Source organism: Diabrotica undecimpunctata, chromosome 7, assembly GCF_040954645.1.
Source record: "Diabrotica undecimpunctata isolate CICGRU chromosome 7, icDiaUnde3, whole genome shotgun sequence".
Lineage (NCBI taxonomy): Eukaryota > Metazoa > Arthropoda > Insecta > Coleoptera > Chrysomelidae > Diabrotica > Diabrotica undecimpunctata.
Genome location: NC_092809.1, coordinates 55,965 through 344,322, shown reverse-complemented (window position 1 = coordinate 344,322; position 288,358 = coordinate 55,965). Strand labels below are relative to the sequence as shown.

At 32.9% G+C, this 288,358-nt stretch overlaps 15 protein-coding genes across 22 annotated transcripts; 7 read left to right on the top strand and 8 right to left on the bottom strand.

Moving 5' to 3' along the window:
- Positions 1-10,094: 10,094 nt before the first annotated feature.
- On the top strand, positions 10,095-15,374 carry LOC140446159 (uncharacterized). The gene is made up of 2 exons (XM_072538689.1): positions 10,095-10,230; positions 14,967-15,374. Exons 1-2 carry the CDS (start codon positions 10,168-10,170, stop codon positions 15,315-15,317), a joined length of 414 nt encoding a protein of 137 aa, XP_072394790.1. The 5' UTR covers positions 10,095-10,167; the 3' UTR covers positions 15,318-15,374.
- A 2,132-nt stretch (positions 15,375-17,506) lies between these two features.
- On the top strand, positions 17,507-38,489 carry LOC140446158 (uncharacterized). Its single transcript, XM_072538688.1, has 3 exons — positions 17,507-17,641; positions 35,720-35,906; positions 38,239-38,489. Exons 1-3 carry the CDS (start codon positions 17,579-17,581, stop codon positions 38,418-38,420), a joined length of 432 nt encoding a protein of 143 aa, XP_072394789.1. The 5' UTR covers positions 17,507-17,578; the 3' UTR covers positions 38,421-38,489.
- On the bottom strand, positions 20,579-22,928 carry LOC140446157 (B2 protein-like). The gene is made up of 2 exons (XM_072538687.1): positions 22,822-22,928; positions 20,579-20,984 (listed from the first exon to the last, which is right to left on the bottom strand). The coding sequence occupies exons 1-2, from the start codon at positions 22,876-22,878 to the stop codon at positions 20,616-20,618; spliced, it is 426 nt and encodes a 141-aa protein (XP_072394788.1). The 5' UTR covers positions 22,879-22,928; the 3' UTR covers positions 20,579-20,615.
- Positions 29,266-33,900, bottom strand: LOC140446156 (B2 protein-like). The gene is made up of 2 exons (XM_072538685.1): positions 33,775-33,900; positions 29,266-29,726 (listed from the first exon to the last, which is right to left on the bottom strand). The coding sequence occupies exons 1-2, from the start codon at positions 33,889-33,891 to the stop codon at positions 29,358-29,360; spliced, it is 486 nt and encodes a 161-aa protein (XP_072394786.1). The 5' UTR covers positions 33,892-33,900; the 3' UTR covers positions 29,266-29,357.
- Positions 38,490-47,604: 9,115 nt separating the features above from the next.
- On the bottom strand, positions 47,605-54,523 carry LOC140444896 (B1 protein-like). The gene is made up of 2 exons (XM_072536579.1): positions 54,418-54,523; positions 47,605-48,032 (listed from the first exon to the last, which is right to left on the bottom strand). Exons 1-2 carry the CDS (start codon positions 54,463-54,465, stop codon positions 47,640-47,642), a joined length of 441 nt encoding a protein of 146 aa, XP_072392680.1. The 5' UTR covers positions 54,466-54,523; the 3' UTR covers positions 47,605-47,639.
- A 7,707-nt stretch (positions 54,524-62,230) lies between these two features.
- Positions 62,231-66,466, bottom strand: LOC140444895 (B1 protein-like). The gene is made up of 2 exons (XM_072536578.1): positions 66,366-66,466; positions 62,231-62,650 (listed from the first exon to the last, which is right to left on the bottom strand). Exons 1-2 carry the CDS (start codon positions 66,411-66,413, stop codon positions 62,294-62,296), a joined length of 405 nt encoding a protein of 134 aa, XP_072392679.1. The 5' UTR covers positions 66,414-66,466; the 3' UTR covers positions 62,231-62,293.
- A 25,846-nt stretch (positions 66,467-92,312) lies between these two features.
- On the top strand, positions 92,313-95,358 carry LOC140444894 (B1 protein-like). Its single transcript, XM_072536577.1, has 2 exons — positions 92,313-92,446; positions 94,923-95,358. The coding sequence occupies exons 1-2, from the start codon at positions 92,405-92,407 to the stop codon at positions 95,277-95,279; spliced, it is 399 nt and encodes a 132-aa protein (XP_072392678.1). The 5' UTR covers positions 92,313-92,404; the 3' UTR covers positions 95,280-95,358.
- Positions 95,359-108,216: 12,858 nt separating this feature from the next.
- Swip-1 (EF-hand domain-containing protein D2 homolog Swip-1) lies at positions 108,217-189,649 on the bottom strand. The gene is made up of 3 exons (XM_072536576.1): positions 189,254-189,649; positions 116,279-116,561; positions 108,217-108,575 (listed from the first exon to the last, which is right to left on the bottom strand). The coding sequence occupies exons 1-3, from the start codon at positions 189,421-189,423 to the stop codon at positions 108,444-108,446; spliced, it is 585 nt and encodes a 194-aa protein (XP_072392677.1). The 5' UTR covers positions 189,424-189,649; the 3' UTR covers positions 108,217-108,443.
- Positions 122,592-139,107, top strand: Ero1L (endoplasmic reticulum oxidoreductin-1-like protein). The gene is made up of 6 exons (XM_072536574.1): positions 122,592-122,997; positions 131,546-131,684; positions 132,111-132,333; positions 132,592-132,719; positions 133,720-133,995; positions 135,520-139,107. The coding sequence occupies exons 1-6, from the start codon at positions 122,776-122,778 to the stop codon at positions 135,936-135,938; spliced, it is 1,407 nt and encodes a 468-aa protein (XP_072392675.1). The 5' UTR covers positions 122,592-122,775; the 3' UTR covers positions 135,939-139,107.
- Positions 189,650-196,921: 7,272 nt separating the features above from the next.
- CSN4 (COP9 signalosome subunit 4) lies at positions 196,922-204,508 on the bottom strand. Its single transcript, XM_072536573.1, has 6 exons — positions 204,303-204,508; positions 203,110-203,189; positions 202,826-203,053; positions 201,779-202,220; positions 201,142-201,404; positions 196,922-197,291 (listed from the first exon to the last, which is right to left on the bottom strand). The coding sequence occupies exons 1-6, from the start codon at positions 204,383-204,385 to the stop codon at positions 197,158-197,160; spliced, it is 1,230 nt and encodes a 409-aa protein (XP_072392674.1). The 5' UTR covers positions 204,386-204,508; the 3' UTR covers positions 196,922-197,157.
- Positions 204,509-205,379: 871 nt separating this feature from the next.
- LOC140444890 (tRNA modification GTPase GTPBP3, mitochondrial) lies at positions 205,380-215,869 on the top strand. Of its 4 annotated transcripts, none has more exons than XM_072536570.1 (6): positions 205,380-205,856; positions 208,062-208,238; positions 209,696-209,919; positions 210,514-210,796; positions 213,533-214,016; positions 215,600-215,869. In XM_072536570.1, exons 1-6 carry the CDS (start codon positions 205,802-205,804, stop codon positions 215,838-215,840), a joined length of 1,464 nt encoding a protein of 487 aa, XP_072392671.1. In that variant the 5' UTR covers positions 205,380-205,801; the 3' UTR covers positions 215,841-215,869. The 4 variants fall into 4 exon arrangements, with proteins under 4 accessions (XP_072392671.1, XP_072392672.1, XP_072392670.1 ...); XM_072536571.1 differs by lacking the exon at positions 205,380-205,856 and adding an exon at positions 206,451-206,704; XM_072536569.1 differs by lacking the exon at positions 205,380-205,856 and adding an exon at positions 206,711-206,980.
- A 3,788-nt stretch (positions 215,870-219,657) lies between these two features.
- Positions 219,658-228,258, bottom strand: eEF5 (eukaryotic translation elongation factor 5). Of its 2 annotated transcripts, none has more exons than XM_072536567.1 (4): positions 228,103-228,258; positions 226,855-227,092; positions 223,809-224,047; positions 219,658-220,163 (listed from the first exon to the last, which is right to left on the bottom strand). In XM_072536567.1, exons 2-4 carry the CDS (start codon positions 227,057-227,059, stop codon positions 220,122-220,124), a joined length of 486 nt encoding a protein of 161 aa, XP_072392668.1. In that variant the 5' UTR covers positions 227,060-227,092; positions 228,103-228,258; the 3' UTR covers positions 219,658-220,121. The 2 variants fall into 2 exon arrangements, with proteins under 2 accessions (XP_072392668.1, XP_072392669.1); XM_072536568.1 differs by lacking the exon at positions 228,103-228,258 and adding an exon at positions 227,759-227,912.
- Positions 228,259-230,302: 2,044 nt separating this feature from the next.
- Positions 230,303-234,741, top strand: LOC140446155 (uncharacterized). The gene is made up of 3 exons (XM_072538684.1): positions 230,303-230,534; positions 231,837-232,031; positions 233,604-234,741. The coding sequence occupies exons 1-3, from the start codon at positions 230,388-230,390 to the stop codon at positions 233,985-233,987; spliced, it is 726 nt and encodes a 241-aa protein (XP_072394785.1). The 5' UTR covers positions 230,303-230,387; the 3' UTR covers positions 233,988-234,741.
- A 4,976-nt stretch (positions 234,742-239,717) lies between these two features.
- LOC140444887 (protein lin-54 homolog) lies at positions 239,718-261,992 on the bottom strand. Of its 2 annotated transcripts, none has more exons than XM_072536561.1 (9): positions 261,872-261,992; positions 259,033-259,182; positions 258,415-258,663; positions 256,933-257,645; positions 256,158-256,277; positions 251,750-252,168; positions 251,159-251,315; positions 247,474-247,658; positions 239,718-245,133 (listed from the first exon to the last, which is right to left on the bottom strand). In XM_072536561.1, the coding sequence occupies exons 1-9, from the start codon at positions 261,888-261,890 to the stop codon at positions 244,947-244,949; spliced, it is 2,199 nt and encodes a 732-aa protein (XP_072392662.1). In that variant the 5' UTR covers positions 261,891-261,992; the 3' UTR covers positions 239,718-244,946. The 2 variants fall into 2 exon arrangements, with proteins under 2 accessions (XP_072392662.1, XP_072392663.1); XM_072536562.1 differs by having other exon boundaries at positions 258,415-258,651.
- Positions 261,993-262,261: 269 nt separating this feature from the next.
- Positions 262,262-284,999, top strand: LOC140444888 (voltage-dependent anion-selective channel-like). 3 transcript variants are annotated; one of them, XM_072536563.1, is made up of 5 exons: positions 262,262-262,445; positions 273,619-273,941; positions 280,820-281,047; positions 282,326-282,546; positions 284,340-284,999. In XM_072536563.1, exons 2-5 carry the CDS (start codon positions 273,622-273,624, stop codon positions 284,429-284,431), a joined length of 861 nt encoding a protein of 286 aa, XP_072392664.1. In that variant the 5' UTR covers positions 262,262-262,445; positions 273,619-273,621; the 3' UTR covers positions 284,432-284,999. The 3 variants fall into 3 exon arrangements, with proteins under 3 accessions (XP_072392664.1, XP_072392665.1, XP_072392666.1); XM_072536564.1 differs by having other exon boundaries at positions 262,276-262,445; positions 282,338-282,546; XM_072536565.1 differs by lacking the exon at positions 262,262-262,445 and adding an exon at positions 265,462-265,656.
- The last annotated feature ends 3,359 nt before the right edge of the window (positions 285,000-288,358 follow it).

The window sequence follows — 288,358 nt, the reverse complement described above, 5'->3', positions numbered from 1 at the left end:
TCTATATTAAACTTTTAAGTGTTTTTATTTAAGCAAAAATTTATCATTTCAAAGATTACGTCAAAAACCCTTCCTTGGTAGAATATTTGCAGTATGTGCCCAACATTTTATTTTATTAACATTATTTTGTCTTATTTTTCCAGCCTTCTAAACATTTTCCGGCAGATACACTAGACAATTTTCATAACGAATGTCATGTACGATCCTACATTAAGCATATGCATGGACCAATAACGGAAGAAGAAGCCGAAGAGATAGCGATAGTCTACAACTTATGCATATACCAAAAGCTCGGACTATTAACTGATGAAAATAAATATAATGAAGATGGAGTAAATAAGTTAGCTGGCAATGATCAAAAATTAGTTGAACGCATTCGTAACTGTTTTACAGTAGAAACAGTAACTAAAAAAGAAATTATGCAAATATATGAGTGTATTCTATTAATTTAAATCATTTGAAGAGTTTTGTTGTTCTATTTTAGATTTTTGTTCAATATAGGACTTGAAATGAAACACAAACTCAAAACAAATTCTTGTCTACTTTTTTTTTAAATCTAAACCCATTTAAAAAAAATTAATTAAATTAACTACATTGTTATATACAGGGTGGTCCTAAAGTAATTGTACAAACAGAAACCATAGATTCTGCACTTTAAACTATTACGATGTAAGCCAACTTGCTTTAATGAAATGTTGATATTAAGAAAGATACAGGGTGTTAAAGTGGAAATTTAAAATTCTATTTTTCGCTATAACTTTTACGTTTGTAAATATTTTTGGACAAAAATTTATAATTGGACGCTTTTAAGTAAGATAAATTATAATTTTATACATAAATTAATGTTACTGATAGATGGCGCCACATATGCCACAGGTGTGGCATAGATTTGCGCTTAACTTTTTTGCTCTTAAAGTTACCTCTATTTGTGTTAAAAAATATTAAACATACATTATTTTTACAAAGAAAAGGTATACTTGTTAGTAACCTCAAAATTTAACCGTTTTCGAGATAATCGCATTTTATAAGTCAGCTGCCTCATAATTCTTAGTTGTGATATTTGTGCGGTAAAGCAATCAATACCTGCAGATAAGCATAATTCATAGTTTATTCTTATTAAAACAACTCAAAGATGATAATGTAACATTACAAAATTTTTGTTATGGCTGCTAAATGTCTTATTGGAGAAAATATTCTTCATCTTCTTCTTTAGGTGCCGTGTTCGTATTCAGACGCTGGCCGTCATCATGTATACAATTTCCCTTTTCTATCGCTTCTTAAATTTCTATACCTACTGGCGTTGTATTACTTTTTCCCATGTAAAATGCTGAAAAACCAAAATATATGGTTTATGTAAGATGGTACACCACCACATTCTAGAGAGAAGGCGTTGAGAACATAGTTAAATATACCTTTTCTGAACGTTGGATTGGACGTGGCAGTCATATTCCTTGGCAATGTGGTGAGATATTGATATAATTATTTAATTTATAAAAAAACCCAAAATAATACTTATTATTCATTACGTAAATTGTTGTTTACCCATTTTTATTATGACAAATGGAAACTAAATCACAGGTATGAAATAACACACGTGTGTTGTTTCATAATACTTTTGCTACAAATCTTAACTTAAAGACTCAGCATTTTTACAAAAACATCATCGTTGGCCTAATAACCGATATTGTTATAAATATAGTAAACAAACAGGCAATTTAGTTCAGCATAATATTAGTTCGTTAGTTCATAATATTATCATCATTATCATAATAGTCCATTTGTTCGATATGTAATTATAGTTACTCGTAAGCTTATATGAGTGTATATAAGTAACCAATGAATGAGATACATCACAGTTTAATACATTATTTAACCTTTGCGACATAATATACTATAAGATTTGGATATAGATTCGTCCATTATACATTATAGCCACCACGTAGCCCAGAATTTAATCCGCTTGATTTTGGTGTATGGGTCGTATTAAAACAACGTGTCTATAAGAATGCCATAAACATTTGCAACCAAATATGGGAAGAAATAAATACTGCAACAGTTTCTTTAGAACCAATGATGCTATTTAATATGAGATGATTTTTATGGAATATATTGACAAATGAATTAATGAAAATGGTAGACATATCGAACACTTACTTTAACAAAAAGTTTAGTAATTTAGTTTAACTATTTCTTAATTTGGTTTGTAAACAAAATGTTTTGATTACGACTTTAATTTAACATAAAATATAAAATGTTTGATGTAAAATCCTATTATTCTGTTTTTTGTCATATCCTATTATTAATTATCCTGCTGATATATTTATTTTATTTAATATTTCGTTAACTATTAACTTTAGTTATTGGTATTTTATACCAAAATTTAGATTTATTAATGTTTTTGTCTATTTTTCCTTCGTTGCCTGGGGTAATTGCCTTAACTCAGAAATATGCAGCTGATTTGTTAAATGCGATTATCTCGAAAACTATTGAGTTTAAAAGTTATTAACAGGTATACCTTTTTTTTGTTGAAATAATGTATCTTTAATATTTTGTATCACAAATACAGTTCACTCAAAGAGCAAAAAAGTTAAGTGTAAATTTATGCCACATATGTGGCATATGTGGCGCCCTCTATCCGCTACATCAAAGTGTGCATCAAATTATAATTTCTCATATATAAAAGTACCCAGTTGTAAATTTTTATGCATAAATGTTTACAAACATGAAAGTTATAGCTAAAAATAAAATTTTTAATTTGCACTTTAACACCCTGTATCTTTCTTAATATCAACATTTTATTAAAGCAATTTAGCTTAAATCGTAATATTTTAAAGTGTAGAATCTACTGTTTCTTTTTGTACAATTACTTAAGGACCACCCTGTATATATATATATATATATATATATATATATATATATATATATATATATATATATATATATATATATATATATATATATATATATATATATATATATATATATATATGTATATATATATATATATATATAAAAGATACAAAAATTTATTATTGATAGAGGGAATTTGTCAAATGATAACGTAAAACAAGAAATATCCTGGATACTAGAACAAAAAAAAATAAAGTCAACATCAAGTAAAGAGGAAAGTACTGAGAAAAACTGGATGAAAATGAAAGATATAATAAAGATCATTTAAGAAAAAAAATGAGTTCAATAATAACAAGAGAGAAACAAGGGTGGATGACAGAAAAAATACTCATAGACTCAGAGACTCATGTACCAAAAAAGAAGAAGTAAAAAAACGAATACAAGAGGATGAACACATTAATAAGGCAGAAAATAAGACATGCGAAAACACAAACTCATAGTAAAGAATGTGATGAGAGTAAACACTATGAAAAGAAACACAATACGTTCTTACAATGTATTTTAAAGTAAATTGTAAAGACTGGAATTCAACATATATTGGGCAAACACATCAATATCTGCATAGAAGGGTTGTTGCACACACAGTGTACAAACGAACAAACAAATTAAACACAACAGCCTTAGCCAAAAACAGCCAAAAAAAAACAAAACTAAAACAAAACATGCATACTGGAGATAATTCACATAAAAAGATCAAATTTCTGTCGATAATAAGATTGGCATCAAAGATTTTTCAAATATATATCACAATTCAATAAATTGAGTTGTTTTTTAAATGCACCATAGCAGATATTTAAAATAGGACCCTGAACTACCCGTATTTTAGAGGACCTGTCAAATGTATCTATGGTCAGATACCACTTATTCATTCTCAAACTTTTAAAGAGTGCTAACACAAATTATAATTTTGTAATGTTTATAAAATGAAGTGCTTTTCGTAAATGGCAAATAGTCAAAAATTTTAAGCAATATTCATGTGATTTTATTTAAGCGAAAATTTAACATTTCAAAGATTACGTCAAGAACCCTTCGTTGGTAGCATATTTGCAGTATGTGCGTAACATTTTATTTTATTAACATTATTTTGTCTTATTTTTCCAGCCTACTCAACATTTACAACATTTACCGGAAGGTGCAATAGAACTTTTTCATGTAGAGTGTCATACCCGAGCCTACATTGAATATTTTCTTGGGCCAAAAACTGGAGAAGAAAAAGAAGTGGTCACGACAGCCTACGCCTTTTGCTTGTACAAAAAGATCGGACTATTAACTGATGATAATAAATATAATGAAGAGGGAGTAAATAAGATAGCAGGAAATGATCAAAAATTAATTAAACGTATTCGTAACTGTTTTACAGTAGAAACAGTAACTAAAAAAGAAATTATGGACATACTGGACTGTATAAACTTGATTTAAACCATTTGAAGAGTTTTGTTGTTCTATTTTAGATTTTAGTTCAATATAAATAAACCACAAAAAACCAATTCCTTTTTTCCAAGTTTTTTAAATCGAAAGCCCTTTTTAAAAGAGAATTAATTTAAAATTTTTTTATTTAAAATCCTTTATAAAAGGTATATAATAAAATACCCAAATGGGCTATATTACAATTACAGAACGTTTTATGAATGTATATTCCATCATCAGTGTAACCTGAAAGTATATAACCACTTTAATTAAAAAGAACGTGAAATATGAAATGTTGACTACGCTTAATGCAAAATGTGGTTAATACTTACTAAATATAATCCAGTAAAATAAGGCAAAAAAGGGGGCAAACCTCGGAATGAAAGATAATAAGCTGAAAATTTGCATACGTCTTTATTTTGATGGTATAAAACTTACCTCAAAAGTCTCATATAATCACGTGTCCGCGACTTAAGATATTAAAGGTCAAAGGTCACGAAAATGAGTTTTCTGAAAATATCTCGTTTCCCTTACACTTTATGACATTTAAGGTGGTAAGAAAAATTGTAGAATGGAAAATTCTCTTCAATTTTTGTCTCAGTACTTTTATGTATCTTCAACCCTTCTTAAGATAGAGCGCAAAGAGTGGGGGACCGCTTACCTGTGTATACGGTAACGCGAAGTCAGCCAGTAGGATTCAATAAATAATAAGTTATATAGTTAATTATTCACTTAAAATACTATTATTATCATTAAATTTTAATTATTTATTATTTAATAAACTATATTTATAGATATTAATTATAAATACCCTCATTCTAAGAAACACATCTTATTTTTACACGCGTTTAGTGGATGTGATACGACTTCTGCGATTTATAGGAAAGGTAAAATATTGTTTATTAAAATGTTCGAAAAAAATCACCATTTACATCAGTCACCTCAACTATTTCAACAAAAAAACTGCTCTGTACAAGAATTATTTGAAAATGGAGTACGTATTTTCTTAGCAGCGTATAATGCTCCAACATCAGAAGACGATATAGACTCTTTTCGATACACCCAGTTCATCATATCAACAAGACTCAACAAACCAGTGCAGTTATCAAGTCTTCCACCATCAAGTGCAGCAGCTCGTCAGCATATCATTCGTGTCTATTATCAGACCCAAATTTGGTTGGGAAATGATTTAGAACCCCAAGAATTCGGCTGGGTAATGCAAAATGAATTTCTGGAACCAATAACAACATTATTACTGCTAGCACCAGAAGAACTGCTGAATACAATGTTTTGCAATTGCAAAAAAGGTTGTGGTTCTAATTGCGGATGCAGGAAATCAGGATTGCAATGTACTTTAATTTGTGGGCAGTGTAATGGACAATCATGTCTAAACGCTTTACTTTAATAAACTTTAATAAACGAGAATGATGATGATGAATCCGATATTGAGCAGTCAGAAGAAGAAGAAGAAGAAGAAGAAGAAGACGATGAAGAAGAAAATTAATACAAAAATATTAACCATACATAATAAAAGAATATATATTGTATTTGTAACTTTAATAAATCGATTATTGGATTAATAAATTAATATATAATTTAAAAAAATAATAAATATGATTTTTTTAGTATTTAATTAAATATAAAAATGATTATTGTTGAATTCTGCACTTGATCTTAATTTATCGTATATACAGCTGTTAAAAATATCATTAAAGTCCATTTGAAATATTTCATTTAATATTGTATGTTTGTTAAAAATAAAATAAATATTATATAAAAAATATATATTTTATAATTAATATCTATAAATATAGTTTATTAAATAATAAATAATAAAAATTTAATGATAATAATAGTATTTTAAGTGAATAATTAACTATATAACTTATTATTTATTGAATCCTACTGGCTGACTTCGCGTTACCGTATACACAGGTAAGCGGTCCCCCACTCTTTGCGCTCTATCTTAAGAAGGGTCGAAGGTACATAAAAGTACTTAAGACAAAAATTGAAGAGAATTTTCCATTCTACAATTCTTCTTACCACCTTAAATGTCATAAAGTGTAAGGGAAACGAGATATTTGCAGAAAACTCATTTTCGTGACCTTTGACCTTAAATATCTTAAGTCGCGGACACGTGATTATATGAGACTTTTGAGGTAAGTTTTATACCATCAAAATAAAGACGTATGCAAATTTTCAGCTTATTATCTTTCATTCCGAGGTTGCATCCTTATTTTACCGGACTAATATACATGTTTTGAGCCACTAAAATATTTGAGTAAAACCCCGTTAAATGTTGTTAGTTTAAATTTCTGTTACATTATATGTTCTTAAAAGTTAAGATGTTTAAGTTACCAGTGGAATGGGTAACATAGCAACGTACGACTCTAAATGAGGTTACTTGGTCCTGAGACAAAGTGTCTACGAGGACTTGTTGATAGCAACTGAATAAAATGACAATATTGACATGTTCGGACGGAAGTCAGAACAAAGCAGTCAGTGTAACTTACGGTAATTGTCTAAATATGACAGAAGCCAGCAATATTTAAAAGTAAATAAGTTAAAATTATAATAATATAACAGTAGCAACCATCAATGTTGTAGTTTGTAATGTGAATTTGTCCCATATTTATGTTGAGAACATTGAAAAAAATGTTTTATAAATTAATGTAGGTAGACTGAAGTAGGGTGAAATTTTGTGGGTATTGATAGGCAACCAACTATACATAAGTCTGAATTAATTGGCTGTAAACTAGATTTTAACAAAATCCACAAAGAAACTAAGTTCCTGTAGCTGGCTGTATACCATGTATCACAACAAATTTTATGTAAAAATCCTTTATGAAAGGTATATAAATTAAAAAACCCAAACGGGCTATGTCATGAAGACAAAACGTTTTCGGAATCCATGTTCCATCATCAGTGTCCTAAAACGTATATAACCACTTTAATTAAAAAGAACATGAAGTTAAAATTTTGACCAAGGTTAATACAAAATGTGGTTAATACTTACTAGGTGTACATGTTTTGAGCCACTAAATATCAGGGTAAAAACCCGTTAAGTTATATGTTACAATTTAGTTTACATTATTTAGTATTATATTTTAGGATGTTAAAGTTACCAGTTGATATGATAACATGGCAACGTACGACTCCACATGAAGTTGCTGGTCCTGAGACGAAGTGTCTACGAGGACTTGATGATAGCAACTGATTTGAATGACAAAATTGACATGTTAGGACGGAAGTCCGAACAAAGCAGTCAGTGTAACTTAATGTATGTGTCTAAATATGACAGAAGCCATCAATATTTAAAAATTAAATAAGTTAAAGTTAAAATAATTTAACAATAGCAACCATCAATGTTGTAGTTTTAAATTGTGAATTTGTCCTGAATTTATGTTAAGAACCTGGAGAAAAGTGTTTTATTGATTGGTGTATGTGGAATGAATTATGGTGAAGAATTGTGTGGGTACTGATAGGCAACCAACTATACATAGGTCTAATGAATTGGTGTGAAATCAGGATTCTAATAAAAGGCCCTTTGACCTTTTCCCTTTCCTGGGGCGCTCGCAAGTACGAAATCTATTAAAACAAAGCAATCGAACATAAATTCAACAGCTGATACTAAAAAAACACTGATTGCAAAAACTGTTCGCATGTTTTAAATAATATTTTTGCTGATTGATTGATCATTTACCGGTTATGCAATTCCCACTAAGATATTATATAGACTATTTAATTTTCAATAATCAACAAAAATGTAATAAAATAACAAGTATGAATTTTATGGTAGTACTGTCTTCGCCGTCGTAGCACATATTTACTTGTCGATAACAGTTTTAGACAACCCGAATCATTTCTTGGTAAAAGCTTTAATCGTAGAAATTCACAGAACGACAAAGGCACTGACAGATAATAGAATTAATTTATAATAAAATAATTCAATTCTAAAAAATAATAATGAAATAACCACGCCTCTGGAATTGTACGATTTTCCAACAGGTGGTCTTGACGACAGCAGTGAGCTTAAGAAAGCGTAGTTGTCACAATTACCTCAATGTATGTATATTACCTATGTGTCCAGCAGAAAGATGTACGCACTGTATATGACTAGCAACCTTTTTGACTTTTCTATAGCGACCAATTCCTGTACTTACTTTACTTTATCGTGTCGGTACATGTCATTCATAAAATTTCTGCCCAGTATCCAGTTCCATCTCTGTTGACGAGCCACAAATCTTAGAGGGTACATAGATGAGGACAGTTTCTGCATGAAAGATGTTCCATATTCTGTGTTTCTCCACAGTCACAGTTCACATCATCTTGGTCTATTTTTCCCCATTTCCGTTCTTATCCTATTCATAGTTTTTCACGTTTTAAAGTCTAGGGACTGGTCAGTCCATTGAACCTGGGGAAGAGGCGGTTCATCTTGCATTGTTCCAAGGAAGCTTTTCCTGGATTTTAGTCACTTTCGCGGTGTTCGAGCTTTGTATAGGGCATGCCGCTCGTACGCGATCTGTTTAATTTTCTCTAACGTGTTCTGCAACGTCTCTGCGTGTTAAGGGTTCTGCAAAACCCGCTGCTTTATATAGATTTGAGAGTGGTGTTGATTTCATGCACTCCGTTACTATCCTGCATGTCTTATTTAGCGCAGTATCAACTTGTTTGGTGTGGACAGATCTGTCCCAAACGGGGCACGCGTAATCAGCAGTGGAGAAACAGTGCTTTTGCCGTTGTTTTCAAAAGGCCAGGAAGTGCACCCCATTTGCTTCCGGTTAGCCTTTTGAGTATGCTGTTCCTAGTTGTTACTTTCCCTCTCGTTTTTATGCAATGTTGTCTGGAGGTGAGGGACCAGTCCAGAGATACTCCAAGATATACAGGTTAGTTTGTGTGTTTTAATGTATTACCATTCCACGCAATTTGAAGTTTTTGCTTGGCTTCCTTTGCGCGAAGGTGGAAACCGCAGACTAGGGTTTTAGAAAGATTGGGTCCCAGGGAATTCTGCAGGTAGTACGTCGTAATTTTTTTTAAGGCAGTTTCGAGTTTCTCCTCCAGTTCTTCAAAACTACTTCCTTGAGCACATATTTCAAGATCGTCAGCATAGGGGAAGTGCTTGGTTTTTGTCGCCGTAGGTTGGTCGTTTGTGTATATATTAAATAGCATTTGTGCTATAACACTTCCCTGTGGGAGACCGTTTTTTTGAACTCTCCACCTACTTACTTTACCCTCCAGCATAACGAAAAAACGTCTGTTTTGCAGTAAGGGATATACGACCTTACCCAAATGGTGGTCATTAAGAGTGTCGTATAATTTGCGGAGCAATGTTTTGTGCCTTACTGCGTCATAGGCTGCTGTCAAATCTACGAAAGCAGCCCCTGTTATAAGTTTTTCTGTAAAGCCCTCTTCAATGTATTCTGTTAGTGCGAGGACTTGACCGGTGCAAGTAGCTATTGTAGACTTGACTGTGTATAGTTTACTCAAAATTATAACGATTATAGCTTATGATTCTGTATTCAAAGTTCAAAAGTGAGACTTTTAAAATAATAGATTATATTTTATGACGAATATGAAAAGCCAAAGTAGCAAAGCAAGTAAGAACAACTATAATATCAGCATGCTGATAATAATTATAAAAATTAATTTGCCTACATAATAGTCGTTTTAATTAGTGCAGCGATTATGTAAAAATATTACCTCAATAAATACCTACAATGTTATCATTTGAAAGACAATGGATAATTATTATAAAATTAAGAATAGTGTAATAATTTCTCTTTTTCAATAAATGAACCTATACCCAAAAAATAACTAATTGACTAAAATATTTTAATATTACGATCCGACATGAATACAAAGATTGTATTGAGTTTATTTAGTCTGTTTAGTGTTCTATCTCCAACTGTAAATGTAAGTTTATTAGTTTTGTACTGTTAAGCTATGATTATTATATCAAGTATGTAGTGAAGTTATTATTTCTATTAAAGTAATTACTATTTTGATGGGAATAAGCCACAATTGAAGATTAAAATATGTTTATTGACGTTTCAATTTCCACATCGGTAATTGTTCTCAAAAAATAGACATAATTAGCTCAGTGGAGAAAATATCTCAATGTTTACCAACACACGAAAAAGAAGAATACAGAGTATTATGTAAACTTAAATTAAAAAGTCTATTAAAAATACATAGGGGGGTTGAGGCAGGAAGTTGCGCTGGCGTGTCAGCTTTTTAATGTCGCCTTAGAAAAAGTTGTACGAGACGCTAATTTAGATAGCAGGGGGACAATATTTAATAGATCAGTCCAAATTCTAGCATATGCAGACGACGTGGACATTATAACAAGAACCAAGGCGAGAACTTCGAAAATCCTAACCGAGCTAGTAGCAGCAGCAGAACGAGAGGGGTTACATATAAATCAAAATAAAACCAAACTCATCGCGACTAACACAAACACAAGAGCTGGAAATGTTGACGCAGATTTAATCATCAATGACCAAAACTTCGAAGCAGTCAAAGAGTTCATATATCTAGGGACATCGGTTAACCCCAATAATAACACATCTGAGGAAATAAAAAGGCGAATAATAATTGCAAACAGGTGTTATCATGGTCTATCAAAGTACTTAGCTAACAAACGTCTGTCTCAAAAAACTCGTATAAGGCTGTATAGAACACTGATAGTCCCCGTTCTCACATATGGATCAAAGGCATGGTGCTACGCAAGGTATTCGGAGCGGTCTGTCAGAACGGAATATGATAGATATAACTTTGAACTGCAGAATATCTACAAGCATACGTTTGGTGGTAAAGATATTACCACTATAATTAAGTGAAACCGCCTGCAGTGGGCAGTACATGTAGCTCGGGCCCCTGAATCTAACATGATAAAAAAGATTCTAACAGCGCAACCCGTGGGAATGAGAAGACGGGGTATACCAAAGCTGAGGTGGATGGACGGGGTAACACAAGATGCCGAGAAGATGGGAGTCGGCAACTGGAAAATGCAAGCAAGGACAGAACAGAATGGCGTAGAAAGATTGAGAAGGTCGAGGCCTTCTAAAGGCTGTAGCACCAAGATGATGATGATTGTGGTTTATTCCCGTTAAAATAGTAATTACTTTAAAATACCACAAGAAAATAGCTACAGAACAATATTATTTTTATATTATGAAGTCTGCTTAAAAATGATGAATACAAATTATATGAAATTTTAGCAGTTTAGAACGGTGAGCGCTTAGTGTGGGACGGTATACAATCTATGGATGAGTTTGTGAAATAATTACAATAACAAATGAAGCGTGCACAGAAACAATGATTTATGTTACATTATAATAATATTGTTTAAAAACTGGAAAAAAACATTCTAAAATACACAATGTATATGTGAATTGTTATTCATAGCATCGAACGGCCTCTAATTTAAATCATAAATACTTCCAGTTGATAATAATGTTTCTATTATACCAATTCTGCTTTAATTTTTGTTCGGTGGAACAATGATCTATGTATAAAAAATTTTCCAATAAAATCCTTTATAAAAAGGTATATAAAAAACCCCGTCGGGCTATGTTAAAAAGACAAAACGTTTTCAGAATAAGTATTTCATCATCAGTGTCCTAAAATATTTAACCACTTAATTAAAAAGAACATGAAATGATTTAAATTTTGACTAAGGTTAATGTGAAATGTGGTTAATACTTACAATATATTACATGAATGTAGCCACTAAATATGAGGGTAAAAACCCTTTAAAAATTAATATGTGAAGTTTAGTTTACATTATGTCGTGTTTACAAATAGGATGGTAAAGTTACCGTTGGATTGGTAACATGGCGACATATGACTCTACATAAAGTTGCAAGTCCTGAGTATGAAATGATTTTAACTTTATGTAGAGTCATATGTCGCCATGTTACCAATCCAACGGTAACTTTACCATCCTATTTGTAAACACGACATAATGTAAACTAAACTTCACATATTAATTTTTAAAGGGTTTTTACCCTCATATTTAGTGGCTACATTCATGTAATATATTGTAAGTATTAACCACATTTCACATTAACCTTAGTCAAAATTTAAATCATTTCATGTTCTTTTTAATTAAGTGGTTAAATATTTTAGGACACTGATGATGGAATACTTATTCCGAAAACGTTTTGTCTTTTTAACATAGCCCGACGGGGTTTTTTATATACCTTTTTATAAAGGATTTTATTGGAAAATTTTTTATTATATGGTATACAGCCAACTACAGGAACTTAGTTTCCTTGTGGATCTATGTATAAATTTACATAAATAACAATAATCATTGTTTAACAGCTCCTTTAAGAGAAAGTCAAAAATAACAAAAATAAAAAGATAAATAAGAAAAAAAGTCAATTTATTATTATTATTTTGATATCGTATTATAAATTTCACGCCTTTAATCTTCGGCATAAGCCAAATTGGTATAAAAGGGCTTGTATTGATCGTCTATATCTTGTCACATCCACTAAGTTTTTTACCCTACTAATTTTGATTAAAGCATTATATAACGCCTTTAAAGATTCTAGTGAGGCTTCGTTTGAAGACTATGCTTCTTTTTTATAATTGAAAGTGTTTCCCATGGGCTTATTATGTTGTGTGATTTCCGGAAACTGGACATCATTGGATCATCACTTGCAAATTTTATTCACACTGGATCCGTAATTTTGGTAATTGTTTTATTCGTCATTTTCTCCACCTCGTCTAGATCGCAGAAGTCTTTTTGTTCCATAAAAATGGTTAAAAATGGGAAATTTAAAGGTATGCGAAATCTCTATCACTCGACCAAAAAACTGTGCTCTGTACATAAAAGTTTTGATTGTCTTCTGTGAAATAACCCAGTTGGATGAGATAACAATGGAAGACTACAATTCAAGGGTTCTTTTTTCACCTTCTCTTCTTCTTCTTAGAGTGCCGTCTCCCTACGGAGGTTGGCAATCATAAAGGCTATTTTTATTTTTGAACTTGCTGGTCTAAACAAATCATTCTCTTAGTTTGCTGTAATTCGTTAAGATGTATTTTAGAATACTGCTAATACTACTTTAGACTGCTTCCAAAATTGCAAATTTTAAAGTTATAGCAAGAAATTTGGTGGAAAGGTGGTAGAACATAGAAAAGTACGTTAATGTTGGACAAAATATTACTAGATATAGATCAATACACAAAACCACACCATTAGTATTATTATGGTAAATAACGTGGTTATAAAGTTAGATGACGCATTTATTTAGAACACAACTGTACACTCTTAGAATATTACTTATCCTAAATGTAATTAGTACTTAGTTGAAGTTGCTCCGAGACTACTTCATAATTACCAATACGTGGTACATCGACTTGCCATCTACACGTGAATTTAGTTCATAAGTGAGTCAAGTTTGTTTTATCAGCCTACGACAACAACAAGGTCGCGATCCACAATTCTGCTGACTTACACATTCCAATCAAGGCTGTTTCTTGTGAATGTTTTTGATTCGTTTTCGAACTTATTCTTTATAGGAATTGTAATATTTTGGGGATAATACCACATTATTTACAGCAGTATTCTGATCTTCCTTAAGAAATTTGTATCCGGCATCTACTTTACGATGGTGTAGCTCCCGTTCTACCACAATATTTACATGTATCTGATCCCGGGACTCCAAATCGCAAATTAAAATCATTCTGAAAAGCTTGTGGGTACATTGCACGACTAACTTTTATGCTTGGAAATTATTCTTTGAACATTGTATACATTTTACACAAATTTACGTCTGGACTAAGACACTCTTTTTGTGTTTTAGATCTTGGATAGTTGTTAGGTTGTTTCGGAAAGATTTTTATGTGTTATCTTCCATATCCCTGTCAGCGTTTACAAAAGGGTGAAGCCTGTTTCCATATTTTCCTCTTTGATCTTTGGGAGTAGTGATACTATTCTCAAGTTTGGATTGCAATATTTGAATACGGCGCAATGTAATAGAAAAGTATCTAACAAAGTTTTCTTGCAAAATTCTTCGTCTTGTACTTTATCAGAAAACGAAGCAAGTTTTTTGGAATTGCTGTCGGTTTTACCTTTTCTTTGACGACCAGGTTTTGATTTTGTTTATATCAAATTCATTAATTCTTTGAAACGGTCGATTTTGATCTGCATTAGCTCCTCAATAATAATATGAAATATATTTTCTTGTGATACTTCCTTCTTATCTAATATATTTAATGCTAATTAATTTCATTTTTATACATTTCCAGGAAGACTAAGCGTATTCTTGTAAATTATCAAAATTCAATTTTTTTGTTTAAATGATTTTTTCTTAATTAAAAAAAGGAGAAACATTTATTATAACAAAATTTTTTTTAATGTTTGTTAAATGCGTTTTGCAGCAAATTCGTTAACAAACCTAACTTTATTTAGAGTTACTACTTTTTTCCAATTATTTGTTCCAATTTATCAGATATTTTGTATTTTTATTTTAGCTCTTGAAAATAATTAATAAAGATCAGTTATATTGTTGTTATAAAGAGTAATTGGTTCATGGAAGGATTTGAAAGTTTTACTCTTCTAAAATTCCGTGTTTTGGAAATCCGTAAGGCACAAATCTTAAAAATATTTTATTCACATTTCTTTTTTGTGTTTTCAGGCTGGTCAAACTGACCCCAAAAGATTGACAAATGACGACTTTCAAAAATTCCATGTAGAATGTAACAAGCAATATGGAGTTGAAGGAAAAGATCCTAGTTCAATACCAAAAGATGTAGCAGATGGAATAAAGTTATGTTATTCAAAAAAGGTCGGATTATTAACCGATGACAACTATATCAATAAAAATGTTATACAAGAACTTAAAGACGTTGAAAAGTATAACAAAGAACTAGCTGAATATATCGATAAATGTGTTACTGATGAAAAATTAACCAAAGAAAATATTACCCAGAAAATTAAATGCCTTACTGAGGCATATTTGTATCATGGACGAGCGTATAAGGTTTAAATGTTACATTAGCTGGTAAAGAATTTTTGTTGAAAATAAAATTTTTATTTTATCAAACATTTTTGCTTCTCTGAACTTATATTCTTTATTTCTGTATATTTATAATGTATCTATTTTTATTTCTTGTACACTAGAAATTGTTTAGAATGTACAGTCATCGTTACTGGATTTGGTATCGAAAACAATTTAAATTGTCTGTTAAGGCCAAAAAGTCAATGTGATATTTTTAGCAAACAAATTAAAATAAATGGTATTATTTGCTTCTTTTAGCGTTATAGAACCGAAGGGATCTTTGACTGCATGACCTATCGATCTATAGGCCTATAATCAGATCCCTTTACTCCTTCTACCCGTCTTCCTTCTCTTCCGCTTATCACACTCCACCGGAGTATTCTCCACCGCTCTAACCAGATGTCGGGTTTCCCCTGTTCGTTTCTACTCTAGGTTTCCATTTTAATATTTTCTGATGCGTAAAAGTTTTAAGCTTTAGCTGAAGAAAATTTTTATCCAGATAAAGTGGCTGCAGAATTGTAAAAGTTGCACGTTTTACGGTAAGAATTGAATGGTAAGAACAATCAAATTGGAAAAAACTTTCAGACAAGGCGTATCACTGAAGCGTCCATTTCGTATCGTGGTAACGTAACGAGTCCGTCACTTAACCAATTCCTAAATTATATATTTCCAACTAATATCTTTAGATATTTAAATCTATAAAATTCATTAAATATCTTCATAGTTATTTTTAATGTCTAAGTTGGTATTAAACAGCGACCCCAACCGGTGAGACTCTGAAAGCTGAATTCACGCGAATTGAATATTGAATATATTCACTTTTAGTCAAATATTCCACGTGAAAACACGCCGGCGAGTTCCAAATGATCTGAAGTAGGAAGATACATTTTTTTAACCCTAGAATACTAACTTTATTTTTACCTTTATTTACATTAACCATCGTAAAATTTACTACGCTGAGGAAAAGAAGTCACAAAAAAATCATAAATTCTACATTTTATAACTACACTGCTGACAACAAAGGGCGCAAAATGGACGTCGGTAGTGCTCGCAATGATGGGTTGTCATTAGACGTTTTTTAGACTGACAAAATTGACACATGGCACGTTTTGACACAGTAGGGCAAATTTGTTCTTGCTGTGGCTCCAGATTTAAAATATTCTCGATAACAACTTTACCGGGCGGTTCAAAGTTGGCCAATTTACACGATGTTGTAGCCAAGGTTTCGTCAGTTGTTCAGACAAAATGAGCATAATTTTTTTTCTGGAGATAGTTTGTTTCTACTGGCCTTGTTTGTTGATTATAAAATATCCAAGAGTTTATGCAAGCTATATTTATCATACCATAGAACAGGCAAAGAAACTTAAAATATCTGAGGCAGAAAAATTTCTGGCTTTCCAGTTGAATCATATTGTACTGGAGCGTTGTGAATTGTCGTCAGAAGAAGCACAGACATATTTACTTTTGTCTTATAGGATATCATTGTTTTTTCACCATATCGAAGCAAAATAAGGAATGACCAATTTCACGATTTTTGAGATTTCTCGGGAATTATTGTTTTTTTATTTTGCCGTAGAGTACCAACTATAGTTACATTGTAAGGATAATGTGGGTTATTTGGTGGACACAATTAAAAAACAACGAAGGTGCGGTAAATGTGGCAAATGTACCAAATATCGATGCATTAAATGTAATGTAGGATTTCATCTCGAGCAATGTTTTCTCAAATATCACACCTTGAAATAAATAATGTTTTATGAAATATTGTGTCCTTCATTTCTTCATTGCCCAGCATATGATATATCATACGTCAAAAAAGACAGTTACAAAGAAAAAAAAAACGTAAATTTTGCGCAAAAACAACCTCTCTTTATTTCATTTTGAAGTTTTGATTAAAATTTCATTTTGGGCATTAATAGGTTAATATTTCGAATAATTATTAGCAATAAACAAACGCACCAACCTCCGTAACGGAAATGTCACTCGCAAAAGAAGGAAAACGGAAGAGAGCATGACCGCTGAGAAAACCGTGGTATCAATGTAACGTTGGTGATAAAAATATATATTACATAATAATAATCAATTTCCTAATTATAACAAAATAATAGTAAATTAATAAACACGAAGGTCATTAAATCGGAAACAATGGGTAAGTACATAAAATTACAAACAATAAATCGACGCCCTGTTTATTTGTATTTTAGATGCACATACGGATAAGTATTTGAAATTTTTTTAACCGATCTATCATGAATTTAAATCTTCTATTCAGTATATTTGCTGTATGTAGTGTACTTTTCATCCATGTTCAAGTAAGTCCCGCTCTGTTACTTTTTTTAGAATATTATTTTGCTATTAACTTTTAATTTCAATTATATAAAACGTGATTAGATACGTGACGTGTTAACCCTTGCAAGTACACAGTACCTACCTCTCAGTACTTTTTGTTCAGAGTTTGTCTATTATCATTGAATTTTTGACATAAGGATACTTTAAGTAATACCGAAAAATATTTAAAGAAATCATTCTTAATTTAGTTATGGTGTAGGGAGTGGTCTCCTGGAGGACCACTGAGCGTTTATGGACTTGGTGTGAGAGTAATGCTTGATGGTATCAATAAAGGACCACTTAAATTTTAAAAACAACATTCTTTATTTTCTGTGTAATGGTTTGAAACATGACAGACATAATCCTACATTCTTTACATTCTATTTTTGTTCTTTTTACATTTTTTCTAGTGCTAGCACATCGCAGTTTGATTCCTTGTGGAGGCATATGTTTACTTAGTTGGGGGCAAAAATACGCAGTTTCGTCATCTCCTGTCGGCTTACATATTGTTTTTCTATTTTAAATATCGGCAGTTGTTCTATAAGTTCACTAATAAATAAAAAAAAATCTTCATTTGCGTACTCCTGCCCTACAAATGGAGCAGTAGTACGCAAGTTCGTATTTTTGCCCCAAAACTAAAATGTATACAATTCCAAATAAAAGAGATGGTAAGCGTTTAAAAGAAACCAATCTTTATTGAAAAAATCAAACGTAAAATACAAAACGTTAATATAAAATAGAACTGTATTTGGCGAGATCGTCAGAGAATCCTACTAAATTGGAAAATCTGAAAGAACTGGTTTTTATTGGCTTTGAAAGTTTTAAAACAATATCGTCCTTTCGAAAAAAGGCATCTTCCGTTGTCTTACGAAAACAAAAATGTGGGCAGTCGCTTAAAAATTACGCCTTCATTACCATCATCATGTACTTGGCAGACTGTGGCGACAAATAATCTGTATGATTTTTTCCAAAAACCTTCACTACGACAAAGTCATCAGGTAAAATATTTGGTATAACATCAATGTCTTGCTCTTTTTCTCTTTTAAATCAATACTTTCTGGATAGGAGTGTGCTACTGATTCATCAAATAATGATGATTCGTCGAAAACTTTCCTTTTGGCAGAACGAATTTTGGCACATTGAGATTTGATTTTTTGATTCTTCAGTAATGCTTTCCTGTTCTTCCTCTTTTTTTTGCTTCCTGTTTTTCTTCTTATTCTTCTAAAAGTCGCTCCGTATTAGGTATCGATGTTAGTAGGATTGACTTGAAATTTTTCCTGGTTCGTTTCCTTTTTATCTTAATTTTTGAAAAGGGAATAATATCTGAAGATGAAATTACTGACTGTTCTAATCTTGATGACGGCTGGAGCTCTTTCGTGTTAGTAACAGTTTTTTTTAATATTTGAAGGACCAGATACAGAAATTCTGACTTCCGATTTTGATGACGGCTGGGGCTCTATCGCATCAGTATCAAGTTCTTCTTCTTCTTACTGAAACTGGATAAAAACATGACCTTCATCATCTGAATCTTCACCTAAATCTTTTTCTGTTACTTCCGTTGGCATAAAATATACGCCCGAAAATATATTTTTTCTAATGGGTAGATTCCTGTAGACGAAAAGCCCTCTCCTGCTATATCTATAGTAGCAGTTTTTGAAAATGCTGTGAAAAAGAGACCAGCCACATGGTAAATGGAGAAAACCTGTCCTAGATGGGAACTGGTCCAACTATTAGCGACGCTCTCATAATAAGCTTTTAATGGTTTTATAAAATATCCGATCGAGTGGCTGGGTCTTATGGCTGCTTTGTGGTGGCAGTCTTAATAAATAAATAAAATTATTTTTGAAAATGTTACTGCTTGAAGACTTGTATGCGATACATTATTATCTAGCTTCAGAAGAACGGGTTCTCCTCCGTTGGAGTTGTACGTCTTTTAAAATGCTCTAGGTACTTAATAAACGTGGGAGTGTTCATGTAACCACTATCAGCAACAGCCATGTCACAGGCTGAGCAAATAACAAAAAATCGAAAGATATTGTGACCAGTTGTACTCATACAGCAAACAGCCGTAATTGTTTGTCCTTGGTCGGCAGCTACAGCTTTTACTACATCTCTCTTTTTAACTGGGGCAACATTTTTGGGCAGGTGGTTTGGGACTGTCTGAATGGCCGTTTCATCGACGTTATAGATACGGTTGGGAGGTAACTTATATTTTTTTATAGTGTTCTCCAAAATTTCAAAATATTGAGCAAGTTGCACTCTATTGAAGCCCATGGTTCTAGCAATACTTGTTTTTAGTGATCTAGTGAAGTCCCGACCAACCAACTGATTGACAGGTGAAAATGGATGCTCAATATGGTTTCTTACACAATAAAAGTAGATTAGAAAACGCAATGACTTCAGCGTCATTCCATAAAATCGTTTGTCGAGTTCTTTGCGATGCTGAACTATTTCGTTTTCTTGGATCTTGGTTAGAACTGCTATAAGTCTGCCTAAAGACTGGACACGTTTCCTTTTTTCAACCTTTGCATTATGTCGCTTTATAAAATTCCCCAGCTTTTGGTGTTTGACGCATAGAAACGCCATTATTAATAAGTTCACGAGCTTCGCACAAAATAACTTCTGTCAAAGGCTAAGGCTCTAATTTTTTTTTGTAGTTTCCAGAAAACAGAAACCAAGATTTAGATGCTTTAGCTTTCAAATGAGCCATAATACAAAATAGCGTTCAACTTAATTTAGGCATCTATAAATTTAATAATTTAAGTTTTATGGTTCAGAAAACCATAGAGACGCGAACTGAATGTAGTATATACAAAAATTCCTCATAATATCTTGCCTATGAAACAAAAACACGTTTTTAAAATTTACGATATCTATAGAAAGACATTAAAATAGCAGCTGTAAATTAAAATAACTTTTTAAACTAATCTTGTTTATTTATAACTTAGTAGCACATGGTTACTCTTTTAAAGCCAATATCTCTTCTTTGGGGACTTTGCCATATAGACACTTACAACTCTCAAATGTCGAGTCTTCAGGCAATGGTTTTTTGATCATGCATTTCTTTATTATTTCATCTGTCTTTGCTGGATCCTTGGAAATATCAACCAAAGTTTTTCTAATTAAATCCTCATCAAAATCGCCATTTTCCTTTTGAGCGCCGCTTTTCTTAGACATACAGAGGAGATGCTCTTTAACTTTGGGATCTTCGATAAAGTTGCCGGTTTGCATTTCCAATAGTTTGCTGACATCTACTCCCGTTTCTTCTACACATGTTTTACCAATACTTAATATTTTCGCTTGGACCTCTGGAGATAGTACAGTAGCCTAAAACACATAGTTATTTTACTTTAAAAGTTTTTTACAAAAATAGAGGACATTTATTATGTTGTCAAGAACCTTTCGAGAGAAGAGCACCAAGATCGACTATATAAGTAGCCGCTTCGATCCGAAGAATCAGTTTATTTTAAACACTAGAAAGAAGCGTGAGTACCTGACTTAACAATGGCAGTCCAATGAAGCGTCTTTGCCATTCCTTAATATTCTTATTCAGAAACACCCACCTCACAGTTTTTCCTATTCTGTATACCAAAAAGCCACCCATACAAACCGTTATCTCAATGCCCACTCACATCATTACCCCGCTCTTACCCCAGTTATCAACACTCTTGTTTCCCGTTCCAGCGAAAACAATCACAGATCATTCGAAATCATCAATTCAATCAGGCAAACATTCTTAAAAAACGGCATTCCATCCACAAAAGAAACCATGCCGCCTGATAAACCCAAAATCTTTCTATCTTTTATTAAAGATGTTACTGAAAAGATCAGTAGAACTCTTAACCCTCTAAACATCAAACTACTCATTCCAAGTTGTCCAATCTCGTCAGATCTATAAAAGAGCAAATTCCAATAAAGGCCATGGTGTCTACGAGACACCTTGCTCCAGTTGGCCACGTACATACATAGGACAGCAAACCGACGAATACATAACCGTATTTACGAACATTTTATATCTGTAAAGCAGATTAATACTTACAAAACAATTTGTAGGTTTTTGTGATGTTATAAAACCTTTAAGATTACTTAACATTAAAAACACACTCAACGAGAAAAAAAAACTGGATTCGAGCACTTCTGTTCGTTTATTTAATTGTCAGTTGATTTTATTTGCACCGACGGTTTCATTAGGCTGTGTTGTTTGAGCTTTTGCATGGATGAAACGACACTAACTTATTATACTCGGCTTGGTGACGAGAGCGTCAAGGTTACACATGTGAAGTGCCTTCGTACATATAGTTCTCAGAGTCCAGTGAGTCCATAATTGTCAAGGAATATTCGGGATCGAATTTTTTTGGGTTCGTGAAAAAATTTTGGTCGATAGAGAATGGAACAATTTGGACTATTAGTTTAAAAAGGGATATGATGGATCTTATTTGTTATGTATTATAAGAGAGTGATATATCTGGCTCAAGTTATCGATGCCGGTTCTTTTATTTAGGAAAGTTGGATGTTTTAGAATTTCGCACATTTCAAGGAGAAATCGCTTGTGATTGTGATAATTTTGTTGTTTACAAACTATTTTGACATTAGTGAAATCGATACAGTCTTTAGTTGAGTTGGACATGTTGTACAAGGACACAAGAGGGTTTAGACATCCTTATGCCGCTTTTGTGGGACGTTAGTCGACCTTGGAGAGAGCGGCTGGTCTGGCTGATGTATCAGGAGTTGTACTCTGCACAGGGTATATGGTATATGGCTTTGTGTGGCCGGTATAGAACTTAAACATTAATGAAAACGTAATCAAAAGTGCAAAATTATGTATTTAAAAATAATAGCAACTGCAGGAAAAGATACATCACAACGGAGTTGCCAAAACGTCAGATATAGCATTATGAGAAGAATGGGAGATAATTTAATATCAATAAAAATTTGTAAATGAAAAGCCAAGGGGCGAAGAAGAAATGGATGGCCAAAGAACTCTTAGTACAATGATATAATTAAAGCTATGAGAAGAGAAAAGTTTGGTTAGCATGAGATATAAACGACCAATTATTACAATTTGGTTCACCGCGTAAATAGGGCTTGGTAGTAGAAAAAATAGTAAAAGGACATAAGTACAGTTAAATGGAGTTAATTGACTAAATGTAGTACATATACTTACATGTACCCTAGACACTTCAAATAAGCAGAAAATGAACAACGCGATGGAATAAAACATACTGTTTGCAACTCATTAAGTAATCACCAATCAACTCAATCGGTTTTAAAGCGCGGTGGAATTTTAAACAAATATTGCCGATTTTATCTAAAAGCGTTTAAAAATATTTTAATGATGATGAGCTTTAGTAGTTCCGTTGTTGATTTTAATAAAAATGACTATTTCTTATTAAATAATTGTATACCAAAAAAAATGACCTGATTTATGAATAAATGAATTTTTAAATATATTCAAAAATTAAAGTGTGTACCTATATGGTGCACAGCCTGCTAATCTAGTCAACCATTGTATGTATATGTACAGATGCAAAGCTTAATATATATTTATATGAAAATTTTAACCAGTTGGCCTTCTAGACCAATTTTGGAAATATACCCTATTATTTTTTTGGCAAGGATGTTTCAAAATAGTACACTATTTTAAGTGAAAAGAAAAATAGTTTATTCATCAAATAAAAACACATCAAAAATAAGGATTAATGTAATTTAAGGAAACAATCAGTGCAAAGGTATTTACAACAAATCGGACGAGTCCACATTTTTTTAGGAGTTTGTTTTGCATCTTTTCGTCCCCGTTTCTTCGCTACTTCCTTATAGCAATTGGCATCTTCCTCTTTGTTTGTCTTCTGTAAAACATGACAATTGATATTTTCAGACGTTTTCTTTTTATTATTTGATGTCACTGAATTATACAGATACATTGCTATACTACAGTTATATTTGGAATAATCTCGAATGTAACTTTTCGATACCATTTTACAGATCTTCTTAAAGCTCGATAGTAGGATGACATTTGGTCAGATAAATCAATAGCAGATTTGCCGATATTAAATTCTATTATGGCACATGGTAAACCATGTAATTTTATGCCACCTCGAGTATGCTCTTCTGTAACTTGATCTATATGTTTAGTGGTTAATAACAAAACTTTGTAACCTCGGAAACCTTTTTTGGATGGTGCTAGAAAGGTCACCAATGGAGACACTGCGGACGGCAGCCAGATGGTTGGTGGAGAGCGAGTCGTGGGTTCGAAACTAGCTTTTGGAACCGGGAATGGGTCCAACGGACGAAATAAGTAAAAATATGACAGGATAAGACGTATTAGAAAAGATACCGAAATAAACAAAAAGATATATGGGTTAAATTATCAAGGATAAGATAACATAGGAACAGGGCGCCACTTAATTTTTTGGGCTTAAGGAGAAAATTAAGAAACTTTGAAAAGAAAAAAGATAAGGAAAAATATTTTGGTTCTGAGACCAAATCCACGGAAAGATACCAACAATTCATTATTAAATAAATTTGGTCAACACACCATAAATACTTACCTACGAAACTTAATCAGCCTGATCTTTCTTCTGGTAGAAGGTATAATAATAATTTAATATAATAAGCAAATATTCAGAGTTGCTATGTTAGCAGGAAACTTGTTAGGAGTCGACAAATAAAATTCATACATAAAACAAAAACAATATATTCAACAACACAATGATGTAGGCGGCTGAATGTACACTCAAGTAATAAAAATACACCATCAATTATTAAATGATGGTATACATATAAAAAATAAACAGTATTATGATTGGTAAATACCTTTACAAATACAATATAATGGAATCATACACAAATTAAATTATCAGCAAAGAGAGTCTGATGCTATATGAAAATATTCAACTAATATGTTGAATATTTTCATAAAATTGATTAAAGAAAATCTCTCTTTGCTGTTTAATGGACATATCTCGAGATACTGGGTACAGTAAATAAAAAAATAACAAATAACACAAAGTTAATTAAAATTAAATTCAAAGAATACAAAAAGATTACAGAAATAAAAATTTAACCAACCCGCACATCTATCTCGCACTGTTGTTTAATGATTAACTGAAAATTAAATGTTCGTAATCTAGAAGTTCTTAATATCTGATTGAAGGTTCGTAAGCAAATATTAAATGTTCTTTAAATTGAAAGCAAAATCAGTAGTTAACCCTAACTACAGGAGAAGAAATAATCGAACACAGATTCGCCCAGATAGTTGAAGATAATATGATAACCATATTATTCGCTCAGATAATTGAAGGTAATTGATTATGATAACTTACAGTAAATCCTGATGACTGCTGCACTGCACTGAATTTAATATACTTTATTATAATACTTTACTTGTATCAAGCACTGAAGTTAATTAAAATTAAAAGGTAAAGTAAATATATTTAATCTAATATAGTATTAGATTTAGAAACTCAAACTATATAAGTGTATACACAATAAAAAAATGCACAGAGAAGATAACACAGAGACGGTAATATGAGCGAGCGTCTGTCCTCAAAGACTGCCCTCTCAGAAGTGGTTTTCCTTCTCTAAAAATTTACGAAACTACCCAAGAAGATGGGATATCTCCCACTCAAAAATGGTAGGACAGTATCCATTTCTGAGAAGGTAAAGTTCTAACGACTATCGGAAAGTTCGAGGTAAATCGGTACTAGTAACTTGGAATGTGACGAAAATACAATCTCCGGAATTAGAAAAATTACTATAGACGTGCTTTTGACAATATTTAACAAATCAAATCGCCTGAAACCGGAAACTAACAAGAGCCGCTATTCCTATAAATAGTTCAACACTGGCAAGAGTCGACTGCATTAACTTCGTGGCGAATCGGGATGGATAAAATTAAATTAAATTAAATTTTCTCTCAATTTTCTTTCTTTCAATTAAATGTCCAGTGCATATACCTAAAACTGCGTAGAAACAAGTTATAGAACAATGTTCTACAACAATAGGGAAAAAATAGTGCAAATTGCCAAAGAAATGGTGTGAGGGGGGTAAACTAAAAAATCGTATTTGGAATACTGTAAATTCTAAATACTAAATGTCATTTTGAGCAGGAAGGATAATTTTTTTTCTTTAAAGCAATGCCTATACCTAAGTTATGGAGTAAAAAAATAATTGCGTATGTTCCAGTATTTTTTTTTGTTTTTTAAATATATTTTTGTAAAAAAAAATTATTTTTGACTTAACAGGTGACATTTCGGTAGTAAATTAAATTTTTAGCAACGGTTCTGTTGATGTGTATATACAAAAACTTTATATAATTCGCCCAAATGCACTCTAGTGCTTAGGGATAAATTTACCACTTTCTCAAAAATGCAACACTTTAAATGGTGTCACTCCCCGGTTTTTTAAATTTGGTATGAAAACAGTAATACCCCTTTACCTTTGTGGATCCTTTTAACATAATTATTAATAGTCTATTTTTCATCATCACTTGAATAGGTGAGTTCAGCATTCTATGATTACTTCTAGTTCTTTCTTATGCGTAGTACTTATACATGGGGGTATGTTATAATTTCCCGATTTAAAGTTCTGTTGATATCTATAATATAAAAATGAATCGCAAAATGTGTTGGTAAGCGCATAACTCAACAACGCATGGACCAATCTTAACAATTCTTTTTTTAAAATGTTCCTTGATGTCCAAGGATGGTTTTTACGGCGAGAAAAATTCGAAAAATTTCAGGGAAAACTCTAAAACAGCCCTTTTACAAACTACAAGCACTCACTGTTGTCTAAACAATATAGGTGTGTTTCTAACGTCGAAGAGTCAATTTTCGCTTTATTGCGTGTGTGCGTGTTCGCGTTGGAGGATCTAATGCGTTCACACAAAAGTGATAATATCGTGAACCGACCAAATTGAAAAGTCAAAAAATATAAGAGCTATAGATTTGATAGGCCTCGCAATATTCTTTCATTCTTTGTATCAAATACGGATTATAAGGGGAAATCCAAATATACAAATAAGCGAAGAAATTTACAATGAAGCATTGATTTCATTTGAGGACATGTGCTTGATGATGTCAAACGAACTATTATTTCAATTAGGCCTGGCTGCGCCCAATCGTCCAATGCATAATGCTTTTAACAAAGAGTTACACCGAGAAAAACTGTAGGATCTCAACACTTTGAAACAATTAATTATTAATTGAAACAATTAATATAAACAATTTATTTGATACACTTATGGAAGTAACAAATGATAAAACAGGAGGGATTTACTTCTTAGATGCACCTGGTGGTACAGGAAAAACTTTTTTGATTTCACTGGTATTAGCAACAATTCGCTCACAAAATAAAATTGCACTTGCTTTCGCTTCGTCAGGAATCACAGAATATCTGCTTGAAGGTGGTCGAACAGCCTATTCAGCACTAAAGTTGCCATTAAACATGCAAAGCAACGAAAGTCCAACCTGCAACATTTCGAAGAACTCTGCAATGGCAAACGTTTTACAGCAATGTAAACTGATTGTTTGTGATGCATGCACGATGGCACATAAAAAATCTTTGGAGGCTTTAGATAGAACCTTACAAGATCTACGGAGCAATCGTAACCCATTTGGTGGTTCAATGATTTTATTAGTAGGAGATTTTTGTCAAACATTGCCAGTGATTCCACGATCAATGCCAGCTGATGAATGCATTCAATGAGTGAATGAGCTCAATGCATTTTTAAAGTCCTCCAATTTGTGGAAACATATCAAGGTATTATACTTGAGCAAGAATGGGCGTGTCAAGTTGTAAAATGACCAGTCTGGAGACATATTCTCTAAACAACCCATTGACATTGGTAATGGCAAATTGCCTATAGATACCTTGACTGGTTGCATAAACTTTCCTCAAAGTTTTCGTCAGTTAACTCGATCAAAAGATGAACTTATTCAAAAGGTGTTTCCAGATGTTGCTTAAAATTACAGAAACCATGATTGGTTTAACAAACGGCCTATATTGGCTGCAAAAAACATATCTGTAAATGAATTAAATTTCAAAATTCAAGAACAAATTACAGGCGAATTGAGGATGTATAAATCAGTTGATTCGGCTACTAACCAAGATGATGTCGTCAACTATCCGCCTGAATTTTTAAACTCGCTGGATTTACCAGGATTGCCACCTCACAATCTTCAATTAAAGGTTGAATCGGTAGTTATAATGTTGAGAAATATCAACCAACCGCGTCTTTGCAACGGCACACGGTTAGCTATAAAAAAATTATTGAACAATGTGATAGAACTAACTATAATGAAAGGAAAGTATAAAGGAGAAGACGTTTTGATACGACGCATCCCAATGATTCCGACTGATTTACCATTTGAATTTAAACGACTACAGTTTCTATTGCTTTTGCTATGACCATAAAAAAGTCCCAGGGGCAATCATTAGGTGTTTGTGGTATTAATCTAGAAAACCCATGTTTCTCACATGGTCAATTGTATGTTGCCTGCTCCCGTGTTGGAAAACCATTAGATTTATTTGTGTATACCAGGTAATCAAACAAAAAACATTGTATATCATAAAGCACTACAATAAAAACAGATTTTTGTTAATAATTATGATTCACTTGATTTACAATAAAGCGATTACTGAAAATACTTATATACGTTTTATTTCATTATTCTTTATTACATCGGTCATTAACCCTATGTTAATAATAATAATAATAAATAATTAATTATCTCTATGTTTTTACATTGAAGCACCCACTTTATAAATATGTGTCACCTTTAGGTTCCCACTATCCCTTTAGATTATTTTTCAATCAGGTTTAAACTTTAAGATCCCCTCTTAGTTTGAAGCCCTCTGGCAGACATCCCAGTCGGGTTTTTTAGTGGGTCCAAAAGGGTGGCCAAAGTTCGTGGAAGCGAAGATACTTAGATCACCCGAGCTGACCCTTACACACCGCCCTATTATCATGGTGACGGTTCTGTTCAGGAGAATTAAAGAAATAAACTGCCACATTTCAAATCTATTTGACAGGTAGAAGTCTGTCGGGTCCGCTAGTAATATTAAAAAATTCAGATGACATACAGGGTGCGGCATTATTGCGAGGACGTCCAATTATTATTTGTCGGAAGAGATACGAAAAAAAATTATTTAGATAAAACTTGAAACAGAGATAGGGCCATACTTTAAAATATTTTCAAATATACAGTGCCACCCATATTGACGGGGTGGAACAACTTGCCTTTTTCTTAATGAAACTACATATTTTTAAATTTTTGGGCTCTTCTATGTATCTATGGTATGGTTCTATCTGTGTTATCTAAATAATTTTATTCGTATCTATTACGACAAAGGAGTAATTGGACTTCCTTGCACTAATGCCGCACCCTATATATTGGTTTTATTGATTTTATGTTATCAGTTCCTGATTTTTTATAATTTTTTCAATAATTTTATTTGATTTGGGGAAGGAAATGAAGTCGGAAAATTATTTTTTAAGATTAAATTATGATTTACAACGTTTCAAATATAGAAACACATTGTTTATTTATTTTTCCAACTTTTTTCGGCGTAAGAATGCATGTTGATATGATTTCTAAAATAAAATTACTACAGATATAAATCTTTTTATTATAGAACAATTTTAATAAAAAAAACGTTTTGAATCCAATTGTTTTATCGTTTCGACTATTTTAAACTTTATCACATGGCGTGAAAACCTAAAATTTTGTCCTTCGGGGCTTCATTATACAAACACTTATAACTTTCGAAAGCAGATTCTTCAGGGGTCGCTTTCTTAATCAAACATTTCTTCATCAGCTCTTCTGTTCTCTTGGCATCGTTCGTAATTTGATTAATTCTCTCTTTAATTACAGCTTCATCTATATCCCCATTTTCTTTTTGAACGCCAATTTTTTTGTTCATGCAAAGAAATTGTTTCTTTAGTTTAGGATCGTCAGAAAACTCTCCTTGTTGAAGTTTTATAATCATCTCCAAGTCTGCTCCGCTTTCTTCCATGCAAGATCTTCCAATCTCCAGCACTTTTGCTTTTATCTCAGGAGTCATTTGATTCTAAAAGAAAATAAATATTACTTATAATACTTATAATAAGAAATAAATAAGCAATTACGAAATAGGATTAGTTCATAAATATAAATACTTGGGCCATGAAGTCCAAATTGCCGGAGTCAACCAAATTTCTGAACTGCAATGAAGAATTACTTTCAACCAATGTGTGCTTCCAGTTATGACTAACGATGTCGAAATAAGACTTAACTCAGGCAATAGCAACCAAACTCAGAGTAGTCTAAAGAAGAATGGAACTCTCGCTATTATGACTGAATCTCAGAGACAGGGTTAGAAATGAAGAAATAAGACGAAGGACATGTGTCACAGACGATAGAACGCATGGTATGGTTAAAGTGGAACTGGGCGGGCCATGTAGCTATAGTAAAAACCACAGTTAGAATGCAGTGTTGGTCTTACGGCGTACAGCGATACCGCTCATGTCGGCACAGTGGTAGGTGTATGGTAGTTTGGTGGTAGACTAAAGGAAAAAAGTTAACTTTCCACTGCCTCTAAGTAACTCATGGGTAGACGACTTTTTTGATAAAATAGCTCCACCTTACGTAAATAACCAGATATATGTAATGCCATCTGAAATTCTCTCATCTGATCAGAATCATTTTCTCTTAACACCTTTTTTAAGAGCTGAATTAGAGTTTGCCCTTGATAATCGCGTTAGTACCTCACCAGGATATGATGCAGTCAAATATCCTATGATACAAAATTTGACAGATAACGCAAAAGAATTACATTTAAATATATTTAACCAGATAATTATTGAGGGTAACGGCATAATCGATTTTAAGCGTATTATAGTTGTCCCTATTCCCAAACCGGGAAAAAACCCTAAATTAGCTGAAGTTTACCGACTTATATCATTATTATCATGTATATTGAAGACTCTTGAATGGATGATTAAAATTAGGTTAGATTGGTGGCTAAGGGATCAAAGTCTCTTACCCGCTAACCAACATGGCTTTAAGAAAGGTTATGGAACTTTAGATTCCTTAACAACTCTTGTTGTAGACATTCAGAATAGTTTTTTCAGGAACAATTATGTACCTACTTTATTTTTAGACATCAAAGGTGCTTACGACTCGGTATCTCTTACAATTCTCCAAGAAAAAATGATTAAATTTGTTCATATTCCAGCACAGTTTGCTTCTAACGTTGTAAACCTGTACACAATTTTTATATCCGTTATGTCTCCTTGATTGTGTAATAAAAAAATGACTGCATTGTTTCATTGAGAAGAAGTTTTTCCTTGGTAGATGCATTTGGTGAAAAGTTTGGCCAAAGCCTGGATAATTTTATCAAACCTAATTTGATCGTCCCTACTACTCCGTCATCACCAGAGGATTTGTTATTTTGTATGTCTAAAAGTGACGTTTTGATCTCACTTATACAATAGCCTGACATGAATTATAAATAAAAGACAAAGCGATAGGCCTAGAAAGGGGTGAATGATACAAATCCAGTAAATCGGGAGTAAGAGAAGGAAAACATTAAAACATATGAAGGAAATTGCTGGAGACTGAAAGTCATAAAAGAAATCGATTAAAAGTGGATATATTGTAGGAATTCGATGCTTTTATAGAGCATCAGATAATAAATCAAATGTTTGTTAAACAAAACAACAAAAATTATTCATTTAAACTATGGACACATTACTTATTGTCCCCAATGGCAAAAAAATATTTTATTTTTTATATAATTTGTCATTAATTTAATTTTATCTTGTCACTTTCCCGTTTCTTTTCCTATGTTATTTATCTAATCTATCCATTTGTTCCTAGATCTACCTTTTTTATTTCTCTGTATATTTCTATATTCAAAAATTGCACCTTTCTATAGTTCCTTTTGGATAATTTGGTCATACCAGTTTGGTTGCATATTTCTGTGCCATTAATGGTTTTTGGTTTATTTTTCTGTTTTAATTTTGTATTCTATTTCGTTTCATTTTCACTACCTTCGTTCTTTATTGCTTCAGCTTCATTATAAAAATATTGTGCAATGATTTTTCTGTATTCTTCAGTTCTTATATTATCATCATCAATATACTCTTTTAATAAAAAATATAAAGATGGGAATAAACGAAGAGAATAGCCTTGTACTAATAATAAATAATAAACATAAAACACGGAATAAAAAAACTTATTTGAAAGAAAAAGGATTAATAATTGAAGAAACCAATGTGTACACAATATGGTGTTGACGAATATCAAGTGTAATATGACGAAAATAACGATCCTAATCACTATAATGCAGTTGCAACCGTAGTTGTAAAACGCTTATTCAGTAGTAATCAGGGAAATATCCCCATATCTGACAGTAATCCTAGTGAAATTTAATTTAAAACCATTCATTATCAATATAATTCAGGTCTATACCCCAATACCATCCAGTGACGAAGATAAGTTATAAGCATTTTAAAAAGATCTTACTGATACTATAGATATTTTTAAAGCAATAGAATATACCATAGTCCCCAGATATTTTAACGCTATAGTAGGCAAAGGACGCTGTGGGGTATTATGGCTTGGTAAACAGAAATTAACGTGGAGATCGACCAGTTTCGCCAAGAACACGATTTCACTATATCGAATACTCACTGCACATTAATACCGAAAAGACTCATCAAGTCAAAGTCAAATCTCGAATCAGAGAATAAAATTATTAGGAACCAAATTGACTTCATTCTAATAAAAAATCATTTTAGAAACTGCATTAAATTAGCTAAAACTTAGCTAACATTGGGTCTAATCAGAATCCCAAAGTAAACCCAATTAGAATTAAAAAAGTGTCGTAAAAATATTGATAAAACCCAACTACAAGACAAGAACGCTAAAAAAACGGTTCAAAGACAATTGAACGAAAATTCAGTTTGAGAAAATAATGGTGAGAATGTCGATGAAGGCTTGAATAAAATTATAACAACAGTTAAGAAAATCTGTGAAAGGAATTTAAAACGCAGCTCAATGCAAAAAAGAAGGCTTGTATGGCAGAAAACATATTGGATTTATTGGAGAAACATATTGGAGCAACAACGACTAGTAAAAAACAACGAAACTCTTTATAAAAGTATATAAAAAAAATTCGACATAAAATACGAGAAGCAACGTGTCAAGATCTAGCCAAACAGGGTCATGAAATTCAAGAACTCGAAAATAGATACGACCCGTTTAGTATCTTCAATATCTGTTTCAATATCAAAGCTGATATCTTCAATAAGAGACAAACTGCATTGCTACATCATAAACAAGATAAAGTAATATTGAAGTAGAAGACAAATTTAAATAATGGGAAAATTACATTACGAACCTATTCGAAGATGATAGAATTAGTTCATCTCCAGATATTACTAATTGTGACAAATAACACTCTTTGAGGTAACACAAGCTATACAATCATCAAAAATGACCATGCGACAGGTCCTGATAAAATTTTAAGAGAAATATACAAGCTTATAAATAATAGCAATGTTTTAGAGGCTATAACTTCGTTTTTCAATATCACTTATACCAGCGGACACCTACCCAATGGTTGGTCCATTCATTGTTCATAATTCTACCTAAGAAGATAACACCAAAAACCTGTGCTGAATATAGAACCATCAGTTTGTTAAACCATTTATTAAAAATTGTTCTAAAGGTAAAGAATACTTAAGTGACACACACAGTTTGGTTTCCGTAGCGAGTCTGAAACTTGAGAGGCATTGTTTGGTATAAACTTACTTGTTCAAAGATGTCGTGATGTATTATGTAGATCTGTACCGTTATTTTATTGACTTTCAAAATGCATTTGATCGTATTAAGCAGTCTATATTGATCGAAGTTCTAAGGGACATTAGCTTTGATGGCAGAGACGTTCGCATAATTGCAAATTTGTCTTGGAATCAAACATCTACAACTATAATCTACAAGAGGTCGATGGAGGTTCCGTTATATTTAATGTTGATTGATAAATATAAAAAATAAAAAAAACAGCGAATTTAAAACATAAATATATCTAAATAATTTAAAAATAAACTCAACTTTTTTGAGACCTCACTTACCACTGAGAGCCCAATAAAAGATATAACGAGCAAAACAGCCAAAGCTTGCATGTTTGTAGACTTCTGTGTAAAATGGTCTGTTCTGATGGTGAGTTGTGAATTTAAACTACAAATCATTAACCCTAATTTAATTGTTACAAAAAAGTAATATAATGATGATGAGATTTAAAGTAATGTAAAAATTAAAAAGGACATTTTTTTAAATTCATGAACAATGAATATTGTCGCATCATTTCAAAACAGCTGGATGATACAGATCATTGCGTATTCTTAACAAAGAATGGTTTCCGTTATTTAACTATTTTGGCTTATTAGATAGTAATAAATAATGAAACGAAACATCTCAATGATTTGTTTAACGATTTTAAATTCGTCTAAAATATTAGTTGAACCAATTTCTAATTAATAGAAATAAAAAAACAGGATTACCGTAGTCGATTGTTATTCTTTTTATATAATTCCCTAAAACGATTTCCGTTTTCCTCTTATTAGAGATGAGAATCTACTAACTTTTTGATTCCACAATTTAGTTTCGTTTCATTTCATTTAGTTGTTCAATAATAGTCATTTTTATCTCGCGTTTCTATCAGTATCCAATGTATTCAATCAGCTTTGATTATCTAATTATTTTAACTTCTTGGTCTCCCTTTTTGAATTTCTTATTCTAGCTCTACAGATGGGGACTTTTTGCTTCATGTTTTGTCCTCTTTTCTAGTTTAGTATCTAGCTCATCATTTCCATTCAAAGACAGAGGGGAATAGGCAGATTGAGACCCCGAACTCGAACGGAACCATATCCCTCTTGATAATGGTTGGGTGCCGAAACATCGAGTATTAAATTCTCAACGAGGTACTTCCCGCGTTGTAACTTAGTAATCTTCAAATATATATATATATATATATATATATATATATATATATATATATATATATATATATATATACCATCATCATCATTCTCTTTGCGTTTATCCCTATGCGGGGTCGGCTTCCCTAATTACATCTCTCCTTAAGTGTCTATATTTGTTGGTCTTGGTATTGGGTAATTAACGTCCCTGCGTTGAACATAACCAAACCATCTTAACCTATGCTCTCTCATTTTGGCAACAATTGATGCCACCCCTAGACTTCTCCTAATATACTTATTCCTAATTTTAACCTTTTTCGTCACTCCACTTATCTATCTAAGCATTCTCATTTCCTCTTACTTCTTAACTGCCCAACATTCAGTTTCGTACATCATAGCTGGTCTTATGACTGTTTTTTAGAATTTCCCCCTTCAGCTTCATTGAAATTTTTCTGTCACACAACACACCACTCGCTTTCTTCCACTTCATCCATACAACCCTAACTCTACTGAATGCATCTCCATCTATTCCCCATTTTCTATTTATAATACCCTATGATATTTCGTATGTCGCTAAACGTTCAATATTAATAAAGACACTGTGTAATGCCCTTTTAGTAGTTGCCTTGTTTGTTTTTTCTATCGTAACATATTCGTGATATCTATCCCTTTCATTTGATATGTCGCATGTTAGGATTCGTTCAGTTGTATATTTTGTACTCAGCCAGAGGCTTTCTTTAAGTTAATATATCAAAATTTGTTTTTTAGTTAAACTGTTTTTATCCATAGTGCCCCATGACATCTCGTGTGTACGTGCATCTCCAAATCTTCTATTCATAATATTCTATGATATATTATATATCGCTATACGTTCATTAATAATAAAGACACTGTGTAGTGCCCTTTTGGTAGAGTTACCTTACCGGGCAAACGGTGTGACCTGTCATCATATCCTTTTATATAGATAGATTCTTGACTTCTTAACTTTTATCTCCATTGTATAATTGATTTGCGTATGAGATTTGAAATTATAATTATTCAGATCCCGATTAACACTCAGTTATTTATATTTGTTTTGTTACCCGTTTAATTTTTGTAGGCAGAGATAGACAGCAGTGAAGAAGTATTCTTAACGAAGCAACAAGTTTTTGACTACTTAAAAATCTTAAAGAAATGTGAATTGGATAGTGGAGCAAAACCGAAGTATATTCGTAACAGTATAATGGGACGATTTAAGCCAGAACAAAAGTTTAAAGATTATTTATACTGCTTGGGAAATTCTACAGGTAGGTAATTAGATACATATTTACTCGAATAAAACTTATTTTCACTCATTATTTATATATATTGTAGCGAGATTAAATAAAACGAGCGGTTCGAATTTATGTAAACATATTTATTTATAACTTTACAGTTCGGTAGTATCTTAACGACTGGCTCTACTTCTAACATTGTTACCTATATATACTACAGTTACTAGGTTCGAGAATATTCTGGCGTTGTCCCACCTCTAATTCGCCTACGTGACCGGTTATTCTCTCTCGCACTCGATACGCCGCGATGTTTCGAGAAGAGTATTAGAGATGCAATGCAACCGTTACCTGGGCTATGCCGAGAGCATGTTCGTAACAATATATATATTGAAATGATTTCAATATGTTAAAAAGGATACAACTTAAATGGATTTTTATATGAGTTTGTTGTTCATGAATTTCATGAAGCCATCACAATGTGGGTTCGACTCTGAAATAAAAGAGAGAAAAAGATTAGTAAATTGTTAAATAAATTAATTTTGACTTACCTGGTATAGTGTTAATAATTTCTGAATAGTATAGTTGCCTAGTGTATAGGTGAATCGTCTAAACTTTAAAAAGAACAAAAAAAGAAGAATTCTTAAAAAATATTTAAACATAGAAATTTTCAAAAAACGTCAGAAAATAAACTGTCAAGCAAGTCTGTGGGAGCTAAATTAATAGGGGTTTTGTTAAATAAGAAATTACAGTGATGTGGAGATGAAAAGAATAAATTGTATTAGCATTGTAATAGAATAAGTTTTATATCTGAACATTTTTTTTTTATAAATTCCCAAATTAGATGTGATTAAAGTGATTATGAGAAATTAATGTGGATTGACAAATGTGTCAGAATAGGATAGTTTTATGGTTTAAAAAAAATAGAAGACGAAAAGAAAAAGAACGTTGGTTGCTGTTAGCAACGGATAATAGTTTTTTTGAGGAGGCCGACGAGGATTTTTCGACGAAGGTGAGCCCTGAAACTGTGGAATAGGTCGGGAGTGTTTTTTAACTCGTCTAATTAGAATCCAGAATTTGTTCCAGAGAGTAAGAGAAACAATTTGACTTATAAATTATTATTGGAGTACAGAAATGTCATTTAAATTGAGAAAATTAAAATTCATGAATTAACATAATTGCGATAGGCCTTAAAAAATAGAAAATATTAATGATCATTAAATTAAAAAGAGAATAGTACGTACCTTAACTTCCGAAGAGAGGATTGATATTCCAGTTTCACCGATTATTTTGCGAGTAGTTAGTTTTCTTTAAATAAATCAGAACTGTTTTAAAGTGAGGTTGGATAATAATTTTGGGGATCATTTGAAATTTTGATTATATTTGAATGCAAGTTAAAAGGCAGCGGAATAAAGTGTTCATTTTCTTTTTCTTTATAGTTCATTTAAACACTTTATAAAGTTGCAATATTTATTTAGTTTTTAGGTACTTGTAGAGAGTCTCCACATTTTGTAATAAATTTTTATTGTCACGACACTAAACCACATTAAGATTTATACGATTCCTATTTTTGTAAATTTTTTAAAGGCAACCCAAGTTGCAGACGAATTTTATTGTTTATATTAAATTTGTTCAATATTAATAAATAACGTACTTCATTTGGGTTAATTTATCAAAAGTCTAAAGTAAATTTTGATTTAATTTCTTTTTGAACTCTACCAGGAGACTACAGAGTCGACGTCACACAGTGACAGATTGCTTAGAACATATAATTGAGCTAGCTGAGGTATATATTAAATTAAACAACGAACCACATATTTTAAAAATTACAACATTTATTATAAATAAAAATAAAATTAATAAAATACAACTTTTTCAATATATATATATATATATATATATATATATATATATATAATATATATATATATATATATATATATATATATATATATATATATATATATATATATATATATATATTAAACCTAGAGCTTAGATTAATACTATTAGAGAAACTAATATTAAACTCAACAGTCTTCCGGGTTGAACCACGTCGATTATCATTGTTCCGAGATTTCGACATCCTCTTGGATGTCTTCTTCAGGGCTTCTGAGGTCGCAGTCTCCCGAACCCCCAGACACTACTACACTGATCACTAACCAATGCATTACTGGTACTGGGTGGCGTGGGGGTGAGCTTGGGGGTAAGCGTGGGGATTGGTGCGGGGGTTGGTGCAAAGATTTCTAGCAGTACATTTTAATATTAGGAGGAGAAATAATATATGCAGCAGAAAAAGTATTTATTTATGTTCCTGTTTATAATTCGATAAATTTATATTAAATTTAATTTTTACCATGTTTTTTAGGATTTTTAGATAAAGAAGGTAACATTGATAAAAAAGCGTTCCTACACAAGACAAATGCGTTACTAAAGAATAAAAAAAATGCGGAAAAAATAGTCAACTCGTGTATGTCACAAGAAGCTGATAAACCGACAGCAATATTTAACGCTCTAACATGTTACAACGACATGAGATCGAAGATTTAAATGTAATGTATACAACTATTTTTCAGGTTCATTTTAAGTATAATTTTATCCAATAATAAATTTTTCTTAGTTGTTTTATTATGATTAAACCCGATATATCACAGATTTTAGTCTAGCAAATAACTTCATGACGGATGAAAAGAGGTGGTGAAGGTCTTCTCTATTTGATCATGAAATAGATAATGGTAGCCATCTAGGTCTCCTCAAGATAAAACAAAATTAAACAATGCGAGTCAAGAACTCAACAGAGAAATCCACCAACGAAAGAATGAAACAATTAGGTAATAAATACTTAAAAAATTTAACGAATGATAATAGAACTGATTATTCTTTATAGAAAACTACAAAAAATGAAGAAGAAATAAAGGCGCAATGAGAAAAAGCAGACAAATTTGATATACATCTTAAAAACACATTAAAATCTAATGAAAAACAAGATGAGCAAAATTGTTAAGAACCAGTCCAAGTAAAGAAAGTAATAAGACCAACAATATCTCCTAAACAAGTAATGACTTAAATAAAAGAAAATATCAACCCAAAAAAAGCTTCAGGCTTTGATTTAATCGCTGGTGAGTTACTACGGCAGATGGACTAAAGGCATGGTGGAGTAGGGTCGTACCTTTGATGCAAATAGAAATATAGGTACGCCTCCAACACAATAGAGACATGCCATTAAGAAATTCAGAACAAACTGGATATTCATAAGGCGTCAGATCGTTCACTCTATATCGAGGAAAGATTCGAAAAAATGGAGGAGGAACTTTTAAAAGTGAATTGGGATATTGTCGGTATCAGTGAAGAAAAAAAAGGGAGAGTCTTATCACACTTCCATTGTTTTCCCATAATTTTTGAGATATTTTCATTGTTCAAAGCAAATTACGAATTAGGTGTCTAAATGTTTGCAAATTTTAAATAAGCCATGACTGAATTGTCTAAAACTGACAGTTCATCATAATTGTTTGTGTATAAACTTACTAAATAGCTAAGATAAATAAATTTTTTTCTTGATAAAATGGTGGATATGATCTGAATATTGGGGTAATGCATTAAAAATGCGTTATTATCGGTAAGGATTTATCATGAACGGTTTCCTGAGAGGCGACCAGCTACAACAGCAACCTTCTTTGTGTCTGGTAGTTCACATAAAAATGTCTATATTTTTTTCTACAAACTCTTTTGTAATTTCCTGCTCTCTTGTGTTTAGAGACTGAACGTTCCAAGTACCGATGCAAAGTATATTTCTCGCTTTCCATAAATTTAATGTCCAGTGAAATTATTCCTGTTCCGAGGTATAATCCTGTTTCTGTGAGCTGTATGGATTTAAAGTCTTTCAGTAGGATGCTAGCCTGGCTGTCTCCTTTATCCGAACTTGGGACCGCCAACAGTTCTGTCGAGCTACTCGATCCACCTACAAAAACTGCAGATGCAAATATCAAAATATGTATACCTTATTATTTACTTAATATAATTAAATCAATAATTAATACTAACATCACACGGTATTTGTACAGTATTATAAGTGATCCATGACCTGCAATCATCCACCGGTGAAAAAATAAATCAGAACTGAATAGCATTAAATATAATTAACTCATAACAGGTAGGATTATATAAAAGTGCTCACTAAAAAACATAAATATTAAAATTAGCAACTTTATTGCTCTTCTTTACGACTGTCTAGGTGATTACACAATGTCATTTATTTTTAGTTTTATGGTATGTTTTGGAAGTAAATTAGCAATGGGGTTTCCCTAGACTCCCTAGTCAATAATATAGGTGAAATCGATTAATTCGTGTTTTGTAAATTATTGCTTTTAATCCTTTGGAATTGATTTCAAAAATTGATCTATTTAAACATGGTAATTGTCACATCTACCATCGTGCAAATTCTGCGGTTTATCTCTGCAGTAGTATTATTTTCAGTGTTAAGGAGCACTCTTTATACAAATTCGTTCACTGCTTGGATGACGTCGTTTTCTATAACAAGTGGTCGTAGGATTTGTGGTTCGTTTGTTGGTGTTTATTATATATAGAAGCAGAGGCGTAACAGAGGCCCCCGAGTCATGAAGCTTGCGGGAGGGCCCCAATATATCAGGGGCCCCATCTTATGGTCTAATATATGTAAAAATGTGTTATTTTATATTATTTTACGCATGCAGACGCAACGTTTTTTAAGCAGTGCCTATAAATCTTAAAAACATAAACATAAAAACATTAACTAACATAAAACCTGTAAGTTTAAATTTAAGAATGCAAATTTTTAAATAGGCATATTCGGCATTTCGGCAACTATCATCTCATATCTGCTACTCACATAAACATAAACTTAATCCTTTCCGGTGTCCCGACCTTTTATGATGACGACTATAAACTATAATGCTTTGTACGTGACTATTGAAATATTTGAAAATTACAATTTTGCGAATTTTAGAACAATATTTTTTTAGATCTAGAAATGCGTTTTCTGTTTACGTTTAGTATTTCGATACGATATTCGGCAGTAGTATTATATCCTTACATTGTTTGGTTTGTTTGCATTTTGTGTTATTTGTGTTGTTTTACGGTTTAGTTGCATCAATTTGGTACGCACTTATTTATCATTATTGATGACTTGTGTTATCATTGGACAATCTCTCAACAGATAAATGGTAAGATAAGGAAATTACAACACTTACACATGTAATAACGTTATTATTGTAATATACCTGCAGGAGACAAAATGAGTCCTAAGAGGGAATATAAAAGTGGTTCAGAAAAGCGAAAGCTACGTGCTCAAAAATCCGAACAAAAACCAAAATTACCAAAAATTTCTTCATTTTTTGTTACAACTGGTGAATTAAAACAGCAGCCTAGTGAAGCTGGTGAAGCATTAATAGATTCAGTTGGTCTTACTCGAAACAATAATTTATAATCCCACTCAAAATGAAAATGACAACCCAGAAGTAGAATTGGACGTCGAGCAGATTAATTACGCTTATTGTAGTTCCAGGTAACGTTTCATTTTTATTTGGGTAGATAGACTAATAATTAAAAAAATGCTTTTAGTTCCCATGAAGTTTATTACTGTTCCGATAAGGGGTTGTATAATGACAATATTGAAGATTTTGCCATAAAAAAACCAATACTGCAGCAGGATCCATCTAAACCTAAAGGGCCATTCCCAAAAGACGCCAATAACCGTTCTTTTTCGGAAAACTTTTATTGTTTTAAATCTCCTGCTGGAACTGAATTACAGCGTTACTGGTTGTGCTACTAGCAAAAAACCGATGTTGCATATTGCGAGCCTTGCTGGCTTTTTGCCGATAGAACAGCACCGTCATATAATTCCGCATGGATTAAAGGAGTGAAGGATTGGCAGGGTCTTTCAAAAAAAGTAAGGTTTATGAAAAATCTTTAATTCACCTCCATGCCTCGGTTGTTCATGACATGAACAAAAATAACAAGTCTTAGAGTATTGTACGGAGAGTGAATTTAGAAGAAAAAAATCTTTTTGGAGAAACATTTTAATTAGGTTAGTAGATATAATTTTAAATTTAGCGCTTATGAATATACCATTTAGAGGACATAGCGAAATAGTTAGTGATGCAAATAGTGGCAATTTTCTTCTTCTTAACATGCCATACACCAAAGTGCGTAGGCGACTATCTCATTACCAGAATTCTGTTCTTGGCGGCGTGACACAGCTCGCCTGTATTGTGTATTCCTGTCCATTCTTTAATATTCCTTAACCAGGATAATTGTTTGCGACCGGCTCCTCTCCTACCTTCGATCTTCCCTTGTAGGATTAACTGTCTTATTTCATATTTTGCTCCTCTTAATATGTGCCCAAGGTAACCAATCTTGCGTTTTTTAATTAATTCAAAGAGTTCTCTTTCCACGCCGGCTCTCTTAAGGACGTCATCGTTTCGAACTCTATCCACCCAAGGTATGCGCATCATTCTTCTCAATGACCACATTTCAAATGCTTCAAGTTTGTTGAAAGATGTTTTTTTTTAAAGTCCACGTTTCCATGCCATAAAGCAAGATGGACCATATGTAGCACTTGACCACTTGACCAGCGTATTTCGAAATTTAGGTTTTGATTACATAGGAGCGGTCTGAATTTCACAAAAGCTTGTCTTGCCATTTGTATTCGGGTTTTTATCTCTTGTTGTGGATCCGATTGATCATTGATTGTGGTGCCAAGGTATTTAAAAGTTTTCACGGGTTTTATGCGATCGTCACCTATGCATATTATCGGGTTTTCTGGAGGGTTTCTGCTAATGACCATATATTTCGTTTTCAAAATGTTGATTTTGTCAATTTTCTAGGAATAGTTAATTTATTGGCTAAATACAACAATTTCTTAGGAGAATTAATACAAAAACCGAAATATCAAACAAGATAAGTCCAAAAATTCAGAATGAATTATGACCTATATTAGGAAATTCAATTAGAGATTCTCTTATAATTAATATTCAAAAAAGCTTATTTTTTTCTATATTATTAGATACAACACAGGACATTTCTAAAACAGACCAATTATCAGTCATAATTAGGTACGTTTCTATTGAAAGAGATTCAATTACTGATGTTCCTAGTAATATAAAAATTAATGAATCATTCTTAGGTTTCTGTGATATTCATAGTCAAACTGGAGAAGATATTTCAAATTTAAGTTTATCTTTCTTAAAAGAACATAGTATATCAGTTGCAAAGTGTCGCGGACAGGGTTATGACGGTGCAGTAAATATGAGTGGCCATTACTCCGGAGTGCAAAAGAAAATTAAAGACGTCCAACCCCAAGCTGCATACATCCATTGTGCATCTCATAATTTAAATTTACTTGTTGCAGGACGCAAGCAATAATATATTAGAAGTCAAAGATGGGATCATTTGCTAACTATTCAGAAAAATTTCCAACCAAAATCGCTTACTCTAAAAACGTTATCGTTGACTAGGTGGTCATCCAGATTTCAAACTGTGCTTGGTGTAAAGCATAACTACATAACAATTTTAAAAACACTGTCTAAAATAATATTAACTACCACAGATCGTGAGGAGAGAATGACAGCTAATAATTTATTATTTATTATCCATTAAATGGAACAGTTTGAATTTGTCTTTCTAACTATTTTACAAAATAAAGTTTTGGAATCTATAAATTTAGCTGTCACTCTTTTGCAGTCCAAAAATATGGATCTCTCACGCGCTGTAAAAACAGTACTTTTACATAACTGTAAAGAATTTTTATGAAATCTTAGGCAAAACTATAAGTCATTTTTACAAGAATCCAAAGATTTTGCTACTAATTGTGGCTTGCCCTGTACTTTTAAAATCAAAAGGTTTGGTAGAGTTAAGAAGCATTTCAATGAATTATTACAAGATTAACGCATCTCAAACCCTGAAGAAAGATATAGAATAGGCGTGTTTTTCGGAAATCTGGATGTAGTCATTCAACAAATTCAAGCCAGTTTTTAAGTATGTACAAAGTAAACGACGATTTTGAAGTTTTAGATCCTAGAAGTGGATGTCTTTTCAAATCGGATACAGAATTTTTTGCCCAAGCCAGTTAATTAGTTACTGCGTACCCGTTAGATTTAGGTAATGAGTTTTTGGAGCAACTGCAACTTGTTAGAAAATCAATAAGGATACAGTTGGAATCGGCAAACTCTATTTATGATGCAGTCAAAATTATTCTCATAGATTTTCATTGCACTAGTGCTTGTATACCAGAAGTGTGTCATGCGTACATCTTATTTTTAACTTTACCCGTCATGACCGCTAGTTTAGAGAGATCTTTTTCTAAACTTAAATTCATAAAATCATATCTTCGTAATACAATGTCAGAAGCACGGTTACCTTCTCTAGCGCTTATAAGTATCGAAAATAAGGTTGCCCATCAGATAGATATTAATAAAATTGTAGACATATTCGATGATAGTAGTGCACGAAAAAAGTTGTTCATCTTATAGAATAATATTATGTAATAATGTAATCCAATGTTCCACCTTATCGAATGCTTTTGGTGGAACATTGGTCAGAAAAGAAGTCTTTACAAAATGGGAGAATAGACTATAGATATACGGACTTAATTTCCAACATATATGATCAAACAACAACATCCATCAAAATATGATGGATGAATTAAAGAGCGAATCAACAAAAATAGGTCTACAAATGAATTATAATAAAACGAAAATTATGACTAACCAACCAAAATAATTAATAATTACAATAATTGCACAAACAACTGTAGAACAAGTAAAAGAATATGTATATTTGGGACAACTAATTAAATTAAATAAAGAAAACCAGACCGGAGAAATAAAGAGAAGGATACGGTTGGCTTGGATATCCTTCGAAAAACTTTTCTATATACTAGAAAATAGAAAATACCCCCAATATTTAAAAAATAGAGTCTTCAACCAATGTATTGTCGCTGAGGTGATTCCACGGGAGGTTGTGGATCTCCACCAGTCGCTCTGTCTGCTGCGGCAGACGATCGTGTAAGCCTCTGTGAATCCATAGTACTAAAACAAATGATAAACAGAGGGAAGGAAGAATAAAAGAAAATCGGAAGAAGGTTTTCTTTATTTACTAAAAATCGGCGCGTCGGGGTCAGTTCGCCAAGGTTTTCCCCATATAGAGAGTATATCTTCGGTCTTCGTTAGACGACGTGTGTGACCAAGCAAAACGAAAGGGTGTAAGCCTCGTGCTTGTACAAAGTTATCCACTTATAGTACGTGTTACTCAAGTTTGGATCCCGGAGATAAAGATATCTCGGAGACCGTCTTTAGTAACCGTATGAAATGGTATCTAACTTTTTGTTCAAGCTTGCGGAGGACGTGTTTGTTGCTAGGCCGGTACGGCAGAGCAGAAGCGCGAACTAACCTCCAGACACGCCACGTAAGAAGATCGGAGAGGTACCTAAAACAAATGGGTAAGAGTATGAAAAATGACAGAAACTAACATAAAATAATAAACAGGTAGAAATGAAAGTAAATATAAACAACTTATCTGTAATTGAGAATAACGGTTGGTTATTAAGAAATATACACACATATATATATATAGCAATGCACATAAATATGAGATATGGTTATGGTTTAAAGATAAAATAATTCAAATGGCTGTAAGAAAGGTAGGATTAGTTCAAGCTGGACTCTAAAAATATAAATAGCTCTGGAGCAACGACGTTGCGACAGAAAAAGGTATTAAAAATTATAAATAAATAATCACAAGTAAATGTCAAAGTCAAAAATATCAGTATAAGAAAATAAGCACCCACAAATATCACAACTATAAGTAAAATACGGTATATACGAAATATCCAATAAACATAGCACAATAAAATGGAAATGTTTCTGAAATAAATAAGTAGCAAATACCAAAATAATATTCTTACGAATATTAAATAAATACCAAGCTGGATCTTGAAGAAAGGGCGGAAGAGAAGTCTAATTCTCTTCCAAGGTTTCGAATATGAAAAGCTAGTAATTTAACAGTGAATGGGTATTCCCCAACCAGAGGTCTTATCTAGATTAAACTCGAAACCGAATAGGCCTTCTGCAAAAAGTGCACCGTCTTTTATCCCATTTTCGTGGCCTTGGTGAGTGTTGAAAGTGGGCGTAACCGCTAACTCACCAATCAGAAAATAGGATAAAGTCAGGGACCAATCAGAAGGCCGGAGGGTGAGAAATGCGCAGATCTGGATGCGTATTAGTCAGTTTCACGCTGTCTACGTGGCAGATCTGACGACAGTATACTTTCTGTTCTCACCTACGGTTCTCAAACTTGGACATTTACAAAGGAAAACATGAAAAAAATAGCAAAGACCCAAAGAGCCATGGAAAGGCAAATGCTTAACATCAGGCTATCAGACAAGAAAAGAAATACTTGGATCCGCAACAAAACAAAAGTGACCGATGTATTAACGCAGATAGCAAAACTTAAGTGGAAGTTCGCTGGACATACCATAAGACAGAAAGACGACAGATGGAATAAGATGATTATATGATGACCATATAGTTACAAACAAAAAAGAGAAAGGCCACAAATGCGATGGTCAGATGACTTGAAGAAACACGCAGGCCCGCAGTGGATACAAACTGCCTACAATAGAGAGACGTGGAAGAAGGGAGAGGAGGCCTATGTCCAAAATTGGACAGCAAGGGCTATATAGATAAATAGAATAATTTCCATGGCTCTTTGGGTCTTTGCTATTTTTTCCATGTTTTCCTTTGTAATCATTTATTAATTTTTGTTCTATTGTATTCTATACCAATAAAGATGAAAAATGTAAGGTAGTTGTTATAAACAGTGCATCAATACAGTAACACATAATTATAAGTTTTTGTTACACATTGCATGTTTTTGTTAAGTCGCATTTAGTAATTTTTTAAAGGGGACACCATTTATAATTTTGCGGGGGGATCCTGACGGAGTTTGTTACGCCACTGTATAGAAGCTTACATAAATGTGAGTACACATTTGTGTCACATGCTAGAATAAAATTGTACACAAATGTTGTAGTTGGTAATCAAAATCTATTTAGATATTTATTATTTAGTACTATTGTCCATTAATCAGTTCTTAATAGAATTGTGATGTTTTGTTTTCAATCCATTGTTTAATTTCATATTTATATCTAAGTTTTTTATAATTTCTAACTTCTTTTAAATTCTCTGGAACTGAATTATATTTGGGCCCTATGTAACCAACATATCTCTGGAGTGTGGATTTATTACATTTATGTACAATTGCATTATTCCTTAAATATCAAGTTTGATGGGTATGATTGTTAAAGTTTAATATTATCTTCTTTTCATGTATATGTATAAGGGCTTTGTAAAAGAATAGTTTATGTACAGTTAAAAATTGACTTTCATTTTATAACAGCTCTCTAGAATATCTTAAATATTTCCCGTAAATAATTCTTATTAACCTAAAATTCCACTTAAGTTCAAAATCCCCATTAGAATAGAAATATTTGTATTTTTATTACTACTGTAGATTTACTATACCACATTCCTCTGTGTAGAAGGGGAAACCTGCAGCCTGAGTTGTGTATTCCCTCTGACCATCCCCACCTACGCAGATTTTCGTCTGAAAAGAAACTTTAGTTTGGCTCTACGCCAAGCAGATTAACAACAGATTCAGTATATGGTTGATGGAAAAATACGGGAATAAAGAAACAAACGTGTTCCTTCAAAAATATATTTTTACAATAGTCAATATTTAAACATCAAAAACATCATCATTTAGTGAGTGTGGGTGATGTTTCTTAATGCATTTTAGGGTTTCAAATGCCCTTTCGGGTCCGCTAAGTTGTTTGTTATAAAATCTAAGTATGAAATGATCATCACAAATGTAGACTGCTATATCGGTTAATATTGAGTATTTAAAGGCAGTGTCTAGTTTGGCTTGGAGAACGTCCTTTTGGATATCGCCGGCTTCATTTTGGAAACCGAATAACTTGGAAATACAGAAGATATGCTCTTTTAACTTTTCGTCGTCGACGAAATCACCTTGTCTTGCCTTTTGAAACAATTCGGGGTTAACTCCGGATTTAGGAAGGCATTCCTTGTGGTAGCTTTCAAAGTTCTCAAATTTTTCGGAAATTATATCGGCCTAAAAACATACAATTATTTGTAAAATAGAAGGAAATAAGCAAATACGTCATGTATCGGAATTTATGACCTATCATTTTTTGTTGACATAAACACGATATCAGAATTTTCAGTACTAATTTTAATGTTAAAAGCAATTTTATAATCTTTTATTTAGATAAATAAACTCGTGGAGAGAATATAATGTAAAAACAATAACAGCTTCTAATTTTGTGATTTATAAAGGCGCGTACTGACTTGAGCAAATTTATTCGCACGAACGCTGTGTGGGCAAAAATGCTCAGATCTGTACGTGTGCCCACATAAAGTTAACCCGCACGAATGCTATCCGGTCAGTAGTCGGTTTCTGAACGACATCAAAGAAAATGTACGCGTCAATTTGCCCTAGACATGGGCAGTCTGATTATTTTTAACGAATCAGTTCTTTTAAGTCGTTCACAAACAGGACAAATAACCCATAGTGTGGTAGAGATATGTAGATGGTGTGTCAATGATGATATGATGATGATATGAAATCAAAGTCACCATAAAAAAATAAAACAACAATTCATTTCCTTTTCTGGATATGTTAAAGTCTGGCAAATCATAAGTGAAATGGCTTATGAGCGTGACCAGTATTGTTTTTCTATCGTAATTATAAATTGCAATTGCTGGATCCAGCATCCAGCACTTAAGCTGGATCCAGCGTTTTTTTATATGCTGGATCCAGCAAACCATGCTGGATCCAGCAGCGCGGATCCGCAAACGTGTCAAATTCGAAATAAGTTACTTGATGTCTTCATTAGCCTCTTTATTCAAAGCCGTGAGTCGGCAACTTGCCATTCTATCGCGCTAGCAGGTAGGACGTGCCACAAGTGCGATTGAACTGCAACTTACTCTTAGACCTCTTCTATTTGTCTAATTTTTAGTTGACTTTCTGCTCTCGCCAGTAAAAGTGTTTTCACGCCTAATAAGTGCCTCTCTCAATCTGCTGTACTGCCGTGTGTGTTGTTTGGAAACTGAATGGTAAGTAATTTGACTAAATATCTTATAATTTAGTATAATTTATGATAAGAACATCACTTGATGATTTAGGTAAGTTAATTGAATAAGGACCGCCAGTCAATAGTAAACACTTCCTTTTTAACTATCAACACCGATCTTATCACAGTGCGAGTGCGATCTTTTACAAAAATATTTATTTTTTCCCATTTCCCAGCAATTTTTCGCCAACAGCCTTTTTTCTTGCGGTGGACATGATATCTAGGTCTAGCTTCATCTAAAATCAAAAAGTCAAAAATTTTCCTGTAGTTTATAGCTCTGGCTAGTGAACACATGAGGCAATTAAAGAAAAAACGAAATTTGAAGGTTCTACATAAGTTTAAACACATTTTACTCATTTTTTCAAATTTGACCATTTTCAAAGTATTTTTTTTATAGAAAACAAAAACGATTTGACCTAATGAAAATTCCTTCGTTTATTCACTAGCCAGAAGTACAAACTACAAGAAATTTTTTAATTTTTTGACTTCAGATGAAGCTAGATGACGCTGTTGGCAAAAAATTACTGCGAAATTAACAAAAATTAATAATTTTGGCTGAAATTCTTTTTTCAGAGTACTCCAAGTAATGTACTTTTATATGTCTTAATTACAAATAAAAATAATTTTTAGTTTTTGAGATATAATTTTTTTAAAAAGTCGTTTTTTTATACCCTCATGACCTATGTAACCCTTTAATTTTTAGTTTTTTTTTAATCAAAAATTCAACAAATATAACTCGTCCAGATAAAGAAACAGTCTATAAAGGGCTGCCGGTGGTCATGTTTTTTCGCTCACACTAAGACTAAAGCTCACACATATATCAAGCGTTTTTGGTTTCTCATTCACACTCACGTTCAGATAGCCGTTGCCATTTACAGTTTGTTTCTTTATCTGGACGAGTTATACCTTATTTCACAGACGTTTTTTTTTCTTTTCAGATTTAATGCTGCTCCAGTTACTCCAATATTAATTAAAATGTCTCTTGAAGATGATAAAAAAAATTGTCGGACTTTTTCACAGAACTGGATGAAGTGCAAGATGCTCTTTATGCTCAAAAAATTGTTGATTAGCAACGGCTCAACAATAGGCTTAAAAGGACATCTGAAAAAGATACACAACATCTCTTCTTCAAGTTCCAGCACAATTATACCAGCTCCCAATGCCCCCAAAGCAACCTCGTCAAAAAATGATAATCAGGAAGTAGTTCCGAGCAAAATGTCGAAAAAGACTATTGATTCCTACTTTGAAAGAGAAAATTCTATGGAAGGTATGGTTACTACGATGGTTTGCAAAGATGGTTTTAGCTTGAGTTCATTTTGTATCTCACCCGACTTGAGACGATTATTCGCAAAAAGTGGATTCCAATTACCAACTTCTCCGAACACTATAAGAGCGATAATTTAGAGGTATGCAGAGAAAGTCCAAGCAAATCTTATAAAAGAATTTACTAATTTAAAATAAAAAGGACAAAGATTTTCTTTGAGGTTCGACGTGTGGACCTCCCGAAAAAATCACAGATACATAAATCTCAATTTGTACTAAGCAGAACAATTTAATCTAGTTTGATCAGAATTCACGGCTCGTGCACTGCCGAACATTGCATTGAATTAGTGGCAGAACGGTTGACAATTTTTGGTTTAATGGTTGAATCCGACACCATTGGTATCACAACCGACGGCGCATCCGTTATGGTGAAAGTTGGCAAGCTCATGCCTGGCTATCAACAACTGTGCTATATATTTTGTCTACTTATACAGCACGTCTACTACAGCCTTCATTTGGCTGGAGTATACGTGCTATATAAAAAGAATCCTCAAAGAGAAGTAGAATAAGCAGCAATAGACGACACTGATGAATGAGAAGACGAAAATGAAGATATGGAGACAGAGATGAATGAAGGATTGGCAGTAACAATCGAATCAACATCGGTGAGTCTTGTTGAATTGATTCCCGTTACAGCGATCTACTCATGAAAATACGAAAAGTTGTTAAAACGTTCAAAACATCACCTACCAAAGACGACATGTTCTTACAAAAATATGTCAGGGAAGAGAAAGACAAGAAATTAGGTTTGATTCTTTGATGTTTTTATCAAAAAAAACCTCTGATTGGCATAAGGACATAATTGCAAATAGGTTTCAATATGTTCTGCAACGTGTTGAAGATAACTGCGTGATCGATATGAACAATGCATCATACCATTAAAGCAGCTGAAAAGCTGAAATGCAAGAATGATTCTAAAAAAAAAATATTCCGTATTATGAGAATGCAGTTAAGGTAGAGTTGATGTGTTTAATCAAACAACATCGTCCTAATCATATCGATTATCGTAGTGGATAGAATGACCCGGGCTAGTGGTGTTACTGTTGTAAGACTTCCATCTTATCACTGCGAATTGAATCCGATTGAGCTAATCTGGGCACAAGCAAAGCGTTATGTGGCACGTTATAATGTAACTTTTAAAACAGAAGTTGTAAAGCGTCTACTAAACACTGCTATTGATGAGGTTACGATATTAACAGGGCAGGAAGGTCGAAAAACGAATGTGCGAATTAGATGTTGATATTGACACTAACGTTGACACGTTAACAAATGTTGAAAAATAATTCAAATACGGAATATATTATTAACAACCTAATAAAACATGAGATTGGTGCAATAAGAATAAGAGTGGCGCAAGATAGGCGGGGTTGGAAACATCGCCCATCTCCAGGTTTGGAGGAAGAGGAATATGTTCAGCAGTCGAATTTTAAAGCTGGGTTGTAACATTTCTGTTTTACCCCGTTTATAATAAAACACCGAAAAATATTTCTAATATGTTTGCGTCTCGGATATTGATAATATAAACATTTTTAGTCTGTTTATAATAACAGAAATTGCCATTTCTTTTGATCTTGATTTCGCTTGGATATTTTGCGCATCAAATAAACAGGAATCTTTCCATTTATGTTTATACCGATTTGGGAGAATAATATCTCTGCTCGGTGAGCCCGCTGCCAAAGCAGTCTGGATTTTCTTAAAATTCGTTATCGTCATTCGTTATCTGTTTTTGCCATCGGATTAGTGAGCAGTAAAAGAGAATGATTGGGGTGATAAGAAGATTCTTCAATGGACAACGAGAGGAGTCGGTTTCATTGTTGTAGTCATGTAGAATTTTCACATCGCTAATGCGAAAGTGTAGCAGTAAGTAGCAGATTGAGTTCTGAAAGGGCAAGATTTTTTCGGTGGTCCCAAAAAAAAACTGGCAAACATTTTCGTTTATTTCTATGAGTTAGGAGGTGAATTTAATCTCAAAATGCTATTTGGCACTCTTTGTAAAGTGATAAAATCATTCAAAACAAAAAATCCAATTAAATATAATGAAACTAATCAATTAATTAAAAAGAGAATGTTAAAATAAAAGAAGCTAAGGAGAGAATGTTACATGAGCAATGCCAAGAACTAGAAGAAATTGAGAAAAAATATGACTTTTTTATCATGCATAAAAGAATTAGAGAATTAACAGGAATGAGAAAAACACTTCAAACTAGGCAACTAAGAGATGAAAGTGGTGCACTTATAACAGATATAAACAAAAAAATGCAGAGATGGACACAATATATAGCACAAATTTTTGAAGACAAAGAGAGAACAGAAGCACCAAAAGAATTTAAGGATGATACTGGGCCTGCCGTTATACGAGAAGAAATTTAATATGCAATGAAACAAGCTAAAGGTGGTAAATCTCCCGGGCCTGATGAAGTTCCTATCGAATTACTCAAAATTGTGAATACTGAATCTATTGGTACAAATACCTTGGAGCATGGATCACAGAAGATACTGATCAGACAAAAGAAATAAAATGGCGCATATCGCGATATCAATATATCGCTCCAAATAAAAATGCTTCGCTGTTATATTTTCTCTACCTTTTGTATGGGGTTGAAGCTTGGACACTTAAAAAATCCATTAAAAATCTAGAAGCATTCGAAATGTGGTGTTACCGACGTATTTTGAAAGTATCATGGATGGATCGCAAAACAAACAAACAAGTTCTCGAACAACTAGGAAAACAATGCGAAGTTTTAAATTCCATAAAAATCAAGAAATTGGAATACTTGGGGCACATCATGAAAGGTGAAAAGAATATAATGCAGGGTAAAATCAAAGGCAGAAGAAGCGTAGGAACACGTAAAATGGTTTGGATGCAGTTCAATTGAACTATTCAGGCGCGTAACCAACAAAAGTATAATTGCCAGAATGATTTCCATTCTCCGATAGGAGCGCTACTTGAAAAAGAAGTAAAGTGAAAAACAACAAATTTATTCGATGTTTTAACAACCCATAACAACTTGTCTACGATTATATTCTGTGGAAATTAAAATCAGTGTAAAAATTTGTTCCATCGTTAAACATAAATATATTTGTAAATGTAAAATATAACACAGTAAAAAAATTAGCAAAGAGATTATCATTAAAAGTAATTAATCAATTTGATAAATAATTAAGTTACAAATAAATTAAAATGAAACGATGATATAAACTAAAAAACTAGGAAAAAGTCAATAAAAATATTTTCATAAATTCTTTATGATTAAGTTGCAAAAAAATTACTAGACTACAATATCCAAGGGAATACAAGATATTAAACAATTCAATCTGATACGGTGGCAGTGAAAAGGAAATATCGTATTAGCAATAAGTAAGTATATTGTACAGTATAGTATAGTATAGTATGCTATAGTATAGTATAGTATAGTATAGTATAGTATAGTATAGTATAGTGTAGTATAGTATAGTATAGTATAGTATAGTATAGTATAGTATTTATAGAATTATATATTATTATATTATATTATAATTATATATAGAAAACACTTTCCACATCTTGTCTACTAGGACCCATATTATTAGGTGTGAATGGTCAACCCAATACAATGACACTTGTGAATCATAAATTTTACATTTCCGACTAAGAATCATAAATTGTAAGAAGTTTATTGCGGGCGGCCCGCAGTTGAAAAGGGTATTTATTTATAGCTACGGCCGGGCCAAAACGTAAAAAACACGTTTTTCAATCTTATTTGCTCTCGTTATAAGCAAATTTACCTCGCTATAAAGGGTTATAGTTCAATAGAAATTTCACGGGACATCTAATGTACCTCGTTATAAGCGAAACCTCGTAATAACCGTGTTCGTTATAAAGGGAGTATACCTAAGTGATGTTTAGCTCTTCAGAATATATAAGTTTAAATAAAATATTTAAAAAAATTTTAATTTATTAAAAATATAACATTACATATACATTAAAAATATAACATGATAATTAAAGATACCTTTAAGAATTAAAGATACCTAAGGATAATTTACTGAATAAATACTTACATATACAAAGGAAACACCAAAGACTAAACTCAAAACCAAGAACTTCATGATGATTTTTGTTAATTTAAACTAAAAGCAGTCAGTAATATTATATAATAAAATCTTTTGCTTCCTTGCTTATATATATTATTCAGAAATATTTTGTAGCAATTTAATCAGGGTCGGATCTATGTCATATATAAATTCCCTGCTCGAATTGCGATGAGGTATATATTGGGAGTAGCGGGTAGGAACTTCTCTGGATACTATCAGGGAAAATAAATCGATCCCTGCCCTCCGCAGATTTCATAGATTTCCTGACCCAGGAAACTAGTACCTGCTTAGAGTCCCTTATCCAAGGTCACGGATGAAGTCCACAACGGCAGCCACGGCGGAGAAGAATACCTTCAGTACAGCGTGGATGGTGGAAGTGGCAATCCCCTGATTTTAGGGATGGTATAGAATCACTCGCGAACCCGCTCGGCAAGCGTGGTTTTTAAATATGCTAAAACCTGCCAAGTTGAAGATGTCGAGTATCAATACGAAATTACCTCAGGTGAGTAGAGTTACACACTCAGAATCTCACACTGAGCAATCAGTTAGCCTCATGGATTCTGGGAGAGGCAAATATTTGACTGAATCTAATAAGAAAAACTACCCATCATTGCTTCGTATAGCCACTTACAATATAAGAACTGTGAGGACCTAAGAACACCTTGACGAACTAGAACAAGAGCTCTCAAATATCAAATGGGACATATTTGGACTGTGCGAAACTCGCTTACCAGGAGAAGCATGTACCATCTTAAAATCTGGTCACCAGTTATACCAGAAAAACTCCGTAGAAAATCATTACATAGGCGGTGTAGCGTTCCTGATAAACAAACGAGCTCCCTATAAAAAACGAAGTTCTGTGCTGATTCAAACAGAGTGATATATCTTGCCATCGCTTTGAGCAGCCAATATAGCTTACAAATAATACATGGATATGCACCGACAGGAAACTCAACAGACGAAAAAGCTGATACATTTTATGAGGATGTGACAACAGCAAGAACCAAGAAAAATCACATTTCATAATAATCACAGGAGATTTTAATGCAAAATTGGAACAAAAGAAGAGGGCGACACACAATATATCAGTCGCTTTGGGCTGGACAACAGGAACGAAAGGGGTGAGATGTTGTGTAACTACTTAAACAACGAAAATTTATTTTGTCTCAACACTTTCTTTAAAAAATCTAAACAACATAAATGGACATGGATCAGCCCAGACAAGAAAACTAAGAACCAAATAAACTACATACTTTACAATAACAAAAACATATGCACCGACGTGGCAGTACTAAACAAATTCTATACCGGGAGTAACCATAGATTGGTAAGAACGAATATTAAAATATACCCAACCACCGATTTCCTGTTTCAAAAACAAACGGAATACCATAAAGAGCTAAGCACAAGACTAAAATCAATAGAAACACTGAAACAAATGGATATAACGGACTAGCCAATAAAATAAAAGTAACTGTAACAACATCGGTTAAGAAAATATGCTCAAACACGAAAACAGCCAAAATATCTAAACTCCAACCTAATACAATTGAACTACTCCAAGAAAGACGAAACAAAACAGATCGAATCTCGGACAGCTTCAAAAGTTTAAACAAAAACGTGAAGAAAGAAATTAGGAACGATCATAGAAACTATATTAACAATCTAATAAAAGATATAATACAAGATAACTGCAATATGAAAGTACTGAAAGCAAAAAACTCAAACAGCACAAGAAAAATCATAGAAATAAAAAATGAGAAAAACGTCACCGTCCGAGACAGAAAGGAAATAATCGAGACCCTTTGAAAAATTCTACACTAAATTATACTCGGTAAATACACAACCACAACAAAGACGTACTGAACGAACAATAATTAACACCGGTTCAGAAGAAATACCGGACATAACCGACTATGAAATAAGAATGGCCCTAAATCAACTAGGAGAGAATTCTAGAATGGAGACGAAGGACGACAACAAGAAGCATGGGAAGACTTCAAAAAAGATGGGTAGATGACATAAGAGCAGTGGCAGGGAAACAGTGGATTAGATTGGTCCAAGATAGAGAAAGATGGAAGCAATTGGGAGAGACCTACATTCGGGAGTGGATGGAAAACGGTTAACAAGGAGAGATATATTGCACAAACCAGTCAGCTACTTAATATGACAAAAAAACTTAACCGCACTCACAAAACATGAAAACGAAAGAAACATAAATTTGATTTTGACAATATTAAGATTCTAAAAAGTGAACATAACAGAAAAAAGAGGAAGCTCCTAGAGTCTATAGAAATTAAAAAAATAATAAGGCAATAAGTGATAAAAAAGTTTCTTTTTTAAATCTTATAGGTATGTCTTTTAATAAAATGTTTTTCAGTCAATATTATATCTTGAAAAAGACATGGATATCCTTCCAAACCATCGAAACCATGGTTATTCTTCCAAACCATCAATGAAAATGTCTTAGTGTCATAGATAGTCTTTTTTATAAATTTGAGCCCAAGAAATTCTACTGAAGAGTATACAGGTTGTTTCAAAAAGATATGTCATAAATTAAATCACGCATTCCGGGGACAAAAATAAATTGATTGAATTCAACTTACCTTAGTACAAAAGTGTACACAAAAAAAGTTACAGCCCTTTGAAGTTACAAAATAAAAATTGTTTTTTTGCATTATCTCCTAAACTACTTGAGATTTTATAATGAAAATGGACACGTTACTTTCTTATTCTGAAAGCATTGTTCATACAAAAGAAACAACAAAATCTAAGCGCACAGAAAAATTTAAAGGGGGGTGTGCAGCCCTAAATCCCCCAAACTTTTGAGTACGTTCAAATCAAATGAATTTTGTGGCATTATTAGTTTAACACATTATTTTTAAAACTTTTTTGCCTCCTATCACTTTTTCGAAAAACAGTTTTAATTGAGTTAAGGCTCTTTTCATTAACCTTTAAAAAATTACATGCAACTAAATAAATGGCTTGAATGAATTAACAAGTACAAAAAATGTCTATAACCTCTATAAATACGATATTACAATAAATGTTTAAAATGACCCCCATTTTCTTCAATACACATTTGGTATCGTTTTAGTAAGGAAGTGTTCTCCATAAAACTGTACAATTTTTGAGTGACAATAAAGCATATTTCTATTCTATTCTATTATGACATTAATCTACAATCACTATTCTCCCTCCACCATCACAATTGTTATTATCATTTTTGACTACTACTTTCTACCAACACATGCCCATTGATAAGAGTTATCATTTTCATCTATGCGAATAACCAATAATCACCGACAATCTCAACCAACTGAGATATATTCCTCAATTTTATTTTCCCCCACAATTTTAATATTCCAGTCTTGGAATCATCTTCTATTTAATTATTATTCCTACTAAGTACGTTTCTTTACTTACTCCGTAAGGCGAAACGCGTGCGTAGTTCGCTCACGATGCGGTATTCTTGAGCTAAGCGCATGGAGTGACGTTTCGTTTCGTTGTGCCGTTTGTCGGCTTCGTGGTTCCAATAAATGCGAAAGCACGGCCTATGGATCCTTTTGGCTTAAAGAGTTTTCAGCAAGAGGTGTCAGAAAAGTTACCACAGGGATAACTGGTTTGTTCATAGCGACTTCGATTGTCAACTCTTCTTATCATTGCAAAGCTGAATTCGCCAAGCGTTGGATTGTTCATCCAAAGACAGGGAACGTGAGCTGGGTTTAAACCGCCGTTAGTTTTGCGCACTTCGCTACCGTCCGTGAGATTATGGTTAAATGCCTCTAAGACCGTATTCTTTCTAGTCAACGGTGGCAACGATATATCTTGGTGTTCCAAGAGTCTAAAGGCTCAAAACAATGTAACTTTACTAGGCAATCGTAGTTTGCTACGATTGTCGTACGAGCTCTTATTTCCATTGATATTATCTGTTTACGGTAGGATCGATCTTGCTAGTAGACCAGACCTTTAGACGAACGAACATGGGTATTATAATCTTTTCGATGTTGGAACTAGGAATTGTCTGCATATGACTTACGTACCATTGTGTTGTTACTTGCTAGAGCAGTTTCCACGCTGCGATCTATTGAGATTCGGCCCTCAGCTTGGGGATTCGTCTTGTCGGTAGGCAAGACCTATAATATTTAAAAAAAGTCGTTTTATGCAAAGTCTATATGCAAAGACTTTTTAACAGTATTTACTTTACAAAAAAATCTGTCCATATTTCAAATATTCACATTCTCTTAGTACCAAGAATCTCAGAATACCGATACAGAGTATCACACCTAGTTTCAGTCAATATGGATATTACTTATATAAAATAACTCCCTCACCACAAATATTTGTTTGTCCATCATTGAGTGGACAATGTATCACATCACTGACAATTAATATATCCTGGTAGATCTACACAACCACCAGTACAAGTCACTACTTTCTTACAACTACAATAAATTATTATATTCCCCACACATTACTCAAATTATCCTAGACATGACCCTTAGTTTACATTTCTGCAAATATGTGTATCTTTTGTCTACCACGTTCAATAAAATAAATCTGCTTCGTTAGTCATTCTTCCTTCACAATCATGCTTAGTATCATTTATTGAATTTTATCTCTCTTCATATTATTTCAACTGAAAACACCTCTGGTCAATTTTAATTTATAGTCAATTTAAAAAAAAATAAATATCATTTCTCTAAATATTATGAACTTTAATTTGAAATACATAAAATTAGAATATTATTAACATATGGGTCCACGACCTTGGATTTATTTCTTTAAACAAACTATCATTCATGTCTTAATGTCATTTTTATTTAAACAGTGAATTTTAATTTCCGGCATCAGAACTTGGTTAGCTGATGTAGTTACAGACCAACCCTCATTAGACCAGTAAAATAACGATTTGCCCTAAGAAACTCTTTGATACAGCTATCCAACTGCTTTTGATAAATTTGGTGAAAGACCAGGGCTGATCTGTTTTGAAGTGGATGTGAGTGACGGCATTCTAATTTTTGCAAAAAAAGTTCTATGATAACTTTATTAATATTAATGGACTTCCTTCTCTATTTTAAATAGGTCGGGAATATTAAGAAAAAAAATTAAAATATTTAAAAATTACTAAAAACATCATTTTTTCTACTTTCGTTGCTTGTAACTTAAAAAATACTCATTTTGGAGCAAAGTTGTAATGAAATAAAATAGATTTAATGATCTATTGTATCCCTATATAATAAGGGTACGTAAATTTACGGTTGCGTTTCATCGATATACCTATTTTATTTTTTGTTTTCCTATTTTGTGAGAGATGCCATTACAGTTTACTTTTATTATTCACTCGCATTAACCTTAATCTGAAGCTATTTACTTTTGACATCTCAATGCAGTTACTATTTTTCTTGGGAGAGAAGAAGTAAGATTAAATATTTACCATGTCGGGATAGTATTATGAGGCTTTTTCCTGGTATTTTTCTTATGATTTACTATAGAATCACTAACAGGAGAATTTTACTGTCATCATTGTATGGTGGTTGTCTTTTTAAAGACATAATCACATGCTCTGATTTTTCTGACAGATATTCTTAAGTTAAAGTTGATTTCGTGTAATCTAATGAACCCTCTTACAACAAAGTCGTCCCAGGAACACGTCTCAGTAATATTGGCAATATAATTTTAAAGTCGTCTACTTTAAAATGTATATTATATATATATATATATATATATATATATATATATATATATATATATATATATATATATATATATATGCCCGACAGCTTCCTATTTGGGTGTCCTTTTCACAAGGACACTCTATTGGGAACCTGATTTAAAAGCAACTTTAGATAGAGCGAGAAATAGAGCTCGACTTCTTAAACTGCTTACAAGGAGAATTGAACAAACACAGAGACTCTGATATACACTTATAAAACCTACATTCCACCCATTATGGTGTATAAAGCAAACTTATACTGCCTTCTGAAAGCCCTTCATAAATATAAACTTCTAACAGCTGAACGTAGAATCTTGCGTAGTGTAAACAACAAATGCTGGAGATTTCTCCCCCGTGAAATACATAAGATATCCAATGTTGTAACTATTATCGAGAGATTAAACTCTCTCAACAGGAACTTTACTTTTAAAGTCATAAACGACCCAAACTCAAACACACAAAAGACTCTAAAAGCTTCCTGTTTTTCCTATGGTCACGTATGATCCTGAAAACCAAAAAACAAAAAGTTTCATTTACCGCCCATTCCAACGCAGGCTTGCATTAAGGAACTTCCATGTAAATACCCAAACATCCCCGAAGCTACTCCGCTAGCTTTACGTACAAATCTAATCCAATCCTTTTCCCTACCCCGGACAGGGGGAGATTGGTTTTTTGCGGTTTCCCAATCTCACTATTCTATTTTCTCAACTGACTTGGCTCTGATTGAGACTGTCTATCAAACTCTGACGAGGCCTGACGATAAATAACAAGAATTATAGTGCAATACACTAGTTCTGAAGTTGGTCGTAGACGTAAAAACGGCTTGCGGGAACAATAGTAACAAGACACACAGCCTCTGTCATACTTAGACCTAAACACACACACACACGCACACACACAGACACACACACATACACATACACACTTACACACATACACACACACATGCAATCTAAAAAGAACATCAAATTCAGCAAAACCTCTCACCTCTGATTCGACAACATCGGCCTCATCTCAACAGCCTCCAATGTACGAGTACTTCGCTAACACCTGCCAACGATAACTTGCCCCAGTGACATTTTTGGTACTGTTTTGCTTTGATACTGTGCGACACAAACAAATTCAACAACAAACAAACCTGAAGAGGATCCAGGATCCTAAACGGGAACAATCACGTTCATACCCTTATGCAATAAAGAATCCCTTACCCTTTCCTAAAATGTACAGTGGTAGTAGTATCTACTCATGTAAACAGTCGTTCAAGTACATACGTACTCGCTGTTAAGAATTGGTCGTGTAAAGGTGATTTTTAAGTATTTTAATTTTATTTAAAAATATGAAGTGAAATGAGAAGACAACATTGAAGTTTGTGGAATTGTACGAAGAACAAACATGTCTTTGGGATATATCTGGTACCTGGTAGTCAGTATAGAAATAAACAAATCCGAGATTCTGCTATTAATAAAAGAGAACAAGTAATGGGCTAAAACAGGAACGTGCTAAAATTACAAAACATAAAAAGTCTGGTGCTGCAACAGACGATCTTTTTCGCTTCATTTTTCTCGCTTCTCTGAACCGCTGTTTAAGTTGACTTTACAGTATTTACTTGAATAGTGTAAATACTTTACTTGAATGCCCTTCAAACTTAAATACTTGTTTGAAATTACTTGTACAAGTAACTTGAACGGCTATTCGATTCACGTAAACTAGGCTTTAGCGAATGTTGTGAGCAAAGAAATAGAAAAGTGTTGTGATAGACATTTAAGACGGTTAGAAATTCACGCAAATTCTAATGCGGTAAACCTACTGGACAACAGCATTAAAGTGAGAAGACTTATAAGACACAAATCATTGAACTTACCAGATACATTTTATTACTAAATTGTTTAGAATATAATAAAATTATTTAAATATTAATTCAAGTTAAATTTAATTAGGAATTTACCAGCACTGGCAGACAATCTTTGCTGTCTGTTTGTATGTATTATCAAATTTGATTATTGTCCAAACAGGACAGATTGCAAATCTTTACTTGGAAAATACAAAAAATTAAAAAAAAATGTATATGAAATAAACAATTTATTTTTGCAAACTTTTTCAAAAGTTGATTTTTATAATAGTCAATATTTAAACAATACTAATGTGATTTGGGCTCTTTTCCTTATAGCATTTGATGGTTTCATAGGCCGTTTCGGGTCCGCTAGCTTGTTTCTTAGCACAGGTGGCAATCAATTGGGCCGCTAGAGCTGGATCTCCCAAGGCAGCACCTACTTTAGCTTGGAGAACGTCTGTTTGGATATCGCCGGCTTCATTTTGGAAACCGATTAACTTGGAAACACAGAAGATATGCTCTTTTAACTTTTGGTCGTTGACGAAATTACCTTGTCTTGCTTTTTGGACCAATTCGGGGTTAACTCCGGATTTTGGAAGGCATTCTTTGTGGTGGCTTTTGAGCTTCTCAAATTGTTCAGAAGTTATATCAGCCTAAAACCACAAAATTATTAGTAGAGTAGAAGAAAATAAGCGAATATTTTATGCAATGGAATTTATGACCGGTCATTGTTTTATTGATATAAACATAGTATCAGATTTTCAGTAAGTAGGTATTTTTTTGAATATGATATGATATAATATTTTTATTTCTTATTTATATAAATACAGTCTTGAAAGGAATATAATGTAAAAACAGAATAAAATAACTTGTAACGTTGTAATTTTTAGAGTTCATTTTTGATTTTAGAAACGTGGCTTGCATTGCATGATTTTAACTGTTTAAACCCTAGGCCAGACCTAAGATTATGTGATCTTGATAGTTCTATGATTTCTCATTTATCAGTGCTATCCTAACAGTCAAAATTTCTGTTTCAGAACAGTCAGTTTAAGAAATTTTTAAAATTTTTATATTTTAGATTTACATTTAGTACTTAATTAACTTTTTATTTTTTAATATGGCAAGTTATAGTACTAAAAGGAAGAGCGTGCGTGTTATAAGAGCATTTGAAATCGGCTTAATCCTAAAAAACAAGGACAAAATTTTAAAAGCCTTTAAAGGAGGGAGAAAATGTTAAAAAGATTAGGAAGAGCATTCGTGGTGATGTAGATTCAGCTCTACTCAAATTGTTCAAGCAGTGTCGTACTTCTGATATTCCTGTGTCCGGGCAGCTTTTACTGGAGAAAGATACAGAGTTGGGAAAACTGTTTGGTGAAGATTTCACATGCTCTAATGGTTGACTAGATCGGTTTAAAACCCGGCACCCGTTGGAAAGGCAAAATGTGTAGACGAGAACGTGACAGTTGATTGGTTACAAAACACACGGCCGCAACTAAGGCAACCATACAAGAACGAAGATATCTTCAATGGCGATGAAACTGGTGTCATTTACAAATTAACGCCAGACAAAACTTTAAATTTCAAAAATCAAAAATGTGTCGGTGTAAAGCTTTCAAAACAAAGAGTCACGGCTTTTGTTTGTGCAAAAATGACAGGTATAAGGAAAATAATGCTTTTGCTTATTGCGAAAATTTTACATTCTAGATGTTTTAAAAACATAAAAACACTGCCTGCAAACTACACAGTCAACATAAAAGCGTGAATGATTTCTGCTATTGTTTAAGAAGGATTGAGAAAGTAGGACAAGCAACTCTCTTCAAAAAAAAAGAAAAATTATTTTCTTATTTGACAACTGTGCAGCGCCCGTCCTAAGTTTAATTTGACCAATATCAACCTAGTTTTCTTACCAGCTAACTGCACGAGTGTCTTGCAGCCTATGGACCCAGGAGTCATAAGAAGTTTAAAGTGCCATTATCAGAAATAGCCTTTGAAAAGGATGATTTTTTGTATGTACAATGGGGAACCCGTGAACAAAACCATCCTTGATGCAGTTCAGTTTTTACACAATGCGTGGAGTGCGGTTACGTCAGTGACAATTTGTAAGTGTTTTCGTCAAGCTAATTTGACTGTAGTTTCTCCCAATGTTCAGGATGTTGACGAGGATGACGAAATGGCTTTGTCAGAGTAGATAAAAAAATTTAATATAAACCAGAGAGAGTTTGAAACTGATCTTAACTCCTACATTTCAGTAGACGATTAGGTAGAAACATTTCAAGTTTTAAGTGGTAAAGAAATTGTGAAACAAGTGCAAAATGTAGAAATGGACGTTGATGAAGATAATGAGGAAAAAGAAGAAGACAGCGTTGATTGTCCTACAATCCATGAGGCAATAAGAGCTGCTGAGACCATATCCAGGTTTTGTCAGTTCAGAGAGGCATCCACAACTACCAAAGAAGCAGCTCAGATTATTAAGGACACTACAGAAAATCTTTATTTTTCGGAAAGAGTTGTGCAGAAGAAAATAACTGACTTTTTCAGGATTAGAGAACTTTTTCATAAAAAATGTAAGTTTCATATACATGGTATGCTTTATTTCTTAATTTTTTATCCTAAATGCAGCTGCCATAATAAATAATGCTGTAATAAAATTTTGCCTCATTAAAATTTCATTTTTTCTACCTCTTTTATAACGTCACTCTGATATAGCGTCATTTTTTTACTGGACCCTTCCATGACGCTATATCCAAGTTCCACTGTACTGAGTTTGACACTGATGTGGTGGTTTTTTTTACTATTCTCTGCATGTCAACTATATTTTAGTAAATTAATAAGCATACTCGAATATCTCGAATAAAACTTTTTAATTATTAACTACCATACTGTCAATCATGTTAGTAAAAAATGGCCATAGCCACTTTTTTTTCTTATTTTAATACGATACCTGCCTCTTAAACTATATAATATATATAAACCTCTTATTTTAATACGAGGGCCTGCGTAGCGCAAGCGGTAGGATTCTTGACTCGCAAGCCGGTGGTCCGGGGTTCGAATCCCACCGCCGGCAAGAACATCTAGACATTTTAAAAATGTCTATAGGCCCCAGGTCGACTCAGCCTGAATAAAAATGAGTACCTTGGGTAAAACCAGGGGTAATAATAGACGGTTGAAGCGTAGCACTGGCCATGTTACCTTCCTTGTATACCGTAGGCCCTAGATATAGCAGACTACCCTGCTATACTCCCAAAGCCGCGACAGCGGTATAAAACGGGAGACTATTATATATAATACGATACCTATCTCTTATTTTAATTAGGAATACCATTGTCATGCCGATCCACTCCACCCATGTATTGGTTATCATTTTTCTTTCAATAGTCAAAAAAGAGAATATGACTTAAAGACGTTGTCGAAAAAAAAGTCATGTATTTGTGAGTTTTTAACCATCGAAAGTAGTATTTTTGCCTGGTCCTTTCTTTGGGCGTTTTGATCTGTGGTTCAGAGGAATATCATTATCAGAATTGTCAGAATTCCCATTCACTTGTATTTCATTTGTTTCCGGCGGCACATAAATGACATCAAATGATTCATAATCAATGATTTCACAATCGAGTTTTCTTCTAACAACTCCATTAACTATTTAGTAGCCAGTGCCCTTTTTATTTCATATTTCGAAAATTTACTAAAATAAACAAAAAATGCACTACTATATACACACATTCGCATAATTTAGCTTATTCTTCTAGTGCCTATCCGTTTCGGAAGTTGGCGACCATCATGTCAATCTGTATTTTGCAAAGTGCTGCTCTAAAAAGATTTGTGGTTGTTGTGTTGAACCACCTACGTAGATTTTTCAGCCAAGCACACAATTCCATAAATAGTGAATGAGTGTAATAATAAGATCGTATGTAAAAATTTCAGATTGTTTAGTCTAACGAAAAAAAATATAGTATGGTTTAGGCCAAAGGTGCGTATACGAATCCATTGTTTAAAAATGCGATTATGGGGCTTATTTTTAAAAGTATGAAAGAATAAATTGTAGAATAATAAAAATTTCAACATATTTTTATAATTATAGCATACAAAATATGAATTATGTTTAAAATTAGTTTCGGAAAAAAAATTTATATGAAGATGTGCATAAATCATTAAATTATGCCAAATTGTAACAATCTTAAACTATTTAAAAAGTAATACATTTGTTAAAGGAAAAATGATACTGTATACCTCAATTTACTGAAATGATGCTTCAACAAAAAGAAAATTTTAAATTAAAAATATTTTAATGTTATAATGGCAACATAATTATAATCAATAATAATTTATATTAACGGTGTTGAATAATATAATGAATTAATACTTAATACTTACATATACAAAGCAAACACTAAAGACTAAACTCAAAACCAAGAACTTCATGATGATTCTTTTGTATTATTACTTAAGTGAAAAACAATCACTAATTTAAAAACATCTTTTGCTTCCTTGCTTATATATATTATTTGACAAAACATTTTTTAGGAACTTAATCAGGGTCGGATCTATGTTAATTTACACATACATATATTTTTTTACAGTTTTCTATTGTATATTAATCTTTTATCCATAAATTTTTATATTTGGAGCAAAAACTTTTGGAGTCAATTAAAAACTTGAACCTTATTTTACACCCTTAAAAAAATTTAAAATACAGTGGAACCTGTTTAATTCGAATTTCTCTAATTCGAAATTTTCTTTAATTCGAATTATTATATTTGATAATTCGAACTTTTCTACAAGTTAAAAATTATGCTGGAAATTTTCGCGAAAAAAGGCAGTATTGCGTCATTTGTTTCAAGGCATTCATCATCATTCATCCCGGCACGCCCGTTCGGTTGAGATGAGTTCTCGTTGCAATCACAAGTTGTCGTCACATGATAAACTTCGAACATACAAAACTTTGACGTTATCTCAAATATCGCAATATTGTGATCATTCAGAACTTTGACACTATCTTGACCTTGAAAGTAGGTGAACAATCGTGCATAAAGAAGTCACATTCGTGAATTTCCCAAAAGGTAAATAAATGTTGTTCTAGAACAGTCACATAGTTGCTTGCCTCATTTCAACATTCTTTAGCAAAAAATACAACCGTGTCCTTCCTTTATTTCCACTATACGCACCCCATACCATTACACTTTCAGTATGTTTGAGGGTTTTAACTGTAAACTTTGGATCCTTGGTACCTTGACGCGGTGTATGGACGACAAACAAATTCGGAGCTTCCTCTTACTAACCTGAACATAGTTTCGTCACTGAACATGACTTTTTTCCATTGTTCAGGTGTCCAGTGCTGATCTGATCAAAAATCTAATCTTTTTTCTTCATTATTTTTGCAAGCAAGGGCTTCTTTGCAGCACGTGGACTTGGTAATGCTAGATCTTTCTGAAGCCGGTGACGAATCGTTTTTGTTGAAACGTTCTGAAGGAGATCAGGATGTTTATTTTTAAGTTCTGTGACAGTTATGGAAGGGTTCAGCACTACTTCACGCCTGATGATGGTGTTAGTCTTAGATGATGTTTTTTAGGAGCTCCAGAACCAGGTTTTCTGTCCCCGAAAGCAACAACGCAGCCAACCGTTTCAATTGATAAATTGCCTCTCAAAACACCAATATCACCTGCTATGGTAATTACATAGTCCCCTTCCTCAAGTAGCATTAAAGCACGAATTTTCTTCTGTTGTGTGAGTTTCTTTCGACCCATATTTTTCACTTCAATTTAAAATTTAACAATCTCAAACTTTACTGAATAATTAAAAAGAAGTTTAACACTGACTACTCGCACAAAGCCAACTGTGTATTATGTGTGTTCATGAAGAATAACACAAGTAGAAGATCCACATACAATACGACACACTCGTTGATAAACTTCAGCTCATTAGAGATGGGAAGTATATGATCTATCAAATAGAGTTGGCAAATCTATTAAATACAAAATATCAAATCTATTAATGTAAATGGTTCATCAGAGATTCCAAAGAGAGGTCCTTATATAATGCGTAATGTGGTGAAGTAGTATCTAAAATATTCAATCTTTATGTGGAGAACATTTTTGCAGAGGCACTGGTAGGCTCTGAGTGTGGAATAAAGGTAAACGCCGACGACACCGCGATAATAACAGACAATGAACATGATGCAGTTGATGTTAAGTAAAATAAACACCGTAGGAAAAATTTATGGCTATAGGAAGATAAATGCTGGAAAAACTAAATGCATGGCAATAAGAAAAAACACACTTTTAAGAATACAACTGCAAGTAGATAATGCTCCAATCGATCAAGTGAAAAAATTTAAATACTTGAAAATGATCATGAATGACCAATGGGATCCTCAACAAGAAATAAAATGCCGTACCGTACAAGCCAGACAAGCTTTTATCAAATTTAAACCATGTAGCCGCAATCATTTATTCAATCTCCGCTACAGGATGGCTAAATTCTATGTATGGTCCATATTCTTGTACGGCATGGAAACATGGACGTTAAGAGTAGCTTCGATTAATAAGTTGGAGGCCTTCGAAAAGTGGACGTTGCGAAGACTGTTCTGCATACCATGGACAGATAGGGTGAGAAACGAGGAAGTCTTAAGAAAGGCAAATACTGAGAGAGAACCACTCAATTTGATCAAGATACGAAAAATTGGATACCTCGGCCATATTCTGAGAAGAAAAAAATACGCAATCTCTCAACTAATCATCCAGAGAAAGATTGAAGGCAAGAGAGGAGTAGGTCGCAAATAAATGTCGTGCCTACGGAACATAAAGAACTGGACAGGCATAAATAACACTGGCGATCTTTTACATGCCGCAAAAGACAGACGTCTGGCCTTGAGATAATTCGTCAACGCACTATAGGTGCACGGCACTATAAGAAGAAGAAGTATCTAAAAGAGAGAGAGAGAAAGAGAGAGAGAGAGAGAGATGTCTGGGAGACATTTTAGATGAGATGATATGTGTTTGGGAAAAAATATCAGAAGATTCAAAATTCGTCTCATTTCCTAACAAGTGTGATTCATAATTATAACACGGCTCAAGGGAAAAGTTTCTGTTACAGATCTATTTAGAAGCGTCAGAACTGTTTAAAGTGGGGTATATTTGAACAATTCCCAAAAGTTTCCTTCCGATATTTTGAATGCCGTAACTACTTTTTATTTTACGTTGTCTAAGGTCAAGCTTAAAACGGGATTAGAAGTGATATACTCTACGCAAGTTTTAAAGAAAATCTCTATGAATTTACACTATTTTCTTTTAATCAACGATGTTTGCGAAATGTTTTCAATAGCTATAATATTGTTAAAAAGCTCCAAATACCACTACAGAATTAGAACATTGTTTTTCGAATCTTAGGCGAATTTATTTCTAAAACTGATTTTGTTAATTTTTACATGTTGAAATGTTTTCTGTTTTTGTATATAAACATTATTAATCTTTGCCAACCGAACTCAAATATTACGAGCCGTTACTGGTGAAGAATGACTATGATAATATCAAGAAAAGATTATCTCGCCAATAAGTTGATTTTAAGAATATGTAAGGATAATTCGATATTTCGAACTACAAAAAAAAACTGTTTTAAACTAGTCATTCATGAAAAAAATTAAAGACATAGAAGATTTAAATGAAGGAGCGTGATTTTACAGTAAAAAAAAAAGAAAACTTTAACGCTTGTAGTATAGTGTAAATACTATAATAACGATTATGTTGCAAATTAGCAGATGATGGTCAGTATTTGTTATCCAACACGGACTTCAAGGATATAAAGAAGAATATATATATATATATATATATATATATATATATATATATATATATATATATATATATGACTGAAGAGAATTATCGCGTTACCAGAAAAGAGCTTAGCTATTATAAAAGTCCTAGAATATTTTCATACTTTCCTTTATAACAAAAATTTTATAATTAGAACTGACCACAGCGCTTTACAGTGGCTAATGAATTTTACAAAGCCAGAAGGACAAGTTGCTGGGTGGATAGGGAGATACTAAAAGTATAACTTCAACTTAGTTCATTGAAAAGGGCATCCCTATAACAATGAAACGACAATGCCAGTACTGTAAAAGATTTAAAGATAAAGAGAACATAATCGAAGAAATAAGTCTCCATGTAACCACAGATATGCAGGAAGAAGATAATGATTAAACTTCCCTGGAAAACCTTACACAGAGTCAAAAGAAAGATATTGACTTAAAAGGCATACGAAAATGGCTCAAAAATAGAGTAAGACCTATTTGGCAGGAATTAACCAATACAGTGGAACTATAAAAGGCGTACTGAACTTAATGAGAATCTTTGTGTCTTTCTAATGGTCTGTCTATAACTTCATAGCAGCCTTTTGAGAGGACATTTTTTAGTAGGGCAGAGTCAAAGGACACTGGCCCGATTTCTAGACAAATTTTACTGGATCAATTGTTGCCGAAATGTAGAAGATTGTAACAGAACAAGAAATAAAATGGCACAATATTTTTTTCCAATGTCAGAGAAAGAAAACAAGTAATTAATGGTCGCAATGGATTATTTTTCTAAATGGCCTCAATTGCCTCTTTCTTAACCAAGAAGCAACTACAATAGCAAAAGCATTTATAACATACGTCATATTAAGACATGGAGTTCCTTTAGAGTTAAATTCTGATCAAGGACAAAATTTTGAATCAAAATTATGACAATAATTAATGAAAATCTTGGGTATTAAGAAAACTCGCATTACGCCTCTCCATTCTTGATCAGACGGAATGGTCGAAAGACATAATAGAACTGTTTGTCAAAACCTTTCAATGTTAGTCGCTGATAATCAAAAAAGGTGAGTTAATTTAATTCCTATATCTCTGTTACCCTATAGAAGTTCCGAACATGGATCAACCGATTATTCTCCATCGATGATCATCACCGGAAGAGAAATGAAGCTTCCTCAAGATCTTATTTTTAAATGATTGCCTCCCTGCGAAGAAGAACGTTCATCCCTGACGTACAACGAAAATTTGAAAGAAAAATTAGATAAAGTCTACGAATTTGCTCGTAACAATTAGAAGCTTCAAAGTAATAAAGCCAAGGTAACGTTCGAAATGAATGTTACAGGTACAACTTTCAACATAGGTGACCCAGTATGGTTATACAATCCCACACATAAGAAAGGACTTTGTCTAAAACTTCAACAAAACTGGGAGGGCCCGTATACCATCCTGCAGAAAATAAACGATTTAATCTACCGAATCCAGTTTTCAGCTAGAAGTAAACCCAAGGTAGTTCATATCGAGAAATTAGCTCCATACCATAGAACTTATTTATTCTGTTGTCTTCAGTCAATTCCTAATAGTCCAGTTATCCGAGGCTCAAAACCATAAAGGTGTTACGAAAGTTCCGTAAAATTTATGCCACATAGAAAAAGTCCCTTGACGAAAAAGAAGAAGTAGTTCGAGGACATTTAAGTATTGAATTCAAGACAATTTCAAGATGACATCGAAAATTCATGCTATGTTTAGTGACATACAAGCCTAGTAACATGAAAGTAATCCAGATATTTCAGAATAAATTGCTGAGGAACATCGTAGATGCGCCTTGGAACGTTAGGAACAACGACCTTCACCGGGACCTCAAGATGGAAGACGTCAATCAGATAATCAAGAAATTTGCAGGGAACCATGAACAACGACTCCATCATCATGTAAACGTCGATTCTACCCAGCTCCTCGACAATACGAACCTAGAGAGAAGGCTCAAAAGAACAAAGCCTTTTGAACTGGTATAATGAGTGAGTGAAAAGCAGAACAAAGTGTTGTGCGAGTATGCATGCTAAATTTAATACTAGTTATTAGAAATAATAGGAAAGATACTAGTGAGTAGACACCTAATTTTAAGATTTCATTAGTAATTTAAGTTAGAAACAAATTGATAATTGGTCTTACTGACCAGATTTTAATGTAAGTACACGTCTGTGTCTTTAGTATAAAAAAACTTTAGTGAAGTTTGGAACATCAGAAAATATATATAAACATATGTTTTTGACAGTTTAGAACAGTTGTGTTTGAGAAGTTGTCATAATATGACTACTGTATTATTTATTTGTGGTTGTCATTGAGTAAACAAGTATTGTAATATTGTTGGTATTCCGAATAAAGTTGATTTCAAAGAAGTGTAACAACATATTTTATTCTCTTGGATTACATCTTTCAGTACTCCGGTCTATAATTTATTTCTATTTTGATGAAGCCATAAAGCGCTTAAATGCTAAAATGTTTTATTCATCATCTGTTTCGTCAGACTATTTTTAAATGGATGAATTATCAATGTTAAAAATTCTGCGTTTGTCTGACAAAATTTTTGAAAAAAGATAATTCAAAGGACATAAATTATTTTTGATATGCTACATTTGACTGTGATTTCCGGTTTTACTGGAATTGGAAATGTAGATATTTTAGATCTGTAGATCAGCTGCGGAAATGCAAGTTTTCAGATATTAAATCCAAATATTTTCATTGATAATTCTAATTAATGTATGATAAAAATTAATTGAACATGAAAACTGATTTCCATTGTGTGATGGAAAATATATCAACACAACACTTCTTAGCGGTTGGGAGACCTTGATCTTTGTTTACTTGTGTTTTCGTTAAAAATAACACTGTAATTATCAGTTAAATGTTAGAATATATATGTATTCCTCGGATCTATTTAATGTACGTGTGAAAAATACAGACCGCAAGTCGATCTTTTTTTACTTGACGCTGAAACATATCTGAATATTAATAAGCTTTGTTTACATAACCGCAAGTACCTATTATTATTGTGTACTTCAAAATTCAAAGAAATTCGTTAATACAGCCTTGAGCAATCAAACTAATTTGTAAATTTTTTATTAATCTCCAAACAAAAAAAAATCAAACAAGAAGTAATTGGTAAATATTTAATTTAACTAATGGGATCTCGAGTTCAAACAATAAAGATTATTTTTTTATTATTGAATGTCCATTCAATTATTGAATTATGTCCATGACAATTTTTTTATTAAATGTATCTTCCTCAGATAAATAAGTAAAAGTTCTAGGATTAATTACCACGCAGGATATGCACACAACACTTATAGAATTGACAAGGCGGAAAGCTCGGGTTCGTTCGGAAAAATATTCCCATGAGATTTTTTTGCATAATCACTTTCATGAGATAAAAGTAACTAAAGGATTAAGACAAGGATGCAGTATGTCACCCTTACCGTTTAATTTATATATTGAGGCAGCCCTCCAAAATTGGAAAATCCACTGCCAGGGAATAGGAATCCCCATAGGAAATGACGTACTGTTCTCCCTGAACTTTGCGGATGACCAAGTCGTCCTAGATCAAGATTCTTATGATCTAGAATTTATGATAAAGCGTCTATACAGAGAATATGTAAAATAGGGGTTACACGTCAGCATGAAGAAAACAGAATATTTAGTTATCAATTCAGATGCAAGGTTTGAAGTGTTGATAGTCGAGGACGTGGAAATCAAACTAGTGGAAAAATTTAAATATTTAGGTGCACTCATTGATAAGAAAGGCTTGAGAGAAACCGAAACTGAAAAAACAGAATTAATCAGGGACGTAAAATTGTAGGATGGCAGAACTCCCATATTTCCAAAAGGAACATAAAAAGAATAGGGCAAACCATGGTTGTATCATTTCTTTTTTATGGCTCTGAAGTATGGACAATTAATGCAGACCTGAAGAGAAGATTGTTGGCACTTGAAATAGATTATTTGAGAAGAAGTGCTAGAACATCACGGCTGGAAAGGAAGACCAACGAATCTATAAGAAATAACATGAATGCTACAGAAATGGTCATTGACAGAATAGAAAGAAGAGGTTTAAAATGGTTTGGACACCTATTGAGAATTCCTGACGAACTTTAGCCCCAAAAACTTTACAGATGGAAGCCCCCTGGAAGAAGAAAAAGAGGTAGATCTCGACGCTCATGGAATGAAGGAATTAGAATGGCGATGAAATCGAGAGGTTTGGAGGAGGAACATGCTTTGGATCAGGAGGATTGGCGGAGGAGAACAGGAATACGGCGATAACCGTCTCCAAAATGTATTGTATTTACAAGTTGGATCCTGTAATACATATATACTTTCATGAGATATACGAAAATAAGGTTCAAAAGGTCGCTCAGGCAAAAAGTTGTTTAATTTTTTTTTTGAAAAATTTTAACAATAAATTTTTTCGATCCGGACAATTTTTTCTAATCGAAATTTATAAAAATATAGACAAGACTAAATAAACCTACCAACTATAAAATTAAATGCTCAAGAAACAATGTAGGTACAGCCTCGGAACCGCATTGATACTATGAAGACGACCACGGCAATAAAAGGGAAAAGCAAAAAATATCCAAATCTCAGATGAGAATAACTACTTGGAATATCAGATCGCTCAACTCAAAGGACCAAGAAATAACAGAAGTGCTGAAAGATAAACAAATAGACATTTATTTGTGCTCTACAGGAAATAAAAAAGGAGGAAAAATGACAAGCAAAATTAGGTGAATCCAAACTAATCTACGGTAGAGTAGCAAAAGAAAACAGGGTGAAGAAGGCCTTACTAATATACCAAAGGTACCAAAATCACATCAAAGAGTGTAGGTATATAACCACTATAAACGAATCAGAAATGAAACGAATACTTTATTTGGGCAAATAAAAAGGGAAGACTGGCAGAGCTTCTTTAAACAGATGGAACATGACTTTATACGGAACACTAAAAAGATATATGGAGAATGACCAGAGGACAAAGAAAAGAGATGAATGAACTAATAAAAACGAAACACATTCAGAAGGAATCATGGAAAGACTAATTTCGATCCCTATTTGCTAAAGGTGACGATAATTAATCACCAAGACCTCAACCTCCGGGATACATTTCTCAGGTGCTGGTCAAATTCTATTAATATCCAGAAGACCAACCGGCCTGAGAATGGCACTATCATTCCGATAGGAGAGTTGACTCCAGGGCAAGAAAATCCACAGCTAACAACATGGCTTGCTAACAACCATAGCAGAAAAGACCAGGATAAAACCTAGGATTTGGTGACAAGCATTTTTCCTTACTATAATGTAACACTGTAGCAAGAAGTCGAATAATTTTTATTTAAATTCAATATCATATTTAAACATGTATTTTTCTGTCATTTTTTTTTTAATATTTTAATAAACATGTGTTAATTTAACTGTGTATTGTTTCTTCTTTTTACTTGTTTGCGTGTGTTGCTCCAGAGTAGGCCATATTCACGTCCTGAGTGAGCTAGCCAGGGAGTGTTTCGTATAACGTCTAATGTAGCAATTTTGCAATTGATACATTAGGGGTTATGACGTTAAAAATTGGTCCCAACGGGAAACGATTTGTCGCTCCAACGTTGTTAGTGATGTTAGTCGGGTTGTAGCAGCAAACTAAGGTTTGCGGTTACAAGTTGACAACAGCAGCTCAACGTTGGGATGTTACAAATTGAGCCTCGAAAGGTTACAAATTGGCACCCAATGAATATTCGTTGGCACGTCATAGATTGACGTCCAATGAATGTTCGTTGGAACGTTACAAATTGGCGATTGGCGAGGGGACGACAAACGAAGAAATAAATATTAAGAAGGAAGAGGTGAAGGAGGTAAAGTATTAAGGAAGTTAAAAAATAGAAAATTACCAGAAAAGGTCAGAATACCGAACGAGCTCCTAAAGTACGGAGAACCAGATCTGACCAAACAACTATTAAAATTATTTCAAAAAATAATAGAATGAAACAGAATTCCTCAAGAATAGAGATTAAGCGTCCTAATACCTCTCTTCAAAACGGGAGATAAATCGAACCCGGAAAATTACAGAGGAATTAATTTATTAAACACAACACTAAAATAGCAACCAAAGTAATAACAAACAAACGAAATGAAATTGCTAATAGCCTCTTGAATAAACGGATCATCAGTTCTAGCACAAACAATATGAACATTAGATAGGAGTAAATCCAACTTTATACCCATATAATTTACTACTAAATTCATTTGGTATAGATTACAAATACTTCTTATAAACTGATTCATTCTCAAGCTTTTATTACATGTGTCTAATACATAATTAGATATATTAAAATCTCCAACAATAAAGACATCCACATTATCACAAACAATATTTTCGAGATTTACTAAAAAATTATTAAAAACTGTTTGTCAAAAAATGTGACTGGATGAGCAGAAAACCATGGAAACTGGGAGCCTAAAGGCACCAACACTCGCTATAAACGCGGATTGTATAAACGATAATATTGTTGTGAATTTATTAAAAGGTTCAATATTTATAACACTTACGGATTTAATTTATTTCTTTATTTATATTAACTTATCTGACAAATTTATATATATCCGTACGTTACAAATTCGCGAGCGCGAGTTCAGAATTAACTGTTCCTTCCAAATAAAATGTCCTTTATATATGCCATTGCCTTTACGCTAGAATCATCGAACAGCCTTCTCGATTAGCGGTGAAATTATAACGGTAAGGCAAACGGGTATTTTTACATCGGCTCGACCGTTTCTGGAAGGTTCATTCAGGTAAATTTCTGCCGGCTAATAGAATACTCTCGTAAAATCTAAAAACAGAACACATTAGTCATAATATTTACGGTTATTTTAGGCCAGGATAATTATCGTAACATTGCCCCCCTCTTAAAAGATGGTTCCTCCTGGAACCTTGTCGGGACTGAAACCGGAACTGTATGCTGGTATCGGCAACTGGACCCTCTTTTACAACTTCCAGTTGTATAAAAATGACAAGGGACGGTTTTCTCTCCGCACCAGTAACTATGCGGATTGCAACAGACTAACACCTGGACTTCGGTGTCTTTAAAGATCTCCTCCACCATATTTCGGATAACCCTCCAATCTAATTGGCGGCACTCCAACTTTGGCATGGCTAACTTTTGCACGTCGGACTCTAGTACGTGCTCTCTCAATTGAAGTAAGGCTTCCCATACATCTCGGTAGGTAGGTTGGTCACGGGCAGTGTCTTTTGTTACCAGGTAGAAAAGGTAACGTGATGCATCTTGGAGTTTCAAGGTTTTACCGGGAGCTGGCACCTGGCATTGAAGTTCTGCAACTCGACCAAACTTCCTTCGAAAGACGGATGCCAACCCTGGTGCGTCTTTGATACTGGCTGGGATGGTAAGGGCCAGCGAGTAGTCATCGGGGAGCGCGAGTAGATCTTGCTTTTCTTCAGTGGTAACACCATGTCTTGCTTTACCGGTACCTCCATAGGCACCCATGAATTCCTCAAACGTGAGGTCAGACACGTCTTGGACTTGGTTTACTTCCACTTCTTCATCTACGTCGTGGTCACCTTCGAAAGACGCCAGCCGGTTATGGTGTACTATCATCGGCTTTCCCCTCGGAATCTTGCTTATTCGGTAGATGACATCGTTGATCTTCTCCATGATGAGGTATGGACCTTCCCAAAACTGCTGCAATTTGGGAGAACAACCTTTTCGCTTCTTGGGATTATACAGCCATACTTTGTCGTTCTTCTTAAAGCAACCCTTTTCGGCTTGTGTATCGTACCGTTTCTTCATTCGGTCGCTAGCGATCTGAAGGTGGGAACGGACCAACTCATGTACATCGTCCATTCTTCTTCGTAATTCGATCACATAATCTTCACCTGCTACATCTTCTCCAGGTCGACACCCAAATTCTAGATCACAAGGTAGTCGCATTTCGCGTCCGAATAGGACTCTGGCTGGTGTCTGGCCCGTTGATTCGTTAACAGCAGATCTGTAGGCCATTGTGAAGAACGGAAGGTATTGGTCCCAGTCTCGCTGATGATCGGACACCATCTTTGTCAAATACTTGCCAACTGTCCTATTCATTCGTTCTACCATACCATCCGATTGCGGATGATACGCGGTAGTTCTTGTTTTCTTCATGCCTAGTCTATCACATATTCCTTGGAATAGATCACTTTCAAAGTTCCTGCCTTGGTCACTATGGATTTCCAAAGGCACTCCAAATCGGCTGATATATTCTTGGATCAACTTATCTGCAACGGTGGCGGCCTTCTGGTCTGGAAGTGCATAAATCTCGACCCACTTAGTGAAGTAATCCATTACTACCAACATGTACTTGCCCCCATTTTCACTTTCTGGAAATGGCCCTGCAATGTCCAAAGCTATTCTTTCAAACGGGCTTCCAACATTATATTGTCTCATAGGAGCTCTCCTTTTCCGGTGAGGCCCGTTACTCGTAGCACAAATAGTACATTTCTTACACCAGTCTTTTACGTCGTCGGAACTGTTCATCCAATAAAACCGTTCCCGAATTCGCTGAAGGGTTTTCCTTACACCAAAATGCCCTCCCGATGGACTGTCGTGTAACTGACGAAGTACTTCGGCTATTCTGCTCTTTGGGATCACCAACTGTCTTCTTTTCTCTGAACCGTCATCATTTTCCAGGACTCGTTTGAGCAAGCCATCTTCGATGATAAATGAGTCCCACTGGGCCCAATACGTCTTAACTACTGAGCATAGGTTTGATATTTCCTGCCAAGGTGGTCGACGGTTTTCCTCTTTCCATTTTCGGATTTTCTGTATAACTGGATCTCTCTCTTGTTCTTCCCTTATCTTAGTAGGCGTCCAGTCGTCGTTGACAATCGTCGTTCTTAGCACTGCTGCTTCCTTGGATTCCGTTTTGTTGCAGTGAGGACACTCTGCTGGGCATGGCCTTCTGGAAAGAGAATCAGCGTTTCTGTGGCTAACTCCGGCTCGGTGCTCAATCTTAAAATCGTATTCTTGGAGTCGTTCGATCCACCTGGCTATCTGACCCTCTGGATTCTTAAACTGCATCAACCACTTAAGGGCGGCATGGTCGGTTCGGATTAAAAACTTCCTTCCATAGAGGTATTGATAGAAGTGCTCTACTGATTTCACTACTGCCAGAAGTTCTCTTCTCGTGACGCAATAATTCCGCTCAGGTTTTGAAAGGACTTTACTAAAATATCCGAGGACTCGTTCCTGTCCTCCTTGAATCTGAGACAGCACTCCTCCAATTCCCACGTTACTTGCATCCGTATCTAAGATGAACTCTCCTTCTGGCAGTGGATACCCCAAAATTGGTGCTGTTATTAAATGCTTTTTCAACGTTTCAAAGGCATTTTGGCAGTCTATATCCCAGCGGTATTCTCTTGCTTCCTCTGTAAGTCGCGTTAATGGCTTAGCGATATCTGCAAACTTCTTAATAAACCTCCGGTAGTAAGTACATAGTCCAAGAAAACTTCTCACTTGATGTTTGTCAGTTGGTTTTGGCCATTCCTTAATGGAATCGATTTTTCCCTTATCCACGGCCACTCCTTCTTTACTGACTATATGACCCAGATAATTGACTTTACCTTGAAATAGCTGGCACTTTTTGGGGTTTAGCATCAATTGGGCAGCTTTAAGTCGATTAAAAACGTTTTCTAAATTCCTCAAATGATCTTCGAATGTCTCCCCCAAGACGATTATGTCATCTAAATAAACCAGGCATGTTTTCCAAGATAACCCTCTCAACACATTTTCCATAAGCCTCTCAAATGTCGCAGGAGCATTACAAAGTCCAAATGGCATAACGTTGAATTGCCACAATCCAGATCCTGTGGTGAAGGCTGTCTTTTCTTTATCGACTGGGTCCATTTCTACCTGCCAGTATCCAGACTTCAAATCTAAAGTAGAAAACAATTTACTTCCAGCCAATGTGTCCAATGTGTCATCGATCCGAGGCAGAGGATAACTATCTTTCTTGGTAACGTTGTTCAGCAAACGGTAATCCACACAGAACCTCGTCGTTCCGTCTTTCTTCTTAACCAGGACCACCGGAGAGACCCATGGACTCGTAGAAGGTTCTATCACCCCGTCTTTCTTCATTTCCTGAACAATCGTTTCAGCTTCCTCTCTCTTCGCCTGTGGTAATCGTCGAGCTGTTTGACGAATTGGCTTAGCATTACCAGTATCAATTCTATGCTTAACAACGGTAGTTCTTCCCGTCTTTCCTCCTTTCGGTACGAAAATATCACGATACTGCCGAAGAAATTCCCTTAATTTCCTTTTCTCCATCTGATTTAGAGACTGTCCTGCAACTGCAACCATTTGGTCGAATTTGTCGTTGGAATTATCAGATGTTGTCGCCTGACGAATTATGGATGTCACAGGTACACAAGTTCCTACTTTTGTCTCTTTCTTTATGGTCACTGGGTAGTCGTTGACATTGATAAGTCTCACAGGAATTTCTTTAGCCGAAGTCACCAATTCCTTTCCAATTATGATTCCACGGCCAACCTCATCGTCGTGGTTCCAAGGCTCCATCATAACAGGTCTCCCTTCGTCTACAATTCCCTGTAGTCGCGCTACTATGATCGTTTCGCTTCTCGCAGGCACGACTGTATCTTCTGTAATGGCTGCTTGCACAGTGTTGTCATTATGTGGATGGAGAAATACCTCCTCGTTGCCAACTTTGATTACCTTATTCTTAAAATCCAATTGGAATCCATGCATATTCATTACGTCCATTCCTAATATAACATCCTCTTCGATGTCAGCAACTATAACAGTATGGACAAACTTTTCTGCCCCAATTCCCAATTGTACCTGGATTTCTCCATGAATGTTGGCATTTTCACCTGTAGCGGTCCGAAGTCGTAACCTCGTTGGTAACAGTTTCTTTCGGCTGTTTATAACTGTTGGACGTATAATGGTTCTGGTCGCTCCGGTATCCACCAACAACGTATGTCTTTTACCATTTATTTCTCCATCTACATATACACTATCTTCACGACACTTCAAAGAAGCTATTAGTATAAGAGGGTCTTTGGAAAAGTTCCGGGTCGAAGCTGCTCCCCTAAAGCCAACTCGTTCTGGTTTTCCTGATGGTGAGTTTCTTGATTTTATGGTCTTCGTTTTCTTGCATGTAATAATTTTCATCATATTAACGAGCTGGTCAAGTTTATCTTCATCTCCTTCCTCTTTTACAGTCCTAACTTTACTGTATCCTCCAGAGGCCTGCGTAGCTGACTCGTATTCGAGGGCGGCGGATAAGACATCAACCAGCGTCTTGTGACGAGCTAATCGCAGTGTTCTCTGCATTTCATGATCACGAAGACCATCAATAAACGTTTGAACGGCCAATTTTTCCATCATGTCTTCGGGAGCTGTTGGATAAGCATATCGTACTAATCTGGCAATATCTACCTCATATTCTTGAAGAGCCTCATCTTTCTTCTGTCTACGATTTTTAAGCTGCGACTGATATACATGCTCCAAATGTTCGTGGCCATATCGCATATTTAACCTCTTCTTCAGTTGTTCGAAATCATCGGTCTCCTCTACTGCTATGGTCTGAAGCACATCTAAGGCATCTCCTCGAAGAGCGATAGTCAGGTTTACCGCCTTTTCTTTTTCAGACCATCCATTTGCTCTTGCGGCTGATTCGAACTGTTTCATGTAGTTGTTCCATGATGATTTTCCGTCGAAAGTTGGGACTTTAACATGAATAGAACCTCCACTTCCTTCAAATTTCGGCCGTGTCTCCAACTTACATTTCGTCTCGTCTTCTTTTATCTCCACTGTAATTGGATTGTTTCCTCTCTCTGCTGTCCCGGTTTCCTCCATCTTCTTTTCCATCTCTTTCCATATCTTTTCTTCGAAGGCCAACATATCGGCAGCAACTTGGTTTTTTAACGAAGATATTCTATCGTCCAGGGCAGACATCTCAGAAGTGACTTTAGAGATTTCCGAAGAGATGTTAGCAGAGACTTTGCTTTCCAGAGAAGAAATCTCGTTAGAAACTTTGCTTTCTAAAGAAGCGATGTCGCCGGATACTTTGGCTACATCAGAAGAAACTTTCGAAATATCGTCAGAAACTTTGTTCTCCAATTTCGAAATCGACGAGATGACAGCATCATGTTTGTCTTCAAATATATAAGTCTCTGGATCTAGTCCTTCTTCTAGCAAAGCGTTCTTTAGTCGTTGGACTAACTCAGCCTTTTTTCCGGTGGAAGATAATTCTCTGTCTTCAAGATGTCTTCTTAAATTAGTCACTGTCAGCTCATAAATCGTAGCCATTTTCACAATTTATTTTATATTCACTTGTATTATTATTATAAGTCTAATTTATGTTCGATCTCACTCTGACACCATTTGTTGTGAATTTATTAAAAGGTTCAATATTTATAACACTTACGGATTTAATTTATTTCTTTATTTATATTAACTTATCTGACAAATTTATATATATCCGTACGTTACAAATTCGCGAGCGCGAGTTCAGAATTAACTGTTCCTTCCAAATAAAATGTCCTTTATATATGCCATTGCCTTTACGCTAGAATCATCGAACAGCCTTCTCGATTAGCGGTGAAATTATAACGGTAAGGCAAACGGGTATTTTTACATCGGCTCGACCGTTTCTGGAAGGTTCATTCAGGTAAATTTCTGCCGGCTAATAGAATACTCTCGTAAAATCTAAAAACAGAACACATTAGTCATAATATTTACGGTTATTTTAGGCCAGGATAATTATCGTAACAATATTATGAAACCAGCTCGCATTGTTAGTTACATTAAAATTTAGTCAAGAAGAACATTATTATAAATGATTTCATGTTCGATGTATAAAACGATTAACAAACAAATATATCATCTGAATATTTTCATATTTGATGTACACGATTAAAAAAACAAAGGATTGCTTCCTGAAATTATTATATTTGAATTAAGCTCTTGTGTTACAATTAACCTTGCATCGGTTATTTGTTTGCATTGTGGTAACAATTTCCACAATAATTCAATCCTCGTTCTTCTTAATTGTTCGAAGTTCAAGGAAAATAATACATTCTGCAAAAGGTGGGGTAATAAAGAGGTCAGGCCAGGATTATCGCAATCGCAATATTAGCGGACAAATACATTAATGCAAAAGCGAGTTTTTAGTGCGAAATGTATCAAAAGTTGGATTGGATTTTTCAACAAAACTGAAAACCTGTTTTATTTGTATGTTAAATTCAGGATCGGCTTATAGGCTATAATGTAAATTAATTTTATTGTGTTTTACTGTTACAAAAAAAAACAATCTTACACAAATTATTTATACGGAAGTTGGAAGAATGTTCATAGATCGGGACAACGGAATCAAAAAAATTTGAAAAATAAGGCATACACCTATTAGACGCCAAGGATAAAAGCACTTTCAGATCTGTAGCTTGGAAGGGGGAGTACAACCCTTTTATCTATCTTTTATTTTCTTACCACTGACGACAAAGGCCAGCCTCTACTACCATCAAGAAATATCATGTCAGATTTCTCTCACAGCCAGCCATATTTTGATCGAAATCGGCATTCGCATCCCTATTATTAGATCGTTTCCACGGCCCAGATGAAACTTCACGAAAGATAACTGTCCTGTTTTCTCTAGTAATCTTAATAAATTCTAAGGCTGGATCTCACAAAAAAGCGCAAACTACGAGAGATTATTGAGAATAACAATGAGAAAGCAGCAATTCCTCGAGGATAATAAGAGGGTACATAGAGTATAATCCTGGATGGTTTGAGAAGAGCCAAAAACTGTATGAAAAATTTTGTAAAGATGAAAAGCAGGAAATTGGAGATGAAGTAGTCCACAACATTGATACCGTTAAACGCGAGAAATGAACTGAAGTAGTTGAAAATCTAGAAACCCGGGTAGACAAGTTCTGTCATTGCTGCGAAAACTAGGAGGCAGCAGTCCATCCGACCACCCAACCAGTCTAGTAACACCAGAACAAGTAGCGTCCCACATAATGTCTACCTCAAGTGCACCTAAGTTCATATTATATTTATTTTTTGACTCATACAGCTAAGACAAGACAATGTCTGTCGGGCCAGCTAGTTTAATAATAATTTATAATCCCTTTCAAATCTATATTAATAAAAATAATAAAGGCGGCTGTCAACCTATTCCAAAGGATGGAGCCTATTGATATCTTTACATGTAACTGATAGACGACGGTACTTACGTCACATTACTAGCTACAATGTTCGACGTGAATTTGACAGGTGTTTAATTATTTCCCAATATTTTAATGTTAAGCAGGTAACATTATGTGTTCATGTCGATAATGTTTAATGTCTTCTTTTTGGTAAGTTAATAAATTCGTTATATTTTTAATATTTTGCGTTCAGTCACATCAGTGGCGTGCGATGAGCAACTACGTACTTGTAAAATACATATGTTTCATATGCTTTTATGTTATAAAAATAATAATTTTTTAATTTTACAATGTTACACGTCATTATACATTTTATTCAAATGTAAATAACAACGAAAATAAATAATTATAGTACATAATATATGTACCAAAAGAATTTTTCGCACATCATTGACATTCCGGAAACAAAATCGGCCATTATTATTAACTACTTTGGACCCAAGTATTTATTCACACGCTCTATCCTTATTATATTATATCTATGGATTGACATAACGACATTGCTGCAAGTATTTGATATTGCGGTTCCAAATGAAGGCTTCCATCTGATATGAAGTTTCAACATATCAGATGGAAAAATGTGTCAATGAGGCGGTTTGGAGAATTTCTTCATTTACTTACACAAACGGCATCCCACTCTAGTCAATTTATCTGTTCACCTGGTGAATGGACAATGACTCATTAAAATAAAATATAATAAAATAAATTCGAATAAAATGAAATAAAGTAGAATAAAATAGAATCATTAGAACAAAATAAAATAAAATAAAATAAAAAAATATAAATATAATTACTAGAAATAATAAAATTAAATAAAATCAAATTAGAAAATTAGAAAATTAAAGTAAAGTAAAATAGAATCAAATAGAATACAATAAAATAAAATACAATAGAATCAAATCTTAAATTTGAAAAATATTAACAGATCCGCAGGATGCTAATTCAATTGTTTGGTCTGTTATGTGGTCTGTCTTTTATTTTTTTTTTATATTAGTTTTTTATCAAGACCTAATTTTTTATGTCGCTTAATATTTCTTTTCAAAGAAAATTTATGACGCACCATTAATATCTGACAGTAAATAAATGTCATTCATTCTTTTTGTGACTTTATGAAAGAAAACAGTTCAATTGAATCAACCACAAAGGATTGAATACTTTATTTTGATAGAAACTCTGAACATCTGTAGATCTGGTGGAATTAATTTCCTTGATGCTGGAGATGGACAGAAAAAAATAACTAATTTTATTGTTATTGGCAAGTATCAAATCGCAGTAGCCCTAGTGTTGGCATTATCTGGAATATCTGCAAATTTATTGGAAGGCAAAAGAATTGCATATTTTGCCTTGAAATTATCATTAAATATACAAATTAATGAAACACCAGATTGCAACATCACCAAAAATAGAGCAATGGCGAAGATTTTACAGGTATGCAAATTAATCGTTTTTAATGAAATTACATTGACTCACAAGAGGTCATTACAGGGGCTGGGCAAAACTTGGTGGACATATTTGCTAGTGAAAATAGCACACTAGAAGAGAAGAAATTATTAGGTAAATATAAGCAGTTTATTTATTATTTTAACAGTATTAACAGTATAACAGTCAATGTTTCAGTATAATAACTGTTTGATAACTGAACTGGCTGTCGACTAAGCTGGCAAACCGCGGCGCTAAGCGCTGTCATGTATACAGTCTAACGCCCTCATGTGTACAGACCCTTAAACGGCCTACACACCTAACGATTTATCAAACTGCATGCAGTACTGCATCGGTTAAAACTGCCGCAGTAACGATAAATCGTCACGTGCGTAGGCAAATTGGATGCTGCGCAGTACGTAGTAGTCGTGTCGTTCGCAGTACGGAGTTTCCATAAAATATCGTAACAACGATCGTGTTTGAACGCAAGTTGTAACATGTGTAGAGTCTTGACTACGGCAGTATTGTTGTTGATAGCCAGTAATTGGGACACTAATCATGGACATTAAACAAAAAAAATTCTGGGAAGAGTTTATTGAAATATATAGACAAAATAGCTGTCTATGGAATGTAAAATCAAAAGACTATGCAATTAAATAAAGAGAAACTCAAGTTATGATATTTTATTTAAGAAATTTCAGGAACTGTTTCCAGAAGGGACAAAAGATGTAATGAAAAAGAAAATAAATAATATAAGAACATCTTTTAGGCGTTAACTGAAGAAGGTAAGATCCATTAACAATTATTATTATATCATAAAATTGCGTCTTTTGATTTTTAAAAGCTTTTATTTAACTTGTAGTGTATGTATCTATGTATGTAACATGTAAAGGTGGAAAATTGTAACGCTAATTTGGCGCACTTTCCGTTGAGCTATTGAGTTGAAATTTGGACCACTTATGTACTGTCGGCGACAATACATGTTTTTAATTTTAAAAATTAAAAATCCGCCATTTTGGATGCGCTATTTTGAATTTTTTGATTTATGAAGCGACTTGACTCAAACTCGGGATATAGGGGTTTACATTGACGCTGATTACAATTTTTTTAGCGTTAGCGACGCTAAGTCTATTAGCAGTTATAAGGGCCGCAACTTTTCTTTTTGAAAATCTTGATAACATAATCCTCACTCTTTTATTAACAACACCACAAATGCGATAAATGTGAACTACTGTAGTACGATATGTGTTGCATCGTATGTACATAAAATGACAGTACTGCAAACCTTACGATTTTCTCTACGACCTGAAGTATAAACACGCAGTACAATAAATCATTACGTGTGTAAGGCGTTTTAGACTCGACCCAATAATTAAGATATACTATTCAGTAATTATGTACAATATGTATCAACATAATATAAAAATTATAATTATGTTGCTATGCCGCGATCTCAATTTCATAGTATTTTTGTGATGGCCGTCTATTTTACACTTTTTACTTTGACCATTCCAATGTTTAAACTACGTCAACTATATAATATGATTATACTTTCAACTACACTTATAACAAATTAATACTCATTAAGTAATTTGTCTGGTTATGCTTAAGACAGATATTTTAATCAATAATGTGTATTATATTAAGAATTTTCTATTTACTCGTATATTTAACCAAAAATTTTTAAAAATAATAATACAAAAATAATTTCATTTTAGGCTACATTACAATATAAGAAAAGTGATAATGACGGAAAATGTTTTAATCTTTTTAGTGTAAATACTTGTATATTCTTATGTATAGCGGGAAGGTTTGTATTTTATTGAAGGTTTAGTTTTATTTCATAATACCCCATTGTTATTCATGTATTCTTTGTAATTACTATAGGAAACAAAGCAAAACATGCAGTTTTAGAGATATAAATCAGGAATGTATAAGATTAGATAAATATATAACCTAGAGCTAAGATTAATACTAATACAAAAATTCATATTAAACTCAACAGTTTTCCGGGTTGAACCGCGTCGATTTAATATTGCGACGAGCTTTCGACATCCTCTTTGATGTCTTCTTCAGGGCGTCCGAGATGTCAATCTCCCGAGCCCTCAGACACTACTACACTAATCACTAACCAATGCATTACGCATGCTTTAAATGTTTAACCTTCGGGTAGTGGCGCTATAGTTTCTTACAAGTCTAGTTGCCCCAGTGTCATAGACCAGTTGGGTCTAAAAAATAGAAATAGAGGATTGTTCTTTTTTATTTTGTAGGAATTTAGAAGACGTTTTGGTAAAAAAAACAAAAATTTAAACTTTATTAAACTAAACAGAACAATGATTAGAATAGTAATTAAAAAAACGTCATGTGTATTAATTTTTCGTTATAAAATAAAAATAAACAAACGTAATACAATAAACATACCTAAAAAAATGTCAAATGAACATAAATGCAACAAATAGCTAAAAAAACAAAAGATATACTTTTATTGTAATTCCCTGTAGTTCTGACATTTTCTAAACACATAAATGCATTGCATTTTTAGCAGTAAAAACTAGTTTTTCTATTCTTTCTCCAGCCGCAGTACTTAGGACCATTAATCAACAACAAAGGAGACATCGAGGATGATCTTAACAACAGAATGGAAAACACAGGAAAACTATTCCAAGCACTAAATAGAGGATTCCTTAATAACAAAGAAATATCAACAAAGACCAAGATGACAATATACAAAACAATATATAGACCTACAGTGACATATGGAGCAGAAAATTGGATATTAAACAAAAGACATCAGAGCAGAATTCAGGCAGCAGAGATGAAATACCTCAGAAGAACGATAGGAGTAAAAAGAACTGATAGAATCAGAAATGAAGAAATAAGAGAAAGACTCAAAATCAAACCGATACTCGAGTCAATCAAAGAGAAAAAATTGGCATGGTTCGGACATCTAACCCGGATGGACAATAATAGACAAGTAAAAAGAGTGTGGGACGCCAAACCAATAGGGAAGAACAGAAGAGGAAGACCCATTAAAGAATGGAACAGTGACATCTCGCAGATACTGCAGAGTAAGGGTAAGACTTGGCAGGAAGCAACACAGATGGCATCCAATAAGAAGGAATGGAGAAAGTTCGTTAAGAGCTAGGACACCTCAGAAGACTGTCAAATATTGTAATTTAATGAATTGTATTGTAAACGGCCCAACACCGAAAGGTACAAATGGGTTTTACTGATTAAGTAAAGTCTCCAGCCGCAGTATATGCACCTTCCAACGGGTAATGGCATTTCTTGATTTGATTTTCCGGTGCATCACTTCGAGTTACTTCCATCAGTCTCAGATTCAGCTTCCTCGGAAGATTGCTAAGAGCTGCTCTCCTTTTCAAATGTGGATGAACCAATGCGTTTCTAAATCTCTTAACAAATGTCGTCGCCGTATATTTGGGTCTTCGTTGTTTGCTTTATTTATCACCTGAGTATTGATTCCTTCAACATTTAATAATGTGTAGAATATCACCATGGGCCATCTTCTGCGATTCCGGGAGCAGTTGTAACTAGCACACAACTTATCTACAAGATCGACACCCCTTTTGTATTATTATAAGTAGTGATTTACTGGTTTAGATTTGTCACCACTGTTTATGTCAATATCATCATTATAGTGCATGCTTGATTTTAAAATCACAATTTTGCGTTGCTTTGAGATATAAGAAACGATTGTGATATCCTCTAGAAAGCCACTTGTATGGATAGGACGTTTAGTAGGGTTTAAAAATTCGACTGGCATTTCTGCTTTATTTTTTCTAAGCGTTCCAATTGTAGTTATTTTGTAATCCCCAAGAAACTTTTCCACAAGTGGAACTGATGTAAACCAATTATCCATTGTCAAGTTAACGCGTGAACTAGAAATTTGTTTGCACAATCTTGTACAATCAATGTAGACTTCCATTTTTGAAGTGTAAAATAATTTTGAATCACAAATTGTGAGTCCGTATTTATTAGTTTTTGAGGGAATGTACTGACGGGACGAACATTTCGCTCTAAAAGCAGGGAATATCTCATCAATGGTAACAAATTCTGAATTATTATAACCATTTTGACAATTTTTTTACTTACTGGTCAAACACCAGAGGAATGGGAGCTAGCTTGCAATTGTTGATCGCTCTGCACGTGTTTCCCTATCATCAAACCTAATGCAACGAAGAAGAAATCGGAACCTTTGTAGAGTCATCAATATAAAAAATCTCAATGCTATAACCATCTCTCCTTAAAATATCTTCTGCGCTGGCACGATTACCGTGACCTAGCCCAGATAAATACAAGAGTCCTATAAAAGCACGGATTTCCATTTCGTCAGTGAGATTAGCATTCGCGAAAAGTTTTCTTGAATGGAGGCTATGTATTTATTTCTTTTTTCCACAATGATACCAATTATCGTTTCATCCAAGAAATAATTCCAATTCCTGACAGCGTCGTTTAAATTTTTAGTACTTTTCGTAGGCCCTGGTAAGCGAATTATTATGTTATCCTGTCTTGTTCTAGCGGTTCTTAGTTTTGGAGGATGCTTCTTCTAGTGAGTTGTGCGGTTTTTGCCTAAAACTATAAAACTTTAGCATGACTTGCTAATACATATTCTAGTTTTTTAACATACCTATATAGAAAAGACGGGCAGACTGACGAACCGCAACTGTTTCATCTGCATCTGGTATCTTCTTTTCTGATGCATTATCGTGATTTATACCTTCTTTAATACCCTGTTCCTCTTCCTCTGATTCATATTCGCATGCTATTGATTTAATATCACTATTATAAATAGTCCTACTTCTTCTAAAAGTTTCTGCAAGTAAGCTTGCCCGTGCTCATAATCCCCCATTGCTAAAATCTAACAATCTTTTAATTAGGATTGGAGAAATGTACAAATATTCGAAAGCTTACCTGGGAATATTGTTGTAATGATATTAGTGGCGCTGGCCTGAGACACCCGAAAGTCGCTTACTCTACTATACTATTACACCGTAATGGTCACACGACGACTAACCGTCAACTCTCAGTCACAACGATACATGAAGGTACTGAAACATTCGATTCCTTACAATAACCTATTTAATAGTAACATTACAGAATACTCCATTGTGGTAACATCAAAAAAACAGTCTACTCGGTCTCTCACACAGTGACGCCACTACCCAAAGGTTAAATGATGGCGCATGGGTAAAGAACCAGTAAAGAACCTGTAAATGTATCCTTTGTGCAGGAAACAATATTTTAAAAACACAGTAGTGCTTATAATATGGACTAAAACGGCAGTCAAATAAAACTCTGCAAAAAATTCAATACGTAAAAATATCTAGCAACCCGTAGTATCAATAGATCCATTTTTTAGAACGAATGGCTAATGTGCATCGAGTACCACATCAAAAATGTCCAGGGAACACCATTATTATTTCACTTTTTTTAATAACAACTTTAAACATTTAAAACTTAAATATTTTTTTTGTTAATACATTCGACTTGAAAACTTGTTCTCTACAAATCAAGGTATGTCATGTAAATTATTCTGTCAATTGCACTGTTTTATTAAGGCAAAAGTGACAGCGCCTCAAATACGTACGATTAATTGCTTCAAATTGTAAAGAAATAGTGCTTCAAATTTTCGCAATTGTGGCGTCAATATGAACTATTTGGTAATCTCAGTGAAAGACATGGGGGTCGTCAAGGTGAAAAACCTCTATGTGCTAGGATGAACTCGTCGAAATGTACATATAACTGCATGTGGACTCTAAAGGGCCTTAGAAAATACCCATAACATTACTCTACGTGACCAAACTTACTGAGGAATAAATTACATGAAACTGAGTTGCAGGCCGGACGTCCATTGAAGGTTCCCATGTTACGGAAATCGTAGATTCATATTAAGGTTGGCACAAAAACATGTGCAGTGGGGCTTACAACAATGGAGTTTTGTGTTATTCACAGATGAAGCTAAGTTTTGTCTCTACCCTGATTAAAGAAGAGTGAGAGTTTGGAGAGGACTTGGTCGACAAGAGAAATTTAGGCATGTACAGGGTGTTTGTCCATATAAAGTTCTACAAGTTACGATGTGAGCTTTAATAATTTTTCATCATCGAACTTGTTCACAAAAACGTTTCCGTTTTTGTGAACTCATTTTGAATCAATCTCAATATATTGATCGTATGTTAGAACCTGTTGCCCATCCATTTGACACTGCTGAAAGTACTGATTTGTGTTACATGCAGGATAATCAAAGGCCATATGCTGCAGCAATAGTGATCTATTGGTTTCATAATAAGGTTATTATACTTTTACCGTGGCCAGATCGAGGGGTGTATGGGATATGCTTCAGAGTCAGATTGCTCCTCATTTGTACAATGTTTATACTAGACAAGGTCTTCAAGATATTCTTAAACAGGAATTCATCCTATTGCCTCCAAACGAAATTTATAATTTAATTTTAAGCATGCTAAGGAGGTGTCAAGCTGTAATTAATGCTGCTGGAGGAAACACAGATTATTAAACACATTTTTTATTAGATTTTTATGTTTTATATTGTGTTTTTTTTTTGTTTAAAATTTCCATTAAATTAGTAGACTTTTTAACTGTTATTTGATTATTTCATCGTATAGAAATCATAGTACACTAAAACCTAAATATTCCACTTATGTTGGTACTTTTCTTATTACAACATATTTTTTATTTTCTGTTGAAGTTTCGAGCTCCAATTCGGAATATGTTTTCAAACAATTCTAAAATAAAAATTGTGAAAAATAGATTCTTAACCTATAAATGTGGGTCCGACCCTGATCAAACCTCTGACAACCGTTTTTGCAAATTGTATGCACACATATATAAGGAAAGAAGTAAAGGATTATGTTATACATTACTGATTATTGTTCGCTTAAGTAATAATAGTATTAATACAAAATAGTCATCATGAAGTTCTTGGTTTTGAGCTTGGCCTTTGCTGTTGCATATGTGAGTATCAAATCATTAAATTATACAACAACTTAATACAAATTATTATTGTTAACAATACCTAGGTGCTTTTAATTGACATGTCCATTATGAAATTAATTTTTCAATAGATTTTAATAAAAATTTCCTTATTGGTACTACATGGTAACAATTACTTATAGTATAACTTTTGTTTGATTCAATCTAAACAATTATATCTGGAAGTTAAAAAAATGCAAGTTTTCCCAATATTTTCTGTATACTATTAATATCTTGGGTTAAACTGTTGAACGTCTTCCGATTTAAGATCACCATCAATCTTTTCTACTACTATTACTAAGGATTTCCACAGTTTTCGCTGTATGCCATACATCAACCGTTCGCTCCAGCACTTTGTATACTGTCAATCTCCATCTTGCAGGTTTTTTCCTGCAATTATTATATATAAATGTATACAAGCTATACGATCCCGAAGAAGCTGAAGCTGTTTTCACTTGAAGATTCTTTTTGTGTGAGGATCATCCCATTCTGGGTTTGATTTTACAGTTTCTGGTGTGACTTCGCTGTTTTCACCACTTTTCTCCATTTTTCTCTCTCTTTGATTGGTCTTTTCTATATTTCTAATTTCCATACTGATTAAGTCTTCTTCCACTTGTTGTATCCATCTCAGTTTAGGTCTGCCTCTGGTTCTTTTACCTGGTGTTATCCATTTCGTTATAACTCTTAACAGATTGCTCTTCTCTCTTCTCATTATGTCTCCATACCTTCTAATTCTTTGTGCTTTTTTTGCTCTAACTATGTTTTCTTGGCCCATCCATTCTTTTATTTCGTGATTCATCCATTGTCTTGCATCCTCTTGATTTTCCCTCTAGTCCCAGTATTTTTCTGATAATCTTCCTCTCAAAAACTTTCAATTGCTCTTCTTCTCTTGCTGTTAATGTAAATGTTTCTGCAGCATATACTACTTTGGTCTTATGGTCGTTTTGTAGATTTTCATTTTTGTGTTTCGGCTTATCTTCTTATCTCTAAATTTTTTTTATTTCTATAAAATGCTGTATTTCCCGCTTGAATTCTTCTTTTTATATCTACACTTACATTTCTTCTGTTGACTAGTACTCCCAAATATTTGAATAACTTAGAAGTAAAAAACTTGAGTTGTTCTGTGTCATTTTAACTGACAAGAACCACGTGTTCAAGTCGAGCAAGGATCAATGCTGCTCTTTAAGTATTAACATTTACAACCATTGTCATCGACCTAGGGTCGCATTATAATTTAAATATGTAAACCATATATTGATGTCTTCACTGCAATTTTAGTGTTAGCTACAAGTACCAAAAGAAGGCACTGAAGATGATCTGAGCTAGAACGAAAAAGTTTTGCATCTATAAATTTTGGACGAAACTTTTAAAAAGTTTTAATGAAATGTTTTTATACCAATATACAAATTTTGAAGTTTTTTACTATATGTTTTAGTAATATTTTTACTTTTCGATCACTTTGGGAGGTCCACGAATTTTTTTTAATTTTGGTATATCATTGAACCTTTGAAAAGTAGACTATAGCTATTTTTTTAGCCCTATAGGTGCCCTGTGCCTGAGATATGCCCTCAGAAGAGTCAAAAATAGCCCTTTTCACCCTATATTTGAAGAGCTTTATTCTTCTGAGCCCAATGAACCGATTTTAACTCACAATTTCTTCTTTTTTTTTGTTATAATGCTTAACTTATAATGCTGTTAACTTTTTAATGAAATAATATACAAAACCACAACAGATAATTTTTATTTTAAGGGTCAATAAGAACGAAAAAAAAAATTTTATGATTTTCAATTAATTGTCAAAATTTAACCAAACGAGTAAAAAATTGTGGAATACGGCATATTAAAGGATTTTGAAATTGTGTTTAGAGACTTTAGTGAGGAGCTACTGCTATAAGTTTTTTTAAAAAGAGGTAGCTTCTTTAATTCTAGGATATTAACAGACAGATTAATAGAAATAATGTTAGAAAATATTTTGGAACTGGATATGTTGGTGTCTGCGTTATTGGAAATATTCGGAATATTTGATATACCTGAAAAGTGGGAGGTAAATATATCTGCAATATATTGATCATCGGTAATTGTTCTATCCTGCAGAAAGATATTGGCAATTTTGCTGGATGTATTATGACCATCCATACGTCTTATCCTTGTCCACATTTACGCAACTGAAGTGTATTTTGTGATTGAACTAACGTACAGATTCATTGAGGCTTTCTTACTTTCTTTTAACATACATCTTGAACTTGCCCCAAGTTTTTAAAAATGTATTAGGTCCGTGGTCGTACGAGTCTTCTGGAATTTCTTTATTGCTTTTTACATTGTTTGACTGCTATTTTGCAAGATTCACTACACCAGGAACCATGTTTTCTGGAAGGATCAATCGTGCATTTACCAATACATTCCTCAGCAGATTCAGTTAAAGAGTTATTTAGTTAATTAATTAATTCTTTGGTTTTAGGCCGCTATCACTCCCGAACAAGTTGAGAAGATCAAAAGTTTCCACAAAGAATGTCTTCCAAAATCCGGAGTTAATCCCGAACTTGTTCAAAAGGCAAGACAAGGTGATTTCACCAACGACCAAAAGCTGAAAGAACATATCTTCTGCGTTTCCAAGTTGATAGGTTTCCAAAACGATGCCGGTGAAATCCAAGTGGATGTCCTTAAAGCCAAAGTGGGTGCTGCCTTAGACGATACAGCTCTTGCGGCCCAATTGATCGACACCTGTGCTAAGAATCTAGGAAATGGACCCGAAACGGCCTTTGAAACCGTCAAATGCTATCACGAAAAGACGCCAGTTCACCTTAGTATTATATAAATATTTGTGATTTTATTATATATAAAAAAACTTCTTTTTTGAGGGGTGTTTAAAAATAAATTGTTGATCATTACATCTATATGATTTAGCGTTTTTATTGTACATATGTATATGTAAAAACCGAAGAGTAAGTAAACTTGTTAATGACAATGGAGAGGTAATCGTGGACAAAGAGAGTATTGATAATACCTGGAAAAATTACATACGAAATTTATTTTTTGATGAGAGGGAGAACCAGTCCCCCATACCTATGGAAACAGGACCACCTATACTAGTAGCAGAAATAAGCTAAGTGGCTGCTTATCAAGAATACAACAGTGGACCTATTAAAACAGTTTACCTATTTTGGAAAAATAGTAAACGAAATATCTTCTTGATATTATAAGCGATGGAGAAAAAACTTGAAGCCTTCGAGATGTGGCTATACAGAAGAATCATAAGGATATCATGTACAGATAAGATAACCAACGAGACTGTATTGCGAAGATGGGGAAAGAAAGAGAAGTGATGTATTCGATTAAAAGGAGAAAGTTAGAATATCTCGGACACATAATGAGAAACGGCACTAAATACAGATTACTGAAAGTAATCCTTTTAGGCAAAGTATTCGGAAAGCGAGGAATTGGGAGAAGAAGAATATCATGGTTAAAAAACCTGAGGAAATAGTTTGTGGACCTGAGGTCCACAACAACAACTAATCCATTTAAAGCATCAGTTAATAAAATAATTATAGTCAGAATGATCGATAATATTCCAAACGGAGGAACATTGATTCTAGTACAGTATAAATTAAATTTTGTTGACTACAATAAATTTAACCACCTCTGCATTGAATCTAAATTTTATTTATCTATTACTTTCAGTAAAAAGCTTAATACCTTTCTCATTTTTATGTCTCAAGTTTATTATTCAGTTATTCTTTTATTGGAATCCTTGCTTGAAAAAATTCCACAAAATGCTTTTATTATCTTGACAGGTGACTTTAATATTGATTATCTGGATTTATCACGCAACCATGTTATTAACATTATAAATTTACTTAATAGTTTTAATATGAGAATGCTGGTTATCGAGCCAACCAGAAATAATAGCATATTGCCTATTGTATTGCATAATACAAATTCCTTTTATTTACTTCCTACTTCTTCTTATGGTGCCCTATCCAATTAGTGGATGTTGGCGACAATTCTGGCATACTCCTCTCGGTCTTGTGTGGCTCTAAGGAGTGCATGGGCATTGAGGTTTGTCCAATCCCTTATGTTTTTAAGCCATGAGTATTTCTTCCTACTAACTCGGCTGAAATAAAAAATATTACACAAAGCATTAAAAATCCTATGGTTGCAGCCTGGGATGATATCCCATCTAAAGTTTTACCCCATCTTCCTGATAATGTTTTGAGAGTTTTAGCGGAGGCAATTACAACGTCTTTTTAAACAGGTCGCGTTAGCGATTGTTTAAAATTTGCTAAGGTTATTTCTCCGTATAAAGGAGAAGACCACGATTTACCTGCTAACTATCGTCCTAACCGACCGAAAAATTGGTAAAAATCAGAATGACTTTCTTACAAAAACACAATTTACTTTCTTCCTTCCAATTCGGTTTACAGTCATTATAAAGAAGAAGATAGGATTCCACTACGAGGTGTCGAACGAGTAACATCGTTTTATATTTTGTCGTGCTTACTAAAACATAGTGCAAAAACAGTGAACATAAGTGTACCTTCAACTACAAATAAATGTATGTATAATTCACTCATTACTAGTTGAGGTTTGTTTTTGTTTCAACTGATTAAAATCACAAAAGAAAAAATTTAAACAGGATTGCCTTAGAACCGGCAATCTATTTTTATTTTAAAATGAATAAAAAGCTGAAACTTTACCATAACACATAGAAGCTAAATTATAATTTCAACTAAAAACGCAATTGCTTTTGACTACATGAGCAGTGGCGTACCAAATACCAAAACAGTAAATATGTCTCAAACACAAAACCAAGTTTTATCCTATGTATCAGTAGCGAAAACAATTCCACGGCCAACTTTCCCAAGCAAACATCAAGCCATTGTGATGCATGCCGAAGAAAATCTGAAATTGTACGATTACGTTAAAGCTATAGGTGATATAATAGGCCCTAAACAAGTCTCCTTTGCATCTAGGATATCAAACAATCGCATTTGTATCTATCTTTCTAATACTAATCTTGTTGACCAGCTCATAGATTCACATCCTATAATACAGATAGGAGATGTTTCTTTAAATATCCGAAGACTTATTTCCTCTGCTAAAAGAATAATTATATCTAATGTATCTCCGTTCTTACCACATGACATAGTTGAAAATAGCATTAAAAATCTTGGACTTCGCATCGCATCTCCTATATCCTATTTAAGAGCAGGCATTCCTGGGGACGAATATTCACACGTATTAAGTTTCAGACGCCAAGTTTACGTATACCCTCCCTCCGAAGATTTTGAATTACAAACATCAGTACTTATTTCCTTTGAAGGGAATGAACACAGAATCTTCCTTTCTATAGATAAAGTACATTGTTTTATCTGTAAACAAACAGGACATATAGCCTCCAACTGTCCAAATCCTCCAACAGACAATACACTCCCAACCGAATATATACCAACAAGCCCCAACTCATCCGTAAAAATTTCATCTCCCTCTACACATAATGCCAAAGAGCCACAAATCGAAAATAAAGACTCCAACACTGAAACTCAATCCAACACTGAAACACAATCAGACCAAATCGACATAACACAAATATCTCAAAAACGAGGACACTCTGAAATAGAAACTCCTAGTGAACTAACAAGCCCTGAAATTCCTGAGAAAGAAGCTCAACCATTGTTAGATATGCTTCCTCCTCTATCAGCTTCCCCCAAAAAAGGTCTCAAAGCTAAGAAAAAAAAGCACAAACCTGATACTCCAACAGAATTAGTATTAACCGAAACCACCAAGAGAACAATCCAAGAAGCATACAAAAAGAACCCACAAACCTTTAAAATACCCATAGACAATTTCTTTTTCTTCCTTGAAAATAGTTTTGGACATTCTGATCCTTATTCGGAAGCGAAAAAGCTCACGGATGATGTAAAAAGTCTACTTTTAAACCTGCATACTATATATCCAAATCTTTCAGATAGATCCTTAAAAAACCGATTTACCCGTCTAAGTAAAAAGATCAAGAAACAACTACAACTAGAATCCTCTGAAGCCACAAGTTTATCAGACCCAATTTCATCAAGCGATCTAACTGACGATGAGTGCCTTTCCGATCGATCCCAAAGGTCGCAGCACTGAAAAATCCCCCCTTCTAATATTCTTCTCATTCAATTTAATCCAGTGGAATTGTGATGGGTTTTACCCCCATCTAGAAAATCTCCAACTGCTTGTTGCTGATACTTCACCCGATTTCATTTGTTTGCAAGAAACCAATTTCTCTAAAAACCATAATCCATACCTTAAAAATTACGTTGGCTACCACTTTATACGAACATCACACGCACGAGCTAGTGGTGGAAGCTCCATATTTATTTCTACAGATATGTTCCATCAAGAATTTCCCTTAACAACAACTCTAGAAGCCGTTGCCGTTACTGTTTGGTGTCCAAATAAAATCGTAATTTGCAACGTATATATTCCTCCCTATTATACCCTAACAGCTCTCGAAATTACAAATCTAACTAACCAACTTCCTGAACCATTTATCTTAGTCGGAGATTTTAATGCACATAGCACTATGTGGGGCTCCAGTAATACTTTCGGTAGAGGCAAAATGATTGAAAATATCATAATCAATTCCAACCTTAATTTTCTAAACACTGGAAGCAGCACATACTTTCATATTCAAACAGGTACTCTCTCTTCCATTGATTTAAGCATATGTAATTCAGAATTATCTACTCATCTTACATGGAAAACACTGGAAAGTCTCTACGGCAGTAACCATTTTCCCATTTTAATTTCTAACAATGATAACTCACAAAGACAAAGCCAAATTAAGTGGAAAATTGCTCACGCTGACTGGGATCTATTTAACTTAATTGTCAAGGAACAAACAAATGAAATCTCCTTTACGAATTCTGCTGATGAAGATCTTAACATGTTGATTAATTGTATTATAACTTCTGCTGAAAAATGCATCGGTAAATACTACTTTGATCCCTCCAAAAAATATATTCCGTGGTGGAATGAATCATGTAAACTAGCTATAAAAGATTGTAAAAAAGCATTAAACCGATATCGTAAAACTAGAAACCAAGCGGACCTAATAAATCTTAAAAAACTAAGAGCTAAATCTAAGCGAATTGTTAAAGAAAGCAAAAAGAACTCATGGAACAAATACATCAGTAGCATAACTTCCGACACACCTTCTAGTCAAATATGGACTAAAATAAAACAGATGAAAGGTAGATATACAACATACAAAATTCCAGCCATTATAGAAAATAACAATGTCATAACTGATGACCAGCAGATTGTAAACACACTTGCCAAATACTATTTAAATAAATCTAAACTTGATAACAACTGTACTGGACCAACAAACATTAAAAATAAAGGTGTTGTACGTCCAAATTCCAATGATCATCCTGTCAATCTCCCACTAACAATCGACGAATTAGTCGAAGCTGTTAACTCCCTAAAGATCAGTGCTGCAGGGCCGGATGGCATTCCATCGATATTCCTAAAAAATCTACATGAAGATACCCTAATAAAGTTACTAGAATTCTACAACAACATATGGCTAGGTAACCAATTTCCAACACTTTGGCGACAAGCTATAACAATTCCACTCAAGAAAAATGATACTTCTGCCAATACAACTATGTCATTTAGACCCATCTCATTAACGTGCACACTTTGCAAACTCCTGGAAAAAATTGTCAACAAACGCTTACTTTGGTATCTTGAAAAACATAATATTATCAATACCGCTCAATCAGGATTTCGTCCAAATCGTTGCACGATCGATAATCTTATCACTCTTCAATCCGATATCATAGAAGCATTCTCTAATAGAAACGACCTTATAACTGTCTCACTCGATATAGAAAGTGCTTTTGACACAGCATCAAGGCCGGCAATTCTAGAAAAACTTAAAGAGTCTAATTTATCTGGAAACATATATCTATTTGTTGAGAATTTTTTAACTAACAGAAGTTTCAAAGTTTCTGCAAATGGTAAAATGTCTCCCTCATATATCCTGGAGACAGGAGTACCTCAAGGATCAGTCCTCAGCACAACCTTATTTTTACTGCTTCTTAACGACCTTAGTTCCTTAGTACAACCCCCTGTCAAACATAATATCTATGCGGATGATCTAGTTATTTACTGCTCGGGTAAAGTAACAAGCTCCACTAGCACTCTTTTGCAAAATACTATTGATAACATTTCTCACTGGTCTAACAACATTGGTTTTAGCTTCTCGCCTACAAAGTCTAAAGTGATTAACTTTAGCAAAAAATATAAACAAACTCTTCCACTCATAAAATTAAAAGAGCATCCACTACAAGTAGTTGAAAATCACAAATTTTTAGGGGTAATTTTCGACAAAAAATTAACATGGAAGAGACATATAGAAAAAACTAAAGCCAGTGCCTCAAAAAATATAAATCTCTTAAAATCACTAGCCAATCGACAATGGGGAGCCGAAGAAGAAGTTCTATTAAGTTTATACAGAGCCCTAATAAGATCTAAGTTAGACTATGGATCGATATTATATATGTCTGCCCCTAAAACTTATTTAAAATCACTAGATACAATTCAAAACACTTCATTAAGAATATGCCTTGGAGCCTTCAGATCTAGCCCTACAGAAAGCATATATGTCGAATCGTGTGAACCCCCTCTAAATATTAGAAGACAACGTCTACTAAACTCCTATTTTGCTAAGGTCTCTGCAAACCCAAATAATATATCATTCCAACTTATTAAAAATTTTCAATTAACAGGAGCACACAGTAGAGCTACTGCCAATTCATCACTACAGTTTCTATCCCCACTCTTAGAAAATTTTGACCTAAATCTTACCACCCCCATTAATCAGCCCAATACTCCACCTTGGCTAAAAATATTACCTGACTTTAACGTAAATTTGTGCAGATATAAGAAAATGGAAACCTCCACGATACTCATGAAACAAACTTTTAATGACATAATTAATAGAGGCAAGTTTGATAACATAATATTCACAGATGCATCTAAAGACGAAGAAAGTGTCGGATGTGCTGTTACTTCCACAAATAACAGACTAGCAATGTATAGACTACCCAAGATTACCAGTATATTCACAGCAGAACTCTACGCCATACTTAAAGCTCTGGAGGTTCCAATGCAGGGTACCAAAAACTTAGCAATCTGTACAGATTCATTATCATCCATAAATTCCATTAGAAAAATCTACACATCAAATCCGTTAGTTAATGAGATCCACGAAAGATGTACAGCACTTGCTAAATCCAACACTTCGGTTTCGATGATATGGAATCCTTCACATGTTGGTATTAAAGGAAATGAGAATGCTGACCACGCAGCAAATGAAGCACGTTGCTCTGACCTTACAGATGAAAAATGCCAATTGTTTCAAGATATAATAATTGAAATTAAAAAGTTATCTACCTCAATGTGGCAAAATCAATGGAACAGGTGCACTACCCAACTAAAGTCCATCCAACCAAACATTTTAGGACCTAGAATTTTTTCTACGGAAAGAAAATCGAAGACCATCATTAGAAGGCTTAGAATTGGGCACACCCGGCTAACCCACGGATATCTGATGGTTCCAGAAGAACCTCCAAACTGCCAATATTGCAACTCCCGTCTAAGTGTACACCATATACTTGTGGAATGTAACCAGTACGCAGCAGCACGGATCAAACATGGTATCCACGGAAGTTTATGTGATATTTTAAATTCCAAAAACAATATGTCTAATGTGATAGAGTTCCTTAAAAACTGTAAATTATATCACCTGTTGTAATTGTATCACCTATCTATATTTTAATTTTGTATTCATCTGCTAGTTTTGTATTTTCTTTTTTTTTAGATATCAATGTAACTTAATTTATTGTTTTCTGTAATACAGTTCCTCGTGTCAATGGCCACAGCAGCCGAGACATGTATTTTGAAATAAAAAAAAAAAAAAAAAAAAGAAGAAGATAGATATGATATGATAGATAATTAGAAGATATGATCCCATCTTCCAAGTCATGGAAAAACTATACTTGGACTTAAATAAAGATTATGTTGCTGATGCGGTTTTCTGTGACCTATCTAAAGCCTTTGACTGTGTCAATTACAAAATACTTCTTAATAAAATGGAAAGATATGGTTTTAGACGCACTGCTCTAAAGTAGTTCAGTTTTTACTTGGAAGACAGATGCCAGTAGTAATATCTTTATTAGTTGTGGCGTACCTCAAGGCTCTGTTTTGAGTCCTATCTGTTTCTTGATATATTTTAAAGACTTAGTGACCGGTTTACTATATTTGCAAATGACACGACAACTTTATGGCAAAACAAGAACTCTGAGGTACTGAATAAGATTATTAATATTGATCTGCTAAAAATTTTTAGTGGTGCAAAGCTAATTTTTAGAAAACCAAATTAATTTCTTTTAAAAATGATCTAAACAACATTGCTTTGGGCATTGAAGGCATTTGTTCTGACACCGTAAACAAATTTTTAGGGCTCTATATTGCTTCTTCTTTTACTTTGAGTGCCTCTCCTATCGGAGATTGGATATGATTAGGGCGATTTTAATTTTATTTACTGCTGTTTTGAATAATTCGTTAGTGGTACAGCCAAACCACTCTCTTAAATTTCTTATCCAGGAAATTCTTCTACGGCCTAGATTTCTGCGTCCTTGGATTTTTCCTTGCATTATATTTTGTAGGAATGTGTACTTTTGGGCTCTCATCAGGTGGCCAAAGTATTCAAGTTTTCTCCTTTTTATATTCAGTATAACTTCTGGATCGTTATTTATTCTGCGTATTACCTCTTCATTTGTAATTTTATATATTAATAATAAACTTAAATTGGAGAAAAAAACACTGTATAATTAACCAAAAAGATATGCTTAAATTTTTTGCTTTGCTACCAAATAAGTTGCTCACCATTTAGATTTCAAGATTGCAAAAAGTGTTTATGTGACTTTGATTAAATCTAATTTGAGATACGGTATTGCCTTTTGGGGTAGACATTCTCTTCGTCATTTCAGCAGATTTTTTATGCTACAAAAGAGAGCACTCAGATATTTATGCAAGGTCAAGTTTGGTATCTCATGCAGGCCTTAGTTCCGGAAATAGGGTATCTTGACACTTCTTTGCATATATATCCTTGAAATAGCATGCTTAATTTTTAAAAAATATAAAGTGGATATACGGACAGATTCCTTTTGTAACACACGTTTAACTTATGTTATTTCACTTCCAATTCCCTCTTCTCATCATCAGTTGGCGCTACAGCCCTTCGTGAGCCTTGGCCTGCTTCAAAACATTCTTCCCTCCTTCCCTATCGAGTGTCTGTCTTCTCCAGCCCCTCACTCCAATCTCTCTCAGATCTTCCTGTACATCGTCCAGATATCTGAGTTTAGGTCGCCCCCTTCTTCTTCTTCCGACATAGTTCAGCATAGTTATTTTAGTGGGATCACCCTCATCCATCCGCATAACGTGGCCCACCCACCTTAGGCGGTTTATTTTGATGGTCTTCACACTATCTGCATCACCAAAAAGTCTATAGAGTTCAAAGTTATATCGTCTTCTCCACAGACCCTGTTCGTTTACTCCGCCAATTTCCCTCTTCTACATTAAATAAAAAATCATTTATTTACACTGGAAAGAAAGTGTTTAATCACCTACCAGTCGATATAAGATCCTCAAGCAGTATTCCGTAAAACAATTAAGATGTTTGTATTATCTTACTATAGTATCGAGGAATTTTTTGAGGACAGTTGCGCTAATTGATAGCTTTGTTATTATAGAAGTTTTATAATTAGTATTTTAATGTAGGTATCTTGTACTTTTTTTTGTACTGTGACATGTTGTGTTTTATAAATGTAACTCATTTTAGAAACAATAAATGTTTCTTTCTCTCTCTCTCTCTATCTATCTCTACCTTATTTTACATATTTAGTCGCTGTTTAAATTTTTCTAACCATTTTTATCGTATCTAGTCCTGCACGGCGATGATTTTATCTTCACTCTTATTGATGGTTAATCTATTCTATTTATAAAATTTCCACTATTCTCTTTAGGATATCTAGTTATCCAAACTCATCCAATGTTTTCGCTTCAAGAAGTATATTCTAGTGAGGTATAGTAATTGCACAAGATTTTTTATTTTGCGTTTTATTCATACATCTATACAAAAATAATTATCACAATTTACACATAAGCCTAAAAATAACGTAAAGAAAATAGTCAAAATATCTGTTTGTCGTTATAATTATGAAAATATATACAAATAAATTTTAATGTAAAAGTATGTCTTGTGAAATAAAAATAGAAATTTATCAATGAGAATAAAATGTTTCGAATAGGTACCTAATAATCAAAATCAGAACCGTTTTCATTGTAGAAATATGTAATTAGAATAATTACGTAACTGAAATATTGAAGCTTTTAATAAACTTTTATTGAAATATAAAATATGTGTACCTAAATATTAAGACAATGAAACATTTCTGATTTCAGAATGTTTTTAATAAAAGTATAAAATATATATAAGTAAGGTGACTCGAAAGTCATTGTACAGGGAACGTCGGTAAGTCAGTGATTACAACAATAGATGGCGGTGTGAAATCAAATCAGTATTAAACCTATAAGTATAATCCTGGTAAGTTAATAAAATCATTTATTAAAATTCCAAACCAACAGACTTATTGATTAGTTGGAAATTTTCGATCAAATTACAAGACTATTCCTTAAAAATCACGTTAACTGACTATTTAAGTTTTTAAAAACCTACTATAACATGTTTGCCCAGTTAACTGTTATGATAATCACAAAAATACGATATTGTGCAAAAAATCTTTGTAATAGACAATATAACTCTAGAAAAAGTTAGTAAACATAAATATTAGAGCAGCTGAATCCCCAAAACAGTGACTTTAATTTTGAAGGTCCACAAAAATTATCTTTTTTGGGAAATATGGTAAACACTAGAAAATTAATATCGGAATTAATCGAATATTTGAGGAAGATGAGTTAACCTTAGAAGCAACTGTCTAATAAGAAGAACATTTACATTTTACACGGGTCTGGCTTACTACAATACATAGCTTTTCCCTTGGAACTACACTACCCCATATCATGATCTACCCAAGAATTAATTTTAAACATCACATGTTAAACGGAGCACGTGCTACTACATTAGGACCTGTAAATCCCTCAGGATAGATGAACACTGAATTATTTCTAGGTGTTAAAGGCCTTTTATACAACACGCGAACAGTTCCAAAACAAATTCAACATTACTAATCTTGGAAAATCATGAAAGCCACAACTCCAAAGGGACACTAAATTTAACAATTGTCATATTTACTTTACCGCGACATTGTTCCAACTAACTGCAGCCTGTTTATGCTCCATTTAAAACATAGGTACTATAACATTGCTATGGACTCATAAATGATGAGAAATCCATGAAAGCCAATAACAATTTTGCAATGTGTCAGATGTGCGTTTTAATAAATCTATGACCCCCAATAACATAAATACAGGTTTAAACAAATGCGGAATAGTGCCTCTGAACCAATAAGTCTTTGATGATAGTGACTTTTTGATTAGTAAAGTAACCGATAGGAATGAAATATTAGAGGAGGTGGATACCCTCCTCTAATACTAGAGATTTTTTACTAATAATTGGCAAATAAAAGCATGGTCAGAACCCCAAAAAAATCTCAAAATGAGAAGAGAAGGACGAAGTAAACTTGTAACTAGTACGCCTGAGGAAAAACATCATGAGAAAAACAGGAAAGGAAGCAATTGCTCTCTCTCTAAAAGCTCCAATGTTCCAAAGCTCCAATCAGATGTTGCACTCTCATCATCCAGTGGTACTGATTCGTTTGTTTCTGATTAATTAGATGCCGAATGATTCACAGATTTTGAGTTGGGTCATTATTAGGATTTGCCAGCTATGTGCTGACATTATTGAAGAAGTAAACGACAACGACTTTAAAGTCACATTTTTGCGTCATCGTGCTAAAAGTAAAAGCACTTTTTTGTTTCCCGCTGTTAAGGACATGTTAGATATGCGCTGCCACCAATTCTTAATTGACGAGGTACAAAATGCCAGAAGGCCTTTATTTCATTTGGCGTCAAGTTCGAAAATTGGTTGAGAATTATTCAACAAAATTCTTTAAGAATTTTGATTTAACTCTTTTTTAAGTTTATGTATATATGTCGTTTGTCAATAAACTTCATATGTCAAGATGTCAATAAAACAGCTTATATCATCAAGAATATGAAAATGTCTCAACTTTCCCCTACGGTGAGACATGGGTGCTTCTAACAACAGACTATTGAACCACTCTTCACGGCCTATTCTACTGGTGAAATCCGAGAAAACTAGACGAAGAAGTAGACCAAGGATGAGATGAAGGAATAGTGTAGATGGGTATACCACGAAAATTGGTGTTACTAATTGAAATCAAGCTGAAAGGACTCGGAACGAATGGAGAAGTAATCAACTTGGGCTGTAGTATCAAGGATGACAATGACGAAACACTAGAAATAAATACGGGAAAAGCATGCAAAGAGAAAGCAAGGTCAGTATTCATAAACACCAGATATTTACTGTAGCAAAAGTATTAATGTATTCAGAATAAGAATATTAAGATGCTACATGTTCCCAACTTGTTTATACGGTTTGTAATCCTGAACGCTAAAAAATCATCGAACGTGATAGACTCAAAGCAGTTGAAAGTGATGTTATTGGTGCATGTTAGGGATATTATAAATTTAAAAATTATGCAGTACTACAAAGCATACCGACAAGTAAACTAGAATCTACAAGGATTCAACAAGAAAGCTTCTCGAATGAAAAACTTTACGAGAACATGGAAGCTTCTGAAGAAGAATTAGTGTAGTTATTGTACAGAAGTTAGTATGTGTAATAGCCTGTAAGACAGCGTTATAAAGTAAACCATAACTTAAAAACACATCTGGAAGGATGCAGGAGAAAAAAATACGATCAAGATTCACGAGAAGAGTCAACGATCAGAAAAAAACAGAACTAACTCCTTTGTGAATAAATTCAGGGCTTAAATACATAGTCTTGCTTGAAGTTAAAACTTAAAAAATGGTCATTATAATTTCTAATCCCGGTGCGGGGAAGATTTTTTGGAAAAAAACATAGTTGGTTAAAAATGTTTTCTTGTGTCACTAGTCTCATACGAACAAAAACTTCTTCGTCAAAATTAATGAAAATTATTAGTCCAAAATACCTTTAAGTACGACGAAACAAAATTTTAGCAGGTAAATTTATACCAGTTCTATGAAAACATTCAGAAAAGTGTGTACTTGCTTGTTGTTTACATGTAGGTAATGTAAATAAATCATTGAACTACTTGTGAAAAATAAGAGTTTTAAAAACATCAGTCGTACAAAAAAAGATTTTGTAATGGACGGATTGTATAATAAGTCATTCTCTCAATCTCAATCAATAAACTAAAACTCAATAGAATCCAATATAAACTCGAAAAACTTAGAACATTCTGCTTTTATATGATTTAGTTTTAAGCTAGAAATCACTGACTTATCAAGTTTTATAACAATAAAAGCTTTTATCCCATCTTCACCAACTGTTCAAAATTATTTAAATGGTAACCATAGCAATGTTAATAAAACGATGTAAATTGTATCATACATAGCTTTTTAAAGGAACTGCATGTAATAATTTTCTAGTAGGTAAACAGGAAATCCTACGGTTCGATTTTTTGTTATTTTAGTATCTTAACGTTAAATTTGATACAGTTCTGTACATGCTTTTCAGTTCTGTCTACATGTCTCATCTTACAAAAATCAGAGAACATAATATAGTGAAGCATAATTTCCTAGATAATATAATATTCAGTTCAGTTAATTTTGAACACTGGTGAGTGGCTAAAATGCGACGAATACATGGCTAAATAAATTATTCTCGGCACTGTCATTATTTAAACATTGCAGCTTTTTCCAAAAACTGTTGTCGTCTGGTTGCTTTTTCTTCTTCCAGCCGTTTGCGTTCTTCTTGTTCCAAACGGATCTCATCTTCGAATTTGCTCTTCTTCGCCAATTCAACAATCTACAAAAAAAGATTTTAATTAGTTTTGATTAAGAAGATTAATGAAGAAAGTTGTAGAAAGTAAATTTCATGTAAAAAGTTTTATTTTCAAATATCTTTTGTACTATAAATAAAATTTATTAAAAAAAAACAAGTTTTTTGGAGGAACCTGGCCTTAAGAAAATCAAATGTTATCAATGCATGATAGAAATTAAGAGATAATTGTTTTGATAACAATAGACTATTATATAAGAGTTTATGTAGAACTGTTTTATGGGGTATACCCCATTCCGCCCCCGATTATATTCACTACTGATGAATATTTTTCTTCTCGTATTTTCTCGTTTAAAATTCTCGTATTGATTATATTTTTTATTGATCGCAGATGGTACGTAAATACAAAAATAAAACCACCCGGCAGTTGTGGTCTACCGATGTTATGAAGTAAGCTGTAGATGCGGTTATCAGTGGACAAATGGGATATGTGGCTGCATCTAATCGGTTTGGTGTCCCATCATCCATCACGCTGAAGCGATATGTTCAGAAAAGGCGGGAGAATCCAGACGCTGTCATTGATAAAACGTCAGGAAAGTATAAAACTGTTTATCTGAAAGATATGCAAAAACAACTGTTCGGCATGACTATGAAAGAGTTTTGCCGACTAGCATACCAGCATACCAGAAAAGAATAACTGCAAGCATAACTTCAACAGAACATCGGAAATGGCAGGAGAAGACTGGTGTAAAGGTTTTTTCAAACGTCACCCTGATTTAAGCTTAAGAAAACGCGAAGCAACTTCTGGAGCACGGGCTATGGCATTCAATAGAGTAGCAGTATCGAATTTTTTTAATCTGCTTAATGTAATTCTGGACAAGCACGAATTAGATGCCACTAAAATTTTCAACAGATGAAATGGGTATTAGCGTGGTTCCCAAGCAGTTTTCGAGAATAATAGCTGTTAGAGGACAACGTCAAGTAGGTGTCTTAAGTTCTGCTGAAAGAGGCACCACTGTCAAAACTGAAATATGTTGCTCAGCTGCCGGATGTTACATGCCGCCAATGTTAATATTTCCGCGAAAAAAGAAACAACGTGAATTTGAAACAGGTCTCCCACCAGGAGGCTGGGCTGAAGTTGGCGACTCTGGTTGCATAACTGCAGAGATTTTCTTAAAATGGCTACAACCGTTCAATCTGTTTTCTAAAGCGACGAAAGAACACCCAGTTCTGTTAGTTCTTGACGGTCATACGTCACACACAAACAACTTGGCCGCAATAGATCTAGCACATGACAATGGTGTGTTAATATTGTGCTTCCTTATTGCTCTCACAAAATTCAACCACTGAAAGTTGCATTCATGAAGCCTTTGAGCTTATATTATGAGAATAAAATAAGGAAGTGGCTCAGGTCGCATCCAGGGAGAGTGGTTCAGTTTTCGACATATCAACAATTTTTGGCCAGGCTTTCTTAAATGCAGCAAATATGAGAAATGCCATTAATGGCTTTGAAAAATCTGGTATCTGACCATCCAATATGAATAAATTCACCGATGATGACTTTCTACCATCAGCAACAACAGTTATTCCCTTGGAAAATCCTGTTGGCAGTACAATCCAGGAAACATCCCGGCTATGCCAGAGACGACTGACTCAACGCCAACTACACCAGTACAGAAGCATTTCTCCTCACCCCATGTTCATCCCACACCCGTAGTTGTTAATCCTGTCAAAAATAATCCATTCGTACCGACAATTGACGAAAATCTTCTCCCACCAGTTAATGTCCCTAAACCCGGATGTTCTTGGATGCCCGATTCCCCTGTTCATAGTACTACACATTTTACAGTCACGTCGCCAAAAGACCTAATTCCGTTGCCAATAGTTAAAGCCGGAACAAAAAGAGCTGTAAAAAAGCGTGGAAAGACTGCTGTCCTTACCACCTCACCTTATAAGGTTGAACTGGAAGAATCTTTAAAAAAGATGCAAGCAATAAAGGACGCTCAAGAGAAAAAAATTAAGCAGAGATTAATGTTTAAAAATGATGAAAACAAACCCAGAGAAATTGAAATTCAACGAAAAAGGAAAGAAAATAAGAACAAACTGGTTCAAACCAAGGCAAAGAAACAAAAAAAATATGAAACTGAATCGGAAGATAGCGCAGAAGAAGAAGAAGATATGCGGATTATTTTTATGCGATTTTAAAGTTGTGCTGTTCAGTATAATGAGCAGCACGGTTTTAGAATTAAAAGATTTCAAGTGAGTGTCGTAAAGTTTTATTTTTTATTAGAAAGGGTTTTGCCATCTCAATATCGTAAGTCTAATTTTTTTATTTCTTTTTTTTTTAGATTTTATTTGGCCCAATGGAGAAAAAAACATCTAAGACAATCAATATCAAGATCACAGGAGAGAATGCTACAGCAGATAAAGCAGCAACAAAAATATTTCCACAGAAGCTAGCGAAAATTATTCAAGATGAGGACTATTGTGCCGATCAAGTATTTAACGCTGATGAAACGGGATGATGGAAAAAATTCACTAACCGTACTTACATCACAAAGGATGAAAAAACTGCAAGTAGACATTAAGCAAGTAAATATCGAGTAATATTATTACACACTTTGTAGACATCATAGACTACGTGCTTTAAAAGGCAAAGATTTACTTAACAAGTAATACAAGAAAAAGCAGTTGATGTTAGAAAATTGATAGAAAAACATTATGATTTAAACTGGAAGAGTAATAAAGAATTATGGTATTTTAAACACGTTTTCGAACGAGACAACTTAGGAGAACATCCACCTGCAGACGAAGTTTATAAATATCTAATAATTAGTTTTTTTTAATGGCATAGACATTAGTCATTCAGTCAGTTGCATAAATTCTCCAATCAGACAAATGCACAACCCTATCCCTAATAGAAAACTAACGGATAATTAATAGAAGAATATACAAGGAAACTTACAGGGTCACTTACTTCTCGTCTAGGGGCCCATCAAGACATTCTTAGTAGTAATAATTAGTTTACTTTCAACAACAATACTAGTAAAATAAACAGGTTCCCTAAAAGCGAATAGAAATATGGACCAGTTTGTTTTAACCTTTTGTATGAATTTCTTTCAGATATTCGACGTAATTTATCATGCAGCCTATTTCTTTTAATTTCTGGAAACTTTTTTGTTTTTGTCTTGGTTTTATGTAATTTTAGAAGGCTACGGGAAGGATCCTTACTTTTTCAAGGCAAGTAATGTCTTTTTTATGCAATTTTTTTATGTCAAGTTTTTATTATTGTTTATGATTTAAAAATACTAAATGAGCACGTTCCCAAGTTTTAATATTTTCTTCGTCTTGTTCTTGTTGTCTTTTTGTTATGATATAATATCGTTATTCCTTGCCTTATTTTCATAATTCGTTATCCATGCTTTCATCTAATTATACACACATGTTAATTTTATAAAAAGTGTGTCCAAAGAACGAAAAAAAAATCCTTTTACATCCAGTACTCGGTAAATTTATCTATTTGTGCACCGCCTCTTTTAGTAGTCACGAACCGCCATTGCTACCGAAATATAAATAAGCTGTTCCATGGCCTCTTTAAATTACGATTTTTTTTTTTTTTCGATAGCTCTATATAAACGAATTAAAATTTTGAATTGTTTCTAATGCATTCTTCTTTATCTGATTGCCATGGAATAAATTGTAAATTAAAAATATTTAAAGGCATTTAAAAATCTTAATCTAAAACACGTTATAGTAAACACAATAAATTTTACTTATCATGGATTTAATACTTAACCAGCAATCATAAATTATAAAATAAATCTATTTGCTCAATTTCACCATCTCCTTTACAATATTTTCTAATTCAATATAATGTGACGAAAACACCCTAAGGATTTCTGCTAGAAGCTCTGTCGCCATTTCATCCTCATTCATTAACCATCTAAATCTTGCCTCATCTAAAACCAATTTTTCCAAATTTGATGACTTAGGGTCCTTCGCCATTTTATCAGTCATTGGATGATTATTTTTAGCAAAATCTTCGAGTAATGCTACAGGAAGGGTCGCTAAATCACAACCTGCTACGGCTCTTACCTCTTCAGCGTTTATAAAGTAAGCTCCCATCACTTTTGTTCTGTAACCAAATTTTCTTAAGTATGTTTGGATGGTTTTCAGTATTTCTACGCCTTCATGTCGTCCGGTTTCTCTAGATTTTTCTTTGTACCATAGATTTATCCTGCCCACAAAAGGCGCTAGGTAACTTACTCCGGCCTCCGCGCAAGCTGCAGTTTGAGTTAACGAAAACATCGTTGTCATATTGCAATTAACATGATGGTTTTTTTCTAAGATCTTCGCTGCTTGGATACCTTCCCATGTAGAAGGCAATTTGATGACCACATGATTTTTGTCGATACCTCTCTCGGAGAACATTTTAATGATCTTCAGGGCTCTCTCGACGCTGAGAGAAATATTGAATGCCAATCGCGGATCCAGTTGAATGTGAACTCTATACTTAACTACCTTCAGAATTTCTTCTCCAAATAAAACATTGATCATGTCCATAGTGTTTTCAATTACTTCTTTGTTAGTTCTTCCAGTATTTTGACCATATTGAACGGCTCTCTGTAGGATATTTTTATACTGAGGTAAGCTAGCGGACTGCAAAATGATAATTGGATTGGTGGTAGCTTCCGAAACATTGTATGGTTGGAGGGCAACAAAATCAGCGGTGTCCGCTATAACTTGTGTTATTTGTTTAAGTACTTCTAAAGACGTTGCCATTTTCTTGAACTACGAAAATATAACGATGGTCGTTTTAAACAGTTATAGTGTTATGCAATTATACTTAACTAAATATTAATAGGTAAGGTCAATAAAGGGTATCTGGTGTTTGCTGATAACATTGTTTACTAATGTAGATTTCCATTAATATACGGAGTGGATATTAAAATATTCACCTAACGATTTTAAGAGGATGTGAAGATAATTTTTAAAATGTTCTAAAAAAAACTAAAAATAATGTGTGATTGTAATAAACTTCTTTAAATTCTATCTTCTATAAAAGGTATGAAACCATCATAGCTATGCTGACCTCATTAACCGCAGCTCTACGCTGCTGTATTGTAATCATTTCCTGAGGTTTCTTCATCTTTTTGTTCTTCCTCTTTATAAGCTTGTTCATTTACGGATTAATACCTCTATTGAAGGTTGCCACTGCATTTTTTTCTGCGTCCGTCCAATACTTCTTTTGCCGATTGGTGACTTGCTATTTTGACGACACGGGTCTCCTCCATGCTGCTTATGTGGTTATTTCATTCTTTTTTCTATTTTGTGTCCATTTATTTATATACTGTACGTTACATTTTCTTCTAATTTCTTCACTTCTCTTTCGATCTCTCAACGTATTTCCTGTATGTCTTCTCAGTGCTCTCATTTCTGCCGTTTCCAGTAGCCTTTGCGTTGTAGCTGTGTCGAATCTTGTTTCTGAAACATATTTATGTCATTTTTGGTCTTACACTGGCTTTATAAATTCTTGACTTCATCTAAGTGTTAATGTGTCTGTTTCGCCATATAGTGTTATTAAGGCATGCTGCCGGTCTAGTTGCTTTTTGTACTTGATCTCTCACTTCTTTGTCCAGGTCTCCATAGCTAGACAGTGTAATTCTCAGGTATTTTATTTCCATTACTTGTTCAATACTGATGCCATCAATTTCTACTTTACATCTTGTTGGTTCTTTGCTGACTACTATTGTTTTAGTTTTCTGAGATGAGGTTGTCATATTAAACTCTTTTGCTCTTATGTTAAATCTGTGGACCAGTCTTTGCAGACTATTTCCATCTTAAGCAATCAATATTGCGTCATCTGCGTAACAGAGTATTTTTATTACTTTGTTTCCCATTCTGATCAAATTGAAGAGCATGGGGCTCAATGAATCCCCTTGTCTTATTCCGTTGCCTATTTCTATAGGTTCTGTAAATTGTCCATCTATTCTGACTTCCATTTTGTTGTTTTGGTAGATGTTTTCAATAGTAGATAATAGTAGAATTAATTCGCTCTTTCTCCATTCTTGCGGTATTTTATTGTGTTTTATAAGTTTATTAAATAATGTTGTAAATTGTTCTGTCATTGCTGCTCCACCATATTTCAGCAATTCGTTTGGTATCCCGTCTGTACCTTCTGCTTTTCTGTTATTCAGGGTTTTAAGTATTTTCCCAACTTTCTGTACATTTATATTAAAGTCTTTATTTGTAGTAATTTCTGATGTTTCCGGTTCTAGCGTCGTTTGTTCTTCCTCTGCATAGAGGTTTTTTAGGTAGCCAATCCACGTATCCTTTTCTATGTGTTTTGGTTCTATTAGTTCCTTTACCTCCGTTTTTTGACCTGTAACGAAGCGCCATATTTCCTTTTGCAGACTGAAAAAATCATGTTCCATTTCTTTCGAAAAGCGTTCCCAGTGATCATTTTTTATTTTTCTTATAAGTGCATGTGTTTTGTTTCTAATTGTCTTGTAATTATGGTATGCCTCTTGTGTTTTGGTTGATATGTTTTTCATGAAAGCTTTTTTCTTTTATTTGCATTTTTCCTTTACTTTTGTACAAAACCATGGAGTTATTCGCCTTGGCAATGATTTATTTTTATTTATATTTCTTTCACCAAGAACTTTCTGGCGTTTTGTTATCACATATATGTATTTTCATTCGGATTTTGAACCATACCAATTAATGATCGCTTCCTATTTCTGCTGATGTTAGTGCTCTTACATCGAAGATTTGAATGAGCTATAACTCTCTATTCGACAGAATATAGTCTATCATAGATCTTTGTCCTCTACTGTTTCCAAAAGTGTAGTTGTATTGGGTTTCTAATCCAGAATATTTTTTGTGTTCTTAGATTTGGCCTTCCTCGTATTTTTCCTTGCATTATAAGTATCAATAATGTTTACTTTTGCTCTCTGGTTTATTTATTTTCCATCTTCCCAATTAATTCCACGTTCGACACTCTACTAATATATCATCCATTATATTGGAGGGATTATTTGAACAATTTACCCAATATCTCGACAACATAAGAAGTTCTTAAATTTCTTTTCTTCTTCTTCTTGCGTGCTTATCCGTTTGCGTTTCCAGCATCCAGCAACCAGTATTTTTATAAATGCCTCCGACAGAGTCCTAGCTTTCACTCCGTAAAGCAAAAATGGAATTATGGGAGGTTGGGGGAATTTTACGCAGTGGACAATTAATGCAGAGTCGATTTAAACATACTGGTCTTACTTGTCATGTGCGCATGTCCAAATTTCTAACAAAGCATATCATTTGACGGGCAGATATATTGCTACGCGTGCTTACTAATTTCAGTTATTATTGAGACTTCAATGATAATATGTATATAGATTCCTATAACAAATAGCCGTGCAAAGTGTAACAAGGTAAGCGTTAATCTTCCTTGTACTATTAAAAATTTATCCAGTCTAAACTTGTGAAAAAGATATTCGACTGACAACAGCAGCAACAAATTGATTAATAAACAGCAAGTTCCTTAGTCTTTTTGTAATGATATCTTTCAGAAAATCGTGACACAAATCTCACAATGATTAAGTTCCTATATAGTTTAGCATCAATGATAAGGAAACGATCTTGAAACATAAAAACACAGAAGATGCGTCCTAATAAAGTTAAAATAATGACGACCTTTCCGTCACTCCTAAAGTCCTAAGGTAAAAAATGCTTACCTTAGCTTCGAAAAATTCTTTAGCTCCATTTACTCCAACTTTATCAACATCGATCTCTGTTAACTTTGCCAGTTGTGCCAAACCTGAATCTTCCTCTAATTCTCCAGCACGAGCCTTGCGGAATACCAACATGAATTCGTGGAAGGACAGACGTCCATCTCCGTCTTCATCGACCTCCTTAATCATCGCCTTCAGACCTAAATGAGTTTGTGGTGCTCCTAAGACTTCCATCATGCGTTTAAGTTCGTCGATGCTTAAGTAATCGTCTTTATTCGTATTAAATCTAAAACAAAAAATATACTTTTAGTTATTTCATATGGTCGATTTTTTTCAAAATATATACAGGAGTATCAAAATATTCTTCGCGACTTAATTCGAACTAAATTTTTTTTAATGGCTTTAGATAGCTTAATCATTCAACCACGATGTTTTAAAAGACGTGTGAAAATTAGATCGGGCAGTTGAGACATACTCCTAAAACTACTCATTTAATTTAACAGTATGAACAGTAAGAATTTCTGGGTACAAACTGGATATAATAAAGAGAATACACAGTGTAAACTCTAAGATGTACCAAAGTCACTTTTAGGCTTTTTAAGCTTCAGAGTCTACGTCCATTCACCATCTTATTAATGATTTAAATTCTAATGTTTTTACCACGATTACATGAAAAGTAAGAATCTTGACAACTTAACCACGAGATATCAAAACTACCTTCAAAATCTTTACAAATAAGAGGAACTTAAATTCAAATTCATTTATTGATGTTATTTTGCCAGTAGTCCAACACAAGTCAAAATAAAAGCCGAACAATAGTTCTATTAAAAAATCTTAAATTCTAATTACATAAAAACACATTATCATTTTGAGTTAAAATAGTTTAAAATTGAAATTCCAAATATTCCTCACTACTATAAAATACATTTTGTATTAAAATTTCCTTACTTTTAAATTGAGTTGTGGGAAGATATTGTTATAAATTTATCTATTTGTTATAAAATTTAATTGCCCAATACCCTGATCCAGTTTGACACCTCTTTAGCCTCCAGTAGACTGGAACAAGATCACACGTGTGTCTAGTATTATGATCGTGCACCCCTTCATGGATCCCAAAGCGCTCCCTGTTCCTCTTAACAAGCATAAGGTTCTCATATACATACAAGGAGGGTACTGTAATAATTCTCAGAGTCTCATAGGCCAATCTGGCAATCCATAAACCCAGGGCCTGCAAGAACTCTTATAGCCAGATGAGAGTGAAAAATGGCATAATAAGTTGTTCGTAAGACCTTGTGTGAAATGTCCGATGCTAGATTTCTGAGCACATTATAAGTTCTACTCAGATAGTCAATATGGTGACCCCATTGAAGCGTGGGGTCCAAGTGTACCCCAAGGAACTTTACACTTGTCACATGTGCGTTTTCCACCTGGGTATCATTAAGAGCAAAAATAGCCCTGTTGGTCTTTGCTTCATTTAGCAGGAGCCTGTTAACACAGAATCACTCTACCACACACTATTTTAGAGACGACTGGGAACAAAAGTATGTGTATTATTTGGTGAAAATGTTGAGCTGAACAATCTGAGGATGAACAAGCTGATTTTTTTAGGAAAGAGAAGCGAAAAATATATAATTTAGTTTACATTGAAGTATTGAGCTTGGCAAGGAGGTAATGAAAATTGTATACAACATCAGAACCGAAATACGGGATAACATGCTGGGAAAATTAGACATGGCACAAAAAAAATCCAGTTTACGTGATATTTCCCGTTAAGGAGAAGAAAAGTGATGTCTGAGACTGAAAAGAAGAAAGAAGTAAGTGGTCCATAGTCCCATGTTTGGTCAACAAAGACATTTACCAAGATTAAAAGCTTGAAATCACTGCTAAAACACATCGTTTTCAGCTTTGGAGAAAAACTTTGCCCGGTGTTGCAGTGTATCCAAAACAACAGATATCCTACACCATATGGAGGTCACTTAATAAATTCCAGCTGGGACGTCGCAATGTAAGTCAAACTAAAGATGGAGATATTTAATAAAGGAAAGATGTGACTGTGCATGGTTAAATAAAAGACAAATGCACTTTCCTTCGCCAAATGACAACGCCACTCAAGCGGAGGAATATTGAATATTGGCGGTATAAGATTTGAAAAAGTAATTAGAACATGGAAAGCACAGTAAATAATCCATATAGGTATTGCTCAAACATTACACCCTAAAGCTGTCATACCTACTGACAAAGTGCATCGAGCACATTGTATCTTGTTAATATATTTCTATCAACGTATTTTATCAAAAACCAAAGATATTTTTATTTACTATTTATAAATTTAAAAAATGTGGTTCTTGATTAGTGATATTTTTTATCAAGTGCCTGGTATTTTCAACAATTTTATAAACAAAGAATTAAGATAAAATTTTATAAAACATTGTTTAAATTTGAAGATAGCAATAAGAAATTATTAAACAAAATTTACTGGAAGATAATTATTCTCGCAAATGACGAATTCTTTTTACCGCTAAGTTTTTTCGCAACTTTTCCTATCAAACGTGACCTCCGGCACGTAGATAACTGAAGATTGATTCATGAAATATCTACAAATTACTCAGTCCATACCATCAGGTATAAGTACCATGCGTATAGATATGAGTTTTTTATTGTTTAATTATCTTGTTTATTAGTATTATTAATGGGACAACAATACTAAATTCAAGTTAGAGAGAGACTTCCGATTGTCAAACATGAAATAGCGTTCTACCTAATGACGTATTATACGTCATTAGTTGTACCTGTGTTAAAGCGACGTTGTCATATTCGCACAAATATTACTATTTACTGCATTTGGACAATAAATTGAAAATACATGATAATAAACATAAAATACATATTTAAAGCCAATAAAACAATGGATACAAGACATTTATTGTAGCAAAAACAAGGAAAATTTAACACAAAACATAGTACACGAAAAGAAACCAAATTTAAATAATAATTTCTGTTAAAAAGACGACGAATCGTTTTCCAAATAGTCCTGGAAGGAAGTGTCACATACAAGTGTCAAGTATATTGTAGTCAAATAGAGTAATGCACGCTATACAAAGGGGGTATGATGGCAATTAGAGATAATGCTGTCATTGGTTTCTTAGAAGATTTTAAATGATAGTAAAATTATGAAAAACGAACGAATATAGAAAATACCTGATCTTTCAGCTAATGAAAAAACTCCTCACAATTTTTATTTTGTCATTAAATATTCAATATCCATTCGATTCATGCAATTCGCGTTCTCAAACGTGGATATACAATAAGGATAAATGTGAAAAATTTGTAGAGTTTAAAACTGATATAAATTTCATCAAATATGGTTGGAATCTAAAATTGCTTACGTTCAACTACAGGTCTTTTAAAATTCCCTATCAAATTTATAATGTCAACAAACGAAACCCCTTTTTCGTCCGCCATCTTTCAAAACAAGTACTGCCCACCTAGAGTCGTTTGAGAACGCGAATAGACTCGAAACCTTAGACAAGGAAAGAGAGGGGACGTGTAATCGTGTGGAATTGACTGAAGCCTAAACTGGCACCAACCGGCACCTGAAAAGTTGCCAGGTCATATTGTATTTCTTCAGTAGATTGAGAGTAATGGATATAATATATCAAAAAATAGATTTTTTTTTAATTTATAATTGAACACTGACATAATGATCACTTTTTGAACATGATTTTATCATTACATACTTTTTAGTAAAGGGCCTGCGTAGCGCAAGCGGTAGGATGCTAGCCTCGCAAGCCGGTGGTCCGGAGTTCGAATCCCACCGCCGGCAAGAACATCTAGACATTTTAAAAATGTCTATAGGCCCCAGGCCGACTCAGCCTGAATAAAAATGAGTAACTTGGGTAAAACCAGGGGTAATAATAGACGGTTGAAGCGTAGCACTGGCCATGTTACCTTCCTTGTATACCGTAGGCCCTAGATATAGCAGACTACCCTGCTATACTCCCAAAGCCGCGACAGCGGTATAAAACGGGAGACTATTATTATTACTTTTTAGTAAATCGATATAGTGTTTCAGTAAATCAATAGATCTACTGAAAAATCAGTAGACCTGGTAACCCCACGAGAGGTAGTAATGGGCAACTTAAGGGGACCAAAACACGCGGTCACATCGAAACACTTTTCAAAGGTTTATTAAATGAACGTTACATGTCCTCCCTCTTTCCTTGTCTAAGCTCGAAACATTAACTCTATGAGTAAATATTATAAGACGACTAAAAGCTGTTAAAAATGGCAATTTCTAACAGTGCTAAAGTCCTCAAAAACAGAATGTAGCACCAGCTGTTCTATTATTCGGTCATTAAAATAATTAGCATCCTAAAAAGATTGTTACAATATATAAATTTTTAACAAATTCAACAATAATAAGATATATTATGTAACCATGCTATAGGATATACTTCCACGGCACATACTGTATGATTTAATTGGTGAGGTCACATCACAGCAATGACCATAATCATCGCTTTTTATAGAGGACGATAACTGATTCGCTTGAGTTTTACACAACCCGATATTTGGCGGGAAATTATGCCTAAACTGTAATTACTCTCAGCGTTTGTATCTTACAATTATTATTCTTGGAAAAACTTTATATAATTAAAAAAGCAGTGCAATATTAACTTGATTTTGAATTAAAGCGAATATTTCTGTGGAATGCAATAATTTTATTAACAAAAAGGTACATTCTATTAAAAAATATGCATTTGGTGGCTTTTAAAATTAATCTTTTATGTTAGCTTGTTCAAATGTAGGCAATTTGCAGTTCTTTGTTGCAGTTATATGCGTATATATCTTGTTGTTTGTTTGGATTTGTATGACTGCTGACACTAAGTCCATTCGGCAACATATATCTCTCATACTGCAATAATCCATTTATGTTGTTGTTTTATAACTAAAACCGGAGAATCTATAAAACGTATGACAATTTAACTTGTATTTTGATAATTGTATACACAACAATGGTGATTTTTTAATTTTATATTTTTTTTATAGCATTTAAATAAATCATTTTTACCAATTATCAAAATTCAACAAGGTATATGGCGTAATTTACATGTCCGCTATATTAGTGAATGATATAGAGATCAATAGTGCCTTTTTAAGTAGTCTTTTATATTCAAAATATTAATTCAGTACGAACTATTTCAACAGCAAAGTACAAACAGGTCTCTCATTCGCTCTCGGCTAGATTATGGATGCTTTGTATACATGTCAGCATCAAAGTCTCATTTAAGGACTTTTGACATTATTCAGAATACCGCATTACGAATATGTCAGGTGACATATTGAGGTAAAAGGTGAACTTCCCCTTTCGCTTCGCAGACAATAACTTCTTCTGATATACTTTGCTAAAGTATCTTCAAATCAAAACAACCCTATTTATAAGCTAATATACAAACCCTATAATTGTGAGCCTAACAATAAATACCAGACGTTACCTCAAATTTGACTTCCCCCTTTCACCTGTTGATTTTTCAATAACAGATACTCATATACTTTCATCTACTCTTCCTTGGATTAATAGCATACCAAAAATTAACCTTTCGCTTAATAATTATCACAAAAATGAAACCAACAGCCAAATTCTGAGGCAATCTTTCATAGAGCTGGTCAACACAAACTCATATGACGAGATTCTCTACACAGATGCATCTAAATCTGAGACAGGTGTCGGATATTCTGTAACAACTTCAAATAGTATAATTACTATTTAAATGGGAATAAGCCACAATTAAAGGTTAAAGTACGTTTATTGAAGTTTCAATTTCAACTTCGGAAATCATTCTCCGAAATTTTTAAAAAACAAAATTTCGTCAAAGAGATTTAATCATCGTATAAAAGCAATAAAATGTAACCTTATGACCTGTTGTATACAGGAAGTGGCTAAGGATTCTTCAAAAAGAAGATTCAAAACGACGAGTTTGAATTTAAATTTGTCACATAATTATTTCCCATTTATTTCTGAAATCGAAGAAAGATTTAATAAAGCAATGATTTAATAGAATCCGAATTATTTTACAACGATAAATTAAAATACCACAAACAAGGATTTTCCAAAAATATTTTAAACTTAGGTACCAAATATCCTGTCATACATTATTTAAAACCTAAATAATGGAACTACATAAATACTACAATAACAAAATTTTAATTATTTTATCAATCACCTCCACAAAGAAAATATATTAAATCTGGCAACAAAGCTTCAATTCAACAAACCATGCGCTCTAGCTCTGTTCTATATTTCGTTCCACTCCAACACTCAACTCCAACCCGTAATCTTATCGCGCCGTCGCAACAGAATAAATTTTGACGTTTATCCACTTATCACACGTGTACATTGGCAGTAGGTCAATCAAAATTCCAAAAATGAATTAACCACTTCATATCTTAACAAGAGCTCCATTAATTCGGTTAAATTTCTTCCGCAATGCTTATCCATAATGTTTACAAATAGTGTAATAAAATTATTAGTCGTTGTTTTAGTACTAAGACAGTGTGTGGCGTACTTTAATGTTGATAAACAAGAAGAATGTTTTTGCCAATTATCCGGTAACATTGATGAATGCACCTGTAATATTGATACAGTGGATCATTTTAATAATATCAAAGTCTACCCCAGGTTGAAGAGTTTGCTACTAAAAGATTATTTTAGGTTTTATAAGGTAAGTTTTTTTAGTATTTTGAAAAAATATTTCTACTGATATTCTTGGGATACTAACCATAATACAAACTGATACATCCTCTGGTTTTTTTTAAAATTATTTAGATTAATGGGTGAATTATGAACAATAATTATAAGAAATACAGTAAGAAGTAATATAATTTGTTCCAAATGCAAATAAATTTAAGCAATAGTTTTTTGTTTAATTAATTACAGACAGAAGTGTAGACTTTCATAAAATGAAAACAGACACAATGGTGAAAGTTGAATATGTGTTAAAAGACATGAATCCACAATTGAAAGACACTGTGCATAATTTTTTAATAATTATAATAAACTATGTATTAAGGGCATAAAACTAATGTTTAAATGTATGAAATGTAGAAAATATTGATACAATTTCTCCAGCTTATTCACACATCCACTAAATGAAGAAAGTAAGGACAGTATAGGTAACTGAACATATAAAAAAATATGTTTTAATAAAAACAACAGCAGCTTGTTTGTTGTAAATCTATTTCGATAATAAAGAATATCTATTACACAACTTGTGCAAATGATATAAGTGTGAATAGATGAAAGTTTATAAGGATGGAATAATGTAGAGTATAGGAAAGATTTTATACTTCTTAAAAGAATTTTCTAAAAAGAAACTCTAAACTGAACCCTAAATATGTGATTGTTAACTATTGATTCTAAAACAACAAGGTTAATATATTACAGTATCATCTACATAGTGTAGATGAGAGAGTGATTGAGTAATGTAATTAAGTTCCTTCTTCTTTTGGTGCCATATTAGTTCCTTCTAAGATTGACAATTAGATCGGTGAGTTGTTTGTTCTTCAGCATGTTCTTGCTGATAAGCTGAAGGGTTCTTTACTGGTGTCTCCTCTAAGAATATGCCCTGCGTACGACATTTGTCTTATTTTAATAGTTTTTAATGACTGGTGAACAGCATTTGCTAGATTTAACACAGCTTTGTTAGTCTGCATTACTGTCCAGGGTTTTCAGAGGATTCTTCTATGCAACCACCTCCAGAAGATTATACTGTATCAGCCTGCTGACAGAGTCTCTGTCTCAGTGTCATGTAACAACACTGACCAAATATAGCATTTGATCATTATTTGACATAATTTTAGGTGTAAGCTATGGATACAAAAGAATGATTTTATTCTTAGAAATGTGCGAGCTATTACAATTCTATCTTCATCTTCACTAAATATTGTTTCATCAAAAAAACCATAATTAGAGGCAGCTATGAAATTGACTCTCATAATTTAGTTTAAAGTGTGTATACATGTATTTCATAAATAATCAGAAAATTAAATATAAATGTGGTATCTAATACAGCAAAAATAAAAAAATACTGAATATTAATTCTATATGGATGTCAAAGTAAATAGTGAATGACAGTATTCAGTCTCAGGATGCATGGGTGGATTTTGTTATTGTTAATTAATTAGTTTTTGATTACAAAGTCTGTAAATTCTGTGTAGTTTTTCAGAGATATTGGTAGAATTGGTTGAAAAACTGCAACTGGGCAATCATCCAAACATACAACTGAAAATATTGACAATGTTGAATATCAAAATCCAAAAACATCCACTTCAATAATAACCTTACAAAAAACTATCATGCTATTAAGTGAAATATTTTCAAGAATGTATTGTTAAAAACTACTGATGATTTGCCAATTGTTGATAATTTGTTTGATATATAAATAAAATTCCCATGTTTATTTTTTCACAAATTATTCTGAAATTCCCCAGCTAATCTTAATTTTATGGGTTTTAAATGAAAAAGTAATGTGGTTCAAGTGCTTATAAAAAGTTTTCATATAGTATATCATTTTAACTGAGTAGGTGGATAATATTTGGGTAACATCTATTGATTGATTGTAGATAATATGAATTTGATAAATTAAAAATATTATCTCTGTATTATCATCTTTATTAAAAGAGCTGTTTATTTATGAATATATAATCAGGAGATTCATATAGTGACTTATTTTGAACAGTGTTTTATAGATTATATATATATATATATATATATATATATATATATATATATATATATACTTGAAAATTACACGGGCTCTCTCTTGTTATCCAAGTTTGACGACGTTTTGGCAAGGTAGCATACTTTGTGTTAGTACTGGAAGTAAACTGACCCTTCTGGTAGGCAGTTTCGTATATAGTTTATCTTGAGGGCCCCTTCTACCTATACACAATGCCAATCAAAAGAATCTTTGCCAAAAACCGTTGAAGAAGCGCGCCAAGATCGCGGGAGAGTCAGTTTACTTTAAGCACCACCAAGCAGCCTTACTACCTGACTTGACAATGACAAATGCGACCTTGCTAAAACGTAGTCAAAACAATGGTTCTTCTCAGAACTATAATTATTCAACGCAGTGTCAAAGCCGGAAAACTACAGAAAGCAGATATATATTCATATATATAATTTCATTACGATATTTGTCACTATCAAAGTCAAGTCTCTAATAAACAAAAAAATTTAATTATTTAAAACTATTATTCTGTAAATTTCTTTATACTTTTATAATATAATATAACTAGTTCTGTACTATCACTTAATGTAAGACCACATTTTGTTGGTTTTTTCGTTGTTCTTGGAAAGCAAATAAAATTAGATTTAATGTTAACTTAGATATACCACAAAAAAAACAGTTTGACAACCTTTTTAAAAATGAAATCGTCGCGTATTTTTTTACTTTAAAATATTTTGTGCAACGCAAGTTAATGCATTCTTTATCGGATACATCCGACTAAATAAACACTTTCTCAACGGACTCAATGTTTTCCGCACACTATATTGCTGCTTCAATAAATATGCCTCACTTAGTCACTTCAACTTCTTGATAAAGCGGAATGGTAGTAGTAGTAGTATTCAGATGTCCTGTTATAAATAGTTGTACTTGATACCCATTCCAGAATTCTTGGAAGAAGATAGACTTTACAGGATACACTTCGTTGATCTGTTTATAGAAAACCCACCCATACCAATCTTTATTTGCATGCCAACTCTCATCATCCACCTTCACAAATTAATTCAGTCATTAATACCCTTGTCTCCAGATCAATAGGCCGTTGCGATCATGCAAGTAGACCCGCTGAGCTCTCTAGTTTAAAACAAGCCCTCATCCAAAACGGTTAACGCGTAAATCACATAAACAGGATCATTTGCAGACATCAATCTCCCACTCAATCTCAACCCAAAGATACCCTCATCATATGAAAGCTTTTCTTCCTTACATCAAATTTGTCACTGAAAAAATCGACAAAATTCCTAATCAAGAGAAATACAGACAATATTTACCCTAGGTTTCAGCTCTAGGTCTATACAAATTATACCTACTGGACATACTAAAAGAACATGATAGTATTTAAGACCCACTGACCAGAAAAAAATAGATCACTGTTGAAAAACACTATTGTTAAATGATTAACCTATTAAATAAATTCAACATTTCAACAACATTCAAAACAATTAACACATTGAGATCTATTTTATCTAAAACTAAAACTAATAATGAACAAGAAAGAACAAAGAATTGCATTTATAAAATACCTTGTGAATGCGATCAGTTTTATTTAGGAGAAACTTCAAGGCCGTTAAATGTTAGAATAAATGAACATCAATCTTGTATTAAAAATAGAGAATTTGATAGATCTCAAATATGTAAACACGCATGGGAAAACGACATAGGGTTCAATGGAACGATTCAAGTATAGTCCTAAAAGAAACAGATCGTAAAAAGAGAAAAATCAAAAAAACGGCTCTAATTATGCTAAATCAGACCAATTGTGTCGCAAATTAATTAAAAAATTAATTATTAATTTATTAATGTTTGTATTTTGAGAACGATTTCCAAAGTGGAAATTGAAACGTCAATAAACTTATTTTAAACTTGAACTGTGGCATATTCCCATTAAAATAGTAATTAGATTAACCTATTCTAGAACTATAAGTTTAATTGTTCACATTGCTCTTCGTAGCTTAATGCTTCCAAGATAAAATTTCTCAATTGTTCATTGTTTCTTTCCTCAAATGAAAACCAAGTATCTCCATCACCAATTTTGACTGTATAATTCCTGAATATATTTAATTCGTTTGGTACCGAGTGCTGGGTATAATTTTGTAGAAAACTTTCGTTGAACCATAAAATTTATAAATTACAATAATTGCCTTCGGTATTTTAGACTAAGATGTGATTAAAATTCAGTTCAATTTATTTGTCTTTTTTTTTCATTATTAAAACAATTATTTTATGGTGTCAAAACAATTACTTATATAATTTATAAATCGTAAGTTCCTACACACTCCCATTAAAAATATATTTATAAAATCTCCCACATGGGATTGATCGAGTTTCATGTTACACTTTGATAATTTTTATTTAAACTAGGCATTCTCTATTATCAAAAAGCGCTTTCATGGAACCGAAACCATCATATTATTGGTTAAAAACTATTTCATTCTAATTATATAGGAACGACTGACGATACTGGTGTCATTTTTCCGCGATGCTCGCTTCTGTTTGTAGGTATACATTAATTATATTCGTTACTAGTACACTACGTGTTCGTTGTTTTCAACATATTGTTAAAAACAATGACAAAAGTCACTTTTTAAGTCATCTTTTCGGCAGGATGGACGAATGCCGATCGGATTTTGAAAACGTCGCCCATTTTAACAATCTAAAAGTGTATCCTCGATTGAAAAGTCTTCTAGAAACGCAGTATTTTAAGTTTTTTAGGGTGAGTCAATTTATTAAATGCAATCAAAATTTTTTGGCACGTTGCTTCATTAATAGCACAACCAAAGACAAAAAAACATTCAACCAGTTTTCTAATTGCAGCATCAAACTATATGTCAGTAAAAGCAACAGTGATTGAAGAGACCATCTATAATAGTTGAGCTTTCATATACCAGGTACTAGTAGAGGTGGTTTTCGTCAATTCTTTACAAAGTTTCTTTATCGTTGCTATTTGAGGTTTACCACTCCCTGACTTCTTCCATTAGTCCCGAGACAGTTGTGAAATTCATTATTAGCCTAATTGATGTTATAGATATAAATTGTAACTTTACTGTAAATGTATGCAACAAAAAACAATAAAACAAACAATTGTTATCACGATTTTTACCGTTTAAGTGACGCAAATTACTGGTGTTTAAATTCAAAACACTAAAACTCCTTATGCTATTGTAATATTTTTATATTGACTATATTTTAAAACTACAATTTTATTTAAAAATATTTTATCTTTGACGTTAATATTTCCATCTTGAAATTCGATATGTCAATTATAAAGTATTTTTAATTAATTTACAGTTTATTCTTATAAATTGTAGTTGTTAAATATGAAAATCTTAATAATAATGTAAATCTTGTAATAATAATGCTTGATGAATTTAAGGGCACTTTATTTTACGTTGCACTGTTACAAAGATATTTATTTACAAACTTATTTAACTAAAGCTAAAATATTTACTAAAATTATCTGCTAAAAAGTTTACGTGGAGCGGGTGTATTTTTACACAAATCTCGAGAGGTCAAATGTTACGTTAATCATTAGGTCAATCATTATTAAGGTCTAAATTTTGATATTATTAATTTGAATTCCTGCATTTTATAAAGAGTATATAAATGATAGATTTTACATAAAATAGGGTTGTTGTTATTATTAAGGAATAAAACAAACGACTTAACTCAACAATATATTACACCAAGAATTGTAACCAAATTAAAAGATAACTGGGCACTAGCAGAGGCAGCAAAACATTTTAACATAAGCAGAACCACAGTTTTTCTATTAATAAAAAAGGTAGGGAACAAGAAACTTTCGAAAGAAAGTGAGGGTCTGTAAGACCAAAACTATACTAAATTTAGGCATTTAAAAATAAAATTAATATTTTATAATATCTCCATCAGCATTGATAACAACTTGTAGTCTTCGGTCCATCTGCGTGAAAGGAACTATGAAATTGTCTTCTTCAGAGAGTTCTTCCCAAACCTGTTGTATACCGTGCCACAGCTCTTCAGCATTTTGAGATATAAAATTATCCCGATACAACCGTTTTATAATAACCCCCCACACATTCTCGATCGGGTTTAAATCTTGACTGTCGCTGGGTTATGGTAAGGTTTCGATGTTGTTATTCTGGAGCCACTGGTTTATTATATTTGCAGTGTGAACAGGACAATTATCTTGTTGGAAGATAAAATTATTTTCTGGATACAACTGTTCTACACTGAGAAATATGATGTTTTCTAGAATATTCAGATAAGTCTGCTCCACAAACCTGCCATCAGTACTCCATACCATTCCCATTCCTCTAGATGAAATACATCCCCATACAGTGGCGTTAAAATGACCAGCTACTCGATATCTATCAACATAAAGAGGATTAAATCTATTATTATCTGATCTGTACACCCCAATTTTGCCCTTTTCAGAAGATTGAAACATTTTCTCATTTGTAAATATTACCCTGTCCCAAAAATCTTGATTTTGTAGCTGATGGTTTAAAGCAAATATAAGTCTTGATTGCTTCTGTTGTGATGTAAGAGCTTGTTTTTTCGCTGCAGTTTGCTGCAGTTCGGTACCTAAGATGCGATGCTTTAATTCTGCGCCAAACTGTTGTCTTTCTTCCCGGAAACTGATATAATTCTTGCAGTTTTCGTATCTTCAAAATAATTCTCTTCTAATCTCTCCAAAAGCGTACGATCTTCATGAGTTGTAAATATTTTTGGGTCTTCCAGAACCTTGCTTTCTTTCGAGAGTTACTTGTTCTCTCCATCTTTTATTAATATTAAAAACTGTTGTGCTGCTTACTTCAAAATGGTTCGCTATGGCAGATAATGACCAACCATCTTCTAATTTCGTTACAATTCTTGTTTTTAGTTCTTTGCTAGTACGTGGAGTCATTTTCTGAGGTTGACCAGAATAAGTTATCTGACAAATTTTAAGATTTGACAGTGACAATGACAGTATGTCAATAAAAAGTATTTATCCTTCAAAATACACTGCTCAATTTTCTACAAAGAACGGAGTCTGGTGCCGCTGGGATGACTATCCCACGTGAGGATCGACAGAGGAGTCTGTGATGTACCCACTGTCCGGCACGGGGACCGAGAACGAAGTCATGCCGCTCCAGTCCAACATTTTATAGCAAAAATAGCCACCAAATTTCAACAGTTTTAAAGAATTTTAAAAATCCCAACAGTGGGTTCTAAAAAGTCACTTTTTCTATACATTTACAAAGAAACTGCATAATAATAACAATAAAAATAAAAATTTATTATCATTTTACGAGTTTCGAGAACAAATAAACATTATTGCCCAGTTCTAGGTAGACAATTAGCGAAAAACATTTATGACCAGTTGTGGTCGTAAAAATTATAACTTTTTATATTGAGAGGAGGAGAATTGGCGGTAACATAATATCGAAGTGTGTTTAGATACCAAAAGAAACAACCTGTTTTAGCAGGCGTCTCAACGGAAAACGGGCTAGAGAAAAAACTCGTTTTATTTGAGATGAGATATAAATGAATAAAATATATTTTCGTGTTTTAACAATAATTGTAACAAAAATAATGAGGTATTGGTGATATGTTAATACTTTAACACTATGCGTGAGTTGTAAAATGTGGACTTAATTTTTTATTAAACAAAATATGAAAATATTTAAAAACTTCAATATTTTCCTCCTTTTTTCGCATATTATATCTTAAGAACTATTAGTTTTAGAATAATTTTGTATAGGACATAAAAATTGTGTAATTAAATTTTACATAAGTAAGACAATGTTAGTTTTAAATCTTAAGAATTATTATTATTATTGAAAAAATACTAAAACACAAAAAAACAGTTAATAAGTAGGTTTTTTATAAGTTTATTTTTCAGGTTAAAATCAAACTTAAGACCTTCATATTCCGGGAAAGAAAACTCTTGTTTAATCGTCACACAAATTTTCATTAAAGTCGATTTAATAGTTTTTGTAAAATAATTTTCCAATCTATTTTTTATAATAATTTTCAAAATTATGCAGGATAAAAATTAAAACAATTGAAATGCATTCAAGATTTCAAACCCGTTTTGAAAAATTAAAATCCATCGATTAGAAGAGCCTAGGGAATTTTTAAAAAAAATTGTTTAAATTTTAGGCTTATAAAAAATTTTAATAACTTATCAATAGCTGATCTATTTTAATTTTCGAAACAGATATTAAAAGTGCGTCGAAAGACGCTTCAAAAAAGAAAAAATAAGATGAATCGATTCATTAGTTTTGGAGTTATGATCGGTCAAAGTTGACAGCGATTTATAATAAAAGTATAAAGTTCTAAGATCTGTTTTTTAAATAAAAACCTTTAATAATCAAAGCACTAATTGGGTAAAAATTTTCATGAGTTAAAGACCACTACAAGTTGATTAATGTGAATTAAAAGTGGTCAGTTCGTCAAAAAATTGATCCAACTATTTTTAATATTTGCCACGAAAGTATTAAGTAATTATTTGATATTTTAGGTAAATTTAAAAAGACCATGTCCGTTTTGGGTAGACGATAGCAAATGCGCTATGAGAGACTGCCACGTGAAACCTTGTCCTCCAGAGGAAATTCCAGAAGGACTCAAAGGAAATTCACACCAGAAAGTAGTACCTGTAGGTAAGGAAATAATTAGTTTTACATCTATTTAATTACTAACAGCTTTGCTTAAACAACATAGCATAAGCACTGGAAGGAGACACTGGATATGGAATACAGTTTGTAGACAACTTTTTCATATCCCTTTTTACTAAACTTAACACAAAATCAAACTGAAGTTCATTCAAACGGAAGAACTGTGGACACTTAACATCATGTCCTAATAAATGGTTGTTTATCAAAATTTTGAAGTATCCTCGTTCTTGTATTCTTTTAAATATTGCATGTTTTTCTAATCTTGGAACACTTAACATTTCTTCGTCCTCTTTCTGCTACCAGGTATTTTAACAATAATTGTTCACTAGACAACGGACAACTCACTAATCAAATCATCGCTTCAACAATCAAAGTTTTAGGTATTTATATTAAATACTGAATCATTTTTAGGTCCTCATCCTAGTGATAAGTATTCCAAGCAGCAAAACGAAGGCTGTGCAGCACATCACAATGAACTAGATTACTTAAATAAAACAATTTCGGAAAAACTTCAAAAAGACATGCAATTGTGGGAAGCGTACGACGACGCCCTCGATAATTTTTGTGATATAGACAACAACGACGAAAACGCCGAATATGTCGATTTGTTACTTAATCCCGAGAGATATACAGGGTAAGTAATTTTACCGACATTTTATTTTAGGATCAACAGGCTTTCAAAAGAATTAAAAATTAAATTTTTAAAATAATAAACTTCTTGCATTAGTATTATTAATTAAATGGATCGTTTCAAGAACAAAATATGATTGAAACGTCAGATGTTGGTAGTTCAGATTTCTTTCCTAGGTGGAGTAGCCTACCGGACAAACACTGAATTTTCGTCCTAGCCTTTTATATAGATAGATGTTTAAAAAATATATTCACATTTTAGATATTCCGGTGAATCAGCCCACAGGATATGGAAGAGTATATATTTAGAAAACTGTTTCCGGCCAAAAAAATCTTTCAGTTTTAATCCGTATATACAAAGCAACAAGTTAAATGAACTTTGCTTAGAAGGTAAATATTGTTTATTTTATTTTCTTGAACCGTAAGTTTATATTTTTTGAGAAGACTTTCAGTTATTATTAAAGGCTTTTTAATTTAGTTGATGTTTCGACGGGTATTCCTAGTCTTTATCAAAACTATATTTAAATTGATTGATTATGTTTATCATAGTGTTACAAAAAATTATTTTTTTATTGTATATCAGACTGACCTTTTATTTACACAATTTTTCTATTGGCTCATTTTCTCATCCGACTGTGCTCTGACCATCTACTGCTCGTATTCTTGGATGCTTCAGACACCCCTGTTCTCCTCAGCTGGTGAAAGTTTCACACACATTAACGCAGCTACAGTTTCTCCAAAATACCTCCTGGATAAACACCTATCCCACAGGAACACACTTTCTGACTAATCGAAAAGGATTTTCACTTCACCGATTGGCACTACATATATGCTACACCTGTTTTCCTTAATACAGGATGTAAATTCCACTTTGAACTGCTACCACTCCTTTGGCTTGTAACACAGATACATCAAACACTGTACACAATTTTTATTTACAAGCAACTCTGCTCACTTTTACTGCAGGCTATGGAGCAACAAAACAACCAGCTTCTTCAGAATTTCAGAACACATTAAAATCGCCTCCGGGCATCGCAAAATCGGCTTGGCGTCGTTACCTTCCGCTTCTACCAATCAGATTCCATCATCATACACTCCACACCTTAAATTCCAATCAATCACATTCAATACTTTCTCAGTGACTCGCTGTCGTCATGACCTTATATCATTTGGTATTTCCAATTTCATGAATAATCCCTTTCTTTTTGTTTACAAGTCTCGATGTAACAATATAACTAAACATCAAGATTATTATCTACCCTATATTTTACTAAAAGCTTTCTCCTTACTTTCAAAATTCTGTGTACAAAAGATTTCTATTTTGTGTTCAAAGAATTCCTATACATAGTCATAGGCCTTTGACATAATCGTTTATTAAATTCTTTTTCAGAGAGAGTTTTCTACAGATCAATATCCGGCCTTCATGCCAGTATCAATGTCCACCTGTGCTCGAATTATCTCCTTTCTAAAACCAATGGCTTCGGACTGGGCAAACCTGAAGCGAAATGGGGACCCAATTTGGAAGAATTCCAAAAGAGATTCTCACCGGAAAATACTAACGGAGAAGGACCGAATTGGCTGAGAAATTTGTATTTTATTTATCTGGTAGAATTAAGGGCTCTAGCAAAAGCGGCACCGTACTTAGAAAAAGAAGGGTATTATACAGGTAAGTCGCATTTTTTTCATAAAGATGTATTACTCTGTTTTTCTTTTCTTTGTCCTACAACGTTTTGGAAGCACAGCTTTTTTTATCGCGGGCTAATGTAACGATCGCGCGACCATACACTACATGGAATAGTAAACGCAGTCCCATGCGTGTTTATTAATAAAATTTAAAGCCATATTTTGACTTTCACCTTCCTCAGATCATCGTGAATACCGTTAAGGCGGGGTCTTTCTGGATATTTTCTGACATATCTCGGCTGCCTTGATTTCCGTTACCAGGTTAGGTTCTCCACACATTATGATCAGATCTATGTAGTTTATCCTCACTTCTTTGCCTAACGATCTAAGTTTCTGACACATAGAACACTATAGGTCCTACTACTACTTGATTATACTAAACTTGTAGTAAAATATACATAGTCGTTAAACATAGGCGATAAACAGCCCAAAACCTACTAAATTTTTGAAGCCTACTAAATTTTTGAAGTAAGTTAGATCTCAATGAAACTTTTCATGTGAGTTCCAGGAAATTTTGTGAAGAAAAATGATGATGTGGAAATGAAAATTGCGTTATTGAACAAGGAAAATGCATTTTCCAAAGTGCATTTCGAAGTGATGAAAAATGATAATTTTGTAATTCGGAAATAATTGACAGAAATCAGTTCAATATTGCTACTTGGGGGTTTTTGGGGTCACTGAACATGAATATCATGCCGACGATGAACTCTAAGGCACCTAGTGCACCTGGACCTCGTCTCCTGGAATTTATTTTGGAAAATTAAATACAAAATCAGTGCGAACTCCGTACTTGGGGATTTTTGGGGTCGCTGAACACTAACATCATCTCGGCGATGACGTGTGAGGCAACTGGTGCCAGGAAAGGGCCTCGTCACCTAAACTTTTGTGTATATCACATACAAGATCAGTGCAATCTCATTACTCGGGGTATTTTGGGGTCGCTGATTACGAATATAATAACGTTGATGATCTCCGATGCACAAACTTCAAAAGACCAGCCCTTTAATCAGCACAAGGTGCCTCGAACACCATCTCCGACATGATGTTAGTGTTCAGCGATTCCAAAACCCCCAAGTAACAATTTTGCACTAATTTTGTATCGGATTTCCAAAAAAAAATTCCAGGAGACCAAATCCAGGAGCACCAGCTGCCTCGGAGAACATCGCTGTCTTGATATTTATGTTCAGTGACCTCAAAACCGCCCTAGTAGTAATATCGAACTCATTTTCGAACTACAAATTTATCATTATACTGTATAAACGTACTGCTTATGCTAACATAATAAACAAATCCACTAACAAAAGTAAAACAATGTGGAGTATTGTTAAAAAAGAAACCTATAAAGAAAATACTACGTCCAATCTGAACTTAACACCAAAAGAGATTAACCAATACTTTACGAATATAGCAGCCTGTGTATACATAAGTGACTTATTTATATTGTGACATGACATGTAGTGTTTATTATGTAAAAATTTAAACGTATCTATCTATTGTATGCTTTTAGGTGATGAACAAAATGACTGGGATACACGAATGGCGATGAAAGACCTCCTGAAGGTAATCAAGTTGTTCCCGGATCATTTCGACGAGACTACGATGTTCAGGAACAGTGAACAGGCACGAAAACTGAAATATGAATTCAAACAACACTTCCGAAATATTACGAGAATCATGGACTGCGTCGGGTGCGACAAGTGCCGCTTATGGGGCAAACTGCAGACCCAGGGGTTAGGCACTGCTTTGAAAATACTCTTCAGTGGGCAATTCGACGGGGTAGAAGGCAAGAGGACATTAGACGCGCATAATAAGAAAGAATTTCAGCTACAGAGGAACGAGATTGTATCGTTAGTGAACGCGTTCGGCAGGTTATCCAATAGTTTGTACAAAATAGACGATTTTAGGCAAATGCTCAGCATGAGATAACATTTGAGCAAAATTTGGAAGTGTAGTAAATTTAAAAGAAGCTACGGTACATTCTGGGATACAGTATTAGAATATTTGAAAGTGTTGCCAAAATATTTATTAAATTTAAATACAACATGAAAAATTTGTCTGTTTAGTAAGAGTTGTACACATATTTTTTTAAACATATTCAAAAATATTATTTACAAGAAAAATGTATACTAGTCAATACAAGTAGAACAAAAAGTCATATTATACTGCAGGAAGGAAAGGTCTAAATAGAACATAAAATGTTTGGAGTACCTAGTACTCGCAAAAGTTTATCAGATATTTATATATTTGTAAATACACTATCTCCGAAACAGTAATCTAGCTCTTTTATTGTTAATATGAGCATATTAACAAAATATGCTCATAAATTCTTTTAACATGAATCTGCTTGTTTGTTCCATATACATTTATCCGAAAAAAAGACGACAATATTCATATATTTTAATTGATAGATTTTCAAAAAATTAGAAATATCATCTTACATAGTTTACAAGATGGTTTTTCAATAAAATCTTTCAAGCCAATCTTGCATAAACTATATTATTGTGATACTTATATTTTTAGTAAAATCTACATATTGTGGAAACATATTTATTACATTCACTTATTTCGCTTTCTATATCTTTTCACAATTTGTATATTGATATAATATGTATCTTCCAAAAAATGTCACTTATCTGAGATTATAAGCCGCATTTTTAACAGTTAATGGTCAATTATTTATTAGTTGGAATAATAAAGCTATAATGTAAGAATAAAACACTGAAAACTTAGTGTTCAAAACTTCCACAAAATTTATTAAAATATTAAATAAAAATAAAATATTTAATAAAATATATTTATTAAAACTAGAATAGGTTGAGGAGGGAAGAACTGTTTGTCTCAAGTTGGTCATTCAGAATTATGTCTGTATTTTTTAATTTGTTAATTTCCATAATTATTTTGGATGTGAATAATTTGAAATTCGTCATTAAAAGAATGATTATGATCGAGAAGGTGAAGTGCGTATGTAAAATCTGTTTTTCTATTATTGAAAACCCTTTTATGTACTGCTAAACGTTTGTTAAAAGTTCTACCAGTTTGACCGATGTAAGTTTTGGGACAGTCGCCACATTTAAGTTTGTATACACCACTGCGTAAGTGCTTTTTATTTTGGCTCTTGTTGTTTTTAGTATATTTGCCCAAGTTGTAGTTTGTTCTAAAAGCTGGTGTTATTCCTTTCTTTTTTATGTGTTTGGCTATTTTTGTTGATATCTTGTCTATGTAATCGTGCAGAAGGGAATGGTGGTGGAAATACTAATTTTTCTCTGGTGGTGGAAATACTAATTTCAGTGCTTTATGTAGTTTTTGAATTGGCACAATTGCACATTTAATCGCAAATTTTTTCTTCGTTTGCTTGCCGAAGTATGGCAAGAGAAACAAGTTTTTTTTTATTTTTGATTGCTGAGAAACATGGTTAATATTGGAAAAGCCTTTATTCTATTTAAAAAGTCAGTAAGTCTACAGTGGTAGAGTATAATAAGTTTTTTATAATTTTTATAAAAAATTATGTGATAAACATAATTTTTTATGCAAAAATCGGAATTCCATCTCTTCTTCTTTCTCGGGAACTCCTTAATGCACATTTTGGGCGTCTGAGTGATTTTTTGTACCCATCTCTTCCATCCCTTGGTCCCTAGCTAGTTCTTTCATTTGTTTTCCTTTGTCTCTGCCTATTTTCAGTGATTGTTCCAACTATTCCATCCTTGGCCTTCCCTTGCTTCTCTTCCCGTATCTCTTGGAGGAATTTCACCTCTCAAATTGAAATGTTGTCGTTTTTTCACAGATCCTTATCTACAATACGACATTTGAATTGAATCCGTTATTTCGAAAAGGACATAAGTCCATTGATTAAAGCTTCCATTCCATCTCATTAGAAAGGGGCATAAGTCAAGGACTCGTGCCATTTTCAAACAGACTTTTTTGCGTTTTTTGCCTTTTATGTTGGTTTGAAGATGTTCCCTTTTAACAGAAAACATGTAAAACGCTTCAAGAAATAAAATAATATTAAAAAGTCACGACGACTGCATTGTGGTAAATGTCAAATGCGCGAACTTTAAAAAATCGTTAAGTTTTATGAAATTTTTAATTTTCGGTGCAATTTTCTTAAATTTCCTTGACGTAAGAACCTTTTACACGGCATTAAAAAACTTAACATAAAAACATCAAAAAAAAAGAGAATGAAATCGGTAAAGTCGTTCTCAAGTTATGGCGTGACATAGTGAAATAGGGAAAAAATTTATATAACAGGTGACCTGACTTTTTCTTTTAATATTTTTTGTTTATTTTGTAGAATTAAGTTGTCCATTAATTATTTCGAAATGTGTTGCATGTACGTAGTTGACCAATAACTTATTAAAAATGATGGTTTGGTAAGACATTATACCAAAACAAATTTAGGACATCTTTCACATTTTCTGTCGATGAAGATAGTCTTAAATTAGCTGTCAATTAATCACAGAACAAAATATTTTCGTTGGCAGTGTTGCCATGTACTTATAATGTACATAATATGTTATATACTTCAAATAAAAATAGAGAAAACTTTTAAAAAGTACATTTTTATTATATTATTTTATGGATTCTGCAATTTTATAATTTATATAAAATACAAACGAATAAATATTTGTTTCTTTCGATATTAATTGCAGTTAATTATTAGAAATTGTTTGGCAATTGTTTTTGATAGATTTGCGGATAGATTTGGCAATAGATACAGAACCCTCAAACCACCTGTTGCCAGATTGCAACAGATGTCTTTTTAACTTTATTATTTATACTGACGTTTTACTATTTACTTTTTAAAAACTGTTTTAAAACTATTTACTTTTTATTTTATTGCTTTTGATTGCATATGTTTCATTTTGAATATTACAACAACACTGCCAAACACCAATATTTCGTTCTGTCAAACTCATTTGAGGCTATCTTCATCGAGAAAAAATGTGAAAGGTGTCCCAAGTTTATTTAATAATAATTAATTTGCTGAAAAAAATGTTGTTCTTATTCAAATGTTATGCCATATTTATCCATGACATTTTTGCTTAATTAATTAGATTAAAAATTGGGACCACTGACTTTAAAAACTGTAGTTCTTCAATTATTGATGCGGCATGAGTCAAAATTATAATATAAAAATATATGAAAGTTGTATGAATCAATAATATTAATCAATAAGTGAAAGGCAATTATTTTCCAATTCAGCAACAATAAAGTATTTTTGTCAACACATTTTGGTCAATAATGGAAAACAACGTTGTGATAAAAATCATGATTCAGAAATAATACCAAAATAATTGTTAATCATATATTAAAATAAAAAGAATAATAAGCATAACCTTTCCTTTGTTGATCGTTTAAAAATATACAATATCCTGCAGACACAATTTTGTAATAGAATGTTTTAAATTTTGTTTTAGAATGCTTTAAAACATATTCGGAAAACAAGAGTAGGCGCTTTAACACTTTAACTGCCACAAGTACCATATATGGACACAGGCAATTTTAGTTCTCTGCCATGTGTACATATATTGGACACAGGTTTAACACCGTTTCGAAGGGATAATAAACTGAAAATTAACTATGCATTAAAGGGTAGATTAATGCTTTGAAGAAGTTGCATGCACGCATTTTCTTTGAATTTTGTAACTGGCATTTTGCTTTGGTTGATGTTATTAAAAATAATTAGAGCATTTACCAGTGAAGTACCAGTAATCATCTCATCTCCCACTTTTTTGTACCATTTGACAGACTTTCGTAAACAGTTTGAGTAAGCTCTCTTTTGATCTGACATGTCCACAAACGCTTTGCGTTATTGTACTCGACAATGGCTGCAGATTTTCTTTTAGGACCTTCCCTATGCGTTACCTCTATCATATCGTCTCTATGTTTTGTTAACATAAAAACTATGTCTCTCTTCTCACGCTACTTCATAATTACAATATTATTTTTGTTTTGTTTGGCAATGATCTCCCCTTTCTTGAGTTTGGCTTCTACAACATCTTTGAGAAGCTTTTTTCGGTTTTTCTCAACGTTCCTATAAGATGAGTGGATCTAGTTTTCAAAATTTCAGCGAGGTTAACTGATGTATACCAGTTGTCAGTAACAAGAGTCCTAACGTTTAATCGTTTCTATAATTTATGACGTTTTCCTTTCACGTAATGTCGAAAAGATAACTTGCCTCTAAATGGGATCATCGTTTTATCAATGCAAAAAGTTGAGCCTGGAATCATACATCGATGAAAATTAGTCGACATAATTTTATGAACTCTTGTCATTTTCAGGACACTCGCCATTGTATGCTAAATGAAACATGTACAAGAGCAATTTGAAGCGATTTCGGGGCATGTATTAACGAAATTTGCGAAAATGCGCCGGTAATCAGCTAAAATGATGGCTTTGGGTCTAGTCTCATCAAAAGAAGGAGCGGTATGAATGTACGCATTTTATTGTAAGTCTCTTTCTAATAATTAAAACGTGACTCGTAATTGTTTCTTTTACTAGTACAGTCAGAATTTGTTGATCTGCATACCTATTTGTTTCGAGGGCAACCATATTTATAACATCTTCTGAGACAAACAGTTCATTCTTACCAGCCATTTCGTTTTTCAAATTTTCAGGAATGCCAAAGTTCAAAGAACAATCGAAAATTTCAAAATTTCTGGAAACAGGTCCCCAGTTTGAATCTTGTAAATAATTTTCTTCTGGCCTAACAATATCTGCCAAAAAATCATGTCTTAAATCAAAGAACTGTCTGATTCTTCCTCCATTACTCGAGATGACAACACGAGATGTTCCTGTAGAAATATTGGATTTTACGTTTCTCAAACCTTTTCTCAAAATTTTTCTCTTTTTTTTTCGCTACAAGTTCATTGATGGACCCACTCGTCAACGCTGCATCTATATTATACATAGAATCCAAATAATCAGAAAAATCTCTTATTCATTTTTCTAAACTTCTCTAATTCAACGGCAGCCTTTTCTACTTCTAATTCCAACTCTAAAGAACGGAGCTGTTTGTTATTGTGCTTTATATTAACTTTTTCCAATCGTGAAGTCGACGATACGCTACCTTCGGAAGTAAATAACAAACTGAAACATCTAACACGTGTGACCTCTTACTGGAAAGATAAGAGACTATTTGACCTTAGTGTCCATCTGTGGTACATATGACTTGCAACTAGACATTAGTAACAATTTCACAATCACAGGCCGTGTGCATGGCAATTTTTACAAAAATAACCAATAAACTAATCTGATTTTATGAGTTTCACTAAAAACAAACACAAATAAAATAATTAAGAAGAAAAGAAAAAACATTTTGGTCCAGAAGACTCGCTACAAAATTTACTCTGAATTGACCTGGCAGTTAAAGTGTTAAATAAAAAAATCGTTTCTTTACGGTACATTGAACTTCAAATACATCTATTTTATTTTATCGTCAGTGGCTAAGAAATCATAAGTATAGTATAAGTGAACCGGGTAAATCGTATGCAATATATTTTTCTTACAAAATTTATGTATAGGCGTGTAAAACTAAATGAGTGATGATAATGTTTTTTTTTTATATAATTGTTATATTACATTTTTTTGTTTATTTTAAAGTTATATGATTTAAAGGATTATGGATGTATTGCAGTACCTACGTTGTAAAATATAACATAAAAAAATTTCCAGTCGTGAACAGTAAATTAATTTTAAACAACTATATTTATAGTTATATAAACGAATTTTAAAAATTTCAAAAACCTTAAAAGATTTGTGCCAAAAATTTTCAAAAAAAAAACATGTACACAAAAAAAACCCTACAAATTGAAAAAAAAGTTTCTCCGCTGATCAGAACCAAAGAAGATATCGTCAAAAAACGAATAAACACGTTTTGGTTTTTTTTTTTGAGGTTATGCTTAGTCTAGAGATCTAAAATTTTTTTTGAATATTTGTTGATGTAGTACAACATTGAATATATACAGAATAGTATTTGAAATAATCACACTGCCTCTATAATAGAATTAAATTTTGGGTAATGTATTTGATTATAAAAATCGGTAAGATAGTTTCGTTTTTCTATCAGATGTCGCTATTGCGTCCATAACGAAGCCATTTTATTGTTGCTTCCTAATAAGACAGAGAAGATTATTTTTCACGTTAAGAACGGCTATGAATAACTGTTCTGATGAGACTTATTAAGTCGAAATACGTATCAACAGATACATAGACGCTTTGAACGTGAAATCAAATCTTATCTGTCTTTTTCATTGTATTTGATTAGATTTGATGATTCAGTCAATTGAACTCTGTCCACACAAGTTAAAATGTTGAGTTATCACCATTGACTTTAATTCTCCGGTATAAATAATTGTTTCAGCTTTTTACAAGGATTAGTTACTTACTAAGAGTCGCATGAATATCTTGTCTCTACCTTCAGTTTTTTTTTTATTAAAAAGCAAAAATAAAATTTTGGTTTTCTCTCATTATTTTTGGTACTGGAAATTTCCTCATAACATATTGCAACGCATTGCAGGTTATTGTAACGAGTTAATTCGACATAGGTATGCATTACATAAACATAATCCTTATTTTTCACTTATAACATTTCCCAGTGATTTTAGACATGGCTAAAGAAAAATGGTGTAAATATTTTTTTAATTTATTTATGTACGTAGGTAGATCATATTTTCCGTACTTATATATTAAATATTTATGAAAGCTTAATTTTAGATAGCTATACAAGATGATTAAATGCATGTAAAATTATTCAGAGCTGCTATATTTTTAGTTATCACAAATTTTAGAAGAGTATATTTAAAGAAACATCTGATTTGATGATAGATTATAAATTTTGTTAAAATTAATAGAGTAAAATTATTAACACAGTAAAAGTTTCATTTTTTCTACCTCTTCAAATAATATCCCTATCACTATTATAGATACATTGCAGACGGGTCTGGATACCATGACTTATGGTTCTAGGAAAAAGTGGACCAGGACGAAATCAAATGGACAATAAACTCATTTAAGCAATATAGATTAGCGAGTCCGGACAAAAACTTATGTATGATACTGCAGGCTAGCTTAAGAGCGTAAGCGCAAAATTTCGGGCAAATGCTTTTTAATTGCATTCATTTTTTCGAATCCTGAGAAAACTGATAAATATTTTTGAAAAATTTAAACGCAGAATGAAAGATTACATTATTACGAGGGCCGCAAGTCCCTTAGAATAAACAAAAAGTTTCTTTTAAATGAGATATTTGAAATTAAAAATCACACTTAATTTTCTCTTCTTTTTCACCCTTGTAACTTACTAAAATAAACATTATAGAAGTTTTCGGGGACTTTCGGCCCTCGGTAATAATGTAATCTTTCATTCTGCGTTTAAATTTTTCAAAAATAATTATTAGTTTTCTCAGTATTCGAAAAAAAATTAATGCATTTAAAAAGCATTAGCCCGACATTTTGCGCCTACGCTCTTAAGACTGTAGCACATACCAAAAACATGGAGGCTAATAAGGGTGGCTTTTATACCCAAACTTGGCAAAATTTTGATAGGGAGGATAAGTCAATTATTATTAGACTTAGGCAATTATGCATATTTTTGCAAATATCTATGGATTTTGTATCTTTATACATAAAATGCATACACATCAATTTATTTCGAATTGCGGATTTTAAATCCGTAGATAATGGTATGCTTAAGTAACTGGAAATTCCAATGTTTATTTTATTTCAATATTTCAGTCTTCAATATTACCGATAGTACCTACAGACACTACCTAATATTCTTGGTATTGTTGTAGCAGGTAACCGATTAGAATCCCATAATAAAAGGGTGTTTCGAAAGTTTATTGCGTGGGGTATGAATAGAATTGTCATTTTGCAAATTATTTTGGTCTCAAAAGTGAAAGTGATAACTTAAGTATCGTCAGTCGAGCTTGTTTAATTGGTTAACTATTTTGATTTTAAAATGCCGAAAATAACTAGTGTCGCTACTAGGATTAAACCTTTCAAAGGTTCTATTAAACCTGATTAAGCCTTACAAAGGTTTGTCCATATCCATACACGTATGGAAATGGACAAAGTTTATTGTTCAGTTTGGGGCAAAATTGTAAGTACTAAATATTTAATATTTTCTATATTTGATATATTATACAAAATATTAACGTTATTAAAACGGTGTAACAAACCAACTTCTGACGTTTGCGTATCTGGTATCTCGAGGGATCTGTTAGATGGACTAATGATCGTTTTATATATATTTTCGTTTTACAGATGTGAATAGAACACAAAAAGACAGTATTCGCATTATATTTAGTCATTTAACGTTTAGCTTTTTTTAAAAGAATCACGATTATACAGCTCTATCAAATCCTTATATTCACTTGTATTAATGCCTTTACACATTAGCCAATTTGAAGAAAAATATCAAGCTTCGGTGTCTGTCTTTTCGATCAAGTTAGAAAAAAGGAAACGAACAAGATACTTTTAATGAAGACTTGCCATGTATTAATCTTTTAAAATATACTGCTTTCAAAATTATCCAATGAAAACTTAAGTTCTCTTTATATTAACAATATAAAAAATATTGTTAATAGAATATTGCAAGTGAAAGGACTGTAAACAGAAACCATGTTAACTCGTTATACTCATCAGTAATAGATAATGTAAAAACTAATATTAGTGACAATTACTTCTACGTGTGTTGACGAAACCGCTGATTCGTCAGGAAGATATATTGCTCATTTAATGATTGGTGTTCTAAGCGATCAGATCCTACCAAAATCCTATTTAATTTCATGCAAGCAATTAGAAAAAAAAACAACTCTGCAACAATATCACGTTTTGTACAAGAAGAAATATCAAAATTTTTTTCTTCCTGCAGCCGTTCCTGGCCATAAATTATTGCTTTTTATATCCGATGCTGCACCATATATGATCGAGGCAGGACAAAATTTAAAAATATTTTATACCAACTTAATACACATTACTTACGTTTAACACATGGAATCAACAGAGTTGCGAAAGAAATTAGAAAAAAGTTTCATTTTGTAAACTCCCTGATATCAAGCTTAAAAAAGTTTTCCTCAAATCTTCTATACGAATTCAACTTTATAAAGAAATGCTTCCAAATATTCCACTTCCCGCTTTCCGCGGAAGCCGCTTTTTTCTATTCGCACTATTTCGTAGATTTAAAAAATATAATTGACGCTTTAACGGATGAAAGTTTTCAATCTGTGCTAGATGCTTAACAAATTAATTTTTAAAAACAACGATCTTCATTATTTATCTATATCATTCATTAAATCAAATTTTAGTTTGCTTCAAAAAACTATTTCTCAATTAGAATCATCAAATTGTCCTTGGTGAAAGCATAGCCTTAATAAAAGAAATTAGATCAGCTTGTTAAAATGTTAGTGACACTGGAAAAGATATTTTTCAAAAATTTGAAACAATAATCCAAAAAACAATGGTTTTCCAGAAACTTACTGAGGTAGGTGACGTTCTTGTTGGTAATTTTTGAAAAGAAATAGTTTTAAAACCAAATAATTTTGTACATTCATTATTAAATATATGTTTTCATTGACACTATGCATATTTTATAAAAAAAAAATGCATATGTAAGGCATATTTTCTAAAAGAAATGCATATTTTTCACTTTTTTGCATATTTGTTTAATGATTACTTAAGTTATCATACAAGTTTTTCTACAAAAATCCAAAAGCCACCTCCCACATCCAAAGGTAGTAGATTGTTCACAGATCCGCAGTGGTCTATACTCGTAAATATTAATTACATTCAACCAATATTCGGATCATATCTACTTGCTGTATTGTATTATATTAATAATAAATAACAGGATGGTTTTATCTCTCGGATGATTGTACCGAATTTTTTGACTTATTATCACCGAATAAACCTCAATCTACACAATGGAACGGAATTTCCAAATTTTATTTGAACGAAAAAACGATTTTTATTTAAATAATGTTTTTAGTTTTATTATTTTAAGTTCTTAGCATTAACTCTTCGAATAACATCTTCCTAAGCCTATTTCTTCATTCGGATTTTTTGTTATTTGATTTGCCCAGATGTCCTTCCTAATGTAGGCTTTCTAACAACAGCCCATCTAGTAATCTACCAGGTTCATAAAGTGAATAAAAATAAATAATAATAAATATATAAATATATAAATAAAAGTAAAAAGGATTAGGAGATGCAAAAAATCGCAAATACGAGGCATAAAGTAAAAAGATGGTATAGAGAATGCGGAATAATAGGCAGACCAATAGAAGAGATTATGTGATGGATTCGATCGTTACTTGATGGAAATTAATTTTTAAATTTTATATATTAAATATATTTCATTCTCTTGAACATGCCGATTTTACGACATGCCTTAAATTTATAGATACTGCTATTCTTTCATAGATAACCAACTAATTTTTCAGGATACTTTCATTAACAGCAACAAAAACAACTTTTCATATTGTCTGACGGAACTCGTTTGACTCTGACAGATATATTGGGACATAACTAAAGTTAGACGAGGAAAAGTAATTGTACAGCGGTAACAGAATATCGTTTGTAATAATGATAATCTAATAATTTGCCATATGGATGTAAGCTAACACTAAGGCCAAGTAACTCTTTCAAGATTTTTTCACTGCCAATTGAAAGTAAAGTTTATTTTTAAATCAATTTGTCACGCCTTTATTTCAGAATTGTCTTGAAAATCAAAACTTTAAAACAAAACACAAATTGTAATGTTTATTACAATTCTATTTTAGTCCCATGTATAAAATATTCAGTAACATTTAAAATATTATGCTATTTGTTTAGTCACAAAGATCAAAGATTTTTTTTATTTGATAAACATTAAAATTCGCAACACCGGTACTGATAAGGATCAAGTAAAGATTTGACGTATGAATCAATGGGAAACTTTACTACAAATATGATGCAGTAATCACGGAAATAGGAGAATTACGTTCTTCCGCTAGTAACAAAATAGTCATACCTACGTAAATAAATTTAGGAACCTTTTTATATATTATTTCATAATGCTGACAATAATGATAGGTACGTAAAAACTATTGCGTGCGGTTGTGGTTAATGAGACCGTATATAAAAAAGATTTGACATTATCAACTTTAAACATTTTAGGTTTACTAAAAATCATACGAACAAGCTGAATTTTGCAGAGAATATTAATTTTGGAATCAATGTTCAATAAAATTCGTATCAGCTCGACGGTAAAAACTCAATATATTTTGATCCAAATGTCCTATCAAAAATCAAGATGAGTTTTAAAGGCAAAAAGTGCAACTTTCTTATGCAGTTTTTGTATTTTGCCGAGAATAAACTCAGTTTTTATAAAGGCGGTAAATAAATTAACGTGGCGCGTTTTTTGCCATTTTTTACGATTCTCGTGAGATGAGTTGGTTTTGATCAAAACTTTCTTTTAAAAATTCTATAATTTTTACTATAACATCTTAATTTTTTTGAAATAAAATTTAAGTATACAAAAAATCTCTCTACATGCTTTTATCAAAAATACAAAAAAAAAATAATAAGCTTTTAGATGTGGCAGCATCTTCTCTGGAGAAATAAATGTATCGTTCATACTCATATTCAAAGGAACTGTATTGTGTTTTTCTAATAGATTATTCATATACTCCACCTTGTGTTCTTCTGCCTGTATTTTATTTGAAGAACAGGAACTAGGACCTGCAACAGTTTCTAAATTATTTTCACTTGGTATGGGTTCAGGCCTATCTGTAACATATGACAAAAAATCTGCCTCTGTAAATATAGTTCTATCAAACGGTCATATTCTTTATGTTTATAACCAAATTTAATGTTGTATGGTGTTGCGGCTTGGTCCCGAGCGTTGGCACAAATTGCTGGTAAATCGTAAATAGTTAACGTATGTCCAGGACGTCCAACCATCCAAGCGTCAATCCCTTGATTAAAAAATGTTTTAAACGGCCCGAAAACAGACTTATCAAAGGTTGTAGCCTATTCGATGTATAAGGTGGTAAAGTCGATATGATTATTTCATTCTCTCTTGAATAATCTATGCCTTCCATAGACAAATGTGACTGATGATTGTTCATTATTAAAAGCATTTTATTTTCTTTGGAACAATGAACGTGACAATGTCTTTATATTCAATTAAACTTTAATAAAATCATCTGATGTCATCCATCCTGATCAATGTACTAAACCCAATGCTTCCGTTTCAGAGGGATCATTCTTAAGAGAGCAAACCTTTGTCTCGGGAATAACCATACAGGTGAAAGGAAATGACCATTATCAGCGATAATATTGACTTGTGTAACTAATTCTCCTCGTTCCCTGGAAGTAACTAGGCCCACCTGATGCCGTCCTTTAGCGCTTATAACTTTCTTATCCTTGCTCCTTCGTTTTTTTTGTGGCATAGGCATTTGCCATTCAGCCAGTCACAACTTTTTAAGTTGTTCCCAAAGAAAAGAAAAAAAAAAATAATTATCACAATATATTTATGGAACATTACCAATGGAACAAACATGGTTACTCTCTTCTCGTCTAGGGACCCATCAAGACATTAAATTAAAACACAAACTAGACAGGGTCACGGATAGTAGGTTTAAAACAAATGGGATAAAACAAAGGTTACTATTTTTTTGACTGAACTTACAAATTGAGGTTACTTTTCGAAATAAATTCTGTTAAGTAGTTATATACATTTTTGTTATTTAATGACAAAAGGTAACAAATGTCATAGGGTGGAAGGATTTTATGTTTGATTAAATTTTTTATTATTAAGTCGTCAGTTTGTTGTATATATTTTGTACATTCAAAGAAAATGTGGTTTAAATCTGCTTCTTTTTGACAAACTTCGCATAAATTTTAAATTTTGCCAGATGAGCCGGATAACATGCGTGTCCTGATTTCATTCTGATAATAGATGTAATGTATCTACGTGGAACAGAGTAATTTTTAAACCAAAATTCACTCGGGATTGAGGGTTGTATGAGTGCATATTGTGATTTAGAGTGTTGACTGTATTCATGATATTCTTGTTTCCACTGATTGTTTACAATATTCTTGATTGTTACAAATAAATCTGGGATGCAGAGCTTATAATCTGTTTTCACACCAGAATCAATGGCTTTCTTAGCTAATATATCTACATACTCATTATGCTCAAGCCCTATGTGAGCTTTAATCCACAAAAATCTAACTGTTCTTTGTTCCTGATGTAATTCAAAAATATTTTTTTTTTGATTAGAAGGATGTAAATATTTGTGCTCCTTCGTTACTTTCATCAAGGTTAAATACAAAAAATACATTATCTGATAAAAACTGATATTTTTCGAGGAGAAAGCAATAGTGCGAGATGTTTGTATGTACATGGATAGGTGCAACAAATAAAAAAACCATTAAAAAATGTTTTCATTTTATTTATCATTTATGTTTAAAAACTACAACTGATATTTTATTTATCAATAAACATAAAAGAATGGATGAGGTGAAACAAGACATATTCCTATTTATAGACCATCGGATACCTCCTGTAGGATCGACTAGCCGATATCTTCAAGAGGAACCTTGTGGAACGTCAGGCACATTCTGTATACTATTTACATAAATTAAAATAGCAACTTAAGCGTGTGGTAAACACGTGCTATTAAGAATTATTTCAAGTACGAATAGTTGTCTGGTGAAGTTAACGCCACATGCTTGTCTATAGGTATTTGGGACAAAGAAATTAAATGAGGAATATTAATTATCTAAGACAATGTCAACAGGATTGGATTCAAATTAAAGTGTAACTAATTCTTTAAAAACATTTTCAGTACGGAAAAAAAAACAGATTTATTCCTTTTAAACGAGTTTAGACAAAACTAGGTGTTTATATATTCAAAAAGGTACCTACTTATATATTTTTAAAACAAAGTTTTTGAGAGCCAAATTGATGTAGTGACTTTATAAATTCAATTACTTAATGAGCAAAAAGTTTATGTTAAATATTTGAACTGGGTTTATTAATCTAATTTATTAACTTTATTTATTATAAAAAAATTTATAACACTTAGTTTATTAAAGTCTTTATTTATACAATATTACACTAATTTATTTTACACTATAATTATATAATTTATTTACAACATTTATTACAATTTATATTCCCGACAAAACGCGCGTTGCATTTCAAAACTCGACTCGATATTATTATTCAGGCTGACTAACACAATGAAAATTCTCTATATATATATGAAACAGCCGTTAGTCTGGAATCCCTTCGAAGCGGACGGATGTTGACCTGTGGTACCCCTTCTCGAATGACATGGAAAGAAGATCGGTTTTATCGTAGGGGAAACTACTAGAAAATTCTTGTTTAGAATAATAACTTGTTTACAGGTTAAATATGAGTCATATTTATCGTAACATATTGTTAAATGAATTTGAAAGATTTTTCAATTTTACACTTATAAAGATTTAACGATACCTGCGACCCATTAACACGTAGAAAGTTATTATTATTATTTTTTTTTTTAACTCGAAATGTACACATTTTTTCAAGAATTTTAAAATGTGCATTACGACCCTAACGCTCGAAGTTAGCCTTTTATAAAAAATTTGCCGGGTTATTATTTATAAACATTAATAAATGCTGTTACAGTCTTTTCTCTCTTAATCCGATCCTAATATATTTCTTTATTAACAACAACTCAGGAGTTTAAGAATATAAAGTGCGTTCATAAAGTAACGCATAAATTCATTACTATTTTTTCAAATTATACTCTAATATACAGGGTGAACACCCTTAGTATGATGACTTCATCAGCATTTTTTTAATGGATCCCACATTTTTGTCAATTTATAGATTTCCCTTGCTCAGCTGATTCCAAAAATGCATAACACGTTGCTTCAAATTAGTACAGGGTAACAAGAATGCAAAGTTACTTACAAAATAATAAATGAAGAATAAACTTATTCAACAAACTAATGAAAGTTCATATTGTTATACAACTTCTTTAATAAACTATTAAAAACACCTGGCATTATTTGAAACATTGTATCTAACAGCTTTTATTAGTGATCCAAGCCCTGAATGATAAAAATATTTTCTAACAGCTTTTAATGGTGATCCAAGCCAGTAACCATAAAAATATTTTTAATGTTTTACAGTATTTTTTTATTTGCAATTCAGCCAATTCAAAACTATTCAAGCAATTTATCATTTGCAACCTTTTTTACAAAATGCCTTTAACCGAAAGTGATAGGACTGAAATATTAATGATGATTGGTATTGGCGATAAGATGCGGACTCAACAAGAAGTATAAGGATGTTTTCATGAAAGGCATCCAGATCGTGAAGCTGTTTTACAATCCACGGTTAGCAGAATAGAGATCTATACTGTACAGTGTGAGAATTTTTTAAAGATTTTGGTGTAGGAAAGTCTTCAGTATCAAACATTTTTAAAAAGGTAAAATAGCATCCTTATAAAGTACGTCTTATCCATGAAGACGACTTTGACCGAAGAACTGAATTCTGCGAGTATATGATGAACCAACCTAACAATTTCATTGATAACGTTTTATTTTCGGACGAGACAACGTTTTATTTGAACGATCATGTTAACCAGCAAAACATCCGTTATTGGTCTGATGAAAATCCACACTGGATACAAATGTCCCATACGCAAAGCCCACAAAAGCTTTTTTCTGATATTCAAATACCCACTAATTTAAACGGCACAATCTGGTTTCAACAAGATGGTCCACCTCCACCGCGATTTTTTAAACAGAATTTTTCCACAACGGTGGATAGGAAGAAGAAACCAGTAGAATGGCCCCCTAGATCACCTGATTTGAACCCATTAGATTTATTTTTATAGGGTTATTTAAAATCTAAAGTCTACACAAACAGACCTGATAATATCCGTAACTACAAGACCGAATTAGACAAGAAATGCAGAACATAGCACCCGCTATGCTACAGAATGTTAAAGACGAAAGTAATGGCCTGTTCATTCTTTGTCTCACGATCAATGGAGTACAATTTGAACATTTTTTGTAAATTTTCGTTTGTTTATTTTTGGTAATGTAATCACAGTGATTGCAGAATAGTAAAGTTGTTGTATAACAATATGTAATTTCATTTAATATGTTTATTACATTTATCCTTTATTTATTAAAATCAAAAATCGACCTGTTTCGAAAATTTCTAATACTGTTGTTTATTTAGCTAACAATGAATTTATGCGTTACTTTCAATAATAGTTCAATAGTACTTATTTTCAATTAATATTTAGCTGACGAAAAGTTGTAATAATAAAAAAAGTAATATGTTAACTTGGCAAAACAATGTTATAAATTATAAATATATTAGATAATATAAACATGCATTTACTACGTTACCCAATATTATAATCAAAGTTACCAACATTGTAGATATGAGCACTGCCGCTGAATTTTTATGAGCATTCTATTTTAAAAACGTATGTATAAAAAGTTTTGATAACAAATATAACCGACAACTGACAAATTGATATAATTTATGTGAATGAACATAAATTTAAAGCATTATCAACACAATTATGAGGTAATAAGACGGTTAATTATCTATCTACAATCCTTTTTCCATTCTTAGTACGAATTTCTCCCATTCATGTCCATGTATCCGTGTCCTCCTAAGTTCTTTCTACCTTGGACCTACAGTTTGGTTAATATCGTCACTACCCTTAATCTTTTGTGATATAGCTTCTCCAGCTATATCTTCCATATCATCCCATCATACCATCCCCATCATCATTGGCTTGACAATCTTACTTGGGTTTTGGCCTCTTTAAGAACTTTTCTCCACGCTCATCTATTTTGCGTTTGTTTTTCCAGTTTTTTAGTTTTAAAACTCCTTCCATATTGCTTATAGATTTTGATCTCTATCCCTTTTTGTTGTTTCTCTCCCACAATGACACCCCAGTTCTTTCTTCTACGGTTCTTTAAGTTTTATGACATCTAAGTTGGTCCTGCTAGAAGTATATGTATAGGGCCCGTGTGTAATAACAGTACAACACATGCATTTAGTACCTTTGTTCTTAGTTTTGTTTTTTAATGTCATTCCATTTTTATTTTTCTATATATTTATAGATTGTATTATTTTATCAGCCCTGATATCTTGTCCTAACTAAATGTATTCTTGGAAATATTCTATGATTTCACCACCTATATTAATTTCCAACATATCTTCTGAGCTATACTTTATTTCACGTTAAAAACGGAACGTTTGGCTTATGTAGAAAAGTTTCAGGCACGTTTTGCTACTAGACTGCCGATGTACGAGTCAGTATACTCAGAGCCGTATAGTTAGATACTACTGGAAAAAACAGCACATTCCACAAAGCCCAATTCACTACCCGCATGCACTATAACAAATCGGAGGCCTTGTTGTGTCGGCTGTTTTAGGCCTGTTGACAATCCCTTAACAAACGCATCTCTGGCTGAAGTTACTGAGAGATCTTTCCATTCTTTGGAAACACTTTGTCCCGACATTTACCCCAGTTTCATCCAAATAAACATATTATTCTTTGAAAGAAGCTTGTTTTATTAATTTTTTTATTAAATGTCCACGTATGTTAAACTAGTCCAATGGGAACTTTCGGGCAAGACTCCGCGGTACGTCCCGTAAGCTTACAAACAAAAAACACTTTATTCTGTCAGTGGATAAAATTTTTCTAAAGGTTGTATTTTCATGGTTAATTAGCAGGGAAGATTGCACTTCGAAGTCCGTCAGAGATTGCGAATGTTACCCTACGAAAACTCATGATATAAGCTTATGATAATTAGCAAGAAAAGGATAACAGAAGGTCAACTCTACGTCAACCAATCCCCTGTAGAAAGAGTGACGCACTACAACTTCCTCGGCACCATAATAAATGAAGAATGGACCAACAACCAGGAGAATAGAGCACGTATCGGAAAAGCTAGATCCACCTTCAATCGGATGGGGGCCTTCTTCAAGAGTCAAAACTTCTCGCTTGATACAAAAGTAAGAATGCTGCGATGCTACGTCTTCTCTGTCCTTTTTAATGTTGTTGAATCGTGGACCTTGGAATATTTGTGCAAAAAACTGGAAGCATTCGAGATGTGGCTATATCGGAGATCTCGTGAACTGACCGAGTCACAAATGAGGAGGTTTTCAGAAGAAGGAATAAGAACCGAGCGGTACTGACAACCATCAAAGAAAGTTACAATTCTTCGGATACATTATGCGAAATAAATCCAGATATGCTCTCCTTTAAGCCATCCTGCAAGGAAAAGTATTTGGAAAACGAGGTCCAGGAAGAAGAAGAACATCTTGGTTAAAGAACCTCAGAATCTGGTTCAATACAACATCTGTGAAGCTTTTCCGCGCTGCTGCAGATAAGATAAAGATTGCCATGATGATCGTCAACATTCGTAACGGATAGGCACATCAAGAAGAAATTTTACCAATTGCTTTGATATATTCAAATAAAACAGTATTCGAAATGGAGTGCATGGCAATAGCATGTTCCCTTTTAGGAAACGAAGGGGAGGAGGCCTAGAGAGTGCGACAGCGACATATGATTCTGGGTTGGAATTAGAAGTGTTTTGTGTAGATGGTTGAGCGCTGTTCGTGATGTGTATAGTCCTGGTTACCACGACCACAACACAATATGTGAGAGTACCTAATAGACCCTTTCACAAATTGGAAAGGAAGAAAAAAATATCACGCCTGAATTTATCGTTTAGCACAGTTTATCTCATAATCGTAAAACTTAAACATGGCGACTGGAATGGAATCTATTTAATCACGACTTCAACCTTTTTTCCCATTGTAGTTTTTATTCAGAATGTAGTATTTTTTATAAAATAATTAAAACCTGTTTTAGTATCAACTACATACATATATACTTCTTCACCCACATAGAACTTGACACAAATACCAGAGCCTGCATAATACGACCAGAGATCTGATTTCTCCTCATTGAAAAATGTTCGCCGTTCATTATGTAATTGGACGTGAGATCTCAATGAAATGTCTATTTACTAAATAATTAGCTGTCGTTTAACAATATGCGGGAATATGATAAGTCGACTATGAAATAGACGCAGACGTAAGTCTATTATTTTTTTTTTTTATAAAACAGTAAATCGTTCAAGGATGAAGCTGTCGGCATAATAAGAGATATTTGATGTATAACTTGTTCTAATAAAAAGACATGCTCATATAAAACTAGTTTGTAGGCTATAAAATATCGTTAATAAATGGCAACAGATAAACAGAAAAAAATGTATAAACATTTTAAACTTTAGTGTATATACCACTCGACAACTATACTGTCACTTATATACTGTCGTGACAGCGCAACTATAATAACTAAAGCCAGTAATAACCCTCGGATCTTGCCGAAAAATGTCTGTTTCGTTTAAATTGTATTTAATTATTAGCAAAGTTTCACTTAAACCAATTCGTCGTTTTAAATTAGAAGTGTGTCAAAGCAATCGTTAAAATAATAGATCAATCAAAGTTAGTTAAAACTGAGCCGTTTCTGTATTAGGCAAATTGGCAACGGTTTAATAAAGATTATTTAAGTAGACCAATATATTTTATCTTTTTTAGAAATAGGTGAATATTTCAAGAAAGAAACTAATTTCATAGAAAATGTCAGTGATAGTTAGGTATTTAGAATAAACCAAAAAACTAATATTATTAGAAGGTAGAAATAAAAATTAGATGCAGATAGAATATTCAGGTTTTGTTTTAACCAACGAATAAGCCACTTTTCGGCATAGGCTGGTAATATGAAGTCAACAATATTATGTTCTTTTATTCCGATACTGTCGACGGTTATTTTCAATAAGAATCAGAAATAACATTTAATAAGTAATTTCATAGTTTAACTGACTAGACCACACACTTATTGCGGCTAATGCTCCACCCTTTTCTTTATTTTCAGCTGACAGCGGAAAAATAACAGATGTTGAAGGCAATGTTGCCATAACCAAAGAAAATAAAAAGAATGTATGGGAAGAACACTTGAATAAACTTTACCGCGACCTTAGAACAATACAACGACCCGTCATTGAAGAAAATTCAGGTCACGAAATCCTACCAGAAGAAATAACGGCAGCCGTCAAAGAAATGAAGGATGGAAAGGCACCGGGACTTGATGAAATTCCTGCAGAACTGCTGAAGCTATTAGACGCAGAACAAATAAAAATAATAACTGAAATATTTAATGAAATATACAAGGCAGGAATAATACCAGTAGAGTTGCTCTAATTGGAGTTCGTACCATTGCCCAAAAAATCAGGAGCAAAAGGTTGTGAAGACTATAGGATCATAAGCCTAATGAGCAATCTGCTGAAGCTGTTTTTAAAAGTCATCCACAAAAGAATTTACCGGAAATGCCGGAAACGCCCAATCAGGTTGGATTTGTGAACGCCGTTGGTACGAGGGAAGCTTTATTTACCGTGCAGGTATTGTTTCAAAAATATAGAGATGTCAGCTGTGATGTTTTTGCATGCCTGATTGACTACAAGAAGGCTTTCGATAGATTCAGGCATGAACAAATGATGGAAGCGCTGAAGAGTACAGTGATTGACAGAAGAGACCTAAAAATAATAGCTAACCTGTATTGGAATCAATCAGCGGTGCTCCGAATAGATGAAGAATATACAGATCAGGTCAAAATCTTAAGGGGAGTGATATTCAATCTGTACTCAAAGCACATTTTTGAAGAGGCTCTAAATATATACAATAGTGTTTTCCAATACCATAGAAGGGCTGCAAAACTTGGAACAAAATAACGGAAACAAGTAGAATATATGGACTGGATATAAACACCAGCAAATCCAAGCTAATGATCATCAGCAAGGAAAATATAACTGGAGCAAATCTGTATGTGAACCAAATGAATGTCGAATTAGAAAGACAAAAAGTGCATTCTTGACTATGAGCTCTGTGTCCAAGAGCCATGACCTCACTCTAGAAACAAAAATAAGGCTCCTAAATGTTACGTGTACTCAGTGCTTCTGTACAAAGTAGAAAAGTGGACAGTGAAGGCGGAAACTCTATCAAAACTTCAGGCTTTTGAACTATGGTTATACAGAAGGATCTTGAAGATACCATGGACAGACAAAGTGACCAATGAAGAAGTACTACGAAGGATGAACACAACCGCGGATTTGGTCAACATAGCGAAGGGCCGTAAGTTGCAGTACTTATGATACATAATGAGAAATCAAGGCAGATATGAACTACTCCACTGCTTTTTGCAAGGTAAAACTGAAGGAAAAAAAGCCCCAGGACAAAGAAGAATATTCTGGCTTGCTAACCTGACAGCATGGTATAGAAAGACCTTAACACAGCTATTAAGTATAGCAACCAACAAAGTTATCATAGCCATAATGATCGAGAACGTTCAGAACGGACAGGCACCCTAAGAAGATCAGTCACCTCTAAAAACAATCTAATTTGTACTTCTTTTATTCCTCTTTTGTTCAGTGTATATACTGGAGAATTGTATAGTGTCCTACAGGATTTTAAATATCTTAATCTCCCGAACAAAAATGTTGCCATTTGTACAGACTCTAGATTTTATGCATTCAGGAATTATTCTCATCACATTGTCTAAAATATATTACTCTTACCACCACCTTTCTACATTAAACACTAAGATTACCTCTATAAACTCGCAGATCAGCATGCCAAAACGGCTTCAACCGAAACCACATCAACAACTCACATCCAAATTTGCAAAGATTTAAAAACAGAAGCATACAGATTCACCAGGAGATTATGGCAAATCAACTGGAGCTCCTTAAATACATCCTTACGTGTAATGCAGCCCTCATTGTATAAGCCATTATACACTGGCCCCAAGTGACTATCTAGACAAGACCTTACAATTATACGAAGAATTCGTATAGGCCACACCAAACTAACACACAGCTTCCTGATGACATAAGATGTCCGGATTATCTGTCAAACATGCTAGTGTCAACTACTGTGAAACACATGTTTACCGAATGTCATCAATACAATGAAGAGTATTCTCAGCGAAGCTAAATCTTAAACCACAGCTATAGGCGACATTCCCAGTGATCCCAACCAGTTAGACAAGAGTTCTTCAGTTTTTTAGAAAAATTATATTGTATCATAAACTCTAAAATATTTTTATGTAACAACGTACATATTAATGCTATTATACCTCTTGTAATGTTGTTTGTAATCGTCCCCGTGCGAGTGGTCATGCCTGTACCGAATAAAATTTTGATTTTATTTTATTTGATCAGGCTGTACCTACAGTAGCACTACAGTAAGTAGACAATGTCCGGTAATCTAAATTGGAATACAAAATTGTGTTAATTTTAAATTCAAGTTTGGTTGTCTATAGCGATCGTTTAGATAGAATCATCGTTTTGGTTTTGATTTCCGATTTGTTGAATTTCAACGGATATCCTGTAGCCCATATAAATCATCGCTGCTGCATGCTCCGCATTGTTGCTATCGTTTTTATTATCAGTTTTATTTCTTTTGTACATTCCACTGGGGTTATTTATAGATACAGATAATGGTTGTAAGAATATTAAAGACATTTAGACGCACGTAGATGAGTACTTGTCAAAGTAAAGCATACGTTTTACTTCGTTTATCTAAAATGAACTGGATATACCTACCAGAAATGTGAAACAGGACTTTGTGAAAACCAGTATAGTTTTCGATACGGTTTTAATGTTTTAAGTCAAAATAGATGTTTTATTTTTCATGTTGTCATCGTCTTTCGAACATCATAAGAAAGGTCTATCATTAAATCTTCATATGTACATACATAGGTACATCCGAGTGAGAATAGGAGAAAAATTTGTGAAAAGATCGGACATTATTCGATTCGTTTCATATTGTTGTCGCTTTTCTGATCATTCCATTCCAAATCATAAAGGTTCTTAGCTCTCATACTTCTGCCCACTATAACTATATCGTCAGCGAATGCGAGAATTTGCGTCGATCTATTAAAAATAGTTCCATTCATTCTGATATTTAATTGTCTGATTGCCTTTTCAAAGGCAATATTAAAGAGGAGACACGCCAGCGCGTCCCCCTGTCTTAGACCAGTATTAATGTCAAAGAACGTAGAGTTTCCTCCTTCAATTCTAACGCATGAGCTTACGTTTTGTATTGTTAGTTGGGTCAACTTAACTAACTTAGATGGGATCCCAAAGTCTACCATTGCATTATATAATGCAGTTCTTTCCACACTGTCATAAGCTGCCTTGAAGTTCACGAAGAGATGGTGTGTATCTATGTTATATTCTAGTGACTGCTAGAATCTGCCTATGTGCTTCAATTTGATGTGTAGTTTACTTTCCAGTAGTAAATCCGCATTGATATTGACCAACAATATCCTTTGTAAAATGTTTAAGTCTTTCAAACAATACATTGTCGAAGATTTTATACACAGTGGCTAACAGAGTAATGCCTCTATAGTTTTTACGCTCCAGTTGATCACCCTTTTTATGCAACGGACATATTATTCCCTTTATCCACTCTTCTGGTACCAAACCATTCTGCCATATAAGTACTATTAGTTTATGGATTGTTGCAAAAAGTTGATCATTACCTTTTTTATACATTTCCGAACAGATTTCAACGATTCCTGGGGCTTTATTGTCTTTGAGATTTAGGATGGCATTTGACACTTTTTATCGAATAAACTTTGTATCTCATTGAGAGTGTTCTGTTCGTATTTCCTCTTCTTACGTCGATGGATACGTTTTTCCTCTCTTCTAAGACGTCTATACTCTTCTTTTTTCTTTTCGTGTACAATCTGCGTCGATGGTTTTTCATATGCTGCGTTTTTTCTATTTGTGACCATTTCGCACTCATGATCAAACCAATGATTTCTTGTTTCTGACTTGGTTTTGCCCAATATTTCAACCGAATTCTGTAACACAATATCTCGTATATTTGCCCATAGTTGGTTAATGTCTTCTTCTTTTTCTAAATTTGCTATCCTTATTTTATCTTCTATTTGCTGTGTGTATACATTTGCAATGTCGGCATTTTTTAGTTTATTAATGTCGATTTTTTGTGCATTAGGTTGCAATATGGAAATATCTACGAGGTCAAACGCCTATTTGAAATCATCTACAACATAGTAGAAATGTTAACAATCAAATGGAAATGACACAAACCTACTGACAAGTGAACAATATATTGTAGCAAAAATAATACTTGAAACCAATCCTCTCAATTCTTTAAAAGCAATACGATTCTATTGATGTCAAGCATAATATGAATCCTACTGTCATTGACATTTTATAGTAAAATGTATACGTATATAAAATATATATAATTTCTGTTTAAATAAGCTATTTAAAACAATTGATTATTATGAAATTTGGTACTATAAAGAATTTGCTGATGTAAAGAATCAACTTTATTCAAAGCTAAAACAATGATGGCTGATTTAAGAGAAACAGGTAAAGTAGTCGTGTTAAAATAATCGTAATCGGTAGCCAGCGCATATTCAATGGCTGTAAAAAAACGTGTGTGAATTATTGTTCTTTTCGTTTTATCAAGAGAAGATGAACTGTTTTTAATCTCTTGTAAATATTTATGAGCGAAAGCATGGACTGATTAAGTGATTCGTAAATAGACATTGATAATAATGCTTGTATCTTTATTAACGCGTGCAAATAACAGAAACGGGGAAAGTGATATCAGCATTTCGTGTCTCATGCATTATGTGTTTACATTCTATACTAAAAATAATATTGTGCACTACAATATAATTTCGCTCAACTTTTTTATACATTTTATTAATGAAATCAATGTTAATATTGTTTTCTCAACATGAATTTCGATGCGACAACTGTTTACACGATATGATCAATTTTTATATGATTGAATGTGAAATACAGTTGTCCCTTGATAATCCAACAGGTATGGAATCAAAGGGGTGTCGGATTACCAAAAGTGTCCAAATTACCGAAAGTGATTATTAATTTGGCATTGTTTTGCTAGCAGTAGCCTACAATATTCTTAATTTTTTTTATTTATTTATACGAAATTACCCCCATTACAAAAAACTATATGTTAACATGTACATAGTATAAAATCAATCTCTGTAATTGCATACAAACTAAGTGAAATTAAATCTTAATTATAAATAAAACAAAATATTAATTATACATGAAACAAGATGAATTAAAATAAACAAATAAGTACCTATAACTTGTCGAGCTCCTTTTATCCGATTTTTAAATGAAGCCAAGAAGACACCAAAAATTTTTAAATTGTTCCTATTTATAATTTTCAGTGTTCGCTCAATGGATGAATGCATACCATAATTTGTACGATGAAAAGGTATATAAAACAGATCAACATATCTGAGAAGCTAATAAATTTAATATACATACAGTGTGTAAATAATAACTTATTACTAATAACTAAATGCCGCAACTAAGGTAGATTAATTATGGACGTATGTAAATATATACTGTGCTCACACTTTGAAGAAATCTTTTATCTTTTGCTTTTTCTTGTTTAGACAGTCTGTTATTGCTTGTTCGTGTATCTCATTTAACATCAAAATTTTTTCATATGTCTCTCATATGCTCTCCCCTCGCACTAACGCATCAAAGTGTTTGCAGCCAATATACCATTATCACAGTTAACGGTGAAAGATTTTTCATCTTTTGCTTCCTGGGTCACGTGTACATCAGAATCTGTTATTTCTTTAATGATTTCTTCATCTGTTAAGTCAGCAGTGAGATTTTCATCTAAAATCCACTTTTGTAAAACTTCTGTTGATTCTGATGTTTTAGTCATATCGTTGCAAATTTGAAGGGCAGCATCTAGTACAACTTACACAGGTTGGTCATTACATTCTTTGTTAACTTCTATTGGAAGAAGTTGGTTGTTGGGCCAAATATTCTTGCACGATTTACTATGTGTAGTAGGCTTGACTTTCTGCCAGGCAAACGAAGCATTGATAATCGCATCTTTGATGTTGTTGATAAAGTTTTTCGAAATTGAAGTCATGTCAGCATTAAGTTGACTTACAATTATTACAATATCCACAAGGAGTTGTTTTTTGTAGTGTACTTCGAGAGTTTTAATAACATTTTGATTCATAGGCTGAATCAATGTAGTAGTATTTTTCGGTTAGTACATTGCCTTGATATATCCATCGGCAGTTTCGATTTTTAATTCATCCTGATCAGGATGTCCTGGAGCAATGTCTAACAAGAGGAGGGCTTTCACTGGCAGTTTCTTTTTTCTTACCTCATCTTGAACCTGTGGAACAAAGCAGTGTTCTTGTACCAATCCAGAAAAAACTTCTTGTCACCCAGGCACGGCTTTGCCACATTAAGTAATTGGTAGCTTCTCAATTTTAACTTTTTGGAAGGCACGAGGTCTTTTGGACTTACACACGATTAGCAATTTCAATTTGTGGGATCCTGATGCATTTGCGCATACCATGAGAGTGAGACGTTTTTTCTGAGGTTTTCTACCAAAAACTTTTTTTTCGTCTGAAGTGGCAAATGTCTTTATTGGAAGTTGCCGCCAGTTGAGACCGGTTTCATCAGCGTTATAGAGTTGTTCAGGAATTAAGTCTAGTTCGGTGATCTTTTTGCTCAAATCCTGAATAAATTCTGATATCTCAGACTCATCTGCACTCAACTTCTCTCCACTCATCTGCAAAAATCGTATTCCGTACCGTTTTTTGAAGTTTTCGAACTAACCTTTATTTTTTAATAGTTTTACTTTTTAAAATGTCACTTGAAATAGGAGCTTGTCTGCTTCGTTGTTGCTTAAACCAGATGTAAAAAGGGTTTTTTCATTAAGAAATTAGTGTAAGTGCTATTTATTTTGGCTCTTGCTGTTTTTACTACATTTGCCTAAGTTGTTGTGGGTTCTAAAAGCTGGTATTATTCCTTTCTTTTTGTGGAAGTTTTGAAAACGAAGTTTTCAGTGTTTTATTGTTATAGAAAATGAAAAATTTTAAACTCCTAAAATATCGACAGAAATGAGTTCAATTACTAGGGGGTTATCGAGGTCCCTGAATACGAATATGATAACGACGATGGTCCTCGAGCTACCTGGTGCTCAGGGTGGACCTCGTCTCCTAGAGTTTTATGTTATTTTCATTCGAAATCAGTCGAAAGTCATTACTCGGGGTGTTTTCGAGATCGCTGAACGCAAATATTGAAATATTGAATGGCGATTGTTCTCACGCTACCTGGCACAGGGGTACCTCGTCTCTTGGTGTTTTATGTTATTTTCATTCGAAATCAGTCTAAAGTACTTACTCGGGGGGTTTCGAGGTCGCTGAATACGAATATTATAACTTTTGAGTGATTTCGCATGATAAAATACATAAAATTCCAGGAGACGAGATCCACACTGGGCTCCAGGTAGCTCGGGGATCATCGCTGTCATAATATAAGTGTCTTAATTTGTGCAGCAACTATGAAAGGTATAAATTTATAAAGTACATACATTCTTATTTGGGATGATAAAAAGAGAAAAGAAAGTATCAAAGGGATTTTTGGATACACCATAGAATTCGTTTTAATGCAATGCATCACAATAATATAAAATTATAAAGCCTTACAAAATTAATACTTCTTTCCTATATCTAAAGGTTGTGTTTGGTTTAAAAAAAAACTTGAGTAAATAAATCATCTATTCCTGTCACATAAACTTTGAGAGACGTTGTTAACACATTATTACACACATGAGTTCGTCAGAACTTAAGCAATTAAAATCGATTTGATACATTTTAATTTTGGTTTATTTTCTAAAACACTTGTATGCGTCTTTTTAATTACCATTTAATTACTTACATGAGAATCTCTTTGAACATGCGACGAAAAGAATGTTTCAACAGAAAGCAGTAAGTGAAAATTGGAGGCGTGAAATAATAATTCAAGCTATAGGAATTATGTGCTTCGCCGCTATTTACATCGTAAAAAAAATATGACTGTTATTTATATTCATAACTTAAATGATCGGATTTTTTAAACGTTAGATAGATATGTATCGAAAAAGATAACAATATAAACAGAAGACGCTAATAAGACCAAAATTGTAAAGGTTATTATGGGAATATACGAGTAGTATACTCGTACAAAAAAGAAAACAATATTAATCCAACCTTTTTGACATGAAATGAAAACAGTAATAATAAAGATAACAAATTAATGGCTACGCAAATAAGAATAGCGGCCTGAAACGCCAATGGCCTAAGAAATCATGTCCAAGAAATTACGTTATTTTTTAAATTTAACAAAGTAGATATAATATTATTTTCAGGGGGTCATTCAACTCATAGATTACATTTCCATTTTACACAACATATTTTACCCACCATTCCGACGGAACAGTCCATGCAGGATCGGCAATCATAGTCAGATCATCTGTTAAACATAAAATTTTATTCCACACATAAAATTCAGACCACTTCAATCAGAATAGAAACGTTCTCGTGGCCATTGATTGTCGCAGCTATTTATTCACCTCCTAAATATAATATCCTAGCTGTAGAATACGACAGCTTTTTCCAAACCTTTGGCTCGCATATCCTGGTAACAGGCGATTGGAATGCCAAAAATACTCTATGGAGATCACGACTAACTACAACGAAAGGTAGAAACCTACATCGATCATTACAGAAAAACAATTCATTCTTCTTATCCACAGGACAACCAACATACTGGCCAGTAGATAACAACAAAATTCCGAATCTTCTAGATTTTGCAATATTTAAAGTTTACCTAATACGGATTCAAAAATAGAGCCGTTTTGAGCTAAGTTCGGACCATAGCGCTATAATAATAACATTAAGCAAAACTATAATATACAATCAACAGCCATTACGGCTATCTAACAAAAAAACAAACTGGGAACAATCTGAAAATATCATTTACCAGAATATAACTGATGGTGCTCGAATTAGCAGTACAAAAGCTAATGGGTGTAAGGTAAAACGCTGCTTGTGAATCTACTCCTATAAGTAAAAACAGTAATCTTGAAGACAACAATTTGCCATTACATATCAAAGAAATTCTAACCGAAAAAAAGAAAGCTCGTGCAAAATGGCAGAGGTCCCGAAATCTACTCGATAAGACACAGCTAAAAAGACTAACACGCCAGCTAGCGTCAACTCTAAATGCTAAATGCTGAAGCTCGTGATGACACCTTCAATTCCCATATTAACAATATATCTCCAGATATTAGAAACTCTCTCTACTCTATATGGAGAGCAACTAAAAAATTTAAGAAACCGAGACTACCTACCAATCCCTCCAATAAGAAAACCTGATAGAAGTTGGGCGCTGACTTTCAATGAAAAAGCTAATGTATTTGCAGAATATTTAGAAAATATATTTACTCCAAATTTAGGTAAAAACATAAATGATAATGTAGTTAGCGAATATCTAGATACACCCCACAAAGCCACAGGATACGATGTAATTAATGGGAGAATCTTGAAACATCTACCCAGGAAAGTAATTATCATGCTTAATATTATCTACAATAGAATGCTGCAGTTAAGCCATTTTTTAATCCAGTGAAAATGTGCTCATATTATAATGATTGGTAAGCCAGGTATATTGCCTACAGAACCTTGTTTCTATCGTACGATAAGCTTTTTACTCTTGATGTCCAAATATTTGAAAGACTCCTGCTGAATAAAATAAGCGAAACTGTACCACTCGAGAACATAATACCCAAACATCAGTTTGTTTCCCGTCAAAAATATTTAACAACCCAATAGCCTCATGGAATAGTAAATAAAAGTTTGGAAGAAAAGACAATGTGTGCCTCAGAATTTCTCGATATTCAGCAAGCTTTTGATAAAGTCTGGCACAATGGTTTGCTATACAAATTAAAATATTTACTGCCTAGCGATATGTACCTTATCCTAAGGTCCTATATTAACGAACGTTCGTTCCAAGTAAAAATCAATAATGATTTCTCAACCTATCACTCAATTCAATCCGGAGTTCCTCAGAGAAGTGTCCTCGGGCCCTTTAAAACCACTGCAAAAAAATAATTTGCTGGTAAATTTCGAAAACGGCTTGTAGCTAAAAGTTTTTAAGAGATTTCTTTGATTTTTATAAAGAACAAGAATGTCTTTGAAAAATAAAATCGACATCATATCATGATAAAACCCTTAGAAAAAAAGCTGTGAATATTTTGGTTGCTAAATTTCAAGAAGTGAAAGCGGATACTAATGAAAAGTTGGTAAAAAAGAAAATTAATAATTTTCGAACATGTTACAAAAGGGAATTAAAATTATCTGGATATAATCGCAATTCTTCTAATAAACGTACTTGATAGTATGTATGTCTTTTCAACAAGCAATCTTTGCACCACCACCACCTACATCTCTTGTATTGTTTTCGTTTATACAAAGAGCAATAGCCGCTCAAAGTATATCGTTATCTGACATGTTTCTGATTTAAAAATAAAACTCATACTGCAAAATCGGTACGTTTGTATTCCCATCCGATTTTCAACATTATTGTACTGCAATTGCATTCGACAAAATCGTACTGCGCCGTTTGAACGTGAGTGGTGGCCTTAAGCTTCGCGCTAGTCTACTGTACCGACTATATTTTTCACAGTTTCTTGATGAATACTTAAATTTTGAGCAATTTTATGTCCAGAAAGTCCTTTGTTATGGGCAGCAACAATGGAATTTCGTAAATCGTTAGATAAACACTTTGTTTAAACCATTTTACAAGTAACTAAATTAATTACTCAACTAAGATCATAAATTATTTCTTCAAGGCAGACATACAAGTTCAAAAAAAATATATACAAGAGATTTTACAAGATAAATACATATTTGTCACTGATTGGGTGAAGGTCTAATTAATTTGTGCCAGACATTACTGTATCTTTTTGTTTGCTTTATAATAATTATTGTAGTTGATAAAATAATTAAATATTGTTAATTAATTGGCACAACCACAGTATCAAATAAGCGTATCAGTTGAATTTCTAATTATTAATTCAAAAAAATAAAATTATTTTGCATAATATTGGTTTTGGTCCAATTCATACTCAACTGGACTAGTATATTTTACGTTTCTTGTGATTTGCATCTATTTTTTCTATTTTTGAACTTTTCTACTAGTTTGTGGATTTTTTGTTTTAGGCTGTTTTAGGATCTTTTCAATTCTTTCGGTTATACAAATATTATTTTAGCTAAAAGTTAAAAAATACGTAACCGTACATTTATAACGACCCATATTGCTTCTGTGTCATAGCATTTTTAATATCTATTACAGCATTCAATTTTCCCGAAGTACAAAAACCAGAGATAAACAATCTTTGGTAATACACAAATATTTGGATTAAGATATCTATGAGAAGTCTATTGAACCTTCCACGAAAATCTTTGAATACACGTGAATCATTTCCGAATAGATCATGAATAATTTGTACAGAAATTTCCTATATATGTACGTCAATATTTACTATTGGTTAATATGTAAAGGATGTCCCTGTATCATTGGGATTATTTTCCTGGATCTGCAGAGTGTTTGATTATTTTGTTTTTAACAGTGAAGGTTTTTAAATCTAAACTAACGTTTATTTTCATGGTTCATCACGGCCACTTTCTAAATTTTAGATAAATATAGGTACTGCCTAAAATCGGACATATAACTACTTATTTCCAATATAATTAACAAATTAATTTAAACTTTTTTAAATTTAAGAATTTAAACACGAGAAAATAAAACAAAGTGCAAAAAATGCAGCTAACTCTGCATCTCTCACACTATGAGCATTTCTCTCACGCTTCCATTAAATATGCACATTCTACAAACAGTAAATCATTTGCACTGTTGCCCCCACTTCTAGCTTACTTTGGCTCAACGTAAATACTAAGGAACTTTGGGAGAATTCGATATTTGCACCTGCTTGCTTTAGACTAACGATGTCTCGAGATCGCTTTCATTTTTTAGGAAGGGCACTGAGATTTGACAATGTCAATGACAGAAACAAAAGTAAAGAGTATGTATGATAATTTGGTTGATATAAGAGAAATATTTGAACAATTCGTGTCGAGATGTCAAGAAAATTATCAAGTTGGAGAATATTGTACGGTAGATGAAATGTTAGAGAGTTTCAGAGGACGTTGTAAATTTCGGCAGAATATTGCTAACAAACCTGCCAAATATAGCATTAAAATATATGCTTTAGTCGAGAACGTTTTATACCTGCATGAAAATTTATGTATTACCTGTATTAGATACAGGTAGAAACATTTCACTTGACAATTATTTTACATCAGTGTCGTTAGCGAAATAATGACTTGGTAGAAAAACTAACTCGTGGGGACCGTGAGGAAAAACAAAAGGCAAATTCAACCAGTATTCATATAAGAGAAACGGCCTGCACCTAGTAGCATGTTTGGTTTCCAGAGGGATATTGTGTTGCTATCGTATAAACCAAAGCCTCAAAAAACATACTGATGTTGTCTACATTTCACTCCGGTGACTACATCGATTCGGAGTCTGGTTAACAGGTAAAACCTAAGATTATTACGTTCTACAACCTATCAAAAGGAGGAGTCGATGTGGTTGACGAATTAAAATCAACGTCTTCTGTTTCCAGAATTGGATTATTTCATAATTGGATATTCTCTGTCCGGTCTATTAAAATTAATAGACTAAGGTGGCTAGGACACCTTGAAAGAATGGACACTGGAGACCCCCAAAGACAGATATTATATCAAGAGCCAATAGGAACCGGGAAGAGAGGCAGGCCAAGATCTAGATTTAAAACTCAAGTCGAAGATGACTTGAGGAATCTAGGGGTCAGAAATTGTAAAGCCAGGGCGAAAGATGGGGGGGAATGGAGACTAATTCTTGAACAGGCCAAGACCCACACAGGGTTATAGAGCCAAAGATGATGATGATGATGATGATTCTATTTCCAGATTTTTTTTGGAGCTGGCCACTTGGAAGTTTTTTACAATTTTGGACGTTGCTGCTATTAATTCAAATATAGTACATAAAACTAATACTGGAATTATTGAACGTAGAATGTATCTAAATAATCTGGCCAAAGCTTTGTTGGTTCGTTTTTCATCGACCAGGTCTTTGTCAATTAAAATAGGAAGCATGTTAAGGGAATATTTAAATATGCCCCGGATTGAACAATAAAGAGAAGCACCTCCAGAATTTTGTGTACTTTATCCAAGAAGAAAGAACAGAAAGACAAAAAACGACGTGTTAGCTGCAATGTTGCTATTTGCACAGAGCATACCATCTTCCCATGCTCAACGTGTTCTGACGATAGCGATACTTCAAGCGATTAAGTTTTCCATTAATACTGTGTTTTTTATCTCATTTGATCATAACATTCATCTAAAGATAGATTTAAAGTAAAATATATAGTAAAATATGTACTCAAATCAACTTTTTTTTAACTTTTAAAACTATTACACAAACACAACTTTGAAGAAATCCTAGTGTGAGAGAAACTCTCATACGCAAGTGCTAAGTGTAAAATTATTCGAAATGTTTTACCATCTAAAATTTTATCTTTGACTGTCTGGCACATAAACCATATGTGTATCGAGACAATATATTATATTTCACAGAATTAAAGAAATGTGGTACCAACATAAAGTTTTATTGGAAGTAAATATAAGAGTTTGCCAGAAATAACACATATGTACATACAAATAGCATCTACATATATGTTAGACATTCCATACTTTGATTACGCCAATAAAAATCTAAAGAGTGTAGTCTGGTTGATGGCTCTTTATCGTGATGCACCGCCCTCTTTTTCTCCTTTTTTCATTCATAACATGAGCCGTTTATTCATTGTTTTAAAGGACAGGTTTGCCTTTGGTTGCGTAGCGCGAATTACTTCTGAAACTGGTTTCTTTGCTAGTGGTGGACATCGGGGCTAAGGTCAATGTCGTATATAGAAATGTCCATCTAGTTTATTTTTATATTTCGACATATGAGATATTTCAGATAAGGCTGCAAGGAGAATTTTACAAGAGCCGATTTCGAAGAAATTGTTTTTAAAATATCGGTATGAGAAAGTTGATTCACAAAACAAAAGCATTTATTAATATAAACTTTAATAATATCATATTGCACAAAGATGAGCCACCTTTTAAATAGACTAAAGAAATTTAACAACTAACGATTTACCATAAGGTAGATATTATAGTCCAAGCTGTAGACAAAAAAGGTGCATTACTAAGTGAATTTTTAAAACTGTGTTATGAAGGACAACTTCCTGGAGTAGTATTAAGTAATAATCGTAAAAATAAAACATGCTTATATTTTTTTATTTGGTGGTATATAGTTTCATTGAAATTTGATATTTTAATATCTTTCATTTTCAAAAGTTTTTATTAAAAGTTGTTAAGTATACACATCAACATAATCTAGGGGACAAAAACAAAATGCGAGATTACAGAAGGATTATAAATAATTTATTTCAAATATTTTTAATAAAAAGTCCTGGATATAAAATAAACATTTTTTCTTAGAATTATCGCAATTTTAAGAAAATTTAGCTCTTTAGAAAATTGAAAGAGAACTCCATAAGTCAAAATATGGTAACAAAAAAAAATAAAAATTTAATTTGTTGCCCCTCGACTCCCAACAAAGTAGTCTTTAGATTAAGTTAGTATAAGTTAGTACTTAATTTAGATTAAGTTAGTATGACCTCCATGGTTATTGATTACTACCCTAAATCTGTAAGGTAAACTCATGATCAGATGGTCAATGTCTTGCTGCGATATTCTGTTCCACTGCATTAAAAGGCCCCCAAACAATTGCTGTCAATTGGGTTTAAATCTGGCAATTGTGCAGGCCATGGTAAATCCTTAATTTCATTATTTTCGAGAAATGTTCGCACGACCCTGGCAGTATGCGGACGCGCATTGTCGTGCATTAATTGAAATTGGGGACCAGCTTGTTGTCCAAAGGGTACAATAGGTTCGAGAATAATATTACGGTAGTATGTTGCATTTAAAAACCGTTCCAGACAAACGAGATTGGTTCTTCCACCAAGAGTGATGCCACCCCATACCATTATACTGCCGCTTTGCTGTATATGAAACTTGTGCACGGTGGCCAATCGATTAGCATTGTCAGATCGTCTTCAAATTCTTGTTCGTCTTGTATCTGGTGCAAATCTAAATTGAGACTTATCTGTGAACAAAGTAGAGGCCCACTCACGTCTAACACAATTTGCGTGTTCTTGTGCCCACTGAAGTCAATGAGCGCGATTTCCTCTGGATAATACAAGCACTCTCACATGTCTTCGAGCATTTAACCCTACTTCATGCAGTCTATTTCTAATGGTTTGGCCACTAACAAACACCTGATGGGTGGGTCTCTTGCAGCCTCATTTGTAATAGTGATGCAGTTACAGTGAGATTTCGCAAAGTGCAGTCTAAATATCCTTGTACTGCCCGTATGACATTCTTAAGCAACATCATCATTTTCTTGACACCTTAACCACAAACGAATAATGATACTTCTGTTCGTGTGAGGTACCTCAGCAAGGTCTTTTTGACTTCTGCCAGCTTGAAGCATCCCGATAGCACGCCACTGCTAGCAAAACTAAATAAAAATCCAAGTAGACATCGAAAATCAAGTACCAATAAAGAAATATTACTTTTTTACTCATTGACAGAAAATACATATTGAAGTTTTGTTAAATTTTTTAAAGTTATTCTTATCAGTATTACCGTCCAAGTTGGTACAATAATGGACAATGCAAAAAAAAATAATTAAAAACATAAATTTATTTTTGTATTTGCAGTTAACATGGATTTAAAGCTATTTAAGTATTTAGGCAAATGAATAGTATGTACAATAGTTAACACGTTTCTGAAAACTTCTTTGCAAAAATTGGTCTTTTTCGACAAAAAGTCCGAAAAAAAAGCATTTCTTGAACGTATCATAAATTAAGATTTTTGTGCGATTATTTCTACGACATACAAATTGCATTCGTCATTTATGTTACTGTGGTATTGATATGTGTGTCATTAAAGTGTACTAAAAACTTGTTTCTGACTCACTGTTTGTTATGATTATTAACAAGAAAAATGATAAAAATAACAACATTGAATGATAATCATTGGAAATACACTGTGCAGCATTAAAAATTAACCATTCTCGTTTTAATAGCCAAAATAATTATTTATACACATCCAATCAAGTTATAAATATTTAAGTCTTTACAAACAAAACAACATATTTATAATATAGATGCTAATCAGTTTTGTATTGCTTGTTACAATGTCAAAAGTTATTCTAAATGAATACTAGTAGGGACAAAAAAATCTAAACAAAAGCAATATAAGGCATTGTTTATGAAACCCTCAACAACTATTTTTTTAATGGCATAGACATGAGTCATTCAGCCAGTTGGACAACAGGAACGGAGCCAGGAACGACACGGAAGAAGCACGTGCTGAACTACTGCTTGGATACCGCCCAAGGAAGTCCAAGGAGACGGCTGCAGAAAAGAGAAGAGAGTCCAGGGCAGAAAGAGTAGCAGCAGCCACCCAGAAGGTCACAGTCTACGCCTGGAGCCTCTTCCCTTCGAATCCAGAAGACGACCAAACCTGAACCTACATGCCATGACAAGTTCTCTTGAGAAACTACGTAAAGGGTAACTTTGGCGGTACGTGGACTGGTCCTCACACCATCCTCCGAGCAGTAGGTGATCTAGCCTACGAGTTTCACAATGTTAAGAGGACCATCAACGTCGACGATATACCTCCAATGAGACTCGCAGAACTACAGACTATCGAGCGGACTGAGAATGGAGGTAACTCTAACCTACCAACGATTTAGAGTCTCCAAACCGGGGGGGATATTCCTAGAGTTACGTCAGAACCTCAGGAAACGCCTTCAATGCCCGATAAGTTACAAAATTCAAAATTAATAATTTTTTTTTCTCCCAGCGATCCAACTAATAATGCTTTATTTTATTCTTCAAACGAAGACTTGCCACCTACAATTTTTTATTTTTAAAATTGTGTGTGGGTGATTGTTTCATGTGGCATGGGGGGCAAGGTGGAAGAGGTAGTTGTGAGATTGCCAGCCTTCTTTTTTCGTACTTTCAGTCACTTCAAGATACAATCGAAGAAGTAAGATGTTTTAGCGATCGTTGCGGTGGTCAAAATCTTAACAAATACATCGTAGCGATATGTAGGCACGCTGCTCAAGTGAATAAACAATATTAAAATTATTCACCTTAAATTTCTAACACCTGGTCTTAGTAAAATGGAGTGTGATTCAATGCACTCTATTGGAACAGAGTTTAAATGCGTCGGCAAAGCACTGTGGCCAGGGTAATGGAGAACAATAGCACAGAATGCAATGAAGAAAGAATATAAGCCTTACATTGTACATGACATTGAATCAGAAAACTTTATAAATTGGAAGTCATTTGCCCATACACAGCTTACTATGAGAAAAACAGACACGGGCAATAAACAGGTTCTTTTCCAAAAAACTGCTGGTTTCAATTTAAGAAAGACAACTCTTATAAATATGGATATAAGGAATCCTTCAAAGAAGATGTCTTTAGAGAAAAGCCTCACGTATGCTTCCGAGAAATGTTGCTTTACCACGTTGTTATCCACAAGGCCATCTAATTACCGATGCTAAATATAAAGACCTAATAACTTTGTTTTCTATGAAACCTGATGCCTTAAGTAGTGAGTACTTCAATTTTTATTCAAATTTACCTCACGGAAGAAAAGAACCAGACGAGGATGAATATTAAAATATTTCATTATATCATATTATATTTAAGGCCTTTTTCTTTTTATTTGTAGATTATCGCTATTTTTCTTATTATTTTCTAGTTTTCATTAAGAATTAAATATAGTTACCTATTTTATACTCTTACATTATTTTAGTTGAAGATAAGTTTGTTAATTAAGTGGATAACTTTGTTTTTTCTATAATAAAAAATATAAAAACCAACATTTTTGTGTATATTTCTTTAAATCAGTAAATTGACTAGAAACGAAATTATTTTCTTTTAAAACTTACGTATAATAAGTGTCATGGTTCAAGATATTTCGCTGAAGAGAAATGAATAAAGTGTGTTTGGCAATTATCTCGAAACTTCGAAATTCATGTTACGTAGTTCTTACATTCAGGTGACGTTTAACGATTCAATGTTCACTCCTGAATCAAAAAAGGTTATTTTAAAAATTGTTCGATAATTTATACAAACAAACTTAAGTTAAGTTAACCTTTTGTCAGCAATAAGAATAAAATTAGGTAAATATCAGTTTATGACTAATTAAAAATATATATAGACATGGATATGTTCATAAAGGAAGCAGCTTTTTTACCGATCAGTAAAGTTACCCTAAACGCAAGGAAGCGCTACTTCCTTGCATCATTATTAACCATTTAGTGCCATTGCAGGGAAACTGCATAATACGATATAAATTTACGTTACACCTGAAGCATACCGAAATCAGTTTGCATGCATTTATTGATTTAATTTGGGAAAGGTCAAAATTGAAACGTAGGGGAAGAGATCTATTTTTAGATGCACCGCGTGGGTTTGTTGGGCAACCGCCGGTGTATTGAGGTCACCTAAAAATTTGTTAACTGTTCGCGATTTCCTCAGTTTCAGAGAAGTAATTTCAGATCAACAGCAGATTGTTACTGAATAACTCAGTTACAAACTGAAAATGTAGACAAGCAGATGACATGAAAAATATATTATATTAACAAATTCAATAAATATTTAAAACGTCTTTTTAGACAATTTGTTATATTCAAACCCTTGCTGCTGGCAATTAATTATTCTCATTTTTTTTCTTACGCATTCATTACTTTTATCACTACATCTTTCTCCTCAATTATCCTAACGTATTCGTTAAATTTTTTAATAAATAAATAATAGGTTATGCTTTCTAAATCGCATGTTCCTCTTCTCCTTAAGTTATCACATCCTTATTGCTTGTTTAAACGAACATTAAGACTATCTCTCACAAGTGTTGAAAATTATTATCTCTCAACACGATTATACTATAATAATATCCTTGTAAACTGTCAAGATACAATAACATGTCTATAACAAGGGGGATGCGACATGAAGAAGTTCATGGTAATGAACTAGCAAACTCGCTGTCAAAAAAAAAACTAGACCCAGAATAATTTTGCGAAATCGCGAAAGACGTCTTTATAAATAAAATACAAAAGTGGCTGTAAATAAGTCACAACAAATGAAAAGTCCTGCAGTAGCAAATCCCTTCTAAGAAAATTATTAGCAGCAAAGAATGTTTAACAAGAAAAACGTTGGCGAGTTTTTTGACCTGTTAGAAAAAAACTTTTCAGCTAATCAAATATTTAACGTCGACGAAAGTGGTCTTAGCATAGTTCAAGCAAAGTGTTTTTTTCCCAAAGGGAAAAGAGACATACAGGAGCGCTACGTCTTCAGAACGAGGGTCTCTGATTACTTGCGTTTTGTGTATGAGCGCAAGTAGGAATTATGTGCCCCCTTTGTTTATATTCTTTTAACTGTTAAATGTTACAGCAATAAATTCCTTTGTTATTTACAACTGTAATATTCCAAATTCCACAGAAACGTGACGAGAAGTTTTGACAAATTTAGCATTTAGCCTTATGTACAACCACCAGACGAATCAAAGCCAAAATGTCCATATACCCAAGACAATAAGTAAGGATTCGACTAAAGGAGATCTGTCATTTGGATGAAGATGTCGTGCCAGTTCTAAGAACTCCGGGAGCAATTGGAAGGTGTGGTGACTGTGGATGGAAAAAACAATCGAAGAACGATATATTTTTGTTCGATTTGTAAAAAGTATCTTTATTTGAAACATTTAAATTCAATTTGTAATGACTGTAACAATATTCCGGATTAATTTTATTTTTTTTGCCATCTCTTATATTTTTTATGATATGAAGTCTTAGTGAAATAATGTTTTACTTTTGTTTAAGATAGTTCTTGAAGACTGATATGTTATGTTCTAATGTTAAATTTATTGTAATTTGTTTAGTAAAAAAGAGAATAAACCAAATTATTACAAAAATTTGTGGACTATTTTTTGTGCTACGTAAATAAACATTTTAAATAAACAAAATATGTCAATAATAATAAATAATGTTAAAAAAACTACAAGCAATAGATTATTTTATTGAAATATAAACGAAATTATTCTATAAATAAAAATGGTATTCCATAATCCCCGTCTTTATAAGAATATTTCGACATCCAAATCCTAATGTAATATCAAATATTTTTAATGTCAAATGACAAGAGCTGTCGAATACAAAGACTGTCGTCTGGTCAAAAACAAAGTGAGAGTTTAAATAAAATCTGTTGTTTTAATTAGTTATGGAGTTTTAAGAGTAAATACTAGATACCTAAAATTCCTAGAGATTTATATCTCAAGATACAGTTAAAAGCATCGCAATCATCATCTATTCGATCTCACAATATGCAAAAATGACAATAGACAAATGACATAATAATGTTTTAGTTTCCATAATTTCTTATAGCATACCGCGGAGTACCATTTCTTAGTCAAAGGTTCTACGTACCCTATCCATTCTTTAATTTACGAAGAATCGTGTATAGATTTAAAAAAATAATATAAAATAATAAAATTCATAAATAGAAAGTGGTCAAATTAATAATTTACATGCATAACCATGACAAAATAAGTGAAATTGATTACGATCGAAAGAAATTTCCATTAAACCGCAAACATCTGTTAATCCATTAGAATCGAAAATTATTTTAAATTATAAAAACAACAAATTCCCGATACGTCGATTCTTTAATTAGAGTTTCCGAGTATTTTAGATCTTCCTGCAACTTAAAAGTCGGATAAAAATGCACACTACTTTCTCTACAGTCTTTTTTTTACAATATGTAATTGTTCACACTGCCAATTGCCGTATAAAGTAATCGATAATGGATTTTCTTGTATTTCCTGTTTGTATTGCGGCTATCGAGCGGTTCTGATTTTCACTTTCGTTCAATAGCGACTGCTTGATTGAAAACGAAACTGGTATTGGTAGTAGTTATCAACAGTTCTTTTTTCTTTAAAGAATGTCCTAAAAAGGCTTGGCGAATAACGTAAAGTATACAGTTTCATGGTAATTTATGTGAGGTAAAAGTTTGAGAAAAAAGTTCAAAAAATCACTGAATAACATTAATTAAAACTTTAACTGGAATTAATATTGTATATTATATCGTTTGTCAATCTTTGTTAAAACGTGAGAAGGCGAATAAGGATGAGATAATAAAGATAAAAACCCTTAAGTATTACTAATAAGTTAGTTAAGGGTCTATCTACTGTATACTAAAGAACTTTCAGTTCATATCCCATAACCAGATTTAACAAATTTACCAATGTTTATTCAGGTATTATAGTCTATTTGAAGAATAAGCTGGAGTAAATTCTCAGAATACTCATCTTCGAACCTCAAAATACATAGGCGTGCACATCTTCTAACTAAAACGTAATCTTAAAAGAAAAGTTTGCGTTAAATTTATTTAGATATTTAGAACAAAGAAATTAATCCAATCCAATACTGGTTTAAAATAAAAAAAAAACACATACAAAGAATAAAAATTCTATTATCTGTGAAACATACAGTTAATATAAAATAATAAAATACAATAAATTATACTGAAACGTAAAATACATACACAAAAACTGTAAGTTTTTTTTATATTCCTATTAATAAATAATAATATTCTTAGTACTAATAATATTGGAAATAAGAATGAAAATTATATTAGCGATAAAAAATAAATAAAAAATAAACAATGAAGTTGACGGTAATTAGTTCAAATGTAAAATAAACTTCTGAGCTACAGTTTAAAGTTAAGCTTCCTCATATTCTGTTTCAGACGAAGTGTTATCCGATCCGGAATGAATTATTATAGGTCCTATACTGCTATCTATTACATGATCAAGCTCCCACATATTTTTCTCAATATTTATAACGTGATTAATACATTTTTGCCAATGTTCAGTCGTTATTTCGGATATTGATTTATGAAAAAGAATAGTAACATCTGACAATTTAAAAGTTTTATTATTTCGAGCAACATTACCTTTAACTTCGGCCCATACTAATTCAATCGGATTTAGCTCGCAATGATACGGTGGTAGGCGAAGTATTTCAATTCCTCGTTTTTTGGCTATCTCCTCAATTTTAGCAATCTCTAATAATTCTTCTTTTGTCATTGTATCGTCAAAGATTAAATTCTTAGAAGTTAACCACATTGCAATTTCATCTTTCCTCCATTGAGTAGTTGGTAAACGTTCAACTAATATAGAGTGGTAACTTGCATTGTCCATCACAATAACTGAATTTTTAGGTATGAATTCAATCATCTCTTCGAAATATTCTTCAAACACGTCTCCGTTCATCTCTTTGTGATAATCATAGGTCTTTTTTTATTCAAACAAAAGTAAACCCTCCTTAAGAAATCCATTCATACTACCTATATGGGTAACAATTAATCGTCGACCTTTACCTGTTGGTTCCTTGAAACCAATTGAATATCCTTCCAGAAATGCTTGTCGACATTTTTTTATAGTTTTGTCTTTCCAAACTCTCCCTACAAATGCAAAACTTTCCAAAGTTTGTCTCTACTTATTGTGGGTAAATCGGGATCGTCGCTAATGGCTTGTAAAACTTTATATAAAGTTGGTATTTGTTAAAAAAAAAAGAATGGACCATTCTACGAATTGCATTTTTGAAAAATTCATCCACATTCACTTTCGACAATTTTGGTCTTCCAGGTCTCGGTTTGGGTGGCGGTATAAGAGCTGATTTTTCCTCTTTTAAAATGTTATATACAGTTGATTTTGAATTATCCTATTACTTTAGACGAAATTTCAACTATACTATCAACAGTATTGGAAGGATTGTGTTACTTAAAATAATTGTAGACATTAAGGATAACACTCTTTTCGTTAAGTGATAAATAATTCAACTTTTTTAACTGGTGTATAATCACACGTATATAAACTCAGTATTCACTCTTGCAAAAAACAACTGTGTTAGATCTCTTCACTCGCTTATAATCGACTGAACAAAAATTTTCTGATATTAATGAATGACTATTTAAAGACCATTAACCATTTTATTAATCATTGGTTTTCCAAACAAAATCGAAATTTATACTATTTAAGATAGCGTTCACATTTATCAGAAACCATCTTTCGCTAATCGACTTTTTCTATTTAAACTATCAAAACACCATTAACTAAATACCTATGTATTTTAAGAGTTTCTTTCTTTTCTTGTTATTTAATGGGTCATTATCATAACGACAAAAATAACCATAAATAACGTTACTAAAATAAACAGATTTATATAAATATAATATACTTTGAAAATGGTTTAAATATCTAACAAACCGAAACGAATAATGTAATACCCTTAAAGTACGTCTATGACCAGCTGAATCATCCCTAGCCGACACAGTTCTAACAATAGCAGGTATTTAAATTTTACGATAGTCCATGTGACATGGAAAAATTTCTATTTAAGTAGTCAAACCCAACGTAAAATAAGCTAAAATATTGACGTTGTACGAAAAGCACACGTACTAAAATATGCTTAACAATTTAGTTTTTTTTCTGAGAATTTACTCCAGCTTATTCTTCAAATATACTATAATTGTATCATCCGACTGTTCAAACAGTTATAAAACCAACTTCGCAATGTTAAATGTTCCAAAAGCTAATTTTAAAAAACAATATTGGTATATTTATTGCGTTGTTACTTCAACTCTTTTTATTTATTATTATTTAAAACACTTATTCCACATCAACCACGCAGAATTACTAGTGGGATGACAAACACAATAGTTTTAATATGGTTATGTACATTAAATAGTATAATTACAATTTTACATCTCTTAAATAATTTAATACATTTAAATTTTTCTCTGTCAGGATGAATTTGAAGTCGTCTGAAATTCCATGCATTCTTCTTTGATTTTGGAAACATGGGCAATCAAGCAGGAGGTGTTTCACTCTCAATGAAGTGGAGCAGTTGTTGCAAATTGGTGGCGGATCTTTATTGATTAAAATTTGGTTGCTGAATTTTCCCAGTAATTTTGCCAAATGTTTTTGCAATGAACTTTAATCAGATGTTTCATGTCACTATAAGGATATTTTGTAATTTTTGTAGTATCTTCTAAGTTGATACGGCTTGTAGTTGCTAGTTGATCTGCTTTTTTATTTCCCCAGATTCAAGTGTGCGATGGTACCCAAATGAAAGCTGTGCCCTTTCCCATGGAATAAAGTATTTCTAATTCATTTTTTATTGCTGTATAAATTTGTTTTAATTTCAATAACGTATTAAGTGAATTTGTAATGATGACGCACTTCATCGTGTTACTAGTTTTGACAAAAGTTAAGGCTATTAATATAGCTGTGGTCTCGCCTGTGAGTATACTACAATTTGTAGGTAAGTGTATGCTGTGGGAGTTTTCTTCATCAGAATAGTAAGCAGCATCATGTTCATCTGTGGTTTTAGAGGCGTCGGCAAAGATTTGTAAGTATTTGGTGTAAGCGAGATGATGCGGTAAGAAGTGGGTTTATCTTTAGGTTTATTTTGCTTGATTATGGGAATTATTACTGCCTGGGACCAAAGGTCAGGAAATTTATGTTTTAAAAAACAAATATTAAATAAATCTAGTAAAACTAGTTCAGCTGCAAATGGAAAGTTTTTTATAAATATGTATTAGTGGTATGTCATCGGGTCCAGCCGAGGTGTTTTTTAAATCAGAAATAGCAAATTCTAAATCTTGAAGAGTTATGGCGATGTTTAAAGGATCATTGCTATCGTTTTGGTGATAATAGAAGATTCTATAGTTTCCATGTGCGTTAACATTTCCTGAGGTATATTATTATTGTTAGAATTTTGTTGATAAACATCAGCGCAAATGTTTCTGCAATAGCTTTGTTACAAGTAATTATTGTTTGACCAAGAGTTGTGGTTATTTGTCTAAAAGAGTTGAAACCTTTGAGTTTACGAAGTTTAGTCCAAATGACAGCTAAAGGAGTCGATGAATTTATAGAAGAGACATAATTTTTTCATGTATTTCTTTTGCTTTTTTATGAGATATCTCGTTCTTGCTTTAAGTTTTTAAAAGTTTCTTCCGTATTATGCTTTTTAAGTTTATTAAACGCGAGTTTTGTTATAGATAGAGCTAGTGCGATTTCGCTGGTCCACCAAGACACTGGTTGTCTATTACAAAGTTTAGTTTTACCGATATTAGTTAAGGCTGCTTCTGTTATGTTATTATTTAATGACCTAATGTCACTGCTTAATGACATTAATTTTAACTAATTTTCAATTTTCTTTTGGATGTCGATCTGGTAGGAGTTCCAGTTGGCATTCTTTAATTTCCAAGATTGATATATTGGAAATTTAGGAGATTGAGTGATAATGATTGGCTACGGCTACATAATGTTAAATCTATGGCCGAAAATGAGCCGTTGTAAGAATTAAATCGGGTCGATATTTCATTATTAAGTAGTATTAAATCTGAGGAATCAATGAAGTGATTCATTAAGTTACCGAATTTGTCAGTTTTATGACTTCCCCATGCCGGATGATGGGAATTTATATCACCTAAAATTATTTTTGGGTTTGGAATTTGATCTATAAGATTTCTAAATTCTTATTCTTATAAAGCAATGGCTGGTAATGTGTTTTTGGTAAGTAACTGTTCCAGCTACAGCTTCAAGACTAGTACTTAATGCAATTGGTTTAGCTTGTATATCTGTTCTAGTGAAGATAGCTACTCCGCCACTGGTTTGGTGTGCTTTTCTATTTTTTAGAAAACATTGATAATTTCGACGATTTATATTGGTATTTTTAAAATGGGTATCTTGAAGACAAAGTATTTTAGGAGATATTTCATTGATTAAAATAATTGTTCAATATGGGTGTAAAACCCAAACAATTTCTAAATATTTTATTTTTTTTTTTTTCATTATATTGTGAATATGTGAATTATTATTACTGAAGTTGTCACACAATTTTTTCTACAAAAATCAGAATACGATTTCTCACATCCAGCTCAAAACAAGTCCGCCCTAGTCTATCAAGATTCCTTATCCAAAATTTGTTTGGTATTTTGATTCTACTATCTAGAATGACATGAATAGTGAATATTGAATACCTATTTTTGTCATAATGTAAATTTCTATCTTAATCGATATTACGATATTTAATTATTTTTATCTTTTCAATTCTTGTTTTCCCTATTTGTCATTTTTGATAGTCCTACGTCACTTTTATAGGCCAATACAATAATATTACATACTTATCATTTGTGGTATTAATAATGAGAATTTTTAGTGGAATACCAACTGATAATAATGAACCATCTTAATATTTTTAGTACGAGTATTTTGCACGTCATTTCCATAAACTCCATTGTAGTAGTATAATTATTTTGTTTTCAAGAAAAAAACAGTTTATTTATTATTTTATGCTCATTAAAAGTTGTTAAATTTAGCTTGTTATATTTCTTGTATGATTGAAAACTATAAATATCAGTTTATTTATATGATTTATGTTTCTGTTTGCTATTAAAGTCATGTTAATACAATAAATTTTAATGTTACAGAACACTATGAACATGTTTGGATGTATGGTTTGTTTAAATAACGAAAATTTTGCAACAGGAAGATATATTCGGTCAATAAACAATGTATTTATTAAAGTTTGACAGCACACTAAAGCGTCGGCAATCTTAAAAAGGTAAATCTTAAGCATGAATGCACAGTTCATATTATGAATTTATTTAATAAATAAGTATCTACTGGATCTGATTACCTGATTTATACTCAGATGCAAAAAAACCGCAACGGAGAAAATTTTGGTCAAATTCAAAGAATTTCAGTTTTTTTAATTCTAGCCCTATTTTAATGATTTTTTTAGCACACTCTGTAAAAATTTATAAATTTTAATTTAGTATAGTGAGTTTTTTAATAAAATTTTGTATTTGACTTATCATACGGAGTTAATTGAAAGGTGGTTTTTTATCCTAACTTTGAAACATCCTGTGGGAATTCCGTTAGGGGGCATTGGTGACTGATATCGACGGAATGTCATATCGACAACCCAAAAGCACTGTATTTAAATAATGATTAAAAGCAACGACATGATCTTGGTTTTAATGACAATGATAACAATAACAAAACATAAAAAAAAACAACTTAAATATAACTTAACCTAAGTACGCATATAACAAAGAAAAACTACTAAAAAATAACTTAATACTTTGTATTGCCCCCCATAGCCTTTATAACTGCCTGAAAAAAACATTACTCCATTGTCCTAAATTCCAATGTAAATATTCCCTGAAAAATTGTAGTCTAGCCACTCTGTACCATGGAAGTAATTTGGGTCCAGTTGCTGGTCTGCAACTTTGCCAACCAAATTCATGTAATCTTCGACGAACTGTAAATACACTTACATTATTGCCTCGAACCTCTTGAAGCTGAGTTCTTATAAAACGATCATCTAAAGCGGTAGTTTTGCGCTTCCTGCCACTTCCCGCTTTGCACTTATTTGTTCCAGTTCGTATAAGACATTCCACTACCCATTGGATGGTAAAGCGATATGAGTGTGTAGTACTCTAGCCACATATTCATAATTTCGCCTACTTCAACCAGAGCAACGGCTTTCGCACAATCTTCGACACTAAGAACCATGATCAATCATAGGTAAACAAAATGCAAGTGTCAATATGACATAATAATAACAGCCACCTCGTCGTATTACAAAATCATCATCATCATCATCAATCAGCCCTGAGTTGTCCATTGTTGAACATAGGCCTCCTCTAGACTTTTCCATCTGCTTCTGTTCTGCGCCTCTGCTATCCAATTGGTCACAATTCTTTTGAGGTCGTCGGTCCATCGCGTTGGGGGTCTTCCTCCTTTCTTATTCTATTTCTTAAGCTTATTCCAAGCATTGATCTCTCCATCTTTCGTTGTGTCCTTCTCAATTTTTCGGCTGATGTTTTTGTGAGAGTTAAGGTTTCTGCTCCGTATGTGAGGACTGGTAGAACGCACTGGTTAAAAGCTTTTCTTTTTAAATGGATCGGTATATTTGTTTTAAATACGTCTCTCATTTTTCCGAATGCAGCCCAACCCAGACTTCTTCTGAGTAGCTCGCATGTTTGGTTATCTCGCGTTAACCTTATTTCGTGACCCAAATACGCATATTTTTCCACAAGTTCTATGGGCGACTTTTCGATTTCTATTAGCTCATTGGGGACGAGATTGGTCATCATTTTTGTTTTTCCATAGTTTATTTTTAAACCGACTTTCTAGGTTACTTGCTGTAGTTGTTGTAGCATAACTCTGGCTTCTCCTAAGTTGTCTGTTATGAGAACAATATCATCGGCATATCTGAGATGATTGAATATCTTTCCATCGATGCTAGTACCCTTTGATTCCCAATCTAGCCGTTTAAATGCGTACTCCATAACTGTTATAAATAGTTTTGGCGACAAGGTATCTCCCTGCCGCACCCCTCTGCCAATTTTTATCTTCTCAGTCATGCAATGGAGGTTAACGGTTGTTGTCGCATTTTCGTATATATTTCGAATAATATTTGCATACCTGTGATCTATTCTGCATTCTGATAGTGCTTTTAAGATAGCAACTGTTTCGACCGTGTCAAATGCTTTGTGGAAGTCGACAAAGATAAGAGCAAGGGGTCTGTTATATTCGATAGACTTTTCAACTAGAGTTTTAAGGCATTGCAAATGGTCGTTTGTTCCGTGTCCCGCTCGAAATCCTGCCTGTTCTTCTGATTGATAGAAATCGAGTTTTGCTTCTAATCTGTTTGTCAGTATTCGAGTAAAGAGCTTGTATAGGTGGTTAAGCAAACTAATTGGCCTATAGTTTTCGAGATCTGATTTATCCCCTTTTTTTGTGAAGGAGGATTGTAACCGAATTCTTCCATTTACTTGGAATGTTTTCACTATGCAGACATAGATTAAAAAGTGTTTGGATTCGGGACATCAAAAGTGGACCTCCTAGTTTAATTGTCTCAATGACTACACCATCTTCCCCCGGAGCTCTATTATTTTTCATATTTTTGAGGGCATGTTGAATTTCCTCTCGTGATATATCTGGTATATCCTCCGATCCTACATTATGTACCTTTTGTATTGGTTGTTCGATGAGCTCTGGAATAACTTGACTTTTATATAATGTTTCATAGAAACTTTCCACTATATGTAATATGCTTGGTTTATCTGAGATAATATTTCCATTTTTGTCTTTAAGTTGGAAAATTTCTTTTTTGCCATTTTCCATTTTTCTCCTCAATGCTTTCATGCTTTTGTTGTCTTCTATAGTTTTTATAATTTTCTCGTTGTTGTATTTTCTAATATCCCGGCTGATGGCTTTAGAGATTTCTTTATTGATGCTGTTTATATCTTGCGAGTCAACATTTTCTTGACTTCTCAGCATTCTACGATCTTCAATTTTTTGTTTCGTTTCTTTACTAATTTTTTGTTCTTTTCCATGTTTAGGGCCAAATTTTTCCTGAGCTTGTGTTAATGTATCTACTATTTCTTCGTTTAGGTTATTTACGTCTTCTCTTGTTGTATTTCTGAGTAAGTTACTGGTGATATATTTTTCAAAGTCAAGTTCATTCGTTGGGCGCATCCAAGGTTTGAATTTTTTACTTTTTATCATCTTGTCTTTCTTGCTTAATATTGATTTCTACAGTTGCTATTACAAAATAACTCCAAAATAATCATAATTAAAAAAGTCCTAAATTGTGGGTGGTAAATTTATTTGGCTCTAAAAAATGAACCAAGGCATATTTTGACATGAAACAAAAAACACAATGCGTATGAGACATGGTTGCAACCGAAAAATAAGGTTTTACGAAAATTCGCAAACGAAATTATTCCACAGGATATTTCCAATTTAGGATAATAAAACCACGTTTTAATTAACCCCGTACAATAAGTCAAATATAATATTTTATCAAAAAACTGACTATACTAAATTTAAATTTATAAATTTATTATAAATAATATTATTTATTTTAACACAGTGTGCTAAAAAATCATCAAAATAGGGTTAAAAATAAAAGAATTAAAATACTTTGAATTTTACCAAAATTTTCTCCGTTGCGTTTTTTTGCATCTGAGTGTATTTGCTGGAGTTATAATGGGGTAGTGATGCGTCTCAAATAGCCCTCTCCTACTCAAAAGCCAACCTCTGACCGCTCATTTACACTGAGCAGTCGTACTAAAAGATTTTTAAATTTAAAGTCACAATGCGCATTATTACGATTTATCAATGAAAATTCTAGACAATCCATGATTAATGCAATTTAACTGCATAATTCAATCTGATCCAACGAATATAAAATTTCACTTCCTTATTATATTTCTCTCGTAATAAAAACTGTGAATCATCACCGATGCATGAATCAGGTTGTAGATGAATTGGTTTGTTGTTATTCTTTTAAAACAATTAACTGTTAAAAACGTCGGAATTAAAACATTAAGCTATACACCGTATAGATACCAGTTATGCATTAGAATGAAAGGAAGTAAAAATTTGCACAAACGGTATTTACCGAACGTTCTATATTCGATAACTTATTTGTATTAATGTTAAAGTATGTACGGAGTAACAAGCCTACCTTCAGCGAAGAGTGTAGGAAGCTCGAATTTTGGAAATAACAATGTGCTATAAATAATATCTGATAATTTGTCAAAAAAGTACAATTTCTACTCGCACAGAATATTGAATTGTGTGATATGAAGTATACGTTTCATGGATAAATACACCAACTATTCTGACAGTTATTCGAAGAATCTGATTTTTAGTTGACAATCGACAATTATATGTTGATGTTGATAGGTTATGATATTTCTTGCCGCTAAAAGTTAATTTTTATTACAATTTCGCAAATTATTTGGTGAATCGGCTCCAAAAATTCTGATACATACAAAGTATTTTTGATAAGACATTTAAGGACATTGCTAGGTGTTTTTATTTTAATAGAACTGCACCCTTTACCAGACAAAGATTTATATTGGTTAAGTGATCCTTTTTATAATAATCCTGTTATCTCCAAAGCTTTTACAATAACCAGGTTCAAAAAAGTAATAGAAAATATCCATCTAAATGACAATTCAGCAGCTGCAGAGAGAGGTTCACCTAACTTTGACATACTGTGTAAGATAAGGCCATTTGTAGATAGACTAAATGAAATTTTCAAAGAACAAGCCAATCCTGGAAGTCAATTTTCTATTGATGAATATATGATGAAATTTAAAGGACGTAGTTCTATCAAACAGTATATGCCTAAGAAGCCAATTAAGCTTGGTTATAAAATTTGGGCAAATTCTGATGTTATTACTGAGTATCTGTATTTATTATCTACACTAGAAAAACCGAAGGCATTGAAAATAATGGCTTGGGATACAAGGTTGTAACTGAATTATGCCAAGATATACCACACAAACCTTAAGTTGTTTTTGATAACTTTTTGACAAGTTCCTAGCTTTTGAAAGATTTATATGCTAAACAGCTGTTTGCTATAGATACAGTCAGACCTAGTCGCAAAGGTTTACCCGATTTCATGAGAAAAAACAGAACAAAAAATGAAAAACTTCGAAAGAATGAATTCTATTGTTTGAACAGTAGTCCTCTAACAGCAATAAAGTAGTTGGATACAAAAGAAGTCACGGTTATTACAACTGCCAATGAATCACATGAAGTAACCATGATAAAACGTATACAAAGAGATGGCACAAATAAAAATATAATGTGCCCAAAAGTTATTGCAGATTATACACTAAACATAGGAAGTGTTGATCTCTTTGACCACTTTAGGGCATCATATTCCATAAGTAGGAAGTCTAGATCGTGGATTAATGCATATATTATGTACAAAAGAATTCATGATCAAAAAAAATTCTTCCCACAAGGATTTTAGGCTTCGCCTTGGAAGAGCTCTTATAGACGACTTTACAGTAAAGGCATATCCACCTGTGATATTTAAAAATAAAAAAACGGGAAACTTTGGTGTTCCAGACGAAATTCGACTAAGAATTGTAGGACCATATTTACCAGATGTTCAAAAAAATTATACAAGATGCAGATTTTGCTCAACAAAAAAAGAAGAAAAACGAACTAACATTATATGTTGTTATTTTCAAGTAGCTTTATGCCCAAAAAAAATGTTTTAAATCATGTCACACTGCTGTAGTTGAGACCTAATTTTTTTTTGTCACCCATATATGCATTTTGGTGTTTTCTTATTAAATAAATTTTTTCACAAACTGTACAAGGGTAATTAATTTTCCATCTACAATCATTTTTTTAAGAACAACGGGAAAATAGTTCCCATCTCATGATGCAGTAAAAGTTTCGATAACCACGATATAATACGCCTTTTCTATTGACCATATCCCCCAGGTATTCCAGGTAAAAATAGCCCTCAGTAATTTTTCGATTTTTCAAGCGATTTTTCAGCTTCGTTTCATGGGGTACAAAACTAGAAACAACTTATAAATTTAATTTAATTAAGTATTTATTTCTTTGAATAAAAAAAAACAAAAAACTAGTGTTACCTATTTGTTGATGTAGATAAGTGACTTAAATGATTTTAATTAATAATTAATTAAACAATCAATGTTTATTTTTGATTTTAGTAATCAAAATACGTAAATTAAGGTTATAAACTAATTAGAATTAAATTCCCTAATGGAATAATTACAATTCATTTAGACAGGTACTCGTAAATAATACGGATGCACTTTTTTGCTTTTACTGAAAATTTGTTGCGTGTGGCGTTAGCAGATTATTGGAATTATACGATGCAAAACATACCTCTTTATTTTTGGATAACACATTTTTAAAAAAGAATAAAAAAACTTGAAATAATTCATGGATATAATAGAATAGACAATGACAATAATTAATTAAGTATCTACTTACATGCCATCAAAAAAAGTAAATAAAAAATACTTAATAGTTTTTATGTTATCGCACGAAAGTATTAAAAAATGATCGTTATCAGTGTTAAAACCTTTTGGTTTATATTTTAGTAAACATTGTATTGATAATGATGTTTGGATTTGTGATCTCATAATTTTAGTAAAAACAATACGTTATTCAAAATCCACTTACTTTTTAAATGCCACTTCGTAACTCTTGATTTCCTTCCTGGTGAATTCGTGAAATTCGGTGTAAACATTCACTACCCTGTATTTGATTTTTACCTCATCCCCGTTGTCGAGGGCATCGTTGATCTCCTGTCTCCTCACCAAAACCTGGTTCAATTCTTGATCAGCTGGCATTTTTGATTTTTTTTTTTTTTCGATAAGTAAACGAAATCGGCCACGGGATGAATAAATGTAAGTGGATTAATGAATGAAATGGGGTACAAAACACTGAGAATTTAGATAATGAACGCGAACAAAACGTACACGTGAGAAAGGATGAAGTCGACAGACGTCAGTTCTGTTGCGAGGCAACTAACATACGGTTTTTGAACGAATAACACAAGTTAAAGTTTTAAATTGGTTTTGCAGTGACAAGGAAGAACCATGCCGAGATTGCTGTTAAGCGCAAGCGTGTGCGAGATTGGCAAGTGGAAGGAGGCATTCTCACGTGTTCATTGAATACGTGATTTTAGATTCTATATACATATTTCTTTAGGTTCGGATTATTTATTATGGTTAAAAGAAAAATGCACATATTTGTCAACATAGTTTATATACAATACAATAGCGCTTAAAAGAGATAATAACAAATATTTATCATTTAAAAGGTCAATATTGTTTTACGAGGGTTGACAAATCATTGAGTTAATTTTAGTTACCTATATAGATTCTTAATTTATTCTTATTCTCTCTCTAAAACAAATGCCGCTTCAGGTCTTTTATGACTAGGATTTTGATGGATTTTTGCTGCTAAATAATAAATAATATTATGTTTTATATTCTGTTTGTAGGTATATCTGAGCGTGATAAAGGTGAGCCATTTAAATTTTCCGGTACACACGACGATGAATCATCAGATAATAAATTTTACCAATTAGTGATTCAACAGGGTTTTCGCATTGGGTGTATAAGTAGCAGCAATGGTGTGGAAGGAAGGCTGCTAAGAATAATATAGAAGGGTCGCCGCGTAAAAGCAATCAAATTGAGATGTTTGCTTTTACGAATATGAGTGAAACAATGGTATTGCGAAGGATAATTTTAACTTTTAAAATTGTTATATTCAGATCTACTTAAAAATGTTTAATACAAATATATGTATGTACAGAAATATTAAAGCCTTGATTTATCTCCGTTCTTAAGTCGAAATCAAAATCAGATATAGTGGAAATAATTCTATAATTCTGGTAGATTTGACCTGTTCCGATTTATGATAAAAGAAGTGGTTAGACAGGGTTGAGTGCTGTCCCTGTCCCTGTAACCTGTACAGCGAAGCTATTTTCAAGGAAGCAATATCAGAGGAACAACAGGGTATATCCATAAACAGAAAAACCTTGAACAACATAAGATTCGCAGACGACACCGCTGTTTATGCAGACAATCTAGAAACACTGCAACGCTTAGTAAATAGATTACATCAAGTCAGTATAAAATTTGGACTACAAATGAATGTTAAGAAAACCAAGTGCATGATTATTTCTGAGCAACATACAGTAGGAAGGCTACGTGTTCTCGACTTTATTGTATGATATGGAGAGCTGGACACTAAAAGTGGATAATATAAAGAAGTTGAGAGATAATATAAAGAATCATTCGAGATGTGGTGCTATAGAAGGATTTTGAAAATACCATGGACCCAACGAGTTACAAATGCAGAAGTGTTAAAAAGGCTACAAAAGGATTGCGAGGTCATAAAGTAGGTACATCAAAACAAGACCACATTACCAGAGGTGCAAAATATGAGATATTAAGGCTTTTAATGCAAGGTAAAATCAAGGGTAAAAGATCCATAGGAAGACGAAGAATTTCCTGGTTAAGAAACCTAAGAGAGTGGTAGTTGCAGCTCAGTGGAACAGTCAATGGGACCACTCTACTGAAATAAAACAAAGTATATATAGGGAAAGCAAGATCAGCGTTCGTAAAGATGAAGTATCTTTTCAGAAGTCACGATTTACCACTTAGAACCTACCAAAATCTCTATCATCAGATGCTATGTATTTTCTACATTATTATACGGAATAGCTGCATGTACGCTCTCTGAAGCTTCTTTAGGAAAGCTCGAGGCCTTCGAGATGTGGTGTAACAGAGGCATCTTACAAATTTCATGGGTAGATTGTATGACTAATATTGAGGTACTACGTAGAATGGGCAAGAAATGCGAGATCACTAACCAATCAAAGAGCGCAAATTAAGGAAGTGGTTCAATGAAAATGCGTATGTTAGAGAAAATCGATTTTTTCTCTTTTTTGAAAGAAGAAAACAGAACTATTCTTTTGTCTTATTATCAAACATACATTGTGAATTCGACAACGAGGTTTTTGTACATCCCAAACTGTATTATAATAACGAATACTATAATTGAAGAAAACCTTTCCTCTTTGCCCTCACTTTTCCTGTTTCCAATTGTTACCCGATTTATTTTGCCTATCTTTACGCCCCTGTACTCCGTAAAAAATACTTGGTTTTTGTCAATTTTAATATTTATCAAGTAGTTTTAGGTAATATCAATGTTTTTATGATTTTAGTTTAATGAGGGAAAGCCGAATCTTTCCATATTTTTGTTCTTTCTATTTTTGTACTTACTATTTATTTCAGTCTTAAAATACTCATAATCAACGATATAACATAAACTATACATATATCTACATAATCCATCTCTGCAATAGTAATACCTTCTTTTTACCTTGAAAGATACATTAAAAAATCACACGAGTTCTAGTTTTCATTTGGTAAACAACGTACAGCTAACCGGAAGTAATACCAGTAAAGAACCCTAAAAGTAGCACACGCATTCGACTACATGTTCAATATTTGCAATTAATTCAAACCACAACCCTGTCGCTACTTTTTAACCCTTTAAAACGAAGGGGAAAGCAAATGGTTTTGGTTCATTTAATATGATTATATCACCGTCGAGAACGAAAGTGACCATGATTCTAAGCATGCAATCGGAAAACGTAATCGAATAATCAATATTCATGCTGGTTGAAAGTGAAAAGGTACGTCTTAAAGATGGAATAAATTTATTTGAATTCTTTATCGGTAAACTAGATAACGCTTGCAATCTGTTAAGGTAAAAATATGGTGAATATTTATGAATTTTCACGATGTTTAGAAAATTTTTTCGTTGGGTCACAGTCAAGTTCATATTCGCCTACGAAATTGTGACATCCTGTTTATACAATGGGTGTTTGTAAGTTTTAATATTTTTTGAAATTATTTATTCAAAGAAAGACAAACACTACTATATATGTACAAAACGGAGACCATGATTATTTCTTCAGTTTTTATTTTCTATTTAATCAACCATAAAACAATTCCCTTTCGGACATAGTAGGTAGTAGGGGAGCTCCGGGAGGGTTTGGATTGAACAGCGGGAGGCATTGGACACTCTCATAATTCCCATCACACTAGGCACTCGACAACAAGCGTAAATATAACGTAATATAAGCGCCTAACCGAAGGACGATTTCCCGAAGAAGCCATGCGAAGTGCAACAGCTGATGTTTTATCTGAAAAGGTTTCTATCAGAAAAAGCGTTTAACAGCATAGAGAAGTAGGAATTGGCAATACGACATTCTCTCTACATTTTGTCACATGCCAAGTATTTTCTAATGAAATGGAAGCCTCCCTTGCGCTATACCTTACTTAAAAAATGTTCTGTTCTAATATGTACTATGATTTAACTAAAAAAGCGACTCGCAGATTAGCATACAAATTTGTCGAAAAAAACGAAGTCAAATTTCCAGAGCCTTGAAAAGTAAACAAATCAGCTGGGAAGGACTGGTTTACAGGATTTTTAAGTCGGCAATCTGAACTATCCTTACGAACCCCGGAAAATACAAGCCTAATGAGAATTTCCAGTTTCAATAAATCTACAGTAAGTAAATTTCAAGGTAAATTAGAGGAGATTCTAAAAAAGCTTCACTGTGCCTCAAAACGTAGTTGGTACTAAATGTCAGCATCAAGTTGGTAAAGAATGTCGCGTGAGAGAGGAGAACTGATTATTCAAGTGAATATTATTGGAGCGAATGGAAAAGCACTTCCACCAGTGTGGGTGTTTCCAAGGAAGAAATTTGACAAACATAGAATGCTAAATGGTTTTCCAGAAGAGTATGGTGCCACCGGTTTAGTGCATTCATCTGGATGGATGACCAGTGATAATTTTTTAAAAGTTTTAGAGCAATTTGTAACTTATGTTCGGTGTTCTAAAGAACGCCAAGTTATATTTTATTAATGGATAATTATGAATCCCATTTATCTGTTTCTGCTATTAATTACTGCAAAGATAATGGAATTACAATTCTAGCTCTTCCACCCCACACATCTAACAAATTGCAACCATTAGATAGGACTGTTTGTGCACCATTTAAAAGGTGTTTCAATCAAGGAGCAGATGACTGGATACTCTCTCATTCAGGGAAGATATTATCAATTTATGTCCTTGCACCAATATGTATGAAAGCTTGGGATCGATCTGCAACTCCTTCCAACATAAAATCTGGATTTCGTTGCACTGGACTTTAGCTATTGGATAAAAATATTTTTGGTAAAGAAGACTTTCTATGCTCGTCTGTAACAGATAGAATGGTTCCTTCAACATCAAAAGACCCCAATGTTTCTTCATCAAGTGAATTTTCAAATCAAAATTTCACATTTCAAACACTCCAGTTCAAAGTAAGCACAAGAAAGATTATTTATATCCATCCCAAATAAAACCATACCCGAAAGCTCCAGAAAGAAAATTAACTAAAAAAGATCTATTAAAAAGAACAGCCATAATAGCAACCGACACTCCGGAACGCAATGCAATTGCAGAAAAGAAATTGAAAAAAGAGACACCACAAATTAATAAAAAAAAAATAGAGATGGTAAAGAGGAAAGTAATGAGCGAGTCTTCTTCCGATGAGGAAGAAGTGATTTACAAAGACTGATCTTCAGATTTAAATTTGGAAAATGATGAAGATCAGGATGAGGACCTTACTATAACTACTTTATAGACTTCGAATTGATAGTTTCGTGGTTTGTAAGGTGTTTGGAAAAAAATCGGTTCGAAATTATGCAGCCAAAATTGAAGAAGTTGTTGTAGATGCCTACAATAAAATTGTTGAAAAAGCAAGTTGCTTCCAACTAGTTTATAGTTAGTGAAGAGCCTCCAGCATTTTTAATATACGAAAAAGTGATTGTAAGGTTACCAAATCCTTTGACAGATCAAAGTGCTAGATATAAAGACATAATATATTTTAACATTGATCTTTCCCAGTACAGTTTATTTTAATAATGAATATTTTGTTTGTTTCATTGATATCTAAAACTTTTTTTGGCGAATAAAAACCTTAAGTAATATAGTTGTAGTTATTCGTTTATTGTCCAGACCCTTACGGTCATTCGGGAGGGTTTGTACACATTACCTCAAGTATGTATATGCGAATATTTCATTCACATTGTTATATTTGTAAACAAACTATTCAAATATATAGTGAGGAGACATATATTAATCAGTATGATTTCAAAATTTTATCCATGTCTACGCCATAATTATTGTTTATTAAAATATTGTCCAAAACCCCCCACCACCGGCGCTCCCCTAATAATCAATTAAGTAAAATTATTTCTTAGAAATGTAGATTTTTTAATTAATTTTTATTAAACATTTTTAATCCCAATATGGTGTGTAAAGGGGGTAGTGAGGCGCAATACATGATGCCGTATCCTGTTGGCATCACTTAGCCTATCCTACTCAATTCCTATCTTCACCTCCAAGTTGGTACACGCCGGTAACCTGAGCAACCCCACTGGAGATTGGGTAACAAACCCCCAGTGGAAGGTGGGGTCAGGGCTGACGAAGAAGGGAGTTTTCGACGAATAGGGGGTTGGGCTGAAGGTTAACTACCTTCTCCTAGAAAAACCATGAGTTATGAACGTTCAAGGAAGAAAAGCCGGACTGATCAAACGACGACGACTGTGCGAGAAAAAGGAACACGATTTGAGGGTTGCGACATGGAATATTCGAACCTTATATAGATTGGGAGCTCTCCAAAATCTCCTAAATGAACTAGACAGATACAAAATAGACATAACTGCCATACAAGAAATGAGGTGGGTTGGAAACAATGTATTGGAAGAAAAGAAGCCATACGATTTTCTACAGCTACGATCCTAAAGATCACGTCTTGGGCACAGGATTCATAGTAAACAAGAGAGTAAAGAATGTGCATTTTAAGAGTTAAAGGTCGTTTCTTTAACTACAGTCTAATTAATGCGCATGCCCCGACAGAAGAAAAAGAAGAGGAAATTAAAGAAGAGTTTTAGGACGAATTAGAGTCCGCATATGTTATGCCCAAAAAATAATATAAAAATAATCTATGGAGACCTAAACGCCAAAGTTGGAAAAAAACAGCAATTCCGACCCACAATAGGTAGGCACAGTCTCCATGAGCAATCAAATGACAATAGGTTAATAAACCTAGCAAGATTACTTAACATGGTGATTGCAAAATATGCTAAATTTTCGTTTCTCGTGAAACATGCTTCATGCGAACATAACACTTTAGATGGAGTTAGGTTCTCTGATGAGTGTATCTTGAAACCACCTACAAAATGTTAATTGTAGAGTAAATCTAAACTTAAACCTTGTTGTTACTCTTGTATGTACTATTTGATAGTGGTATGGATGTAGAAGTTGTTCCCTAAATGTTCTATAAACAACGTTTTTTGACATTCCAATATACATAAATTCTCGGATTAAATTTGTACAGCTAAATTACTGTTACACTGCGCTTCTCCATAAATAATCAACATAATATGGTACTCACGAATCGAAAACATTTTCACGGTGTTGTTCCAAAAATCTGTTTACAGTCTGTCCCAAACCCTTCTTTCAGTGCGTCACTAATTTTGACGTCATATAGGATTTTAAGAATGTCGAGAATTATTGCATGACATTTTAGAGTTAAATTTGACAGTTGCAGGATGGTAATCTGTCTTTTTCTAATTGAAAATAATTTACTAATTTTATTATTAGTCTTTGTTCTTTCTCGATATATCTCGGCATATTTAAAATATTTTTATGACAATACACATAAATACAAAATTAAATTTTCGCTGTAAAATGTCTGATAATACTAACCTGGAATGACAATTATCATTTTATCAGTTGACATTGTGAAAGTACTGTCACTATCGAGACAATTTGCGTCAAATTATATTTATGCGCATCATTGATTGGATATCTATTTAACGTATTCTAAACTCCAACCAATTATACATCCGTAAGTACAATTAGCTTTACGATAAATAATTTTCTAAGTTCTATGTATAATAATCACAGACTCACGTTTTTTTCTGTCACTTCTAGCTTAATGTGTTGAGAGAATTCGATCAACTATGACGCACTGAAAGAAGGGTTTGGGACGAACTATACTTAAGTTGTGACTGTCTACGTTCAGATTTTCGTACTGCACGAAAAATCTTTTTGGTCAAAGGGTTAAATCGCCTCCAGAAGAAGCAGTTTAGTCCGGAACCCTCGAGCGTTATGTTCTGGTATCACAAGACATCTTTGCTAATCTATTCCGAGCTGACACAAACAACATTATTATTCCAACGTTCGATAGCGGACATAATGAAGGAAAAGAAAACATTTTTTAAACTATATGATATATATTTATGAACTAAATCTCAATACAAGTCACACAAAACTGTTATTGTTTATTTATACAGAACACAAGCTTTTCTAATACGGTCATCTTTATTATTGATAAATTGTAATAAAAATATCTCTTTTAAAGGATAGACTCATCAACCGATATACCGTTCAATTTAAATGGTGACAATTAAAAACATAATATATCTGCTAGTTTCATCGACAGGAGTTTAGGACACCATCTGCTCATCCATTACCTTCAACATCCATTCTGGATGATGTTTTGAGATACTCTCGATGATCGAATTAACCTGGTAACAAAGGGACTGAATTTGTTTATCCCACTGTGGCAACGTCTCCCGCGCTAAAACAAAAAATAACAAATAAGTAAACTGCTCTAAGAAATTAACTACTACGACTGTCAAAGTCGCCTTCTTACGTTATAAAATTATGAAAAAGCCTCCGGTATCTTACAAGATAGATCTACAGTGGTCTGTCAGACAGAGAGAAAAATAAAAGATCGATAATAAAATTCAAGTCGTAACGATTCTCAAACGTCAAAATTCATCAGAAATGTCATAAGTCATAAATGTCATCCAATCCAATTAATAACAACATAAAATTCGTCGGTTTAATAACGCCCGATATCATAATCAATTTAAAGTGAACATTAAATAAATTAAAGGTCCACTTGAAGCATAAATTTCAATTTTATAATACCTACTGCGACCCAACTTTAACTTAAATGGTAGAAATCTGTCAACTATACATTATAATCAAAATTCTAAAAATCTTCTTTAAGTTTGTTTAAAATGTTATGTTTTTCAAATTTAAAATGATGCTGATAACTTCTTGAAATTCGAATTAACCCAAAAATGAATTTATTTATGTACGCCACTCAAAACTTTACAGGGAAAAGAATGAATGTTTAAATGATATGAATATGATGATTTATATTTCTTTGAAAGGTTTCCTTTGACAAAAGATACAGTTATGTCTTAATTTGAACAGATCAAACTTTTAATAAAACTTCGTAACAAAGAGGTAAATAATAAAATTTGTCATCAACATTGGTCCATAAAAAATCATTAAAAAGTCAAACCAACTAACAACTAATTTATATAGAGAAAATACTGTAATCAACACATATTTTTAGGGGAGAAGCTGTTACACCAGTCCAACAATTATTTTTAATATTAATATGTTTTGCTTCTGGAGCAAAATCAACTTTTATCCGTTATTTCAACAACTGTTTCACAATCATTATTGTCAGCATTATCATGGCTAATTTATTTATTTCTCACGTCGTTTCATTTTGTGAGTCATATGCTAGGATTTGGCTCGTTGTAGCCGCAGAGTATGGGACACTTGGCCGAGAGAGGACAAGACATTTGAACTACTCTGGCGTCACTGTGGGTAAGCGTTGAATCTGCATTACCGGCCGAGCATGAACCTTGGCCAAGACCAGAACCATTTTATCAACTGTACATTATTCTTCTTTTTGGTCCATCAATTCTTCATCTTTTCCGTAGCGAATATCAGAACGAAGCTATTGGCGATGTTAAACGAAAGAGACGGCACGGTGCGGTAAAAATTTGAACTAGTGCACGTAGGATAACAAAACATTTTGTATTTATTTATACACACATGACATAGTTATAAACATTTTAAATATTATTAAATAAAGCACAATAAGGTAACAAAATGTTAAAAAGTATTGTTCTGTACCGCAATGCAGTAATTATCGATCGGAAAGAATAAGTATGCACTTTTTTCCTCATAACAAAAATCTACAAGATCGTACATGACATTCCTTCGTTTTTTTTTCATAAGTACATTATTTTATTTTATTTTGAAGTGTCACAATTTTAGTTTCTTAATTTGTTGTAATTAATGTAACTAGTCCTAAATGTATTAATATTTGTTTTACCAATGTTCATATTAAAGTTAAGTTCTCCTATTGTACAGAAGTGATCAGTAGTAAAATGTAAATATAATATTGTATAATTTAGTTACTATTAGGACATTTACAATATGTAAATATATTAAATGTCATAATAGTAACTAAAGACAAACTGCTAAGTAAGACTTTAGATTAGAAAAAGTTAGTTAGTTTAGGTTAGAAATAAATTACTTATTCGATCAGTAAACAAATCGTAATATTGCTTGTTTTTTATGCTAATCAAACATAAAAAAATTGTACCATTTTGGAATAATAGTGATATAAAAAAACCAAGTGTTTTATTTATATGTATTTAGGAAATAATATATCATATTATATTTGCCACACAACAAAACGTGGCCAGCCTTTAACAAGGCCTCGCCTTCTTTTAAAGGTCTTTTTGTGTCTCCTATATATTTCAAAATATCGAGCAGACTAACTTCAATTTCTTTATTTGCCATTGCATTAACAAAAAATAATAAATACAGATAATTTTTACACACAACAATGATTCACCTACAAAGATTATGGAAGCTCTGTTTTGTTTTCCTACGTGCGTGATCAGCTGATCATCTGTCAAAGCGCCCCCTATAGTTCGTTGACATCGCCAATACCGACGCAGGGATATGACACAAGCATGATAGACATATTTTGATGTTTAACGATTTGAGACTATCGCACGTGTGGAAACCGTAACGAGCTGCATACTGCCGCGTTCTAGAGGTGTGCGACCAATTTGCGTAGCAGTGACGGTCGCAAAAATTTGTCGCGTATTCAATGCCTTTTTCCATCCAAAGAGTGCACAACGTCTCTAAAGAAGTTTTTACTTAAATAAGATAATTATTGTGATGCACTATCTGTGATCTGCTCATTCTTCTTCTTCTTCTTCGTTGTGTTCGCTCCACTCCTGTTTCCGTTTTGTCACCCATCCATTTATGCCTTCTATATTGCATTCTCTTCTTATGTTTTCGCTTCTCTCCCTATCCAACAGACTTTTTCCTGATATTCCTCGAAGTATTTTCATCTCTGTTGTTTCTTGTCTTGTCTCGTTCTAGATGTGTCAGGTCTTGTCTCCACCGTGTATGTTAATATAGGTCTAATTGCTGCTTTATAGATTCTTGTTTTTATGTCTTGTCTTGGGTGTTTATTCTTCCAGATTGTGTCATTACTTCCTTTTAAGCTTTGTTGTCATACTTCTTCTTTAACATTTCCGTAACTAGTTATATGTATTCCCATATATCTAAGCCACTCTGTAACCATGACCTTTACTTACTGCTTGTATTATTTCGTCCATTATTATATTAAAGAGATGTGGACTTAACGAGTCATCCTGTCTGACTCTGTTTTGTAGGTATACACTGTGTTAGTTTTCCAATTATCTTTGTCTGTATTCGATTATAGAAGTAGATGTTTTCGATGGTTTATATAATATCGATTGGTATGTTCCTTTTATACAGTAGGTGTAAGACGTCTTCGACTTGGATACAATCGAAAGCCTTTGTCAGGTCTATAAAATATTGATATGCTGGTTTATTGTACTCATTGTCCATGATAGATGTGTGTATGTTTATGTGTGTGTATGTGCAGACCTATGTCATGTTCTCAGTTGATCCACGGTTATTTATTTGTTACACCTTATTCATACCTATCCTGTTTTTACATAGTATGTTCCATATAAGTTAGTTATTAGGACACATCGTGGTTCAACAACAATGCATGACATAAGCAGAAATTAGATACTTTTTTAAAGCTAGTTTATATAGATATCTAATTGACAAAACAATAAAAAAAAACAAAACAAACAATATAAAAACAGAGTGTTCAAGAACTACTGAAATACTCGAAACTTATTTGACACTATAAATTGTCACACCCTGTATAATTTAGTAAAAAAAAATTCAAGGAAAATGTTTTTATTAAATTTTGTGTGATTTGTAAAAGCCTTGAAGTTGTAAATGTTACATTTACTTCTAATATATAAAACTTTTAAACAGCAATCTCTCTTGCCACAAGGACACTACTGAATTCTTTTTATGAATCTGACTATAGATTGAATCAGTAAATGGGACAAAACAATTTATAAGTAAAGTTAGTAATAGAGCCTATGTTGCCAATAGTTATGCGGCGTTGATAAGTGACTTATCACAGTTTTTAGCATTACATATAGATGTTACTGGGTGATCCCTAATAAACGGGAGGTTCCATGTAATAAGCAAGTTCCATGCCTTCTTTTGCAAAACAAGTTACAATATTTAAAACTACATATACTTACTTTCAAAATGAACTATCGAATCAATCTGATCAATGTAGCCATTCATTCTACCTTCAGTTATCATTTGGCTGGCAATTTTTTCAGCTTTAGATGGTACAATTTCTAGTAAAGCACCCAACTCTTCAAAGCTTATGTTGTTATATAACTTACTGGCGGATAATAGATTGTGTTCTATTACAGCTCTATCTAAAATTGTGGAACCATCTATCGTAGAAGCTTTTTGATGAGGTTGAAGTAAAGCTTCGAAGTCTCTAAGTTCAGATCTAAAAAAACAAAAAAAAATATAAAACAGTCAGAACCCCACAGCATTGCCAAAACATCAGAATAGTTAATAAGTGAGGAATTTTTAAAATGTCAGCAATTTCAGAATAGACTACTCTATTGGATTTTTAAAATGAAGAAAATTTTAAAAATTTCTATTTTCACTTTTCAATATTGTGGAAAAAGAGATACATTTAATCCACAATTGGAAGAGATGTATTGAAAAATCTTGAGAATTTCACATATTTTTATTTAACAAAAACTATATTATAATAGAGCATTAAACAGAAAAAACTACTGCTTTTTGTAGTAATTAGGAATTCAAGGAAGTAATAAAAGTAATTCAAGTAAAGTGTTTTTTAAATAACATTTTTACCTCCTAATAATCCTTTCAAGATACATTTTCTCCAAAATTCCAACAGCAGGCAACTGCTGGCACCTTTCGTCTTTGAACAGAGTAGCTAACATCCTCGACCTTTGCTGTCCTGCTGAGGCCAAAACAGTACATACCAAAGCATTCCTCAAAGCTGTCATTCTTTCATCTTCGTGCACTATTGTTCTATAAGAGAGCTCATTATATCTCTGGGCAGCTTCTATGAATTTTCTTCTATAATCTAAAACTCTGGCATAACAAACTTTGTAATATATTTGAAGTTGTTCATTTCGGGATTCAGCTTGTAGTAAGGAAGCTCTGTTTATGAAAGCCTCAGCTTGAACAGGATCATCATTTTCTAAATATAACCTGGCAATCTTTAAATATGTCTCTAGTTTGTAATCAACTGTGTACTGTTTTTGGCCTGTTTCTAGTGGTATTCCGACTAAAACAAAACACAATTTTATGATTACAGTAAGCATGTAGCGGTAAAGTCACAAAATAATGGTTCATCACATAGATTCACAACTTTCATCAATTCGTTTCTAGTCATCATATATTTATTCTAAGCTGGTTTTAATTAAAAACTGCATGAAAAGTAATTAACAAAATACAGACATAATTAACAAAACATCTATCAGATTTTTAATTAGAAAAAAATTATCCAACAAGTACAAGTACAAGTAGCACATGTTTTTTTTTCAAAAATTCTTCAATTTGTATATAGTGAAAATGAGGAATTCAGATAATCTTAATTTTTGCAGAAATTTCCATAGTATATTGTGTCAAAACTAGAAATCGTGATATTTAAACTGAGCTGGGATATCACAAATTAAATATAAATTTTACTTGGAAAAATTTTTTTATGAACATTTTGGTACCAAATTTGCAAAGTATCCAGAGGATTATCCGTTTATTAAAAACTAAAGCACTTTTTCCATGTCCAACACTCACTTAAAAGGTTTCTACCAACATAGAATGTTTATATGTCATGATAAATTATTTGTGATTAAAGCTTAACTTTTGAAGATTTATTTTTGTTTCACATACCTAACACAACTGCTGCTTCCCTCCACATTTGATTCCTTTCATAAATAAGAGCTAAATGTTGTCTTATGCTAGCTACTTGTTCTTCAAAAGATATCACCCTTGGCTGAACTTTATCTAACATATAGTGTGACACAGCTTTTGACACATCATCCTTAAGTTTCATTAGATGTGCACTAATTTCAGTTAGAATTTGTCGAGAAATTACTAAACTTACATTTTCATTTAGAACTAAAACATAGCGAGTTAGTTTGACAAAATATGTTAACATTTACCTTAAAACTTACTTGCTTCAATAAAAGTTTGTAAGCATTCAATTAAATCAGTACCACTCTCTTGTAGTATACCTTCAAGGGTGGACCTATATCTAAAATATTAATTTTAAATATAAATAAAAATAAATAGAAATTCATGTTCACAATCTTCACTGTAAGTACCAAGAAATTGTCACCTGACTTAATGAGTTCAACAATTCATATTTAGCTTTTCCATGAGTTTTTTCTTGTATTATGGCAATCAAGACATGATATAAATGAACTTAGTGACCTTTACGAACTGATTTTAGTAGTTTTACAACAATTTATTTATTGTAAAAAAATATTGGCATTACATTTGATTAATTATATTAAGTATGAAAATAAATATCAGAATCAAACTTGAGTGCCTAAACTATGTCCATTACTTACTAAGTGAAAAAGAAGTTAATTTACATCATAATTAGTACTATGAAAAGGAATAAAGATATCAGCCTGCCTTTTTCTGGATGGAAGCCTCAACTTGAGTAATGCAAACTGGCAGTCACCAGAAATTTTTTTATTTCAAATTTATCTGAGCTGGTTCCATGCTTCGGGTGCACACAGGGCAAAAAAACATCCAACTACATAACCGAAACAAACATTGAAAATAATATTTTTTACATAAGAACACACAGTTAGTGTTTTTATGAATTTCATATTAGTTTTTTATTTTCTTGGTACAGTTACAGCTTAATTAGTCAATTAAATAATATGGAAAATACATACAAAAATTTAGAATAAAGATTTGGAATCGTAAAATAATAAACTCATAGTATTGTTTCTAAAAACTAAATGTATATGTACAATTCAATGTAATAAAAGAAAAGGACTCACAAATACATTCAAAGGTTAAACACAAACAACCCTCCAGTTACTTTAATTACAGTGACAAATTACAGAAAATAAGGATTATGTGCAAAATACATGTATCATTTCGAGCGAAAAACGTTGAAAACTAGGGAGACAAACTACATAGAAAAGTATCAAAATAAGTTTAAAATTAAAATGACACCTTAATAAAAAGGAGGAGAGGAATTAACAACATAAGTAAAGAAATTACTTTACCAAGGATTAACATCAGAGGGCCTAACTGTTATTATCACATGTATTTTGCACAATTAGTTCTAATTATTAATAATAGGGTTAAAAATATAAATTTAAAATAATTTTTTTGGTATATTTACTTTTCAGCTTGATCTTTGTGAGATCCTCCCGAAGCTATAATGTTCTGAAGTTGTACACGTAAATTTAGAGCCTTATTGGACATTGCTATTTTTAAATATTATCACACTATACTTTTTTTAATTATATTTCTTCAATCTAACTATATTTTAGTAGTTAGATAAAATCCTTCTTGTTTAAAAAACATGCCACTGCTAAGTCAACTGTCAAAAATCAAAATCTTCATCATGAAATTATCAACAATTAACTTAAATCATAGGCGGATGTCTGTGGTAGTTAAAACTTTGCATATTCATTTCTAAGAAAATCGGTAATTAGTTTTAACTTTAAATTTTTACATCGTTTCTAGCCATGGTAGAATAACTTTTGCAAAACGTTATGACTTATGGTTTTTTATGTATTTCATTATAAACGCTTAATACATTTGACCCTGTTACAAAAGCTATAAACTGACGTCTATGAACCTGTCAATTGTTAAACATAGAGACGTGAGACGTCTCGTCCTCGTCACAGACATGCATTGAGAAGTACAAGCTGATTATAGCCGCAAATGTCAAACACGAAACAAAAAATTTCGGTTTAGCAGTGTTGACATATTTTTACAATGTAGATGCTGTACGCTTCAAATATCAAAAGATAAAGCTTTAGAATTAGAAAAGTACATTTTGTTTATATTATGTTATGAATTCTGCAATTTTTGATTTATATAAAAAACGAATAAGTGAATATTTGTTTCTTTGGAGATTAATTGCAGTTAAGTATTAAAATTTTTTTTTGGCAATTACTCTTTGATAGATTAGGGGATATATTTGGCAATCGTTAAATTAGCAGTTGCCAAATTGCAACAGATGTTTGCTATTAATCTCGAGAGACAAATATTTACTCGTTATTGTTTCATATAAAATAAAAGTTGCGCAATTCATAAAATGGTATAGTCAAAATGCACTTTTTAAAAGCTGTCTCTCTTTATGTTTGAAGCATACAACATGCATTATAGAAACATACCAACACTGCCAAACCGAAATATTTTATTTGATGCGGCTATCTTCAGCTTGTACTTACCAGGTGCAGGTACCTTTTGAATAACTGAACTTTCATAAAATGAAACGCACAAACGCAGATATCGAGCAGTTTTATTAATAAAATCTTGCCCAAGTACTTTCGCTTTCTAGAGCATCTTCAGGGGCATTTCGTCAATTTTGGGCTATCCAGCAGTCGCAGAATATCATAAACATATCATGATAAACCAGAGATATGCATGATAAACATAAAATTGCACATACCACTACACTCATAGTTATCCAGGGAGTTAGCAATTAGAAAAACTTTTGTTCTTTTGTTTTTTATAGACTATAGGACTTTAATTTCCTTAGTGTTATATCGTAGAATATTCCTTATAATGTTAATAAAGTTGCGTGTTGGTAAAGAAGTGTAATATTTGTCTTTTTTAGTTAATAAAGACTTTGTTGACTTTTCAGTTAATTTTCTGAAAACGTACCTAATGATTTTATTTTTTGTTGAAAATATTAATTTTAGCTTAGTAGTTTTACATCTCGGTAAGTCAAGATTTTTTAACTGCGCCTACCAGATCATTGAGTAGATTAACTACCTCAATGCTCTTGTTGCCTGTCCTAAGCCCGGATAAAGGAGGAAAGTTCTTGGGCGAGATTAGCACTTTAGCCAAATTAAAAAAACCTTGTCTTTTTTAAAAAAAATATATCAGGTTTTGTGTACCGACTATTTATTACATTTTTAAAATTTAACACTGTACGATCAACAATGCTGCTAAAATATTTGATCGTGAAGCAGTTGCACGAAAAGCTTGATGACTGTGATGAAGTTTCTAGTGGTTGATCAAGAACTATCTAATTGAGAATGGAGACTATCGCAATCCAAAGGCATTCAAATTCCAGTCAGCAGCCTAGTACTCATGAAAATAATCAGAGAATGTCCCATAAAATCGATGAAACTTCTAGTAAAACCGATGAGAAATTATAAATTTCTAGAAAGGGTAATTAAGAATTAAAAATTGCTTACAGTAAAATCCATGAATGAACATGGATCCACAACAAAACAGTTACAGAACCTCTCAACCTCAACTCAAAGAATCTATATAAGTAAGCAGTATATATATATAGTATATATATAGTATATAGTACATATATAGTATATATATATAGGTACCTACCTGGCAGTAGGTACCTATTCATACTTTGAATTCAATTAAATTGTGATCAAATACTATACCGCCGAGTGGTAATTTGAAACCGTCGTTTTTTATTTTTGTATTCTGATTATGTGTAGAACGAGAGATTTTAGTAAAGTAAGACGATGGTGAAGATAGACACTAAACAAGGAGGAAGGACGGAAGGAGGTATGGAAGAAAAACTGTGAGAAAAGTAAGGTTAGGTTCTCTATTTATTTATGTTTTTAAAATAATTTCCAACAAATATTTATTTGAAAATATGAACAAAACCAAATAATTCAAAAACAGAATATAAAAAGCGTTGGAAGAAACATCAGAAGAATTTTTGTGTTAGAAGTATATCAATTACTTTGGAATGCTTGATTTTACCCAAAAATATTAATATGTTATTTAAATTTTGTAAAAGTATCCTTTATTATACAAAGAGAAATATTTGTTCATTAAAATCTGACACAATTTTTGCTTTATCATCTGGTAAGCGTAATTTTTACAATAACACTTGAATATATATTAAAAATCATTATAACTAGATTCTTTTCTATTCTATCCCAGTTTTCTAGACGACAGACTAGTCTAGTCTAGTCTTAGAAATAATGAGTAACAACTGACAAGAATGGGGAAGGCCTTAGACTGACAAAGGAGGTTGAGAAAAAGAAAGAATAAACTGCTTTATTTTTTTTATAAATAATATATTTAGTAAAGTATCTCATTAACTAACACCAAGGTTTATTAATATGTATGTGAGGAGTAACATGGTTTTCCCTCGAAAAGATCAACTATAAATAATCTGCTGGTTTAGAATAGATAGGAGTGATAGAAGTGAAGTACATGCTATTTACACGGACTTCTCTAACTGTGTCTTGAATAGAATTTTTTATTATATATTGATAATTTTAGGCTTTTTAGAAAAATTGACAATGTTCAAGACTGGGAACTGCTTCAGCGGGATTTAAAAAGATTTTTTCGTTGGTGTCAGCAAAACAAGAGCTTTCCCTAAATATCAACAAACGCTGTTGTGACTTTCTCAAAAATCTCCTCTAAGTTATGATTAAGTTGTAATAAAATTGTTTTTTGATATCAAATCTCTACAATTCTACAGGGTGTTAATTTAGTTACGAAATTAATAAAAAAAAACTTAATTGTCTTTGAAATTACCTCATATAACACTGCCAAATTTTATGTTGAAAAAACAGAAACATCGAGAAGCGTCCAAATATGTAGAGTATTTCATTAAAAAGAAGTTAAGTTTGTACCACCTCATCAATATGGGTGGCTCTGTATACTTGAAAATATTTTTCAAGTATACAGAGTCTGGTCCTACTTGTGTTCTAACTTTGACCTAAATATTATTTTTTGTATCTCTTCACAAATGAATAATTGGACTTTCTTGCATTAATGCTGCACCCTGTATATTCATTTGAGAAATACCAGCAATTTCAGAATTATAGATTCTTAATAAAAATAAAAAATTAATATTTATTGTCAATCTTCTTTTAACATACTAACATATTAGGAATACCTATATAAAAAATGGTCTCTTTAATATACATTTTAGGTCATGGCAAGTGTGGTGTTGCAGTAATTCGAATATCTGGTTCAAATTCTGAAACAGCCCTGAAATTAATGACTGGTTTATCATCAACTCCAAAGCCAAGAACAGCTATTTTAAAAAGTATTAGAAATCATATAAATGGAGAAGTGATAGACAAAGGGTTGGTATTGTGGTTTCCAGGTAAATTTAATAGTGTATACATAATTTTGTCAAAAAGTGACAATAACGAACCATTTAATAATAAACTTATGATTCAAATATTTGAATGAGTAATGGCTTTGCTAATTTAGTAGAAAGTAGGCAGATAGGAGAATAGATATTTGCAAGATAATATATGATAACAATAGAGAGTTTGTCATAAACGATTAATGTTAATAGCCCAAAGATAACAATTTTAGAATATAAGGTTTAAGTCTTTTGTTTACAAAAAAAATTGGACAAAGAATTAGAAAGTTTTGTTGTACAATAACCGAAGTAGTATTAGCTGTATTGTCTCTAGAAACTTGGAAATAAAGAAAAGATCTTATTTATGGAAATTTTGAAAATAAAGAAGGATACCAAGGTTATGTGATATCATAATAGCATTGAGCTTGTGTTTGACAAGTCACAGAATTTGATTGGTCGAAAGAGATGGCGTGGTATGGAGGATGTGTATGTCTGATTGGTGAGAAGGAGAAGGAGGGATTGAAGTGAAGGAAGTCATGTTTTGCTGGGAAAAGGAAGATTACTGTGATTTGAATGTCGGAAGAAGCAAGTTGTTTTTGTTGCATATCCTGCAGTGAAAGTTGGCAGAGTTCTTGTCAAATAATAATTGTGAAAGGTGTTTTGTGTATTTGGAACGAGCCCCAAGGATTGGTAGCAGTGGACAACGAAAGTACATCCTGTAATAAACAAACAGGTGTATAGTATATTTGGTACTAGTTGATTAAGTGAAAATCCTTTTGACTAGAAAAAAATTTTGTTCCTGTGAGATAGGAGTTTAGTCCAGGAGCTTTTGGAGGGACTGTTGCAGCGATAGTGTGTGCGAGAGACGTTGACAAGCAGAAGAGATAGTAGGCATTTGTAGAGCAACTTAGAGTACAAGCAAAAGGTGGGCAGATCACAGTTGTAAGAAGAAAAGGAGCCAGTAGAGAATTCTTGGAAATAAAATGTTAGTTTGTCAGATAATCAACAAAGACTTTTAATCACGATCATAACTAGATCATAATTAACTTGGTTTTTAATATTTTATTCAGTGATTTCATTTCACAATAAATATAATCCTTTAGTTCAGATATAAAAAAATGAATCTTAAAGAAAAAATTATCTTAAAGAATACGTTGAAGCCACTTATTATAATAAACGATAAAAGGAGTCCTGAGATCAAATTTTAATTTAAAAAATAATTTGTTTTTGCAAAATTAAACCTAAGGCATATTAAATCAATTAAACATATAAAAGGTCCAAATTTGCAAATCGTGATAATATATATAAGAGGTTAATAAATGAATAAAATAGAAAGAAACAAATAAAATAATTATTTAACGAAAAATAACAAAAATGTGACGTTTATGACGTTACAATCCGCAAAACTTTTTGATTATGCAAAAAAATATATAAATTATATAAAATTAATTTATGTACTTTACATTTTGAAGGACCAAAAAGTTTTACTGGTGAGGACAGTGTGGAATTCCAAGTTCATGGAGGTGTTGCAATTATCAATGCTGTCCTAGAATCATTGAGAACAATTTCCAATTTGAGATTGGCTGAACCAGGAGAATTTACTAGAAGAGCTTTTCTTAATGGAAAATTAGATCTCACCGAAGTCGAGGGTTTGGCAGATTTGCTTCAAGCTGAAACTGAAGCCCAAAGAAAGCAGGTAAATATACTTCAAATACTACTTTCTTGACGTGGTTCACATAATTATGCCACTGCTCTTTAAAGTCGACGTTGTTTGAAGCCACATACCTTTTCACTTGACTCCACACCATCTCAATCGGGTTAAGCTTCAATGGTAAGGCGGCAGTCTCAAAATCTTAACGCCATATTTTTCCGCAATTGTTTCAATTTTGTACTTGTCGTACTCGTCTCTAAATGCGGCTGCAGTATCCAGTAATTCATTTTTTAGGTAATCTTCCTCGAAGAAAATATTCTTTTCAATTAGCCAATCCTTAATTTGCCGTTTGTTCCACAATTTTTTCGGGAAACAAATTTGCGGGAGTGCTATGACGCGTTATCTAAACCGACAAGGTTTTCTTTATTCTGGATATATGGAATATTCTGGAATAGTCCACCTCTTCACTTGAATTAGCGCGTCGATCTCCATCTCGGTCGATACATCCGGAAGGTTCCCAAACACAGATCATCGTCGTCTCGAGATGTAACCGTTATATAGGCTACGTCGAAATAAGCATCTTCGGTACAATAGTTACATAGCATCGTTTACACCCGTAACAACATAGTCAGTTTTCAGGCATACCTACAATCACAAGGATCGTTGAGCAAACTCTACAACAAATGGATGACGACACTCATTCGCAATGTAGCCCATGTAGAAGCCCACATAGATTTCGATGAAACAGAAACGATGGACTTTGGCATAATTGACGCAGTTAAACATGATATTCAAAAGTTGGCTAAAAATATTGAGACGCATTTAGCTGATGGAAGGAAAGGGGAAATTTTGCGTTGTGGTGTACGAACAGTCATTTTGGGAGAGCCGAACGTTGGAAAAAGCAGCCTTCTGAACTTGCTATGTAAGTTTTGGGTTTATTTTAAAACTCTTTTTGATTTTATCACTGTTATCTTTAGTACTTATAGCTATATATATAAAACATGTAAATCTACTACTTCTTTCATTGCGTCTATTTGTCTTTTTTAGTTGTTTTCCTGGTATTTAGGATTTCCTATTCTCATCTGTAGGTCTCTTATGCCGTTTTTTCTTTATTATTTATGTAATATAATTAGAATGAATATATCCCGTATCGCCACCATATTAATGCCTAAATTGATTGGCGATACTTCTTTATGTACAGTACATTCATCCAACTTATATCTCTAAATGATTAATGGAATTCGCAGAAAACCTTTCATTGTAGTAAAAGGAACGATAAACTGCACTGGAGTTCTTCATAATCTTTTTAATTACTTACTTACTTTGTTTACAATATTTTTGCCTGTATTATCAGTTAGAGTTAATTTGTATACAATGAGGAGCAAAAATTCAAAAGGAATTTTAAATATTATTGTTTATTTGGCTAATAATGAATATATAGATATAATGGTTAACCTGCTGTACAATTATTTTGTAAAAACATTATAATAGTGTACTTACTGATTATTTAAATTTATATATCATCATCATCGTCACTAAATTCACTACCGCTATCATTATGTAAATCTATCATCACTGGATTAATTTCATTAATTTTATTTTCCCGGATCCACCACTCTTCTATTAATTTTTCACATTTACTTACAGTTTTGGCCCATATTTCTGGAGTGGCAGTAAGAGCTTCTTTCCACATTTCCCTAACTGCATCGTCACTATATCCACTGCATTCAACGTGATTATCATAATACGTTTTACATATACCCCAGATGTGTTCGATGGTAACCGATGTGTGTTCCGATACGGCGGTAACCGTAGTACTTGATGTCCATAACTTGATACAATTTGGTCAACTATATAAACTGTTGGTCCAGTAACTCTGATTTGAAGGCGTATTTCTGAAAATTGATTTTATTTTTAACTAACCAATTTTTTATGCTCGGTACGTTCCACGACTGTTTTGGTTGTTTCCCCAAAATTTCCGAATGGTAAGGTGCATTTTCTAAAACTATAACTGATGGTTAACTCAGACTAGGTAACAGTTTCTTCTCAAGCCATTTAACAAACATATCTGCATATGTTTTCATGATAATCAACAGATTTTGATTTTGAAGAAAAAATCAAATATGCGTTTTCTATAAAGCCTTCTTTCCCTCCTGCATGAAGAATGATTTGTCTCTTGCCTGCACTATCTGTGTTTTATTGATTGTATGCTGTCGTCTTGCCAAATTCTTTTAATTCTACCCTTTGCAAATATTCATGGCTCATCTAAGTATACGAATGTTGCATATTCAGATTTAAGTCTAATATATTCTCTCAAAAATTTAATTCTTTTGTGAACCACACTACTCCTTTCGCATAAAAGTAACCCATTATTTTCTTTTTTGAATTTAAATCTTAAATCTCTTAACACTTTCCAAAGGCTAGTCCTCTTAATTTCAGAAACTTGTCTTTCTCTTATTTTGCCAGTAAAGTATCTAAACTGACATGTTGATTGTTTTCACGCATTCGATACAAAATATTGCGAATTTCAAATTTTTCTCCATCAGGTAAGTCAATGCTCCTAGAATGTTTATGAGTAGTTTTCTTGTCTTCTTGATACTCAGTCACAGTACGATCTTCTTGAGAATCTCTGACAGTCTTTATAATAGTTTTTAGCTTACTTTCACTTATCCCGAGTGCGTCACAAACGCGTTGATTTATACATAATAATAATGACTTTAAAGGTCCACCATTGTCTCTTTCCATGGTAAATCTAACTGTTGTGCTTGAGAGGTAAAATATAATATAACCGCTTACAAATATCCTAAACACATTGAGCAAATTAGCCTGATGATCATTAGGAATGTCGATTGTATTTTATTTATAATTATGTTTGATAAAAAGTTTAGAAATGGTTGGAAACTGTACATAAACAAATTAAAATGTTTCCCACAATTATTTTATTTTCAGTAAAAGTATTTTCATTTGAAAATCAAAAGTTAACTAAATTTACCAAAACCCTAACTTTTAACCGTCTCAAAATCAGTACACTCTAACAGACATATGGTCAATCTAACCACCACTATTTAAATTGACAAAATGTTCTAGTTTACTCCGAAGTATTTTTTAACAAAAATTAAAAGTGATATTTTAGTACTTTGAATATAAATTATCCTTAGCACGGTAGTATTTGTTTCAGAAAAAAATTATTAAAGAAGTAGGTGAAAGAAATTTACGTTAAATAGCATTATGCAAGAATACTATTTATTAAAAAAAATGTAACAAAATATGCAAAACTATGAACAACGGGTTAATGACACATATATTTATTTTATACCTAAAATTTAGCAGTGTTAAACATTATGGAAAACACCAGTGGAGTTTACCGTGGCTTTTACTACAACGAAAGGTTTTCTGCGAATTCCATTAATCGTTTAGAGATATAAGTTGGATGAATGTACTGTAACTACCTCTTGGACTGTTGAAGGATATCAAATATATATTAAGTTGTGGTATATCGGTTTTATTTACTACTATTTAAAACGAGATAACTTATACTGGAGGACATTACTTATTTAATTAATTACGTGTTTACATCTAAAATTACGAATACCGACTAATGAATTACTCAACTGTGTAAATAAATAAAGTTGTGTAGTTCATCTAGTATTTTTTTAAGGTCATCGTCCAGCGGCGATAGTCACCCCTATCGAAGGCACCACCCGCGATATTCTAGAAGTAACTTTAAACATCGGTGGCTACCCCCTGGTATTGGCAGATACGGCTGGTCTTAGGTCAGATTCAATAGATGTCGTCGAAAGAGAGGGAATTAGTAGAGCTCTACAACTATACGAAAAGTCTGATCTTGTAATTTTAGTTGTTGATTCGGAGAGATATTTGCGTTGGAAAAACGATCATGCAGATAAAAGTTTTAAAGACTACCTTGTAGATTATTTAGAAAAGCTGAAATTATCGGATCTTCTTAAAAGTTCAAACACGTGCGATATACGTTTTAATAAAAAATGCATATTAGTTTTTAATAAAGCTGATCTCTCTGCAGAACATATTGATATTGACTCGCAGACCTGTGTAAGCATTTCCTGTATTACTGAGTATGGTGTTCCTACGCTAATAAAAAGTATTTCGTTGCATTTAAAAGACTTGTAAGTATAAATTATTCTTACATTTTTTATTTTCAGTATTTAGTCTTTTTTCCAGGTTTCTAAATTTTTAAGAAACTAAGAATTCTGAAGATTTTTTTTATTCATTGAAGAAAACTAAGCATTTATTTCAACATTGTGTCATTCAGTTTAAACCCCGTTAACAAAACGAAAAATAAACTAGGAACTGGCGAATATTTTTGTATGATCTTTAAATCATATTTAAACAACGAGATGGTCACATGGATATTTTGTACGAACTATTATTCTTGCCCCCAAGTACAAACCCAAAAATACAAAGATCAAGCAAAAGGAATAAAAAATTAAGACGGAGTCGTTATAACAGGCAGATATGGACAGATCACTACGGGAACTCTTGAACGGAGGAATCTACTGGAGAAAAGACAAACGAGGAAGAGGGAACAGTGGGCAAAGAAGCAGACGAAGTAGACATCGAAATCTCAAAAGAGCCAACGAGAGAGGAAATGGGAGACCAGTTGGGTCTCCCAATTGCGACAAGGAAAAAAATTTAAATATCGTGAAACTGACACGGGGCTGATTAAAAAAGGTTGACTATGTTCTACTTTTTTTGCCCTACCTACGCAAATTATATAAATTGGGAAACGACTATGATTGGTACACACTTCTAAAATATAGATCAAACTGGCAACAGATGTATGTTGTGAAAAAACTTGATAGTATGTAAAATTTTTTAGTAAAATCAACGGAGTACTTTCGGCATGTAACATGCCATCTTCAGAACTTCGTCCTATAGGTTACAAATACCTCATGGAAGAGTTTGTGTCGACAACCACTGCAATAAGCTCAAGATCTTAATAGGTGAAACATTTTACGGGAGGACTACGTTAAGCAGTGGACAAACATAAACTAGTTGATGGTAAAGAAGACTGCTGCATATCTAGGGTACATATTACAAGAACAATACACTTCTCAGCAGCTAATACTAGAGGATAAGAGCGGCCTAGGATGTGAAAAGATGTCATGACCACATATCGTTCGCTAATGAACGGGAATCCATAGTTATGAAATGCTTCCTTACGCTGCTAAAAATATATTTGTCTCTCAAACTGGAACCCGACTGTGATTCAACATAGATTTCCCAAGAAAAACACAGCTAATAATCTTTGCACTTTAATATCTAGGGGTTTTAATGCATTGACATTGTGGTAAGTCGCAATGCGTCGGGTAACATAACCTCTGTCAGCAAATAGTTCTTAATACATTTTTCTTTCCTTTGAAGTGGTACGCCTTCTATAACATTCAACCGGGTCAGCTTACAAATAATTTATATAACATTGTAACGCGTGAGTGTGTCATGTTTAAAACTTATAAAATTACGAATGTAAACCAGCGTGTGTTATACTGACTCACTTACAATGAAAGTTAACTTCTAAATTCAAATTATGTAATGAGTTAGTACTTACTTTAAGTTTAAAAAAATTCAGTTAATTTGTTTGTAACTTCAGACAACCATATTTTTCTTAAGAATAACACCATATGTTAATTGCTTTTTTTAATCATAAACCAAACTTTTTTTATCAAACTGGAGCATTATATTTCTTTAGATGTGGAGAACCAACCGCTGAACATCCCAGTATGAACCAAATTAGACATCGACAGCATCTTACTGATTGCTTGAAACATTTAAGGTTATTTATTGAGAGTAGCGATAATCATAATCAAGATTTAGTCATAATGGCCGAACATCTAAGAAGAGCATTAAAACATTTGGGAAAACTATTAGGGAAAGTAACCACAGAGGATTTATTAGATGTGATTTTTAAAGATTTTTGTATTGGTAAATAATGTGTCTGATTAAATACGCTTTTAAAAATATTTTTTTATTCCATCCCGCATTTCATCTGTAGGCATTTGTCCGGTATTATCCTAATCAGCAATGATAGAAAAATATATACTAAGTTGCTTACCAAAATGGTATACAAATTGCAATAGATGACTGTAAAGTAGAACAAGAAATCATACAAAAATGTGACTGGAATAAAAAGTAAACGTGTAATTTCGAATGACACCAGTAAACGATTTATTCATTTTGCATTGGGAAGCAATATGAAAGTATGAGCACACATTTCGACAGAAAAGATATTTATAAATAACATGGATATCCTACGGATCAAACAGACCATGTATTGATTGAAAATGAACATGCTACTGCTATTTTTCTTCTTAGGGTGTCTGTCCGTTCCGAACGTTGGCGATCATTCTGGCTATGATCACTTTGTTGATTGCTATACGAAACAGCTGTGTTGAGGTCTTTCTATAACATGCTCTCAGGTTAGCAAGCCAGGATATTCTTCTTCGTCCTGTGGGGCCCTTTTTCCTTCAATTTTACCTTGCAAAATGCATTGAAGTAGCTCGTATCTGCCTTGATTTCTCATTATATGTCCCAAGTACTGCAGCTTACGGCCCTTCACGATGTTGACCAAATCCGCAGTTGTGTTCATCCTCCACAGTACTTCTTCATTGGTGACTTTGTCCATGGTATCTTCAGGATTCTTCTGTATAACTATAGCTCAAAAGCTTAAAGTTTTGATAGAGTTTCCGCCTTCAATGTCCACGTTTCTACTCCGTACAGAAGCACTGAGTACACATAACATTTAAGGAGCCTTGTTTTTGTTTCTAGGATGAGGTCATGGCCCTTGAACACAGAGCTCATAGTCAAGAATGCACTTTTTGACTTCCAATGCGACATTTAATCTCTTGGGTATAGTTCCCAAGCAGTTGTATTGTGAGACACGTTCAATTCTCATTTGGTTCACATACAGATTTGCTCCAGTTGTTTTCCTTGCTAATGATCATTAGCTTGGTTTTGCTAGTGTTTATATCCAGTCCATATTTTCTACTTGTTTCCGTTATTTTGTTCATTAAGTTTTGCTATGGTATTAGAAAACACTATTATATCATCTGCATACCGCAGGTTATTGAGCTTGATTCCATTTATTGAGATGTAGCTATTATGGGCAGGTATTTTCTGTCTTGATTAAACCCCAATTAAACAGATTTATGCGGTTAACTTTAATCAGCGCTGGTTACTTTCATCCCTGATTAGACTTGATCAAGAAACAGTCGATTAACTTTAACCAGCCAAAAGTAGTATTATTAACAGCTGTTTAAGGATAATCAACCCATTTTAACCTGCTTCTTCTTATGGTGCCCTATCCAATTAGTGGATGTTGGCGACAATTCTGGCATGCTCCTCTCGATCTTGTGTGGCTCTAAAGAGTGCATGGGCATCGAGGTTTGAATAATCCCCTATGTTTTTAAGACATGAGTATTTCTTTCTTCAGATGCCCCGTGTTCCTTCTATCTTCCCTTCCATAATAAGCTTTAAGAACTGGTACTTGGAATTTCGAAATATATGACTCAGATAAGCAGTTTTTCTTCTTTTTATTATTGGCAGCAATTCTCGTTCTCTGTCCATTCAATTTAATATTTCGACATTTGTGTGATCTGTCCAGGGAATTTTAAGTAGTTTTCTAAATACCCACATTTCAAAGGCCTCCAATCAGTTCATCACATTGGCCTTTATGGTCCAAGTTTCTACACCATATAGCAGTATGGAGTAAATATAACATTTTACAAAGCGATATCGAAGCGTTAAGTTAAGGCTGCTGTTGCATAGCAAGGTTCTCATATTAGTAAATGCTGTTCTGGCTTGCTCAATCCTGCTATGTATCTCTGTCTGGATCTAGATCTTCAGTTATCCAACTACCGAGATATCTGAACTTAAGGACCTTTTGGATGTTCTTATTGTTTACTCTTATATTTAAGCATAGTGAAGATTACTAATAGTCTATCCGTTGATTTTGATTCCACCTTCAGTGTCACTTAAGACTCTATCTAAAATCGTTTCAGAGTAAAGATTAAAAGGGAGGTGTGACAGAACACAACCCTGTCATACACCTTTTTCGATTGAGAAATATGTTGTAGATTCCAGTTCTACTCTTACAGATGCCACTTGATTCATATAAAGGTTCTTTATGATTTTAAGCTCATTCTTACCTATCAAACGTTCCTGGAGCAATCTTACTAATTCTGAATGATTAACACTGAATGATTTTAACCTTACATTTATAAAATAAACTTATCTATTTTCGTTTTGTGGGTGAGTGAACTATTATTTTTGGCAAAATCTACATTTTATATAGACAAAATAGACCTTCACGAATTTGAGGAACATTTTGATGATGATAAAACAATAATATATTTTTTAAATAACGTCTGAACCTATATATGAGAACGAAAAAATTTGATGATAAGGAGTTTTTTGTTTCCATAAAAATACTGTGAGACTATTCATACAAGAGCTGGGTCCTGTCTTACGTCATATAAATCTTCAGTAAGTATATAATATTACCTTTCTTTCATTGAAAGACATGTTAAATATTTTTTTGCTCCATTTAATTTTTTAAATGAGACACCCTATATATATATATATATATATATATATATATATATATATATATATATATATATATATATATATATATATATATATATATATATATATTAATTTGTATTCTCATAATTCTTATTGTATTGGATTTTGGATTACTATACAGAGTATTTAACAAGTTATGAGCATTTTCATTTCGAAATCCCTATGCTTGTTGACTTTATTATATAAAATAGATAATTGTTTAAGCATTACTTCTTTATATACATGGTGTTGATTTCACAGGGATTTCAAAATAAAAATGGCCATAACAACTTGTTAAATACTCTGTATAATAATGCAAAACCCAATACTGTAAGAACAAGAATTATGAGAATACAAATTTGAAAACATATATAGGGTGTCCCATATAAAAATTTGTACGTTTGCTATACCACATAGTTATTAATCACCCTGTAGAATTCCACATATTTTCCAAGTATGGAGAATATCATTGCTTGCACGTTTTTTGGATATTCATATGGATATTCATTTGGATATACCATAATGGAATTATCGACAGATGTCGGACTCAACAACTCACCCTATATATATATATATATATATATATATATATATATATATATATATATATATATATATATATATATATATATATATATATACATATATATATACAGATATCTGTGAAGACATTTGGCCAGTTTTTATTTATATGAAACTTGAAAAATGTTGCATTTGTTCGTTTGTTTCTAAATCAGATAAATTCGTATTTTTTTAGCAATAAAAATAATAGAGACAATAAGACAGATGTAGACTGTTAGAAAAATAATCATAGATTTTATTTCTTCACTCATGAGGGAATATTTATTTCAGATTATATTGAGCAAAGGATCATTTTGATGAGTCAATTTGTAGACAAATTCAAAAATGCTAATGTCTAAAATAAAAATGTATTTTTTGTTTCATTGTGTACTTAACCCCCACCCCTCCCCCCACTTCAAAAATCGGTTACCAGCCCGTCTCTAATAAATAAAACTAGAAAAATTAAATCGAGGAAGATCGGGCAATGAAAGGCATCATTGGATATTTAATTTATATTTAACCAATTCCAAGTAAAAATTATTGCGCAGAAACCATGAATAGGTTCACTTTGATCAAGTTTTGTAATTCAATAAAAACTTAGTCTAAACAATATCAAAACAAGTCTTTAAAAATGCTATGTTTATTCACTTCAAAAAAAAAATGTCAACAAGAGTCTAGAATCACCTAATTCTTACTTATTTAGTAGTAAAAAAAAACAAAAACTCACAAATATCATACAGGGACCAGTAAAGCTGGGTTTCACAGAAAAAGGTGGTTCTAAAAATGGCTGGTAATCACTGATAAAAAAGAAAAATTTACAAAGAATTAAAATTAAATTACGATTTATTGAACGAAAATGTAGCTTTGCAAGTAATTTTGCCAACAAATTACAGATAGATGTAAAATTACACCACATCAACGTCGGATGCCGGTTGACAGGGCGTCGGGCGTTAGATAAGCTTTATATTTGTTTAATAACTGATGGTCCAATATGATAAATATATTCATAAAATATAAAAGCGGGGATCCCCAGTAGACAAAGGATGACGCCTGCGTTCTCGACCCCGCTGTCTTACAACCGGCTATTATTATTTATCAAGAGCAGTATTTGTTTTTACTGCAATAACGACCTGAAACAAAAACAAAATAAGTTAATTGTCAGTTTATTACAGCATAAAAGTAGTTAATTAAGCATATTTCTAACAAAAACCATATAATATAATCTAATAATTTATTGTAAAAGACTTAAAACGTGATGCTGATCTCTTTGCTCCATCCCTGACCAACTCATAACAAAAAGTTGATAATTATTTCAATTTTATTTTGTAACATATTCATTGAGATGAACAGTCTTTCCATCTATGTTTTACCATTTCTAATGATTCTTGAAAGACAAGTTTGACTTCTGCAAACCACTAATTTTCTGCATAATGTAAAGAAAATCTTTTACCACATAAGTACTCTTTAGTTTTGGAAATAGTAGTAATCGCTGGGGGTCAAATCTGGAGAATATAGTGGATGACTAATAATAAAAAGCCTGTTTCAAGATTGCAACTGTTATAATGGCAGATCTGTGACCGAGTACATCCTCCTGATTTCCTAGATAACACATTTTGTCATCATTGACGAAATTCCAAATTCCATTCCAAAGAACAGAATCATATGGAGATGACATCTGAGGTTTAAAGTAATGATAATATAAATAAAAATAATAATAGCATTCCAAACGTAAGTACCAATCAGGTAATGTAGATTTTTTCGGAAATTTAACGATTAAGGCAATAAAATAGATAAAAGTAAATATAGTTCACCTGAAAAAGACAATTTATCAATGGCAAACAAAAACTCCTCTGATTTACCATTAATACTCGAATTAACTATAAATATTTACAAAATTATACAGGTGCTTTCCAGGTCATAATTGAAAATATACATGTTTAATGCAATTAAGGTTGGAGAAATGTTAAAAAATTGGCCAGAACTAGACAATAAAATAAAGAGAATTGATTTGGCAGAAAACATTGAAAAACAGTAGTTTTTGGAGAATCTAAGTGGGCTAATTTTCTAGTAGACCAAAATAAATCAAAAAGTTTTACCGAACATAAACTTGAGGCTTATATACCCAAATTTATGATTCATCACCAGGGGATTTTGAGAGATATTGATAAAGATATTTCAGTTGGAGATATAAAGGATCAAATTAAAGACTACAATTTTCCTTGTAAAGTTACAGTAGTAGAAGTCAAAACACTAAGAAAAACTGTTGAAAATAGCACTACAGTTTATGTTTTAAGTAAAAGTGTCATTGTGACCTGAGAAATATGGAAATATGTGCTTGGCGGAGGAAGGCAATGGATAGGGACGACTGGAAAAAAATTCTTGGGGAGGCTAGGACCCACACAGGGTTGTAAAGCCAAAATGATGATGATGTCATTGTGACTTTTAGGGCACAAAATTTACCAAAATATTTGGTTATATTTGTACATTTGTACAAAAAGTAGTATTATGTTATAATTGCTATCCTTACGGACATATGGGTGGACAATGTCACTGTAAAACTAGACTTCAAATGTCACAGTGAACACTTATCCTCCAAATTCACAGAAAAACCAATCAATAAATATCTTCAGTGTAAAGTAGATCATTCAATCCAAAATTTTCAATTATACCCTGAATACCTCAGGCAAAAAACTATTTAAAGATATATGTTTTTGCAGCCTACCCCCATACTCTCATAACTACACTATTCACAAAAATCCAATCAAAAGGCCCAGACCTCAATCACCAATCTATCATTGTATTGATGAAGTAAACAAAATAACTAAACCAATTGGGGTATTTTAGGTAAAGAATCTTATCGAGGAAAAAAAAAGAAGTCTATATTTTTATGAATAAAAGAAAAAATATTCCAACCAAAATTACATTGGATACTGCACACAAAGGCATATGAGCATCCATAAAATACCTAGGAATGTATTTGGATAAATAAATAGACATGGACAAATCACAGATTATCTAATCATAAAAACAGAAAAAGGAATTAACATCTTACGGTCAGTGTATGGAACAAAATGGGGATCAAATCCAAATGTAGCAATGGTTGTTTCTTTTACGATCGAGCTTCAAAAAGTCAACTAGAAAAATGGATCACATAGTAAATAAGTATCTAAGGCTATGCCTAGGGGCTTTAAAAAGTACACCAATTGATTGCTTATTTGCTGAAGTAGCTCAAACTCCACTAAAATATCATCGAAAGATTTTAGCTACCAATTTTATATATAGCTGAATTAAGTTTCAAAAAAAGCTACTTAGTCCAAAAAATCAATATACTGTTTACATCTGATCTTACCCATAGTTATTGGAAATCAAAAAAAAGTTATTACTGACTATTATTGAGTCATACTATTTAATACATAACATAATAGAAGAAATACACTCTTCAGATATAGATCCATTATATAGCAGAAATATTTACGTCCATCCAATGACTGTGTTTTTCTCAATGACTACTCAATTTTAGAATATGTCAGTAATACCACATTTCGAATGCTTCTAGGGGCAGTCTATTTATAAGAGAAAATGTGACATAAAGATAAACAATTGTTTTCATTTATAAATTGATCAAAGGTTGCATAAAACAGCTTTAAACCATCACTGACACGATGACACACATATCTTAACTAATGAATAATTCAGGTTCATTACCACATGTCATATTGTGAGCCAATGATTGCCTACATTTATAAATATTAATGCATTAAGTTGGTCCATGCTCAAACACTATTAGACATTTCAATTTAATGTTGATCTTATTATTTACATTTTTCAAAAAAAAAAAATTAATAATAATTCAGAAAAGTTTTTATAACTTGTCATTGAACATATTATTAAGACAATTTTAGAAAGAGTTAAAAAGTATATTGAGTGATGTGTTTCCATGGGAGCTTCTCCTGTTTTCTTCTCTGCCTAAGTAACAATATTCAAACTTTTGTTTTTGCAGAGTATACAAGCAAAAGTTACTTGTAATCATAAAATGGCTTTCATGCAAAAATATGTTAAGTGATTAAATTAAATGATCATATTAATAAAATCTAATATTTTAGTGTATCCAATTCTTAGTAAGCACAAAATGATCAATTTCATATATGCTTGTGGAAAAGTTGGATTTTACTGTATGTCCCTTTTGACACCCAAGTTTACATGGAATATAAATTCAGGTAACACAGGGACCACTAGACAAACAACCAAATAACCTTAATTTATTATTTATTTTATTTTACTTATTTTTCTGCCAAATGGTCTCATTCTGAATAACACTTTACATAATCATTTTTCAATTTATAAAAGAAAATAAACTATTTTTAACTTTCCACAAGATTGACTATCGTCTACCTTTTCTATTAATATTTATATAAAAAAATTAAGAATCACTTTCAACCTGAGATTAAATTTAGGAAAAATAAAATCTTAATCTTAAAATTCAGATTAAGATTAGGATTAAGATTTTATTTTTAATGTTATTATTTCCTGTTCTAGTTGGTATTATTCCCATAAGATTGAAAAACTGAGATGTCACAACTCACAGGAGTCTAGTTCATTTTTTAATCATATACAGCTGCAAAATTGTATTATGTGTATTAAACTAAAAACAGGCAACTTAACCTGATATTTATAAACGGTATGGTTTTGATTGCGATATTTTGGCATATTTAATCTGAGATTGTTATATTACGTATTATTAACTGACCAAATATATATGTATATATAAAACTTACTTCTTCACCACATGACTTCAGTACAGTACATAATATATCCTTGCCAGCAGCATGTTCTGAGCGTACTTGAGCTCCAACTTCACCATCTGGAACTTTTAAATCTTCACGTAATTCGCCATTATCAGACATAAGGGATAAATAGTCATCATCAGAAATATCTGTCAACTGATAATCTTCACGTTTAACGTGAGGTACATCCATGTTGTGTGTAGAGGGACAAATATCTTCATATTTTTTACCTACACAAAACAACATTATTAGTCAACAATTTTTGTCATTAAAAACAAAATAATTTTGGTATTTTTATAAATATATTCATACAGTATATCTACGAATGGGGTGGTTAAGAGGAAAAATTTTATTTTTAGTGAAAAATGTCATTCTTGAAAAAGTTTTTCTGTTCTAAAACTCAATAAGTTTTTCAAAACTTGCTTCATATTATAGTCAATTGTATCTAAATCCCTATGAATTGTTGCACCAAGTTCAGAACTGTGATAATAATAGAGTAAGTGGCATTTACTTCAATAATCTATTGAGTGATATTTTCAATATACTAAAGTAATTGTGAACTTTGGTAAATAATTTTAAGATTGTCATTATTTTTAAACAATGCTAACTCTTCAACAAAAAATATATCTTGTCAGGTGTTATGACATTGGGGTTGTTTTGTACTGGTTGACCATCCAGAATTTTCATGAAATCTAAACAGTCGACATGATAATAATTGTCAATACTTGGCTTGAATACATAAGAGAACAATATTAAATGTTTATGTGCTCCAAAAATGTTGGATTTTTTTTATGTATGTATTGAAGAAAGCCCTAATTAAGATTAAAAAACCAGCACAACAAAATATCGTTACCAAAAAATGACACACAAAATTCTCCTGACAAAAACAAAAGTGTCCAGGCGGACCACACAAAAAGCCCTGCCTTGAAGTAAGGCCACAAAATAAAAAATAATTGTTTCTTATTCTGTTCTAAGACCTATCAAAAAATATCAAATATATGGTTGATTGTATGCCATATGATGCTGAAAACACTTTGCTAGTTGTAATTATTCCTATTCTAAGGATAAAACTCATACATTTTAGTTCTAAAGTATAATGGGCAGATGTGCTTTGTAAGACATATATTTTTTAACAATAAAATATTTCACATCTTTAAGACTTTTAAAAATTGGTCATAAAACATAACTCTGTATTGGCTTACCTCATAAATAAATAAAATAAAGTTAAAACTAATACTCCATTGGTAGCATCATACTGATGAACTCACTAATATTTTAAAACAATTTAAACTGATGGTGAAGTAAAACTGGTGTAAATGAAAATATTGCAGCCAATAAAATAATCTTAAAAATATAAGACAAGTATTTGCAACAAAAAATAATCTCCTTGACTTATCTTTTATTTAAAATATAGATAAGCCAATATTAGTAATGAATAAAAATAATTGGTAACTGAATAATGAAACAAAATTAAAAAATGATACACAAACAACTATATTACTTATAAAATGTTTGTTCAAATACTATCTATTTTGAGATAAAGTTTGATGACACCTGTATGAGTCACTTGAATCAACAAATAATTCTATTGTCAATAAAATTTTAAAAATCAACTTGAAAAAGTTCAAGGTCTGTCTCCAAATTTTAGTAAACACCATATGATGGACTCACATGTTCTTGTGGAAATTTGGAATATGATGTTTGTCTCTTTTGACACCCAAACATAAATATATTTTGATGCTCAGGTAACACAGAGACATGTTCTAACAACTAGCTATCTGTTAAAAGATTATTTTTTATCAAATGTATTGGTTATTTTTAAATACTTAGTTGTAAAGGTCAACAGATAGTGAATAATTAGTGTTTGTGTGTGATATGTAACTTTTTGCAACATGAGTTTAAAATTATCAACAGGATTACATTAGAAAGTTAAAAATTGAATTAACTTCAGATATAATGGAAATTTACTTAGTACAGAATTTGTACAAGACAAAATACTTTTAATTTATATTTAAAACACTCTTATCATAAAATGTTTTTACATTTTATGATAAAATTACTTTATTTAATCAACTTAAAGAATGTTAATTATTTTTTCAATTAGAAGATTCAGTTGAAAAGAAAATGATTAATGAAGCAGATTAGATAAAAAATGTGAAACCGAAAGAAATTTCTTGTAAAATCATTATAAAATTTCACAAGAAAAAACAATTATAAAAATGACCTATGCTATGAGAAATAATTTTACACAATAAAATAAAAAATCAAAAGCTGAAAAGTTTAAAGAAAAACATATTTGGTGATGAGATAAATTTTTGAAGAAAGTTCCTTTATTTCATCACATTAAATACAGTACTAAAGAATCAATGCTACAGTGTTTCCAGTTGTGACTAGTTTTCAGCATTGGACAATTATAATTTAAACACAAATAGTAAAATAATAAACCTAATATCTGCATATTTGCAGTTAATTTGTAAGTGGTTCTAATTCAAAGATAAAGTTCTGTATTTCAATCATATGAGTAATTGATATTTTTTACAAAAAAATATATTGTAACTAAACCCCAGGAAATTTAACAATAAACTGTAAACAGTTGTGTATTCTAATAAATAAACTAATATCATCTCTGTGTTCATATGTAAACATATATCTATTTCGATTATTATACAATGAGGTTTTTGATACATTCTCAACTTCTTGAAATAACAAAATATTAAGCCTGTCTAAAATAATAAACTAAATTTCTCCAAAAAGTGTTAGTCTAGTTTTATATGTGCAGTGAAGCTATAGTTTTTACATATTTGCTCACAAGGATAATTTTCAAACTGAATCATAAACGAATGACTGATATGCCAAAAATACATATTACTAAATGTGTGACCACATAAAAAAGATGCAAAACATACTAGACACATATCTTAAGTTTTGGATCTGATTTACTTACTTAAACATTATGAAATAAATATATTTTTGCAAGGGCATAAATACAATCTATAAAACTGAAAATATACATAAAAATTACACACAAAGTACTCACCTGAGAAGATATCAATACCAACCAAGTGGACTTTAGCATGACCGTGTTTACCAGTTTTGGATGTGGACATTTCAACAATCTTACATGGTCTAGACTTCAACATTACGAAACCGTTTTTACGTAGGGCTGAGCATTGCATAGGGTAGGTTGCAGAGGCTCCAGAGTCTCCAGTTTCAAAATGTGAGTCATCGAGATTATCTGCCATTTTTACTATTAGTTATTGTTTCAACCTTGCAAGCTGTAATTGAAAAACATACTTGAAAACTACAAAATGGACAGATTATTTTCAGATATACTTGATATCCACAAAATATTCCAAATTAAGATTTCATTTCTCCTTTAGGCCTAAGTGTTGAGCATATGTGTACAAACAGTGAAAATTATTGTATTTCTTGAAATTTTGTTCAGAATAATATGTATATTAGGATTATTTGTAAAAAATTTATAAACCAAAATTTAAATGCAAATGGTGGCCATCCTGGAGAACCAGAATAACATTCTTAATTATTTTAGATTTACTTTATATTCGCAACAATTACACCAGTATATCTGATGGCACAAAAAACAACTTCTATAAGGATACAATGTGTTTGAAAATATTCTTATTTTGAGGTGTACATAATCGTTGTACACACCTTCAAAGATGAGCTACGAAAACAAAAGTAAATAGCAAATAATATACTTGATTTTCATAATTATATATACTTTTCTTAATTTTTTTTCTGTCAGTGGATTTTCACAGTATGCACAGTAAATATAACATTAGCATTCATTGAGAAACTGTTTTAGCAGCACTAAGTTGTTATTTGTCGATACACTAATTTTTTATCTCGCAAATGTTAAAAAAAACAAGCCTTATTCTAGTGTCCACGCGGCATAAAACCATGTGGAACTTAGCACTGACCTAGTCAAAGAACTACACAACGAAGCTCTAATTTCTGAGGCACTCACTTATCCCAAAACTGTGCAGAAACCAAACAACTATATTCTGTACTAAACTGTTTAAGATTTGTAATGAACTATTCAAAATTTGTTAATAATCTAATGCAACATGGCGCGAATATAGCCAAATCATGGGCTGTCAAACAATCAGTGTGTGCCTGTATCTATTTTTTATGAAGGTACGCAAAAGAAACACAAGCTAATGCTATTAAAGTATACATGGTATTGGCACTTTTAAAAAACTTTACAAAACACTACCTTTAATTTTGAATTTACTTAATAAATAGAGAAAAATTCGGTACTCACATGTGATCAAGATGGAAACTAATCCAAAAGAGGCAAAATGGGCATGCGTCCCAAGAAATAAACGGTTCCGTTTTGGTTTAGTGATGGGCGAAATTCATCGATATTACCTATTCGATGGTTGAAATCTTCACTCTCGATACTAACTTCCCGAAACATCGATATTATCATTAGTTGTGTTCGCGGAGACAGTCCCTGACTAGTTTTGGATAAATTTCGGACCGATTTGGGATTAATGTTGTGCGCTGGCGCGATTAGTTACTAGTTTTCAACAGTCAATTCTCCGCGAACGATTTCCGGACGTTTCTGATTGTTTCTAACCCCAAAACATCAACAAATTTTTTTGTTTATATGTACAAGGGGGAACACAGAAGTGTGACAACATTTTATATTAAAGACGATATTGCAAAAATGCGTAAGTAAAAAATAGGGTACTAGCAAAGAATATATATATTCTTTGGTACTAGTGTAGTAGTAAGACAGAACGATGTCTATGGAGATGAAATTTATATCAATGACCCTGAACGTCCAGAATTTCTTCTAAATCCTCATCGCTGGATGTAAAATGATCGCTCATCTGTAAATAACAATAATTCCTTAATACCGATAAATGTGTTTACTGTTTTTAGTTCCATATTTATAATGTAATAAAATATACTTTCTTTTTAATCTTTTTTATTTATATCGCTAAAAAGATGGAAGTTTTAGTTACATTTATTTAAAGATAAAGAACGTAAAGATTCTATTGTCATATCTTAATCTTAACAAAATAAATAATAGGTTAGCTAGTATTAACCTATTCAATTAACACTAACGATTGGCCAAAAAAATCTGACAATTTACAGTTTCTATAGCGCTTGCGCTAACTAAAAATCCACACTTTAATCCATGAACCAAATGGACTGATCATGAACCAGTTAGAAACACTCCGCGAACATCGAACTCTTTGTCAAAGTCCCGGATTTTTAACACCGCGAACGCTTGAAAGCAGAACTGCGCATGCGAATCAGTCAGAAACCAGTCAGGGACTATCTCCGCGAACAAAACTATTATGACCTCCCCTCCCCATAATAAAGAAATACGTGGTTTGAAACTTTTTAAGGAATAACAATTTCAATATTATGTAAATTATAAATTACACACACTTAACTAAATTACTTCATATTGTTAAAACATCTTTTCTAAAATATACCAAGCCTAATTTGCACATAATACTTTTTTACATAGTAATTATTAAAATGTGTACTATTAACGTATTTCAAATAATTAATGTCTCTGCTATCGACGATCATGATTAACCACATTCGGTATTACCCTGTGTTACGTATTTTGATTAAGTTTTAAGTTAAAATTAAACCATAAGATAGTTAAATCATTAAAAATATCGATTGTTAATCGAAACTATAAACCAAGGGTAATGACATTGACGTTAGCGTTGGATATTCTATCCGTGTTCCGTTTTGATTGAACCTACTCAAAAGCGCAAAATTCAAATTTACGAAACGGTAATGTTTTGAATTTTATGTGTACATAAAATCAAAATATTTGTCGAGGGAATTTTAACAGGTAAATGATTATTTATTTATTTAACGATTATATAGTTAACTTATATTCCTAATTTGAAATATATAGTTTTATATGTACATATTGAAAGTGTATTCCTTCTTTTTTCCTGTAAAGAGTCTGTTATAATCCAATCATACTGCAGCCAGAAAGTGTTTTTTATAAAAGAAGGTTTTTATTCTAGAGAATAGATGTTTTAGTTGCTTAAAAGTTTTGTTTTTTAATTAGAATATTTATATAAAATATCAAATAAATCGTCTGCAATAGAAAAATAAAGTAAATCGAGTATATCTCTGCACAGAATAAAATATAATTGCTTCTTATTATGTTCTCTTATTATGTTTCTCTAGTCTATTATAAAATATTCGTACACATAACCTTGTCACAGATTAATAAACAATTGTTATTTATTCTGTGACCTTGTATACAGTTTTGTATAAAAATTTGTAATTTTTATATAAAAACACCAAATCCACAGACTAAAACACAGATAATGTATCAAGTGTTTCTTTTTCTATGCTTAATCTAAAATCTTTTTATTCTTGTTTTTAAGATTAAATTTATATTATATTAAGAATAATACAAAAGCTGAGTGACGATTCACTAAAGGCCATAAAAAAAAGAACAAGAAATGTTGATATATGTTGTCATTTTTAATGTCAGTTATTAAAAGTATCAAAATAAATTTAAATATTAACCAAAAACAGTATAGATAAGAATTCGAAATGTATAGACCAGAATTGTTTTGTCATAGTATATTTAGTGATATAAGGCATCAAGAGGACGTAGAACGTTTTGAATTTCTTCAGCTTCAGCAAAAAGTTGCATCTCAATCTGATGATAGTTTTCAAGATGAAGATGTTAAACCTATAGTTAGTAGGCTTATTGCAAATGTAGTGCATGTATATACCTGTACCAGATAAATGAAGCTACATCATAATATCTGTATCCCTATGTCTCTATTATTCCACAGATGAATTCTCAGTGACATAACTCCCCTATTCTATTCAGAAAGTTTAGTATGTATTGCAAGTTCTTCATCCTTCTGAATTTTGTAATATATTATGGTACAGTTCAAAAATTGTTTTAAAGAGTTGTTCTCATTTACCAATAATAAATGCTATTTTTTTTTAAATAATTTTAGTTTTTTCAGTTCTCAATACCCAGAAGTTATTTCTATAATCTGGTAATGGTTGCATATATTTCATATGTCTCTTTAAATTTCTATTCCCATATTTTTTTAAACTGCCTCTTCCATTTGTACAAATGTTTATTAAATATCCCAAGTGTTTATATTTTTGTTAGTGTAATATATTTCTAATATCCATAATTGTTTTAATAAAATGTTTCTAATTTTATTTTTCTTGATGTTTCACCTATTTCTTATGTAAACCTGATAAATTAGAAAGAGAGGCAGGGACTGCTTTGTATCAGTTTTCTCTGTCACACTGCAGGAATTATTTGTCTTGCCTTATTGTTTCTTTTTTTTTTAAATCCATATTGTCTTTTTACTGGATTTTTTGTGAACTTGTATTTCTCGCTGTTTTATGTTTATGCCTTTTTCTCCATAATTATAAAATATTTTATATAAGTCCTCTTTTACCTATATATCTTCTAACAGAGGTTCCAATATCTACTTACTAACCAGTTGTCAGTCAGAAAAGTTGGATGCCTTGATTTTATTTTATTTTTATATAGTTCATCTATTATAATGCTAAACAAAGGAAAATCACTCTTAGAAACCAAGTTATACCATTGGTTAACCTCACACTATTTGTAATTACTTCAGATCAGAGACATATAATACAAATAGACTGAGTGCTACAATACATTCCCTTTCCTCCAGTGTGACAGAGAAAACTGATACGAAGCAGTCCCTGCATCTCTTTCTAATTTAACAGGTTTATCAACCACATGACTTAAATGGCCACATGGTCGATAGACCTGACACATTAGAAAGAGATGCATGGGCTACTTTGTGTCAGTTTCTCTGTCCAACTGGGCGAATGTGACTGTATGGGAGCAGTCAGTCTATTTGTATTATATGATTTTGCTTCAGGTATTAATTCAATTTCTTTCTTTTGATTTTATCAAATGCCTTTTCTACAGCTACAAAGCTTTAATTTTGAGAACATTTCCATTATATGACTTTATTTACATAGAATTCATTTTAGATTAATAATATTGAGAATGAATCCCAGACTGATTTAAATGATTCAAGGAAAGGTAAACAGCAGAAATGTAATGTCTGTGACAAGGTTTTGTCTTCAGCATCTAGCTACTATGTACATATGAAAAAGCATTCTAATAATAAACCTTATCAGTGCATACAGTGTGATGCATCTTTTTGTAGGAAACCATATTTAGAGGTAATATTTTCTTTTAATTAAAATGTCTATTAAATTTTTTATGTGAAATACAGGTAATTCTTTTATCTACAGTTGATTCAAGTATATAAATACCCAAGTTCTAATGAAATAGGAAAAATGAAATTTTATTAATATTTTTATAAATCACAATGCTCTAATTGCGGCCCTGGTGTCACAATAATTTTAGAAGTCAAATTAACCACTTTGTCAACAAAGTTTTTCCCATATTGCAGGCGACTATTATTAGTGTATTTATAATTGTTTGAGATATTTGTTTATTGTGTATATGATATATGTTTATAAGGAAGCGTACTAGGACCAGCAGTAACACAGAAGTTGCTACTTTTGCAGACTACACCGCAATACTGGCCATTGGCTTTGTCCCACAAAGGAATCAGAAAATTTACAAAAAAACCTAAATAAAATAGAAACTTGGCTAAAAGGTGAATTAGAGTAAATGAGACCAAGTCAACACATAAAACGAGGTGAATACCCTCCAGTAACGCTCAATGGCAGGCAATTAAGTAAGCCAAATGACACAAAATATTTAGGTATCCATGTTGACAAACGACTAACCTGGCAGAAGCACATCTTCCAAAAGAAAACAACTGGGCATTTAATTTAGACATATGTACTGGTTGATTGGTTGAAACTCTAAATTAACAATGGATATCAAACTGCTTATATACAAAGCGATCCTCAAGCCCATATGGACATATCGTATTCAGCTATGAAGCACCACTAGCAATTCTAATCTTCTATCCTCCAACGCTTCCAGATTAAAGTTTCCAGTTAAGGTCTATAGTAAATGCTCCAAATGCTCCTTACATCCTCCTCTATAGAAAAAGATCTGGAAGTGCCTTCGAGAAAAGAAGTTGTAACAAGTTACACTATCAAATATGGTGAATAGATAAAAGTGCATCCCAATGAACTCGCGAAGCAGTTATTCAATGACAATAATAATGAAGTGTGTTGGCTGAAACATTTTAAACCAAAAGATCTACCAAACAGATTTAATGTTTAAACAAATCCAACTGTATTTTAAATTCTACCTTAATTATGTAATATGTAGTTGTGATTGTGTTTTATTATTTTATTGCTTTTAACTTACATACTTTTTAATTAAACTATTCATAATAAATTAGTAACACTTGCAGTTGCTAAATAAAGAAAAGGAACTCTCCATTGGAAGAGGCTCCTACACGCTATGTAAACAAACAAATTATTTATTATTCTTTATTTTTAGATAGATTGTAATTTTAATTGGAGTTAAAAAAAATCAGCAGTTTTGAAAACGATTTTTAGATTGGAAATCGAAATGTCAAAAAAATATATAGTGGTTTATTACGATTCATTGTATTTTATTGCTATATATATATATATATATATATATATATATATATATATATATATATATATATATATATATATATATATATATATATATATATATATATATATATATAAATTCAGTGAAAAACATGTTACAAGAAAATATTTTTAACACCATATAATATAATGTCAAAATCAATATATTTTCTTATATATAATATAGTCTTACTAACTTTTCAGGTTCACATGCGTACTCACACAGGAGAAAAGCCCTTCGAGTGTAATTTATGTCAGAAACGATTTACCCAAAAATCTAGTCTCAATACTCACAAGCGAGCACATACAGGTTTAAGGCCCTTTGCCTGCGACATATGCTTTAAAAAATTTTCTGTTAAGTCTTACCTAATAGCACACAAGTGGAGCCATGCTGCGTCAAATGGAATTGCATGCGCAATTTGCAATATGACGTTCAACAACAAAAATTTATATATGATTCATACACAAACTCACAATTCGGTAGTGTTTGGATGTGATGATTGCCATAAAATTTTCGCGAAGGAATCGTTTTTGATTAGGCATAAAACTAGGGTACATAATAAACCTGCTGCAGAAGAAAGTAGCTAAATGTTTGTAAAATTCATGTAGGATTTTTCCTGCCGCTTTTATTGCACGTTATTCATTGGTTATTAAGCTACGCTCTTATGACTGTATATAATTGTCTAATCATAAGCTCTAATAACTAAACGATATTCGGCGTTTTCCAACTTTTCAAAAAACTCAAAAACCACTTATTTTTTGCGACCATGCTATTTTTGCTGGTAATTTTGACAGTCGTCATGTGTTGGATGACAGATCTCAAAATTGAGAGTAATTTGTTTTCACTTAACGAACGCGTTCTGTCGAAGGCTAGATTAATGTCTATTAATGCCCCCGAATCTTTTTACAAACTTGTAATCACGCGTATCCAGATCTAATCATTCGAATTCGATTATTTATGATTTTTGTATATATCTACTGTAGATTTTAAATTATTAAGTGAGAGAAAGTAGAATTTGCTATTTATGTGGAGATACAATCTTGTCTGTGGTAACGTGCAATACAATTAGTAGGGAAAATGAATATATGGTAGTTTGTTTAATGAGTACTGTACTGGATACTAACTTTAGATTTAAGGTTATTTATTTTGGACTGTTTATTTATAAAAATAAATGTTATGAGTATTTATAAATAGGACGTAGTAGTAGTATATAAGTAGTATAATCTTTATTTTATAAAAGTTAATTTTGTTAAAGTTATTTGATATTTTGTAATGACATCCAATATTAAGTTTGACTATCTCGTTAAAACATTTCAAAGGACTAATAAAAAGCTACTACATTACACGAATTTTTTTTTCCAGTTTCTAAAACACCTAAAAACGCATCCCACATCAATGTTATAATTTGGTTATTCTGTCTGTCTTTCCGTAATGAAAACCCCAGCGCCACCTATCCACAAAAACTACTTCCACCCGTGGAGAAACCACTATTAGACAAGTGTCAAACACGAGACTATAGATTATTTGTAAATATACTTTATTATTAAAGAATTACTAAGAGTACTTTGCACCATACACAAAAAAGGAGATATCTTTGAATGCACTAACCACAGAAGAATTACGCTTCTAAATGCAGCGTATAAAATATTTTTCACAGTACTACGTCACCGTTTGGCACCATATGCAGAACGAATACTAGGAAAATACCAGGCTTGTTTTAGAGGTGGTAAATCGGCTTGGTTTTTGACTTAAAAATAAGCAAAGCGTTTGGTATCTGCATGAACTATTACTAATCGTTACCCTTTCGGCACTGGTTTTCGTAATCCATTGTTACTGTGATAGGTCCAAGCTTGTTGATTATTGTGGGAAGAATGAATGTATGTTTCATCCATATAGATAATAGGTCGACCCTCCTCACGGTAATGTTTAATATATCTCAAGAAAATTGTTGTTAGCTCTCGAATTGTATGTCGCTCCATAAGTAACTTTTAGACGCAAACTCTCTACCACCGTCAAACCGCAAATCTTCTTTAAATTGTAGATGTAAGCGTTTGAGCGTGGGTGCTTTTTTTTTTCCTGTAAATATCAATTGTGAATTTGTCTTAGAAATATTCTCACATTAACATCATCTAACTTGAATTTTTTCGAAGTTTTTTTTTGCCTGTGGTTCAAGACCTATTTAGCCAGACAATTGGTTGAATACGTAAAAACAATGAACTCCTACACTTCCTTTAAATTCACGACAATTTCCTAACCGTTCGTTCATTCACTCAATTTCCTAATCTTCCCATTTTAAAACACTATTGGGTGACTATACAAAAAATATTGAACAGGAACAAACGCTTCACGCCAAGATGCGACATACCGACTTTTTTTACACAAACAATACAGGCAACGGTTAAATATAAATGACATAAAGGAAAGACAATGGGAAATACAACTAACGTCCTACCATTTCGGATTCACACAAAACTGAAAAAGGCAGTTTAGATTTTCCGTTTGGTACGTTTGACAAATTCCCATAAAATCGATCTAATAGTTAGATTTCGACTACCTAAATAGAGAATAGAAGCAACGTTCTGCGGTAGTATGATTTTTTGTTATGATATGGCTTGAAATAAAAATTTTATGGCTTCTTAATTATACCGACTTTGAAACATCCAGTGGTTAAGGTCGTCATAACTGCCATTACATTCACATACAGGTATGGAAATAATTTTTCGGAACATACGAATATCAATACAATAAGTAGATTTCTTGATTTGCAATTAACCAGTGTACATTTCAAGATAACGTCGCGATGTGCCGTGTCTAATTCAATTGTTCGACTGGATATGCTGTACCCACTGAGTTCTCTGATTTGTAATTAACCAGTGTAAATTAAAATATTATAACGTCGCGATGTTTTAAAATTAATTCATTTGTTCCATTGTAATCCTTATTACAAGTCGATTATAGTCGAACAAATAAATTCATTTTAAAACATCCCGACTTGATATTTGAAATTTACACTGGTTAATTGCAAATCAGAGAACTCAGTGGGTACAGCATATCCAGTCGAAAAATTGAATTAGACACGGCACATCGCGACGTTATCTTGAAATTTACACTGGTTAATTGCAAATCAAGAAATCTACTTATTGTATTGATATTCGTATGTTCCGAAAAATTATTTCCATACCTGTATATCAGTTTCGGAAAGTTTTATTTTATATAGGTGGACGTTTACTGTAGCATGTCCAAAAAGGCATCTACAAAGGTACATAGTATAAATTTTCCGAGAGATGGGGTTTCTGTCACCTGGGGGAGTAGATGGAAGAGTTGGATATATACTGCAGTATGTATTTTTGCTACTGTTAGTAAAGGATTGCCATTCAATTTCCCAATTAAGTCTAACATGTTTCTTCCTAGCTGAAACTAAATCCCATTTGGGCAACTCGTTGTATTCTATACAACGTTAATATAAATTAAATATCGTTTAAAATATAAAATGTGCTATTAATTATCCAATCCAACGCAACGCCTTGAAAATGGCTACCAATTCAGATGTGAATATTGAGCAATCTGATTTTAATTTGTACTGAAAATAATCTTAAATATTGTCTGTAAATTTCACAGCCAACCCCAGCAGGCGATTTTGAGCCATAGGTATAAATTTTACAAAAATGTAATGACGGTATTAGATTTTTGTTTTGATACAGGGCAGCGACAGCCGCTTATACGTAATTCGACCTCTTTAGGTCTCCTCAGAGCGGTCGAAATACGTATAAGCGGCTGTCGCTGCCCTGTATCAAAACAAAAATCTAATACCATCATTATGTTTTATTACTTTACTCCGTTTGGAGTACCAGAAACTGAATTCACTACGAATTTTGACCATGATGAACGGCATGTGGAATGCAATTTTAGATTCCCTTGCCGAGTAACTTATCAAGCTGTTTGCTTCGCAAGTTTTAGGAAGCACAGTGGTAAAAATTTGAATTCGGTTTCGCTAGGTAGAAATCGTTTGATTTCTCTTTTTGTTTACAAGAATGGTTACAGTCTTCGAGCTTGTTCTGTACTACTAAATCTTCGTGAAAAATTGAAATAGATGAAGGAATTACTACAGCAGGTTTATATTCATATGGTACTTATATCATAATTGGAGTCAAAGAATGGAATCCCTTCTCTATTTAATGAAAATTGTGATAAATTCGAAAAAGCAACAGCTAGAGTTTTTATTTGCCCACCATTTGTTTGTTAAATTTTCAACAGAGAGACAAGATATTTTTTGTAATAAGCTGTTTGGATTATTAAACTGGCATTTAAGAATAAATTTTTCTGCCAAAAATAGACGTCTTAAAGGTGGCTCGTTACATTCTGCCAAAAGGGCTGGTGTGGTAGTAGATTTGAGAGGTCCTAGGACTAACTTTAAAGCTTTAGATTGTATTCGATCCAATTTAATCAAACGAGATTTTGTCGCTGATCCATAGAAAAATTGATCTGGTATATGCTCTGTAAAATAATAAGTTTATTTTCGGGTCTGCTCCCCAATCGTATCGATTAACGGCCTTAAGGACACTAATGCTTTTTCGAAGTTGTTTTGTCTCAAATGACGAAACTTCCCCCTTTTCAATATTTTTTCTTTCCTTCACAATGTTGTTTACCGTACCCAGATTAATACCAACTGCTTGTGCAACTCGTTTGTGTACTTGTGACAAAGGAACTAATGGCTCACTACGCTCCGTTTCTAATTTCATAAAATTTAGTACATCATTTACTATGTCTCGACTTTGTGCGCTTAGAATTTTATGTTTTAATAGCGATTTGAAATCCATATTCAAAAATGATTCCACCGACTGTACCAACTGTAAAAACAATTACATTTGCTCCTCGACGTTTGCCCGTCTCAAAAGTCCGAATAGCTATCATGATTGCTGACCTCCGCCGCGGAGATGGCACTTGAAGAAGAAGTTTGCCCAACGACTGATCGCTCTGGGTTTACTGAGCATCAGCACCATCATCATCATTTTGGCTTTACAACCCTGTGTGGGTCCTAGCCTCCCCAAGAATTTTTTTTCAGTCGTCCCTATCCATCGCCTTTCTCCGCCAAGCACTTATTTCCATATTTCTCATATCTTGGAATCTTGTTCTGGGCCTTTCTCTTCTTCTTTGACCAATAGGTCTATCAAGGAGCGTTTTTCTAGCTGGGTCGGTTTGCTCCATCCGCATTGCAGGGCCTACCCACCTCAGACGTCCTATCTTATTGTGTTTTATGATATCTGGTTCCTGGAAGTTGTATCGTCTTCTCCAGACACCATTCGCCTTAGTATTTTTCTTTAGAAACATCTTAACATGTTTTCATTGCTTTTTGTTAAAGTCTAGGTTTCCGAACCATATATTAGGACTGGGCGTATTATTTTGTAGCGATTTGAAATCCATATTCAAAAATGATTCCACCGACTGTACCAACTGTAAAAACAATTACATTTGCTCCTCGACGTTTGCCCGTCTCAAAAGTCCGAATAGCTATCATGATTGCTGACCTCCGCCGCGGAGATGGCACTTGAAGAAGAAGTTTGCCCAACGACTGATCGCTCTGGGTTTACTGAGCATCAGCACCATCATCATCATTTTGGCTTTACAACCCTGTGTGGGTCCTAGCCTCCCCAAGAATTTTTTTTCAGTCGTCCCTATCCATCGCCTTTCTCCGCCAAGCACTTATTTCCATATTTCTCATATCTTGGAATCTTGTTCTGGGCCTTTCTCTTCTTCTTTGACCAATAGGTCTATCAAGGAGCGTTTTTCTAGCTGGGTCGGTTTGCTCCATCCGCATTGCAGGGCCTACCCACCTCAGACGTCCTATCTTATTGTGTTTTATGATATCTGGTTCCTGGAAGTTGTATCGTCTTCTCCAGACACCATTCGCCTTAGTATTTTTCTTTAGAAACATCTTAACATGTTTTCATTGCTTTTTGTTAAAGTCTAGGTTTCCGAACCATATATTAGGACTGGGCGTATTATTTTGTAGAGTTTTACTTTTGTATTTCTTGATATAACTGTAGATTTAAAAAGGAGATTAAGTCCAAAATAGCATGTATTAGCCGTGCAAATTCTGCGATTTATCTCTGCGGTAGTGCCATTTTCAGTATTGACGAGTGTTCCCAGGTATACAAATTCGTTAACTGCTTCGATGGCGTCGTTTTCTATAACAAGTGACCATCAGCACCATTACGCATCCAAATCTCAAATACAAAGTGAATCCGGTGGTGCTGTAGTTTTTAGGTATTAAGACTCAATTCTGATCAAGTGTAGGTCTTTAAAATAAAACAAATCAATAGTCTTATCATTATATATATTAATCTCTCCTTATTATGTTTTCAAAATACACTTAACAAATTAATTAAAAAATATCTAAACTTATGATACAATAAATCTGGAACACACTTACGTATCACCCAGCTAATACTTTAAGGTTAATAAAAACCAATATAAAAATGTATCTACAGTTTTGAACCATGCATTGCTAATGTCGGAAATAAAACGTGAAATAATTAAAATTTAACCTTAGCATGCATGCAATTTTTTCAGATATAGAGTTTGAGAACGGTCTAATTTTTATTAAAACGTATCAGTATCTCCATTGTCATTCTATCACATATATATGTAAATAGAACCGGCAATAATGTAAAATTATTTCTGCACGTGATGATACTCATTTCTTGGGTCTCGGCTATGATCAGTTCACGCTTGAACTGTTTGGCCTATTTTTATAGTTTGTGTACTTTTGATGATAGAGAAAACGGAGGTAAGTTCGCTATTTCTAGTGGTATAAAATTGTTTTGTATGGTTTGGCAATAGTAATTTTAGGTATCTAGCATTTTAACTAACGCCAGCTTTTTTAAGATGGAGGATAATATTGAATGGGGTTGGAAAGAACGTACAAAAGAAAATTAGGCAGTAGGATTTTTGACAATTTTAATGAAGAATCAGACGTTAATCAGACGTTGCACGATGTATTGAAAAATGGATTCTCGCTAAGAAAGGCCGCAAAAAAACACAGATTAGCCGTCAATTGAGATTGATAATCTAACATTTTGGAGTCTGTTTATAATAAACAAATTGCTCTTTCGTTTGATCTTGGTTTCGTTTGGTATTTACGCAGGAGGGTCGCTTTCATTGTGGAAGTCCAAATTTGGTCATCGCGACTTCGATGTTGGCAGCTGTAAGAGAGCAATTTAGAGTCTGGGTGATTAATGTTGGTTTTCGTAAAGTTTTGAAAAACCGGCAAATTTTTCCCTTAATTCCATGTGTGTGGTGAGAAGATTATTTAAGCTTAAAATGCAGTGTGACAATCTTTGTAATGTGAGTTAAACACCGTTTGTTGTAAGCTGTATCCTGTGTCAAGGGATTTTATAACAGCGTCTGAGGCCGACATGGTTTTAAGTGGAAAATAAGCAGCCGACATAGAGTTTGAAGGATGGCATATTGTGATAATCTGAAGTCCAGTTTTAGTATTTGATTTGATTTCTCCCAGGATTAGTAGGCGTTCGCAAACGTTTCAATTTTTTGCATACCCCATCTCCAAGCCCAGTAATTGTTCAGTCCCCCCTTTTAGCCTATAAGCAAAATAATATTGTTACAGCCTACTGGAGACTAGCTTAAAGATAAAAAAACTCCAGAAAGTCGACCAGATAAAAGAAACCTAATATTAACACAGATGAAGAAAAGTTAACCACAGAAACAAGATGAATTAGGGTGGAACATAATAATACCAAAAATGGATACTTCTCTGTTACCTCTCTAAAATATATATTTGGATGGCCATCGAAACGAGATGGCGCAATAAGAAAAAGAATTCAAACAAATGCACATTCTAGAATATCTATAAATAATATCATTAAAATTTCCAATTCTTTCAAAGAAATTAGGTTTTTTCTATTTTATGTAAAACAATAAAAATACAGATATGTTGTTGTGTAAATAAGCCTTCAATTATGTTCCATCAAGACAGCGCACTCGAGCACAATTCGTAAAATTACTCCAATAGGGATGTTCACTAATTTTTAAATATTGTTAAATTAAAATAGGTTATAACATATATATAAAAACATAGCAAACATAAAATTGTTTAAAAATATATATTTCTTAAGATAAATCAATTCTTAATTTCAATTCTGATGGAGGCTAGAAAAACGGCTCCTAGCAGTGAGGCTACGGTGTGTGACGTCAGCGTGAATCACACCTATCATCACCGAAAGGCACAATTTGAGTTTGTGGGGAGAACGACTCCGTCTCCGAAACCAGGTCGAATATCTCGGCGTACTGTTCATGCAGACATTACGCTGGAGAGACGATACTGACAGAACCTGTAATAAGGTTAGGAGCCGACTCGGACTTCTCAACGCTCTTTGTGGCAAATTCGGCCGCACACACCCACGTACACTTATCCATACATACAAAACATTTATCAGACCGGTCATCGAGTACAGATCTTGCATTTGTGCTGTGATGCCCAAACATCTCAGCAATAGACTACTCACACTGGAAAGGAGAATCTTACGCCAACTAAACAGAAAACGATGCGACTATCCTTCCGCACTCATTCATCGCCTGTCGAATATCCAGCCCATCAATGAGAGGCTTTCCTCTCTGAGCAGGGGTTATACAATTCGCACCATCCGGGGCCAAAACCTCAGAGCCCAAAGCATCCTCAAAACTACCTGCTCATCCCTCGGCAATGTATTCAGAAGAAAACCTAAACCCAAACTCCCATTCCTACCCGCTATTCTGCTGGAACTCGCCAGCAACGAGCTCCCTGATGAATACATTGACATACAGGAGGCAACTTCCCTCTTTTACCGTCGCTTATTATAATACTAAATGTTCACTTCGAACTGACACCGACGGGGGGGATCGGTTTTCTGTGGTTTTCCGATCCCATTGCACAACGATACCCCGTCGATTTTTTGAGGTACCAGTCCACAGCTGCCCTCACGCGTCGCGACTCATACAATAATTTAATAAATTTTGTAAATTAATAAACATAAAAAATTTTCATATACTTACTAATTTTGTTTTAGACCAAAAATTCTGAAAGGAACCGTTTACTTGTATCCCTTTCGCCCCCGATTGTCCAGGACTAGTGAGAGCAGCAACAACCACCAACAAACACTACGCAGCACACCAGTGGACACATACCAAAATCCAGTGCCATACACCCAATACCAAGGAAAACACGTCCTGAAGAGGCAAAAGCCTAAAACGGGACAGCGAAGCCATCCAATACAAGAAAAACACCCAAAAACACACACGACTTGTTTTGTATACGTATTTACGAAGTGTAACCAGTTCTTTAAGTATTTAATCACTGATAATGAAGCCAAATAAGTGGTGTTTTGTTCCTGGGTGTCTAAATACATCTAAAAACAATTCTGAGAAGATTTTTATTAAAGTTCCAAACAATTTAACACCATATTTACTTAAAATGGTCAAACTACAGGTTTTCATATTTGCATTTATTTTTCTTCTAACTTGCATAATAACTGCCTTTTCTAGTTTTTCCCTCTCTTTATAGCAAACACCACTTATTTGGCTTCATTATCACTGTATAAATACTTAAAGAACTGGTTACACTTCGTAAATACGTATACACAAGTTGTCGATACGACTGCTGACGCCACACACCGTAGCCTCGCTGCGAGGAGCCGTTTTTCTAGCCTCCATCAAAATTAAAATTAAGAATTGATTTTTATCTTAAAAAATATATATTTTTAAACAATTTCATATTTGATATATTTTTATATATTTTATAATCTATTGAATTTAACTATATTTAAAAATTAGTGAACATCCCTATTGTAATACAAACTGATTGACAAGTCATACCATATTTAGCTTCGTGTGACTATTTCGTGTTTAGAAAAATAAAAAAAAACAACGAGACGCTCGTTTTTCTCAGTTGACTCAATAGGAATTTGGCACTTTACATGTACAGACCCGTTTTAACAAAATTTAGAACCTTTTTGGATTTACAAAATTAAGTACAGTAAAACCTCGATATAACGGACATCTATTTAACGGACTTCGGATATAACGGACAAAAAATCCGGTCAAATGTAGAACAAAAAATAAAAACGTACTGTTGATATTATACATGTTTAATCCGTCCCATACCACTGTCATACAAAAAATTTCGATAAAATTTAGCATAAATGACACATTTCTAGAAATTGATTTTTCAAAGAATTTGTACCTTTAGTGAGAAAATTTCAAGAGAAGAAATTGGGAATACCGCCAGCAGAGGTGAAATGTTTATTGCTTGTAGACAACGATTCTGCTCACCCATCTGAAAATATTCTACGTTCAGAAGATGGCAACTTTAGCTGTATGTTTTTGCCAAAAAATACATCACTTATTCAACCCATGCATCGCAAGTTTTTAGACGAAGTAATGGTTGTATTGCACGATGGAGATAATGCAGAATATCCATGAGGACAGCGTAGCTTGCAAAACTTAAGGTCTTACAATTTAAAATCAACAATTTTTAAGTTTTCTGTAGAATGGTGAAAGAGCAAACATTAAAAAATGGTTGGAAGAATTTGTTTGATGACCAAGATGCATAGATTTAGAAGGGTTGGAAGTTACTGATTTCTGTGGGACAATACATAATAATGCAGGAGAACATGTAGCTGAGGAAGATGTTTTACAATGGCTAGAAGTAGATCCAAAGAAGGTGACCCTGGATATAACATCATGACTGAAAGTGAAATAGCAGATGAAGTTATGAACCTAAAAAATGAGGATGGAAGTGAAGTTAGCGAAGAAGATGACAAAACAACACTGCCAAAAATAAAATTATCAGAGGTAAGATCGCATTTAGAGAGTTGATCATAAAATAATTGCAAACGAAACTTGATTCCTTTTTCAAAACATGATTACCGACAGCAAGCGTGTCGATATCAACAGCAACGCCACTTCACGACGAATACCCGAAGACAATTATATAGAATTTTGTTTGTATTTTGTATTTTTTATATATATCTGAATACAGTGTACATTTATATACATATATATATATATATATATATATATATATATATATATATATATATATATATATATATATATATATATATATATATATATATATATATATATATTTATTTATTTTTATAAATATTATAACATATTTTTATATAACGGACTTTCGACTTTAACGGACACTCTGTTCGCCCAAGTAGTCCGTTATATCGAGGTTTTACTGTATATATTTGTGAAATAAGATAATTTTCTGTCGAATTTAACCTTAAAATATTTAACTAACACGAGAGATATAAGCACTTTTGAAGATCATTTTGAACCTGATTGATACATATTCCAGTCTGTTAAGCTAAATTCCAGAGAAAATCAATAGTTTTTATCAGATTTTTCTTTCATTCATAATTACTTTCAAAACACATATCTGACGATTCAAGCCCTAACTGTTACACTTTCGCGATCAAAAGAATGGCACTCTTCGAGTGACAATAATCGTTGGATCTAAATTCACTACTTTACATTTAGAACTAACTTAGACTACGGTTCGACGAGCAGTCTATTATCTCCGTTAGACATCTACCGAACTCTTCTATGATTAGACGTTTCGTTATTTCTTCGTCTTGAATGGTTTCGTCTGCGTTGTCGGAAATTGTTAGTAGACACTGACATGTAGCTTCTATGACGTCGTCCGTTATAAAATTTATAGTTTGCTTTCTGTAAAAATATACAAAATTAAATCGGTGACATCAAGAAGAATACAAGTGCAAAATCATAAATTTTCATCAAATAGAATAAAACTTTATACAGTGAGACAACTGAGCCATCGCTTTATTTGGGAATATTTCGGCACAGTCACTGTCAGAAACATGCACCATAAGAATACCTACCACTCCTTATTAACAGCTGGAATAAACTTACTATTACAGATTTCTTAAATTTAAAAAAGTATGTAAAATAACCATGAATAGTGGAAGTGTATATTGATCAATTTTGATTAAAAGCTTTTCATTTATAAATACTAATCTATAAAAGACTACAAAATTTAAAAAATAAATATTTAAATCATTGATGCAATTTTATTTTGTTGATGAACTGCATGTAAAATTGTTTTGACTTTTAAATCACAATTAGAATTCTTCTTCTTCTTGTACTGCCTCTCCGTTTCGGATGTCCTCGGAAATCCTACGTCCTCGTTTCATATCTCATGATATGAAACACAAGAGGCCTAAACAATAAATAGCGGAATAAATAAAGGAACCAAAGAAATCGAAGACAAACAAAATAAAAAGTAGTGAGAGAAAACAAAACCTCAAAGAGTAGAGAGAGAAAAATAAATAAACTCACATAGACATCCTACCAAAAAAATAATAGTAAGGCCCAACCACTTGAGCACCAAGACTCCGAACTGGACGTATTCCGGAGGGAGACTTGGGGCCCAAGCAAGCAATTTTAGATCGGCGGACAAGTCACTAGAGGATAACAGGAACAAAGCGCATCACGCTGACCTGAATTTGAATCGGTTAGGGAACCATGTTGGATTTCTATAACCCAGGACTCCCACATGAAGAACATTTGGCTGATAGTTGTGCCCTTATCGCGCATCAGAGTGCTATAGGGGGGAAGAGATGGTCTGGAGCATTTAAGCGCGGTGGAGTGACTCCCGTTTTCAACTCGAGTTAATACACCTCGCTCCAATGAATTGTTACACCCGAACGTAATTATTTGGGATGAACATGTCTCACAGACTGGGTTTAATTAAATTGCTTGCTGTCACTCGACACTGAGGAGTAGGCAGATTGAGACCTCAGTGCCGTTGACGGTTCTTGTATTTCTACAGAATAATGGCTCCAAAATGGGTGCCGAAACGTCGAGTTTCAAATTCTCAACGCAGTTCTTTCCGAGAACTTAGTAATTTTCGGATAAATTTCAGCAGTCAGGTAAACGGTCGACTAATTTTTTTAAATATAAATTTTAACTTCTTTTTGAGAATGGCGTCTTTCCAACAGAACGGACTAAGTCTCGAAAAGAATCTATACTCTGGAAAAAAACTATCATAAGCAAACTACCCATAATTATAGTTTATTCGTCTTCCGGGTTTGGACCGTGTCATTTGTGAGTGACCCAAAAGTGGGTTCATCTCGACGTTTCGCTACAATTGTATGTAGCTTCTTCAGGAGAACAAAAAAGAAAAAGGAAACAAAAGACAGGAAGATGGGTAGTTAGCAACGGTAACTCAGTTACTCAACGCAACCAGAGGCGAATACTAACTACCAAGATGGGCCTTTGGTCACAGTAACTCAACTACTTAACGCAGCCAGAGGTGAAAACCAAATGCCAGGACAGGGATTCACGTCCAACAGCTCAGAACACTAACGCGTCGAGAGGCGGGGAGTGAATCCGACTATTACTCCGCTACCGCTCTATTTATAGTCGCGGTGACCTGTCGTGTCGGGACGTATCGGCACACTCCGTGGCGCGAACGTCAAGAAGCGCGCGCTGGCCAATCATGTGGCTGCATCGTGGTAGCGGGACCGGACGGCGGCTCTAGACTGAGATTCCAGATGGGAGACATGAACCCACTTTTGGGTCACTCACAAATGACACGGTCCAAACCCGGAAGACGAATAAACTATAATTCTGACTCTGGCCGTGGAAGCCTACGATTTCATCAAACTACCCATATTTTGAAATTGTAAAGGTTTTGCAATGCGAGTAATAACCTTGATTAAAAACATAATCCTTTTTTTAACTAGCCAGCCACTAATTTTTAAGATCGGGAATATTATATTTGTGGACAGACACTACGATTTTCTGGTAATCTTCTGGGAGATATATTCCGTTGTTTCTTCTAAGACGTTTTTCAGTATTATGCTGTTCTGATTCTGGCCTTGGCTATCATCAGAAAACTAATGTAATATTTTACTAATGCGTTCAAAATAAATAGAAATGCAATTATATAAAATTTCACATAAGACAGATAATCGAAAAAATGGTTAATAAAATAGCCACTTAATACAAAATATCGAAAATCGAGTAATTCGTAGCATTGCTTACCTTGAACTGGAACTTCGCCGTTGTCGGAACAGTCCTAGGTTTTTGCCGTTTACATCGAGGGGGGCAGGACAAGCGGGCGTGTTGGTAGCTTTTTCGCTTAAATGCCTTACACTCTTCTTATCTATAGCTTCTTCTATATTCCGACAGCCAAAACACTTGCAATTATTGGAACATGCGATCTTGGCCTGTGAAAGTAAATACAAAAGTCACGATAGGAGTAATCCCAATTATTTGCTTCCTAGAGTAAAAAATTTAACTACGGTAAAGTACCACATTTGTAACAAGTGACTCATGTCACTTGTCAAATGCCATTCTTTGAACTAGACCTAAAGCCAGGATCTAAAAAAGGACAACCAAGATCTTTAGCTAATACATATCAACCAAAACTATACAGTGGACCTCGATCTGTGACCAAAGAGCAGGAAATGATTATCCCTTCTGTGTACAGTTATGTGACCTTGGCAGTTCTATGATTTCTCATTTATCAGTGCCATCCTAACAGTCAAATTTTCTGTTTCAGACAGTCAGTTTAAGAAATTTTTTAAATTTTTATATTTTAGATTTAAATTTAGTACTTAATTAACTTTTTATATTTTAATATGGCAAGTTGTAGTACTAAAAGGAAGACTTCGCCTATTAAAGATAAAGTGCGTGTTATAAGAGCATTTGTTTTGCTCTTATATTATATAATTTGGACTTGTTAATTCGACTGTAGGCTTAATCCTAAAAAACAAGGACAAAATTTTAAAAGCCTTTAATGAGGAGGGAGAAAATAGAAATAAGATTCGGAAGTGCATTCGTGGTGATGTAGATTCAGTTCTAATCAAATGGTTCAAGCAGTGTGGCAGTTCTGATATTCCTGTGTACGGGCCACTTTTAAATGAGAAAGCTACAGAGTTCGGAAAACTGTTTGGTGAAGATTTCACATGCTCTAATGGTTGGCTGGATCAGTTTAAAGCCCGGCACTCAATTTCCTTCGCGAAAATTCTTGGAGAGGCAAAATGTGTGGACGTGAAAGTGACAGGTGATTGGTTACAAAACACATGGCCACAATTAAGGCAACTTTACAAGGATGAAGATATCTTCAATGGCGATGAAACTGGTGTCTTTTACAAATTAACGCCAGACAAAACTTTAAATTTCAAAAATCAAAATGTGTACGTGGAAAGCTTTCAAAACAAAGAGTCACGGCTTTTGTTTGTGCAAACATGACAGGTACAGAGAAAAGAAAGCTTTTGGTTATTGGGAAAAGTTTACATCCTACATGTTTTAAAAATATAAAAAAACTGCCTGTAAACTACACAGCCAACAAAAATAACTGGTGGATGATTTCTGCTATTTTTGAAGAAGAATTGAGAAAGTAGGACAAGAAACTCTCTTCAAAAAAAAAAGAATTCTTCTCTTAGTTGACAACTGTGCAGCCAAGCTTAATTTGACCAATATCAACCTGTTGTTCTTACCAGCCAACTGTCTTGCAACCTATGGACCAAGGAGTCATAATAAGTTCAAAGTGCCATTATCGAAAACAGCTTTTGAAAAGAATAATTTTTTGTATTGACAATGGGGTATCCGTGAACATTACCATCCTTGATGCAGTTCAGTTTTTAGACAATGCGAGGCAATTTGTAAGGGCTTTCGTCAAACTAAATTGACTATAGTTTCTCCCAATGTTCAGGATCTTGACGAGGTTAACGAAATGCCTTTGTCAGAGTGGATACAAAAATTTAATGTAAACCAGAGCGAGTTTGAAACTGATCTTGACTCCTACATTTCAGTAGACGATCAGGTAGAAACATTTCAAGTTTTAAGTGATAAAGAAATTGTTTAACAAGTGCAAAATGTGGAAATGGATATATATATATATATATATATATATATATACATATATATATATATATATATACATATATATATATATATATATATATATACATATATATATATATATACATATATATATATATATATATATATATATATATATATATATATATATATATATATATATATATATATATATATAAATACAAACTAATGCATGTTTCTGAGAATTATTGCGGTTTCCTTTGTAACAAAGAATTCCAATAGTGCCGATTTCGCGGTAAAGTGCACACTTCCCAAAATGAACGCTACCTGTAACTCCGCTTGTTTTAAATGTCTCGTTTGTACTTCGACTTTCTGCTCAAATGCAACGGACAAACGTTTATTATTGTCACCATTAGTGTTTATTATTATTATTAGTGCCATTATTAGTGTTTATTTTTTGACAAAAATGCCTTTGACTGTTGTTGAAACGGCACAAATTGTTGCACTTGTGGAAGAGGGTCACACTCAACGACAAGTCGCAAGAACTGTTGGCATAAGCCTTTCTACGGTTCAACGAGTGCTTCAACGCTTTCAGGAGGCAAGTTTGCTAACCAGGCGACCTGGCTCTGGACGAAGAAGAACGACCAAGGCACTAGATGACCGTTTCCTTGTGTTTCAGGCTTTACGAAACCGGACCTCAACTGCGGTTATGCATCAAAATCGTCTAGAGGAAGTACGAGATCGCCATTTTAGTGTTGCAACAGTCAGAAAAAGACTTCGTTCTTCTTGACTATCTTCTCGGGTAATGGCTAGAGGACCGCCACTTCGCCGGGTGCCTCGAGTTGCACGACTAGCTTTTGCTCGACAATACGCGCATTGGGAAATTAACGATTGTAGCAAAGTGTTATTCTCAGATGAATCCCGTTTCTGCCTAACTGGATCCGATGGACGTGTAAGAGTTTGGAGGAGAACCGATGAACGATTTTCACAAGCTTGCATTGCTCCAAGAATGCCATTTGGTGGAGGCTCGGTCATGGCTTGGGGAGGTATATCTTCCGACTTCCACACAGAATTACCCTTCATCGAAAATGGCTCCCTAACTGCACGAAGGTACATTACGGAGATTCCGGAAGAACATGTTATGCCCAAAATGGCAGGGCTTGGAGAAAACGCCGTTTTTATGCAGGACAACGTGCGACCGCACGTTGCCAGTATCAGTATGTAATACTTGGACGAAGTTGGAATTACGAGGGTACCCTGGCCAGCTAGGTCTCCGGACCTGAATCCCATCGAACATCTTTAGGACGATTTGAAAAAACGTATTCAAACTCATACACATCCTCCTAACAACGCACAGGAGCTTAAGGATCTCTTAGCGAGAAAGTGAAATAACATTCCACAACATGTAATCGGGAGAAAAATTGAGAGTATGCCCGTCGTCTGCAAGAGGTTATTAGAGCAAGGGGAGGCAATACACGATATTGGTCATTGAAATTTCACTGATTTTGTACCGCGTTCTGTATTTTCCATTTTTTTTTCGTACAATTGTTTTATCAACAATTTGATTTGTTTTCTGTTTTTTTCAATAAAAGCAATAAAAAACCATTTTTTTTTCTTTCAAAACAAACATTGATGACAAATAAAAAATACATTAGCCAAAAAAAAAGGTTATTACTGCACCAGAGGCAAAAATATTTAAGAAACTTGAAATTTTCAAGATGACCCGGATTTTATGATCGCGAGTGTATATATATATATATATATATATATATATATATATATATATATATATATATATATATATATATATACATATTACTTTAGGATTACGTTAGGATTACGTAAAAGATTATAACGAAACAAAATAGGTAGTACTCACCTCATAACATTCGCAGTAATTCTTAAGACATCCAGATCTCTTACAATTACAGCCCTTCGTATGCTTCCTTATGGCAGTATCTCCTACTACATCCTTCGCTTTGCCAATTTTTGGTCTAAAAGCGTTGGGATTTCGTTCCAAGCATGCTTTGATCGCTCTAAAAATATTCTAATGAACAAGAATCACCTACACCAGAAACATAAAGTACAAAAAGAAAAAATACTCAAGCCAACTTGGGGAATAGATATCAACAATAAAATAAATGAACAATATCTATTCTAAACGGTAATACTACCTTAAATGATAAGAACAAAGTAACGATCGATACTAGGTACAGCTAGTTTTTGAGGTTAAACAGAATAAGTTATCTGACAAATTTTAAGATTTTGCAGTGACGGTGACAGTATGTAAATAATAAGTGTTTATCCTTCAAAATACAGTGCTTAATTTTCTACAAAATACGCTTAGTTTTTTTTAGGAACCAGCTGTTTATTATATATACCTGTCAATAGATTCAGATGCAATTAAAAAAATAACTAGATAGATACGAAGAATCTATAGAATATTACTAATATTAAAATTATTACTCACCTATTCCGATGATCTTCGTTTTCTAAATTATTAAAACAATTCATACAATTGCACATAAAACAGAATTCTCCGTTAGCGAAACAATCACAATACAGTTTCAAACACTGAGACTTGTTACAGTTACACGGCTTCCTAGGTCTCATGCCATTGGCATCCAGCTCCTCTTTAGATTGAGGAGAGGTATTTTCATTTGATCCAGTCGAGGATTTAGTAGATCCTGCTGGTTTCTGTTGAGGAGAAGCCGGAGGAGCTATTGATACTTTGGTAACTTTTGAATGGAACTGAATGGATTGCGTGGTAGGGATCTGCACGGGCATCACCATCAGAGGTGTGCTCGTCAAAGCTTTGCTGTTGGGCGATATGGGAACTTTGTCTTTGGGGTGGATTTTCGGTACTATCCTATTTAGTGTTGAGATTGGCTGAAAATTAAAATTATTGTTAGACAGCTGCATAAACTAATAACCGATTTTTTTTCGATTATGTGCTTTTTGGGGATGAGTCTACATTTCACAAAAATGGAACGTGAATCGGCATAATTTTCATTATTATGCATCAAGCAGTCTCTATTTTGTTAACACTCATAGTCAAACTAGGTGGTCTATAAATGTTTGGCCCACATTTTTTTGACGGTCATGTGAATGTTGAATATATCTGGATTTTCTAAATTATCATTTGCCAATACTACTGCAAAATGTACCGCTTAATATTCGACAATGAATGTAGTTTTTACACGATGTTGCTCCAGTTTACCACACTGCTCCTACTCACAATCACTTAACCCTCCGGAAGTCGCGGCTGATCTGAGAGATACATTGAAAACACACACAACGTCGGCTTTCAGGTAATTTCTAACGATTGAGAAGTGAACGTTTGTCGTAACCGAACAACAGTTGTATCTGACAGATACCGCGACCTCGCAGGTCGAACCTATATTTTTTCGTGTTAATTTCGTTGTGGGATCTACATTATATTCAGAATGTCGAAAAAGGTAGATAAGTTGGATGATCCAAAGGATGTTGAAGAGCTTCAGAGTATGTTTCTCGATTCTGACGATGAAAATGAAAGAAATGAGTCTGAAGACGAAAGTGGCGTGGACGAAATCGATTATATCGAAGAGCGATCAGAAAACTCGCGACAGCGAACAAGACATTTCTAGTGAGGAGAGCGAAGAGAACCTATATGAAAACAGGGAGTATTTTTTCGGAAAAGACAAAGTAACAAAGTGGGAAAAAAAGCCAGTTTACGGAAATAAAATTGAGCGACAAAAACAAAATATTCTGTGTCAATTGCCTCTAGTAAGGAATACTGCAAAAAATGCAAAAACTGAATATGAATGCAGGAGCTGTGTCGTGTCTTTCTGAACTTTTAGATTTAATTTTACGTTATACAAATAAATATATAGACTTTATTTTACGTAGATATTCCAGAGAAAGAGATGGTAAGCAAACCGACAAAATAGAACTAAAATCATTTTTGGGTCTTTTGTATTTAGCTGACTTACACCGCAGTAATCGACTAAATTTTGAAGATTTATGGGCAACAGATGATAGTGGAATTGAATTCATTTAGACTTACGAAGTCATGAGAAGCATCAAAAATATTCACAACTGTATAAGATTCGATGACAAGACGATTCGACCAGATCGACTGATTGAAGATTGATAAGTTGTCAGCTGTTAGAAAAATATTTTCACTATTTGTAGAAAATTGCAAACAAGGATACTCTATGGGGCAAAACGTAACTATAGGCGAGATGTTAACAAACTTTCGAGGCAGATACGGATTTAGGCAATATATCAAAACCTAACAAATATGTGACTAAAATTTTTTCCATGGTTGATTCTAAGCTATTTTACACAGGCAATATGGAAATTTATGCAGGACTGCAGCCTGAAGGTCCATTTCGTGTCAGTAATAAACCAGTAGATGTGGTCAAGAGATTAGCTGAACCTATCTATAAATCAAAGATAGACAAGAAATCTCAAACGAATATACAGATGATACAGGGCCTGATATAATCAGAGAAGAAATAGATTATGCAATCAAACAAGCGAAAAGTGGTAAGGCCCCCGGCCCTGATGAAATTCCCGTAGAACTGCTCAAACTTATGGATGATGAATCTATTAAAATACTCCTAGATCTATTTAACACAATATATAGAACTGGAATAATACCTAGGGAATGGCTTCGTTTGACCTTTATACTACTGCCAAAAAGGCAAATACAAGGGAATGCAGCGAATATCGTACAATAGCTTTGATGAGTCATGCTCTAAAACTGTTCCTGAAAATAATCCATAATAGGATCTATAGGAAATTAGACGTAGACATCAGTAACACTCAGATGGGATTCAGAAAAGGGCTGGGTACAAGGGAGGCTCTGTTTGCAATGAACGTTCGCTCACAGAGATGCTTAGACATGAACCAAGAAATTTACACCTGTTTTATTGATTTCGAAAAGGCCTTTGACAAAGTACAACATGAACCACTAAGACAAATTCTAATAAAGAAAAATATAGACAGCCGAGATATTTGAATTATATGCAACCTATATTGGAATCAAACAGCAAATGTGAAGGTTGAGGGTAGGCTAACAGAAGAAATTCAAATCCGTCAAGGAGTCCGGCAGGGATGCATCTTGTCGCCACTTTTATTTAATCTGTATAGTGAAGCTATTTGTGAACAAGCACTCGAGGAAGAAGATCTTGGTCTGATAATAAATGGTGAGACGATCAACAATATAAGGTATGCTGACGATACGGTTCTCCTAACGGGAACGCTAGTAGAACTACAACATCTCGTTCAAAATCTCAATATATACTGTAACAGTTACGGCTTGAAAATTAATTTGAAAAAAACTAAATTTATGGTAATCACGAAATCAAAGAACATCAGAGCTAATCTTGTAATAGACAATACAACGATTGAGCGTGTGCCCTGTTATAAATATCTAGGTGCTTGGATCACAGACGATACTGATCAAACAAAAGAGATTAGATGTAGAATAGAAATCGCTAGATCAGTCTTTAATAGAACGCGCAAACTCTTTTGCAATCGTGATATCAATATAAAGTTACGAATACGAATGCTGCGGTGTTATGTCTTTTCTACCCTGTTGTATGGAGTAGAGGCTTGGACACTAAAACAGTTGACCACAAAAAACATCGAAGCTTTCGAGATGTGGTGCTATAGGCGCATTCTCAGAATATCATGGATGGACCGCGTCACTAACACGCAAGTACTCCAAACTTTAGACAAAAGATGCGAAATTCTAAATGAGATAAAAACTAGACAGATGGAATACTTGGGGCACATTGTGAGAGGTGAAAAGTACGAACTTTTAAGAAATATCATGCAGGGCAAAATTAAGGGCAAAAGAAGTGTGGGAAGAAGAAAAATATCGTGGCTTCGTAATCTACGTGAATGGTTCGGGTGTAGTTCGATTGAACTATTTAGGCGCGCTGCTAACAAAGTCGCAGTGGCCATGATGATTTCCAATCTCCGCTAGGAGTGGCACGAGAAGAAGAAGATCTATAATTCAGGACGAAATATCACTGCTGATAATTGGTTCACCCATCTAACTCTCGTCAGCGATTTGAAAAAGAACAGACTATCATATGAAGGGACAGTCAGAAGAAATAAACGTCAACTACCACCTGAATTAGTGAGTACAGCAAACAGACCAATACAATCTAACTTACCTATGTGCTTTTAGTGAAGATTGTATAAATAGCGTAGTAAATTCAGATACGCACAAGCCAGAGATAATCAATTATTACAATAAGACGAAATCTGGGGTTAACATTGTAGACTAAATGGTTGGTTCGTATAATGTAGCCAGAAACGGCAGAAGGTGGCCTATGGTGATATTTTACGTCGTCTTAAACGTTGCTGGGATCAACGCACAGTCCATTTACATGCTAAATCAGAATTCAAAAATACGACGTAGACTCTTCATTCGAAACCTTACAAGTCAGTTATTGTCAAAGCAAATAAAACGGCGATCGGCGAAATAGAAAATCGTAAGTCGTTAGTAGACAACTCAGGTTCAGAACGACAATTGACTTCAGGTTCAGAATTGATACACATGCAGATGTGGCTGCAGAGTTTGTTCCGAGATTGTTGAACAAGGAACAAAAACAACAGCGAGTTCAGGCTTGTCTGGAACTTCTTGCAATTCATAATGAAAACTTTTTGAAACATCAACACTGGAGACGAGGCATGGTTTCTGGCCACGACACGTTAACAACGGTGCTCAGTCATCCATAAAGTCATTTTATCCTAGTTTTATTGTTAAAAATTGATAATTATTAGTTTAGTTAATTAGTCACTTGTATGTGGAACTGATGTATTAGAAATTTTAAATTTCCACATACAAGTGCTACATAAAACATATATTATGTACTTACTTTTACTTCTGATAAAACAATATTTGTTGGTGTCACAATGGGCGAAGATTTTACAACATTACCAGCAGTTGTTGTGTTCGCATCGGCCGTGCTGGTAGTTACAAATTTTATGTATTGCATCTAAAACCAAAAAAAAAATCTTTAAATTTGTGAAAATGCTCACAATACATGAGGTAAATATATTACGATTTAAAATTCTCTGACATATCGATATTGCTGCAGATAAATACTGAATACTGTCCTGTGCTTTTTATGATGCAGGACAGCATAGCGACAGAATAAATAATAATCAGATTGCCCACTCTCAGATGCCGCCTTTGAAGTGTGTCAGCACGCGATCGCTATATTTAAGGTCTATTCTCATTAGACGTGCCAGGCCCATGCTCGTCACATGCCATGCTTTTGGAGAATATTCATATATATGCTTTCAGCGGTATTTTTGGTGTCATAATTTTTTTAATGCAAGTTTTAAACAGGAGACAATACAAAAACCTACAGCCGAACTTATAATCGGGTACAGTACCACAATGAACTTAAATTAATACTAAGCCACTATTTCCATTAATAACAAAACGTATGTGTAAAAGTGTTGTTGTTCGCACAAAATATCTAAACAGGTCCTAACAAGAAACATAACATACAATTCAAACAAATTAAACAAGTTTTGATCTAAAGACCAACAAAAACAAAAAAATCTGAGTGCCCGGTTAATTTTGCACCCCAGTGTAGATATGGTTAAAGTACATTTTAATAAAACAGTCCAAAAGTTACTTACCCCTTTACCAGGTATATTAATCTGATGCACCTGTCCAGAATTCATGGCCTGTGCAGTAGAGACCTGCAGAATTTGTCCCTGTGGCAAAATGGTCTGATTACCAGCAGCTGTTTTAAAGATGAGCCTTTGTGTGCCCTTATTTATAGAGTTCGAAACCGCCGGTAATATTTTCGTTGGAGCCTTCACTTGATTTAAAGTAACTGTTTTTGTAGGTATGTTTTGTAGGTCCGCGGTAGTCAATATTTGGGGAGCACTGCTCTGTGGCAACAACTTTATCGATTTCTGTGGATTTTTTGCTAACAAAACTGACTGCTTTCCAGTAGAAAGTCCAGGTTGGGCTATTTTAGTGCTCGTTATCAAGCCCATCTCCTGTGCTTGTTGTAAAGTGATGGTTTTTGTTGGGGTCGGAACACCCAATACGTTTCCTTGAGCCTGTATTAATTTGAGTTGTTGTTGATCAGACTTTTGCACGACCATAAAATGTTGTGTTGGTTTTGGTATACTATTTACAGGTTTTGTAACAGTTTTTGAATTGGCTGGAACGACTTTCTTCATCAGTACAGGCTTTTGTTGTACTAGAGAAATGTTACTACCTTGAGTTGATACTGTTTTGAAAGAAGGTTTTATTGTCAAAGGTCTGGATATGATATTAGCTAAGTTGATTTCCTGGCCCTGTGAAGCTACTAATTTTATTGTTTGGCCTGATCCAGCACCTGAAATTTTCAATGTTATTAATACTGATTATAAAACTATTATACAGGGTAGCCCATCCTATACGCCTCAGTCTGTATGGAAAACTACTTAATTTCCAAAGTTTTTTTCTTCATAGAACTATACAGGGCCATTAACACTACAATTTAAAAATTATGTGAATTATACAGGGTGCTCCAAAAAAAGAGTGGTATATCAAAGATACTTTTTCTTATGAAACACCCTATATTTGATGAAATTTTTTAATTTTATATACAAAATTAGCTACACTTTTATAAGGGTTCCCTCTACCTAAATATAGGGTGTTTCATAAGCAAAAATATACCTCTGATATACCACTCATTTTTGGGGCACCCTGTATAATTCACATTATTTTTGAATTGTAGTATTAATGGCCTGTATAGTTCCGTGAAGAAAAAGCTTTGGAAGTTGTTTTCCGTACAGAGACAGAGGCGTATAGGATGGGCCACCCTGCATATATATACAGGGTGCTCATCAAATAAAACTAAATTTATTTCATGATCCAAATATTTACGTTACTAACAGACTCGCAAGAGGAGTGTTACATTATTTACTTCTGAAGCAGTATGAAATTCGCCGAAGCAGCAAGTTATTAATATTTGTTCTAAAAATTGTCTGTTATTCAATTTGAATTTAAAAATACATTTTAGAGCAGTTAATATTATTTTAGGGTAATTATATATAATATTCCTGCAAACTTTTGATACAACTATACTAAACTGACTAGTTTTAATTAGAAATTATAAATACCTTGTAAAAATAGTAAAGGCTGTCCACTGACCGCCTTGACAGCAAGGGGAACTTTTGTAGGTTTCGGCGCAATAGTTAATGGCCTTAAAGGAGGTACTGCCATGTTAAGTTTACTAATTTTCAAATCCGAAAAATGTTCGTCTACTTTATTGGACTGATCTATGATTACTTCCAAATCTTCGGTTGCTACTTCTTCCGTTTCAATTTCTTCTTCGTGTTCTATTACTTCCTGATTTTCTACAACCAGTTCTAATGAAAGAAAAAATGGCAATTATTTTGAAATTTTCGAAATTTTACACTGGTATATATTTATATGACTCTTTTCTTAAGAATAATTAACTTAAATTTTGAGTTAAAATGTTTTCAAATAATATTTTTTTGTTGTTATGAATTAGAACAATTTTATGTTATATAATAAGGGCGAAAATATATATATATATATATATATATATATATATATATATATATATATATATATATATATATATATATATATATATATATAAAGCAAAAGCGAAAATTACTTATCTTGAAATATATAAGAAAGATTCAAATTATATAAAACTAACAGCAAATATGTTATGTGAAACACCCTGTACATAATCATTTTTACAATACCTTCTGTTTCCATATCATGGTTTAGGATAAGCTCTTGTGAAAATTCATTTAAATGATGCATATCATTACTACTCAAGCTTGACAAACTATTTTCAAGTTGAGCATTTTCAATATTCATTGCTTCCATGCTTTCAGAATCTTCTCCATTCCCTAAAATTTATATTATATAGATATAAGTATTTGAAAAAGTATAAAAAAGATTTTTGTGCAAATGTAACTTCTTAGTCCTTAAATTCGTTTCATAAATTTTTAGATTTAAATGATTCTACTTCATATTCACTATAAAAATATAGGCTAAATGTTGTATCTGGCAAAGAAAACATGAATGAAGACATGTGGAAGCTTAGACTCTGTCAGAGGCAGAAGCTGGAGGCTTTTTGATTGATCGAGTGATGAATTGTGAAGTTCTCCACGAATGGAAAAAGAATGTGAAAAAAAGGGAAATTACAATACTTATTACAAAACATATTAGAAATAATGAGAAATATATTACTTCAGTTGGTTATGGAAGAGAAAATGTGTTTGGTAAGACAGGCTTGCAGATGACTTATTTTATGGCTCCATAACCTAAGAACTTACTGCAGACCTGTTTCGAACAGCTGTAATCAAAGTCTAAACTGCCATGACGAAAGAATACGTTTTTAGCATGGGTAATAGCAGAATAAAGTGGAAAGTAATAATAAATAATATTTATTACATTTTAAAAATTTATTTTACACACCCTAAGAATGAGTTAGAAATTAAACCTTACCTCAAGTGAGTGAAGGAAATTTAGAAAAAACAAGTTTTACTATATTTAATTATTTAGAGCTAAATTTTATTGCAATACAAGTTTTCAAATATTTATAGCAAATGTTTTAATATAAAGATATTTCAACTAAAGTCATGTGCCTGAACTTTTTGGGTCTGAAGACTGAAGTTTTCTTCTCACATTTCTTTTGTTAAGTCTGAAAGTCCAAATAGTCCAAGTATGAAAGCGCAAAAATTATGAGAGGTTCTCTTGATAGGGATCAAATATACATTAAATAAAAATATTTCATTGTTATGGCCAAGATTTAAGATAAGTACTATTACCATCTAGGATGCTAAAAAATGGCACATTTTCAACAATTTTTTTTTGTATCTTATCAATTATATATGGCAATCAAACTTTTTTAATATCATTATACAACTTTTGAATATTACAAAAAAAATAAACATAATAAATAAATAAATATAATAAACATAACATATGAAATTAAAAATATGTGCATTTTTGAAGAATTTGCAGTCTCGTTTATTTAAAATCTACCCATGGCTCTAACATTTTAGATAAAATCATAAAAAATATAGAGTAGCTGCTACTAGGTACAACTTTAACAGTTGTACACTTACCTTTTTTGAACATGTTGAACATAGATGTGATAGGGGTGTTACTTTAAATGAAATTTTAAGTGTTCAAGCCAAACAGAACTCTAATTTCATAAAAGAAAAAGAATTAAAGACAACATAGGGAATCATCGCCAAAGAGGTTTGCATCACAATTACAAAGAAACCCAAAAGAAAAGTTTTCTTTTTGAGGTCATTTATGGGTATTTACTGTTTAATCAAGAGGCATATTTAAAATATTCCTAAAAATTCTCTTTTGATCATACCAAAAAACAAATATATCTCTTTATTTGTCCTAAATAGATCTTAATAACAGCAATCAATGTCATAAAGGTAAACCGTCAGCACAGTATGGCAGCTTCCCTAGAACTTACTGGCACCCTTGAGGTGGCAGTGAGTTTATGTACAGTAAGTCAACTTATGTCCCAAGTACTTGTACAACCTGTATATAACTGGTGGTTTTCAGAGAAAAAACTATTTAGATGGATCAGAAGACAAGAAAGTTGAAATGGGCCAGTCACATAAAGAGATTGTATTAAATACAAGTAATACCAATATAAAAAAAACCACATTACAATGAAGTATTCTTAATTTAAATGGTCAGATGATTAAGTCAGATTACTAATTAGATACACAGATAGGTATTGTAATAAAACATTTATCATTCTTCTTTCTCCTACGAATGTTATCTCGTAACTCTAAATATCAGAAAAAAATATGAGAATACACAATAGCATCTAATATAATGCTTACTTATAACTAACATTAACAGGGAAAATTAGATTTGACTTATTAATTGATTTAAATAAATAAAATACAACAACTTCTCTTCCATACAAAAACACACAGAGAGAGTACACCCATATTTGTTGGTCAAAGTGACATTAAAGGACCCATAATTTCATAATTAAAAATTAGTCAGACTTTGGTGCCTCTTCTAAGTATTTAGAATATTAAATTACTTCTGTGTTTAAAAATTGTCATTTCCCTTGCATTTCTTGCATTTCAGATATTTGTTTGATATATTTTATTGAATAAAGTCAAAATATATTTAGTCTATATCACAGCTATTACAAAAAATTCTAAACAGTATATTCGTGTAGAAAAACACACAAATTTGTTTTATATAAAACAGTTAAATGCTCCAAACGCTAATGGTTTGATATTAGTTTTGATGCTAGAGACAATATTTTTAAGTATTAAGTGTTGTATTTGAAATTAAGGAATATTAAAATAAAATTCAGTATAACCTGTCTTTTTTAAATAGTCAACTTTAGAATGTTAATCTATTAATAATTATAAAATTAAAGTTATAATTCTAGGGTTAAATAAATGTAAACGCATATTCAAAAAAATTCCATTTTATGCACAAAAGCAGACGCCTATTTCAAATTGTTACCTTTTATATTTGAAAATGTGGTTCCTTTAAGCTATTACTAATCGTATAATATTCAACTATTGCATTACATACCTTTTTCTGAAAAAGACATATTTAATACAAAATGTATTAATTTTCTTTAGAAATGAACTATTTCAAAACACCATAGTTAAATTTGACATGTCACGTGACCTTAAAAGCGCTGCAAAGTACCAACAATAATTTAAAATTAAATTTCCCAGTGTGAAAAATACCGCGCAATTTAAAAAAAGCTTTGACGAGTTTAAAAATCACCATTCTTGAAATTAATAAGTGACTTCACAAGAAGAAAAATTATATTAATTATCCTAGCCCTCCTACCATTCTAAAGAAAGAGTTTGCTTTATTTGAACAATTGAAAAATGTGACATTTAGCTCACCTTAATAGAATGTCAAATAGAATGTCTTTTATACTGTTTATTAGTTTATTTTAATTATGGAGAACGCCGAAAACCCCTGTAAAACAAAGGTACACGAAAAGGTTTATGTTTATCCAAGAATCGCAGAAGAATGTCAAGATAACGATAGGAAAGAAATAGATAGGAAACCAAAAAAAATCGACTGTACGAAAAAGAAAAGTGAACTTGAAGGCATTTTCGGAAAAAATGGTATCGATAAAGACATCTTGGTAAGAAATATATAGAATATTAACATTTAGTTGCCAACAAATGTCAATTACTATAAAATTTACAAATTCATTACTAAATTGTTGATGGCTGGTTTAAATTAAAATTGATTGAAATATCAAATACAAGAAGCTTGATTTTTTTGAAAACAGTTATCGTAGTTCAATTTAATATTGATAGATGGCGCACAAAAGTCAAAAGTTCCTTAAAAATTTTATTAATATATTCTTAAAATATATTTAATAATTATTTACACTATTAAACAAAATAAAATTCAAGTTATTAATTAACTGCTTTATAATTTTTAGTGATTATTTACCCTTTGGCATAGATGTCGCTAGTCATCTAAGCCATGTTGCCGCTTTATAAACCTAAAAAGTCCTTTAAAAAATAACTTCTTGGCTCTTATTATTTTTGTGTAATGATTTAATTTTGCCCATCTCTACCACCTCTCTCATAATTTCTTTTTGTTTATTTGTTTTATATGTATATTTTTTAATTTTTTATTTCCTAATAATGAGTTTTGTCTTTATTATATTTTATTTCCAATATTTATGATCTATCAACACTGTTGACAAACCCATTATTATATTGTCTTACTTATGAGTTATTAACATAGTTATTTCGGTAAAAATATTTATTTTCTATATTAGCCAAGTTGCATTAAAAATTCATCTGGTGTCTGGTGAATTGCAGAAGAAACTCTATAATATATTGTGTGGAACGCTCTTTTTAGAACCTTATCGCTTTGACCTTATATACTTAAACATAGATGTAGGGTAGATAGTCACTTCTTCTCGTCACCTTTCAGGTCGCAGTGTGGAAAGATCTATGAGACGAAATAACTATTTTAACATCTTGAAATCTACCTTTGCTTTCCAAATATATGTTTTATATTGTTCCTGTAACTTTTTGGGTTTCTTCAATTCATTTTATCTTTTAGTTAAGTATATTATTTAAGTCTTTGTCTCATCCCAAATGGTGATGCTCTACTATATTTCCATAGTTTTCATGTTTTCCATGCTTTTGTTTATTTTCTTTTTTTGCGCTATTCCGCTGATTGTACAATTTTTTTGTAAAGTTTCATTACAAATTATTATATTTTTACTACCTTTGGTTTATTATTCTCTTTTATTTTTGACTGATTAATTTTTAATTTTGATTCATATGTTATTTTTTTGAACTGAAGTTCAACAAGAAATCCAATATTTAAACATTAGAAAATCTCTTGGGCTGGACAAAATAACACCCAAGATGATGAAGGAACTACCAGATAAAGGAATCATACTGATTACTCTCATCTTCAATGCTATTCTACGATTAAACTACTGGCCAAAGCTCTTTAAAACCGCTGAAATAATACTAATCCCAAAAGCAGGAAAAAATCCAAACGAGGTTTCATCATAAAGGCCAATAAGCCTACTACCAGTCGTGTCCAAAATACTTGAAAGGTTACTGTTACAAAAAATTAACTCAGACCCCAATACGGAAGAATGGATACCCAACCACCAATTTGGCTTTCGAAAAAAACACTCAACAATACAGCAGGTTCATAGAATACTACACACCATAAATTCTGCAATGGAAAGCAAACACTACTGCACAGCTGCTTTTCTAGATGTTAGTCAAGCCTTTGATAAAGTTTGGCACATAGGCCTGATTTTCAAAATCAAGAAATATTTACCCATCACGTACCTGAAATTGTTAAAATCCCATCTAAGTGGAAGAATAATGAATGAAAGTAATTCCAATAATTTTCCTATAAAATCTGGTGTTCCACCTGCAGCGTTCTTGGACCAATATTATATGTGCTATACGCAGCAGATCTACCCTCCACTAATGAAACCGTCACTGGCACGTTTGCAGATGATGCTGTCATCCTTGCAGCCGACGAAAATCCAATTATAGCATCTAACATTCTACAGGTACAACTGAATGAAATAGAGACTTACAAGTGGAGAATTAAAATGAATGAAACAAAATCAGTCCAAGTGACTTTTACCTTGAGAAGAGACCCGTGTCCCCCAGTTTCACTTAACAATATTCAACTTCCCCAATCCTCTAGCACTAAATACCTAGGAATACATCTTGACTCAAAGCTCACCTGGAAAGAACATATTCTTAAAAAGCGGAAACAAATTGTCCTAAGAATGAAAGATCTAAACTGGTTAGTAGGCAGGAAATCGAAACTGAGCCTTGAAAACAAAATCCTTGTATACAAAACCGTCATAAAACCTATCTGAACGTATGGAATCCAACTCTGGGGATGTGCGAGCAAGTCAAACACAGCCATAATTCACAGATGCCAATCAAAAATACTCCGAACGATAGCTGATGCACCTTGGTATGTGTCAAACCTAACACTTCATGAATACCTAAGAATCCCATTCGTACAGGATGTAATCACTAAATACAGCACGAAGCACCATCATCATCACGTAGCGCTACAACCCTGGGTGGGTCTTGACTGACTGTACAACTTTTTTCCAATTTGTTCGGTCTTCCATCAACCTAGGGTCAAATGGAATGTGCTTCGAAGCACCATGAAGCACTTACACTCACAAGTAACCCCTTACTCCAACCTCTGCTAGAACACCAAGCCAATAGGAGACTCAAAAGGAACTGGCCAGCTGACCTGAAAATCGGTTAAAGTGGTCTTGTCACTGGAGAAGACCTCACCACGCCAACAGGAGCCCCTTGCTACGCAGCCAGCAAACTAGCTTATAGAACTTTATTTGTGTTTTGATTGCTAAAGATTGTGTCATAATAAAAAAAAATGTTATTTTTTTGGTTTCACTTTAGTTTCTCGGTTCCATTTTTCCCATTTCTCATATTATTTTGGATTTCGTGATACATGTCTGACTTCTATTCCTTTTTCAGTTATTTCTTTTATACGCATCCTTTTCCAAAATTTTGCTCTTCAATTTTTCGATCATATTTTTGATATACCTATTATTTACTAAACTATTAGGCAACATTGTAACCTACGTAAATTACTCAATCAAGACAAGAACAGAGAGCGAAAAGTAGAGAAAACGGAAAACGGCAGAACAAACTGTGAAAGATCAGACACACGTTGTGGTCACGTCCTCATTACCTCCTGTGCAAAAATTTGACTTAAAAGTTAGATTACATTGTCGGAGTAGTATTTTAAAAATTATTTTTGTAAATTCTAAATTAGTGAGATATATTTATTTTACATATAACTAACACGTGAGTATAAGCTTATAGTATTATGTATGTTGAAGTAAATCGTAGTAACCGGTACTTGCCAATCAAAATGTTTAAATATAATCATAAAGTTGCATGATAGGCTCTTGTTTAATTTTCAGTTATTTTTTGTCAATTCTACGAAGTTTATAACAGTGAATGTGAATACTTCAATTTACGAATATATGACTGAGTTATGTAATTTATGAATGATCCATCGATTTGTTCCCGGTGTAATGTTTGTAATGTAGTATATTACAAGTAAAAAAATTAACAATATTAATATGCACCTGTTTTGTAACTGTTCTTTAAATTATTGCAATTTTCATTTGTTTTAACAAATTGCGGCCATGTTGCCATACCTTGTGACATGGCGTGACCTAAGATCATAAAACTGGTGCAGGCGGTACCGTTATTTTGGGATATTTTACTGATTTTCAGAGGATCCCTAAAGATGGAGGAAGCGTAGCACTATTTTTTGACTGACGATCTATTTAAAAATAAATTCTTTTCCTTGCCAAAGCAAAAGTCCTATTCATTATCAAGTTCAGGGAGTTCAGGCTTTTAATCCAATTTACATTTTGCGCATTTAAATGTACATTTATAATTTGTTGGAATTTTATTTTACAATATCAAGGAACAGGTTTTAGATTTTGTTAATTAGTTTTTGAAGTAAAATCCTTTGGTAGTTAATACCTGTTAAAATACATTTACAATTGACACATAATTATTTTACATGGTATAATGGGTGTGTTTTTTCTTCAGAACATCTTATTGCCTGCATTATAAAAGCTATTAACGTAATAGAAGATAACAGCAACTAACTATTTCCCCTCTTAAGTCAATTCAGCCTAGTTTTACTTATTTTTCTCTAGTGGTGATGCAGTTCCTAAATTTGCCTTAAGGTTTTATTCTGGAACATACCTAAGTTATTACAATTTGTGCTTGCTCTCAACATTACATATTCAGTGTTATTGTCTATTATGATAGTTTCAGTTTTCTTGGGTGAACTAGCATTCTTATTCCTGAACACATGTGGCAGCTATTAGCAATAATCTGATTGACTGTAGTGACTTATTTTCTGATTAAGATTATACATACATATATAATCACTAATCTCACTCTTAACCAACACATCCAATAATCCAGCACCATTCACACCACACCTTGCTCTGTTTCACCTGACTTAATCCAGTCATCCCGAAAAAGCTGTGGCCCACAATGAATACTGTATCACAAGAAACAGAAACATGTTACCCTGAAGATAATCTACCTATTGATGATTGGTTTCAGAATTGATCAGAAAAATGTATCAAAGAAACAACAAATTATGACTGAGGAGGAAATATGTGAAGTATTAAAAGAAGAAGAGAGTCTAGTAGAAAGATTGAAGCCACCAACTACTACAACTGTAAAAGTAAAACCAGATACAGCATTTCATTGTTTCAAAACCTGCATAACATGGACAGAACAAATGGCAGGGAAATGGAAAAAATCTGCTAAAGTTATTGTACTTCGAAACATGTGAGAAAAAGTTTTTAAACAATGATTATAAGTTGCGCAAAAACAAACCGCAATTACAGATTATTTTAAACTACGAAATTAATAAATATTGTTATTTAGTTAGTTAAATTTGAGATATGTTACAGTTAAAAAAACATGTAGAACATGGACACAAATACGTACCAAGCAATAAAACACTGAAAACTTTTATCTTTAACACTTCCACAAAATTTATTATCACTACTGTTGTTTCGGCAGAGCTATTGTTGTTAACTGTGTCTAGACTCAGATTGCCCTTTTGTTGATAATTGCAGTTGTATCAAGTTCACTTAATAAAGTGAGATTTTCGTTATGAAGTTGTTGTAGAGAATAATCTCTAATTGTTTTAGGGACTGCTGCTTATGTCCTCGAATCTACCTAAAAAGTTATTAGTAACTAGGATATGATCCGGAATGGATGATCTTTTTGCATTCAGAAACTTAAATTCATTGTTGGTGATTCTAGAAATGAGAAGATCGGATAGGTCGGATAGTTGAATGCCTTCTCTGTTTGTGTTATGATCACTAAATTGAGTATGTCTACAGTTTAAATATCCCATAAGAACAGCTTTGTTGAGTGGTTTCTTAGGTGCAGATAAATACACTGCAAAGGTTGGATCAGTCATATTGAGTGTGTCAGTAATTGACAGTATATGATATGTTGTATTTTTGGAGGATATGGATGTTCTTTTTGGAGATACCATGGTAGTTTACTGCACCTAGGACAAAATCTGTATCATGGTTTAAAAAATGGGATGGATAGTTGAAGCGACCTTATTGTTGTGACCAGCCTGGTACCATGAAAGATACCACAGTTAAGGCATTGTGTGTTGTTTGTTTCAAAAGATGTCAGTCACTTGATGAATATAGTAATGTTTCTTGTTTTTTGATATTTTACTCGCCAAGGTTTTGATACAAGAATATGTCTTGGGCTTGGAAAATTCTGGTGAGTTTTTGTTGTTTTTCTTAGTTATATAGATACAGAAGAGAAAGTGAGGAGTTTTAGGGTGTAGTTTGGACATATGGGATTTTTTTTAAGAGATAAATATAATGACAGTTATGCCTACATGTTCCTCAGGTTATTTTGGATTTCATCAGAATTCATAGAATGGATGGTACAGAGATGAGCTATTCTGCAAAGTAGCACTTTGATTATTGCGATTGTGTTTTGCAAGCCTTTTTTTTGAATTTATGATACAGAAAAATCAAAAATGTTATTTAAATTCGTTTTTAAGATACTTATATATCCAGCAGCAGTTAGTTTATCATCAAATACAAGATAAACTAATTTATTATGCTTGGCAACACACTAACGTTAAAACCGAATATCTTACTTTCTGATCCTATGAGCTAAGTAAGGATTAGAGTAATTCCAATATAGTTCATTGTGTCAGTTAAATATTCCTGCACTGGATATGCGAGCTTATCCAGGCTATCTCTTAACTTATTTTAAAGGAAAACTGATGGCCTATTCCCAATGAAACTTCTTCTACGGCACTACAGCCCAAACTGAGTCTGGGCCTCCTTTATTTTTTGCTTCCACCCTTGCTTGTCTGTCGCTGATCTTCTCCATACACGGACTACTAAAAAGGCTTATGCGTCGCTGTTTACTGTGTCTTCCCAGCGCTTTCTTGGCTTTCCAACCAGTCTCTTTCCCTGCATTCAGTGCTCTTTTTGGTAGCCTATCCGCTCCCATTCTTATCACATTCTGGCCTATTGCAATCTTTGTATTCTAATGAACTCTGACAGTGGTTCTTCCTTATAAAGTTGATAAAGCTCGTTGTTTTCGACTTCTGAAGATTCCGGTTTCCTTCACAGGTCCTAGTATTCTCGTCAGTACTTTCCTTTCGAATGTATCGAGTTTGCTTTTGGATATTTCTTTCAGGACCCATGCTTCACTGCCATATCATGCTATTGGTCGAATTAAGGTTTTATAGATTCTCATCTTTGTATTTCGGTGGGCATTTTTAGACAGAAATAGCTCTGTTTGCCTGCGTTATTCTCCTCCGTATTTCTCCATCTTCTGATCCGTCGGCGTATATTTCTATTCCCAGGAATGTAAACTTTCCAACCGTTTCAATGTCATCTTCATCTATAATGTTTCGTGGGACTATATTTCTTCTCGTCTGTATCATTATTTTTGTTTTTTCTGTGTTAATTTCCAGATCTAGCCTTTTTGTTTGCGTTTTTAACTCTGCGTATGTTTTTTGTGCTCCTGTTGATGTGTTCTACTCATAATATTAATATAATCGGCATAAGCGGCTAGTCGAACCGTTCGGTTGGTCAGTAGGTTTCCTCGTCGAGTTTGCATTTGCCTAACTGCATACTCCAGTGCCAGGTTAAACAAAGTTGGGGCCAGCCCATCTCCCTGCTTCAATCCCTGCGAAAATTTGAAAAAGTCTCTTGTGGTTTTGTATTCGTACACATGCCTATGTTTCATCATTTGTGGCTTTAATGAGTCTAATTAGCTTGTGTGGTATTGTAAATATATTGTAGAGTTTTTTCCTTTTGACTGAGTCGTATGCCTGTTTGAAATCTACAAATACGTTGTGAACATCAATGTCATGCTCCCATGATTTACTCAAGATCTGTTTGACTGTAAATATTTTATCCAGTGTCGATCTTCCCCGTCGGAAGCCCGTCTGATACTCTCCAATAATATTTTCCGCTAGTGGCGTAAGCATTTAGTCATGATCATGCATTTAGTTTTCTTTAAATTTATCTTCAGTCTGTACTCATGACAGCGTTCATTACGTTCTGTAAATCATTGTTGTTATTCGTCATTATTACTGTATCGTCTGCAAAACGTAAGTTATTCAAAGCTTCTCCATTGATAGATATACCTTCTATTGAGTCTGAGAGCGCTTTTTGAAATACCGCTTCACTGTAGACATTGAAAAGTAGTGGGGACAGCACGCAACCCTGGCGGACTCCTCTCTGTATTTTGATATTTTGGGTGTACTGGTTGTCAACTCTTACCTTGGCAGTTTGATTCCAATATAAATTAGATATAATTTTCATATCACGACTGTCAATATTTTGCTTTTTAATATATCTACAAGCTTTTTTATTTTTATGTTGAACCTTATCAAATGCCTTTTCAAAGTCTACAAAACATAAGTACATGTCCTGAGTTAGGCCCCCTAAAAACAATTTCGTACGAGACTGAACTGAATAAAGTTTTTTTAAAATTTTTCTTAATAATGAATATATTTAACTCTGTCGTCTTCGACATTTTTCAATAATCGTCCTGTATCTCGCTACTGTGAGGAGCTATTGATGATTTGATTGGACAATCATTACTTTAACGAAAAAAGAAGTCTTTTTAGTCTATCTTAGAAGTCTATCTTAACTACTTTTTTTCTATCTCATCTAGTTTTCGGTGTACTCTGCAAAACATAATCAATTTGGGACACCCTGTATATTTTATGAATGTTTTTCAATTTACTTATATTGCTTCTTGATTGTCTGTTACTTCGTGGCATTTATTAAGTTCAAGCAATTTAAAATTTGATCCAAGTTATTGTGATTGTATTATTTGTAATTTTGCTATTGACAAATTTATCACTTATAAACACATTACCAACATTTCAACCCTTCCTATTTCTTGTTTTAAATTTAGAAACTCGGGCATTTGAGTAATCTTGTCGTTTCGCCAGTCTACCGATTTATTTTAATGTTCTTAACCAGGAGACGATTCTAAAATTAGCTTCAAAGGTAATTGTACTCAAAGCTCATAGACTATCGCGCGAAGAACAAACATTAAACATTATTCGGTAGTAAACAATTAAACTATAATGTGTTTATTGATTATTCAATACAGTGGAACTTTGTTATAGCGTCATTGAAGGGCCCGGTAAAAAAATGACGTTATATCAGAGTGACGTTATAAGAGGTAGAAAAAAATGAAATTTTAATGAGACAAAAATTTATTACAACATTATTTATTATTACAGCTGCATTTATGTTAAAAAATTAAGAAATTAAACATATCATGTATATGAAACTTACATTTTTTATGAAAAAGTTCTCTAATGCTAAAAAAATCAGTTATTTTCTTCTGCACAACTCTTTCCGAAAAATAAAGTTTTTCTGTAATGTCCTTAATAATCTGAGTTGCTTCTTTGGTAGTTGTGGATACCTCCCTGAACTGGTAAAACCTGGATATTGTCCCAGCAGGTCTTATTGCTTCATAGATGGTAGGACAATCAACGCTGTCTTCTTTTTCTTCTTCATTATCTTCATCAACATCCATTTATACATTTTGCATTTGTTCTACAATTTCTTTATCACTTAAAAGTTGAAATGTTTTTACCTGATCGTCTACTGAAATGTAGGAGCAAAGATCAGTTTCAAACTCGCTCTGGTTTACATTAAATTTTTGTTTCCACTCTGAAAAAGCCATTTCGTGATCCTCGTCAACATCCTAAACATTGGGAGAAACTACAGTCAATTTAGCTTGACGAAAGCACTTACAAATTGTCACACGTAATCGCATTCCACGCATTGTCTAAAAACTGAAATGCATCAAGGATGGTAATCTTCTCAGGTTCCCAATTGTCCATATAAAAAATCATCCTTTTCAAACGCTGTTTCCGATAATGGCACTTTAAACTTCTTATGAATCCTTGGTCCATAGGCTGCAAGACACTCGTTCAGTTGGCTGGTAAGAAAACTAGGTTGATATTGGTCAAATTAAGCTTGGGATGGGCTGCACAGTTGTCAACTAAGAGAAGAATTTTTTTTTTAAGAGAGTTTCTTGTCCCACTTTCTGAATTCTTCTTCCAAAATAGCAGAAGCCATCCACGCTTTTTTGTTGGCTGTGTAGTTTACAGGCAATGGTTTTATGTTTTTGAAACATATAGGATGTAAACTTTTCCCAATAACCAAATCTTTCTTTTCTCTGCACCTGTCATGTTTGCACAAACAAAAGCCGTTTCAAACTCTTTATTTTGAAAGCTTTCCTCCGACACATTTTTTATTTTTGAAATTTAAAGTTTTGTCTGGTGTTAATTTGTAAAAGACACCAGTTTCATCGCCATTGAAGATTTCTTCATCCTTGTATGGTTGCCTTAGTTGTGGACATGTGTTTTGTAACCATTCCCCTGTCATGTTCTCGTCCATACATTTTGCCTCAACAATTTTCGCGAAGGAAATAAAGTGGCGGACTTTAAACTGATCTAGCCAGCCGTTAGAGCATGTGAAATCTTCACCAAACAGTTTTCCGAACTCTGTAGCTTTCTCCTTTAAAAGTGGCCCGGACACAGGAATATCAGAACTGCTTGATCCATTTGAATTGAGCTGAATCTACAGCACCACGAATGCACTTCCTAATCTTTTTAACGTTTTCTCTCTCCCCATTAAAGGCTTTTAAAATTTTGTCCTTGTTTTTTAGGATTGAGCCGACAGTCGAATTAACAAGTCCAAATTGCCGACATACATCAGCAATTTTTCGTCCACTTTCAAGTGCTCTTATAACACACACTTTATCTTTAATGGGCAAAACCTTCCTTTTAGTACTAAAATTTGCCATATTCAAAAATAAAAAGTTAATTACTAAATTAAAATCTAAAAACAAAAAAAAAATTCGAAAATTTCTTAAACTTAATGTTCTGAAACAGAAAATTTGACTGTTAGGACGGCACTGATAAATGAGAAATCATAGAACTGTCAAGGTCAAATAACTGTACACAAAAGGGATAATCTGGCTTTCTCATATTCTCATCATATGGAAGGAACAATGCCACAAAGCCGGAAACGCATTGCACTTTATTCTACATAAAATAAAAAACGACAACCTACTGTAAAATTTTATGACGCTATAGACGAGACTTTATTTTTAGTCGATAAAACCGGTTTTTAATAATGTTATCGAATAGTTTTTGGCTGGTTCTATTAAAAATTTACGTTTCAACCGAGATAACGTAACTACCGAGGAAGTAATATCCAAGTTCCACTGTATTGCCAAATGTCAGTGTTGACTCTTTTGAGTGTCCAACCCTGTATTTTACTTTTATGTAATATTATTTATAAAAGATTGTAAAATTGCAATGCCACCGATAAACAGCCATTCAACAACATTTCATTCTACCAATTCTACTTTAATTTATTTTCAGTTGTAAAGTCGATCACAAAGATATATTCGCTGAAGGATTTTACGAAATGAATTTTTTAACTAAATATTTCAAATACATTTTGCAGAATAAATTTAAAAATCATATCTGCTAACCAACTTGTTATTTCTCTTCTTTTATACATATACAAATAGCATTTGATTGACAGATAACACGGCTGATTGGTGTTGAGTAATGGGTAATTACTTGCGCTTATCTTTGAAAGGATAGCGTTTTCACTGGCAATGTATCGTTAGACCACGCCATACCTCTTTATTTCACAAACTTGAAAGAAATTTCTTTGCTTTCAGGAAATGGCTCCACCACCATACGCAGATCTCGGCAAAAGAGCAAGAGACGTATTTGGCAACGGTTATCACTTCGGCCTAATTAAACTAAATTGCAAAACCAAAACAGCCAGCGGAGTACAATTTAGTACAGGTGGTAGTTCAGACCATGAATCTGGAAAAGTGTCTGGATCTCTTGAGAGCAAATACACTGTAAAAGATTATGGACTGACTTTTACAGAAAAATGGAATACAAATAATACTTTGGGGACTGAGATCGCTATTTCAGACCAAGGAATTAAAGGACTCAAGGTCTCTGGTAATGTTAACTTCTCCCCACAAGAAGGGTAAGTTTTGATTTATACTTTTAATTAAGTTTTGTGAATACCAATTTCATTTTTTTTATTTATTCAAGTTCAGTATAGAGGTTAACAAGTGAATCATAAATTTCAACATATAAATAAATAGATCAAATAATAACAAACATGTGGTTAATCTAATCACCACTATTTAAATTGACAAAATGTTCTAGTTTACTCCGAAGTATTTTTTAACAAAAATTAAAAGTGATATTTTAGTACTTTGAATATAAATTATCCTTAGCACGGTAGTATTTGTTTCAGAAAAGAATTATTAAAGAAGTAGGTGAAAGAAATTTACGTTAAATAGCATTATGCTAGAATACTATTTATTAAAAAAAAATGTAACAAAATATGCAAAACTATGAACAACGGGTTAATGACACATATATTTATTTTATACCTAAAATTTAGCAAAGTGTTAAACATTATGGAGAACACCAGTGCAGTTTACCGTGCCTTTTACTACAACGAAAGTTTTTTTGCGAATTCCGTTAATCGTTTAGAGGTGTAAGTTGGTGGAATGTACTGTATGTAAGTCTATTTCAACAGGATTAGAGAAATAAATGTTAGATTTACAATCAATTTATTGAACCTTAGACGAACACTGCAATTTCGTGTTCATCTTCAGGTCTCCGGAAAAGTTATTTAAATGATGTCGGTTCAAAGAATGTAGTAACACACATCGGAAAAGTCTAGGGATATTTCATGTGGTCGATTTTGTTCGTGCTATAAAGTTGTTTAGTTAGTGCAATGAACATACTGTTCGTCATGGAACGACATCGTTTAACTTTGGATGGGATGAATAGGCCTTCTTCAAGGTGACATGCGCAAACTAATGTAGCTGGGCGCCTGATAGTCTCCCAAAGTGTTATAAGTCGATTGTGGCAGCGTTTTTGTGACATTGGAAGTCCAGTCGAACGTTATCCAGGGCGTGAGTGCGCTACAAATGCAGATCAAGCACTTAAAGGCCATTGAGATGTCCCCCTATCTCCAGATGCAATCACGCTGCAAGGTGAGAGTGGTGTCAAGAATATCAAAATTGGGATGCAAATGATTGGGCTACAGTTTTATTCTTCGACTAATCTAGATTTGGATTTCATCCAGAATCTCGTCGAGTGAAGAAGATATGTCCAGGAAGTTTACACATACAGAGGTGCTGTTGGTCAAAACTTCCACCTCAGGCATGATAATGCTAGTCCGCATGTCGCACGCCTAGTGACAAACTGGCTTGCCAACGAAAGTATTGATGTGTTGTCTTGGCCAGCACAATTCCCCGATTTGAATCCCAACGAGTACGTATGGGACATGCTTCAACGAAGAATTATTCCACATATGGGTAACATATACACGCCGTTTCGTTTCCGAGAGCGTCTAAGAGAAGAATGGCAAACGTACCTCAACAGGATATCGACAATATCAATTTGTCTATAAACGACAGATGTAAAGCCGTAATAAACCAGGGTAGACGCCGTACTTTGTATAAATTTTTTTTTTATTACGATCATATTTTGTGATGACCTAATTTTTTTTTATTATACTTATAGACATTCTCGTTATTTTTGACATTTCAACAAATTTTGTTGTATATTTAATATTACAAATCGATTATTATTTATCCAAAACAATTAAGGAAGGTTAAGGTTTTTATTTATCTTAGGTCTGAGATCCCATGGGTATTTTCACGTGAATTGGACTGGAAACTGTTTTTCTTCCTTTTTTGTACTGGTTTCAGTTCGTCTTGCTGGGCCTTTTCGCGGATGTCATTAATTTTGCGAATACTCACACCGCCCATTTTCGAAACTTTTTCCACAGTAATAGTCAAGTTGTCACCATTTTTTAAGTTCAGATGATAGTTCAATACATTTAACACTATACGTTTAACTTGCACACTAAGAGTCATACCCTAATTGAAATTCACGTCATTTACTGGCAACGGCTCCATGATGTAGGTACTTTCATCGGCTTGCGAAAATGAAATTTTCACAGCTTTTGCCAACAAGTTTTTGGTCTAATGGCCAGCACCCAAATCAACGAAGAGACATGTTTGCTTTGCGTGGACAATAGGGATTAAAACTGATTCGTTTCTCCTAATGACTTTATAATGATCTTCATTTCCCAAAGAATGAGTTTCAAATTGAAGCTATTGAACATTTCTAAATATAGATAAGCTATCGACAATGAGTTTTTGATATATTTTACTTTTTTTATTGTATTTCTTCATGTTATTGTTTAGTTGGACAATGTAACTCTCTTATTTATACATCGCTGATTGAACCATGCTTTAGTTGAAACAATACTGATAGTTTTTATACAACCGTAGGCAATTGTTGTGTGGGTGTGGAAGTATATTCCAGTGCTATAATTCTTAAATCCGGTTCTGATGCGCCGCTCGGGGCAAACCGACAACGTGGTCGGCAATTCTCCCGTAAGAAATACATTGGCTATCTTAGCTGCACTGCATTCTAACTATGGCTTCTACTATAATCACATAACGAGCCAGACTGAATTATTTTTTATTCGTAATGATTATTTTGTACATTCATTCTGCCTAGATTATAAATAACCAGTTTTGCCTAATGGATTGAGATTGGTTTCACATTACTTAACTACTAATATAAAACTAAGCGACTATGATGTTACATATTCGTGATTTTTAAGTTTTATTTGATATTCGATTACTATTCGATTTGTAAAATTCATAAATAGAACTACGTATTTCAATTGAGGAAAATATTAACTAGTATATCCTGAGAGTGAAAATAGCGGCACAGCTGATAACAATCCAAATGTGTGAAAATAAACTTCATATGTATTATATACAGGGTGTTTCATTAATAATATTGGAAATATTTTAACAGTAGATTCCTGTGCTTAAAATATTAAGATTTAACCCAAACAACTTTGTAAAATGTGGCTCCTTACTGAGATACAGGATGTTTTATTTATAAATTTAAAAACTATTTGTACCCGGTACTTTAAAAACTGTGATAAAATGACAATTCCGCCAGTGGCGTAGAATTTAAGAGGAGTCAGCCAGTCATGTTCCCCTGTTGTACTCCTCTGGTAGTAGACGTTTATTTAAAATAATTTAGTAGGGTGTACAGTACCTACACTTCCTGCCAAGTTGTGAAAAAGCTGACAAAATTAGGTAATAAAAAGCTTCTTGTTCACCAATATTTAACGAAGACCACGTTGCTCAGTTTGGGAGTTTTATTTGGGGTGAGTAAGGATATAGATGGTAGATTAAAAACATAGATAAACGATAGAAATTAATTAGATAACAAAATATAACGGTTTGTCAAAGAAAAACAAGAAATAAGGAATACCCAAACAAAATTAGTATGATTAAATAGGTATTTTAAATACCTTCCATACGAGATATCACTTGCCATAAGGTTCAATTTAAAATGATCGGTCACAGTGACTCTGTAACATCATGTATGACTATTACGTCACCTGTTATGACTAGTTAAGGAGCCTATGTCCGTTTATGTCCTTCCCCCAAATTTCACTATTATAAGTATAACCATACCAAACATACGAGGGGGAGGGACTTTTGGCTAGCACTGTATAAATATGAAAAAAACAATTATGAAATTACTGTCGGAACAGGACACATAAAATTTACAAGATTAAAAAAAATAGAATTAGATTAAAAACTCCAGAAATGATCCATAATGTTGAAGAAGATAGATGATTGTCGTCGTCGTCAGTTTAATTACTACTAAGAGGCAGGTGAAATTTGAATATTTATTTTAAACGAGAAGCTTATCACTGAATGGGGAATAAAATCATAGTACATAATTAAGAGAGAGCAATCAAGTCGCTATGTTTTGAATGTTGTTTTATAAATCACATATATATACATAGTAAATGAGTTTTACTGATAACTTTGTTGTGTATAATTATAATGCACTATGTAGATTAGATAATATTTTAACATCAATTACAGCTTATCAACAATGAAACATTTTTTTTTCAAATATCATTTAAAGGAATGTACTATAAAATTTCTAAATATACTAAAAATAAGGAATTTCATGATTTGATGACACAGAGAAAGATATTTGAAAAATTTTATGCCACAAAAAATAACATTGAAGGAAGGAATTATTAGATTTATATCATTAATACGCATTTATAATATAACTGTTACAAAACTTAGTTTTTTATAAATGTTCCATTAATTATATAATTCAATAGAGTTCGTTAAGGGACCTTCAGCCAAATTCACAGCTGACCTAAACCTACAGACTAAGACTTGGAAAGCATGCAAAAAAAAGTGAAAAATATGCGCATACATATGCACGAATTTACCCAAAAATATGCATTTCTGTTAGAACATATGCATTTTTTTAGAAAATAATATCTACTAGAAAATATCAGCTACTCAAAAGTCAGTTTACCTCCAGGAATAAAAGCGCTTTGTTGAGCGGAGCAAACATAAAAGAGAACGGAATAGATTTCTTAACACTATTGTAATAACTTAATTATTGATCTAAACACTGATCCTTAACTGCATATCTACAAAGAGAACGTAATTTTCATTGGATTTTTGCCAATAACTGCTTTCTATTATGTTTTTTAGATGTATATTAATAAGTAGATTAGAATTTATATTTTAATAGAAAATATTATTGAAAGTGGCTGCTTTCATACAATTTATACTTTTATTTACTAACCTTCCTTGTAGTAAAAATCGTATTTTATTGTTACGGTATTTCCTGTGCCTCCGAGTGTTAAATTTAGTGATGTCAAAATTGTCGTAGCGGAGTTTTTTTTAATTGGTGAGTAAGGATATATGTTTATCGTCAACTAAAATAACATCCTGGCTTTATTTGCTTATGTATATTCAACATTAATTAAATACAAATATTATATTTGTTGGGAAGTTACTTTTTTTTTCTAATTAATTTTATATCTTTTTGTTTTAAATTAAACTCTGCAGGTTCGGAAAACCAACATACAAAGCATCTTACAAACGTAAAAATGACGCTTACACATTTTCTATCTCCGCGCTGTGTAAAAAGTAAGTACATTTTAGAAACGAATTTTTTTTCATTTTGTAGTTGTTGTGGTATATATGTTACGGTTAAAACGCGAATATCAGATAATACTAGAATTACCCGGATAGAGTTAGAATTTTCCAAGCCTAGTAGTTGATAAAGCTGCATATTTTGGAATATTTCGTTGTATTGCGAATTTAGACAGTTGATACTACACTCACCGGCACGAAAACGGAGCACTTGCATTTTTAAAATAAAATCTTTAATTCTCTTAAACTTTTATTATGATAATAACGTAAACACAAACGAAACAAACTGTTTTAAGTAATTTCTAATAAAAATATAACCTTTGAACAAGAACTGTTTCAGTAGATAACAATTTAAAAATGAAGGAACAAAACGTAAGTACATGTAACAAAATGACGCTCAATTAATGAAAACTTAATCATATGTCCGGACAATGCCTGAATTCTCTTTGGTATGCCTAAAATCAAATGAGAAATGTCCTGTTGAGGAATAAGTTCCCATTTATCTAAAAGAGCTTCTTGTAACTGATTTAAGATTAAAGAGGTAGGAACACGACTTCGCATCTTTCGCCCAAGCATGTCCCAAACAAGTTCGATCGGGTTTTCGATTCAATGCTGTCCAATCCATTACAGGAATGTTTACTTCATTTAAAAACTGTTTAGTGATTCTCACACTGTGAGGCTTCGCATTATCATGCATCAGAACGAAATCATTTCCAACAAAACCAGCATAAGGCACAACAAAATCTTGGAGAATTTTATCAATGTACCTGGCAGCTGTGATGGAGCCTCTCAGAACGATGTACAATTATGTACGTGCCTCTAGGAGAAATTCCGTCCCGCACCATAATTGAGCCCCCTTGATAGCCTACACTAGGACTGATGGTACATGTGGTCTTCGCCAAACTCTCTCACGGCTATCTGGAAACCGCAAGGTAAACCTGGACTCATCGGTAAATAAAACGTGCCTTGCGACTTAATAAAACTCCAACTTAAACACAAAAAATGTTTCTTGTGTGCAACTAGAATCTAGAATATTAACATACTTCTGTGCTTTAAAGAGTTAAAACGCATTTTGATTTTTGTCGATAGGACATTTTGATCAGATGGTATCGAATTTTAACCGTCGAGTTGATACAAATTTGATTTAAAATTGATTTCACATGCGTAATTGACATTCAAAATCGTCGGTCGCTTCAAGCGTTGTTTCTGAGAGAACGGTTCATTCTACACAAAAATAAACATTTTTGTTCAAAATTATCTCAGCTACATTTCATATTTGAAACATTTTTTTCTAGATCGTACAGATTCTTAGTAAATCGATTTTACAAAATTTGTTTTTAAAGCATTAGAACACATAAAACTACTGTCTCTAAAACAAAGTCGATATATTTTTAAAATTAAAAAGCTTGTCGCTGAATATTTAATTGTATTTTATTATTAAATTACTGTAAATTGAGGCGCATGTAGGCCTTGTATATGATGGATATATAGGTCAGCGCAATTAAAAGAAGGAAAAGAATTTTGTTTTACTAGGACATAAGAAATTGAATATTCCATTACCACAATTATCAGACTTAAATTCGGACGTGCTTCCTAACCTAAACATATTTTTAAAATTAATACTGTATCAACTGATACATGTAAACATTGTGGTAAAAAAAGAAACCTTAAACAATTTAACAATTTTCTAGTGTTTAAAGCATAGATGGATCAAAAACTTTATTTTATTATCTTTCTAACATTATTTATTATTGACATTTGCTGTACTGCCCGTTTTATCTCCAATACAGTGATTACAAATACATTCTTGAATTCATTTTCCTTGCAGATACCAGTCAGGAGTTGTGAAGTCTGAGTACGGCAACGAAAGAATACACCTCAACGCAGATGTCGACTTAAACAGTAACGGTCCTGTCGTCAAGGGTTCGGCCGTCGTGGGCTATCAAGGATGGTTGGCTGGTTACCAGGCTGCCTTTGACGTCCAAAACTCAAAATTGGCTAAGAGCAACTTTGCATTAGGATTTTCAACATCAGACTTTGTTCTTCATACATGTGTGTAAGTATAAATATTCTAAACATAAGCTGTGGCCATACTATGGATATGTACAGACTTATTTATTGATTTTCTCTAGTATATATGCAAAATACATGTGATGTGACTATTAAATATCGAAACTGTTGTTGGGGAAACAAGTAGAACATAATATGGACTGGATATAAACACCAGCAAAACCAAGCTGATGATCAGCAAGGAAAACATAACTGGAGCAAATCTGTATGTGAACCAAATGAGAATTCAACGTGTCTCACAGTACAACTACTTGGGAACTATAATCAATGAGTCGTGGGACAATATCCAAGAGATTAAATGTCGCATCGGAAAGGCCAAGTGTATTCTTCACTATGAGCTCTGTGTTCAAGAGCCATGACCTCACCCTAGAAACAAAAATAAGACTCCTTAAATGTTACGTGTACTCAGTGCTTCTGTACGGAGTAGAAACGTGGACATTGAAGGCGAAAACTCTATCAAAACTTTAAGCTTTTGAGCTATAGTTATACAGAAGAATCCTGAAGATACCATGGACAAAGTCACCAATGAAGAAGTACTACGGAGGATGAACACAACCGCGGATTTACAGTACCGCGACAGTACTTGGGACATTAAGGCAGATATGAGCTACTCCAATGCATTTTGCAAGGTAAAATTGAAGGAAAAAGGGCCCCAGGAAAAGAAGAATATCCTAGCTTGCTAACCTGAGAGCACGGTATAGAAAGACCTCAATACGGCTATTCCGTATAGCAACCAACAAGATCATCATAGCCAGAATGATCGCCAACGTTCGGAACGGACAAGCAGCCTAAGAAGAAACTAACAATTAAAACTAAGAATTATAATAATTAATTAAAAAAGAAACAAATACTGCACTATTAAAAGATTTGGAGTAGAAACAACCTGAACGAAGACCTGCCAAGGAATGAAATTTAATGGCTGAAACTTTTAGGATGATTAGTACTACTTATTTCAGACATACTTGTGTTCTGCTTCGATATGACTCAAAGCTCTTTAAAAAATCCATTAACTCTACCAATAGGTATCCAGTTCCAATTGTATCCAGTACGAACAATGGAACGTTGCAGAGATAGAGGAGAGGTGTATATAGAAGATGACAATCATCTGTACAACGTCAGTCACGCTGTTTAATTGTCACACCTCACACAGATTTTTGCATTATTTGAATTAAAATTATTCTTTTTTTAAATTGAACACTAGTACCTAAAGGGCATATGATAGTTTGTTAGGCATTTTTAAAATGAATGTTATTCTAATATCTAGTGAACATGACAGTAACGACGGTCAAACGTTCGGTGGTTCCATCTACCAAAAAATCAACCCCAAATTGGAAACAGCCATCAACTTGTCTTGGGCAGCTAGCGGAGAAAAGACCGACTTCGGTTTGGGCTGCAAGTATGACTTGGATGCCGACGCATCTCTTCGCGCCAAGATCAACAACGCCAGTCAAATCGGTTTAGGATACCAACAAAAACTACGTGATGGTAAGTCAAAAACATATTATTTACTATTTTCATTGTACGAGTTCATATCGTCGACTGTATGAAATAGTGGCACAACACAAAAACAGGTAATTTTTCAAAACAGTGGTTTAAAGTTTGTATGCCAATAATTTTGTCTTATTTGTTTTACTACATGGATTAGGATTTTTGAAAAAAAAAAAAATAAAATTGGTGTATTTGGCAGAGCATTTGGTAGCCTTTGATGAATTGTAACACAGACTTTTAAATTCAACCCTTATTTTGAGCTGTGCCACTATTGCACATCAACATTTTGTCTTTCAAGACTAATTAAGGCAAAGACAAAACTGGCACTTTTTTTTGTTATTTCTATCAACTGAAATAAAGGTTCAATAAAGAATACTACAAGTTACTTGAATGAGAAAATGTGTTTATTAACAACTACAAGAAGAACGAAGTAAAAAAATATATATTGATATATACTAGGAAACGCAATGCTTTCTTCATTAATGAGACCGAGACAATTAATTTCAGCAATAAGACCTTCATTAATGACTTTGTCTGTCCATGGTATCTTTAGGATCCTTCTGTATAACCATAGATCAAAAGCCAAAAGTTTTGACAGAGTTTCTTCCTTCAATGTGCACGTTTCTACTCCGTACAGAAGCACTGAGTACACGTAACATTTAAGGAGCCTTATTTTTGTTTCTAGGGTGAGGTTATGGCTCTTGATGTCTATCGAAAGCTTCAACTTTCGATGGACATTGAAGTTATCATATCGACTCTGATACTCCTCTATTTCTTGATATTTTTCTGTTTTTTTTTCTCTTTGGCTTCTCTTATCTTTCTTCTGACGATGGTATGTATCGACCTCAGATATCCTCATCTTGCTTTTCCCACAGCTCTTTCCAGTGCCTTATTTGTTCTTTTTTTTTATAAAAAAAACTGTTATAACCTAATTTATCAAAAGCACTTGTTAGATACCTGTATCAATGAGTGTCACAAAAAAGGCTTTTTATTTGCTAATTTTTCTGGTCCAAGATAGTTATATTAGTTGCTGCATCGCTTTTTGGTACTATATACCAGTTTCAGATGAAATAATTTCATACCACCTATAAGCCTGAAAAATAATAATCACTCCTTCACAATAAGTTCAGTTTATATTCAGTTCAGTTTATATTTCCCATTACAAGTTCTTCTTCTACGGCACTACAGACCAAATTGAGCCTGGACCTCCTTTATTTTTTGCCTCCACCCTTGCTTGTCTGTGGCTGATCTTCTCCATACTAGGACTCCTAAATAGCTTGTGCTGTTTACTATGTCTTCCCAGCGCTTTCTTGACTTTCCAACCGGTCTCTTTCTCTGCATTCTAGCATTCAGTTCTCTTTTTGGTAGCCTATCCTCTTCCATTCTTATCACATGTCCGGCCCATTGCAATAGTATTCTAATGAAGTCCGACAGTGGTGCTTCCTTATAAAGTTGATAAAGCTCGTTGTTGTATCGACTTCTGAAGATCCCGTTTTCCCTCACAGGTCCTAGTATTAATTCTCCTCAGTACTTTCCTTTCCAATAGCATGCTATTGGTCGAATTAAGGTTTTATAGATTCTCATCTTTATAACACCCTCGCTTATATGCCTGAAAAATAATTCGCTGCTTCACAATGAGTTCAGTTTAGATTTCCTATTACAAAATACGGTTTTTATAATTTAACCGGTGTATATTTAATAACTGATCATATTTACTAAATGTAATGCTGATAATGAATAATCAAATTCATATAAAATGAATATATACTCATATGAAACGTTTGTTTTAGGTGTGACTCTAACTTTGTCTACCCTCATCGACGGCAAGAACTTCAATCAAGGTGGTCACAAGATTGGTTTGGCCTTGGACCTGGAGGCTTAAATATGTTATTACATCTTGTTCCACAAATACATATTAGCGCCCACTTAATATATTTAAGAATCCTGTATTGTAGATAATAATTATTTAAACGGGACTTTAGTGTATACTTTATTACTCCCGTTGTGTTTATTTCAGTTGCTCCTCCCAATTACTCCTTTTTTACACACCATGTACACTATACATATGTTGTTTTTATTATTAAACTCTGAAAGGCGGCATTCTCAAAGGTTGGTGTCAAGTTAGGAGCATATGCATTTTATGTCAAAAAGAATTAGATTGGGATTGTTGGTGTCTTAAGATGACTACAATCCGCTTTATGTAGTTTTTGCAATTTTGCAGTAAATGTGGATTTAATAATAAAAACATTTCTTCTCTCCCAACGTGTTATTGTTGGTCTGTGGGGGAGTATCAAGTTTGACCTGTTTATTGTATGTCAAGCAGAGAAGAAAAAAAAGCTTCTAATGGTTCCAGTCTTTTTTTTTATTTTAGTTGAGAGTTTTGTTTCAAATTGATTGTTCCGGAAAATAATATTGTACACAAAATGATTCAATATAAGATTTTAAAACTAGTTTTATTCAATAAATCCTAACCCAATTATTCCATTAAAAAAATGTAAAATACAAAATGGCAATCAGACACAGATAAAGTCTGAACCTAATTCTACCTAAAGTAAATCAACAATTTAAGCTACGGACGATGTAAACAAAGGCACGCTGGAAACTCGTTTGTTCAGAGCCGGACTAGTAAATTAAAGATACAATATAAAACAGACAAACGTTGACAGGTATAGATTATAGTACACCAATTTTTTAAATATAAAAATGATTTTCAAGATCGAGAGCTATTGACTACAAAGTAAAGTACGTATGCAGAAAAAAAAGTTTATAAAATTACCGTATTTGCGTTATTAACTTTCAGAATCTGATGTACTGCTGTCATCATTAATGTTAATAATGAGTGGCTCAATTTGGGCTTCAATTAAATTGTCCAACTCCCACATTTTTGGCGCTACTTCTTCTTTTACAAGACTGACGCAATTTTTCCATGGTTACAGCAGATACAGCTTAATGAAATTTTTAATGTCAGGAAATTTAAATGTTCTGTTATTGGCAGTAACATAATTCTTGACTCGGGCCCACACCAGCTCATATTACATTTTTCAAAAAAATATTAAGCTTATCCTCTTTGTATAAAAAAATATTCTAAAAAATTAAAACGTAACAATAAAAAAATCAGTTGTCAATATCTGAGAAGTCGTCCAAATGTTCAATGTCTTCCAATGGTTCATTATCAGCATCTGGTAGAATCTGTTAGCAAGCACCAATTTCTTCATACAATTTTAGAAAAGCTGGCGGAATTAACTGTAAGAGCTGGGAAATATTTTCAATTTTTTTTCTGTTTAGTGGAATAGGCCCACTGTATTTTGATTTCAAATCCCTGGAAAGTAAAATTGACTTCCTCAAACCCTTATTTCCAATATTAACTGCCTTATAGCCTTCATTTACAAGATGTTTGATATACATTATGTTAGGTTGTTCAGATGAAAACTTGGCTTGCTTGATATTTTGGTTTTGAAGTTTTTCTTTGTCATCTATATGGCTTTTTTTCGTAATCTCACTTTGTAATTCTTTAAAAAATACAAAATCAGATTGTTTCAATACAATCACCTCAAAGCAGTTTTTCTTTTACATTTTCTCACTGCTTCGTACCAATCGTCTGAAATATACACTTGTTTTAATGGATGACGCTGTACTTTTCAATTGCCTGCGAAATCACGGTCACATGGTTATCTTATATGTCCTACTACCAAGTATTTATGTTTAATAGAAGTGAAAATGCCTTCTATAGTAAGCTGTTGCCATAAACAAATTAGAGACCAATTTTTGTTTTGGCCACTGCAGTTATCTGTGTACACTATAAGCTAATCAGCAGTGGGTCTATTAGTTCGAAAATTTTTATATAAAATGCTGGCAATTTCATCGCTACCTCGCTTGGCAATATTTTCTGGCCACATGTACATGTAGGCCTTTCCACTAAAGCATTCATGGATGCAGAGGTTATAAACCCATGCCTTTCTTGGATAGAACGCTGCTCCCACTGTTAAATTTGGCACTGGCCTGTTGTATGTCAAAGCTGGTAACCATTGCATTTCCCGTAGCTTTAGCCTCCTCTGTGTTCTGTTTCATTAAATCCTGCATGGCCTGGGTACATCTTTGATGTAACTCCAAATCAATTTTCAGTGTTTACAATTTCTTTGTCAGCTTCATTATTAATTTTTATATTCATTACATTACATACTTTTTGATGTAACTTAAAGCCTATATTAAACTCAGCAGAATATGCGCCTATATTTTTCTTGGGTTACTGTCACAAAATTATTTCGGCGGCACAACTCAAGATAATAATCATGATATAAACTTAAAATTAACAGATCGGAATCTAGGTAGACTTTTGTTGGGTTTTTTTGCCTGCTTGTGTATTTTGGTATTAAATTAATATGCTGTCTAACATTCTCACAGCGTTCTTCTGGTATTTTCTTCTTGTTGTCATCCCTACCTCTTTCATCTGACTTTGGAGTAGAAGCACCTGCTTTATTTTGGTCAACCAGTCTTTCAATACGTTTTTTTGAAATGCCGTGTATGGCAAGAAACTCTTTCTTACAAATTTCAACTTCATCTCCATTTATTTTGATTATTTTGACTATATATTTAACTGAAACATTTCTGGATGAATGAACTCGTTTTGTTTTCTTTGGGTAACTTCTCTTCTTTGTAATTACTTTCATAGTTCAGAATAGGTAAATATTTTGCTTGTCATAATTACCCACGTTCCAAAAGTCATTAAATATATCATTTTCCTTGCACACCAAAAGCTGTCTACACTGTTTTTGTTTTGTGCAACGGTAAGGTGCACCTAATTTTTTTGGTTCTATTTTCTTTCCTCTTGTATTTATATATTCACAACCTAGATTACTTTTAGTCTTGCGCTTAATATTTTTATGTCATTGGGTATTCTTGTGTCTCCATTCAGGAGGCGTCTTCTTTTCTGGAGTTGGCAAGGCACCTCGAGAAGTCTGTAGGGTATAAACCACTTTATTTTTCTGCAATAAAATAGGTATTTTATTAAAAAGGAATAAGCCACAAAAAAACCTTTAGCACAATCCTAATGTTTTTAGATTTGAAAAATTTAACAAGGGTACAAGCCTCACATTTAATAAACTTACCGTTCCTATGTTTATATTTTTCGAATCGTTGCTATTTACAGAAACTGTGTAGTCTTTGTCATCTTCGCTTTCATTTAAAAATGGATCTTGGTCACTGTGTTCAGAATCAAACTCAGAAAAGTCTATTTTCCGTTTACATGCACTAGAATGTTCTGCTGCCATCTATGAGAAAACTGCTGAAATTTTCTCTTTGGGACATTAATATGGTTTTAAAGTGTGCCATTTCTACTTTAACTTTTTTTTGACGAAATTGTGGCTTGTCCACTTCTGGTCCCAAGGTCTTTATTTCTTGACTTGTGCCCATATAAGCTCTATTGGATTGTAGTACGGTGGCAACTTTAACACTGTTCTATTTGTGCTTCTTACCAGTTCACTAGTATGTATTTATTATGTATATTCGCCTTAATGTTATTTAACGATTTCTAAAAGTTGCACTTTTAACAGCGTATATTTAAAGGGAGTGTTTTTTGAGCAAAGCGAATTTTGAATATCTGCCTTTTTTTAGCCATAATGGAAATTTTTTCCAATTTTCTGGAATGGTAAGGATCATTGTCCATCACAATTACGGCATTTTTTAGAGTGTTGGTAAAATCTTTTGGAGCCAACTTTCAAATGACTTTCCATCCATCTCCTCATGGTAGACTACACTTTTGCTCGATTCAAAAGCTCACAGTGCATCCGGAACAAAACCATTCTCACTTCCG

Coding starts and splice junctions, on each gene's coding strand:
- LOC140444894 (XM_072536577.1), top strand. CDS start 92,405: ATGAAGTTCTTGGTTTTGAGCTTGGCCTTTGCTGTTGCATAT. Junction 92,447..94,922: donor TGGCCTTTGCTGTTGCATAT/GTGAGTATCAAA, acceptor CTTTGGTTTTAG/GCCGCTATCACTCCCGAACA.
- eEF5 (XM_072536567.1), bottom strand. CDS start 227,059: ATGGCAGATAATCTCGATGACTCACATTTTGAAACTGGAGACTCTGGA. Junction 224,048..226,854: donor TGGTATTGATATCTTCTCAG/GTGAGTACTTTG, acceptor TGTTTTGTGTAG/GTAAAAAATATGAAGATATT. Junction 220,164..223,808: donor TGAAGTCATGTGGTGAAGAA/GTAAGTTTTATA, acceptor TTTTTGTTTCAG/GTCGTTATTGCAGTAAAAAC.
- CSN4 (XM_072536573.1), bottom strand. CDS start 204,385: ATGTCCAATAAGGCTCTAAATTTACGTGTACAACTTCAGAACATTATA. Junction 203,054..203,109: donor ACAAACTTTTATTGAAGCAA/GTAAGTTTTAAG, acceptor GCTATGTTTTAG/TTCTAAATGAAAATGTAAGT. Junction 202,221..202,825: donor GGAAGCAGCAGTTGTGTTAG/GTATGTGAAACA, acceptor GTTTTGTTTTAG/TCGGAATACCACTAGAAACA.
- Ero1L (XM_072536574.1), top strand. CDS start 122,776: ATGTTTACAAATAGTGTAATAAAATTATTAGTCGTTGTTTTAGTACTA. Junction 132,334..132,591: donor AATCCCGAGAGATATACAGG/GTAAGTAATTTT, acceptor TTCACATTTTAG/ATATTCCGGTGAATCAGCCC. Junction 132,720..133,719: donor AAATGAACTTTGCTTAGAAG/GTAAATATTGTT, acceptor ATTCTTTTTCAG/AGAGAGTTTTCTACAGATCA.
- LOC140444895 (XM_072536578.1), bottom strand. CDS start 66,413: ATGAAGTTCTTGGTTTTGAGTTTAGTCTTTAGTGTTTGCTTTGTATAT. Junction 62,651..66,365: donor TTAGTGTTTGCTTTGTATAT/GTAAGTATTAAG, acceptor TTGTGGTTTTAG/GCTGATATAACTTCTGAACA.
- LOC140444888 (XM_072536563.1), top strand. CDS start 273,622: ATGGCTCCACCACCATACGCAGATCTCGGCAAAAGAGCAAGAGACGTA. Junction 273,942..280,819: donor AACTTCTCCCCACAAGAAGG/GTAAGTTTTGAT, acceptor TTTTCCTTGCAG/ATACCAGTCAGGAGTTGTGA. Junction 281,048..282,325: donor TTTGTTCTTCATACATGTGT/GTAAGTATAAAT, acceptor TCTAATATCTAG/TGAACATGACAGTAACGACG.
- LOC140446155 (XM_072538684.1), top strand. CDS start 230,388: ATGTATAGACCAGAATTGTTTTGTCATAGTATATTTAGTGATATAAGG. Junction 230,535..231,836: donor ATGAAGATGTTAAACCTATA/GTTAGTAGGCTT, acceptor AATTCATTTTAG/ATTAATAATATTGAGAATGA. Junction 232,032..233,603: donor GTAGGAAACCATATTTAGAG/GTAATATTTTCT, acceptor CTAACTTTTCAG/GTTCACATGCGTACTCACAC.
- LOC140446157 (XM_072538687.1), bottom strand. CDS start 22,878: ATGTTTTATTCCATCGCGTTGTTCATTTTCTGCTTATTTGAAGTGTCT. Junction 20,985..22,821: donor TTGAAGTGTCTAGGGTACAT/GTAAGTATATGT, acceptor TATGTGTTTTAG/GCTACTGTACTATCTCCAGA.
- LOC140446156 (XM_072538685.1), bottom strand. CDS start 33,891: ATGATTTGTAGTTTAAATTCACAACTCACCATCAGAACAGACCATTTT. Junction 29,727..33,774: donor CTTTTATTGGGCTCTCAGTG/GTAAGTGAGGTC, acceptor ATTTTCTTTTAG/AATCAAATGACTCCTGAGAT.
- LOC140444890 (XM_072536569.1), top strand. CDS start 206,890: ATGTTATTTAAATTTTGTAAAAGTATCCTTTATTATACAAAGAGAAAT. Junction 210,797..213,532: donor CAGCCTTCTGAACTTGCTAT/GTAAGTTTTGGG, acceptor TATTTTTTTAAG/GTCATCGTCCAGCGGCGATA. Junction 214,017..215,599: donor TCGTTGCATTTAAAAGACTT/GTAAGTATAAAT, acceptor ATATTTCTTTAG/ATGTGGAGAACCAACCGCTG.
- LOC140444887 (XM_072536561.1), bottom strand. Junction 258,664..259,032: donor CCATGATATGGAAACAGAAG/GTATTGTAAAAA, acceptor TTCTTTCATTAG/AACTGGTTGTAGAAAATCAG. Junction 247,659..251,158: donor ATTACTGCGAATGTTATGAG/GTGAGTACTACC, acceptor TTACTTTCACAG/GCCAAGATCGCATGTTCCAA.
- LOC140446158 (XM_072538688.1), top strand. CDS start 17,579: ATGAATTTAAATCTTCTATTCAGTATATTTGCTGTATGTAGTGTACTT. Junction 17,642..35,719: donor TACTTTTCATCCATGTTCAA/GTAAGTCCCGCT, acceptor TAATTTTTGTAG/GCAGAGATAGACAGCAGTGA. Junction 35,907..38,238: donor CTGCTTGGGAAATTCTACAG/GTAGGTAATTAG, acceptor CATGTTTTTTAG/GATTTTTAGATAAAGAAGGT.
- Swip-1 (XM_072536576.1), bottom strand. CDS start 189,423: ATGCCAGCTGATCAAGAATTGAACCAGGTTTTGGTGAGGAGACAGGAG. Junction 116,562..189,253: donor TACGAAGTGGCATTTAAAAA/GTAAGTGGATTT, acceptor TTTTTGTTTTAG/ATTTAATACGAATAAAGACG. Junction 108,576..116,278: donor AAGAATTTTTCGAAGCTAAG/GTAAGCATTTTT, acceptor CTTTTTTTGTAG/ATTGTTGAATTGGCGAAGAA.
- LOC140444896 (XM_072536579.1), bottom strand. CDS start 54,465: ATGAAGTTCTTGGTTTTGAGTTTAGTCTTTGGTGTTTCCTTTGTATAT. Junction 48,033..54,417: donor TTGGTGTTTCCTTTGTATAT/GTAAGTATTTAT, acceptor GTATGTTTTTAG/GCCGATATAATTTCCGAAAA.
- LOC140446159 (XM_072538689.1), top strand. CDS start 10,168: ATGAATACAAAGATTGTATTGAGTTTATTTAGTCTGTTTAGTGTTCTA. Junction 10,231..14,966: donor TTCTATCTCCAACTGTAAAT/GTAAGTTTATTA, acceptor TTGTGTTTTCAG/GCTGGTCAAACTGACCCCAA.